Below are 288,358 nucleotides of genomic sequence, written 5' to 3'. Positions count from 1 at the left end.
GAAAACCACAAAAAAATACAAGACTTCAAAGTTGGTGCTTATCTCATTAGATTTTAAACCACCATGTCACTTTAGTACAAATGACCTTCCTCTGATCATGCGTAGAATATTTTGATCATGCGCAGAAAGGAACTACGAACTGGCTTAACAATTCTTTTCAAAAACTCGTAAACTTAATAATATGTAGGGAAAGTAAAAAAAAACAGACAGCTTGTCGAGTCGGCTACTCTAGTGTGGGGTGGGGGGGGAGACTTGTTATTAATATTGAAATAAAAACAAATACAAAACTAGTATAGAAATTGATAATCATTCGCACCCGATTTACTCTCTACATCGTGTTCGGAATTATAATGTTATTCCCACAGCCCTCAAAAGCCCCTTTATATAAATATTTTTATTCCAGTTTATTATTCTTGATTCCTGCTGATTCCGAATAAATGTGACAGGGACTTAAACAGAAATGGAAGAGATCTTTTCTTACCTGCCACCAAGGAGATCAAAAGGACGGGAACTAAAAAAGACTTCATGGCTCACGACACTTTTCCAACGTTTTTTTTCTGAATATTAAACAAAGGAGAAAATACAACAATTATCATCTAAGAGGATTCCATGATGGAATTCACGTCATTATCTCCAAAGTTTTTTAATTATGATACGCGTGTCTGTCGGCCAAAGGAGCTAAAGTGTATAATGTAGGAGCATGTGCTTATTGGTTTTTATCAGCCTTTTATGATCGCCGAATTAAGAGTTGGGTAAAAGTATGTTGTCAAAGATTTAATGAAAATACGATAGAAAATAATGGAGATGTGAATAATTAAAGTTTGAATTTGTGAGATTACAGACATACGGTCAGCTGCTCCTTTTGAATTGAATCGAGTTGAATATATTTTCAATAAAAGATTTTTTTCACTGGTTTACACACATGAAGATACAATGTATATACACATAACAGAACAAAAGATGATCAAAACATGTCAACAGGAGGAAATAATTCTAACTCAGGTATACATGGATCTCACAAAATTTACAATACTTAAGTATATGAAATACAAGTCAAAGTTAAATTCAAGTTTAAGAATAGTTAATATTCTAGAATAATCATTTTTGGTTAGACATGTACTGTATGCATTTGCAAGATAAGTAATGGATCGAAGTGATGCATGAGATACGAATTCCAAAAATGGACTTTTCTAAGAAAATTAAAATTGAGTGTGGGGTGGATAATCATTTCATAACTCCTTCTCTAAATGAATATTTGTATTCACAAATATTCTAATTTACAGTACTTGATTAATGAGAGAGCCGCTATCATATAGCGTGAAAACAAATCATTCATAATCATCTTATTCTTTAATGAATTGAATTGAATTTATTACAGAACGTCACTGGCAATTTCCAACATTTTGTTCAAAACAAGAGAATATGCATATAAACAGATAAACAAAAACAAAATAGTATTTTTTGTTAAAACAAAACCAAAACAAAACAAAACATAACAAAAAAACTTATAAATACATAGGAATCATTCGGATAGATATTTAAACATGAGTTCAAAAAACTGATGTCCAAGAAAGGACAAGGAGAAAATAAAGAAAGTGGGGAGGAAAGGGAAATAAAGAGGAAATAATGGATATTCATCAAACCTTTGCCAATATTTTCTTTAATTTTATGATTTTATACAGACAGGGTGAGCTTCCGCTTTAAGTTAATGTGACGTCATCGCATACAAAGGAAAGGAGAACCATGAATTGAATAATCTCTATTGACTGACGCAATAAAGAAAACACGATTCGAAAACTATAAATATATCATAATTATCACCTGAGTGTACTTAAATAGATATGTGTATGATGAAAGATGCTGCTATACTTAATACTTTAATAGTGACCAACCGAATTTTGAAATGATTTCAAATCTCAAGGATTAACTTTTAAATCTCAAAAGACTTAACTTAAATATTTTAGATTCTTTATCTGTTCAAATCATATTATCCTAAGCCTGGAGTATCACTTTAAGTAACGAAAAACTTAACGGACAAATAGTGATCCTCTATCAAGTGGTAAATCATTTGAATCGAAATATAATTGGTCTGTAAAGTCGGTTGTACAGCTTTATGAAACACCCATTTGATGTACGAAATCATGGACAGCAATGTTGTCAAGCGAATCTGTTTTGTTGACAATTTTAGTTATATGTGTAATGCTTCCATGGAAGCGAGATGGAATGATACAGTTTATTCTGTGCATGAAACATGTGAAAAGATGCAATCCCCTTGTGGGTGAGATGAGATGCTGTTTGATAGAGTGGAACAAAATAATCATCGATACTATAGTTTTGTCAAGTGAATCGATGGTTGTTTACAGATTTTCTATTTGATTCCATGGAGACGAAGTGATAAAGGAATATGCTTATTCTTTGTATTAAAGAATCGATATAACACCCAAGTAGGGGGTACTTGATTGTGATGTTTGATAGACTGATAGAGCGGTACGGGTCAAGCGCCATGGTCTATCGACTATGAATGCCTGAGGTCGACGTTCTACATGTATATATGCGTTTGTAGTATCAATGGTAGCCTAAGCACCATTATTATGATTAAGCACCTCCAATATTCCAAAATATTTAGAGCGTCAAGGTTTCTCATAGCCCTACGCACCTTGGGGGCAGGGCTAATTTGGACAACGTACATTTTATGATGAAACTTTTCACAAATTCACTTTAAGTATGCACAAATTTTTACAATTTCACTTTTAAATAATTAAAGTGCCCCCAAAGGAGAGGGGTTTTTTCAACAGTATTTAGCGTTTTAAGCTCTTTTCACAACTGGTGGTGCGAGCGACTGCTCACAACCGTTGCGATTGTGTGCAACATAATTGTGACCAAATGATCGGGAACGATCGCACGAGCAATCGTGAAAGCTCTTTTGAGGCCACCTTACGATTGGTCTGCGACCCGATTTACAATAGAACGTATAAATTTGGTTGTAATACTGAGACATGGAATATCTTCATGACTGTGTGATGTTTTAAATTACCATACGAGTACATAATTATGTTTAAATCTGTGACTATGCTATCATCCTTATTACAATAAAAGCGATATATCTAAAAGGGATTTCGCAATAATTGCCCGTGCGATCGTATAGTCAAAATCCTGGGGGGGGGGCCACTTACATTGACGAGTGGATACCATGCGCGACCAAAAAAACACGTAAAAAGGATGTCTTTTTCACGTATAAATTTGGTTGTAATATTGAGACATGGAATATCTTCATGACTGTGTGATGTTTTAAATTATAAATGATAAATTATAAATGATAAGGGTGTCAAAAACACAAAAATAATGAAAAAAGGGTATCTATTTCGCTAGGAAAATTACGTGTTTAGGGTCGAATTTGCGGGGATGATTAAAGAAAATTTAAATGTTTTATAAAGGATGTCCTTTTTGCCCCAACACTTCGTGTTTAGAGTCCGATTTTCGCGAGGTGTAGAAGGTTGGGTCGTACTAAACCAAATAAGGTAAAGACGAAGACCGAAGGACCCGTAAAAATAAAACATTCCTGTACTTGTTTAGGGGTTCATTTCAGGAAATATTTGCCAAGAGTATCGTTTTATTTCCAATACTTGTTAAGGGTAGGGTTTTAGACGCCAATACTTGTTAAGGGGTGCATTTTCAGAATATGGAAATTACGTGTTTAGGGTGCTTTTCGAGACCCCATGGTCGCGCATGGTATCCACTCGTGAATGGAAGTGCCCCCCCCCCCCCGGTCAAAATGTTGCACAGAATCACAGCGGTTGTGATCAGTCGCACCACCTTATTGTGAAAAGGGGTTGAGACGTCACAGCAATCGTACGATTGACTACGATTTGAAACTAACTTGACCTTCACTCTGAAATAAAGGCCGAACGATCATTCAAATGCGCTATATTCGTATTCTTTTAGTTCATTTGAACTTCAAATACACTCTTAATTCACATTTTCAGAAAGGGAGCAAAATGCGATTTGTTCCAAAAAAAAATCGGATCGTAGACCTGGTGGGTGTTTCATTGAGCTGTTCGTAAAGTTACGCACAACTTTACGCACGACTGGAACATGTTCTCAGGTCATATTTCATTTATACAGGGATATCACATTGCACAAGAAAGGATCCCTTGTCGTGCGTAAAGTCATTCTCATGTTCGAACAGCTTTATGAAACGCACAACAGAACAGATTTCTGCGTGTGGCCATGAGTCTTTTGCATATATTGATTAGATACACACCACCCCCCCCCCCTTCCACACACACACACACACCCACACACCCACACACTCATGTAATCAAAGGCATGGACTTCTTTTAATTCCCTTTTGGAAAAAAGGATACCTCCGCTATAGATAGAAAAATATTTTTCTATGGAAAGTAAAATGAGTAGAAAATGCTCCCGTAGGCACGTGCTTTATGGATATACCAATCATATGTACTGTACGAGCACAGCTAGACGAACCATCTTATTCACCCGTTTTATAATGTACATATTTATATGATAAGTGAGACTTGGTGTCTGCATGGCTTGACAATTGCTATATCAGGCAATCTTTGAAGAGTTTCGTTGTTATTTCGTAGACCATTACTTGCACATGCCCAGATTGCATCTACGATACACCTTATAAGCTGACCTCGTATGGTATGAAGTCGCACATAGTCTGCAGACACAGACCCGATTGAAACTCTAAAGAGAAAGTGGGTCTTCGCACACGACTTGCACATAAAACTTGCTGTTCCTATTTCAGAAATGGAACGCGTTCAGGATACAAGTCATTGTAGTCTGCGAATTCAGACCCCTTAAATAGAGGGAAGGGTTAGCACAGTAGACTAGCTAAAAGAAGGGTCTCCAAACGCTCGCACACACACACACATTTATTCCTTTTGTTAAAGAGTTTTTTAACTTCTTCATGAGCGGCAATTGATGTATAAGCTTATTCATAATTTAAGTGAAAATGATACGCTCAGCCACATTTTTAGGCAATAGGCCCTGAGCATATTTTCTCAATTTGAGTTAAAAAAGATTTAACATACTACTTTAAATAACTTAAATTTTACTGCAATTTGTCCTGTAAATATAAGGCATTTCTTGTACAACAAGAGTTTGAGAGCGTATTCAAGTCGATAATTTTTTTATAGGGACACTCAATTGTAGAGTACGAAATAAGAAATAACAATATACTGTAAAAAAAACTGAAGAGATAATTTAGCACTAACAGTGCTGACTTTCTAGTTTAAATTTGAACTAGTCTAGTTGATTTCGGTGCTCACAAATTACTTCCTGTCGGTATCCATTCATCTCACCTGGGTTGAGTGCAGTGATATACGGGTAAATTTCTTGCTGAAGGAAAGTACGCAATGGTTGGGAATCGAACCCACGTCCCTGAGATAGAAAGAGAGTCATAACCACTAGACCACTACATCCCCAAATAGAATCAACAAATATGTATCAAAAAATAAAAACAAAAATTTACATAACATTGGTTAAAAGGGGAAAGCATGTTGGTCGGTTAAATTAACGCCAAATACTTTCTTAATTTTATGTACACTGTAAAAACTGAAGTGCTAATTTAGAACTTACAGTGCTTTCAGTGCTAAATTAGCTCTTTATTTTTTTACAATGTAAATGTCGTGTAAAAATTACCCATGAAAATGTGTTTCTTTTACCCTAGAAACATTTCCAATATTTCCCAACTTTTACTTAACCTTTTTCGAGTGCAGCTAAACTGTAAACGATTTATACAATAATTAAAAGTTGAAATCGATATAAAAGACGTCTTACCTTACAAGAAAATACTGTGGCTGAGAGAAGTCAGATCGTAACAAAAAAGTACAACTAGAAATGAAGAACAAGCAGCAATGTGAACTTGGAAAGAAGTCAGTACTCATTTCAGGCAACAACGCTACAACCCCACACCTCATTGGCGCCTAAATAGGGTCGTGTGCAATCAAATGAATCGGAGGCGTGTCTTCTGAAGTTTACGGTCATTGATTGGATGAATTTTCCCGATGACAGAGATGAACATTCGTTGGTGATTGTGACTCGATATTGTGATTTTCAAAGATGTGCGTACGGGTGGGTGTTTCATAAAGCTCTTCGTAAGTTAACATTGTTAAGAGCGACTTTAAGAACATCTGTGATCCTTTCTTATGGCGAATGGTATATTCATTAGCGATGGTTTTGCGCGTAGGAAAGGATCACCAGTCGTTCTTAAAGTCGCTCTTAACTTACGAGCAGCTTTATGAAACACCCACCAGGAGTCAAGGATATAACTACCTGGCTAAAGCCTTTGTAAAATAATGTTGTGTAAAAATTAAGTCATATATTTATAAGTCCAATCATATTCCATATTATGTCCTGTTATTGGATCTCTATGAAGAACAGAACCATAAGATACGGGCCCTGAACAGAGTGAACCATCCGTGTCTTTATTTAAGTGTCTATGTATTTAATTCTAATATTTTGTTGTGATTATTTTTACGGTAAATAAAACCAAACCAAACGAAAATGAACATTTTAAACCTAATCATATAATTAGAAGAATTAATTATTTTTCTCTTGGAAATTAAGAAATAAAGACGCCACAGCGGTTCATATTCAACTTGTCTATATAAACTTATTGGTCTACTACTTAGACAGTCTAATAAAAACTGGGTCTATCTCATTTTGGTCCACCATGAGCCGGTTATATTATGGTAATTTGCCAACTCGTCCACTCACCACATGGTCTACTTTCATTTAGTCCGACACCATTCAGTCCATCAACATTTCGTTTGACAACCATTCAGTCCAATAATCATTTGGTTCAATCCTTACTTCGTCAAATAACAATATGTCTAAGACAATTTCGTCTCATAACCAGTTGGCGAAATATCCATTTTATTTTCATTCATTTGGCACAATTAACACTTGGTATGTGTATATGGACTAAATGGCTAATGGACCAACTGTTTAGACTAAATATTTAGTAGACGAATTGGCAATTAGTCCATGTGGATAGTGGACGAACTTATGGTAGACCAAATGATAGCAGACGAGTTGGCAATTGGACGAATTGGACGATGCAGATAGAAGCGAGAACATATAGATCTACTTACAATAATTTCCATTCCTTTATTCAAACATTCAAATAATTTGAAGTACATTCTTTTCGTAAATAATTTGCAGCTTACTTGGTAATTTTGGCATGTTGTACGAGCTGTTTCCGTATAGTGAGGAGGAAATTATTGATGATGTATTGTAATTTGTTGCGCCTCCCTCATAAAACCAGAGAACGGGGACCTTTAACATGTTTAAATTTTGTTGATTGCATATGAAGAGATACAAATAATTTGTTACATGATTTACAAACCGTCAGGTCAGATAGCGAAGCCTTGCGTATAGCATTGTTGATTCATTCTCTGGTGCGTCCGATTTATAGTAGTAGTTGTGTTGATATCAAACAGTCCAGGTGGGTGTTTCATGATGCTGTTCGTAAAGTTACGAAAAACTTTACGCACGACTGGAACATGTTCTTAGGTCATATCTCAATTACATAGGGTGCGTTTATTCGACACTTTTTTACCCTAGAATCATGATTAGAATCATGATTCAAATCACGATTCTGCAGAATCACGATTGCGTTTAGTCGAAAGTGGAAATAAACGTCTTTCAAATCACAAACATGAAACACGGAAAAAGGGGCGTTTGGAAAGACGTTTCTGTAGAATCACGAACAAAAAGGGTCGTATAAACGATATCGTGATTTGAATCATGATTCTATGACGTCATTGTGTCGTGCTTCTTCCGGGTTCGACTCAAAGGCGCGCGCTGTGTTTCGTGCAGGTTAATTTTCGTGTAGCAGATTGCCAGTGTACTAGTACCGGTATATGCCAATTGTCATGTGCATTTAGGAATTATCATTCTGTGTATTGTACCCCGGGGTTGTACTGTAGCGTCATTTGTATATTTCACTCAGGGTGACCAGATTTTACAAAATGAAATACGGGACAATTGACAAACGAAGATCAACAAAGCAGCCCACACAAAGTGTGGGCTTCTGAGAATCCATAGTATAATTATAAGACTTTTGAAAAAAATATAAAGAATTAGAAGGGAAGGTGAACGAAAGAATGAAGGAGAGAAAGAAAAGAGATGATTGGGAAGGAAAGAAAATAAAGGAAAACAGAAAAATAACAGAAAGTTAGAATAAAAGGATGAAAGAAATAATAAAAGAGATAAAAAAAGGTTTCCGTCATTCTTTGAAATGAATATAGAAAGAAAGAAAGGAAGGAAGGGAAGATTAATAAATGTCTCGCAAAATAAAGGAGACAATTAAAGGGGGAAAGGTGAGAAAAAGAAGGAGGAAAGAAAGAATGAAGGAAATAAACATGTTTCCTTCGTTCTTTGAAAGAAAGAAACAAAAGAAAGAAAATGAAAATAAGGGAAAAGAATAAGAAGGGAAAAATGAAGAAAGGAATAAAGAATGGAAGGGAAGAATGAAGGGGAAGAGAACGAAAAAATAGAAAATAATGGAAGGAGAGAAAGAACGAAAAGAAACAGGAGACGAAGAGAGAAGGAAGCCAAGGTAATTATAAGGAAAGAAAGAATGAAGGAAATAAAAAAGTATATTGGATAAAGAAGGAAAGAAAGAAAAATGAACAGAGAGAGAGAGAGAGAAAAGAAAATGTCGAGGAAAGAAAGATAGGAAATAAAGATAGATGGAACAAAAAAGGGCAAGCAGAAAGGATAGGGTATATATAAAATAAAGAAAAGGGAAAAGTTCAAACTTCAAGTAAACAAAAAATCCAATCATCTAATAAAAATCATAACTTTATTTGGTGTTTTTTTAAATGTATTTTTAAAATTTTAAACATAAAATGTTTTAGAAATGAATAAAATTTCAAAGTGAAACATATTGTCAAACTTAAAAATTAGATGAAACATCGCGGCATCGTGCACACCAAGACTCAAAACGAAAGCTGAAACAACTAGATCTATGAAAAGTCAATAACATTTTCCTCCGATTACATCTCCAAATCATTAAACTGAGAATCCATAGTATAATTATAAGAATTTCCCGCCGATTTTGTGATTATTTTGGTGGAAAAACTGTTTAACATGTGAGGTGTTTGCACCAATGATTTGCTTCGATCCTCCATGCCTAGCTAGTAGCCTGCCACACACAGGCAGGAGGCCAGTTCGTTTGCAATGTACATAGCAAGAAATCATCGCAGAACTTGCAAAAGTTTACAATTATCGATTTAATTGTTGTCCCTGCTTCGTCAGCTGTTGGTTATTTAATGAAAATTCGTCACTTTTAAATGTATTAACTACATTTTGTTCAATATTCTGAAATACGGGACAATCCCGGGAAATACGGGACGTCTGGTCACCCTGATTTCACTGTTTTCATCAATCATGTCTTCAAGTTCCAAAGGCACAAATTGGACTGACGACGAACTCGATCAGGGCTCTGCTTGTGCTTTGGGCTCAGCCTGAAGCACAAGCATCACTTACCGGGGTGCGCGTTTCCGTTTTACACCCTGGCGAAGGCATTTTCCGGAAAAGAAGCCAAAAAGCGACTAGTGAAGAGTCTACACACGTCGCTGGGTTGCATGCAGCGTGCGACACAGGCGAGTCCACCACCGCATGCAATTTGCACAGTTACTGATCAGAGCACAGAGTTCCTCGGCACTTCATGTAGAGAGAGCGGCAGTCAGGAGTGAAATCCGAACATGCTTTTGCAGTCGCGTTGTTTATGATAGTTTTTTTTTCTAAAAATAAATTATTAACTAAATGAATAGAATGACAGACAAAATCAAAATAAACAGATACTTATAATGGAAAGACAAATTTAAGTTTGATGGATTGATACACTTAGAAGCTGCCGAAAGATAGATATAGAAGACTGATAAATAGATAGAGACAAGATAGACAGATAGATAGATAGATAGAAATAGAGAGAGAGGGGTGGATAGATAGAAAGAGAGAGAAAGAGGGAGAGATGGATGGATAGAGAGAGAGATGTTGTAGATAGAAATATGGACGGACAAAGAGAAAGAGAGAAAAAAGACAGACAGATGCTAGAGAAGGAGAGAGATAGAGAATTTGAGAGACAGATAGATAGATGTTAGATAGATAGAAAGATAAAGAATGAGAGAGACAGAGAAGATTATTAACAAATTAACAGATAGATAGATACTCTAGTTAAAAAATAGATAAATAGATAGAGAGAAATAGAGAAAGACAGACAGATGGATAGATAGATGGATAGAGAGATAGATAGAGAATTTGAGAGATAGATAGATGTCAGATAGATCAAGAATGAGAGAGTAGAGCGACAAATTAACAGATAGATACTGTAGTTACATAGGTAGGTAGAGAGAGAGAAATAGAGAAAGACAGACAGATGGATGGATAGATATAGAGAGAGATAGAGAATTTGAGATAGATATATGTTAGATAAAGAATGAGAGAGACAGAGAAGATTATTAGATAGATAGATAGATAAATAGATACTGCAGTTACATAGATAGATAGAGATAGAAATTGAGAGATAGATATATAGACAGATAGAGAGAAAGACAGACATCAGCAAATCGGCAAGGCAAATGATCAAGGCAAACATTCGTATTGAACCTGGAAAGTATAAGCTCATGCATTTGCAAAATTGTACGGTAGTTATGCGGATAACTTCGGTGCGGACTTTGGATCGCGCGCCCAGCTGATAATGTAAACAAACGTAGACGTAGACTCTTCACTAGTCGCTTTTTGGCTACTTTTCCGGAAAATGCCTTCGCCAGGGTGTAAAACGCAAGCGCGCTACCGGGATTCACAGAAATATAAGACGATCTACGAGTCCCTTTCAGCGGCGCTTGCAAGGGAGGGATTTCAACGGAGATGTGGCACCGCCTGTCGAGACAAAATTAACAGAATTCGTGCCCAGTACTACTTTGCACTTGCACAAACGATCGCGCGTTAGCTCCGGTGGCAGGAAAAATCTAGCAGCAGACGTGAAGTTAGAAACACGCGCGAAAATGTTGACCTATACTAGTCTTCCTGGGTCAAACTGCGCACTGTGATGCGCACTGGATCGGCCCGAATTCAGGGAGAAACAGCGTTAGAAAGATGGTCGTATAAACGCTGATTCTGTCGGATCGTGATTCATGTTGCTGTTTTGAATCATGATTCAAATCGTGATTCCAATCATGATTCTGGGTTGAGGTCGCATAAACGCAGCCATACAGATATCACATAGCACAGTCACCAGTCGTGCGTAAAGTCATTCGTATCTTATACGAACAGCTATATGAAACACCCCCAGGGGGTATTTCACAAAGACTTACGTATGACTTGGAGTCGCGCGTAATGCCATGGTCACATTTGTTCTACGGCGGCCGTACGGCGAGTCGAAAACAGCCGTTTTAACATTTTTTTGTCCAACTACATATAGGTGGTTTGAATCAAAATGGATAAAACGACTGTTTTCGACTAGCCGTACGGCCGCCGTAGAACAAATGTGACCATGGTATAAATGCCTAATTTAAATGCCTATATTTATAATGAGTGCGGTATAAAAGGCAGGACCGCATTGGTCAGATCATGCAAAGGGGACGCGCACTACTGCGTATGGACCAATTAGATTGCTCGTTGAATTTCATTTCTCATAGTCATTGTCACGTTTTTAAATAGAAAGGCATAATTTGTGTCAACCATTCTTCTACCCCCCCCCCTTCCCCTACTAAAAATAAAACAAAGGCAGTATCTCGATCTCAGAAATCTTATGTAAACCGATATTGAATGGAAATATAATTAGTATACATCAAAACTTGACTCTGTTTTATCTTAACATTTTCTTTGTCTTAATGATATAGATTTTATACAATTTACCTATTTCAGAAAGCTAGTGCTTTCAAGCAATTGCAAACACCTTACTGAACTTTTCATGAAAAACAAGAACCCCTTCAATATTAATGTAGTCTATTCAAACAGTTTTTTAACCGGAGAGACATACCGATTGTGACATGCATTCATTGATGCATTTGGTTCGTTTTCATTTGCCATAGACATTACGATTAGAATAACTATCGAAATAATTGTACCCTTTAAAGAACATATTCACTCTTTAAACTGAAAGCAGATACATTAAGATACATATTCTTTTTTAATCCGTTATAGTGGATTCGGTTTGATTTCCCGTCAGTCGATGAACCATCTAGCAGATTACATCCTCATTCTTTGAAATAGATAATCATAACTGCAGCAACCAAGGGGCTTCGGAGCATATTTGAACGGAGGGGGAGGGGTTGACCACAGAGAAAGCAACAAATTAATACGTTATAATTACGTTTTTGTACACATTACTGAAAAAAGTGAGGGCAGCTGAGGTCGACCCATCGACTTTATCTACAAACTGCATGGGAGGATTTGCAGAAGTGAAGCTAAAGGAAATCTGACACTCTATTGGAATAATCAACTACACCATTTTGCGAGACTTTCATCTACAACTTTGTTATCAACAGGAACCTTAAATTTGTGACTCGTCATCACTTAAGTAGGCCATGATCGGATCCTCTACCATCTTCCGAGCGAACTCTAGCCAAGTGCTTCCTCCAAAGTCCGACATTTTCATAGATGTCCTGTTCCCTACGACGTCGCTGGTTTTAAACCTGATTGCTGCATCCTGTTGCCCCGTCTCGATCACGTTCTGAATTACGTCGCATACTTCGTCAGATGTCTGGACCGTGTTCTCAAAGTAATCGCTTTAAGAAACAGAGAGATATAAGATAGGATGTTGGTGATGAAAATGATAAGAGTGGTGCCTTGTCTTTTTGTCTATTCTTGACAAACATAGGCCTACTCGTGCGGATTCTCAACTCTTGGGGAATATTCTAGCAAGTCGCCGTGGAAGCCACTCGCTATTGGGCAAAAGGGGTGAACGTTTGTGCTTCTTGATTTGTTTTTGGCACTATCACATAGAAAATATCACTTGTGTTGTACCACAAGGATCGCTCATTAGTCCCATGTTATTCGTATTGCTTTTAAACGAATTCCAAGAAAATTATCAAGTATTTTTATGAAGTATTTTAATTATCCTCTCCGCTGACGACTCAAATGATATAATAAGACTAGTGATATAATGACCGGTCATTAAGTTGAGGTCTTTCAGCTAATTATCCAACCTCATTGATCCACATATTACTGCCTCATGCAACAAATACCCAATTTTATTCGGGTTAAATTCGAATTAAATTAACGCCCTCGTCTTTACCTCGGGCACGTCATCAACAGATCCCTTTCACTATTTTCATATTCACATCACTGTCATCATCGTCAACAATATACAATGATTATTCGACTTTAAATAAAAGGAAAATATCCGGAAATGCATCTTACGTTACATGGGTCCTCAGAATCTTAAGTTGTTCTCTTGTGAGTGGGTCAACTTCTACTTTTGATGGTAGTCGGTTCCCAACGACGATATTACTATTCATTTCTGTGTCAACAAGGCCAGGTATTACGCTTGATAGTCTTTGAAAAGCATGCAAAAGGGAAAAAAAGTTGTCATAAATACAATTTAGAAACATAAATATCTCTGCGGGGGCTGACCATGCATAAAATCACCGTAAGCAGCAGTTTACTCATTGAAAGCCCACCCCCAGGGGGCAGGGGGTGACGTCCACTCTATGATTTTTCAAATAGTAAAAAAAAAGAGCGGAACAAAGAAGAAGTATAGGAAGGAAGGGGAAAGGGGCAGAAATTTAGTAGCATGTAAATTGAATGTAAAGGCTGTGAAAGTATAATACCAGCCCACGTAATTCACCTAAGAAAAAAAAAACGATCGTCTGCCCCCCCCCCCCCCCGCCCCTGTCAAAATTCCTGTTTTGCCGCCCCTGAGTTATTCATACTTTACATTGAAGGATTTCATTCTGATGGCTAGTGCTTCCGTGAGTCCTTCCACGGCGTGCTTAGAGGCTGAGTACGTCTCGTAGAATGGCAGTCCTATATACGGAAAGGAAATATAAAAACAATTTTCCCTTTTTTAAGTAAATGTCATAAGATGCATATAAAACACGTGATATTGCTTTCGTGGTATTATTTTCCAACCCCTGTGCATGTATTTTTGTCGTGAGCAATAGATTAAACAGGGACTGTCGGTTTGTATGGAATAGGCATGATTAGTTTTACACAGCAAAAACTGTGGTGTTAACCGGTGTACATAGAGAACCACACCAGTTATTTTACACCGGTGCTAAATTGGTGGTGTTAGTTTTACACCTATAGGTGTTATTACAACACCTATGGTTGTTACATTTACACTCTTTGGTGTTATGTTCAATCTCTCGAGTGCTATTTTAACACCTCAGGGTGTGGTCCTCTATTAACACCAATTGGTGTCAGTTTTAACACCACAGTTGTTACAGTGTAGAATATTGAATGATAATGATAATAACTATTGTCCTATTCCTTAACCATGTTAACCTATTCAGTTACAAAACTTAATTCAGTTCAGTTCAATTCTCCATTTTCATTTTCACATTATATCAATCAGATACAGATTAATGGATGAACATTTTTATAGACAAGCAGTAATAGACCATGTGGAAATGAGGAGGGGATCAAGTCAAGTGTATATCCCCACTGAAAGTGGGGACATTCACATTAAGAATAACTGTGTATAAATATTTTGCATGTTCTATATAGTAGGTGCATGCAGGGTACACTGTTTTAAAAATAATTTAAACAACACTTGTTTCAACTGTTTAAACAACTACTATGCGATTCACATATTAGTTGGTTAATCAGTTTATACAAGTGTTTAAAAGCTTAAACAACCATGCTTCAATTGTTGTTAATTAAATACTGAATTTAAACTTTGTTGTTAAAGATTTTAAACACTTGTTTGAAATATTTAAATGTAATCTAATAGATTAGCTCGTATACCCAAGAGGCCGGTAATAGAGCTGACATTGACGATATGACCTGATCGTTGGTCCTTCATATGAGGTAGCACTGCTTGGATCACCCGAATAGGTCCAAAGAAGTTTGTCTCCACCACATCTCGAATGTCTCCAATTGAAGAATATTCAATCGGGTTGAATGTGGCGATTCCAGCATTGTTAACTGTTACATAAAATGAATTAGTGATTGGTTGACATTGGTTTGACTTTAAATTAAATCTGAGCTAGAAGGTCACACTTGTCACATGTGTCTGTGATATGTTACAAAAATGAAGGCCAGTAAAAATTGCATTCGAAAATAATTATTTAGTGCTTCAAAAATTGAAATATAAAGTGACCGAAAACACCATCTTAATTTCATTATGTGTACTATTTAGGCGTCTATAAGACGCCTATTTACAAAATCGGGGTTCGCCATGTAGTTTTAGCTTTTCATTCTCAATAATGGTTGTTTTCAGGGTTTATTAGTTCTTATACATTCACTTGTACACATGTTTCATTTTGGTTTGAGAATTTTTTAAATCGGCTGGTCACAAAGTTAAACAACACCTTTAAAGGCAGGAAAGGGTTTAACAACTGGGCGTTGTGGCGTGCGCCTGTAACCCAAGCTGTGGAAAAGTTACAAATTGATGCAGAGGTTCGAGCCCTGATCACGTCTTTCGGATGGTGACGTTTGTGTGAAAAGCTTTGCATCTGTTCAGTAATTATGTTTGCATCAATGTGACTTCTTTTGTTCTCTTTTTCTTTCCTGTAATACATGCATGTACGCATATAAGAATAAGTCAACTATAATGTCTTCATTTCCAAGGGGGTCCACACTTTACAAGCTTTGCTTTTTAGTGGATCCCCTCATTTACATTTATGCTCTATATTATACTGTTTTTTTTCTGTTTTACGGAGTAAGAATGCCCTTCTATAAAATTATACTTGATTTGTATTGCTTTATATTACTTTGTGTTATGTTTTGAATGGAAATGAAATAAAAGAAAAGAAATAAAAGAAAAAGACGTTAAAGGTCGGCCCCAGACGTAAATAATCATACCTGATTGATACACGTCTGACAAAACTCAAATACACACACACATACCCCTTATACTTGCCACCCCCAAACCAACAATAAGTGAAGGTTCTCTTGAGATAAAATAGTATTTAGTCTTCAAAAAGTAAAAACTAGTAAATTGGCCATGGCCCTGTGAAGATTTTTCCGGGGTGCTGCTTGTATTATTTTCCACAGTCAGCGTCCCGTGGAATTCAGCACAGCATGACGAATGTACAAATGTAACAAAAATGGCGTACATTCTATATAGAAAACGTTTTTTTTTTTACTGTCTTGTCAAATTTATATCACCTGCACCCATAGTAAAAGAAAAATCGTTCCCTGTGCCAAGAAATTTGATAATCTGAAAGAGGTTACTTTTCTTCGTCATGTTCTTAGAATTTGAGGCTGTAAAGTAAAAAAAAACAAGATGAAAGGGTTTATCTGTCATTGATTTTTCGGACTGCTTGGATGGTTTGCTGACTTTGTACAGTAGAACCGCAAACTTGCTTCTCTTTATTCTTTAGAACTCTCGGTGAATTTCTTTAATCAAGTAATTGTGTTGGTAATTGTTGATCAATTTAGACAAGTTATTCACCACTTTATAAGCATAATGAAAATCTAAAATTTCAGGGAGATTTGTTGGTTTTGGGGTGGTAGGTCACATATTTTTATTAATCAATATTAATTAATTTATTCGCTTAATTTATTCACTTATTTTGTTTTACTTATTCGTTTGTTTATTTAGTCATTTTGTGTTTTCTATTTATTCATTCATTAATTATTTATCATTTTTAGAGGATGGGATTGTAGATGCTATTCTATAGGTGAATTGCAATTTACGTCAGTATTTTAATAATTTAAAGTGAAAGAAGTTGGTATAATCTTGTCTCATTAATGGGTGCTTATAATCTAATTAGGAAAGAGGATAAAAAAAACATCATTGTTCCTGTAGGCCTTTACGCGGTAATATATTAAACAGACCTACCAACTATGTCGATTCGACCATGTTCGTCGATGATTTCGTTGACAGCATTTTTGACAGATTCATCACTGACGACGTCGAGAGGACGAATAAACATCGTGTCGTTGAGGGCGCTATCTGCAGCTTCCTGGAGCGGCCCTTTCTTGTCTAGGTTTCGCATGGTCGAATAAACCAAATACTTTTTCGCTGCGTCCTTTCCTAGTTTGACCGCCAGATTGAGGCCAATGCCCGATGAACATCCCGTGATCAGCGTGATTTTCTGTGCCATTCTTTTTCAGTTGTAGTGAAAGAAGAAAACATCTAATTAAGAGAGAGCTTACGCTCCACGACACTTTACGGTTCAAGAAACATTTGCCCTTAATTCATAACAATGAACTACTAAGGAGAAGTCTTTGTCGAAAATTAGTGAACCAAACAGCAGTTTCGTCCTGGAACCTGGACAAACTCCATATTTGCGAATTTCCGTCAGCTCTCCGAAACTTGGGACGGAAATGCTGTTCCGGTGCATCAGTTTTAGACAAAGACCCGTCAGCTGTTCATCGTCATTTGAAGGGTATATTTTCAATACATTTCCTACAGGGATCTTGACTTCGTTGTGCGTCACGAAAATTCCACCCTGTTTGTTATGCTTCAGCCTCTCTGGCAAAACTCGAGACTGATCAACTATAGGGGCTTACAATATCAAGTTTTTTTTTACTTGCCAATAATGCATACACCATTTCCATTTATTTGAAAGCAGGATAAAAGAGCATTGTAGACTGAATGCCTTGCTCAGGGGGAAGTGCCACTGCCGGGAATCGAACCCCGGACTTTGCAAGTATAGCCAGGGGCCTTAGACCACTCGGCCATGGCACCTCCTAGTTATTTCTAATGACACTTGTCATCGATCGGTTTGGATCGCTTTCGTTAGTTTCTGTTTCTGTTTGTGGTAACTCCCGTAGGAACTCGGCAGGACAGCATTTTTTGCTGGTAAACGCCAAGCTGGTATATAACCAATTACCTTGGAAACATTTTACGTCTAGATTAATCAGTCATAGTGGCTGACGTAATAGACGACAGATATCACTCTTGGGCCTTTTTATCAAAGTGGAGACAATGGCAGAGTTGGGATTCGAACTCACAACCTTGCGATTATGAGTCCAATGCTCTAACCACTGGACCACACGACCCGTGTGGTCCAGTGTGCCTGTAACCTTTGGACCACTATTATCATTATAAATATCATCACCATCATCATCCTTAAAAGGTCAAGTCCACCTCCAGAGAAATGTTCATTTAAATAAAAAGAGAAAAATCAAACAGCCACAACACTGAAAATTTCATCAAAATAGGATGTAAAGATAAAAAAAAGTTATGACACTTTAAAGTCTCGCTCATGTTTCACATAAGATATATGCAAATGCAAGCGAGAGAGTCGATGATATCCCTCACTCACTTTTTGTTTTATTTCGTTTTGTATTGTTTGAATTATATAATATTTCACTTTTTACAGATTTGACAATAAGGATCCTCTACTTTCAACCACAAAATGTTATAGAGGAATAGATCTTTTTTCACATGACAATGAAGAGAAAATTAGAATACTTCATAGGTTATGTAACATGTGTGATGGGTGGATGACATCATCAGTCTCTTCACTTTGCATACCAACCTGGGCCCCGTCTTACAACAGTTAAGATTAATCCAATCAATCTCAATTATTATGGAAATCCATCAATGTTATAATTTTCTACATAGGAAATCTGCCCAATGTCCTTTGAAAAGAAAGAGAAACATACTGAATTTTCAAGAAAACAGTGAATGTGTAAAAATACATTATTTCCAGAATTTTTTTTGAACAAACATGTATTTTAGATGCTGACATTGCTGGCTTTCCATAGTTGTGGTTGATTGGATCAATCACAACTCTTTGTAAGACGGGGCCCAGGATGTGAATATAATTATTTTGTGAAATTAATCGAAACTTTTACCGTTTCATGGGCTATCCTGTCATGGTATTTTTATACTATATATATTTTTACCTGTTATATTATACCTCACAAAATAAGATCAATTAATTAGTTTTTTCTGCTTCTTATTTACAGATTGAAATAATCATGTTTTATGAAAATTTTACACTATAAAAGTATGATTGAAGTCTTTATAGCAGATTAAACACTCCCACTTGTTGAACTTTGGAAATCAAATCAATTCAGTCAGTGGCGGATCCAGAGGGGGGCGCCCCGGGCGCGCCCCCCCCCCCCCCCCCCCTATTTTCGCCGGATTTTTTTTTTTTTTTTTTGATGGTTATATTTACTGGATTGGTACAATGTAGTCAATTTCAAGGGCTAGATCTAGTCAAAACTATATTTTAACTTACGCTCATGGCCTTTGTGTTCGCACAAATGCACCTCTGTCATTCTGTAATGCAATATGTAAATTCCGGAATTCCAGGGCGCGCAAGTCGATTGGTTGGAAAGTTGCACCACTTGTAATCGGGAGTTGCAGTGCAGTGACCAGTGTGAAGATGTTGGATTGGATATCATTTTTTCCCGAAATTTTGTGTTTTTTGTAACATGCGTTTGTCCGTCTTTATGGCAAATACATGTAAATTTTAAGTAACAGATCGCGAGAGAAAGTGTCAACGATGCGAATGATAATGTCTATCCCCGAGATTATTCTTCACTCAAAGATGAAGCCCTATATCGGGCGCCACGTGCGCAGCATTATCATTCTGCCTTGGTCATGTACGTTTTCACTGAAATGTATAGGTCAGACATATTTGTATTTAATGTGAACTAACTTTTACACTTTCTGGTAGATTCAGAGGCATATTATCCAGGACGCCCCAACTAAGTTTCGCCGAAGCAATCATTCCAAGTTTCGCCGAAGCAATCATTCCAACTTGGAATGATTGCTTCGGCGAAACTTAGTTGGGGCGCCCTTATTTGTAAGTCCTAAACATTATTCCTATTCCGTAACCCTAATGCAAAACCATTATCTTGCAACCCAGACCAAAAAAAGTCACAATTTTCTCTAAGATGGTATGAAAAAATGAAATAGAAGTCTGCAGACTAAATAACCATTTACCGCTCCACTATATGAAAAAAAATCATTATCTCTTTTTCAGAAACTAAATTTGTACCAGCGATTACGCAAAAAAAAGAAGATCAAAACCACTGAACAGACACAAACCTAGCTGAAAGCAATCACAACATTGTAATCAGGCGCGTACGCAAGGGGGGTTTAGGGGGTTCAACCCCCCTTTTTTTTTTTTTTTTGCTTGTCTCCCCAGAGGTCGGTCTGGTCAAGGAGTTATCGGGCAAGCGCCTGATAACTCCTTGGTCTGGTTACGGACAGTTCCCCTACCCAATAATGTACTGTATATGACAGCAATAATGAACAGAATCTCATGTTTCCGACGAAAAACACAGAAAAAAATTTCCGCCCCATCCCCACTTAAATGTTATTGTCTTATTTGCAGCGCTGAAAAAAAAAGAAAAAAAAATCATCACCTCCCCCCCCCCCCCGCTCATTACTTTTTAGAGACTGGGCGGGAGATTTAAAAAAAAATCAGCTCGAAGACCCCCCCCCCTTTCAAAAATCCTGCGTACGCGCCTGATTGTAATGATGATGAACTAGTTAAGTATGCAGTATCTTAACACAATATAATTATGACAAAATGGGAGGATACGGGACATTCTCATAACATTCCTCCAATCGCGCTTACGTGATAATGCATTGTACGGCAAAACTTCCTTGAATTAATCATGCATGTCATAGAAATACATTTGGGTGTGATATTCGTTATTAAATTATTTACTGAAGTATTTCACTTACGAAAAACGTATATAATATTTTGTGGCTATGCCCACATGTGTGTGACTGGAAACCAGCTCCTAAATGAGTCAGTATGTGTCTTTTATTCATGAAGTTAACAGTGATTTAAGTGTGCATTTTTCTTCTAAAGGTGCTCTCAAAATACGACTTTTGGACATGATTTTTTGAAAAAGTCCTTGCCGTGGGAGGGGGGTATCCCCCCTCCCACACCCTCCCCCCGCTCGGTCGCTTCGCTCCCTCGCCGCTGGCGCCCCCCCTATTTCAAAATCCTGGATCCGCCCCTGTCAGTAATCTTATTTTAGTCTGTGAAGATAACTTTGATCTTGGCTCAGACAGTATCACTATTATTGATTCACGTAGCAGACATTCCCGCTTAGTTCACTCATACCGACCCACTTCCTGCAGCCCGTAACACAAAGCTTAGCAATGATCGTAGAACAAATTTTCACGATTGACTGCATTGACTACAATGTACAATCAATCGTAAAATAAAGCGTAGGATTGATCGTAATTCTTTGTGCTACGGAGCCCTGATATTTGCATTATTTTCTAAAATAAGCAATGCTAATTTTAAATTGTCTGTTCCGTTTTATTGAGCAAGCGCCATTAAAAAAGTATTGGGAGTAATTGCAATTGTTTAAATTATTGTTTTAGTTGTAAATGATTCATAATGCTGCTATCATGGGCGTCAATCGGTGGGGGATGGGGGGATGTGTCCCCCCCATGATTTTTTCAGGGGAGGACGCAATATCAAATGTCCCCCCCCCCCGTGTTTTTGTCACAAAAGAAGTGTGACCATCGGGGGGATATGTGCATACCTTCTCAAGGAAATGAGAGTAGATTCCCCTTAAAAATATAAAGAAAAAAAACAACAGTCATGTAACTTTTCGATGCAATTTCCGGTGAGTAAATTCGCATTCAAAAGCAGCGCAGCTAGCCGTCTTTAGGCCGTTGTGCGTACGACGCTGGTGTACACGCGAGCACCCACATGGAGACCCGCACGTGCGTGGTGGGTTTTTTTTTTCATGTGGGTATGCACGGCATGACAGCATATTAGGCGGCTCCAGCCCCCCCCCCCCCATTGGTGGAGCAAAAAAAGAAAAAAAAAGGGAAAGAAAGAAAACAAAGAGTAGAAGTTAGAAGGGAAAAGAGAGGAGAAAAAAAAGGAAAGGAAAAGGAGGAAGATGAGTGAATAAGATAGGGGAAGACTTGGAAATTAATAATAAAGAATCTTTCATGCCGGCTTATAAAATTTTTGCTCGCGCTTAGCGCTCGCATCGCCTTTTAGGTGATTTACATATATAACTCAATATGGAGATTAGATATCAAATCTTGAAGTCAATATACAAGACATATTTCAGCTCAAAAATTTAACTTTCATTATTTTGTTTGAATTGCAAATTTGATTTTTTAAAAGTGTTCTGTAAAGATTTTTGTTTTATGGTCTGAATATTAACATTTTCTGCTTGCGCTGCGCGCTCGCAAAATTTGATTTGTCAGGTACCTATTATTTTCCTGTATTCCATATCAAAATATCCCTATTCAGATCAAATTGTGAAAACGTATCAGCTAGCGCTGCATGCTCGCATTTTGATTAGTGAGTTATGTTTATCTCAATATTAATTCTAAAACAAACTACTTAAAATCCCCATATCGATCACATGCAGTTTATCAGAAATTTCGGCTCGCGATTTCCGCTCGCATTGATTGTTGAAATGTATCAACTCATGCATCTTATTCATAATTACAAAAATGATTTAAATGTCCAGTTTTCAGGCCATAATATTAAGAGATTTCGCGCTCTCATGCTTAGGAAGAGAAATAGGAAGATAGTCATCATTTTCATATGATGACATAATGTCCCGGTCCTATGTCAAAACTCAAAGTAATAATAATGAAACTTATCAGCTCTTTTTAACTGTGATCCATATCCACCTCACAATTTTCCCACAAAGTGCTTGAAAAACGTACAGAGCTTAAATTGTTCTTTTTCAAAGCGGAATGTCATATATTTTTAACTTGCGCTTTGCGCTCGCTTTATTGATTTTCATGATAAGAAATGTATTTAAATTACCCTAATTCTACATGTACTAGGTCGAAATCTGAAACACGCGTTTATTTAGATACGCAGCTTGTTCTCTGTTTGAATCATTATCCAGTTTCAGATCACAATATAAAAAATTGTCTGCTCGCGCTTTGCCCTCGCATTATTAATGTAGGGAAATTTCCAATTACTAATTTTCATGATTTACAAATCATGAAAAGAGTATCCAGAATTTATCAGCTCGCGCTTCGCGCTCGCATCAATTGTTTAGTTATCCTTTTCACGATTACAAAAAGTGCTTAGAATTTCCATTCTTGAGGTAGAAATGTCAAAATATCCAGCTCGCGATTTGCGCTCGCATTTTTAATGTAGGAAGCCGATTTCCAATTACTCATCATTTTCATTAATTATTTAGCTATATACTTAACCTTCTTCATTCTTCAGGTAAAAATGTCAAAATTTTCAGCTCGCGCTTCGCATTATTTGATACTTGAAATATGTAACGTCTTCATGGCTAACAAGCTGCCGGTAAGAGATCCTTTTTTATCAGATGAAAACGTATATTAAAAATTTCTGCTCGCGCTTCGCGCTCGCAGCAATTATTTAGTTAGATACACATCTCGTTTAGGATCATAAACATTGCCCAAAATGTTTGAATTTTAAAACAAAATACATAAAATAAACAAAAAGCTCGCACTTTTTAAATAAAGCTTATGATATTATATATATAAATATGTTACCCCTTCAAAGAAACAAACAAAAATTAACTTCGAGCGGCCGATCGGGGGAAATGTGGGTGAAAAAAATTCCGCCGCCCCCCCCCCCCCCCTATTGGCGAAGGCTGGATCCGCCCCTGTGACATACGGTACATGTAGCGGTGGAGTATGACGAAAGTGTAATGGATCTGGAAAGTATACCTATAAAAGTGACATACTTGCATGTTGCTATTGTGTCCCCCCCCCCCATGCTCAAGTTTGGATTGACGCCCATGACTACTATCATCATTAAGATTATCATTAATCCCCATTTCAAAATCTAAAACATAATTATAGACCAAACTTTTTACCACGAAAATGCAACTACCCCCGTCGTTCGAGCCCATTCCCTTCTTAAATATAACAACTAGAGCATTAGAGGTGGGCCTATCCGTTTTGACCGAAGATAGCGAGATTCAGATAAAACAAAAATTGAGTTTAAAATTGCTCTTACCTGAATTCGTTCACTTCAATGAAAATCTAAGATTTAATTTGGAAAAAGAATTCAAAATAAAAGCTACCAAGACGAATTCTACAAGCACGACCAGGCGGACAAGTGTCTCTGTGTAGGGCGGCGATAGGTGGAGTCTATTCCACTGGTGTTAATCCATGACGTCATACTGTTCAAGGGGGGGGGTGGATCAACCCCCCTCCTCCCCCTCGAACGGTTCATTTCCAATTCGTTCAATTGCCAACTCGTCTACTATCATTTGGTCCACTATCAGTTCCTCCACTCACCTCATGGTCTACTTTCATTTAGTCTAATAATAAGTTGTCCAATTAACAGCCATTTAGTCCGTAATACTCTGTGGTCTAATTAAACTTAAGTGTTGATTGTGCAAAATGAATAAAAAGACATAGGTATTAGACCAACTGATTCTTAGACGAAATTGTAGTAGACGAATGGGTGACTAGAAGAAGTAATGATTGGACCAAGTGGTTGTTAGACGAAATGTTGATGGACGGAATGGCAATCAGCTCACGCTCCACGCTCGGTTTATTTGATTGGTGAGATAAGTATATCTTGTCCATGATTCATTGCAAATAGTCATTAATAGAACAATAATATTAATTTTTCAGCTCACCTTTGCGCTCACATGATTTTTTTAGTGAGATCAAGGAGATATTACCTCTAAGAGGTGATATCTCCTTGGTGAGATACGCATATTGTTCTTGATAGCAAACAGTACTTAGAATATCCAGGATTAAGGTCGGCACATTAAAATTTCAGCTCGTGCTTTGCGCTCGCTGAAATAATTTAGGCCTACATATCCACCTCATTCCGGTTTTTTTTTTTTAAATGTGCTTAGAAATCCAGTTTTGGGGTTGAGAAATAAAAAATTTCAGCTCGCGCTTCGCGCTCACATCATTTGATTGATGAGACATGCATTTTATTCCAGAATCACTGCAAACAGGTACTTGTACAGGTCAGTATATATTGGAAATGTCAGCTAATATAAGTATAACAATCATCGTGTTTATGTTTACACAATTATTCCACCATGAAAAGTTTCACAAAAGTATGTAGCTTGATTACCATATCATTTATGCAATAAAATAACTTATTTATATATATGCAGAATTTTTCTGGTGACTTACTAATTTTAATAACCAAACACCATGATAGCTCAGGACACAGGCGTAAATCCTTGCGTCACACCTATTCTTCAGGGGGTGATATTTTGTTCCACTCCTCTTGAACAATAGGTGTGACGCAAGGACTTACGCCAGTGGCTCTGGATATGTGTATTAAACTATTACTTGGTTCAAAAAGAAAAGACGTTATCAAATTCAAATTCAAAAGTTTATTGATATAAAATCCTGACATTTAAGGATCATCATCACAAACACAGAAACATAAGAAAAAAAATGAACTGCATTTTATGGTCTAAGTAGAGGCAAGGAAAACATCATTTATTTAAGGGGTTCAAAATAGCCCCCCCCCAAAAAAAAAAATAAATCAACTCACTACTTGGCGGCTCGCGGGTGATAGTCCGTCTGGTCAAACCCTCTCCCTTAAAAAAGCTAGAACAAACTATGATACCCCCCCCCCCTCCCTCGACGGTATACTATTCCTGGCATCTCCAGCTTTACAAAATAGGAATATTGGGCTACACTGCACCCAAGAAAAAAAATAATAACAAAATAAATAGATAAGTTAATTTTGAATGAACAAATTAATAAATAAAGTGAAAATATGATATGAGGTCAATTTGAATATCACCCAATCTACATGAATTTGGAAATTGTCAGGTGGGCGCAAAATGGGGTTGCCGGTTATACTTTTTGTCATGTTGGTCGAGTGTGACGCGCCCAGGGAGCAGAGTAAATGTATAATTAAAACAAGATTAATTCAGTCATACATTTTCGTCGTTTGAAAAATTCAAATTAAAGATTAGCAAAAGTAATTCTTTTCGTGAGATCTCCCGGGGGGGCCACTTCCATTCACGAGTGGATACCATGCGCGACCATGGGGTCTCGAAAAGCACCCTAAACACGTAATTTCCATATTCTGAAAATGCACCCCTTAACAAGTATTGGCGTGTGAAACCCTACCCTTAACAAGTATTGGAAACAAAACGACACTCTTGGCAAATATTCCTTGAAATGAACCCCTAAACAAGTACAGGAATGTTTTATTTTTACGGGTCCTTCGGTCGTTGGCTTTACCTTATTTGGTACGACCCCACCTTCTACACCTCGCGCAAATCGGACCCTAAACACGAAGTGTTGGGGCAAAAAGGACATCCTTTATAAAACATTTTAATTTTGTTTTATCATCCCCGCAAATTCGACCCTAAACACGTAATTTTCCTAGCGAAATAAATACCCTTTTTTCATTATTTTTGTGTTTTGACACCCTTATCACGTTACGTACGTAACGTGCCCTATCGCGAAAAAGACATCCTTTTTACGTGTTTTTTTGGTCGCGCATGGTATCCACTCGTCAATGTAAGTGGCCCCCCCCCCCCCGGGGAGAACTCTCAATAATTCATTTGGAAATGTTAAGTGCAATAAGGCTATTGAAGTTTGCTTGATATTTGGGGATCATCGGTATAGTAAAAGAGTACGGGACAAATAATTAGCGTACATATCGGGGGGGGGGGGGGCTTGCGGTCATCGACCCCCTCAAAAATACACAAGAATTTTTTTTATGGAGGAAAAGAAAGAAAATTAAATGAAAAAAGGGTGAAATGAGTTATGATTGTTTTTTAATGTCATGTTCAAAAGCTATCCCAAAATTAGATTTTTTGTATTTAGAGGTCAAAATTTTGGTTACTGGCAGTTTTTCTTTTATAAATTGCCCCATATAGGACAACGCCATGTTTGACCCCCTCAAAACTTTGGGCTCGTTACGCAGTATTTTGGGACAAAATAATCTCATTTGATGTGATTAAGAGTTTCGTTTGGAGTTTAACCATTTGAGGGAGCACATGCAATATGGCGCATAGGGGCAGAATTTCTAAAAAAAAAATCACAAGACCGAGCGAACAAAAATGTCCGTCTTTTTCAAATGAAAATAATTATAATTCTATTATAATAAATTATAATAGATTTTGACTATAAGAGATATTAAATTTCCCCCTTTTCATCACATTTTATTTTATTTCTTCAGATTGTTATCATTTTTCCTGGTTATGGAAATGTTGGTGGCTAGGCGTCCGCCAACAAGGGCGTATAACTAGGGTCGTATAAGCCAATGGTCCGGGCCCGTGGCACCCTCTCCCACACGCCGACAAAAATGAAACGATGGGGAGATGAAGAAAGCGAATTAAGTTCTGCTCCTTGCGGCGTAATATGAAAGATGTTATTTTTTCGTCATTTTTGTTTCCATAAAAGAATAAGAACCTAATCGAGATAGATCCGGCCCGGAAAGTGCCGACGTTGCCTTTCCTTAAAAAATAGATATATATTACCAGCGCAATACTACGAAACCATAATGCAGGGCTATCAATATTCAGAAACGATATTCATGATATTCATGCCGTACTATTCTAAAGAAATAAAAAAAAAAAGATAGAGGCCTATATTTTGCACATCCACGTCCTGTACAGTTTTGAGCCCTTAATAAAAAATGTCAAATATCAATAGAAAAAAATTTGTATACTCAAAACAAAAATCAGTCTAATCATTCTAAAACTTAAGTAATACATTTTACTTCTAGATTTGTCTCCAATATAGCCTGCTCTAAAATGCCATTGTGGATGGAGTTAATATACCTGCAGTCCAAAAAGCTCGCAACCTTGGTGTTAGCATGGACAAGCATCTATCAATGGTAGATCACATCACCAAGACTTGTCAGTCAGCCCCAGACATCTATCATTGCTATTCGTAAAATTGGTCAAATAAGGCATTTTCTTAATCAGAAATCAATTGCACCACTTGTTCACTCACTAATCATATCTCATGTTGACAGTTGTAATTCTCTTTTATAAGGCCTACCCCAAACCCAGTTGAATCGTCTACAAAGAATCCAGAATACAGCGGCAAGGCTCACGTAACCAATTTCTCCTGAGCTAGTTAAGCTCCATTGGTTGCCCATTGAAAACGCGCGTATAATCTTTAAGATACTCATCCTCTGTTATAAAGCCCAGAATTGCATCTCCCCACATGTATTGATTTAATTTGTTCTAATTTGTATCAAGTATTTTAGGATTAAGTGCAGTCACCATACAAGCACCGTAAGTGCTAAATTAGCAGTTCATTTTTTTGCAGTGTATGCGCTATGTAAATTTCAAAAATTATTATTATTCATCTTTTTTCCCGAAATTTGATGATTCATAGATTTTACGCGCTTCGCACTAAAAGGGATAATCACTTTTCTTGCATCATCTTTTCCCCGTTTTCCCTCCCTCCCCCCCCCCCCCCCCCCCCGCTCCCCTCGCTCTCTTTCTGTCTCCCTCTCTTTCCTGCCTCTCTCTTGAATGGCATTTATTTTAATTTGGTGATAAAATTACTATCTGTTTACATGTTGCCGTTTCTTTGCTTGAAAATAAAACAATAGAGTCATGGTCTTAAATCAATATTTTTGGTAACTTCCTCTTATTTAATTCAATTCAATCAATTTATTTCCATAATTCAATAATAACGACATCAAAATTGCACAATCATCAATAACCAAAATAATAATAATGGAACAATGTAACAAATAGAAATGCTTACATTAATAATGGATAAACAAAATACAGTCTTAACGAAATATTAAGTGGTGTGTTAAACAAAGGCCTGGAGAGCGTTTCATCAATATTTTCATGTGACAAGTTGTCAGATCTGACATCTTTCCTTGATTTTGATTGGCTGAGAGGCACTGTTCCTTTTGTAACTGTCAGATAAACTGGTACTTGTCGGATAAAATGTCTTTGACAAGTCCTTTCATGAAACGCCCCCCTGAGGTCTATTAATTGTGTGTATTATTTTAATCACACTTCTATAGACAAAGATGAGTAGACTCATCATACATGAAATAAGATTTTTCCTTTCCTTTTAATTTGAATAAAATTCCTTAATTGAAACAGGCTCGCATTACCGATCTCTTCAAAGTGCAACTGTACATTAAAATACATTGCATTTTAAAGTGCAATTCAGTGAAAATTGAGGAAGAATTGAAAACATTGGATAACGATTATTCACCCAAAAACACCATTCATGAGAAGGAACCAAGTTCAATGACCCTTTGTGACCTTTGACCTTGACCATGTGACCCAAGACTCTTGCAAGACAATGCAGTGACAGGCTTATATCCAAGTTTCATAAACTAGGTCCAGAAACTTTCAAAATTATGATGGCATTTCAACAAATACCCCCAACATGGTAAAATGCCATTCAGGGTCAATGAAATGTTAGCATGTTAGGGGTATTTGTTGGAATGATATCACCAACTCAAAAGTTTGTGGATATAGTTCATGAAACTTGGATATAAGAGTGATTTTGTGGGTTATGTGACCTGAAACTCATGCAAGACGACCAGTGATGTACTTGAATACTATGTCCAAGTTTCATGAACCAGACCCATATATTTTCAAAGTTATGGTGACCATAAAAAAAACTTATTACGAGCTTGGTTAAGATTTCTTTGTTGATTCCCCTAACATGGTCTAAGTTCACTGACCCTAACATTACCTTTGACCTTGGTCTTGTGGCCACAAACTCAGCCAGCGGGATGTTCATTAATACTTGATTACACTTATGTCCAAGTTTCATGAAATAGGTCCATATCCTTCCTAGGTTATGATGACATTTAAAAAGCTCCACCTTGGTTAAGATTTCAAAATTCACCGGCGCCTATGGTCTCACTCTGCAATGCAGGCGGAACAAAAATGCCCCTTATAAAAACAAGTAATCATCAACGTTTAAAATGATAACAAAAACACCATATTTTTGCAACCGTCAAAGCAAACCAGATAGTAACTTTAATACAACTGATATTTTTTTCTTAAGCAACCAAGAATCTAACTGTGATCAAACGATTTTGTATTATGGGATATTCTAAAGCAACAAACTAGACTAGACATCGTCCATCTTTATGCTTATATCAAAACATCTCACAGAACACGCAACTTTAATTTGAATTTACTATATATATATATATATCAGGAATGCGAAACAAATTCACGAGTAATGCAGTTTTTGTAATGCCAACAATTAAGTTCTTTTATTAAAAGAACTTAATTGTTGGCATTACAAAAACTGCATTACTCATGAATTTGTTTCGCATTCCTGATGTCTTTTTATCGCCAATACGTGGAAAACCAAGATGCCTATATATATATATATATATATATATATATATATATATATTTAAAGTTTTTTCTACAGATCAATCCCGGGGGGGGCCACTTCCATTCACGAGTGGATACCATGCGCGACCATGGGGTCTCGAAAAGCACCCTAAACACGTAATTTCCATATTCTGAAAATGCACCCCTTAACAAGTATTGGCGGGTGAAACCCTACCCTTAACAAGTATTGGAAACAAAACGATACTCTTGGCAAATATTCCCTGAAATGAACCCCTAAACAAGTACAGGAATGTTTTATTGTTACGGGTCCTTCGGTCGTCGGCTTTACCTTACTTTGGTTTAGTGCGACCCCACCTTCTACACCTCGCGCAAATAGGACTCTAAACACGTAGTTTTGGGGCAAAAAGGACATCCTTTATAAACATTTTAAGTTTGTTTTATCATCCCCGCAAATTCGACCCTAAACACGTAATTTTCCTAGCGAAATAGATACCCTTTTTTCATTATTTTCGTGTTTTTGACACCCTTATCACGTTACGTACGTAACGTGCCCTATCGTGAAAAGGACATCCTTTTTACGTGTTTTTTTTGGTCGCGCATGGTATCCACTCGTCAATGTAAGTGGCCCCCCCGGGAAATCAATACAGAATGCATATTTTTTCTCCCAATTACGATAAGGGCTAACACTGTTTTTGAGGCTTTGATTCAGACTATAAAATTTGCACTTGTATTTTTTTTTCAGTCTCGCCTCGATTTTCAATAAACAAAAAAGAGAACACAATTTGAAAAATTGTTCAAGGCAAGACTCAGACCTGCGTCAATGATCTTGACTGCAGCCTAGCGCACCGTTCATTGCTCCACACCAGTCTAGCTGATGGATGCGTTGGAAATTATGCTGTGTTCTGTTCCATGATCCCTAAAAATTCATATTCATGAATATTCATGAAGCGTAGTCTAACTAAATAAACCCTATTGGTACCATTACGTTAATTAGCCTTATATAACGCATAAGGGACAAGGACAGGGGAATACATTGCCCCGTCTTAAATAAAAAAAGCTGTAATCAATCCGATCAACCAAAACGCCAGAAACATAAACATATAAATGTTTGTTCAACATGATTTCTCTATATGCTGTATATTCATACACTCATCCTTTTCTTGAAAATTCAGGATGCTTTTTTTTACGAAGGACATTGCGCAAATTTCCTGTACAATAGACCAGTTCGTAATGACTTCATGGGCAATTTTGGTCAAATAACCTTTCATTTCTTTCATCATGATAGGCAGATTTCAAAGCAAGATATTATGTAAGCTTGCCTTACATAGCAGGATGAAGAAATTGAATAGACCAGGTGACTAGAATAGCACACCAATGAACACTTCATGAAGGTATATTTGTTGCATTGCTACTTTGAATGCATATCTATTAGCATGTTGCACAATGTACTTGACAAACTGTGAAATACCAGTCGTTCATGGAAGCATTATTGTTTTTGTGGATGTAAATTAAAACGACAATTCAAAAGAATATATGAATAATCAAGACATCAAAGTTGGTGCTTATCTCATTAGATTTTAAAGCACCATGTCACTTTAATACAAATGACCTTCTTCTGATCATGCGTAGAATCTTTTGATCATGCGCAGAAAGGAACTACGAACTGGCTTATACATTATGACACTGATGAATTTCTATGTATTTGAGGGTGATCGGATCAATCTCAAATCACATCATTGCCTCTAGGGTATCCGGAGGACTTAATTAAAGGGAAAGATAAACGAATCACCTTTTCTTTGGGAATCATTTTCATTTCTCCATTTTTTATTACAGCCTCTAGAAAAATTCAAATTCAAATTAATTTCTAGTTAGAAATATGCATATGTGCAAATGACATTAAGAGATACATTACATGTGTTGGGGTCAAAGAAAGCACAACTGCTTGTATAAATTGGCTCCATTGTAACAATAAATCATATTAATACATGAACAATAACAATATCACCATAATCATAACATAATTACAAATAAGTCTGAGAGAGAAAGAGGGGGTGAAAATTATTACAATCAGTCATCTAGTACTTTGATTCGTAAATACAGAATCATGTAATAAAAATACATATAATGATTTAGCACACATATTTCAAGTTTCTCACACACATGTATACTCAAGGCATTCAAAGTTATGATATAATTCATATAATCTAATTGTGATAAATGGTATAATACTGTCAATTCTCATAGACGATTTTCATAGGACGAACATAATTTCAAAAATTGCTGAACCCGTATTTTCATAGTTAGTAAGGAATTTCCGTACTAATAACAACTAAACACTATGTACAAATTGTAAAGCCACTTAATCCCATCTCTTTTGCTAAAAGGGACAATGAATTGCATGGGATTGTTTGCAATGGTTAATCCAAAGAAGTTAAATTGTGAGGGGGTGTTAGCGTTCTAAATGCCCCTTTGTTTTTTTTAAGATGGAATTTTTTTATTATTTGTTTATATATTATTATATTTATATATATATATTTCTTTTTTTTTTTTGGGGGGGGGTGTTTGAATATTCTACAAATGATTCTCCAAGTGCGTTTGTCTTGAGTGTGTATCATGTCAGTTCAGTGGCGTACCTAGGATTTTTCACGGAGGGGGGGGGGCAAATTCGAAATTCGTCTGCCCAAATATTTGACAAGCAAAAAAAAAAGTCATCAAGCTCGTCAGGGGGGGGGAATAGGTATTCAAGCTCATCGGGGGGGGGGGGCAAAATAGGTATTCAAGCTCGTCAGGGGGGGGGAAGGTTTTCAAGCTCGTCGGGGGGAGGGATACGTCCTTTGCATGGCTTGTGTCTCGTAGTGTGTACCCTGTAGGTACGCTAGTGTGTCAGGGTAAGTGTGTGCAGGGACAAGAGAGGGAGAAAGATGGAAGAATAAAATAAATCTTATGTGCAAATTTCCTTTTTCAAATGTGAACTTTGATAAGATCATTTTTGTCTCACGTGAGCGTTAAGAGATGAATGTTAAGACTATTCTCATGGCAAGTTTCTTTTCACAATGTGAATATTTATAATGGTTTCATCCTGGGAAGGCATATGAGCATTGACTGAACTCTTGGTAACAAATTTCTTTTCACAATGTGAACATTCATTAGGCGTTGTTGTTCTTTCTCATCTCACAGGAAATGATTCTGGAATATGTTTAAACATACTCTTTGCATAATGAAAATTTTTAAGGTTATTCTCCTGAATGGGTTAAGAAAAGCATGTTAAGACTTTTCTTATGTGCATACAACTTTTTGCAATGTGAACATTAAGGTGTTATTTTGTACATGCATGTTTTCGGAGATGAATGTTAAGACTCTCCTTACGTGCAAATTTCTTTTTGCAACGTTTGCAATCATAGGGTTTTACCCCTGTGTGGGTTAAGAGATGACGGTTAAGCGCACTCTTGAGTCTGAATTTCATTTTGCACTGTGAACACTTATATGGCTTTTCCCCTGTGTGTATTCTGAGATGGACACGTAGGCCATGTTTATATTTAAATTTTGTTTTGCATTGTTCACACTCGTATGCTTGTTCTCCTGTGTGTGTTAGGAGATGACTTGTAAGTTGACTCTTCCTTAAAAATTTCTTTTTGCAGTGTGGACATTCATGACTCTTTTTGCCTTTGTGGACTTTGAGATGATTTCTGAGATAACTCCTATGTACAAATTTCATTCCACAATGTGAACACTCATAACGTTTTTCCCCTGTATGTGTCGCCAAATGCATGTCCAGACTAGTCTTAAGTACATATTTTTTTTCACAAAGTGAACACTTATAAGGTTTTTCTCCGGCATGCCTTAGGAGATGATTGTTAAGACTTTTCTTATGTCCAAATTTCTGTTTGCATTGTGGACATTCATGAGGTTTTTCTCCTGTGTGGGTTAAGAGATGATAATCGAGGCTAGTCTTATATGCAAATTTCCTTGTGCAATGTGGACATGGATAAGGTTTTTCTCCGGTGTGTGTCTTTAGATGAATGTGGAGACAATCTTTTCGTCTATATTTCCTTTCACAATGTGGACATTCAAACTGTTTATCTTTTGTATGCAAATGCATATGATTATTGAGTGCACTCTTAGTTACAAATCTCTTTTCACAATGTGAACATTTATAAGCTCTTTCATCTTTGTGGAGTAAGAGATGATGTTTGAACTGTCTGTTGCGCGCAAATTTCCTTTTACATTGTGGGCATTCATAACGTTTTTCTGATGTGTGAGTTAAGAGATGAGAGTTGAGAGCACTCTTAGATGAAAATCTCTTTTTACAATGTGAACATTCATAGGGCTTTTCTCCTGTGTGGCATCGGAGGTGAGTCTGGAGATATTTCTTTGTTGTAAATTTCTTGTCGCATTTTGGACATTCAAAAGGCTTTTCTCCTGAATGGGACAAGAGATGATAGCTGAGACTACTCTTTTGTGCAAATTTCTTGTCACAGTGTGAACACTCAAAAGTTTTTTCCCCTGTGTGGGTAACAAGATGAGATTTTAGACTACCCTTGAATGCAAATTTCATTTTGCATTGTGGACATTCATGAGGTTTTTTACCCGTGTGTAAGAAGAGATGAGACCTGATATCACTCTTATGTTTAAATTTCTTTTTACAATGTGGACACTCATAAGGTTTTTCGCTCGAGTGTGTTGCCAGATGAATGTTGAGGTGATGCTTGCGTCCGAATTTCTTTTCACATTGTGGACATTCATACGGTTTTTCTCCCGTGTGGGTTACAAGATGACAGTTGAGGCTAGTCTTATATGCAAATTTCCTTTCGCAATGTGAACATTCATAAGGTTTTTCTCCTGTGTGAATTCTGATGTGAACCTGGAGATTAGTCGCATGTCCGAATTTCTTTTTGCAATAAGAACACTCATACTTTTTCTCTCCTGTGTGGGTTACAAGATGAGAGTTAAGACTTTGCTGGTGTGCAAATTTCTTCTCACAATGTGAACACTCAAATGTTTTTTCTTCTTTGAATGTTACTCGATATTGCTTCCTTTTTGCTACTGAACTTTCAGACTTTAGCAAATTGTCACATTTCTTCAACTTGAGACGACAAATCTTGCCACCACCATATTTCCTCATAAGGGCTGTCTCATCTAGAATACTATCAGCATTATTTGTGCTTTCCGGCAGGGGACGTGGATCTACTTGCTTTTCAATTGAATTCACATGGCTTATCGATGTCAGAATTTCCTGAGATTGCTGCGGATCCTTGGTCTTATCATCATACAAAGCATCCTGTGAACTGGTTTCCTCTTGCTTGTCAGTCATAGATGTTCCTCCTTGACCTGGGACTGAATTTATATGGCTTGTCGATGTCAGAATTTCTTGGGATTCTGTGGGATCTGCTGTTATATCATCAGACACATCCTGTGGACTGGTTTCCTCTTGCTTGTCAGTCATAGATGTTCCTCCTTGACCTGGGACTGAATTCATATGGCTTGTCGATGTCAGTAGTTCTTGGGATTCTGGGGGATCTGCTGTTATATCATCAGACACATCCTGTGGACTGGTTTCCTCTTGCTTGTCAGTCATAGATGTTCCTCCTTGACCTGGGACTGAATTCATATGGCTTGTCGATGTCAGTAGTTCTTGGGATTCTGGGGGATCTGCTGTTATATCATCAGACACATCCTGTGGACTGGTTTCCTCTTGCTTGTCAGTCATAGATGTTCCTCCTTGACCTGGGACTGAATTCATATGGCTTGTTGATGTCAGTAGTTCCCGAGATTCCAAAGGAACTGTGGTTAGATCACCCTGTGGACTGGATTCCTCTTGATCAGTCATAGATGTTTCTGAAACTGCACTATCCTGTGGCATTGTGTCTGTTACTCGAGGTATTCTGGAAATGCTATCCTCTCTCTCTGGTCCCCCTGCCTTATTAAGGTTCTGATCATGATTGCTGACGTCTTTTGTGGGATTCACACACTGCTCAGGAATTTTACCTGTAAAAATACAGCATACAAGAAAATGAATATTTACTACCATTCTCAAGCATGCGTATGAATTTTAACAGTATTCTGGCAATTGATATGGGAATAATTATAATTTCCTCCTATAAAAGCCCCTTTAAAAAATTATAATTTCCTCCTATAAAAGCCCCTTTATATACTATCTATCGTCCACGGCGGACAGCATTTGAATATTAATGAGTCAGAAAGAAGAGGATCGAGAGTATTTGAATTCCAGTTCATCATGGCTTAGCCGTGAACCAGAATAGCCTGGTGGTTGAGTCGCTGCCCGGAAAGCAGTAGATGGCAGGTTCGAACCCCACTGGTTCCAATTTTTTCGACTTTATTTTCATTACAGGTCGAGCATACTGATCTTAAACAAATAGGAGTAATGCCGAAAATTTGTTAACAAATTATAATTTCCTCCTATAAAAGCCCCTTTATATACGATAATTGTGAAACCAGTAAATATTGATTACTGAATATGAATTACAGTTGAACAAAAAATTTGATTAGAGAAGGATCTTAGCCCCACATGCTAACTTACACCGCTCTGAGCACACCTTTTCTGGAACTCGCGAGTGACTATTTTGCTACCCGCAGATCACCTGCACGTCATCCTTATTGACAGTTACTTGCACACAGTAGTCTCTAGGAGCGCACAAAAGTCTGATTTGCCTGCAGAAAGGTTTAGAACTTGCTCAAAACTTGTCGAGGGCGAGTTAATGGTGATTGCCCGCTACTTGATCACCAGCAAGGCTTGCACGGAACATGTGATAGGGCCTCCAACGACAAAGCCTTCAAAACAGTGAGGTCATTATATACATAATAAGGTGGATTAATGACTGCACTTGATCAGAATTTATGCTTATGCCCTTGCCAGACCAAGAATATATAACGCATCCAACTACTTAAATTTCTATTTTCCTTTGACCTTTGCATTGTAATAAAAACATATAATCACATCCTCCCTCACATTTGAACCAAATTAAATTGGTTTCCACTAAACTGGTTTGACGGGAGAGAGGGAAAGGTGCAATGTAAATAATCATAAGGTCTTTTTTCTTCCTGAGTAGGATAACCCTTAGAAGACTGGGGAAGACTGATTCACCCCCCCCCCCCCCCCCCCGATTAGCTCAGGTACTTACACTTCTTCAGTTTGAGACGGCATACTTTGCCCCCACTAATTTTCCTCATGATGTTTAGTACGCCTAGCGGTATACCATTAGTGCTATTTGGGTTTTCGGCTTGTGCACTTGGTCTGTCTCGATTTTGACTTGAATTCACAAGATGTGACGATGCCAGTGGTTCTTTGGATTTGTTAGGATCTCTAGCTTCATCACAGATAGTATCCTGTGGACTGGATTCCTCTTGCATGTTTGTTCCTGACATGGCATCATCCTTTGGCATTGTATTCCTTACTTGAGGTAGTCTGAAAATGCTTTTCTCTTGTCCCCCTGCCTTTTTAAGGTTCTGATCATGATTGCTGATGTCTTTTATGGGATCTACAAACTGCGCACCACAAGCTTTTCCTGTATGAATACAAGGAGAGAAATATTTACTGTGCATAATACATGCATGTGATAGGTCTATGAATCAGTTTTCACAAACAACATATAAGCAATTTCATGTGAAACAAATAAATGGCAGTAGAATCCATCAACTTGAGTTATATTTTTTCTCAGATTTTGATAAGATCGGACAGTATCACTGACATGAAAATCAAACCATGCCTTTAGCATCGGGTGTTAATTGCTTGCCCAGGCATAGAGGCACGTAGAGGTCATATACATATATATATCAAATTCTTGAGACAAATGAAGCATTATTTAAAGGAGTGAATGAGAACTTTGTCAGAGAGTTTTTCGAAACTTCATCCACAAGAATTCTTAAAACTTGGCCACACAAACACAACAGGTTTATGGCTTTTGAGATAACAAATTATTACATTTACCAGGCTATTATAGTGAATTCTACGGTTTTCAGTGCATTTTAACTGTAAATTTAAACTACCTTGTTTTTGTGGAACAGAATCCTCTTTAATCTTTTCCTTGTCTGGTTCAGTCTTGAATGTGCACTGAAATGGAGGACAGGGGATGTCCATACATGTAGCATTCTTACCCGCAGATGATGGCACGGCTGATTGCTCTTCCTTGAGGACAATTTCAATGGTGATTGATGAAAACATTGAATCTGATTGGGAATGTACATCACTGTCCTCTACTTCTTGCTTGACTTTCTGTTGGACAGTTCCCTTTTCCCCAGAATTTGAAAACTGTACTGTGGCTAAGGTCTCTGCTTCTTGTGGATTTACATTTCCTGAAGGCACTGAACCGGATTGCAAATTATGTAAGTCACTGTTCTCTGCTTCTTGCTTGACTTTCTGTTGTACAGTTCCTCTTTCCCCAGTATTTGAAGACTGTACTGAGGCTAAGGTATCTGCTTCTTGTGGATTTACATTTTCTGAAGGCACTGAATCTGATTGCAAATTATGTAAGTCACTGTTCTCTAATTCTTGCTTGACCTTCTGTTGGACAGTTTCTTTACCTCCAGAATTTGAAAACTGTAATGGAGTTAAAATCTCTGCTTCTTGCTTTGGTCTTAATATGTTTCCTAAAGGCAATAAATCTGATTGGTCGCTGTTCCTTAGTTCTTGCTTGACTTTCTGTTTTGCATCTGCTATTTCCCGAGATAATGAAGTCTGCATTGGTGTCAAAGTCTCTAATTCTTGGACTGGGTTTGTGTTTCCAGAAAACAAAGAATCTGATTGGGAATATAACTCACTCTTCCTTGATTCTTGCTTGACTTTCTGTTGGGCAATTCCTTTATCTCCAAGACTGGAAGACTGGATTGGGGTCAAAGTCTCTTCTTCATTCACTGTGGTTAAAGTTTCTGCTTCTTGCACTCGGATTAAAGTCTGTGCGTCATGGTCTGGGGTTAAAGTCTCTGTTTTTTGTTGTAGGATTGAATTCTCTGCTTCTTGCTTTGGCTTTTTGTTTTCAGAAGACATCGAATCTGATTGGGAATGAAGGTCACTTTTCTCTTCTTGCTTGACTTTCTGTCGGACAGTTCTTTCATCTCCAGGATTTGAACACTGCTTTGGGGTTAAAGTCTCTGCTACATGCTCTTGGCTTATGTTTCCTGTAGGCACTGAACCTGACTGTGAATGTAAGTCACTCTTCTCCACTTCTTGCTTGACTTTTGGTTGGACATTTCCTATTTCCCCAGTATTTGAAGATGGCAATGATGTTAATTCCTCTGTTCCTTGTTTCAGACATATCTTTCCTGCAAATTGAAGAAGAAAGATAAATCTAATAGGTTGCTATTTTGCAATTCCTTTGTACTCGGACTCTAATTCATTTTTTTCTGGTACATAACCACAATTAACATTAGTTTGATTATCAAAGAAACTGTATATACAACACAAAGATTTACCATTGGCCAAAACTGATATATCTACCAATCTTTGATACTACAAGTTCAATCATAACTAAATTACTCTTACAGTGTATGTATCTTAACCCTATCTAGGCTGGGGGGGGCCTCGGAGGCCCCCCCCCTCAACGAATCGCGCGATATTTTCGCTGTGCGAAATGTTTTGACCGTGCCGCTCGCTGACTTTTTACTTTAAAGTCTTGCGCAACTTTTGACACCAATTTTGCGTCACCCGGGTACGTGGTTCCTAAATTACGCAACATTGTGTAAGTGCATGTCAGACCGAAAATTGCTCAAAAACGTGATTTCGTGTACAAAGTCAATACAAATTGTGTTTTCAACCAAAATTCATAAATGTATGATTATTTTTAGTTTTGCTAGTCTAAATGTATTCATTTTATGGTTTTTATGATCACAGAAGAGTCCCAAACAAATTTCATTGAAAAAACAAAGAAAAACAAAAGGTCAAAAAAACAAAGAAATACATAAGAAATTGCAAAAAACAATATAATACATAAGAAAATGATTTGATATCACAATTTTTTTCATATGCACTTGCTAAGGACACCACAAAGAGTTTCTATACCAAAAATTGGTACATTTGGAGCTTTATTTAGGGAGTTAGAGGAAAAAGTATGATTTCACATACTAATTACGCATAAATTAGCATTAATCACTTAATAGCAATTGGCATGAAATAAATTACTATACAGTCTTGTACATTATGTCCCAGGCAACCCGCGTGCCAATTTTCGGCACGATCTTGCGGTCGACGGCTGAGATCTTAGGGGGGGCCTGGGAGGCCCCCCCCCCCGGCCATAGGAACTCCCAAAATACCCCGGCCTAGATAGGGTTAAGTTTACTACATTTTCTCCCCTGCAAATAATGGAGAAAACTGTGTCGTGTTTTTTTGTGTGTGTCATTTTTAATGATTTCATTGTTAAATGAGGTGATGAATTGAAAGTTTACTGATCAATTGTCACAATTACCTACCCCATAATCACGTTACTTTGGACCAGTGTTTGAATTGATGACATAGGTGACATATTTTAATCCTGGACTATTAGTTTTAGTCTTGAACAGACAAACTGCATACCTCCACAGCTAGACTTAAACTCCATGGGTTCTCCTAGAGAGAAACCCTCCTCCTCCTCTTCTATAACTTCTTGTTTGATCCTCATCATGCTGACTTCATTTGTGATCTGTTAAAGAAAAGACATGATATTGAACACATCAATATAATACCAGACTCCTTGCCTGGGTGCTGTTTTCATTTAAAAAAAAAGACTTGTTTTGTAAACATAATGCACAATTTCTACTGCTCGTCCCACCAAATTTTCCGCTGACACACGCCTGAATTAATTCCAAAATTGAATATTATTCTCAATAAATGTGCGGAAATGGGAAGCTCACTTCATGTTCTAACTTGTATGAAATATTAATTGCATCAACAGTTACATGTATACACAATTATGTAACAGTGGAGCTTTCCAGCCCATTCAAAGTTTGCATGCAACACTGCTGGACAGTGCTGGTAGATCTGCCGGTCTGTTGACCATATTTTTCAGTGTATAATGAAAATGGAAACATGCCGGTCAATTAATTGACCATATGTTTCAGTGTATAATGAAAATGTCAGTTAGTGGATGTTTGCGTTGCCTAAAGCATAAGATTTAATAGTTGGATTTTTTTTAGATTGACTGTACTTGTTGATTATGGCAAGATGCTTAATGTCTGACAAGTCAATGTCTGACAAGCATTGAAGGGACTTATGTCATTGATGAATTATTTTCCTATGATGCACTTCAAACATATTTTGTTTATGATCAACTATTTTGTTTATGATCCTCCTATGTATCATTATCTATGTAACATTATTTCTGTCGATTTATTCTTGGGATGCATGATGAACAAATAATACACTGAAATATATGGTCAATTGACCAGCATGTTTCCATTTTCATTATACACTGAAACATATAGTCAATTGACCGGCATGTTTCCATTTTCATTATACACTGAAACATATGGTCAACTGACCGGCATGTTTCCATTTTCATTATACTGGTCAATTGACCAGGATATGTTTCCATTTTCATTATACACATAACACTGAAACATATGGTCAATTAATTGACTGGCATGTTTCCAATTTTATTTTACCCTGAAACATATAGTCAACTGACCGGCATGTTTCCATTTTCATTATAAACTGTGCTAAGAAGCTGAATATATGAGAAAATTTAATCCTTCAGAAAGGCTAAATTGGAGAGAAGTTTAAACTTTGGAAAAAATTTATTTGTTTTGGATTAAACGCCATATAATTATTATAACGTTTGTTTTAATTATCTATCTCAAAGATACCATAGCAAATTTGTCAACACATCATTTTACAACAGTGCGCTATCTTCGGTATCAGATTTTTCACATTCATGAATTAACGGAGGTGTTGCAGTTCGTCACCTTTTATGTACAAAATTCAGCAGTTCTTTTGTGTCCCGTCATAGAAGTAAGTTTCGTAGATTAATCAGATAATAGGGGAGATAATGTGTTGATTATATAATTATGTCAAGAAAGTCAGAGAGTTACTGACGAAAAAAAGAAGTAAAAAGTCATTATAAATATACACGTGAAAAGAGGTTGTAGTTAGTAGACAATTTTTGCCTCGAAAGGCTCGTGTTAAATCTGATCTTAAATGCACATAACGGAAATTTGTATTATAAGGTAAAAGATACAAGATGTCTAAAATCTACAAATCAACATTGTAGAAATATCTCAATTCCGTGGTTCACATCCCGGCTTGTTCTGTACTATCCACACTGAAACATATGGACAACTGACCGGCATGTTTCCATTTTCAATATACTGGTCAATTGACCAGCATGTTTCTATTTTTTATGTTACACTGTCCATTGACTGGCATGTTTCCATTTTCAATATACTGGTCAATTGACCAGCATGTTTCCATTTTCATTACAGTATACAAATTATGCATGTGGCCGAGTGGGTCAGTGGAAATGCACAGCACGCAAGGTTTCTTTAGATAGGTGCCGCACTGTGCAGGAGCCGCTGGCGGCAAGTTCCCAGTGTGCATCATCTGAAGAAACCGAGCTTTCTCTGCATTTACTTTTACGCACCACAGAGCAAGTGCATTATTTGTTTTATAAAATAGCAACACAAACACAAATTCTGAAAAGTTACAGTACAGTTTTGTTGGACTTCTCATGGGACTTACACCGCACTGGTTTGCTTGAGCGTGCAATGTCAATTTTCATTGCGCACTCATCCAATGAACAAGGTTATTTCATAACCTTGTTCTCAGTTACATCTCCATGTGTGGCAAAATACAGGGAGGCAATTTGGGCTTAATTTCTCTTTTTCTATGGAATGCTTGAATTTCTTACACTGTTAGTTTTCAATACAGCTATTCATCATACATGTATAACTTGGCTCTTATGAAAATTTGATGCTTTATAACATTTTTTCTTAATTAGAAATAGAGTTTGAAAAATGAAAATTTTCTTGCCATATTACTTTCCACCAATAGAGGGCATACACAAAAATATGTCAAAAATTCAAGTTTTTAGTGCGCTGGTGAATAAAAAAATTATTCCCCAGTTACTAAGGAAAATAAATTGCAAATGTATGGAAATTAGTAATTTTGGTCACAAAAAATGATATTTCAATGATTTTTTTTTAAAGTGTGTGCTCTGTACAACGTTGGCATACCATAGTCCTACCTGTAGATTCCCCACATGCAGGATGGTTGCACTCATTCAATGAACAAGGTTATAATATAACCTTGTTCTCAGTTATATCTCCATGTGTGGCTAAATAAGGGTGGCAATGTTTGGATTATTTTCTTTTTCTTTGGGACAAATGCTTGATATTTTTACACTGAGTTTCCATTACACCTATTATTCATACAACTTGGCTCTTATTTAAATTTGATTCTTTAAATCATTTTTTTCTTTTAATTACAAAATAGAGATCAAAAAATGAAAATTTTCTTGCCATATTACTTTCCACCAATAGAGGGCGTACCCAAAAATATGCCCAAAATTCAAGTTTTTAAGCCCTCTGGTGAATACAAAAATTATTCCCAAGTTACTAATGAAAAATAAATTGCAACTGTATGGAAATTAGTAATTTTGGTCACAAAAGTGATATTTTAATGATTTTTTAAAGTGTGTGCCCTGTACAACATTGGCATACCATAGTCCTACCTGTAGATTCTCCACAGGCAGGGTGGTAGCAGTGAACAAGTGGATGGTTGCAGTGAACAATTTTCGTTGCACACCTTTTGCACTGCTGTGCAGTGCACCAAAAGAGTTGGATGTCATGCGACGCGTATTGGCTAATCACGATACTTGAAATAATACACCTAATTTATAATGGACATTCATGAAACCCAAGTGAAAGAGACTCTCTTTAATTGAGAATGATATGTAATGGGAGAATAGACCGAGTACAAATAAAAGACGTTTTCTCAAACAAACAAATCAGACAATTGGAATGTAGCAATCATGGCAATTATCATTATATTAAGTAGCTATATTACATGATTTTTTTTTTTAAATACAGACAAATTATACATCACTTGAAAGGTTTTTTCAAGACAAATTCAATGGTGAAGACCAAATTACAATTGGAGCACCATAACTGAAGATATGGCCTCTTAAAGGGACGCTATACGCGGAACTTTTCTGCCACCCAAGACAAGTACCCATTGGGTGGCAGATCTACACACTATGAAAAAAAAGAGTAAATTTACGTTGGTCATTTTTTTGTTGGGTAATATATACGTTGGTTATTGTTTTGTTGGGCATTATGTGCCCAATACTTAGGCAAATTTTTACTCTGCCGCTGCCAAAATACAGATGTCCAATTGTTGGGCTAGTAATTGCCCTGCTGAGTGGTAAATGTTGCGAAACTTTACGATCACGAGTTGCGCTTGCAGCATGCTACACACGGTCGATAAGATATGGAGGAGCTTCTAGATGACTGGGGGCTGGGGAGCCTCGCTGAATCTTTCATAGGTGAGTTGCTTAAACGTTTTTTTAATTTTTTTATTTTGGACTTTACGTTAAGCATAATTTGTAAGGAATTTGTCAGAATAGGCCTACATACATGACATATATCTGACGCTGTTTTGGTCATTTTCAAACGTGAGTGACACGACAATTGGAGAGGTTTAAGGGCTCATATCTTCAAACTTAAAGGTTATGAATCAATCATGACTACTATATTATATACAATGTAGGACTGGCATGGGCCACTACGAGTTTGATTTGAATTCAACAATTCGTTTAGTAGATATGATTAAAAAACGGTGCGTGAGTGACACGACAAATTTTGGACATGGGTTTCTGACCACTAACACATATGGTTGGATTCATGCCCAAGTAGTTGTCATGGAGTACTGTGAGTACCAGTAAATGGACATAAATAGTGTACCTATCTAACACATATAGTCAAAATCAATCAAACCTTCTCTATGGAAAATGGTACCCTCCTATATACCGTGAGTGACACGACATCCAAAACGTGAGTGACACGACAAGTGCAAAAATACAACATTTATCTCAACATTGAAAGTATTTTTGCATGATGTAGAAGAGTAAAATACCATTAACCAAAAAACAAGCTTAATTACATAATAACTGCTTTCTTTTAAGTTCATAATATGTCATCCTGATGTTTTATTCTTGGTTTATGGTCATATTTGCCCATCAACTCACATTCCCTATACCATACCACATTGTCACACTAGGGCTTCTACCACTCTCCTCTTTAGAGGAGGAGGGGGCACTTGAAGGAGGTGTTATGAGGTCTTGGCATTGACATCAACTCAAACATTCTTTTTGTGGCCTGATATCATTCAAAACTTTAACTCTTTCTCCCTATCTGTATATGAAAGTTTACAGGTTTATACAATTCAGCATCCACAACGGATGGAATAATTTTTCCTTGTAAGAAAGGTATTCTCAATAGTCACATCATCTGGCATGGTCTGGAAGCCAATGATGTCATGTATGACTCCCTTTTCTTGAAATATTGGATTACAATATTATCCTCCTTTAATATTTTTATAGGCATTGTCCAAATAGGACATGGCAGTTTAAATGTCTTTTTTGGTACCAAACCACAATCACGTTGCTGCACACTTCAGATGGACTATCAGCAAATCACCTTGAGAAAATTGGAAATTCAACTCAACAAGCATAGGTTTTCTCCTGAACACTGCTTGTATGTGGACCCTCCCAAGGCAGTACACATAGGCACTGTACCAAAATTCAGAGCTATGCTTTTTGCTGGAATTTGTAAGCGCCTTTTCATTGCTAATTATTTGATCATATACTGTACCATACCACGGGAATCCAGGGAAAGCCACAAGGTGAAAGACGCAGTCAGTACCTGATTCTTGCAGTCTGCTACTATTACATAACAACTACAAGTCATTAGCCTTTCCTTTTCTAAGCCCTTGGATGTCACACTAAAATCCAATTCAACATCCCAACCAGGCTCCCTTTACACCTCAATAGCTTTTTCCCCTCGAGGTCCAGCTCTGTTCTTATCAGGGTACCCCCCCCAAAAAAAAAAAATTGATCTACTGGTACATTGCAACCCATCCAAAGTTGCTCAAATCAAAATGCGGTCTCGGTTGGGACTTGTTGGGACCTACATGAACATGCATCATTTTGTTGTAATGAATATGTGTAAATGCAAATCTGCTCTGAACACACATCGGCCCACTTACGGTAGTTTGCTGTTCAGACCCTACATGTAGTTAATCACTAGCGGTATGAATGGTGGCCGAACAAATAATGATTTTGAACTTGGCATGTAGCTGCTTCAAGCAATATCCAAAATGTTCTATCAAATCTCAGTACATTCTCACCTGAAATGTTTGTTTTCTTGCAAATTTGTTTATTTCATGTCCTGGAATACAAGCTTTATGGCAAATGAAAAGGTTGATTTAATCATTTACAGAATTTGAAAAAATGTTTGGTGTTCATGGTGATCTCTTATATCTCATGTACACTACTTTACCACTAAAATTTCTGCAAATTTCAAAAAAGGATCCGTGACTTTTCTAGCTGAGTATAACAAAGAAATAACATTACTCAAAAGAAAGGTGAACTTTCTGCTTATTTCTGTAAATGGAGACAGAGAATGTTCGAGTAATACCTAGGTATGACTTGAACCATCACCAACCCTTTATGCATTGTAAATATGTCCATTGCTTTTTAAGTATAGTGGTTTTTCTCTTGATACATTCATAATTTTGTGTTGATTATGTTGTTATATTCTTAATCACAGTACATTCACCAAAATATGAATTAGGATCCGAGTCTTCACACCAATGGAAAATTGTCAGGATTTTTTAAACCAAGGCAACCACGGAGAGGAGAGAAAATAGATGAACTCAATGTCAAATTCAATATTTCCATAAAAAGGAGTAAAATTAGGAAGATGGAGGAAATTATTAGCCTAAAATAGGCCTAAATGATGTCAGGAACAACATTTTGACTGTATCCCTGGTAAAACGCTTCAAAAATTACTGGATGTCCTTTTTTATACACAATATAATACCGTGAGTGACACGACATTTCGTGAGTGACACGACATTGTGAGTGACACGACACAACTTTGACAGTTAATTTTAGCTTTACCTTAACACATTGGACCAAGTTACTTTATATACAATAAGGTACAGATAAACTGTATTTGCTCCAGTACTGGGATAAATTAATTTTCAGAATACACAGCTCTAGAAAACTTTTTGCATTTAAAACGTGAGTGACACGACAACCAGTTTTGAAAACTTCGAAACACAATTTTTTTCAGAAAAACACTTCACAGAATTTTTTTTTGCTTTTTAGGAGTTAGATACAATACACAGCTTGTATCTTGCCAACAAATGTGCTTCTAATACAAATTTTATATTGTGATAGGCAATATGTGAATTTTAATGCAAAAATCAACATTTTGTAACATTTAATTTCCCTTGCATAAAATTCACTGTATCTCAAAACATAATTAATAATTTTATGTAAATGAAATGGAAAAATATACTTTAAGATGTCTAGTTTCAAAAAACATTGAAGCCTAATGATTTCTAGCAAGTTTTAATTTTCACCCCCATGTCCACTTTTGTTTGAAAATGACCTTTTGTTTTTGCTTCTAAGGTATCGGCGACTCACTTGAGATATGCACTTGCACTTGTATGCAGCGTTATTGTGCATGCAAAGCACTTTCGGATAAGGTCTCCGGATCGACACGGACCAGGTACACGAAGTGAGTGTAGGCCTACCATACAGTTATGAAAACCATTCATTTGTACAGGATTTTAAAGAAATATTTCGTTTTTGCTATTGGTTGATATTGTGTTTGTTAGAAAAGGCAAATGTGGATTAAATAAATTTATGATAGGCCTAGAATCTACTAGACTATGGCAGAGGAAATGAGACCCACATGTGCATTTTAATACTGAATTAATTTAGAATATTTGTGACAGATTTATTCCTCTGGGATACATTCACCAGTAGCAGGAGAAATCCCCCTGACTTGAATCATGGTTACGAGTGTAGTTTCATTTACAGAGTGTGGTTGATTCATTGACATTGTGTGTTGTGCAAATTGTCATGTTTAATATTGTTTACGGTTCTGTTGTTTTAACAGGAAAGCGTTCACATAGAAGGCTTCCTTCAGAGCATTGATGAGACACAGCGGCCACAGCCCTTCATCTTGGAACTCTTCACCGAGAGCATACTCAGACCTCAACAAGTCTTTGTAATAATAGAGAAGAGGGCAGTACCTGTACAGTCGCTGATCGAAGCAGTTGACACCTGCTACAAGGCGCACTATGTCCTTGACTGCCAGTACCAGAACACGCTGAAAGGGACCTGGACTTTCTTTGAGAAAGTCGTTTTCAATCAAAAGGGAGGAGGCAACTTTCGCAAAAACAACAGCAATGCGCTCTTTCCGGGCATTTGTTGCCTTTACACAGTAGTTATCTCAACAGCCGATCGCCATTGTCAGCTCTCAAAGCTGTTTCACAAAACAATGATTTGGACAAAACTGCACTCCATATTCCAGAAACTGAAAATAATTTAAAGAACTAACTTTACTACTTCATAAAGGGAAGTCCACCCTGACATTAAGTTCGTTTTAATAAAAGCAGTAAAATTTAAATAACATATCGGTGAAGGTTTGACGAAAATCAAAAGATATTTAAGTTATGAATTTTTAAAGTTTTGATATTCTGACGTCACTTGCGAGCTGCTCTCCCATATGCTGTGTACTGTAAATTCCATAAATATCCATTTTCTTAAAGGAATGTAAATTATTTTACCTGTGCATTTGATGTATTATTAGACACATGTTTTTACACACGCCTCTATGAAAAATATCTATTCCTTCATGAAGAACTTTGAAAAATGGAAATTTATGGAATTTACACTACACAGCATATGGGAGAGCAGCTCGCAAGTGACGTCACAATATAAAATTTTTTAAAATTCATAACTTTATCCTTTAATGGATTTTCATCAAACCTTCACTGATATTCTTATCTAATTTTACTGCTTTTATTAAAACCAACTTAATGTCAGGGTGAACTTTCCCTTTAATAGGTTTAAAACTTGTATTTGTCAATGCGTTATGATGCTATGATGATCGTTTTTCCCTTAAGCGGTGTTTCCCATTTGATTTGTACACAAATTACGCATATGGGTTGAAAACATCAGCTTTCATGTTGACATCTAATAACAAATATTATTCATATTCACCCTTCACAAATTTGGTGTGAAAATGTGTAATGGACTTGTAACATGGTACTGATTACAAATTTTAAGTCTGAAACAAACTTCAAAAATATTTTCCAAAACTAGCAAAAAATTACCATGTGATGCACAAGGGCGATATATTCTATGCCAATGAACACCAATATCGTCTATACATCTTCCTGTTTAACTGTAAATTTTAAGTTTTAATGTCTCTGCCAGGAAGATTTTGATTTTAAGAAAGTGTGTAAACTCCCAAAGTGGCTTTTAAATGCAAATTGTAGAAGTTATGTTTGTTTTATATCTCCTGCAAGCTTTATAAAGAATCTGATAATTTTTACAGGTCTGCAAAAGAAATAAGAGAAGTCATGTTCTAATTTAGACAGTTTAATTTTAGTTTTCTTTTTGGATAATAATTCATGACTTGCATAGTAATCAAGTTATCAAGGGAAGTACATATATATACCTGTCAGAGATTTTGGTTAGAGACAGTTGCATGATAAACTTGATTCATTTTGTTCACTTTCAAGAACATATTCAAATATGGCATCACTCAGTGATTTTTGTAGCTTTTTTATATTGCATTATTGTAATAACATTGAAAGACACTGTTTTATTATATTCCACTTCTGCAAAGTGATGCACACTTTCTATGCATGCAGTTGGTTATTATGTTTTTCACTTTCTAGTTGTAACTTTTGTAACTTTCTGAGTTTCAGTTGAATAAAAAAAAAACCAGTTATATAAAAAAAAAACAGAGAAAGGGAAGTACATATATATACCTGTCAGAGATTTTGGTTAGAGACAGTTGCATGATAAACTTGATTCATTTTGTTCACTTTCAAGAACATATTCAAATATGGCATCACTCAGTGATTTTTGTAGCTTTTTTATATTACATTATCGTAATAACATTGAAAGTCACTGTTTTATTATATTCCACTTCTGCAAAGTTATGCACACTTTCTATGCATGCAGTTGGTTATTATGTTTGTAGTTGTAACTTTTGCAACTTTCTGAGTTTCAGTTATATAAAAAAAAACCAAAGAAATACTGATCTAAAGTGCATTGATTGGACATTTGTTACTGTGTGGTTTACTGTGTGAATGTGTGCTTGTTAATCCATACTTGAACTATCACTTGTAAATTGATTGAATTGTGCTTTATAGCATTCAAGACAGTTTTACAGAAATAGTCATGAGAATAATATTTTTGTCATCCTTTATTTTGGGGAGGAGGCTATTGATTTAAGAAATTCACAAATATGTAATCAATTTCTTACAAAATAATAACAAATGATATTAATTAGTAATTATGATAGTAATACATGATTTCTTAAGCAAACAAACAATATATCTCACAGAGGATTTATGTTCTTTTATTATAAAATATACATTGTAGTAATTTTCCTCTTGCTATTTACAAACAGCATTGGATGCATTTTCGTGCACCTTTTCCAATAAATCATTGACAGAACGTAAATATCAAACCATCATGCATGAGAAACAAAATGCTTGTTTTATTTGCCCATCTATTGGATAATTCACATCAAAACCCCAGTCAAGTAATGACCATTTGTTGTGTAAAGCAAATGAAAAATGCCCAACAAATAGTATTATTGATTGCAGGGAGGGATCATAATAACTCAACAACTTAGTAAAATTATGCCATTTTTCTTGGTGATTATTAAAGGCCTTGCCCAGATGTTGGGTTAATAACTTTATTAAAAAGTTGGGCAAATTAATGTTCCCCAAAATGTAGTTCAAAATATTACCCAACAGTTGGGCACATTAATGCCCCAACAACGTTGGGTAAAATATTGCCCAGTAGTTGGTAGGGTTGACTATCGGCCCAACGTTGGGCAAAATATTGGGTAAAATATTGCCCAATTTTTTCACAGTGCAGGTACTTGTAGATCTAAGAAACTTCCATACTTTTTTTTCATGTAGGTTACTAAGTTACTTTGACTAAAATTCAACACAAGAAGTGATCTTGTAGAGCATGGCTGTGTTACCTTCATATTTTTTCTTATTCAAACAGCTTCTATTTGTGAAAATATAGCATACAAGAAGAAAGATAACAAATTAGAATAAGACAAGAGAAGTGCATGGGATGCTTTGCGTTGTTAAAAAAAATTAATCAACTCTTGGGGGTCTCATTCCTCAACAGACTTTAATCAGAAAATAAAAATGAATGTCCCACTATACTTCCCAGTATCTGTAAGATTTATATCATTCAAAAGTAGAAAATTAAGTTTTGCAAGTAATTTTTTTTTTCTTTCTGTTTGTCCATGTTCACTCTGTATTCTGTATAATTACCATGATGTCTCAAACTTGTTTGCAGATCCGAGAATGCGAGATCAGACAGCTGGAGCTGCAACAGTAGCTAGAAATGTACTCCACTGCTTAGAATTATAGAATATATTAACATTAAATATATTGGAATATATAAAGTTAAAAAGCAAGTCTCTGACATTATCTGAATTTCTACTACATTTAAAATCACATTTACAAAATAATCTCCCTCCTAGTAAACATAATAAAACAGGGACCCATTATTGTGTACATCATGTGAATTGATGAGACAGCTTATTGATATGATGACACAAAACAACAGAATATAGATATAGTCATGTATCTATTCATTTTAATACCAGTACCAGGCAGCAGTCAATGCATGGTCTGCGCCTGTACACCATGAAAAAAAATGAGACTGGAATTAAACATGCTTTAATTCCCGCCTGTTTTTTTTTTCTTGAAATATTAAGTTGAAATTATCATTAATTTATCATCAATACACATAATTCATGCAGAAATCAAATGCACAACTTATCACCTACAACTAATGTAATTTCTATGGGTTTAACAATAACACACATGCATCAAGTACCACAGCCACCACGCCCACTCACTCCTTTAATTCGGTCAGCCATGGCACCAAAATCACACTCTAGGCGGCACAACATGGGCTTGCATTCGCCTCTTGCGCAGCTATGCGACACATTCTTATATATCAAAATTAGATTTTCTGATACAAATACACTTCAAAGAATCAATTTATATCTGATATTTGACTGTTCCCTGGGAAATTTTCTGTTTATACAGCTTTGAAGTAAGAAAATAGAAACATGATTTACCTTAAGTGTCCAAAAAACTCCTTTTTGTAACGAAAAACATTGCCGACATTGAACTGAAATCGTCACTAACTTGTAGAAGAAAGTCTGCCGATTTTAATGATACATAACACATGGTTATTTGATGCCCCTAGAGGGCGTCAACAAGTAAAAGTAACTTGCAAGATTAACCCGGTTCTGGAGTCATATTTTCCAAAATGGCGACTTCCATCGTGTGACGACGGACAGGTGGTGCTCTCGAAAACGGCCTTAAAAACAACATTTTGGCGATGCAAATGTGAGTAAATTGACTAGAAATAAGAAGTTTAGATATAATAGAAAAAGATCGTAACATTTTATGAAAAAAGGATTTGAAATGTTGATACACTGGCTCAATGAATTTTGCCCATTTTGTGTGTTGGCAGAATAGGAAATGTGTTAAACGCGAACCCGTTGCGATCGCTATATTAAGCTTGTAAAGAGAGTCAGTTAAGAGCTGAACGTTAAGAAACTTCAATCCTGCACACACATGCCACAGCAACAAAATACATGTAAATAGGTATGTGACAAAAAAAATGAAAATCCTCAAATCTCAATGAATTTGGTATCATTTGAAAGCCCTTAAAAAGACCTTTCAAATGATACCAAGAACTCAAATTTTCATCAAGAAATTATAAAGTTATTCCAGTTTAAGTCGCGCATATTTATCCAAATTTGTGGTCATTGTCTTAATGTAAAGTCAATGGAGTGCATAACCGATTTTTGTGACCATTTTGAACCCAAGTCTTCAACGGGCTCTAACTTCTTTGTTTTTGAGCCCTTTGAAGTAATTTAGGTATCAATGGAAAGGTGAAAGAAAACTCAATTGATGTGTAATCATTTCACTTGGTAATTTTTCTTCTTATTATGTGTAAAATAATTTATTTTAATTAATTCTAATTAATTATGCAAATTACAATTACTCGCCTCTTTTTTTTGCCAAATGAAGGTGATAATGAGAGATAATTTGTATATAATTTAGTTGGCATCAAAACAGCATCATGTAGATAATTTCCTAAATGAATTTGTTTAAAGTATTGTTTTTGTAATTTCTAATGTATTTCTTTGTTTTTCTGATATAAATTACAATTAGCTCTTTTTCAACTTTAGTATTGTGTACATGTATGTATGGGGTCTTTTTTTTACAAATGAAAAATATCATTCCTTTTGTACATGTACTTTGTATGGTATAAAAATACAAGTGTGCTTTTCTGATGTATTTGATTGTTTCACCAATTCTTTATGTATTTTATTGTTTCAACAATTTGTTTATAGATGGATAATGTAGCTTTCATTTTGGAGACCGTGGGCATTCGATTACAATTTTTTTTAGGAAGGATGAGCAGCAGAGTCTGAGGGTGTAAAGATGTAGCATTGCATGTAATTCAAGTATCAAGAAGGAAACATAAAAATTAAGCTTTAATATATGCATTTCTTAGATATGTATGATTACAACAAAGGCCATGTTCGAGCACTCCTTTTTTAATGAAAAATAAGTTCATATTCTAGCATGAAATCACTGCACATAAATAAGCTCTGAACAGCAACAAAAACAGGCATCAAAGCTCCAACACTCAAAACAAGAGAACAAAAGTGACACAAAAACTTATACAAATCCCATCCCCATTTCAACTTATGAACACAACCCCCCCCCCCCCTGCACCCTTCTTGAAAAAAAAAATAATTATAATAAAATAGAAAAAAAAATGAATAACACAATAGAGCCATGTGGAAGTGAAATATTTCCTCTGAGAGTGAAAAATTAAACAACAAATTTTTTGCATTTTAATCATGGGCGGAAATTGGCCCCAAAGGTAGGGGGACGCTGGCATCGGCGGCGAAAGCCAACAATTTTAGGGGGGACCACCAAATTATTTTGATAATCAAAAAAATACACCAAAGGTTATCAACCAAAAATTATAGGGGGACGCAGAAAACTAAATTTGACAAGCAAAAAAAAAAAGAAAAGAAAAAAAAGTTATAAAAAAAAATTGAGGTGGGGGAATCGTCCCCCACCTGAAATTAAGGGCGGGGGGGGGGGGGGTACACTTCCCCCAGCTTTCGCCGCCTATGGATGCTGGCAACTCTGACAAGTTAAAAAAAAAAGTTTATCCCCAAACTGTTGTAAGGTCATTTTAACCCCAAAAAGTTTGACCAAAAAAGAAAAAAGAAAGAAAAAAAAATGTATTATTGTTACATGTCCCCCTATTATTTTGGGTAGGGGGACATGTCCCCCTGGGATTTCCACCCATGAATTTAATTTTAGAAAAGTCAACATTGATATTCCACTGTCAAAAGCAAATCCAGTTTCCAAATGAAACGATAATCAACCACCTAGACTCTTGACTTGAGTCACATAACCTTGGGATGATAAAATCTTTCTGTGAAAAAAGGATGTATTAAAATCAGTATCAGAATAATTATCTACGGTATAATGACAGAGATTTCCCAAAAAGGCACAACATAATCATCAAGTGAGCAATTTACGATCTAGTTCAATCCAGCATGAACGACTCACTATCGACCGCTCCCATCACCCTGCCAACCGCAGGCGCATCGGGCAGCTCGACTGCCGAGAGACCGGCTGTGACAAGGGTAGCATCGCCCTGCCAACCGCAGGCGCATCGGGCAGCTCGACTGCCGAGAGACCGGCTGTGACAAGGGTAGCTGGCATCTCTTATATCTGGACTGCGCAACGTCAGAATCGCGTAAGTTTGGATTTTTTGATAATTCAAATATATTTCCAGTCAAATTGTATACCTAATCGGATTCTTGTTTTACTTACCATAAAAAAATTTCGAACATTTACGCGTCCAAAAATTTGATGAACTTTCAAGCTCCGATATCCACACTTTACAGGCGAGTATCCACATTGAAACTTATATGTACAGAAAGAGCACATCTTCAGCTGTCTGTTAAAAGGCACGAGATTGCACCTACAATGTGCGCATGCGCATTAAACCCCATTTTCAATGAGCCGCCCAGACAGAGGCGATGCCACTCGCAGCAAAACCCGCGCGAAAACCGTGCCACCAAAACCAGCGCTCGCGATGCCCCGTATTCGCACATAGCTAATGTAAACCCATACCTGTGCTGTGCGATCAATAAAACAACTGGGCATACTCTATATTATATGCCATCAACCTTGTTCATTGAATGAGTGCTCTACGCCCAGTGAACACATGTACAACACGATTCGCATCACACATACACACACGGAACACACAGACACCGCGCTGTCTTAACTGACCAACAGATACGGCTGAGAATGGAAACCCGTCGGTCGCTAGCCAGCAGTCCTGGGCATTGCAATTAGCCAGGAGGCGTTCTGGGGTAAAAATCATAGTACTATTCGTACCTTTTACCCCCTAACGCCAGGCGCTTGCAGGTATAGGGCCGCACGTCGGAAAGGAAAATGCAACTATACAAATGCACCAAACAGCGCCTTATAATTTGAATCTGACGTTAACACTTCTGTACATGGGTATAAATATCGGTTAGGAAAGTTTGGTATGTTTGGTAATGAAAGGGAACAAAAATCGCAGAAATGGGATGAAGAAATAAAAGTAGAAGAGAGTTTCCTACTCACATTTGTTGTCTTCGCCATCTTGGATCCATTGTTAATGCAACCTAGTTACGTGACGCTTATAGAGGGCGGCAAAATCAAGTGCTAAAATGTCCCGCTTCAACCACTGAACCAGGGGGGTGTTTCATCAATATTGTCACGCGACAACTGTCAGCGCTGATAGTTGTCGCGCGACAATATTGATGAAACACCCCCCTGGTTCAGTGGTTGAAGCGGGACATTTTAGCACTTGATTTTGCCGCCCTCTATAAGCGTCACGTAACTAGGTTGCATTAACAATGGATCCAAGATGGCGAAGACAACAAATGTGAGTAGGAAACTCTCTTCTACTTTTATTTCTTCATCCCATTTCTGCGATTTTTGTTCCCTTTCATTACCAAACATACCAAACTTTCCTAACCGATATTTATACCCATGTACCACCCATGGGTTCATATCGTCTCGCGAGTGAAGGATTATCAGTCATACGCACGCGACACACCACTACACTTCGAAAATACAGTGGGCTTTTGCCCACATAAAATATTTTGTTTAAATAAACATTCCACATCCTGCTATGACACTTACCGAATCATTTAGATCCTTCCGTGACTTCTCCTTGAAGTTTCTTTCTAAAAATATGTATATTTTCTTGATCTTTAGTGAAGATTTTACGGAGATAGAAATCAGTCAGCGTTGATATCAATTTTCTCCTGAAGAGGGCGCGCGATTTATATTCATATCAAAGACACGACAAGGGAAAGAATAGGCACCTACACTATTTTACACGCATATCGACGCAAGGCATTACGCAAAGTCCGTGAAGTGTCCAATCTTTTCATTGTATAGACTTTGGTACACCGTATACGTATTATTGACGTTCGTCAAAGCTTGTACTGCTGGTTTCTTTCCAGGCACGTATATTATTTTCATTTTTTTTTTATCAGTCATCTTTTTAAATTAATGCAAATGAGTGTTATCATCACCAATAATAATCATTAATTATGTTTTTGAAGGCATTTCATTAATTGGTGCCCATAATTAGTAAATTAATCATGAGGATTGCGCATTCAAAGAATTTAGATACAGTTATAAAATTACCGAGGAGCTGAATCAAGGTTGTGAAATTATTAGCGCCACCAACGGGCTTCCTTGTATTTCCGTGGAAGAGACAAGCGAAGTCACTTTCGAGGCCGAGGTAAGCAAAATGTGCTTTTTTTTATCGGATTATTATTTTATTATTATTTTATATTAAAAAAACTCTTGCTACTTACCGGCAAGAGCCCCGGTGCGTAGCGAGAAGGAGCTTCGGCAAATATTACTTCAGCAATGAAGCGATGTTTGCCGACTACTTCGAAATCCAGGGTCAAACACAGTCTATTGTACGAGGTTAGTACATACTAACCTCGTACAATGTGTGAGTGCCCATGTACAGAAGTGTTAACGTCAGATTCAAATTATAAGGCGCTGTTTGGTGCATTTGTATAGTTGCATTTTCCTTTCCGACGTGCGGCCCTATACCTGCAAGCGCCTGGCGTTAGGGGGTAAAAGGTACGAATAGTACTATGATTTTTACCCCAGAACGCCTCCTGGCTAATTGCAATAGCACACGCATTTGTAAGGCTGTGGGACTGTAGTGTAGATCTAGATAGATTCAGCATGTTCAGTGTTTCACCAGTCCAAGTACGTACCGTACTCATCTAATGAATGTCTACGGTAAAACTTACGTTTGAAATGACCCATATTCTCCCCTTTCCTTCAGCAAATTTCCTCAAAAACGTCGTATTGTTGTATAGGCGTGGGTTGATTGAACTTGAGTCATTGATCAGCAATGCAATCCATCGGCTCGCTCGATAACCAGACGACAATTGTCCATAAAACGAGTGTAGATGGCGCTATAATCAAAGTCAAAACCGTACACATAACATGCATAATAAGATGCAGCAATGATTAGAATTTATCAATTAGTAATAAATTCAGATTTTGCTTTTTCTCGAAGGACAAAATATGAATGAATATAACTTCATGTTATAAAACACTACAGAATAATTGGGATATGACATCAGCTTGCCCATTTCATATCATGATGAAGACATCCATACCAGTGACATTTTATCGGATAATTTGTGTTTCGTTTGTCTCATGATAAACAGGTCCATGGCCTAATTTCATATTATTCTCAGTCTGTAATTTTTGTTAATTTGCCATTCTGAGATATACATGCCCGCATGTACTATATATATTTTTTTCTCATTTTTTCAGACGCACATGTAGCTTTTAACTCCGATGCATTCATATGAAGTCGTCTCAAGCTAGAAGTTTAAAAAGCACAAAGTAACTATACAAATTTAATCTAAAAAGGGTAAAATCATCGACTCAATTGGACGGTGCAACTAAACGCCCAGTCAAAACTTGAACACTTACATCTTAAAGGTCAAGTCCACCTCAGAAAAATGTTGAATTCAATCAATAGAGAAAAATCAGACAAGCACAATGCTGAACTGAAATTTCATCAAAATCGGATGTAAAATAAGAAAGTTATGACATTTCAAAGTTTCGCTTATTTTAACAAAATAGTTTTATTGACGAGCCAGGTACATCCAAATGAGTGAGTCGATGATGTCACTCACTCACTATTTCTTTCGTTTTTTATTGTTTGAATATACAATATTTCGATTTTTACGAATTTGATGATTAGGACCTCCTTGCCTGAAGCACAAATGTTAAAATAATGGAATTCCACGTGCTCAGGGAGGAATGAAACTTCATTTCACATGACAATGAAGAGAAAATCAAGATATTTCATATTTCATTTAATAAAATACAAAAGAAATAGTGAGCGAGTGATGTCATCAGTTCCCTCATTTGCATACCGACCGAGATGTGCATATAACTGTTTTGTTAAATGAAGTGAAACTTTAAAATGTCATAACTTTCTTATTATCCGATTTTGATGAAATTTTCAGCGTTATGCTTGTTGGATTTTTCTCTTTTTACTTCAAATCAAGTTTTTGTTGGGGTGGACTTTTCCTTTAAACAACATCACGTGCTTTTGGACGAGCTTGCGCTGTACTCGGGGCCCGCCTTAATCAGCGCCCCCCCCCCCCCGGCTATTCTGGCGTTAAGTCTAGATCTCAAATATGAAGTTTTTTATTTAAAACGCACGATCGATGGAGCAAAAATATGATAAAATGTAGTATTTTACACTTACTCAGATACCAGCAGAAAGATTGTGCATGTAGCATGCATAGACTCCACGCAGAAACAAGTGCACTGTAAAAGCTGTCGGGTGTTAAAGCTGACACCAATTAGTGTTAATAGAGGACCACACCCTGAGGTGTTAAAATTGCACCCTAAAGATTGAACATAACACCAAAGAGTGTAAATGTAACAACCAAAGGTGTTGTAATGACACCTATAGGTAAAACTAACACCACCAATTTAACATCGGTGTAAAATAACATGTTGTGGTCCTCAAGATACACCGGTTAACACCACAGTCTTTGCTGTGTGTGATTACATACAGTCAAGCCGATGTCCTTATATGGTTCTATACTAGCGAGTCAATCAATATTTTGAGATAAGGACCGTTTCTTAAAAAGGTTCCTGATATCATGGATATACGCCCACGATCGAGATATAGGCCTATAAACTCTTAAAAAATGAAGTGCTAATTCAGCTCTTAAAGAGCGTGTATAGTGACTGCACTTCGGAGTGCTGATTTTTCTCGTTCAAATTTGAACTAGACAAATCAGCACTCCGAAGTGCAGTCACTATACACGCTCTTTAAGAGCTGAATTAGCACTTCATTTTTTAGAGTGTACCCTTAAGTTGGAAAAGGGTCTTGTTTTTGGCGGGATTATTGTGGAAGGAGGTGACAGGCCTTTGTAAAGGGATTTAGTCCAGGATAGGCCCCATAGAAACTTGAACAAACCTTGTTTTTTATTATATATACAATATTTTTTATGGTTTCTTGTCAATTCGAGGGTGCTGATTACGAATCTGAATGATGCCGCTCGTGTAACCTTGAGCATTTTCCGCAAATTGGCAAAATCCAATATGGCCGCCAAAATATGCAAATTACCCATGAAAATCCTAAAATTGTCCGCACATTGGCCATGGAATGCATGAAAGCGTGTGGCAGGAGTAAAATACACTCTGAAAAACTAATTTTTGACAAAATATTTATTTTCCTCATATTCAAAATGGCCGCCATAGTCCATTGTATACAATATTAATAGGGAAAACTAATTTTCACAAAAATGAGCACTAAACCGCAAAAAATCAAAGGGGTAGCTTAATTACGCAAAAAAGCTGTAATAAAAAAAACAAGAATCAAGCAAGAATTATGGCTTACCAATTGAATAATGAAAGAGTCGTTTATGTTTTAGGAGGACAAGACTTGAATTATGTACTTCCTACACTATTGCCTCAGACTGATTAACACTGGGCCATCAATATTTTAATGAAATGAATAGTGCATGTCTGGAATGGGTTGTGTCATTATCATTTAACCGAGTTGCTGCTCCACTTTGAACAATTAAAGTGAATTATGCAAAGCCCCCCCCCCCAATAAATTTTTTTTTTTAAACGAAGGGGGTACAAAATTTCTAAAATGTGTGTATTTGAGTTTTGTCAGACGTGTATCAATCAGATTTGTTTATTTACGTCTGGGACCGACCTTTAACGTCACCATCCGAAAGACGTGACCAGGGCTCGAACCTCTGCATCAATTTGTAACTTCCCCACAGCTTGGATTACAGGCGCACGCCACAACGCCCAGTTGTGGCGATTGTAGCGATTGAAATCTAGCGAAATTTTCAATTTTAGAATAAATTTTGAAATAAAATCGAACAAATTATCCTCTATTTTCTCCGACATTTTATGCTCCAGGCAATGGAACTTTTGGGGCCAGAGCCCCCCCCCCCCTCCCCCATGTAGGAAAGTTAAAGGGGAATCCAGCCTTGGCCATAAAATGTTGTGCTGGGAAGGAGAAAAATAAATTGAACAGAATGGTGAAAGTTTGAAAGAAATCGGACAAGCAATTAAAAAGTTATAGCTGCTTTAAAATTGAGATCACTAATAGTAAGTAGATTTCAAATTGGCAACTGGGTAAGTAAATTATGACAAGGGGCAAGGACAACTTTCCCATAGGCCATGTACTTTATTATCAGGGATTTGTGGTTTTCTCCTAAGTACCCTTTCCCCTGGGGCCGTAATCTAAATATAACCCAGGTAGTATATTGTTTAATGTCCTCATGAAAGAAACATATAATTTGAAATAAAACTTTTGGGAAAAATGACATTTTAGCCATAATATGTATTGGAGTACATAGAAGAGTAGTCCTTGCCTTACATCACTATGACATCCCATATGCGGCCAATTTGAAGTCTCCATGAGTATAGTGATTACCAATATTTACAACTTTTAAAAATTCATAACTTTCTTGTTGTTTGTCCAATACTGTTCAAACTTTCACCTATCAACTTGTCTGATTTTCCTGTTTCTTATAAAAACAAGTTTTTATTTGGGTTGGATTCCCCTTTAAATGCTCGCCAAAATATGACGTCAAATAATTAAAATTCTAATAACTTTTTTTCTTCTTTGATGGATTTTCCTCAAACCTTGGCCATTTTTTTTTTTACAATAAACATTTCGGCAGGGTGGATTTCTCCTTTAAAGGATCAGTGATCGACACATGTATGTACAAGTTTCACATGTATTTCTTAAGTTATGATGACATTACATAAACATAAGCTTACAGCATGGTCAGAGTTCATTGACCTTGATCATGTGACCTAGAAATTGTGCTGATCAGTGATACATTATTACCGCTATATGTCCAATTCTCATGGATTATGTCATCCATAAACTTTCAAAATTATGATGACATTTCAAAATTATGATGACATTTCAAAAATCAAACCAAATTTAAACAGAGGTATGCTTATTTCCCACCAAGCATCTGGCAAAAGCATACACGTGATGTAAAGCTAGCATCCATTCGGCATGATCCACAGACAATTAGGCTTTCCATATGCAACATAGGTGACACGCATCATTTTATATGTCTCGTTGATTGCGTTAATTGTTCGCCAAAGCCTTCCATACAATCATTCTCTCGGGGTATCACAGGCCTAATTCATTTCCCATAGACTCGTGTGTTAAAGTTGCACTTTACAAAAAATTAAAGAAAAAATAATGAGGAATTTAATTCGTCATGCGGACGAATTAGGTGGTCTGTCATGATTTTTCATTCAGAGTCGGCTAATTTATAAAATGAATAATTTAGATATGATTGATAATCTTGATTCTAGACATCCTAAGAATAAATTTTGACCATTGCTCAATGTGATTATTAATGTTTCCCATAGACTTTACACGTAAGCAATTTTGAGAATTACAATTCCAATATTGCAAGTGAAAAACGGGCATGATCCCGGCATCTGATCAAAAAGTGGAGGGCCCATTACCGAAAGCCCAGAATCTCAGCTATAACATATTAAAAGCTCCGGCAAAACTGACAAGAAGAAATGGAGATATGGCTCACGAAATAGAGGAATGTCGAATCTAGTTTTGAGAAAAAGTCATGTCCCATAGAGATTACACACAAAATACATGTGATATGAAAAAAACAATTATAATCTGTTTTATCTTGCTAAATTTTAACTTTCATACCTTTTAATTATCATAAAGTATCATGTAAGAGGTGGCAAAAAGAAAAAAAAAATGAAAAAAAAAATCATCTTTTCTACCCCAGGAATCGAACCTCCGCCCTCGAGAAAGCAAGTCGAATGCGTTATCCATTGAGCCACGATATTCCCCATACAGATTACACGTAAGCAATTTTGAGAATTACAATTCCAATTTTGCAAGTGAAATACGGGCATGATCCCGGCATCTGATCAAAAAATGAAGGGCACACTTCCGATAGCCCAGAATCTCAGCTACAACATGTTTCAAGCTCAATGAAAGCTGACAAGAAAAAATGGAGATATGGCTCACGAAATAGAGGAATGTCGAATCTAGTTTTGGGAAAAAGTCATGTCCCATAGAGATTACACGCAAAATGAGGAAAAATGACATGCCTCTTTTCATCGCTGTTTTACGCAATGATGCCTTTCTCAAAACGAATATTTATGTTTACTAAGGAGAAAGAGTACATTATAAACTACAACATATTGAAATCTGGGCGAAAAATGATCTATATTCGAGAAGTTACAGCCAAATTTGCAAAAATTTGATGACGTCATTTTTGAAAAAAATGAAATTTTTAGTTTGGGCGCCTATTTGATGACGTCACGATATAATTTAGGGACAATGGTGACATGAAATCAAATCTACAACTCATACTCTATCGATATATGAAAAAAAATTGGGGGTCAATGGACTTTTTAAAGAGCTACAGTGAATTTACAATAGGCATGTTTTTGCCCATATATGGCCTATAGTGAGAGCTCGCGCGCACACGTGCTGCAAACTTTAATGGGTGTTAATTTCTATATTAATGGTTGTAGAAGGTTGATCAAGGTATCAAATTGCTCAGAATTTTATTAGCAATGCAATGATATTAAAAGAAACGGTTTTTCTGTGTTGTGTTAAGGTGTAACGCGCGGAAACGCGCGCGCAAATTTTTGAAATGCTTAAAATGACCTGAAACGTACCCAAAAAATTTTATAGGTCATTTGGACGATTTTTTTACCTTTGACGCGCGCGTCATGACCTCTACATGACCTTTGATGACATTGACAGTTGACCCTTGACATGAAGTTAATGTCCTGTAAATATTATTAATTTTTGATAATTGATAATGAAGATATGATCAAATGAAGAATTTTACAAAATGGCGCGTAGATGACGTCATCATAACCATATGACCTTCAAAAGCTTAGTATGCCGTCTCTATGATAGATTCTATGTATGACGAAAAAATCAGCAAAATTGATTCAGCCAATTCCGAGAAAAGTTGGCGACAAACATAGGTGCTAAGAATAAATAAATAATAAAGAAAGAAAATTCTGACGAAATCAATAGGTGATCTGTCATAGACAGACCACCTAAAAAATGAGGAAGTTCGAGGGTTGAATGTTTACTACCAATGGACAGGATATATATCTGACATTCCATATCTGACCAGAGAAGGGTGTCGTAGCCAGCTCATTTTCAAAATAAATCACCATTTATGAAGATAATGATGCAATCAAATGCATCAACTGAAACAGTAAAATAGCTGTAATTCTTCCGCCAGTCAAAAAATAGTTCCGAAGTCATTGACATTATCTTCCCAATTTGGGCAAACAAAGTTCAGTAATTACCATTTTTAGAAATCAGTTATAGATTTTCAATCAAATTCATACACTTTTGTCAATCAGCAATATCAAATTGAAAAAAAAAATCGAATGGGTTAGGTCGAACGAATATCTTTTGCCTTCCTGGTGTAATTAGGCTCATGGCACCCCACCCTCACAACCACACACTATTTTCTTTGCAACATTTTGCTTTACTGATGAGAATAACAAGAAGAACACAGTTACCAAGTTGATTAATTGTTAATTGTTCAGGCATAATCCTTTTATTGGTTTACAAACTGAACATTAATACCAATATATCTAAGCTTACGATAAAATCATAAGAAGATTGTATAATATAGATTAAAAAATAAAAATTACCTGCACTCAAACCGTTTTCTTTAAATATAAAACAATAAAAACATCTGAAAGGCCCCTTTAGATTAAAGTCAATATACATAATTTTTAAAAGACAAAGATCCGAATTTATGGCAAACACCAAGAGGGAGGAGCTAAGAGGATTGAACACAGAGAAGCAGAGAAGACAGGGAGGGCCAAACTAAAAATACATAATAAAATAAATTTGATAAAAAACAAAACAAACAAATAAAGAAATACAATGGCAAAAACAACAGCAAATGTACATTCATTTAGAATCAGATATCTATGGATTGGGATATTACAGATATTGAACAAAGCATAAAGATGCCATTCCATTGTAAACTTGTAAAATAAAAACAAAACTAGAAATTTGACGTGTCCAAAGGACACAGATGCCCCCGCTTAATGCCATCAGAAATTCATTCAAAATGATTGAACCAACTCGCATATATAATGAGCTGTGACCTTTGACCTGAAGACTCCGAATTCAAACTTAGCCTGTATTTGGGTGTCATCTACCTACACACACACAAACTCTTAAATCTATAGAATATTTCATAAAGTAATCATGCGGAAACCAACTTGCATATTTAATGAGCTGTGACCTTTGACCTGCAGACTCCAAATTCAAACTTTGCCTGTATTTTGGTGTCATCTCCCTACACACCCAAAAATTTTAAGAATCCATTAAATAGTTTTAATGTCTAATAGCTACACTCACCCCCTTCCATTGGATGATGTAGGTATAAAATCAAAGAAAAATTACAATCTGCACCCCCTAGATGTTCAGGGCCCGTTGCAGAAAGAGTTGCAATCAAACGCAACTCTAAAAATCATGCGCAACTTGATTTTCAACCAATCAACAGCGCGCATTTTTGACTTGCAATTGATTTTTTTACTTGCGTTTAAACGCAACTCTTTCTGCAACGGGCCCTAGAACTGCTATTTGTGCCCCTCATTTCACACTCCAGTATCCGCCACTCTATCATGAGAAGTAATATATACAAATAAACATACATACATATATACAGGGGCCACGGAAGGGGGGGTCTTCAGCCCCCCCCCCACTTTTATCCAAAACCGTGTACAAAAACGTTAAAATTACCATATGATTGTGATTTTTTGCATGGTCAGCCCCCCCCCTTTCCCCGCTTTGAAAACCGTTCCGCGGCCCCTGGTATAATACTGTATCTCATTATTAATTGGCTAATCGAAAAAATAAAATGTTCATATTCAAAATATCATATATATGCTTTAATAGATATAAATCCTGAAAGGGCTGAAATATATGCATGGAAAAATGAAGAGGGAAATACAGTAATAGGCAAAAATCGTGCATCATGTCTCTTCAATAAAAAACGGCAATTACAAATAAAATAATTCATGTGTTATTAATTGTATGAAAAACTTTACTATCATCAATATAGATTTCAACTTCAGTTTTGAAAGAACAAAGAGTGTAGTATCAAAGATTTCAGTATTACATGTGTGTTAATAGATAATCAATACCATACTTATTACTATATTACTTAATCTATTAAAATATATTGATATTTCATTGCAATGTTAAAACTGTTATAAATTACTACAAATCCAACAGGCTAGGCCTATTTTCATACACACTTTGTACATATGATCAAATAATTAATACATGATTAAAATAGGTTTCTTATTTCATTCCCTTTATATGCACATTAAATATATTTCACTATACAGTATATACTAGGGCAATTCCATAAAATAATCAACCTTTTTTGTTAATCCGGCCCCCATTTTACTCAAATTCTACTTCACTTCATAAACTGACCAAGTTATGATCATTTGAGAGCTTTACAGCCTCAAAAGAACAAGAAATCAGAGACAGAAAATTTCATGAAGGTCCCAAATTCATGGTGTTCCGACTTACATATTTTATGGAATTGCCCACTGTATCTTAGAAAATCACTCGATTACGGGGGGACTTTGGTTGTTCTTATGATGATGATGATGGAGCACAGCATTTGTATAGCGCAATATAGCTGTCTATGACATTCAAAGGCGCATTTTTTTTGGAGGGGAGCCAGCCAATCTGAGTCGCCTAGAAGGGCACGTACACAGAACTGTGACCAGCAGGTCTCTCCTCCCTCTTATTCCTAGGTTGAACTTTCAAACCCCTCTCCGCATAAATATCATGCAATGATTACATGAATAGTTGCCATCACAAGATACAGGTTGCTTAAATAACAATAGCTGCATTGCAAAGACTACAAGACCATTACATGTATAATTAAAATTGTCTGCAAGAGTATAACTCTGTAATGCCAAATCACTTGAGTTCTTCTTTTTTTACAATATTGGCAAGCAATTGCAAAATTATAACAATCAGCTAACCAAAATACTTCAGTAATAATGCAATTGCAGTCTGTTTTTTTTTTCCTTTGTGACAAACCATTCACAAAGAGATAAGGAAAGAAACCATTACTACTCAGATCCTGAGATGCATATACACGATATTGAACATGACTTTTTATACATGCATTTACAGGCTTTTGAATGTACACATTAAATGGCTTTCAGCATGATTTTCAACCCTGAGGCAGTAGTGATAAATGGTTGCGGAACATTTTGAAATAATGAAATAATTTTAGTTGCGTTTTAATCATACTTTATATCTCTTTTATTTTCATGATTGAGGACCCGTCTCATAAAACCTGCTATCAATAACAAAAAAGTAAAACTATATTTTGATCAATCTGAGAATTAAGTCTGTTAAAACTATAATTCTTATCACTTTTGGACACCTTTAACACAAATGTTTACTGATGAGTGCAAATATGAAAAAGATTTCTGATTGGTTCCTGGACAGTGTTTTGGATGAAATGTGCATGCAACCATGATTCTGATTGGCCAATACAATTTAGAGTTGAGATTGATAACAAGTTTCATGAAACAGGGCTTGCAGACCAACAAAATGACATGATTTCAGTTAAGAAGATTTCAATTGTAAGTTCTTAAAGTTGAGATTGATAACAAGTTCCATGAAACAGGGCTCTCTACAAAGGCCTGAGTTTTCAGAAAGTTACTCTGTCTTTTCCGTGGAATAATGATCAAAATGTGATGCCGAGTGCAATGAATACATATCAAACTTTTGATTCAAAAACATAGAGAAGGCCATAATAACATAAATTTGTGTGAAGGCCTATATAGAATCTTCATATAAAATATACTACAAAACAAACATCATACATGATAATAGCATACATGTAGCTCTGAGTTGTGATACAAACACACACAAAAATAAAATGGATAAGAGATAGACATCTGAAACACGAGGGAAATACGACATTGATATTCTGGTAGAAACTCAAACATACAATGTTAATTTGTGCGAGTAAACCAAGATGGACTCTCAACTTCACGCAGTTGAAAATTCTTGCCGCCACAATTGCAAGGCTAAGAATATTAACATATGTATAACACATCTTCTGTAATCACAAGAAATAGATATGACCACTGTGAAGTTTGACCTTACGACCCCACAGATCTAACAGGATCATAATCCCTCTATATACATGCATGGCAATGATACATGCACATGTACTAGATCGTCCATCCCACTGTTTGTCAGTTATTGCAAGAATGGGGAAATTTAATACAAATGACCTCTGTGACCTTGAACATTGATCTCTTGATGCCCCCACCTTGTATCCCCCAAAGGAATATTAATGGTCATTACGAAAATTTGTGTTTAAAAACAGATCTCCTCTGACAGCCCAATTTCAAATTCCAAGCTTCTCTCACTGCCCCCCCCCCCCATCCCGATATCAGCAGGAATGGTAATTCTTAAGTAAACAACCACACACTATCCACCTTCCCCCAAGGAGAAGTGACCTTCATACGGCCAGGCAGAGGGAGAGAGAGATGTTGCGGTTTCCAGCGCGGTGTTTGTTCAGCTCTTATCAGCAGCTGCAGTCGACCCCACCCCAGTTTAAACGAGAAAAACTTAACTTTCCCCAAAAACTGAAAATGGGGTGTCGATACCCCACTTGAGTTCCCATTGACTTACACGCAAGGCCTTATCAGCAGTCAAATGAACCCCACCCCAGTTTAAACGAGAGAATTGAAGCTCTCCCAAAATCTGAAATTGGGGTTTCAGATTCCCCACCTGACCTCCCATTGACATAACACGCAGGGCAATGGGGTTCCTGTGTTATAACTGGTGGGGTATTTTTTAAACACAGGATTCACGTAATGGTAATTAATCATAATAATAAAACCCAGATAGCCATCACCACCACTGGCGGATCCAGGGGCGACCACAGCCGACCCGTGCAACCCCCCTTTTGAGGGCCACAATTAAAATTTGTAATGTAAAAATGCTGTTAAAACATAGGTGTGCCCCCCCCTTGAAAGTGAAGGCCTTTTTTTTGCAGGGGGGGGGCTTGTCAACTTTTTCCTCGGAAAAATGTACTCCGCCCCCCCCCCCCTTTCGAAAAATCCTGGATCCGCCCCTGATCACCACGATATTCATTCATATACATATACTGTGTCAATTTATAGTCACAACCATCGAACCCTATACACCTAATCATATCATTGTCATTCCTACATGTACATGCATACTTGTAGCAAGTTTGAAATTGATCCGTCAAACCGTACTTTATTCACTATCAAGAGAATGAAATTGTGATAACAACCCCAAAAGATAATGCCTTTGGAAAAAAATAACTATGTTGCCTGAGACATGAAAGTTGCCTTTCATAGGGAAACCAAGGCTACACAATCCAAATAATCTGTGTCTATGTTAGGAAGCTACACAAATTTCGCAGCACCAGCAGAAGCCTCTGGTAGACAAAATGGTAAATATTCATTGATATCTGTTAAGGAAGAGTATGATTCTGGTCATGAGCACACTGCATTTCCCTAAACTACCAATCATATCACATTCATCAGGCTATTTTGTCCCACAGTAAGAACATAGATGATTTATTTGTGCAATGTTTAAGAGCACTTCGACTCCACAAAGAAATATTAAAGGCTACACAATTCTGGCAATCACTTAAATATATTAATGCAATAAAATCTTGAATCAAATACATAATACTTCTCAAGTGTTGTTTCATATTCTAAATTAATTTGTCACTTGAAAATTGTTTATCTCTTCAAAGGAAATTCCTCAGTTTAAAAACACTACATTTTTCTTTTCCCCAAACTATCTCCATCACTCATACAATATCAACTGATCGTGTGATGCTATTGCATTGGATACATGTATTATGTCATTACCCAGGCTTTACCTGGGCCTCCATTCATGTACGTGCTAAAGCGTTCATGGTATAAATCTTACTAGAGGCCCATTCATCTCACCTGGGTCAAGTGCAGCAAAATGTGGATGAATTTCTTGCCAAAGAAAATCAACACCCGAAGTAGGATTTGAACCACTGCCCTCAGATTGAGACGCGAGAGTGGGAACCACTACACCACGTTTCCATACAAAACCAACAGATAAGGGCCCTGCATCGTATTTAGCATGAACTCCCCTTAAAACTATACATTATATAATCTTAAACCAAATTATGACTACCAAAACAACCCTATCAAATATAAAAATCTTACTGTACTCTGAGCAAATATCCATTATGTGCATCCTTAATAAGTTCAATCCATTTTTTTCATTAATTTCTTTTAATAACATAACATGGTTATTCATGCTCTCATTCAATAATAAGACACAGTATAAAAGTGCATATCAAATTATGACATGACGTCCCTATGCACTTCCAAAGGACTTGAACACGGACGGGTATGATTGGGTTTTCTATTAAGATGAAGGCTGTATGAGAAAAGAACTGATGAATTTCAATTCATCAATTCAATGGCAAATGGTAACATTCAAATGAAAAAGGCCACTTTACCAATAATTGCAGACATAATATCTTGCATTCTCCTCTAGATCTATTACTGTTGTGCATGTAGACTGTGTAGTACAAGTGTATGGATAGGTGAGATGTTTATTAATTTAATTTCTCTTGATGGGCTCCACTCCGAGACTTGCTGCTAAGGTATCCTGGAAATATAAAAAAAAAGAAAAATAAAGGTGCAATGCACATAAGCTAAATAGCTGGACTGTATGGATTAAGAGAGGGTATATGAATGTTTGAATTGAATTCATATAAATAACTGATTTTAATATAATTGAAATACATATGAGTGAACTAAAAACTATCTATGAATCTCTTTATACATCCATCCATTCATTCATCAACCCACCCATCCATCTATCCATCTATCCATCCATTCATCCATCCATAAATCTATCTATCCATTCATCAACACACCGGTCCATCCTTCCATCCATCCATCCATCCATCCACTTATGCATCCATCCATCCATCTATCCATCCATCCATCTATCCATCTATCCATCCATCCATCCATCAACCCATCGGTCTATCCATCCATCCATCAACCCACCGGTCCATCCATCAATTCTTCCATCCATCCATCCCTCCCTCTTTCCATCCATCCATCCATCCATTCATTCATCCAACCATCTATTAAGCATACCATATTTTTCAATAGGTTGTCAATAACATTAATCGTTTCAAATGCTAAGGAGGTGTTTGTCATAACTGTCTATATGTGATTGTTTGATATCTGTAAATATGTTCATTCTCCATGCTCAGTTATGCATGTTCAATACCATGTAAAAATGCAAATTTCCACTTATTTATTTGGACAATAAATACTACCTTCTGAACCTTATATCTTCATTTAACCATTCATCCATCTATCTATCCAACATACCATATTCCTCAATAGGTTGTTCTGATATCTCAGACCACCATCTTTTTCAACCTTGGCAATGTTCTTCCTTTCCGGGTCACCAGCTACCCCCCACCTATCTATCTTCCTATCCACCCATCAACCCATCCATCCACCCATCCATCCATCCATCCTCCCATCGATCCATCTATCCATCCATTCATTCATCCATCTATCAATCTATATCCATCCATCCATTCATCCATCCATCTATTCAACATACCATATTCCTCAATAGGTTGTTGTGATACCTCAGACCACCATCTTTTTCAACCTTGGCAATGTTCTTCCTTTCCGGGTCGCCAGCTACGAGAACCTCTGTTTCTCCCTCTGCCTACAAATTAGAAATTCATGTAAACATCACAGAAAACACTGAAAATGCTCCTGTCCATCTTCAGATGGTGTTTGGACCCCACATCAAAACACACTACAAAGGCCTGTATTCTGAAGTCAGGTTCAACTTAGACTGTGGTCTAACTCTGCTAAAATTATGGGAAGCCCAAAATTTCAAAATTTCCATAAAGTTGTATGTTTCTTATGTTTACTGTGCTCTTTCCTGATTCATCAATGGTGAAGACAATCACAGGGACCTCGGAACGGTTTTCAAAGGGGGGGGGGGGTGGCTGAGCCTAAAGTGGGGGGGCTGAACATGCAAAAAAGCACAATCATATGGTAATTTTCACATTTTTGGAAGAAAGTGGGGGGCTGAAGCCCCCCCCCCCCCCCCCACTGCTTCCGCGGCCCCTGAATCATCTGTTTACACTTCCTAGACAATTATGAATGATTTTAGAGCCAAATGAGCTAAAATATAATATCTCTACTGTTAGTGATTTATGTAACAATTGGCTATCCATACTTAAACCACAACTTTAAACCCAGGTTTAAGTTAAACTTTGACTTCAGAATACGGGCCAGAGAGTTTAAATTTCAAATGATTTACAACCTATTGGTCTCCTTCTCTGATAGTCTCGTACCACATCTAGAATGATCCATTTTCAACATGATATAGTATTATGTAAGGCCAAAAATATGGTGAAGAAGTCTGAATTCAGATATTTAGTCTCAAAAAAGGCATTCCTGTTTCATGAAACTGTCGTGTAGGTGCAAGAATGCCCTTAACACCATACTTTTATGCATGGCATACATGCAAAAAAACACCCTTAGCAGCAGGCAGACGTGCATTGCAAAAGGGCGTTCCTGCACCAATGCGAAGCGCAAAATAGTTTTTATAAGGGCGTTCTTGCACTGACACATCAATACCATCCCAAGATTCTGTATTTTTCTGAAAAGGAAAGAAAGCTTGATAACTTACAGGTTCAGCACTCCGACACATATCCATGAGCGAGCTCATTCTCCCTTCAAAACCAGGCGCAAAAGCCTCGGGGTTGATCGCTACAAATATCTGGCCCTGGAACATGAATCAAAAGAAGTCGCATGTATTTGATTAAGAGGTGTGACAAAATCTGGGGGGTGTTTCACAAAAAGTGAAGTGTGACTAAGGGGGTGTTGCAACAACATATTTGCAATCAATTGCAACAACATATTTGCAATCAATCGCAACTATTCTGTTGCAATTTTACAGTTGATTGATCACTTTTACTTCAGCAAATCAGATTACACTCCTTGTTTCATGGAGTAGATTAGCAGTCAATGGCAAATTTGCAACTAAATGCACGGCATGTGCTTGATTTCTGGAATGAAAATAGACTTGCAATTGATCGCAAGTTTCTTGCAACGCCCCATTAGAGTTGCACTAACTCCCTAGCTGTGAGCGGTATATAACGCATCACCACATTGGTCAGATCATGCGCAGGGGAGGCGCACTTCCTCGTATCAATCAACCAGATTATGCCCCCCCCCCCTGATGAGTCACAACCCATGCAAATGACATATCCCTGCTCCCCCCCCTCCCCTGACGAGCTTGAAGACCTTTCTTTTTTTCTTGTCATTTTTTTTTCTGAATCGAAATCCTATATTTGTGGCTTGTCAAATTTTATGGCAGACAGTTTTGCCCCACCTGTTGAAAATCTTAGGTACGCCACTGGTTACTGGAGTCATCATCTTGTGATGTCTTGCAGAAAGAAGTTATCTAAAGTCACTTCTCTTAAATTAGTATTACATAACAACCAGTGCCTCAGTGGGAGTCAAACACATGGCCTTCTGATTACAAGGCAAGATCACTTCAAATTTATATGTATGGTAGTGGGTCTTATCACCTAACACTGTTATCAGACTCAATCATATCAAACAAAATATTTTCTTGAAATTCATCAAACTTCCATCATAATTACACAAATAAGCTCTGCTTTTCTTGGCAAGTTCAATTAATTTATCTTCAATATTTGTTATGAAATGTCTTTGAACTCTATGTATTATTCTGAGTATGTATTATTTTGAAAATTTATTCACACTGTTACTTCGATTATATCATTTTTTTTACAGAAATAAGTAAATCTTAATCTAAATCTACCTACAAGAACGTAGATACATAATACCGGTATGCATTTTTGTCATGATTAAATTTCTTTTTAATGATAACAGCTTCCATCGCACTGCTATTTGCAAATGACACGTTTTGATCACTTAAAATTCATAAAACAACTAATCAGCTATTTTTATTTTTACCTTATTTCATTATTTTAAGAAAGAAAAGACTTTAAAATTGTGTTTTTGACCATATTTCATCTTTCTATTCGAATTCCCAATGTAAAGGCGGTGACCCATACCCGGAATTATTTGAACGTACTGACCACAGTCACAAACTCCCATGATTCGAGACCCGACGGCATCTTCCTCCCTCTAGTACCCGGACCAGGCCGGCTGAAGTTGTTTACCTCTTCGTAGACCTAGTCTACAAAAAAGAAATATCAACTTTAGTGTCTGTTTTGCAAAGCTCTAGACGATTGATCCACGTGTTTGGTAATACAAGGTTGGTCGGTAATGCAGTCACTCACTATACTTACCAGATTTGCTACTTGGTTGCTTGTTTTCCATTTCCTGATGTTGGGTCCGAAGGCCCCTCCTCCTAAGATGCCACTAAGAACCTCCACCATCATGGCAAGACCATAGCCCTGAGAAACAAACAAAGTGCACAGAGTCAAACATATTACAGGGGGAGAGGCAAACTGGGTATCAATAGCTAGTCTTAAAATATACCTTTTGATATTACTGTTAATTCAATGAAAAAAATTAGGTTATAATTTTTTATGTATACAGAAACTTGCATGATTTGACCAATGTGGCATCAGACCAAGTAGAAAGTACCGTATGGGCACGAGTATTCAACCCGGCATAATTCAAAGATTTTGACAAATTCCCCCAAAATATTTAGAAATAGGGAATTTATCTTAACTTCATACCTTTGTTATTTCCAGGGTAATCTGTTGTTGGTATTTTCTTTATCAATCTGTCGACTGTATGCACGGAGGATCAAATTATGTGGCGATGACCTTTTGCACTGAATTGCACTAGTATTCAACCTAGTGAGGATAGATAGCGAATCTCAAAATGGTTTAGATTGCTAAACTAGATCTATATCTATGTAGGCCTAAGTCTCTGGCTTTGACTAATTCTGTTTGGTCTCATCTCAAATGGTCTAGTCCATCGTCAGATGGGACAAGGGCAGATTGAGAGACAGGGCCACCTTTCATCGCTAGGTTGAATACTAGTGCCGACGGGTTGAATACTAGTGCCAAAAACCATTGCCATATAATTCAATCGCCCCCGCACACAGTCGACGGCTTGAAGAAAAAAGTAACGCAAAAAGAATAACCAGCATTTGCTCTTGGAAATAAGACAGGTCTGAAATTAAGGTAAATTCCATATTTCTATATATTTGAGGAAACTCTCCAAATGGGTTGAATAATAGTTCCCTTACGGTACAATAAAATTTGCATTTAACCGAGTGGCAATTTCCTGCCGATCCTACTGTTACTATGAATAGGCAACGTGGGATAAGACCTGGGGAGCGTTTCATCAAAGTTGTCAGCACTGACTAAATGGTCAGTGCTGACTATTTCAGTGAAATCCTTAGTTTTGATTAGCTAAGAAGCACTGGCCTCTGACTGTTGCTATGGTAACTGTCGGAGAAAGACAACTTTCATGAAACAGACCCCTGTAGGCATGGACCTAGTGGCAATTTACTTCCCTATATTTTACCTTATATCCACCTGCGATCTCTGACCCACCCAGCGGGAGTAATCCTCCTCCTGATATGACGGCTTTGGGATCATTAGACTCCTAAAAATCAAAGAGAAAAAAGTCAACCTCAGAAAACTTGATGTTGTCGAATTTAGCCTGGGTCAAATATTCATGATTTATTTAAAAAAAAGTTATGATGCACATACTGTATTCAATGGCTGAAATGTATGAGTTTACAATACTTAGGATCATAAATAAAAAGAAAATAGAAAAATGAATGAAAATACAGATTACAAAATGTATAAGTACAAAGAATAACATAATCTGTGGACTGGTCAGAACATCAATGCTTGGATATGCTTAGAGAATAATAACATTAAGAGAGCTGGTAATAAAGCCAGTCATAAATCAAAACTCGGGTCCCAGTTTTCTCTGAGCATTTCCAATGCAAAAATACATTTCTCACTCAAAATTCAGAAGTCAAACTTAAACTACCGGGAACCAATAATTTTAAGAATTAACCCTAGGCATACCAATGTAATGATAATACATTAAAAATAAACTTTTTCAAACTATATGACCTTCACATGACCTCTTGTGACCTTTGTCTGTACTCACCGTTCCGGAAGCATCACATCCCCAGCCGTTCGGAATTGGGATCTCTTTCACAGCATTCAATTCTATCTGTATCCAAATGAAAGATCAAAAAAAAGAGAGATAAATTATAATAATTGTAATTCAGACTTGCTTATATAGCATCTAACACTTACATGTAATTTATTCGAAGTCTCTAGGTACTCTTACCCTTTGAACCCGATAGGTCGGAATACCGGCCTACCAGTGAACGCGCATATACCCAGTAGGGAGCCATGTGACTTCAAAAACATGGGTAAAATGTCAGGTGATCTTTTAAAAAATAATGTCATCTTTCTAGTATGTGTAGAAAATGGCCCAAATGACCCACTTTTCATGCGGTTGCTCGTGTGGTATGTGTGGTCAAATACTCGGTGGGTCACATGCTTATTATGGGGAAGCATATCTGACTTTAGTGAAAACAGTGGTTTTAATCCCAAAACAGACACTAAAGTTGATATTTCTTTTTTGTAGACTCGGTCTACGAAGAGGTAAACAACTTCAGCCGGCCCGGTCCAGGTACTAGAGGGGGGAGGATGCCGTTGGGTCTCGAATCATGGGAGTTTGTGAATGTGGTCGGTACGTTCAAATAATTCCGGGTATGGGTCACCGCCGCCCCTAATAATTTAGGGTTCAAAGGGTTAAATAATGTAGCATAACTACCCTACAGAGCAGCAGTCACATACTCAGCATTTCAAGGAATAAATTCCGACCATTTACCTCACCTGGGTTGGGTGCAGCACAATATGGACAAATAATACATGCAAAGAATAAAACAAATTCCAGCCTTCCAACTGTTGGACAATGCTAGATTCATATTTTATTTGTAAATTCTAAAATTTCTAAACAGCTCCACTATTATTATTCTTAAAGGACAAGTCCACCCCACCAAAAACTTGATTTGAATAAAAAGAGAAAAATTCAACAAGCATAACACTGAAAATTTCATCAAAATCGGATGTAAAATAAAAAAGTTATAACACTTTAAAGTTTCGCTTCATTTCACAAAATAGTTTTATGCACATCTCGGTCGGTATGCAAATGAGGGAACTAATGACATCACTCACTCACTATTTCTTTTGTATTTTATTATATGAAATACGAAATATTTTGATTTTCTCATCATTTTTATGTGAAATGAAGTTTCATTCCTCCCCGAACACATGGGATTCCATTATTTCAACATTTTTTGGTTCAGGCAAGTAGGTCCTTATCAAATTCGTAAAAATTGAAATATTGCGTAATTCAAACAATAAAAAACAAAAGAAATAGTGAGTGAGTGACATCATCGACTCTCTCATTTGGATGTAACTGGCTCATTCATATAACTATTTTGTTAAAAATTAGCGAAACTTTGAAATGTCATAACTTTCTTATTTTACATCCGATTTTGATGAAATTTTCAGCATTGTGCTTGTCTGATATTTCTCTATTGATTCAAATCAACATTTTTCTGAGGTGGACTTGACCTTTAACACTTGAGTAAACTCTTGAAATTGTGTTTCATAGCTCAAATATTTGGGCTGGATGTGTACTCAAATCTTGCTTTTCAAATTCCTTCTACAACTAGAAGATTTTCATGAAGAGTTTTGTCAGTGATTTTCACAATGTAACTTGCTCTCGGCCAATCAGATGCAAGGACTTTCAGTAGCTTATAACATCAGTATGTGAAAAATACTGACAAATTTATTCACGATATGCTCCCCTGTAGTACCATGTTAAGATTGTGATTTTTTTTCCACAAGTTCATCCCCACCCCACCATACAATTATTTTTTGTCATTTAAATAAGTGTCAGTCTCCTCTCCTTCAAGTCTGCCATTATCATTTATCATATTACATTCATTCATTCATTCATTGCTTTTTATGCTTGTTTAAATTGTATTAACTTTTGAATGTATAGCCTTTTTAAATGTATTTTACTATGGTTTTTCTATGTATTTAATAATGTGCCAACACCAACTTGTAAACATGGTTTTTCCAGCTCTTGCTGTTTTTCATGTACGATTGTTAACATGTATGATTATCGATAAAGATCATTTTTGAATTGAATTGAATCCATCTATTCAGGAGAACTTACCTTCCCCAACGCTACAGTGGAAGTGGCCATATCAAGTACATAACTGTCCCCATTCTCGGCCGGTGCACCGCACGAAATAGGGTTTGTTCCAAACATTGCCTGTGATGGATAACAAAGGAACAAAATTCACATGTTTAAACAGTATACATGTACAGTATTTGTGTCAGGAGGGAGGTCTTATTCTCAACAAGTGCAGAGATTGAACACTTTGGCTGATACAATACAGGTGTAATAAATGGGTACCAGGTAGGAAGAAATTCCTCGGATGTTCGATGCGCCCGATCAGGGTAGCCGTGCTAAAGCCGGGGTAATAGTATGCAGCGCTTAGAAACATTTGTATAAAGCGCTATATAAATGTTGCATATTATTATTATTATACAATGAAACCTGTATAGACTGTCCAAAGGAGACAAGAAAACAGGGCCCCGTCTTACAAAGAGTTGCGATTGATCCGATCGATCGCAACTATGGACTGCCTGCAATGTCAACATCTGTTACGCATGTTTGTTCAAGATATTTTCTAACTATGACGTATTTTCATGCATTCATCATTGTCTTGAAAATTCACTGTGCTTCTCTTTGTTTACAAAGGACATTGTGCACATTTCGAGTATAAAACATTGCGACACTGATAGATATCGTTAGTTACGATAATAATAATAATAATAGGCATTTATATAGCGCCATCTATCTAGAAATATTCTATTTCGAGGCGCGTTGTTATTATTATTATCACCCCGGCTTTAGCTCGAGCTTCCTTTCAGCGCTCATGCATTCAAGGAATTAATTGGATTGATTGGATCAATCATAATTCTTTGTAAGACGGGGTCCACTGGTCTTCATGACTATTAAAAGAGATACCGACTTTGCAGGCTTGAAAGACAGGTGGTCCTTTCAATGGCTAATGACTGGATGGTCTAAATTCCATGTTGTCTTCTACTTATTATGTACTTGTGTCTAATAAATATTTGATTTATAAACAGTTCTACACTAGTACTGTTAGACAAAGTGGATATAAGACAAAAAGAGTATAGCCTACCTAAAAATTAGATAAACGGTAAAATGAGCTGAATAACAAAAAAATAGATCAAATGGTTTGTAGAGCAACTAGGATTAGACCATGTGAGACAAGACCAAACACAAAGAAGACAATGCAGATATAGACCAACTGGCAATTTGCACACTTCACCCACCAACATTCATTGTCACGAACAGGTGGGTGTTTCATAACGCTGTCCGTAAGTTAAAGAGCGACTGGTGAACCTCTCTGATGTGCTATTCACCAATGAAAATAATAGTTTTGGTGAACATCATGGCCACAACAAGGATCACTAGTTCTTAAAGTCAATCTTAACTTACGAACAGCTTTGTGAAACGGCCCTCACAGGTGAACCACATTTCTTTTCTCTAGGTCTAGCCACTGTAGCACGCACTCAATGTCAAAATTGAATATTCAAAGCAATACTCAACTGAACGATGAATCTTAAATGTGGGGAAGAATAAGGACAGATCAGTAGATGTTTGAATGAGGTTTTCAATCAATTTATGTTAATCAATGGATAGCATTCGACACCAATATCTCAGGGACAAGACAAAGTAGTGACCTCACAAATATGGGCAGAAGTTGCGGCATGCTTTTATGAAATTCATGAATAATCCCTTCCCACTTACCTTTCTTGCTCTGGTAGGCACCACTAGAGGTGATGTGTTTGTAGTACTACGACCAATCATCCCTTCCCACTTACCTTTCTTGCTCTGGTAGGCACCACTAGAGGCGATGTGTTTGTAGTACTAAGACCAATCATCCCTTCCCACTTACCTTTCTTGCTCTGGTAGGCACCACTAGAGGCGATGTGTTTGTAGTACTAAGACCAACCATCCCTTCCCACTCACCTTTCTTGCTCTAGTAGGTACCACTAGAGGCGATGTGTTTGTAGTACTAAGACCAATCATCCCTTCCCACTTACCTTTCTTGCTCTGGTAGGCACCACTAGAGGTGATGTGTTTGTAGTACTAAGACCAACCATCCCTTCCCTCTTACCTTTCTTGCTCTGGTAGGTACCACTAGAGGTGATGTGTTTGTAGTACTACGACCAATCATCCCTTCCCACTTACCTTTCTTGCTCTAGTAGGCACCACTAGAGGTGATGTGTTTGTAGTACTGAGACCAATCATTCCTTGCTCTATAGCTCTTAACGTGTACCATCCGGCAATACTGTAATGATTGGAACCTGTATAGGAATATTAATAATAATAATAATACCAACATGCTTATATAGCGCATATCACTGCCAAATGCGTCCCTATGCGCTTCATTGGATATTATTACCCTGGCTTTAGCCCCGCAGCCTTTTACAGCGCGGTGGCATTTCAAGGAATAAATTCCTGCCAGGTACCCACTTACCTCACCTGGGTCGAGTGCAGCACAACGTGGACGAATTTCTTGCTGAAGGAAATTACGCCATGGCTGGGATTCGAACCCACGACCCTCTGTTTCAAAGTCCGAAGACTAATCCACTGGGCCACAACGCTCCACTATGGTATGGACCATGATAAAATTCAATGATAACTATATTTTGCTTTATTACAATATACATGTACAGTATCATATGATATTGTTGATCTATTAAAACCTTGTATCTTAAAATTGAAAACGTTGAGGGTAGCCCGTAAATAGCTCTATTTTACAAACATGTCAATGGTGTCAACCTCACATCAGAAAAAAAGTGATATCCTGTTAAGTTGGCATTAGAGGTGAAAATTGGGCCTACCATTCTTGGCCAACATTTAATGTGGGCTTAGAAAACGGGTCATGTTATTGATTGCTAATTACTTGTGACTTTAATACCAGCACAGGTGCCCGCTGCAGAAAGAGTTGCAATCAACTCTAAAAATCATGCGTAACTTTTTCTACCAATCAACAGCGCACATTTGGGACTTGCGATTGTTTTTTTTTTACTTGCGCTTAAATGCAACTCTTTCTGCAACGGGCCCCAGGCCAGTTTGTGCTAGCCTGGTGTAAAAATTTGAACCAACGCTAACGTTTGAACAGAGAGAACTTGCTATCTACTTCAATCCAAGTAATATACTCATATCTAGAATGGTGCTACGGCTGGTGAAGAATTAAAACTAACACCAACACAAGTTAACATCAAACTTTTAAATCATCTTCTGTCCAAGTATAAGCATCATATCCAGACTGGTACTATGGTTGGTGTAAACTTCAATCTACACCTGTAAATACTGAACTTAATTTCTACTTCAGTCCAAGTACTAGTCTAATTTCAAATTTGGTTATGTTGCTTTCTGTTGCTGGTGTAAAATACATCACCAAGTTTAATAACATCTGTAGTGACAAAAACCCCTACCTTTTGCAACCACCCATCCTATACCAGCTTCCTTGGCTTTCTTTATGGCAAGATCGATGCAGAACTTCCCCACAACAGGACCTAGTAGATTATTACCGTCTACCCAAGCTGTACCCGCAAGTTCCTGCATGAAAGAGATCAAACAAATATAGTTAAAGGAAACCAAAACCCGAGAAGAGAAGTAATCTTATTGGAAAGAGTAAAATGAGAGGAACAATTTTAAAAAAGTTTCATGAAAATCTGTTATGAAATAAGAAAGTTACTCTTGTTGTACTGTACTTTCTATGGGCATTCTCAAAGTGGCAAACGTGCTTCAAAATGGCTGATTTTGTGGACAACTCCTTATTTGTTTTGTACACAAAATTTCAGATTTTCCTCATTATCTTTCAAATTGCATAAAAATAAAAAATATGTAAAATAAAGGGGGAAATCTGAAAATATGTGTACAAACAAATGGAGAGTTGTCCACAAAATCAGCCATTTGAAGCATGTTTGCCAATTTGAGGATCCACATAGTAAGTACATGTACAACAAGACTTTTTGATCGTCCATAATTTGCTTATTTCATTACCAATTTTGATGAAACTTTTTTTTAAATTGTTCCTCTCATTTTACTCTTTTCCAATAAGATTGCTTCTCTTCTTGGGTTTTGGTTTCCTTTAAGATGTCAAATCAGAGTAACAAAGTGTGATGTCATCAATGTATAGCCTCATGAATACATACATGAGCCTATTGAGGCCAATAACACATTGACTGCAATGAGGCTAATTATGTATTCATGTGATCAAATTTTTGGCCCCCAAAGACCGATTCCCACCCATTTTGGGTTGTGGACAAAATATTGTTATGCTCTACTATTAAAAATACATTGTATGGTATAAAAAAACTGAAATGAAAAAAAAAATTGGTGTTGTCACTTCCATACTCAATAAATGCATGAAGTTGTAGGTGAAAAAAATTGATATTCAGATAATATTTGGTGACAATTGTGGACAATACTAAAATTGGCCAATAAAGACCAGGGGGCATTTCATGAAACAAAATGCCAACTGTTATAAGCTACTGAAATCCATGCATCTGATTGGCTAAGAATTCATTTGTAAAATAATAATTAACCTTCATTCCTTCATTTCAAAATTTTCCTTAGTAAAACTAAATTGTAACTTGTTTTTTTTTTTACATTGTTTGTACTTTCACATCTAGCCATTTAGGAATTCTACTTTTGAGGACTACATGTACATGTATCACATCATTGTCTCCCAGCACTAAAATATTGTGCAGAGTCTGCTAATAGCACCAACGGATGTAAGTAAATTGATTTACCATCCCAGTTGGTTGAAAGTCCATGAATATTCATCACAGAGGCCACAATGTCAAAGGAAATCCACCTGGGAATATATAATCTTCCTGTATGAAGAGCATGTCTGTGCACCTCAAATTGAACTTTGATATTGTTTCTTATATTGTGAATAGCAGGGATGCGAGTCAGATTTCACTGGGCCTGAAGAGAAGCCAGGACCACATTGCATAATAGAAAAAAAAATCCATCATGCTAACTTTGCCATGGTATGGTAACCTACATGGAATCCTTGATTTTGATTGGCTGTTGATCTTTGTTACCATGGTAGTTACCACTGGATGGCAAAATTACCATAATAGTAACTTTTATACAACGGGGCCCTGAACCTGTTAAATCTCCATATACATGTATGTGCTATACATTAGAAATCTCAAAAAAGCTTGAAAAGGCCTGATATGGAAAACTGGCATCCCTGGAATACTAAATATGCAAATAAAAGTTAAATCCAATATTGAAGAGTACACTAGTCAGAGGTAAATCCATGACATCGTGCTATTCACGTGGAACAGTAGAACATCCCCCCTGAATAATAGGTGTGATGCCAGTGCTATATGAAGTTGAAGTGAAACAAGATTAATTCCATTTCCTATCAAGATCAAGATTTTGGTCAGCCCAAGTGTACCCAACACATTGAAACAACCCCCGGGGGGGCCACTTCCATTCACGAGTGGATACCATGCGCGACCATGGGGTCTCGAAAAGCACCCTAAACACGTAATTTCCATATTCTGAAAATGCACCCCTTAACAAGTATTGGCGTGTGAAACACTACCCTTAACAAGTATTGGAAACAAAACGATACTTTTGGCAAATATTCCCTGAAATGAACCCCTAAACAAGTACAGGAATGTTTTATTGTCGGGGCTTCGGTCGTCGGCTTTACCTTATTTGGTTTAGTACGACCTCACCTTCTACACCTCGCGCAAATAGGACTCTAAACACGTAGTATTGGGGCAAAAGGACATCCTTTATAAAACATTTTAATTTTGTTTTATCATCCCCGCAAATTCGACCCTAAACACGTAATTTCCCTAGCGAAATAGATACCCTTTTTTCATTATTTTTGTGTTTTTGACACCCTTATCACGTTACGTACGTAACGTGCCCTATAGTGAAAAAGACATCCTTTTTACGTGTTTTTTTGGTCGCGCATGGTATCCACTCCTCAATGTAAGTGGCCCCCCCGGGAAACAACCAAGAGAGGCTGGCTTTGGCTGGCCAAAGCACATCTCTCATCTGGTACTTTTTTACATGACTTGACACGGATCAAAGCTACTACATAAATTCAGGTGGTATACATGTATTATCGGTCGGTTTCGTTAGTGTGACTGTCCCATCCTGGAGCGTTGTGGCCCAGTGGATTAGTCTTCGGACTTTGAAACAGAAGGTCGTGGGTTCGAATCCCAGCCAAGTTGTAATTTCCTTCAGCAAGAAACTAATCCACAGTGTGCTGCACTCAACCCAGGTGAGGTAAATGGGTACCGGTAGGAAGTAATTCCTTAAAAATCTGTGTGCGCTATGAACGCCTAGCTTAGCCGGGTAATATACATGTAGGAGCGCCTTGAGCACCTAACAAGGTGGATATGTGCGCAATATAAATATCCTATATTATTATTATTATTATTACCCTTCTCACCAAAGATAGGCAGGTCCTGGGTCCTCTTTTATGATGAAATTCTAAAGGACAAGTCCACCCCAACAAAAAGTTCATTTGAATAAAAAGAGAAAAATCAAACACTGAAAATTTGATCAAAATCGGATGTAAAATAAGAAAGTTGTGACATTTTAAAGTTCGCTCAATTTCAGAAAACAGTTATATGTACATCCTGGTCAGTATACAAATGAAGAGACTGATGATGTCATCCACTCACTATTTCTTTTGTATTTTATTACATGAAATTACATGAAATATAAAATATTCTAATTTTCTCCTCATTGTGAAGTGAAACAACAATTAATTCCTCCCTTAACATGTGGAATTCCCATTGTTTAATACCATATGGTTCAGTCAAGTTGGTCCTTATTGTCATATCTGTAAAAAATGAAATATTATATAATTCAAACAATAAAAAACAAAAGAAATAGTGAGTGAAAAACATCATCGTCTGTCTCACTTGATCGTCACTGAGTTGTGCATATAATTATTTCGTGAAAATTCAGCAAAACTTTAAAACTTCATAACCTTATTATTTTACATCCGATTTTGATGAAATTTTCATCGTTATGCTAGTTAGATTTTTCTTTATTTATGCAAATCAACATTTTTCTGGGGTGGACTTGACCTTTAAATTAATAAATGCAAAATTTCTGTAACAAGTTTACCACCAGCCAATCAAATTGAATGATTTTCTAATAGTAAACTAATACAATTTGTCATAATTATACCAAATTATATGAAATGGACCCCTGGACCCGTCTTACAAACTTGCAATTGATCCGATCAATCACAAATATGGATGGCCAGCAACGTCAACATCTATTATGCACGTTTATTCAGAATATTTTCTATAAACTACAGTGTATATCATTCATTCATTGTTTCCTTGAAAATTCACTGTGCTTCTCTTTTAATACAAAGGACATTGTGCAATTTCATGTAGCAAAAGATATGAAACTGATGGATTTCCATAGAGTTTGTAAGATGGGGCCCAGGTCAAACTTGAAACAACTCTTGTCCCGCTTTGCCCAACAAGATCATCTTGGCCAGCATCAAAATGAGTCTGACGGGAGGGGTATTTATATGAAGTTACCTTTAATATAGTAGGCTCTCCAGTCTTTTCTGTGATACCACTCTTTATGTCTTTAACATACATTTCTGAAAAAGAAAAAATAATAATATCACACCTATATTATGAGTAGGAAATGGTGCTGAAAGCCTTTATTATATCTAATTTAGACAACTTGTCAAAAGTTATAAAGGCATCTTTTAAACAGGAATCCCTCCATAAAGACACTGTGCACAACCCTCATTCCCATGATTTTACCTATGATGAAATGTGAAGATTTGAAATGAAATTCTGTTCTCGAGATTCCTGCCTTAAAAGACATGGTGCCTTCAAAATATCACCATGGGGGTATCATTTATTGCACATGTATGTACACTGTATTAGTTCACAAACAATTGGTGACCATTTGCTTTTGGTTCCCATCAGGAGCAGCATGCTTGATTTTTGTAGATTAAAATTCACTTTACACTACAGGCATTTGAATGGAAAATTCAATGTTGTTTATAAAGCATTGAATTAGTTTATACAAGAAAATGCACTCCCATTGTCTTCAAAAGGGAACACTTGGGGTATCTTACTCAGCACAAAATAAGGGTTACCGCTCGTGTGTTATGAAAGTCATGCCTAACAAACTAACGATCATCTTTGTGGCCTACTGATCAACCTCAATATAAACCCCTCAAAAAAGTTTTGCAACTCAGTTTTGGGGATGATATCTTTTTGGTTAATGAAGTATAAAAGATGAAACTGGTATCATTGGAAAGCTGAATTATTCTTCTTTACAATGACATGCCATTTGCTGTGATTATGTAATCATGGAATATGCAATCACCCTGAACATCGAGAAAAGTCAGAAGTGAAATGTTGCAAAATGCATTGATTTCCAACAAGAGTCTCCATTTCTATAGAATTTCCACCATGCAGGTGACAGTGAATGCACTCGGTCCATCCTCGAAACAATTGTAAATTCGCTATTGCAAACGACGCATTTTGCAACATTTCATGTCTAACATTGCTGCGTATTATCATGTCTGTGTATTTCATGATAACACTAGCATTACAAATGACACATGATCGTAAAGAGGAATAATCATACTTTCCAATGATACCACTTTTACATTTGATGATGGCACACTAAGAAATTTATTAGCACTCAAACTTGAGTTGCGGAACTTTTTTTGAGGGGTTTATATGAAAGCTTGAATAAATTGTAATGTACGTCTGTTTCTGTTTGTGGTAACTCCCGTAGGAACTCGGCAGGACAGCATTTTGCTGGTAAAAGCCCAGCTGGTATATAACCAATTACCTATGAAACATTTTACGTCTAGGTTATTCAGTCATAGTGGCTGACCTTATAGGCGACAGATATCACTCTCGGGCCTTTTTATCAAAGTGGAGACAATGGCAGAGTTGGGATTCGAACTCACAACCTTGCGATTATGAGTCCAGTGCTCTAACCACTGGACCACACGACCCGTGTACCAGTATCCAAATTGTTTGTAAAAATTACTGAAATGTACTAGGGGAAAGCACTTTACAACAATGCAGTATATTTATTCACTAACCTAAACGGTTCATCCCGTGACTATAGTGCCCTCTATGGTCAGCGCAGGCCAGGACTTCCGCTAGGGCTGAAGCATGATCGGTGGAAACCCCTGTGGCGACCATACACCTCTCCATGAAGGCCTGGGCCTCCGCGACCGCCACATATCCGTAATCACTGCTCGGAATAAAAAGACAGACAATAAAAATACATTTAATACCAGTTCTGTCGATCCTCATCCTGTAATTTGTCACAAATTCTGGTTTCTAAAGGATAATGATAACTTGCGAAAAAATGTTGCAAGGGCTGAAGGTGAATTGCCCTCGAAATGCTCAAAACAGTCCTGGAAAATGGAAAAAAAAGCCCCTAACAGTCTCCATTCACTGTTAAAGCTTACATGTATGTTGCAGATTGATGCACTCACTATAAACTGAAAATCCTTGCATTCAGAATGACTAAGAGAAAATGAAGTATTGAAAATCACCGACAAATCTCTACATGAAATATTCCCCTTTTGGTGCTAAAATTTCACACATGGTTCAGTAACCTTTCTGTGCTCCTATCACATATTAAACCCAGCGCGTATTACACAACAAGTGGAATGCCTCTGGCCGTCTCACCTGCATCACGCGATTCAATATAGCAGCAGTGCTCACTTTGAATACTACTCTAACTCGCACAAGATGTTCAGTGATACATGGTTACTCTTATTTCCCTTTTTTATGAACTAGACCAATAAACTTACAGAGATATGATGGTTATTCAACAAAAAACCCCAACATGGCCAAAGTTCATTGACCTTACATGACCTTTGACCTTGATCATGTGACCTGAAACTCGAACAGGATGTTCAGTGATACTTGATTACTCTTATGTACAAGTTTCATGAATCAGATCCATAAACTTTCAAAGTTATGATGGTAATTCAACAGATACACCCAATTCGGCCAAAGTTCATTGACCTTTGACCTTGTTCATGTGACCTGAAACGCGCACAGGATGTTCAGTGATACTTGATTACTCTAATGTCCAAGTTTAATGAACTAGACCAATAAACTTTCAAAGTTATGATGGTAATTCAACAGATACCCCAGATTCGGCCAAAGTTCATTGACCCTAAATGACCTTTGACCTTAATCATGAGACCTGAAACTTGCACAAAATTTTCAGTGATGCTTGATTACTATTATGTCCAAGTTTCATGAATCAGATCCATAAACTTTCAAAGTTATGATGGGAATTCAACAGATATCCCCAATTCGGCCAAAGTTCATTGACCCTAAATGACCTTTGACCTTGGTCATGTGACGTGAAACTCATGCAGGATGTTCAGTGATACTTGATTAACCTTATGTCCAAGTTTCATGAACTAGGTCCATATATTTTCTAAGTTATGATGACATTTCAAAAACTTAACCTCAGGTTAAGATTTCGATGTTGATTCCTCCAACATGGTCTAAGTTCATTGACCCTAAATGACCTTTGACCTTGGTCAAAGATTTGATGTTGACGCCGCCGCCGCCGTCGGAAAAGCGGCGCCTATAGTCTCACTTTGCTTCGCAGGTGAGACAATAAACTGCAATTTGATTAATTGCAATTGATATGAACTTTTCATTCAAAGTTTCTAACCCATGAAATCTTCATGATCTAGTATATACTGAAATTCCATTCTATATCGAGCCTAGAATGTATTAATAAACTCAAATTCTTTTCCAAATCATAACAAGGCCTACATGTACATCATTATCAGCTTGGACTTGAATCCAATTTTGACTTTCCTCTAAAGTAGGCTTGCAGCAAAGCAGATTTCTGATTTTTCCTAGAATCATGCCCAACTTAAAACAAAGGTCAAGTCCACCTCAGAAAAATGTTGATTTGAAACAATAGAGAAAAATCAGACAAGCGCAATGCTGAAAATTTCATCAAAATCGAATGTAAAATAAGTTATGACATTTCAAAGTTTCACTTATTTTTAACAAAATAGTTATATGAACGAGCCAGTTACATCCATTATGAGAGAGTCGATGACGTCACTCACTATTTATTTCTTTTGTTTTTTATTGTTTTAATTATATAATATTTCAATTTTTACGAATTTGATGATAAGGACCTCATTGCCTGAAGCACAAAATGTTAAAATAATGGAATTCCAAATGTTCAGGGAGGAATGAAACTTCATTTCAAATGACAATGATGAGAAAATCAAAATATTTCATATTTCATATAATAAAATACAAAAGAAATAGTGAGTGAGTGATGTCATCAGTTCCCTCATTTGCATACCGACCGAGATGTCATGTGCATATAACTGTTTTGTGAAATGAAGCAAAACTTTAAAACGTCGTAACTTTCTTATTTTACATCCGATTTTGATGAAATTTTCAGTGTTATGCTTGTTGAATTTTTCTCTTTTTATTCAAATCAAGTTTTTTTGGGGGTGGACTTGTCCTTTAAAGCAAATATTTTGACTGCTTTGATCTTTCATATATAATTTTATGAAAAACACATTTTATTTTTCAAATACTTTCAGCCTGTGTAGTGTTTGCCAGGCTTTATAGCTTACAAATCCTTGTGATAATATGGTGGACAGGCCAGAGTGAAGGTTTATCATGATTTTTTTTCATGATCCTTCAACTGAAATCATTTATATTACTTTGTTTATTTATGGATGGAGAAAATTAAAATGCAATGAAATTTGAACAGAAGTCAATCAGGCAAATCATGGACAAGAGATACCATACTTCATGTTTATATTATCAACACTTTTTTTAAATAAATTTAAAGATTTCTCAAGCATACAATTATGAAAAAGTAAAACCGAATCTTATACTTATAATGTTCAAAATACCATCCCTTATACAGTAAACACAATTACATGTATGTACTCTCTAGAGTGTGGCATGCTGTTCAAAGAGAAAATGGTCTACTTTTCAACACAGTCATGAACTTTGAACAGACCTTAGCACTATCAATCTTATCACTCCAATAAACATCACATCAAGTACATGTAGACCAGAGCCCAGTAACATAAAGCTTAAAGGTCAAGTCCACCTCAAAAAAATGTTGATTTGAATCAATATAGAAAAATCAGACAAGCAAAATGCTGAAGATTTCATCAAAATCGGATGTAAAATCAGAAAGTTATGACATTTCAAAGTTTCGCTTATTTTCAACAAAATAGTTATATGAACGAGCCAGTTACATCCAAATGAGAGAGTTGATGATGTCACTCACTCACTATTTCTTTTTTTTATTGTTTGAATTATACAATATTTCAATTTTTACGAATTTGACGATTAGGACCTCCTTGCCTGAAGCACAAAATGTTAAAATAATGGATTTCCATGTGTTCAGGGAGGAATGAAACTTCATTTCACATGACAATGACGAGAAAATAAAAATATTTCATATTTTAAACAATAAAAAACAAAAGAAATAGTGAGTGAATGACATCATCGACTCTCTCATCTGGATGTAACTGGCTCGTCCATATAACTGTTTTTGTGAAATGAAGCAAAATTTTGAAATGCCATAACTTTCTCATTTTACATCCGATTTTGATGAAATTTTCAGTGTTATGCTTGTTGAATTTTTCACTTTTTATTCAAATCAAGTTTTTGTTGGGGTGGACTTGTCCTTTAATAGCAATTGATCATGCACTGATTTGTACGATTGATGGCATTGATCATTGTGTATGATCAATTGTAAAAATCAGGACTATTATCAATTGCTAAGTTTGATGTTACAAGGGCCCTGCTGTACAATGCAAACATGCTTCCATTCTGAGGCTATATTTTATCTAAAACTGACCCAATTATAGAGCAAACAAGAGTATCATTTTTTTGTTGTTGCCTTTCTCATTTCAAGCAATAAAATGATAATTTTTAATCCCTTTTTAGGTATTTTTCATCAATATGACGTGAAAGAAGCAATGAAAAATTACACATCGAGACGTGTATGCATTCCTTCAGCTACTCTACAGATGCGGGGAAACAGCCTATAAAGCCCCCCCCCCCCCGGGGGGGTGGAGACCAGTCAAATATATTGCTGTACTCAAGTGTGACCAAAAAAATGTGTTTAAAGGGGTGGTTTTTTTTCAGTTTTGGATGTGGGCCACGCGTGCACTCGTTAAGGGTATCAAAAACACTGATTTTCAAACAAAGGGGTAGTTTTGAAAGACTGGTCAATGGTTAATCGCAGGGTCAAACGTATTTAGGGTAGGCCTAGATGTTTTTTTTCCAAAGCTTTTTTTAAGACTACATGTAGCCAAACATGTTTTGTGTACAGGATACAGTTTTATGGGGGTTTTCCCCCAAGCTTTTTTCTCTGAGGTCATATTCTGGCAACAACTCGTTAGGGGCAAAAATGTGTAAATAAAGCCCGCAAAAAACTTGTTTATTTTGCACACACAGAAAAACTCATTTAGGGGGTGTTAGGAAATAATTTGGCCATGCGTTTGTACAGCAATACATTTGACTGCCCCCCCCCCCCTGGGCTAAAGCCAGGCACAAGATTCACTGTGTACCAATATTGAGATTGCTGAAAATAGTTCCAATAAAACACTGTCAGATAAATATGTTCTTAAAGGGGAAGTTCACCCTGACAAAAACTTTATTGTAAAAATAGCAGAAAAAATGATAAAAAATATTGCCGAAGGTTTGAGAAAAAATCATCAAATAATTTAAAAGTTATTAGAATTTCAATTATTTGATTTGAGACATCAATGCGAGCAGCATTCCTACATAGCAAATGGTAAAAATCAATGAAATGTCATTTTCTCAGAAAATTGATAACATTGGTTTTCGCTGTACCTTTTGTATATCAATAGACAAATCATTTCACACCCGATCATGAATAGAAAAGAAAATTTAAGTCATCAGGAACCATGCAAAATTTGAAATTCATGCATTTTATATTACAATGTACATAACACATGGGGCAGCTGCTCGTTTATGACGTCACAAATGCAAAACTTTGAACTCTAATAACTTTCTTACTCTTTAACAGATTTTCCTCAAACCTTCACTAATATTTTTTTACTATTTTTGCAACAAAGTTTTCTTCAGGGTGAACTTCCCCTTTAACTCTACATGTTCTGTCTAACACTGGTATAAACTGTGAATGTAAAAAAAACGTGCAGTCGATAGATTATCAATCATACCTGTATATATTTTCAATTCATGTTACATAACTCAACAGGTGTACATGTACATGTAGGCTATATTAACAGTGAGCAAAAAAGAAAAACTCAACTACATGTACATACGTAAAAGTGCAGTAATGAGGTGGATTTATCAATCTGTATTTAACTCAACAGGTGTGTACATTAATAAATGTAGGCTATATATTCACAGTGCTAATAAAAGTGGAAAGAAAAACTCAACTACATACATGATAGTGCACTAATGAGATGAATACATGGATATGACACAGGGTTGGCGGATTTAAATCACGTTGATTTAAATCGTGATTTAAATCGCGATTTAAATCACCATGATTTTTTTAAAAAAATCATTGATTTAAATCACTTCCATTGAAAAATGTACAAATCATGGACAAAGTTTGTTCAATGCAGTTTTAATTCTTCAAGTCAACTGAAAAACTTTGAATTAACTTTATATCAATAAAAGATCAACAAAGTCTTCATATCTACTTAAAACAAATTAAAATCAAATTAATAAAATCAGGTAATTCCTTAAAAACTACAGATGTTGTCAATAGGTACTCATTTTTTGTAAATTATGTCGAGTTTTTCTTCTGAAATTTTACATTCTTTGTCAGTTATTATTAGTCAATTTCTTTCTTAACATAAAGTTTTTACATAATCCAAAGACTTTTCAGAGAGCAGTTTGTAAAAAAAAATACATAATATATAAAAGTCAATGAGAAAAGGTTTGTTGGCAGTTTTCCAGTTTTGATCCTTCGCCTACACATAACTACTTCTGTCATGTAAAATAAAAAAATTATACCTGCATGTAATCAACATATTTAACATGCCTCTTATTTCGTATTGTTACATTTATCATACATTTGATGTTTTAAATAACATAATTATAAAAATCACATTAACATAATGTAGTACAGTCATAATTTGACTGTTGAGAAAAGCTTTCTCTTATAAACCGTTTAAGTCACTGCAGCCCATTTTATGTTCAGTGCTACAAATAATGGAAGTTTTGTATCTGCATGTAATAATGGAAAGAGCTCTATAACAACAATTTGCAAAACTCAGAATAAACATTTAACACTGCATTTTAATGTTAAGATGCAGGTACTTCAGTTACAATCATTGGCAGTTGTAAGCTGTGTCTCATTTAAAATAAAATACTTCTTTTTGTAATACATACATGTATGTTGTAATTTAAGCAGTTTTGCAGTTTCTATCCTTTAGTTAAGTTAAAAGTAAGTAGATTTTTTTTTCATACTTCATGGATCAAACAGATTTTTTGTAGAGAATATGGGAATAAAAATTGTAGATTAATGTAAAAAAATCACAGTAACAGAATGTAGTATAGTCACCCTTTGACTTAGCTATCTCCTATATTGTTCTCCAAAACTGAGAGTTTTGCATCTATATCTGTAGCAAGAGAAGAGCTTTTTATCAAACTAAAAAGATCCTAAACATATACAGTTGTAGTCTCTCTTTGACTATTGTAAAGCTGTGACTAATTGAAAAAAAATCATTGATTTGAATTATTTCTCTTTCAATATACATGAATACTAGTAATTGGCAAAGGGTTTGTTGGCAGTTTTGATAAGGGATTTTTTCTCTTGGATTTTTTAAATATTTGAATGAAAAATCCCAGAGGGGAATTTTCTCTACTCACTGGGAATTCCCTATGGAATATTCCTTCATAGGCCTATGTATGATAGAATTAAGTTCAGATACACATGTACATGATTCCTCAAATTTATTTTTAATTGTCCATTTTTACTGGATTTTAATTACAAAATATGAGGTTAAGAACAATATTAGGGGTGAAATGTATAACATCAATATTGATGTCATTGTAAGAGTAAGGGGGATAATTACCCTTTTTTTCGAAGGAACTTTTAAAAAATCAAAAAAAATTAAAAAAATCTGATTTAAATAAAAAAAATCTGATTTAAATCAAATAAATCCGATTTTTTTTATTTTTTTAAAAAAATAAAAAAAATCGCCAACCCTGATATGACATCACAACTTTGACACTCACAAGGATGGAATATTGATTTTATTTTATTGATTTTCTTTTAAAAAATAGAATTAAAAAAAAAACTTTGGGGGGAATATTACATAGATCTCTCTCCACAATTTTCAGAAATGAATTTGAATACTTCTCTAAACTAATTAAGAGGAATTAATAATAAAAAACTCTTTCATAAAACTCCTAAAAATAACAAAAAATGGAAAACAACATCTAAATTTTAGGAGAGCAAATGAATGCAGTCATATGAATTAAATCTACTCACAACCATTCAAGGCTATAAGTATTTTATTTTGAATGGTAGGCCTTTACGATACCAGTACAATTGGAGTCGGCTTCAGAACAAACAAGCAACTATATCAGCATGAACCCTTAGACACACGTGTACAGTAATTACAACAACAAAAATCAAGTAAAAACACACCTGCATGAAACCAGATGGATAACTAATGCAGGGAATAATTTTCCTGGTATCGCATCCCAATTTTCTTATAGATAATTTTTTAAAGACTGCTATGCAGTAAGTCTTTTGTATAGCATATTTTTTATACATAGGACTGTAGTCACTGTACATGTACATTCATGTACTTTACTTGAGAGCTTTTCTCTTATGACCAAAAATGCTATTCAAATTTGTAAAGCAAAATTATTCCCTGCTAATGATAATATTGATCCAAGCAGGTGTACATGTAATAATGTATTTAAAACAATAAGAAAATGATGAATGGCTGCAGCCCTAACAAGTACTGTGCACAGCAAGTGATCCACAGCAAATGATGTCAACTGCATGACAAATGATAAACATTGCAAAATCATACCAAATTGCCTTGTACATAAACCTACTTCATTTTACAACCACATGAACACAAAAAATATCAGTTTGTTATTCCCTTTTCTAAGACTTTTCTAAAGCTTTTCAAGCATCACAAAAGATTATTAATTAAAAGAAGTGCAGATTTTTGTTGCTTTTTTATAATGGACTGTACAGTGCATGAAATTTCTATTTAAATTGCATTTTAAGGTGACACTCCAGGCTCAAGATATTTAGAAATAAATAGAGTAAAATTCAGACAGGAAAATGACGGAAATTTCATCAAAATCGGATTAAAAAGTTATTGAATAAAGATTGGCATTAATCCGGTGAAACAATTCTACATGTAGGCTGTCTTTATGAATATTCATTAGGTAGTCTTTACATGATGTCACATCCCGACTTTCTTTCATATGTTATTCAATTCAATTATTTTATTTTCCACTTTCAATTTCATGTTTACAATTATGATACAATTGACATAGTCATAGTAACATATAATTATATTTGAAGTACATACAAAAATTGATAACATTATAAAATTACGACAGACAATTATCAAATCGAAATACAAATAATTAAAAGGGAGGGAGGGCCAACTGAAATCTTAATTGTTTCATTTTTTTCATGAATGTGTAAATGATGTGTCTCCATAATGATGAAATAAGTTGCAGCAATAATCAGTTGTCAATCCAACTGTTTTCAGTTTTGGTTCTTGGTAGAAAATTTATGAATAAACCTTATTTCATATACATGTATATAAAATACAAAAGAACAAGTGGAAATATGACATCATCAGTCCACCTTATGAATATTCATGAAGACATGCAAGGAACTGTTTCACCGGAATAATGCAAATATTTAAAATGTAATAACTTCATTATTTGTCATCTGATTTTGATCAAATTTTCAGCATTTCGCTCTGTGAAGTTTACTCTATTTTTATATTGGGATATTAAATATCTTCAGCCTGGAGCATCCCTTTAACATGGGAATGGGGTACTCCTGAAATAACCATTTGTTTTGATGAAATTTATTTTTGGTTGTACAGTATACTTGATTAGTTAACCCACTCAGAAAGACAAAAATTATGAAAATTAGTTTATAAAATTATATTAGTTTATTAATGAATATGCGAATGACATAAAAAAGAAATATATAATAATAGGTATACATGTACATGTATTTACCCAGGGAAGCCACTTCAGTTCTGAAAACTGTTCTCCCAGCGCGCCCTGCCCGTGCTATTACTATTACCCCCGCTTTAGCTGGGCTGCCTGTGCGCTCAAGCATTATAATACATGTAGCTGCTATCAGTACTAAATATTGATGTGGAACTAAGCAGGGACTAAAGGCCTGGTCACACCGCCCGAGCGTTGTTGGACCGGTCGTGGAGCGGTAGGGAGAGAGGGTCGAATTTCGCTCACAAATAGGGGAAAAAATTGAGAAAAAAAAAAAAAAAAAACAATCAAAATCGAAAATGGTGAACAGTAGCGAGTGGTGATGATTTTTTTCTCTCCGCTCCACGACCACTCCAACAACGTTCGGGCGGTGTGACCAGGCCTTAAGAGCTTGGCTACACTTGAAATACATGTACATGTATGTGTGAACATGAGCATTCATGAACAAAAGACATGGCTGGAGGAGTGAATCTGGTATGTTGAAAGAATGATAAAAGGTGATGGAGGAAAAGATGGAAATTTGATAAACAACAAAGGAGAGAGGATGGTATCAAGAATACCTAGTGACAAATCTAATAGATGGCATTATTAGAAGTTCTCTGTTCATACTACAGCTCTGCAATACATCCACAGGCATACAAATCTAATAGATAGCATTATAAAACTAATACAGAACCCTGTTCACACTACAGCTCTACAATGCATAGGCAAATAAATTGGTCTAGATATAATTGAGTCATGGTCTTCGCTTGGTCGGTCATAGGACTTGCAATAGAACCTGGTAACAAACAACAAACTTTCATACGTATCGCAACAAGTTTTGATCCAATTTCAAAATCTTACACTGTAAGTTTAGGTTATTAAAGGGCTTTGATCACCCTGATGAAAAGTTTGTGGTAAAAATGCCAGAAAATAAAAGACTGCTGAAGGTTTCCACAGAGAAGAAGACCACTGAAAGACCTTTGAAAGACCATGAATTTTGGTTGATCTTTCAGAGGTCTCTCAATGAACCTACATGTACAATGGTCTTTGAGGTCTCACACGAGTCCTGACAAATCTTTCAGTGGTCTTCGTGGTCTTCATGGGCTCCAAAACTTTGAAACGTTTCAAAACAGTCTTACAACAGTCTTACAGGAAAATGGTCTTTCAGCAGTCTTTCAATGAACTTTCAAAGGTCTTCATAGTCTTTCAATGATCTTTCATCAGTCTCTCAAGATTTTTGCAGAGATTAATGCAAGACTCATGAGAGATCATTGAAAGACCATTGAAAGACCAGGCAAAGTCCATGGAAAGAATTCTGAAAGATCACTTGTTGCATAAAAGATCTCTGAAAGACCATTGAAAGATCTCTATAGGACTAGTCTAAGACCGGTCTTAAGACAAGAAATATCCATCAGTCTTTCAGAGTTCTTTGAGGGGTCTTTCTGAGCCATTCCACAGAGATGTAAAATTTTAGAAATTTTGAAGACCGCTGTATTAAAGACCTCACCACATTAAGTCTTACAGTGGTCTTTCAATGGTCTCCATTCTGTGGAATGGGGGCTATTGTGACGTCTTAATACTGTACGAGCAGCTTCCCCATATATGTTTGATTTTGCCATTTTGTATTTTAATTTGTGTCCTTCATTCACAAAACACTCAGATACCCTGAGAAAACCATGTTTTTCATTTTATACAGTGCAGTACCAGCAAAATAGAGAAAATGTTATTTAACTTTCAGTTTATACACCACTTAAAGCACTTCAACATCCAATCAAACTTACATTGCCTCCTGCGATAAATGAGGCGATCGTGAGAACCTTCTGCTTACTTGTAAGCAATCCTTAAAGGTTCTACAAGTGCTACGCAGTAGCACTGCAGGGAAAGCTGGTGAAAATGCCATGACAAGGGAGATCTAAATTAGTCCTGTAAAAAAAAAGATTAACAAGGAAAAGCATAATCATCATGAAATGTGGTTTGCAACTAGACCTAGATCTCGAGGTCCAAAAATATCTTTTCTCTTAAATAACAGGACTGACTGACATTCATATATCACAAACCAAACACACTGATTTGTGCTCTCTTAGTCTCAACATCAATATTCTCTCAATTTTCAATTTAGGCCTACTCTAGATCTATTAAACTAGATTGTTGGACAGAACTCTCTAAATCAGAACAATATTTCATCTTCATTCATGTGAAAATGCTGATTTCTTTTCTCTCTCTCTCATGCCACATCACGTGGAAAAGATCTGTCTTTGAATGACGACTTGATGGATGGAAACCTCCCGACTCCCCAGACCAGGAGCCTGTTGCATGAAAGGGTCTTTTGTAGAACCATTCTACATACATGTAAGAACGAGATATCGCTTAACTGTTTCACAAAGTCGATTTGGGCGATACGAAGAATGGCCCTTTCAAAGACACCTCCAGACATGTGCATACATGTAGGCATGATCTTCTTTGCACACAGTCCACCACTGTCGGCATTGAGAGAAAATGCGTTTACGGCAAGCCAACCTGATACTTTTTCACATTTTTTTTGTCATTCATTTGCATGCTGATTCAGCTTATGTGGGATATACATGTAGCACCAAGTTATTTTTTTGTTTGGGGGCTAACATTACTTTCAGGTAGTCTTAATGGCAAGCAAGACGACCCAAAACTGATGTCAATTTAACTTCTGCAAGGTAATCTAGGTCCAAACAATTATTTTTACGTTTCCCTTTAATTTTTCTTCCATTTTTCTCCCACCCCTTTTCCATCTTTTTTTTTTACCAAACTTGAAATATCGAAATGGTTAACCTTTCTGACTAGCATGCTTTATCATACATGTAAGTCAAAGGTTATGAAAACATGTCAAAGAAAAGAAAAGGTAAAAACAACATTTGTTTATAAAGTTCAGCAAAAAAATCTAAAAATAGCTAAATCATCAGTGTATGGAAGTAGGCAAGCCTGTCAAGACTTCCAGTCATTCCTTCTGATAGTACTTGTTCCAACTAATATAAATGTCTTGTAAATTTACTAAACATGCTACATGTAAATCATTTATTTTTTTTCTTTGCTTTCTTGTGAACGTTGGAGAGGTATTATGAAACTGTTAAACATTTCTAAACGAATAGGAATATAACAATGAAGTAGGCCTATAAAAATATTACCAAAAAATACTAGACCTATTTGGAAAACATTAGTGATGTCTTTTATGAATTCTACTCAGTAAATTGTGTGCTAGCTGTAATATATCCACAAATCCACCTCAAATTGTACTGTACAATTATTTTTCCCCCTACGTGTGATGTATATGATGTGTATTATTTCCATTGTGTTTGCTCATTCTTATTTTCATGACATATAAGAAGAAATCTGTAGGCTTTCCATGGGTTAATTATTAGGAGCATCAAAAAAAAAATACTCAAATATGATTCGAACAGTTAATTGAGCTAATAAACAGCTTCATCTTGCCCTTCCACTTATTTTGTTTATTGTAATACATGTAAGGAGCCATGTTTTTTTTTTTTTTGTTGGGTGAGGGATAAATCGGGGGCCAGTGTGAGATTACTTTAAATCAATGAAAATTGTTGATTAGTGTGTTAAGATGACGAATGAAAACAAAAAACTGTGGTAACATTAAAGACTAAATAAATAATACCTGACGAATAAAATAAATAAATTCGCTTTTTCACACACTGCCTTTCATATTTTCCTTAAGTTTTAAGACTCATAGTTATAGTCAGACACGTTGATTTTGTTTACTCCATTCAAACCCTATCTTTACAAGGTTATGATATAATCTTGGTCGCTACATTAAAGGTCAAGGCCACCTCGGAAAAATGTTGATTTGAATCAATAGAGAAAAATCAGACAAGCACAATGCTGTAAATTTCATCAAAATCGGATGTAAAATAAGAAAGTTATGACATTTCAAAGTTTTGCTTATTTTTAACAAAATAGTTATATGAACGAGCCACTTACATCCAAATGAGAGAGTCGATGATGTCACTCACTCACAATTTCTTTTTCTTTTTATTTATTGTTTTAATTATACAATATTTCAATTTTTACGAATTTGATGATTAGGAGTAGGACCTCCTAGACCTAGTCCTTGCCTGAGGCTGAAGCACAAAATGTTAAAATAATGGAATTCCATGTATTCAAGGAGGAATGAAACTTCATTTCACATGACAATGACGAGAAAATCAAAATATGTCATATTTCATATAATAAAATACAAAAGAAATAGTGAGTGAATGATGTCATCAGTTCCCTCATTTGCATACCGACCGAGATGTGCATATAGGCCTAGGCCTAACCTGTTCACTCATTCAATGAACAAGGTTATAATATAACCTTGTTCTCAGTTATATCTCCATGTGTGACAAAATAAAGGTGGCAATGTTTGGCTTATTTTCTCTTTTTCTTTGGGGCAAATGCTTGATTTTTTTACACTGACAGTTTCCATTAGACCTGTTAATTCGTACCGCTTGGCTCTTATTTAAATTTGATTCTTTATATAATTTTTTCTTAATTAAAAATAGAGATCAAAAAATGAAAATTTTCTTGCCATATTACTTTCCACCAATAGAGGGCGTACACAAAAATATGCCCAAAATTCAAGTTTTTGAGCGCTCTGGTGAATACAAAAATTAATCTCACATTACTAATGATAAATAAATAAAAACTATATGGAAATTAGTAATTTTGGTCACAAAAGTGATATTAAAATGATTTTTTTAAAGTGTGTGCTCTATATTGGCATACCATATAGCTATGTGCGAATACGGGGCATCGCGAGCGCTGGTTTTGGTGGCACGGTTTTCGCGCGGGTTTTGCTGCGAGTGGCATCGCCTCTGTCTGGGCGGCTCATTGAAAATGGGGTTTAATGCGCATGCGCACATAGTAGGTGCAATCTCGTGCCTTTTAACAGACAGCTGAAGATGTGCTCTTTCTGTACATATAAGTTTCAATGTGGATACTCGCCTGTAAAGTGTGGATATCGGAGCTTGAAAGTTCATCAAATTTTTGGACGCGTAAATGTTCGAAATTTTTTTATGGTAAGTAAAACAAGAATCTGATTAGGTATACAATTTGACTGGAAATATATTTGAATTATCAAAAAATCCAAACTTACGCGATTCTGACGCTGCGCAGTCCAGATATAAGAGATGCCAGCTACCCTTGTCACAGCCGGTCTCTCGGCAGTCGAGCTGCCCGATGCGCCTGCGGTTGGCAGGGCGATGCTACCCTTGTCACAGCCGGTCTCTCGGCAGTCGAGCTGCCCGATGCGCCTGCGGTTGGCAGGGTGATGGGAGCGGTCGATAGTGAGTCGTTCATGCTGGATTGAACTAGATCGTAAATTGCTTACTTGATGGTTATGTTGTGCCTTTTTTGGGAAATCTCTGTCATTATACCGTAGATAATTATTCTGATATTGATTTTAATACATACATTTATCACAGAAAGATTTTATCATCCCAAGGTTATGTGACTCAAGTCAAGAGTCTAGGTGTTTGATTATCGTTTCATTTGGAAACTGGATTTGCTTTTGACAGTGGAATATCAATGTTGACTTTTCTAAAATTAAATTCATGGGTGGAAATCCCAGGGGGACACGTCCCCCTACCCAAAATAATAGGGGGACATGTAACAATAATACATTTTTTTTCTTTCTTTTTTGGTCAAACTTTTTGGGGTTAAAATGACCTTACAACAGTTTGGGGATAAACTTTTTTTTTTTAACTTGTCAGAGTTGCCAGCATCCATAGGCGGCGAAAGCTGGGGGAAGTGTACCCCCCGCCCTTAATTTGAGGTGGGGGACGATCCCCCCACCTCAATTTTTTTTTTTTTTTATAACCTTTTTTTTTCTTTTCTTTTTTTTTTTGCTTGTCAAATTTAGTTTTCTGCGTCCCCCTATAATTTTTGGTTGATAACCTTTGGTGTATTTTTTTGATTATCAAAATAATTTGGTGGTCCCCCCTAAAATTGTTGGCTTTCGCCGCCGATGCCAGCGTCCCCCTACCTTTGGGGCCAATTTCCGCCCATGATTAAAATGCAAAAAATTTGTTGTTTAATTTTTCACTCTCAGAGGAAATATTTCACTTCCACATGGCTCTATTGTCTATTTTTTTTTTATGTTATTCATTTTTTTCTATTTTATTATAATTATTATTTTTTTTTCAAGAAGGGTGCAGGGGGGAGGGTTGTGTTCATAAGTTAAAATGGGGATGGGATTTGTATAAGTTTTTGTGTCACTTTTGTTCTCTTGTTTTGAGTGTTGGAGCTTTGATGCCTGTTTTTGTTGCTGTTCAGAGCTTTATTTATGTGCAGTGATTTCACGCTAGAATATGAACTTATTTTTCATTAAAAAAGGAGTGCTCGAACATGGCCTTTGTTGTAATCATACATATCTAAGAAATGCATATATTAAAGCTTAATTTTTATGTTTCCTTCTTGATACTTGAATTACATGCAATGCTACATCTTTACACCCTCAGACTCTGCTGCTCATCCTTCCTAAAAAAAATTGTAATCGAATGCCCACGGTCTCCAAAATGAAAGCTACATTATCCATCTATAAACAAATTGTTGAAACAATCAAATACATCAGAAAAGCACACTTGTATTTTTATACCATACAAAGTACATGTACAAAAGGAATGATATTTTTCATTTGTAAAAAAAAGACCCCATACATACATGTACACAATACTAAAGTTGAAAAAGAGCTAATTGTAATTTATATCAGAAAAACAAAGAAATACATTAGAAATTACAAAAACAATACTTTAAACAAATTCATTTAGGAAATTATCTACATGATGCTGTTTTGATGCCAACTAAATTATATACAAATTATCTCTCATTATCACCTTCATTTGGCAAAAAAAAGAGGCGAGTAATTGTAATTTGCATAATTAATTAGAATTAATTAAAAGAAATTATTTTACACATAATAAGAAGAAAAATTACCAAGTGAAATGATTACACATCAATTGAGTTTTCTTTCACCTTTCCATTGATACCTAAATTACTTCAAAGGGCTCAAAAACAAAGAAGTTAGAGCCCGTTGAAGACTTGGGTTCAAAATGGTCACAAAATGGTCACAAAAATCGGTTATGCACTCCATTGACTTTACATTAAGACAATGACCACAAATTTGGATAAATATGCGCGACTTAAACTGGAATAACTTTATAATTTCTTGATGAAAATTTGAGTTCTTGGTATCATTTGAAAGGTCTTTTTAAGGGCTTTCAAATGATACCAAATTCATTGAGATTTGAGGATTTTCATTTTTTTTTGTCACATACCTATACCATAGTCCTACCTGTAGATTCTCCACAGGCCAGATGGTAGCAGTGAACAAGTGAAACTGTTTTGTGAAATGAAGGGAAACTTTTAATAAAATGTCATAACTTTATTTTACATCCGATTTTGATGAAATTTTCAGTGTTATGCTTGTTGAATTTTCAGTGTTATGCTTGTTGAATTTTTCAGTTTTTATTCAAATCAAAGTTTTTTGTTGGGGTAGACTTGCCCTTTAAATGCTAACAAAAGTTTAATACTAGTGCGACGCTTAAATTAAGTTTAGTTCTGATTCGGCGACTGAAGTTTGGCAAGCACCGACCGACCGCGACCCGCCCCCTAGCCCTCTGCGCTGCGCCGAGGACCTCGTCTGAGTACTCGTCGAGCTGCATTTGGCGTTTGTAAGAAACAAGAATATCAAATCGTTTGCTGCTTCATCAAGAGCTTTACCAAATAAATCATTTTATGTGCAACTAATGTAAGCTTCAATGTCATTGCCAGGTATTAAATAAAGCACTTACCTTTCTCTTTCTGTCATTTCTTCCGTTCAATCAAGCACGTAGCCTCACCCTCTCGGTCGGTAGAGTTCTTCGCAAATTAGTAAACCACGGAGAGTAGTGTATGGAGCGCGAAGTGTTTGTAGATTCAGCATCAGCAATATACGGAAGAGGAATTCCACTGATCACATTGGCCCAGATCCATTTAAGTAATTTTCCGGAGAAACCATATGAGTTCACTTTACTGATCAATCTGTTCAAAATAAAAAAAAATATGCAACTTCGCAAATAACCAATTCTATTTGTTAAAAGATGTTTTTTATAAAATAAGTAGGTAGTGATCCATTTTGTTACAGATCAGAATCGAATCGATGAATTCATTTTCACTTTGCATCGTACCGAACGTCGATGTGCTAGTAAAAGAAAATTGTGCTCGGGCCCCGGGCCGCCCCTCCCTTAATTCACCAATAAAATTAATTGACAAAAAAGCCACATAAATGACAAAATTATGGGTTTGAATAAATGTTGAGATAATTTGTCTCTAGAGACATTAATACATAGTAAACTGCAAAATTTAATAAAGCTAGTTGTAACACACGCTTATTCTTTTGTTGTAAAAAGCGATAGGGCCTACCCAGCGAAAAAAATTTAAGAGTCCCTAAACCAGGCGCGGATCCAGGAGGGGGCCGAGCCGGCCCCGGCCCCCCTATTTTTTGACAACCTGCAGAAAAAAGTGTACTCTTTAACTTGATAAAAACTTTGAAAAACAGGAAGAAAAGTAAGAAAGAGGTATTATACCTATATGATGTGTAATTTACAGCCTCGTAATGGCCTGCCCGACCCCGAAAGGAAGCAAGAAAAAGGTGAGGGGAAGAATTGGAAAAATAGACTTTATTTAAAAAATTTGCTCGCGCTTCGCGCTCGCATTGCCAGTGTAATGAATCCCATTCAAGAGGATTAAATGACCCTAATATATCCAGTTTTGAAATCAATTTGCACACAATATTTTAACTCGCACATCAAGCTTTCATTATTTTGTTTGATTTACACAAATTGTTATATCAAAATTTTCAGCTCGCGCTGCGCGCTCGCGTTGTTTGATTTGTGAGATACCTATCCTCTGTGGAAATTCTTTCCAAAATTTTTCAAACTGCTCCTTTATTATTTTATCATGTCAGTATATCAAAAGATTAAGCTTGTGCTTCGCCCTCGCATTTAATTATTGAGATACATAATAACGCGCTTAGACTGTCCAGTTTTCAGTCAGGTCGGAATATCAAAAATTTGAGCTCGCGCTTCGCACCCTCATTATTTGATTGGTGATACTTGTATCCTCTTCATTAATCACTAAAAACAGTCCTAATTGAGTCCCTTTTCATGTTACTATAATAAGATTTCGGATCGCGCTTCGCGCTTCCATTGTGTAGTTGGATACTTATCTTTGTTCATGATTATAAAAACTGCTCAATATCTTCAGTTCTAAAGACATAAATATCAAAGAATTTTAGCTCGCGCTTCGCGCACGTACAACCATATGAGATACATTATCTTGTTTATAACAATAAAAACTAACATATACTTAAAACAATAGTCTTTAGTTAGGATTACCCCCTGAAAAACCAACAAAAATCAGATTAGAGTGGCCAATCGAGAAAAATGTTGATGAAAATATTTTTCACCCCCCCCCCCCATTGTCGGATGCTGGATCCGCCCCTGCCTAAACAGTGGGCCTCTGGGGGCCTCTATATTGATTGTTGATTTGTTTTAACCTCAATAGCCCAATAGTTTTATACCAAAGGCCGTCAAATCCACATTGAGTATTTTTATCCAGGAATATTTTTAATTGACCACTTTTCCTTCAATAGGGCCTGCCATATATAAGGCTTATAAGGCAAAAGTCTGCATGTTTTTATTACTCTATTTATATTTTCAAGATATTTTTAATGATATAAATTTCCAAAGATTTAGCTGCTTTCAGCTTTAAATCTCATGGCCGCTTGCACCTTTTTCCCCGGAGCCGTGAATTATAATAGGGGTAAAAGAAAGAGATACACTAGCTCACACACTTAAGATATGCATCAAACTGATTAGCGAGTGGCTTGTATTTCCATACTTTTTTTCAAATGCAGCTTCTCTCTGATTTTCCACACGCTAAAACCGAGTTTATTGTGTGTGTGGAGAGAGGAGGTATATCTTTCCCTTATGCAGTTATGTGTCTATTAAAGGTCAAGTCCATCCCAGAAAAATTAAGGTTTGAATAAATAGAGAAAAATGAAACTAGCATAACGCTGAAAATTTCATCAAAATCGGATGTAAGATAAGAAAGTTATGACATTTTAAAGTTTCACTTATTTTTCACAAAACAGTGATATGCACATCTCAGTGACATACAAATGAGACTGTCGATGATGTCCCTCTCTCACTATTTATTTTGTTTTTTTATTGTTTGAATTATACAATATTTCATCTTTTACAACTTGACTGAACTATTTATAGTATTAAACAATGCCAATTCCACACGTTCAGGGCCTGAGGAATTAGTCTTTGTTTCACTTGACAATGGGGAGAAAATTAGAACATTTCATATTTCACATAATAAAATACAAAAGAAATAGTGAGTGGATGACGTCATCAGTCTCCTCATTTGCATACCGACCAGGATGTGCATATAACTATTTTGTGAAATTAAGCGAAACTTTAAAATGTCATACCTTTCTTATTTTACATCAGTGTTATGTTTGTTGGATTTTTAATGATAAAAATAATAATATAGGGTATTTATATTGCGCACATATCCATCTTGTTAGGTGCTCAAGGCGCTCCTTTAAGCTAGGCGTTCATAGCGCACACAGCTTTTTAAGGAATTATTTCCTGATTTACCTCACCTGGGTTGAGTGCAGCACATTGTGGATCAGTTTCTTGCTGAAGGAAATTACGCCGTGGCTATACTACCCACTACCCTCTGTTTCAAAGTCCGAAGACCAATCCACTGCCGCAACGGGCCACAACGCTCCGCTTTTTATTCAAATCAATTTTTATTGTGGTGGACTTGTCCTTTTACAATCTTTTTATCTTCTTAACAGTATAAAAACCTCAAAGTTGAATATCGATTTATATGCCATGTGATTATAACCATATCCACCTCTATGCCGGGGTCAATGCGATGTACTAACAGGTTGGGTGGTTCACTTGTCAGATTTTACAGTTAATCGACAATATGAAAAGCATCAATTTAAACTTAAAGGGGTACTCCGGGGTATTTATGAATTATTAAAATAAATAGAGTTAAATATCAGTCAAATCCGATAACAAATCAAAGTTGAATTGAATTTTAACTGATTTAGCAATGTCTTTTTAAGCAGTAATATGCACATCAGAATTTCTTGAGTAAAATGGGCACTGCTTTTTAGTGCTTTAAAAAGTGGGGGCACTGTGCCCCCCCCCCCCCCAGCCTCCAGGATCGCCGCCCCTGCAAGCGTGGATATATATGCCTACAATTTCTCCAAAATAAAAGCAAACCTAGAACTTATTCCTTTTTCCGATATTGAAGAAATTTTCAGTTTTGTGTTTGTCTGCTTTGCCTTGATCTGTTCTGATCATATTATTTACAGCCTGGATTACCCCTTTAAAGTTATCGAAAGGGTGCGAATCCAAACTTGTCTTAATTTTTGTGAATTTTCGGAGGAAGAAATTGTAACTGATACATACAGCTTTGGGAGTTGGAGAGATTTTTTATTCTTTTTTTGCTTGTAATTAATAATAATGAGCAACGACGCGTCGTAACGATTGGTGTTCCATACATGAAATTCTGATACGCGTGACCTCTTCGTCAGTTTTGTACCAAGTTTGGTTCGTATTTTTGATTGATCCTGTTGTTTACAATTTGTGTATTCGATCCATTAATTTAACTTGATATAGTGTATATGTTGTCTGTAAAATAGTGATGAGATATTACATATTTGTTGATTTATTGGTTGATGTGTTCATTTTGTTGCGCCTAAGCTAAGGCGGCAGGCCTACGTTCTGCCTTCTGCCGGATCAGGATTGTCATGCTGGTCCCACACGTTGATGTTGATGTAAGGACACTAATTTTAAGTAGGGAGTTCGCTGAAATGCATATGCACTAGACAGCTGGCAGCCGTCTGTTTCGAGGATTTTTTTACATTTAAAAAAAAATTCTCCTCGTACACAGACGGCTCGCTATCGTGCAGCCACCATTAGGGGACTTGCAATACACAATCCCCCTGCTGGGGCTCTTCAGACAATTTTTTTCTTTAATGAATAAAAATTTTGAGAATTAACGCGACCAAAATGCAAATTAATATTCCCTCTTGGCATTAATTGCCAAAAAACAGGGAAATTCAAGGTAAAAGGAACAAAAACAGTGACTTGCCTCGACTGTTGCGCAAATTCACTTCCCCCTTTTTATCCGATCTTAAGTTAAGTACATAAACATATGGCCATTGACTATTGAGTCCCATGTACAGATCGCGCTAGAACTTCAACTTCGGTCTCTGTATTTGGTGAGTGAAGCCAACGGAGTTCAGCTGAACAACCAACATAAGTCAGAGACCGAAGCTTTTGCAGTCAGACCGTAGGTCCCTATGCTAATGAGCAAAAAGGCCAGATTCATCCAAATCATCTCGTGGCTGAATCCTCCTTGCAAAATCTTGTGATTCGTGAGATTTTCTTTCTCTAAGAATTTACCTGTTTTAACCTCAAGTTAAATGAAATATTATTGCACCATCAGATAGAGTAAAAGTTACTCTTTCATATTGGTCATTTATTTTGTATACAATATTTTGTTAAATAAGTAAATTTCTGGCCTGAAAGTGTGCCTCAAAAATGAATTTTCTTCCTCTGTTTTCTTTTGCAAATTGTGCAAAACTTTTTATTTTGAGCCTCAATGATATCTATATCACCATAAAGCTGAACTTTTGTACTTTCTCACAATGCCACTTTTGATATGCGGCACCTTTTAATCGGGTCAAGATCACACTTTTCCCACCAAGGTACAAGACGAGATTTCTGAAATTCTGTACTTGCATGAAATCCAGAGTCCTGATTGGCTGGATAAGGTTCACAGAACAACAGGCACGGAGCATTTGAGGAGATTACCACATGGGAAGTGTGACCTTCCCACGAACCCAGGCACTGGAACCATTGGAATTTGCCACTGGGTGGTCTCTTTGACCAATCAGAGTGCAGTATTCTTGTTTTCAAACTGCTTTATGTACTTGGCAAATGAAAAGTGTGATCTTGACCCGATTAAACCAATTCTTATTTTGAAATCTATATCATTTCAAAGCATACATATTCAGCTTTATCATGATATAAAAATCATTTGGGCTCAAACATAAATAAAGTGTGAAAATAGCAGCTTTTGTCAGGTGAAAATATTTATTTTGTAGCATATTTTAGATCAAAATTTTAACCTATATTACAAAATCCTTGAATAAATCCAAACACATGACCTGAAAGAATGATTCTTCTTCTTTACAATGGTACCAAATTCATGAAATTCGATGCACAATTAGAGCAGCAATGACCGAATGAAAAGAGGTGTTTTGGTCCGCATCAAGCTCATTAAATATGCAAAACAACTCAAGTCATGAATATCACTTGGATGAAAGAAGCCACTTTCTTGGGACCTGCAGACTTACTGTTTGGTCTACACTCACACAAGCAAAAAAGGTTAGATCTAGTTATACTAACCTCACAAAACGCATGCCATTTCATAATGAATTTTGACGTTTTCATTCATCACACGAATGTGAGAGAATAGAACACGCCAAAATCTTCTAAATTTATTCACTTTATAAATCTAAATCTTAGTTATCTAATTTGATTTTAAAAATATAGTCGAAATTATTTATAAAAATGTTTTTTTACGCTTACCTCCAAATCTCGGCCAAGATACTCTGTTTGATCTGTCCGAAGATCCTTAATGCGGTGGAAATTACGCAAACAACAATCGAAATGCGTCGGCGCATATTAGGAAAATGTACCAAAAAAAATCAACAGGTTGCATCTCATGTAGTAGACAGCTGGCACCCCTCGTTTCGAGGAGTTTTTAAACATTTTTTAAAATTTCTCGTACACAGACCGCTCGCTATCGTGCAGCCACCATTAGGGGACTTACAATGCAAGATCCCCCCGTCGGGGCTCTTCAATTTTTGTCTTTAATGAATCAAAATTGTGAAACTTAACACGACAGAAATGCAAAATGATATTCCCTCTTGGCATAAATTGCCCAAAAACAGGGAAAAATCAAGTTAAAAGGAACAAAAACAGTGACTTGTTGTTTTAGCTTATACGGCGCGTGTCATTCAGTAGTGAATATTTGCGCCAGCATAATTTGCGGTAATTTTATTTATAACTTTTCTGTACTTGAATCAATTTAGTAAAAGGAAGGTACAGCGCTGCATTATTCGCGCAATTTTGGAGAATCACAACAGACTGTCATCACAAATCACTTAACCACTTTAGATGTATTTTCTGGCCAAGCCCGGATCGGTACATTGATCAGGTTTCTCAGCTACTGCATGATGCGCATGCGTAGCCTTAGGCCCCCCCCAATACCAGTCAAGGCTGTGTGATGTCTGTTGACGAAATGATCTCCATCCGAGTTTCGAAATTCAAAGTTAGTACAAATGGTTAGGTTCGAGACAAAACAAACGTTCTGAGTCTTGTGCAGTTATCGTGCATTGGGTTAATTTTCACATCTCATATTTTGTTCAATAAATCAAATATTTACAAATTGATAAGATCATACAAAAGACATATGTAATGCATTCATATCAACACGTATATAATTATTTTTCCCCAACATGGGTTTACAAGAGTCATCAACCATAAGATTCATACATGAATGGAACTAAATACAACATGTACAATTATTCAATTAACAATGTGTTAAAACGACTCAAATATACTATTTGAATCTTTGGGCTTTCTACGAAGGATACCAAAGCTTGTTGATGCAAGTACTCTGCTGAATTGAGAATTCTCTTTATATCCAATTCACTTTTATTTATTTCAAGTAAGAGTTTTCCCTTTCTTGAGAGTATTCAGGACATTTTGTGAGATAGTGGAGAGTTGTTTCCGGCACAGCACAGAATGAACTTAACCCGTTTCATGGTTGTTGACAAGCCGTCTATTCTCCTTAAGATTAACATTGTTGACAAGCCGTCTATTCTCGTTAAAATTAACATTGTTCATTCAGAGAAAGTGTAAAATAGATGTGCTATATCTCTGGTTTAGAACACATTTGAAAGTTTTTCGAAAATGATATTTGAATGTCCTTCAAAGAGGATAATGTTTCATCCCATTTTTTTGCCATATTTGTGTAAAATACGTTTTAAGAATGCAGTTTGATTCATGCTTACTAATTTTGTCATTTAGATCAATTTGGCTGTGCCGTAAACCTTGTTTGGCTGCGATATCCACTACCTCATTGTTCCTGATATCACAATGACCTGGGATCCATTCAAAATACACTGTAATACTTCATTATACAATTGTGTATACATTATCAGAATTTCATTCACAAAGTTAGTTTCTTTTTTAGTTTTGATTTCCTCTAGTGCGCTGAGTGAATAAAAAAATACTGCCGCTCCTGTATAAAGACCGGGTAATTGGTTCAAACAATTTACTGCTAGTAAAATCGCTGCAAGCTCTGATCTGTAAGACGATGTATTATCTAGGAGTCTCATTGAAGGTATATATTTGTAATAGGGTACGTGAAATGCTGCTGCTGCTTTTCCTGTTTCAGGAGACTTCGAACCAGCAGTGAAGATTTGTAAGAAGTTAGACCACTTCTTGTGTATTAATTCAAGACTTGTTTGTTTCTGGAATGTTAAATTGTAAGTTTTCGATATATAATGGGATATCTCCATGGATATTATTGGTGACCGATAATGCCAATAAGGTATAAAAGTATACGAGTACATATCCTCAATTTCATATTGGAGAGGCTCGGGTAATTTCGATATTCTTTCCCCGAAAGGCTTCCTCGTGTTCTTGTCAGAGTAAAACTGAAACTGCCAACAGTCTTGAAGATCATGTTTCAATGGATGATTTGGTATACTTTCTATGCGTTTCTTGAGTCTTTGCTCAGCATTTCACGTCGTATATCTAGGGGCATTTCTTCAAGTTCTACTTGAAGAGCTTTAAGGGAAGTGCCCCTTTTTGCTCCTGCGCATATGGCGAGTGCCTGATATTGGCAGGAGTTAAAAATATTTTTAACATTTGTGGTTGCAGAGTCATAAGCCTCACATGAATAATCCATGAGAGACCGAATAATTGCCCGGTATACGTGAAATAGTTCTCCTACATTACCACAGAAATTGGCATAAGACAAGCATTTCAAAATGTTAATTCTCATTTTACATCTTTGAACTACTTCATGTATGTGGGGTCTCCAAGTTAGCCTAGAGTCGAAAATAGTACCAAGATATTTGTACTCCTTCCTTGGCGTTAGGTTGTCCCCCAAATATATCTCGAGATGTGGATCATATCGAGGGGAATGAGAGAAAAATACAGGAACCGTTTTCTCATAAGAAATCATTCCCCATTACCTCTGCTGTTGCGCAACCTCACTTCCTGTTTTATCCAAACTTATAGTACATAAACATATGGCCATTAAGTCCCCTGTACATATCACGCTAGAACTTCGGTCTCTGTATTTGGTGAGTGAAGCCAACGGAGTTCAGCTGAACAACCAATTTGACAGAGACTGAAGCTTTTGTTCTACTCATGTGGGTGAAATATGCCATCTTTAAAGGGGGGGGGGGGTTCGTGTCCTTCTAAATTTGAGGTGGGGGACGTTCCCCCCCCAAAAAAAAAAAAAAATGTTGGTGGTCCCTACCTGAAATTTTGGTTGATAACCTGTTTTTTTTTGCTTATCAATTTGTTTCTTGTGCCCCCCCCCCTTTCAGATGGACATCCCCCCTAACATTTGTGTGATCTGCTAGAAAATATATCAATTTTTAATGCAAAACTGAGTGATATGATGTTTTAAGCATTTTCTGTCATTTTAGATTTTTTGTGTGATCTGTTAGAAAATATATCAATTGTTAATGCAAAACTGAGTTATATGATGTTTTAAGCATTTTCTGTCATTTTAGAGATAAGTATGGTAAAGGTGTTTTTTTTGCTGCGTTTTTGCAAATTTGTTCCATGTATTGCTCTGAAATTGAACTGCAGATCAGAAGTCCTACGGTGCGAAATTGTTTTTGTACACAACACTAGCAATATGCGTGTCTGGTAATACAATGTGTGCCTATACAGCAAAGATTTTTTAAAGGAATATTTCAATTCCTATTGAATCTTTTCTTCTCTCTGTCCTTTGCTTTGAGTAAACAACTTAAGATGATGAACTCATTATTTCTTTATAACATTTTTAATCAGGTTAATACGGGAAAGTAAAAACGAGTCTTGCCATTCAGATGTAAATTTTTAATTAATCTGTTAGAATTTTTTTTACAAAATTTTGCAACAAATGCATGTAATTTCAGTATCAATTTATTATTTAATTTATATCGTGATATAAGTGTATTTATGATGTAGAATTTGTGTAAATTGAGTTGTTCCTTGTTTGATATTGATTGTATTTTTATGTAAATGATTGTAAAGGGTAATGCAATTCGGCTTTTTCAGCCGCTATAGACACCCTTGTTGAATTAAACCATTTTAAATAAATAAATAATAAAAACTTAACCAGTCAAATCTTGGGCACTTCTCTGTACATGTACCTCAGTCAACCCAGAAGGCTTGACCCCAGTTACTCATCATAATAAAAGTAAGGTACCCTGCACTGAATCGCCATCAGTGAGATAAAAATAATATAGGGTATTTATATTGCACTCATATCCACCTTGTTAGGTGCTCAAGGCGCTCCTATATTACCCGGCTAGCCGTTCATAGCGCACACAGCTTTTTAAGGAATTATTTCCTACCGGTTCCCATTTACCTCACTTGGGTTGAGTGCAGCACATTGTGGATCAGTTTCTTGCTGAAGGAAATTACGCCATGGCTGGGATTCGAACCCACGACCCTCTGTTTCAAAGTCCGAAGACTAATCCACTGGGCCACAACTCTCCACAAAGCTGGGCCATCAGTGAGTGTCTGGTGAGTGTATCATCCCACTGGCCTTATGTGGCCACCAGAACTACCTCAAGGGCGCCAGAGATTTTTGCCAAGTGTTTTCATCTTTGGTTTCCTTTTTCTTTCCATTGATTATAGAATCTCAAAATTTCAAACCAGTCATGAGCAACTGGGGCGGAAACACCGGTTTTGGATATTACGATGCTGGTGATGACGAGGACCATGACGAAGAAGAAGCTGGGTTCGAGTGGCAGAAAGCTGGAAAGGACAGTCTCATTTTCCTCATCGATTGCTCCGAACCCATGTTTGAAAAGAGCGATGACAAGAGCCACTTCGAGATGAGTATTGAGGTAGATTCCTCTTCTTTGTTCTTCAGTGGGTGATTTCAAGTTCAGTGTTGACCTTTTGGTGTTGGTTGGTGTTGGGTCAATTTTCACACGATTATAACACCAAACATAAAATGAAGATTTTGGAGCTAGGGGAAGCAATCCAAATTTAAACACCAAGGCCAACACCGGACGTGAAATCACCCAGTGTACCTAGACTTTACCAAGCTGCAAAAATAATGAATCTGCTTTTATGTCAAGCTTATTAGATTGGATAGGTAGTTTTCCACTTGAGCTTGGAGAGGTAATTTTCCACTTGGTCTAGAATGCTGGTCCTCTTTGGCTACTTTCCGTTTGGTCTCATCCCACGTGATCAAATCTAGTTCGTTAACCACCAGCTCAACTTCTGATTTTGTTTTTACCTTTATGACTAATTTCCAATTAGCCTGTACCCAGTCGTCTAATATACACTTGGTCTAAAATCGCTTTTTCTACGAACAGTTTGTGAACAAAGTTTTCTTTGACAAAGCACATAATGATGAGATGAATTGGAATTTAGAACCTCCTGACATTAGCCTAAATGGCATTTAGACTAAGAGGCCCATATTCTGAACTCTGGTTTAAATTAAACCCTGGTTTAAAGTTGTGGTTTAACTATGGAGAGCCAATTGGGGCACAAATCCCTGACAGGGATCCAATTTATTAACTCATGTGACACCCAAATTGTCTGGGAATGATATCACTGAAGTATTTTTCATCATTATGAAAGCAATAGGAAACAAACTAGTAAACATAAGAAATATACAATATAAATATAATGTTAGAATTTTTGTCTCCCAGTATTTTAGCACAGACTTAAAGAGAAATTCCAGTAGTTGCAGTCATGAGAAAGTCTGTAAAACAAGGCTTAATTGTCAGTATATCATCGAGGATCTAGATCTGGTACAGTTTCATAAACTGAACTTTGTGAAATCATGAAATCTACGCTGAAAAATGTTCACACTGAAGATCACCAACACAGATAGGCACACGTGGGACAGTGTATTAATGTTGCTGGAATAAAGACCCGACGGAAGTGACCGAATCCGCGCTTATTTTGCTTATTTCTCAGCAATTTCTTCCAGAATCCTTTGGCACATATTTTTTATTCATACAAACGGACACTTGGGTGGTCATTATATTGGATTCTGTAAAAAGTCATTTTGAGATCGTTACCAAAACTGGAATTTATCTTTAAGATCATGGTCTAAGTTAAACCTAAATTCAGAATACTAGCCAGAGGGTATTAACCCAAACAGCAATAAGCCCAACTTGATTGTAGACCAGATGGGTTCATCCCTGGTGGTGTTAGAATATCTGAGGAGGTCAATTGCATTTAGACCAAGTGAATCAGAACCAAGTCCCAAAGCACCTGAGTATCCACTGTCAGATTGCCAAACATATCGCCCCATTCACACTACATGTATATTTTTCATTCCTCAGTGCGCCAAGACTGTACTGAGCAACAAGATTATCAGCAGTGAGAAGGATCTGGTCGGTGTGGTCTTCTTCGGGACCGAAAAGGACAAGAACAGCGGAAGCTTCAAGCACATTTATGTTCTTCAGGTATCGATCAAACTTGTATTTAAGAGAGTAGGGCCTGATTGGTTCTGCATGGACATTTTTTTCCTATTCATGATGTGCGTATCATCCTAGGTTGACAGACATTTCCAGGGCCCCGTTGCACAAAAGTTATTATGGAAATTTTGCCATCCAATGATCAACAGCTAATCATAATCAAGGATTTCATGCAAGTTACAATTGCATGGCAAAAAGAAACTTTTATGCAACAGGCCCTGACTTTTATTTCCATAATGTACTGTAGGGTTAGAATAGACTGAGATGGAGTCTTATTTGGACTTGACCATTACCAGTATGGGTATTGTTGAATCACTCTCTTTAGGAAAAAAAAAGTCTGGGCAAAACACACTTGATATTTTGACAGTCAACATCAGTGAAACGCATACCAACCCCTGATTACTGGTAGACCAAATTGTAATTGTCACATAAATGTCAAATTATGAGATCCATTTTTTTTGGGGGGGAGGATAGGGGGTTGAGCATCACGCCATAGTTGTTGTTTGGTTTCACTGATTATTTTTATTTGTGAAAAGCTACTTAAATCATTGCATCTTATTAGCTTAGAGCCAATTATGAAATTATTGAAAACTTTTTATGAAACTCTCCTTAATCTTCAGAGCTTGTTGGTTAAAGGATCCAAAGAATATGTAGTGAGAGTCCCAAAAATAAAAATACAACAAGAAATATAGAGGAATAAATAAAAGTGCAAACGAAAAAGTAAACAAAAAACGGGGGATACACAAATACATAAATGATCAGTAAGAAAAAGTAATTGTAAATCTTTTCTACTGTCTTTCTGTCATTTATCCAATTAGTCATGTCCTGTGTTGGATTTATTTTACATTTTTCAAATCATTCTATTCTGTGTGTAAATTTAGGATCTTGACCAGCCCAGTGCCAGCAGAATCCTGGAATTGGAATCTTTCCTCTCAGGTAAATTCAAATCAATCAAGAAGTCAATCATTATATAATCTAAATTGGCAACGCAAATGAACAACCAAATCATTGTTTTTAAATGCAAATTGGCAACTTTTTGATGAATTTCTTGATTTATTGGCTTGTGTATTATCTATCTATTCATTTTCTTTTAAGGTAGGAAATCACAGACATTGTGTACAATGTATATGGGGGTATGCTGTGATAGTTGCGTGGGACAGAGATTTGAGGGGATGAACAAGAGTCCAAAATGCTTGAGTCTCACGCATAATGCGTGAGACTTGGTAGCTCTGCTAATAGAGGAGAATCACATAGGTACGAAATGCTAATAACCATTTTGCTTTCACAAAACTGTTATATGCACATATTTTTCCTCTTACCTCATCGTAGAGGGGAACAATGACTTTGCCAACAAATATGGATTTGAGTCTGGGTATAGCCTCAGCGATGCTCTCTGGACCTGTTCTAACATGTTTTCACAAAGGTATGGCATTCTAATCCTCTCATGATGACTCTATAAATAGTTAGTATAAATTATTATATCGCACATATGACTACCTAGAAGTGTTGAAGGTGCTCTTATATTACCCTGCATCAGTAGGGAAAACATTTCATACTGATGATAATAAACATTATAGAATGCAAAAAACTTGTCGAAAGTTTTATTTTTAATTCTTTCATTGGTAAACAAAATCTTTATATCATTATGAGGACCTTTTAAAAATCAGCTTTTATGGGTATTTCATAAAGCTGTTCATAAGTTGAGAGTGACCGGTGAACCTTTCTTACATATACGTGCAAAATAATCACCAATCAACATGTAATGGTGAATATGATTTACCACAAGAAAGGATCGCCAGTCGTTCTTAACTTGCAAATGGCTTTATGCAATGGCCCCCTGGTGCTAGGGCGATTTACTCTATGACAGGAAATCGAAATAAAGTAAATGTAAATAAATATTTCTGATTTAACAGTCCACAGAAGGTGGGGTACAAGCGGGTTCTTCTCTTCACCGACAACGACGACCCACACAAGGGCAATGTAGCATTCCAAAGACAGGCCAAGCAGAAGGCGAAAGATCTTTACGACATTGGTATCGAGATTGAGCTCATGCACATGACGCAGCCAGACACAAAGTTTGGCTTCTCAGAGTTCTATCAGGTACACTATAATGAGGGGGAGAGAGAGAGAGAGAAATACAGGGAGGGGGTGATAAGATAGATTCTTGACATTTGCTCTTTTGTCAATTGCTCCGTTGTAAACCACACATGCTTATCAAATCACTAAATTCAACCTTGATTAAACACTATTCCCTACCCTACCCTACCTTACCCTACCCTCCCCTCGACATGGTTCCCTGCAACAACATAGAAAACATGTGTAACTGGAAATGACTTGACCATATAATATCATGGAATTTTGAGACTTGATCAGTTGAAAATCAGTAGCAAATCAGGTATTTCGGGGGGGGGGGGCTTTCACAAAAGTTGTCAGCACTAATTAAGTTGTCAGTGCTTACAATTTCAGTGAAATCCTTGGTTTTGATTGGCTGAGAGGCACTTGTCTCTGACTGTTACTATGGTAAATGTCGGAGAAAGACAACTTGTCAATGCTGATAACTACTTAATGATATGCAACATTTACATAGCGCTTAACACAAATGTTTCTAAGCACTGCATGCTATTACCCCAGCTTTAGCATGGCTACCCTGATCGGGCGCATTGAGCATTCAAGGAATTCCTTCCTTCTTGGTACCCATTTACTTCACCTGGGTCAAGAGTGGCAAATGTAGATAAACGCCTTGCCAAAGGACGCTAGTGCTGCGATGGGATATGAACCCCAGACCTTGTGGTTCAAAGTCTGAAGACTTTTCCACTGAGCCACAACACCTCTACATGAAACGATCCCCTGCTTTCTTGAGATGCTTGGAACTCTTGTTTATAATAGTAATAATGATTTTCTTTTCAGGACATTGTTCATACAGGTGAGGATGAAGAGGGCATCATCCCAGATGCTTCAGAGAAGTTCGATCAGCTCCTCGCGAGGGTACGGGCGAAAGACCACAAGAAAAGGACCATGGGAAGGATTCCGTTCTCCCTTGGAAAAGGACTGGAGCTAGGTGTGGGCATGTAAGTAATGTTTTGATTTACTGGCAAAGTCAAGAAGCTTGCTTTCAGTCTTTAATTTTCAACATATCTGGAAAATAGAACATAACAAAAATAAGGTTAACAACAGTGGATATATGAATAATTACAAATTTAGAAAAAAAAATATTTGAAATTTTGTCAAGACAAATATGCGAATCAGAATATTGAAAATGAAACGAAAATATAAAGGATATTAGTTAACAGCGTTTTCATAGTAACAATCTACTAGGCAATAGATGTATGTAAATGGTGCCTATTGGTCGAGGGTCTGCGAATTGTATGGCATATGGTGCATTGGAAAGGGTCAGTCTGCATTATATCATTGAAAAGCATATAAATTTTGGGACTAGGATTCGTCAAAATAAATGGGAAATCTAAATTGTCTAGTATGATTTATAGGCTTTTGCGTCAACTTCATGATAGGGACCTTAGTTTATAAGTCATCATGGATAGTAAAAGTGAAAGACATTTTGAATAAATGTGGGATGTCTAACCTGGAACTGTTGAAGATATGGTTCTTGATGTTAAGTGGGTTAAGTCAACTCTGAGTCTCAGATAAGATGATATTGCAAAACAGGAGTGGAATGCTGAAATTAATAGAAGCCATTTATGCATGAATTATAGGATATTCAAACAAGATTTTGGTTTTGACAACTATTTCGTGAAATAAGATTTTGCAGAAAGGATTGAACTCTGTTAATATGGTTGTGGGAAATCGTAGATTGCCTGTTGCTAATTGTTGTTACCTGCCAAATTTTGGGTCAGCAATCTTGTACGTTATGTGACTCACGTGGGCCAGGTGATGAGTTTCACTTTTATGCTTTTCACACTGCATTTCCTTAACCCCATACTATCCTTAACCCCGGACTTTCCTTAACCCCATACTATCTTTCGATTCACACTGTCTTTCTTAACCCCATACTATTTGCTTAGCTGGGGTTAACGCTTAAATCCGGGCAATCACACAGCTCATAAATATTGATGATTTTACCATACAGAGCGCGATTACTATGCAATTTTGACTTCTGTGATTGGCTAATGCTTAGCCCCACTTTTGCTATGCACTTTTTCTTTTCACACTGCATCTTTTAGCACCGCAATTGTGGTGCTAGCACCACAATAAGCCGGCTAACCCTGCTTTTTTGCAGGGCCAGATAGTACTGTAATATTTACCGTGCTAGCCCACTTTACTAACACGTGTGAAAATGAAGTGGGCTAAGCTTAACCCCGAGATATTGGTGGGGCTAAGACCCCCTTAGCCCTGCCCTTGTAAGTGAAAGGAAAGCTTTAATTAGAGGATATGTTCTTGTCAGACCAAATGTGCTTAAAAGGCACAATTTGTTTAATATGAGAAATACGAAAGACTTGAAAAATCTGTCAAGGTTTTGTAAATTAATTACGTCCAAATTTTAATGTCATCTTTAATGTAGTCGTCTGTATTGATTACAGTGTTGTATTAGGGCATGATTTCTGATTTTGTTGGATTGCGCCCTCATGTGCTCAGAGGGGTGTGTGTCTTTGTTCCAGTGTCCGGATCGAGGAGAATAAAATACAGTATTATAGCTTTTGCTACTCTCAGGGGTGGATGGCTCAATTTCTGCCAGTTATTGCTCTTATATTGTACATATATTTATTATTATGATTGATTTTTTTTTACATTTTGGTTGTATTTTTATTATGCCAATTATTGCCATTGTTATAACCTGTTATATTTCTTCCATGCCCCAAAGAGAAATAAAAGAAATAATATCATTGGCATTGTCTTTGTTCTTATATCTGAAGTTACAACCTCGTAAGACAGCAAAACAGACCGTATCCTATCAAGTTACATCGGCAGACCAACGAAGCTCTCAAGGGAAAGTCCAAGATGTACTGTGAGGTGAGACACACAATACGAAGGATGAATCCTTCTCATCGGTTGATTTTAACTGTACTGTCAAATGTTGGTGTTGGAAGCACAATCTAGATACACATTAAAGGGGAAGTTCACCCTGAAGAAAACTTTCTTGTAAAAATAGCAGAAAAAATAGTAAAAAAAATTGGTTAGAGGAAAATCCGTTAAAGAGTAAGAAAGTTATTAAGAGTTCAAAGTTTTGGATTTGTGACGTCATAAACGAGCAGCTGTCCCATGTGTTATGTAATATAAAATGCATAATTTCAAATTTTGTATGGTTCCTGATGACTTAATTTTGTTTTCTTTTCATGATCGGGTGTGAAACGATTTGTCTATTGATATACAAAAGTTACAGTGAAAACCATTTTCAATTTTCTGAGAAAATGACATTTCATTGATTTTTTACCGTTCGCTATGTAGGAATGCTGCTCGCATACGACGTCACAAATCAAATAATTAAAATTCTAATAACTTTTTAATTATATGATGATTTTTTCCCAAACCTTCGGCAATATTTTTCCTTAATTTTTCTGCTATTTTTACAATAAACTTTTTGTCAGGGTGAACTTCCCCTTTAATATTTTGCTATTGTACAGTCTTAAAGACAGCGCGTCAATCACCAACCTTTGCGTTATTGGGCTCCGCACATGGGCGTTTCCTGAAGCTATTCAGAAGTTACAGGCAACTTTACAAAAGACTGGGGATCATTTCTTAACTCTTAACGTCATTCACTGTAATCAGCATAGGCGGCGGAAGCGGGGGGGGGGGGGACGTGTCCCCCCTAAATTTTTAGGTGGGGGAGATGTTCCCCCCCTGAATTATTTTTTATAACCTTTTTTTTTCTTTCTTTCTTTGCTTGTAAATTATTTTTCCAGCATCCCCCCCTAAAGTTATGTGAACCCCTCTGAAACCCCCCCTGTGTTGTCCCCCCCCCCCTAAAATTTAGTTTTTTGTGTGTGTTTTTTTTTTTTTTGCTTGTCAAAAAATTTTGGTTAGCCACTCCTAAAAGTTAGGTTGATAACCTCTTTTGGGGGCGCTTGTCCAATTTTTTTACCTGTGTCCATCCCAAAATTTGAGATGGACACCCCCTAAATTTTTTGGCTTCCGCCGCCAATGGTAATCAGCGAGTGCCATTTTTTTTCAAAGAGTCTATATGCAATTGTTTTATTTATAAAAAAGGGAATCACTTCTGAGATAAACCTTTTGACCATAAGCTGAACAATAGAATCACTCATGCATGCAATGCACTCCAAAATACAATAGGCATAAAAATAGCTGTATCACTATTGCACGGAAATGTGTTTGCAGCACTCCAGTGGATTCACAGATATGACAGATATGTGAATGCACATTTATTTTAATTTATGCACATTAAGGGTTAAGAGCTCAGTCAACACCAAATAACATTTTGGTGCACATGCGCCACCACAAGACAGGATCACCTGTCATTCGTTAAGTCTTAACTACAGAACAGCTTTATGAAACGGCCACCTGGTGCACATACTCCTGATTTCCCAGGAAAATTATTTTACTCTCTTTCCAGTCACAGAATTTGATAAAAATGCCTCAAATCGGGAAAAATTCACGGAACGTTGATCGGCACCAAAATCGAAAAAAGTCGGTAAGAAACTTGTTGCATATGAAGACAACAAATTGTAGAAAAGATGTGAAAATGTAAAAGAAATTGAAATGTTTGTCATGAAATTTTGAGACATCACCAGGGAATTTTATTTCTTTACATGCTGGGAACTCCGTGACTCACATTTACATTATTTTAAGATTTGAGGTTTAAGTTTTTCATTAAATTTTCTTTCTTTCTCAACATTCATGTGAGCCTCCTAATCTTATAGCTTTATGTTTGTTAATTTTTGCCAGATTCAAAAAAATAACAATAATAATGTTAATTTTTGTTTATCTTAAAAGGATACTGGAGAGCTTCTTATGCCATCGGACATCAAGAAGTATCAGACGTATGGAGGGAAAAACATCATCTTTGAGAAGGATGAGGTTGCTGAAGTGAAGAAATTTTACGATCCAGGTTTGTAGTGTGCAATCCCATAATATAATCTTCTTGTATTTATCTGACATTTTACTCTATTCTTAATTGAGTTCATGAACTACTCATGTCATGCTAAATTGAGAAATACTGTGGTTACAACTATCCAAGACTACTGCTATCCCATGTATTAAATTATTCTACTCCTTTCTGAAATTTCAACATATAACATATATTGTATAACTTTTACATGTCATTTTGTTATAGTCATTGTTATTGTATATATTTTGTTTTTTACCTTGTACAGAATTTTGCAATTCAGCCTTCGGCTGCAATGAAGTTTTCTTAATAAACCATTTCAATTTCAATTTTTATGCCAACTGTAAAACAGAGGTGAATAATTCAAGAAGGTTCCACATGTAGGGGGTTGGATGTAAGTATTTTATCAAAAAGAAAAAAATATTGTTGCATACTAATGACCAAAACTATGATGTGCTGACAGAAGTTGTTTTCTTGAGTTTCACATGACACGTGGCACTATCATTTGGTATACACGAGTCTTTTAGGATGCTGATTTTAATAAAAAATAGCACGGATATAAGAGAAAATTTTGATTCTGGAAAGACATCACAAAACTGCTTATTATGGTATTGAATATCTCATTATTTTTAACTCTTAGGAAGCGAAATATTACTCCTCTGTTAAGAGAGTTGCATTGGCTTCCATTGAAGCAATGTATTGTCTTCAAGATTATGACCAAGTTTTTAAGATCATCCATGATAAATCTCCACACTACATGGACTCTCATCCGCCTTCATCAGTCAGAACGTCCCGGGCTTTGCTCCAGAACAGACATTACTCTACTCAAAGCTGTTAACAATGCTTTTCAGACATGTGCCCCAAGATTCTGGAATGACCTTCCAAGATATATGCAACTTTCTCCTTCTTTCAAAATATGTAAAGAAATATCTCAAGACTATGCTTTTTACTAAATAATCTTTACATGTATTATTATAATTTTTTATTCCATCATTGTGTGAAGCGCTGTGAAACAATGATATATTGTAAGAGCACTATATAAATGAACACATTATTATTATCCAGCACTTTATGCATGTTGTGTTGTTCCTTTCGTAGGGCTATTGCTGATGGGTTTTAAACCAAGGTCAGCCCTGAAGAAATACTTCCACGTCAGACCAGCCCAGTTCCTATTCCCCGACGAGAGTTCGGTGTCGGGCAGCAACACAGTCTTCAATGCCCTCCTGCAAAGATGTTCGGCGCGAGACGTGGTTGCCATCTGTCGTTACATTCCGCGCAAGAACACATCTCCGAAGTTTGTCGCCCTCTTGCCTCAGGTAAGTCTAGTAGATATACGTGTACATAAAAGCACTGTGGCCTGGTGGTTCTGACTGTTGGCTTTAAAACTGAAGGTCATGGGTTTGAATCCCAGCCATGGTGTAATTTCTTTCAGCAAAAACTTGATACACAATTTGCTGCACGCAACACCGGTAAGGTTGATTGTGCTGAAAGGGAAAAAAAATCCTTGAAAAACTGAGCTTTGGGATTGGTAGACGAGATTAGCTGGGGTAATACAGGAGAGCTTTCGGCACCTATCAAGGTGGATTTGTGCATTAATACCCTACTGTATATTATCAATATCATATGAAGAATAGCCTGCTATTACGATTGGGAAGTTAAAGATGTTCATAACTGTAACTTCTTGTTCCCCTAGCACTTTTGTCTTATTGTTTTACAAATTCATTATCAAATCATTATGTATTGATGATTAGTATCAATGTACAGATATTTGCTATTGTTATGAAAATGAAAATCCATATTTTATTGTTGGAAATAGACATGAAATGAAATACTCTGAAAATTTGCTTTGCCCAATTGATCGTGGGCCTGGCAGCCACTGTGCAGCGCCAGATCGACAAGGCTCTATCCCTTTAATCGTTGAACTCCAAACAGGGTAGCAGCAACTCCCATCTTCTCCCGCTTGTGAGGCGGACGCTCTACCAACTGAGCCAACACACTGGTTGGAGTGTCACTATTGCATTTCTGGAAATGAAATGAAATAAACAAATAAAAATTGTGTTGTCGGGTATGGAGATAGTCGAAAGAAGTCCAAATAACAATTATTGTTCTATTCCTACATATTTATCACAGAAAGAGGAGCTTGACGAGTACTCGGTTCAGATTGCCCCTCCTGGATTTCATCTCATCTTCTTGCCTTTCTCAGATGACATCAGAACACTAGAACATCCCACTAACCCTAGAGGTAAGAGGTGAAATTGCCACTTGGTCTTCACCTGGGCCTTTTTACTTTAAAGATAAATTCCAGTTGTGGTAACGATTTCAAAATGAATTCGTACAGAATCCAATGAAATGACCACCAAAGTGTCTGTTTGTATAGATAATAAATATGTGCCAAAGGTTTCTGTAATAAATTGTGTAATTGCTGACAAAATTATCAAATAAGCACAGGATTCGAGTCAAGCGTCGGGCCGACATTCAAAGCAATAATAATACACTGTCCCACGTGCGCTTATCTGTGTTGGTGATCCCCAGTGTGAACATTGTGAGCGTAGATTTCAAGATTTTACAAAGTTCAGTTTATGTAACTGTACCAGATCTAGATCCTCGATGATATAGTGACAATTAAGCTTGGTTTCACACATTTTCTTGTGAAATCAGTGTTTACTGCAACTACTTTCATTTATCTTTAACACTCCCCACATCTCTTTAAATCCCCCAGCGACGCCGGACCAAATCGACAAGGCCAAGAAGGTCGTCAAGAGCCTACAGTTCAAGTTTTCCTCGGAGAACTTTGAGAATCCCGTGCTCCAGACACACTACAGAAACCTAGAGGCTCTCGCACTGGACAGGGACACAGCTGATGAAATGGTAGATCACACGGCACCCAACAACGAGATGATAGAGAAGAGGGCGGGGCCGGCCATTAGAGAATTCATGGAGTCTGTCTTTCCGGAAGGGTACGATCCAACAGCCAAACCAGCTGCAAGGAAGAAGGTACAGGTCTTCTCTTTCATATGTTTTAGTAGTTTTCTTTGGTTAGTTCATAGGCTGCAGACGGGGGGGGACGTGTCCTCAGCTAAATTTGAGGTGGGGGGACAATTCCCCCCCCCCTAAATTTTTTGTTGATGATCTTTTTTATTCATATTTTGCGTGTCAACAAATTTTGGTTTTCCCTCCCTTGCTTGTCAATTTTGTTTCCTGCGTCCCCCCTAAAAATGTTGGCTTCTGCCGCCAATTTGTAATTTTACATATCAAAGCAGCAGGAATAGATTTGTATGTTCAGAAGCAGTCTTCTAAAAAGATGAGTGCGTAGGAAACACTTCACATGCTGTATGCCAATTAGTCCTATAGCATGGGCCCATTGAGTGGAAGCATGTGGATATTCTCCCTGTTTCAGACTGCTCAAGCATTTGTGAATGACTTTTTATTTAGTTATTAGGGTCACCCTTGATTTTTCAACAATGTCAAAGCTGGCCATACAATTGTATGGAGCAACGTTTTCAGGTCTGAGATAAGTTCAGTTCTTGGGTTTCTATGGATATTGTCCTGAGTATTTTCTTGTGTGATTATCCTGCTAGATATCAAATAATCAATTTTTTTATTAATAATAATAATAGCGGCATATTTACCCAGGGTAGCCACTTCAGTTCCGAAAACTGTTCTCCCAGCGGGCCCTGCTATTATTACCCCTGCTTTAGCACGGCTACCTTGATCGGGCGCTCGAGCATTCGAGGAATTTTTTCCTACCGGACATCCATTCACCTCTCCTGTGTCGAGTGCAGCACAAAGTGGATAAATTTCTTGCTGAAGGAAATTGCGCCATGGCTGGGATTCGAACCCACGACCCTCTGTTTCAAAGTCCGAAGACTAATCCACTGGGCCACAACGCTCCACATAATTGAGTTTACATCAAAGTTCAAACTCATTCTCATATGTATCTTTCTCTCTCTGTTTGTATTCTTTGTTTTATATTTCTCCAATTTTTTTCTGTCCGTCTCTCTCTTCTGTCTCATTTTTCCCTTCTCTTCTCTATCTTTCTCTCTTGCTATCCATCTCGCTCTCATTTCACTTTTCCCGTTTCCTTTCTCGTCCTTCCCTTTCTCACTCTCTCACTCTCTCTTTGTCTTATTTCCTGTAGGCGGCGGGTGGTACAATTGATGTAGCTGATGAAGCAAGAAAAGGCAAGGTAACAATCAAATCCAATCTGTGCCCTTTAAAACAAAGCATTGCAATTGATGGGAAATAACCAGTCAAGATCATTGTAGCATGTGCATTTTGTTCACAGCCTATCCCCATATACCGTAAGTAACGGTGTATTAACCGCACCCGTGTATTAACCGCACCCCCAACTTTGGACTAAAAAAAAAAAAAAAAATTCTCACATTTACATGCATATTTGAGGTACATGTACAAAGAAACAAAATCTAAGTTTTTAAGATTTCAAAGTATCCAAAGAGATTACCGGTATGCGGAAATATGCTGTTCTTGATCAATTCATCTACAAATGTTAGAAAGAAAGAACGGTCCCCGGCCGACAATATTGGCAACTTACACACTCACTCACCTCACAGTCACAGTGTACACACACAGCACTGCCATTACATTGCAAACTACGATACAGTACCAGTCATGCCAGTACATCTTATCAAATTATGATCTGTGTCTTTCCCAGCGTAGGAGGAAGAAACATTCACATTTTTTGCATCACAATCTCACAATCACTTTCAGAAATTTGATGTCTTAGCATGAATTTTGGATACGGGATTACAGGAAGGTTCAAGAAACAAATAAATTGACATTCTTTCCAGTTGTTTTTTACGGCTTCGTGCCGTCTCTCTCGTGCGTGGTTTACATGGTATCTTATGAAAAGCAAACAGGAAGGAAAAAACAAGCTGGCGCGAAAAGGGACTTTGAATAGCGCCAGCTTAAGTCGCACTACAACCACATTACAACGCAATAATTAAGCTCACTCAACTCTCGCTCAGCAGTGACAAAATATTACCGAGTATGCTTGGCGTCTCTTTTAAATTAGCCAGGGAACTTCACTACTTTGAATCAAGAATAAAGTCAAAATTAGTGTCATGAAGGTGGGTGCGTTTGTTATGGACAATATTTGATTAAGATCATAATAGTTGCTTCCCATTACCCTCGGCTCATACCTCTCTAAACGACATTGCCTGGGCGGCTACGCCCGGCCACTCGATGTGTTGTGATCTGGCAGACATTGTACATGTACGGGAGGGGTTACGGCGGGCTGGCTCAGACCCGTCACCGTGTATAAACCGCACCCCCGACTTTTGCTTCTATCCCGCTGAGAAAAAGGTGCGGTTAATACACCGTTACTTACGGTACCTCCAATCCACCAATCACAGGTGGTGCTAAAGACTTGTGAATGGCGTTCATTTTTAAAGGCCATCGCACACCTTACGACTGTTCGTGATCTGATTTTGGAACAAATCGCACTTTGCTCATTTTCTGAAAATGTGACTGGAACATACCATTTTATTTGAGGTAAAAATTAATTGAAAGAATACTAATATACCCATTTTGAAAGATTGCAAACCTTTATTTTGGAGTAAAGGCCAAATTTGTTTCAAATCGTAGCCAATCGTACGACTGCTGTCATTACGACTAGATATTAAATTTACCTTTATTCTAAGAAGGATGATAGCATCGTCACAGATTTTAACATAGGTATTTGATGATGATTTCAAACATTACACAGAAAGATATTCCAAGTCTCAATATTAGCATCAAATTCTACATTTGATTCTGAAATAGGGTCGCAGACCAATCGTAAGTTGTGCGGTCGATTTTAGACATCAAGTTATTTGTAAAATGAAATATCATTATCAAGTAGTTATTAAAGGCAGCCCCATCATCCCTTTCTTCCCCTCTCATCTTCTCCCTGCTCCATCCCTCATCTTCTCGCCTACCCAAACATCTTTCCCAAACCCCTTTCTCTGCCCCCTGGAATCCATCTTGTCTTAAAAGTATGATGATGATGATATGCATGTATAATGGTGAATTAAGATCCCAATAATGTTGATGATGAAATTGATGATGGTCACATAATTAGAAAAAAAAGAAATTGATGATGGTGTGATGATGAAGATGATGATAATGTGGAGGATGATGATGAGGATGATGTTGATGGTGAAGAGGATGATGATGATGATGATAAAGAGAATGGTGATGGTGGTGATGATGATGATGAGAATGAGGATGAAGAGGATGGTGATGATGCTAGTAATGACAACTATAATGGCGATTTGTGATACTAATCATGTTGATGATTTTGATAATTCCAATGAAAATGATAATTTAAATCATAGTAATGACATGTATTTTGAACTTGTATAGTTACAAGATGTAATGGAGAAATGTATCATTATTTTCTCCATGACAGCTTTCCAAATTGACTGTAGCCGTCTTGAAGGAGTTCTGTCAAAAGAATGGGCTTTCAACAGCAGGGAAGAAGAACGACCTCGTAGAAACCATAAACGATCATCTAGGACTATAGATCCTCATCTACACTTGATCCAACAAGCTCTGCAACATTATTTGCTTTATATTCACATGGTCTAATAGCAGATTGTCGTCTTCTCAGATGGTCACACGTCAAAAGCACTTGATCTAAACTGCTGACACAACATTTGCTCCGGTGACAATTGCTTTATTTCATCTGAGATATAGGGATAGATTTAGGGTTGCAATAGCGTTTTATGTTCGGTTTAGGATAGGGTATAGTGTTAAATCGAGGGTTGAAGTCGGTCACTCCATTAGTGTGTGGATTTCACAGTGAAGCAATTGTCATTGAACCGTCTACACCACTTTTGGCCTAATATCCACCTAGTCACGTTGACATTTAGTCTCCTTGGGGGTGTTTCATAAAGATTTAAGTATGACTTAGAGTTGAACTTAAATATCGAGTTGCGTACGGTATGAAAGGCCTGATCGCATTGGTCAGATCGTGTCCTGAGGATGCGCACTACTTCATATCTATCAATCTGATTGTGCTTTGCATATCATGTACGCGTCGGCATTTAAGTGCGACCTAAGTCATACATAAATATCGAGTTGCGTACGGTATGAAATGCCTGATCGCATTGGTCAGATCGTGTCATGAGGATGCGCACTACTGCGTATCTATCAATACGATCGCGCGTTGCATATCATGTACGCGTCGGCATTTAAGTGCGACTTAAGTCATACTTAAATCTTTGTGAAACACCCCCCTGCTCAGCTTGTTGAATTTCCATTTCGTCTACTAATTACAATTCACTGACTGTCAAAGATGATCTAGTCCATTAAGAGTTCATCTAGCCATATAGACTCAAGTTGTTAGACTCCGTTTACACCCCAGATGGTCCGATTCCACATAGCCAAAACCCATCTGCTCTAATTTCTGTTTGGTCTACAACTGCACTTTGTCTAATACCCACTTGGTCTAATTGACATTTAGTCTATTGTCCTGGGGAGCATTTCATCAATATTTTCATCCGACAAGTTGTCAGATCTGACATCTTTCCATGATTTTGATTGGTTGAGAGGCACTGTTCCTATGGTAACTGTCTGATAAAAAGGGATTCGTCGGATAAAATGTCCGACAAGTCCTTTCATGAAACGCCCCCCAGTTGTGTCAAGTGTTAATAAATCGAATTGGTACAGCCTAACTGGAAATTATTTTTTTTAATGGTGATCAGGATAGGTGGCATTTAGACCAAGTGGTTAGTAGACAAACAGGTTGAACCAGGATTAGACCACCTGGAATGGGACAATGGAGATTGGACCAAGTGGTAAAAGACCGAGATGTAGTTTACCGATTTAAAGGGTGGTCAATGCTGCAGCCAAGAAACTCAAAATCATTCTAAGTAGTGATATCAGATTCATGATTTATGATGATGATTTGAATTTTAGCTCCTATTTATGGAATATCATATAGGACTAGTTATATATTCATCAAAATGCTCCTTGTATTCTTACTCATCAGCTTCTGAGAATCATCTACAATATGATAATTCACTCTCAGTACTAAAAATAAAGTATCTGCATATACAATTTAGATTAATACTAGAAATATCAGACCAGGGAGGTTAAGCATAATGGCCCGTATTCTGAAGTTGGGTTTAACTTAAACTCGGGTTTAAAGTTGTGGTTTAAGTATGGGAAGCCAATTGTTACATAAATCACTAATGGTAGAGATTTCATATTTCAGCTCATTTGGCTCTCAACTCATTCATAATTGTCTAGGAAGTATATATAGATGATTGTCTTCACCATCGATGAATCAAGAACAAGCACAGTAAACATAAGAAACATACAACTTAAATCATATTTTTGATACTTTTGGCTTCCCATCTAAAACCGCAACTTTAAACCTGACTTCAGAATATGGGCCAAAGAGATAAAATTATGTTTACAATTAATTGTAAAGTTTTGTACATGGTTACCATAGATTTTCAGTTACGCTTAATAGTAAGCTATGTGTTATTTTGCCTAAACTTAGACCCCTTTCTCATAACAATCCTAAAACTACATGAAGTTTACTTGAAACTGGTGAGGAAACCAACTTGGAAGATCGCTTTGCTAGCGATCCCATTGATCACCTGAAACTGGTTTTTCAAAATCACTTCATGTAAAGCATTCTTGTAGCTGTGGGGACGCTCTCAGTGGGGCGAAATGTTTCACGCATAATATGAAACAGCAGCGTAGACATTCTCCACACAGTGTGTGGAATAGCGCACCGAACATGTGCAAAGATCGCTTCCCGAAGAATGGTGGTTTCCCCACGCTGAAACTTGGCAAAGCGGTCTTAAGAACCACATAGTGAGGTGGATTTTGAAACTGATTTGGAAGATCGTTTCCAAGACCGCTTCAAGCGGCCCCATTACATGGTAAACTAGTTTCTAAACTGGTTTCCACTAAATTAGTTTAAAGACTGCAATGAGAACAAGATCTAAGTCTAATTTAGCTCAAGTTGAACAGATTTCTGTTGTCCAAAGTGATTTGACTCTGGCAGATCAATTTTCATTTCTGGCGTGTATAAGTGTTACAGAGTTCATTATTGAAAGAAGTCTTTTTTAAACTGTGAATAGCGAAAGTTCAGACTCAAGGTAAAAGAGAAATGCCAGTAGTTGCAGTAAACACTGATTTTATGAGAAAGTCTGTTAAACCATGCTTAATTGTCAGTATATCATGGAGGATCTAGATGTGGTACAGTCACATAAACTGAACTTTGTTAAATCTTGAAATCTACACTGAAAAATATTCACACTGAAGATCACCAACACAGATAAGCACACGTGGGACAGTGTATTATTATTGCTTTGAATGTCGTGCCCGACGCTTGACCCGAATCCTGTGCTTATTTGCTAATTTCTCAGCAATTACACAATTTCTTCCAGAATCCTTTGGCACATATTTTTTATTTATACAAACAGGCACTTTGGTGGTCATTCCATTGGATTCTGTACAAACTCATTTTGATATCATTACCAAAACTGGCATTTACCTTTAAAAGAGAAAATTTTCTACCATTTACTTTGTTCAGTTGACGTAGAAAAGCACAAGACCGGCAAATTGTAGCTTTGAATTCGGCCTCAACTCAAAAAATCCTTGGATTAGTAGCAATAATAATGTTGCATAACGTTTATGTTCTCTGTTGCAGGCGAGGATCAAGCTGGATTAGACACAATACCATTTTAAGGACCATATTGGTTTTTTCACAATACGTGACCTTTCCAAACAATTGTGTCTAATCCCGCTAGATCAGCAACTGCTCTGTTTTTTTATATACTTTTATTCAACATGTAATGTAAACAAAAGCATATAATGCCTACCTTGAATAATATTATTGTTTGTAATCCAGAATTAGTTGTTCTTATTGTCACTGTTTTTACGAACGATCCTAAGAGGATTTCAGCAGTACGAAAAATTGTGGAAGGCTTTTTTTGGAGGGTTGAAAGTCTAAGATTTAATTCACTTTTGTTTTACACATGATATAACACTATTTAATGAATCAAGTGTGACCATTATAGCCTTAATTTTTTTTAGATTGATTATTTGGCAGTCATGTTCAAATAAGACAAAAGAGAATTTTTTTTCATCAATTTTGGCCCTTTTGGACACTTAATCAAAACGTGATGATGTACTTAATACTGGTAATGTAATTACTTTAGTATAGGGACTGTTTCATGAAGGGGTTTGTGAGTGATTTTCACTGATGAATTTTAAAAGCTACTGAAATCCTTGCCTCTGATTGGCCGAGAGAATTTTGTCAGTGACAATCAATGACAAGACACTTCATGGAAAACTCTCTTGGCTGTCCTTTCAGAGGGACTTTATTGTTATGCCTGAAATGTAAATTGTAACAAATCATGGATTTGAATATATGCATCTAAATATAAATTTAGAAAAGTCTTGATAAAATTGCTAATTCCTGTGTCAGATTCGCTTGATGCATTTTTCATTAGGGGTTAGGAGAGGGTAATTCCGTACCTTTCGCATTTCACAGGAGGAAACTCTCTACAACGCACCAATTCCTTTGAAAAAGCAAGTCAAATCACACTGGAGAGCTGAGAGGCTTTTGTCGAAAGTTGGACTAGGACAGCATCGGAATCTCATGACTCTGGTCAACAACATATTTGCAATTGTTCTTCCACGGCAAATCTTCAGATGATCTGCTGTCCAAGTGTACCAACTTTTGACAAAAGCCTCTCAGCTCTCCATTGTGATTTCAATTGCTTTTTCGAAGGAATGATGCGTTGTAGAGAGTTTCCCTCAATAAAAGCGAAAGCTTTAGGCCTATTGTTGGGGGAGGGGGAAGGAATTGACATTAAGATGAAGGAATAAACAAATGAATGAAGGAAAAGGAGGGAAACAAAAAAGTGAGGGAATGAAGTAATGATGAAATGAATGAAACGATGAAGGAATGATGTAAAGGAATCAATGCATATGGTGTAATGAAGAGATTACTTGAAGAAGAGTGGCATTGAAGTGAAAGAATGAAATGAAGGAAATTGGAATAAGGATCAGGGTAAGTCTGAGCTTCAAAATGCAGATGACTAGTCTGACAATCACTCGGGCTCTGCTGAAATGAATAGTTATCACTGAAAATAGGCTATTACTCATCAAAATAAAGGTTCGGTATCATTCTTTTCAATCCAGAAATTCAACAAAGAAATTGATTCAATCGAGTGAAATTACAATAGTAAAGAATTTATTTTTTTTTTTGGTTTATGTCCACATTAGTTGAACTACTTCTTAGATTGTCCAATATCAGATTGTATTTAAGCAGATAGATAGTGACAAGTCAAGTCGTCACCCCAGGAACAAGATGGTTTTGATAAAAAGCGTAACCGTAAAATTCATCAAAACTGGATGTAAAATAGGAAAGTTGTGATAATTTTGAAGGTTCTCACTAATCCACAAAACAGTTATATATGCGTCTATGTTATTATCCACACACTATTTCTTTCGTTTTTTATTACATGATAACGAATTGTTTCCTTATACTGTAAAACAAGGTTTTATTCCTCATTGTTGCATTGCCATTGTAAGCTGTGGTGATTCAACAAAGAGCTTCCTTATTGCCAGATCTGCAACTATTGAAATTGTCTATAATTCATATAATAAAAAAGGTCAGAAATAGTGTGTGACATCATCGACTCTCTCATTTGCAGATCGCCCAAGTTGTGGATATAACTTGTTTGTGAAAATAAGAGACACTTTTAAATGGCATCACTTTCTTATCTTATGTCCAACTTGGAGTAAATTTTCAGCATTACGCTTGTTTGAATATTTTTTATTTGAATCGACTTTTTTCTCAGGGTGGTCTTGACTTTCAAGAAGTCTATCAGTTGTAATGGAGAGACTGGCGGGAATGAAGTTTGATAAGGAAATGTAGCAATGCCGGTAGGACTTGGTTATCCAAAGCAGGAAAGGTTCAACTCTGAGGAAGATGGGAGAAATTTTAGGGCAACTTACATTCTGTTTATCAAAGTCATATGACAACCACATTTTAAGGTATAGTTAAAAGTCACAAAATGTGTTTCCAAACAACTCGTAGATGATGCTCAATGATAATGAGTCTAAACCATCAGTCTAAACTCCTGCCAATCTAGCTATGAAGTAGTTGTGAGCTGCTGGGGAATGTTTCCTTCATAATCTCTATTTTGAAAATGCAGTCTTATTATGAGATGATAATCAAAATAACCAGTGTTTGAATTTCTTTTTGGGCTTTGCTTTTGAATCATCTTGACTCTTTGAATTTTGATCAGTCACTGACTCATTTGGAGATTGAACACCCTTTTGGGAATTAGAAGTTGTTGGTTTATCAGCAGGTTCTTGTTTATGGTCATTAACCGGCGCCACCGGATCGGTTATGCCATTTGTATCGGCAGTCGGGTTATTTGAGTCTTGTATATCAGTAGTATTTGAATCCGATGTATTTTCTTCGTTCGGAACATTCTTACCGGGTAATGGAGAATTGTTTTTGGAGTTCGGTTCTCTTTTGTTTGATGTTTTAGAAAGTCGTCCCGATTTTCTGCTACTTGTAGATGTCACCGACAGCCTTCCCGACTTGTGACTCTTCTGGGAAGCAGCGGAAGAACGTCCTCCATTGTTGGGTGTAGGGATCAACCTATTTGGTGACCCGCTTTTATGAGTTTGGTTGGAAATCCGACCTGTAGGGGATCCTCGGTTTGATTTAGCAGACAACCGGTGAGATACCCGACTTGTTGATCCGACTTTAGTCTCCCCTAACTTTACATCAATCATCTCTCTTGCGTTTTTCTGTGTCATTGCTGTAGATGTACGCTCTTTCTTTGAAGGGGATAGTGGTGTTGCGTGGCCTCCGAGCATGCTGCCGTTTCGAGAAGCTGCCTTTGATTCATCTGTCACTGGTAAATCTGTGTTCCCTGCACCTGACGGTAAGTCGTTGACAGGATTAACGTCTGATTCAGGTGGCAAGGATCGACTGTCAGATTTATCATGATTAACAGTGGAGACATATTCTGTGTTGGTGTTGTCTGCTTCATTTGAATTTAAATCTTGTTGATTTTCATTGGATGTAAACTCTTGGGTTTCGTCTTTTGCTTTCCCGCTCTTTGATGATGTAGTTTGTCTTTGTTCAGTAATCCCTTCTTCATGATTGCCCAGTCGCTCATCTTCTCTTACCTCATTGAGTTGTTCAGTCTCACTAACTAGTAATGGAAGAGGGTGCGTTATGTCCCCGGCCGAACCCTCTTCCACCACTCCAAGAGTTGCACGTATTTCACCACTATTAGGGCCAGATCCATCAATGTCTTTATCGTCTTCACCAGGTCCAGGATTGGCTGGTCTAAATGAATCCCTCGGAGAGGCGTAATATGTTTCATATTCTAAAGCAATCCGACTATCGTGTCCTTTCTCACCTTCACCTGGGTCACTCACTTTGGAATGGACCGTAGGGGATTTTGAAGCTCTTGGAAGGTCTTGTCCTGCTTCTAATGATGCACTACCTTCTCTCTTTGTCCCGTCTTCCGAATCAGGGGTCACGTGACCATCTTCTGACCTAGCATCACCACTTTCCGATGCAGCATCTTGTTCTTGATCACCATTCTTTGCATTTTCTTTCTTTAAAAATTTCAGAAGCCTGTCAAAGTCTGCATGGCGCTTTGGCTGCTTGAACAAATCTACCGGTTTTTCCTTTGTACCTTCATATACCATCTCTAACAAAGCAGTCGTACCCGATTTCCTCAGTTTTCTAATCTTTCTTGCCTCAAGGATTATGTCTCTATTTGCAAGTAGCTGCAGTTCCAGGTAGTCCGGACCAAAACGGCGTTTACTCGTTGCCACATGGAATTCATCGTCAATTCCGAGTTCAGGTAGTTCAGGATCTTTGGTAGGTGGTGAAGGATTTCCTGGTCTTGGATCAAGTTTGGGTATCTTTTTACCTCCTGGCTCTGGATTAGCCGGTCTCTCAATGTCATCTGGATCACCATCAGGCTCTTTGCTGTAAATCAAGCGAATGTTATTCTCGTCTGTGTTATCATCCGGACTTGGCCGAGCTAATGAAGAATGTGTTGCGTAAGACTGTACATCTTGTGGCGTTTCTTTTGTTTCGATCTCATCTGTGTTTTCATCCTTAGCTGCCTCTGGCTGCTCATTCTCTTCTTCAGTTATTGTCTCATTCTCAGTTTGGACACCTATTTCCATTGTCTTCGATATCTTTGTCACCTTGTTATCGTCAGTGGTGTCCTGAGGCAAAGGGGTTTTATCTAATGTTTGCTTTTCATCTTTTTCTTCTTTTTCATTTGAACTTGTCTCCTTATTTTCATCCGACTCTACTTTGTTTGGACTTGTTTCTTCGGTGCCTTTCTCCTGCACATTGATTTCCGTATTTTCCGCTTGAGACGTCTCATCATTTGGACTTTGAACACTTTCTTTAACTTTATCGCTTTCTATTTTACCTGACTTCTCTGGAGTCGAATCGTTATTCGAATTGTCCTTCTGTCCATCTGTTTCTTTTTCTATAGGTGTTTCATGATCATTCTCTACGACTTTAGTAACATCGTTTGATGGCGATTCTTTTTTTACTTCACTTTTATCATCTTCTGCCTGCTTATTGGACGCATCTTCTGCAGGGCTGTCAGGTTTTGGATCTTCCTTGCTTTTATTTTTTCCTTTAAACACTCTCGACATGAAACCACCAACCTTGGTAAATTTCGTGCTCTTCTGAGAAGAGGGAGACTTCCGGTCCGGTGTGGCCGATTTGCTATCTTTATCTCCGACCTTTTCATCGGATGGATCGGCTGGCTTTACCACCTCGCCATCAGTTGAATCGTTCTCCTTTTCCCCTTTCTGAACGTTCGATATTGATTTCTTGTCAGACACTCTGCTCCAAGCTTGACGAGAAGTCCTCGCACTCTCCAGCTCCTCTTGGATGGCCTCCATTGCTGGTTGCTTAGCAACGACTCCAACCTTTCGATTGCCTCTACCTCCTTGCGTTGGCTGTTTCCTAGCCGGTGGAGGAGGCCTTCCTCTCCCTCTACCTCTTCCCCTCCCACGGCCTCTTCCTCTAACTCCACCTCTCCCTCTTCCTCTGGAATCAGTTTGACTTCCTGGTTAGATTTTAGGACCTTTCTTCCTCTACCCTTTTCGATTCAGTCTCCCGTTTCTGCCTTTCCAACTCCGCCTTCTCCGCGGCTTCTCTTTCCTTTCTTTCTTTCTCCTTTTGCTTTTCTTCTTCCTCTCGCTTCCTGGCCTCCTCCTCCTCCCTTTTCTTTGCCTCCTCCTCCCTCCGTCTCGCTGCTTCTTCCTTCTGTCGTTTCTTCTCTAATTTCTTTTGCTTCTTGAGTTCGTTCATCATGTCTATTCTTTTCAACGACTCCTCCCTCCTCTTTCGTTCCGCTGCCAGCTCGTCATCCTCCTCGGCCTCCTCCTCTTCCTTCTTTTCTTCCAGACTCTCATCTTTCTTTTTCTTCTTCTTCTTTGTCTTTCCCACGTAGGCAAATGTTTCGTAGTCTGTAGCCATTGTGTTAGAGTTTCCAGCTGATCATGTGGATGTTTGTCCCGTGTAGGTCTGGAACACAAACATGAAAACAATGGTAATCATGGCAATATTGACAATCATATATGAATGTATGAATAATACTGAAATACATTTATAGATTAATATATTTTCAATGCTGTTAAAAAAGCAAAATGGCATGAAACTGACTTTTGATCGATCATTGCCCCACATAATGACAAAGCCAAATCCCGACAGATCGAATCTGCTTTGCCATTGCCAATGGTGACACGACATATTGCTTCCCGTCGGTCTTACTCTTTGGGGTCAGAATAATGTAAAGATAAGAATTTGGGTTAACATGTATTTAGTTTGTAAGCTTAGAGTTTATGTTTGTCTTACTATAATGTGCATATTTTCCATCGGAGCAATTGTCTTAGGAGCAAATGCCACGGATCCTTTCCAATACGGTATACCGCAGAGACCCCAACTCTCCCGCTTTCGGCGGGAGATCTTCCACCGAAAGCCCATTTTCCGAAAATCTCCCGTTCTCCCGCTTGAGATTTAATATCTCCCGCTCGTGCTCTGTTTCTTCCGCTTGAAATGTATTTTCCTCTCCTTAAAATGACCTTTCTCCCGCCCAGACACATTTTAAAAAACCTGAATTAAATTTTCAGCCGACTTCAAGGTAAGTAGAGCGTAAAAGCTGTTCTAAATAGCATCATCCCTCCTATTATAGGCCCTCCTACGTTGCATATACCAAAGAATTGACATGACATATATTATGACTATATATCAATGCAATGTAAAAAGTGAGGAAATTCCTTCATTTCGATTTTTCGGAATACTATGTGAAATAATATGAGAAGCAGTATAATTGCTGATAACCAACCTTAAGCAATCTTATACTCCAGAGATCATCATCAGGGGTCCTTTTCATAAAGGACTTGCAACTGTTGTTACTTTGCCATTATGGCAACTAATGGGGCAACCTTGATTATGATTGGCGGCTGAGCCCTGTTACCATGGCATTTGCCATTATGGCAAAGTTTCATGCTGCAAGTCCTTTATGAAACGGGCCCCCGATGAGACAAGATGGATATGGAAATGTCAATTTTAAGGTGAGGTAGTATTTAATATGTCTTTACTGTTTGATACGAAATAAAGACATCGAAAAAAATATATGGTTTGTAGATGCTTTCATATTTCATATACAATTTCATATACATGCATGAATAATGATATATGAAAAGAAGTTTTATAAAGCCAAAATGTATGATTTGATTCATTGAATCGTTATTTACTCAGAGCCATCATAAAAATTAGTCTGAGATAGCACGGGGGAGCATCTAGGACCCTAGAGCGTCCAGTGTCCTCAAGCGGGCCCTACACACCGGCTGCAACTAAGGGGCTTCTCGCGAATCAAGTAGGAGTCTCCAGTTTGCTTGGGGTCCAGGCGGGAGAATCGCCAGATCAGAGGGTGCTTGGGGTTGGAAAGATCGAAATATGGTTCTTGTTTAGGAGCGACTTCTGTATTAGCATACCTGGTGTCAATGTTAAAATGGTACCCACCTCCCCCTCGCTCCCCGGTTCCGTATGAAAATGACGTTACAATGACTATTATTTCGTAAATGATCATCGGATATGTGTGAAAAGCTTTGCATTTGTTCAGTTATTATGTTTCCGTCAGTACGATTTCTTTTTCTTTTTTCTTTTTCTCTTTTTCTTTCCTTTTTCTATGCATGTACGCATATAGTAAGTCGACTATAATTTCTTCTTTCCCAAGGGGGGTCCACAATTTTACAAGCTTTGCTTTTTAGTGGATCCCCCTCATTTCCATATCCATTTATGCTCTATATTATACTGTTGTTGTTTTTTTACGAAGAATGCCCTTCTGTAAAATTGTATTGTATTGTATTTGATTTGTATTGTTTTATATTACTTTGTATTATTTTTGAATGGAAATGAAATAAAAGAATTGAATTGAATTGAAAATTGAATTGATATTTCTTATGAAGGAATCAATGTACACTATGACAAACTCTAGGACGTGTTGCAAATCATATTAACTTAGCGAAATATTTCAAGTGTAATACTTGTCACGGAGACCTACCTTATAGGCTTGAATTCCAGGGATGATTATAGTTTTGCATGCTTCTCCATACTATGATGAATAGATTACTCTCCGTGGCCTACGTTGAGACAAAGCAGAAAATAAAGTTGTATTTGTATTAAATTACAGTGCACATTCAAAACGAATCTTATCACATTTTGGTGACAAATAATTGTGTAGTCAATTTTGGTTAAATTCCAATTTTGAATTAATTCGTGGGAGTATAGTAGTAGTCATACTGTAGTTAAAGTTCAAGTTCCGGTAGAAGTGGTAGTAGTAGCGGCAGCAGCAGAAGAAGTAGTAGTAGTAGTAGTAGTAGTAGTAATAGTAGTAGTAGTAGTAGTAGTAGAAGTAGTAGTAGTAGTACTACTACTACTAGTAGTAGTTACTACTACTACTACTACTACTAGTAGTAGTAGTAGTAGTAGTAGTAGTAGTAGTAGTATATTGGCTTCAAAATTATAGTCATGATATTATTATAATTTTGGTATTATTATTATAATCATTATTATAACTATTATCATTTTTATTGTAATTATCATCATCGTCAGCAGCAGCAGTAGTAGTAGTAGTAGAAGTAGTAGTAGAAGTAGTAGCAGTAATAGTAGTAGTAGTACTACTACTAGTAGTAGTAGTAGTAGTAGTAGTAGTAGTAGTAGTAGTAGTAGTAGTAGTAGCAGTAGTAGTAGTCGTAGGAGTAGTAGTAGTAGTAGTAGTAGTAGTAGTAGTAGTAGTAGTAGTAGTAGTAGTAGCAGTAGTAGTAGTAGTAGGAGTAGTAGTAGTAGTAGTAGTAGTAGTAGTAGTAGTAGTAGTAGTAGTAGTAGTAGTAGTAGTAGTAGTAGTAGTAGTAGTAGTATATTGGCTTCAAAATTATAGTCATGATATTATTATAATTTTGGTATTATTTTTATAATCATTATTATAACTATTATCATTTTTATTGTAATTATCATCATCAGCAGCAGCAGCAGCAGTAGTAGTAGTAGTAGTAGTAGTAGTAGTAGTAGTAGAAGTAGTAGCAGTAATAGTAGTAGTAGTACTAGTAGTAGTAGTAGTAGTAGTAGTAGTAGTAGTAGTAGTAGTAGTAGTAGTAGTAGTAGTAATAGTAGTAGTAGCAGTAGTAGTAGTAGTAGTAGTAGTAGTAGTAGTAGTATATTGGCTTCAAAATTATAGTCATGATATTATTATAATTTTGGTATTATTATTATAATCATTATTATAACTATTATCATTTTTATTGTTATTATCATCAGCAGCAGCAGCAGTAGTAGTAGTAGTAGTATTTGTTTCATAATTATAGTCATGATAATATCATTATTGTTGGTATCATTATCATTATTATTATTACTATTATTACTGTTACTACTAATACTACTACTACTAGTATTGTTATTATCATTATTATTATCATGATTATCATCATCATCACTAGCAGTAGTAGTAGTAGTAGTAGTAGTAGTAGTAGTAGTAGTAGTAGTAGTAGTAGTAGTAGTAGAAATAGTTTTAGTAGTAGTAGTAGTAGTAGTAGTAGTAGTAGTAGTAGTAGTAGTAGTAGTAGTAGTAGTAGTAGTAGTAGTAGTAGTAGTACTAATACTAGTAGAAGCAGAAGTAGTGGTGATGGTATAATTTCATATTGTTTTCCGGTACGTATTGTGATTTATGATTTAGACATTCTTACATAGTTGTATGGAATGTTGGTTCATTATGGGAACATTCATACATTCATTCTCACTTTCGGTGATACATAAAAAGGTCGAGGTGCACAATAAGTAGGTTAGGCATAGTTTGCCAGACAAAAGACTGATAAATTAAGAGCTAATACAGAATCTAATACATTCAATAAAATATTTGACACCAAAAATAAAAACAAATAACTTACAAGGGACATAAATCACAAATCACATTTTATTTAACTTACCTTCGGTTTCGACACATTAATATGTGCATTATCATCAGTGTTTTCCCCTCAATGTCTTGCATAAGAAGTATTTCGCTCCTTTCTGATAATATAGCGATGTTGTGTAGTATACTTTGTAAATGACACGAGGATGACTAATCAATACACACATAACTATTCGGAGACCGTCACCGTGATCAGAACAACTGCGAGCGTCCAGCTCTTGTTACCAATAAAAATTATCGACCATAAGAGATTGGACATGCATGTCGAGAAACAAAACGGACTCCCTATTGGTATTGAAAGGAGAGTAGATGCGAACTTTATACAACCTGTTTTCTTTATTTCATAAATCACATATTGTTCAAAAAATTAGATTAAAGTTCACAAAATGAACTTTGATTACGATTTGTTCAGTAGTTCAGCATATAGCTGTTTAATTTTTGGAATTTTAAACTTTTAAAACAGCTGGTTTTAGCTCATGTTATCTCCAAAACCATCTTCCATAATCATTACACAGTAAAAAAAATATACAACGCTGTTTACTATATGAACCTTACAGTAATTGTTCAAACAATTTAAATAAGTGTTTAAATTTTAAGCAACAAAGTTTAATTTTCAATATCTAATTTTCTTAATAAATTAAACATGATTGTTTAAACGATTAAACAAAGACTGTAAGGTTCATATACTAAACAACATTGTATAAAATCTTAAACAGTGTTTTTACTGTGTAGGTCATCTTTTCACACTGTGATGATAAGACATTAAGATAATTTAATGACTTCGAGATGGTTTAACCTCATACATTAGCGATGTTGTTTAAAGCAACCCAAGCTTCCATCATCTCACTCTACAACTCTGGGTCCCGTTTCATTAATACTTGTAATAATAACACAATTTCTGTAACAAGTTTACTATCATCCAATGAAATTGACTGATTTCAGTAGCTTTCAACTTGTTATTGCACATTTGCTATTTAAACAAGTTCTGTGAAACGGCCTTTAAAAGCAATTGGCCATCTTATAACAGTGCCAATGATGTCCGATCATAGCGGAGGATGGGTACGAGCGGCCCGAGAGAGAGGGGGAAGTCTGAGAGTGAGAGAGAGAGGGGGGGGGGGGGTCAGTGGTGGTGGAGAGGCCGAAAGGAGGGGGGAGGCTGTCGTTACGGCCATACAATCATACAAAAAAGGTATGACATTAGCGAGTGTAGTCGATCAATATACGCCCATTCTTAAAACGGAACAACAAGGCACAAGGGGATAGTATCGATTAAATTCATCTTCTTTTCTTCGCATCGAAGGGGTGTGGGGAAGGGCTCAAGAATATACAATTAAACAGTAAAGATTGGTTTCATATCGGCAACAGGAAAGGACAGTGAAGGGAAAACTTGGGGGAACATGCCAACCATAATGCTCCAAAGGAAATGCAATGCAATGCAACCCTTGTTTGACGATATGCCATCATCGGAATTATTGAGAATTTCAAGGTCTTCACACTAATTAAGTCCCAATCCTTCATGCGATACGTAGTTCGAATGGACCTGGTGGAATTGGATCACAAGGAAGGTAGGCCAATGAATTTCATTTCATAATTACCATTAAGATATCATAAGGGATCCACAGCGCTGAAACAAATGAATCATCTTTATGATGTCTCCTCTTTTCAATTAATTCGGAACCCTTAACAAACTAAACATTTCGTAATGGCCTGGTGGAATCAGAACCTATACCATTTCTTCTTTTTCTAATATATCTCTTTTTATATGCAGGTACCTGAATGGAATAAACTTCCTCTTCAAATAAGTAATACAGTTTCGCTTGACAGCTTCCAAAAGACCCTGCAAAATTACCTTGAAAATATTCCTTTTTAGAGGGAAAAATATGAATTTCAGCCAAAAAAGTAAAAAAGAGTGTGAAATAGATAAGTGCTTTATATACACACACATCTTTAAATATAATAAAGACATGATAACAACATTATTAGTCCAGGTATTCTTGTCGTAGTCTTTTATATGATGGATGCATAATAAATCTGTGGATACAAAATTATCGCACTAAGTTCGGAATGGGGTAAGTTGAGCCAAACAGCATGGGGCAAGTTGAGCCATGGTAATCCCTATGGTAATGTATCTCAAAAAACAAACAAACCATAAAAATCGATTGAAATGCAGGATGAAAGGAGCAAATTTACATGACTGCTCTTTTCCTTTTACAGGATGTTAGTATTTATAGAGAATTAGCAAGTGAAAAGACTTTAAACAAAAAATTGACATGCTGGTTCTCCCCCCATACATTTTGTACATACTTTTTGTGGCTCAACTTACCCCCATATATGGGGCAAGTTGAGCCATTTGACATCGTTTTTTTTTTCAAAGGTCACGATGACTTTCAGTGTGGGGATAGAAAGTTTTACATAGGTGGAAAATATTTCAGAAGAATTAAATTTCAAGGCAAGGTACTTATTTCGACAAGATTATTAATCATATCAATTCTAACATGCAAAAAGCAAAACCTGTCACAACTAACCCCGCCTTCCCCTACAGTGCTTCAAACAATGCATATAAGCGCTGCATAGGGGAAGGCGGGGTAAGTTGTGATCCCTTTTGCATTTTGCATGTTAGAATTGATATGACTAGTAATATTGTAGAAAAGTACCTTTGAGAAATGCTTTTCACCTATATACAACTTTCTACCCCCCACACTGAAAGTCACCGTGACCTTTGAAAAAACTGATGTCAAATGGCTCAACTTGCCCGATATATGGGGTAAGTTCTGCCACCATCTGGGGTAGGTTGAGCCACAAAACTATTATGTACAAAATGTACGCGGGAAGAACCAGGATGTCAATTCTTCATTTAAAGTCTTTTCACTTGCAAATTCTCAATAAACACCAACATCTTCTAAAAGCAAAAAACTGTCATGTGAATTTGCTCCTTTCTGCCTGCATATCAATGGCTTTTTACGGTTTTTATTGTTTTATTATACATCACCATAAGAATTAACATGGCTCAACTTGCCCCTTGTTGATATTGCTTAAATTACCCCAGTCCGAACTTATTTCGATATTTTCACATCCACACATTTCTTATGCATTCATCATGTAAAAAGCTATAACAAGAATGAGAATCCATGCCTGGACTAACAATATTTTTCGCATTTCTATAATATATTTAAAGACGTGTGTTGGTCAAAAGCACTTATCTATTTCACACCCATTTTTACTTTTTTGGCTGAAATTGGTATTTTTCCCTCTAAAAAGTCCTTTTTTTTCAAAGTTGGAAATAAAGTGGTTGGGTTAAGGGTTATGCAATGGGTCATCAGTACATGACACCACCTATAATATGTCTGACTCATTCATTATTAGCCTAGGGGTGGTGGGTCAACTTGCCCCTATGCTCAACTTACCCCGCCTTCCCCTACTATTATGGAAACACGGCTAGTCATATCGGGTGCTCTCGCATTCAAGGAATTTCTTCTTACTGGGTATACGTTACCACACCTGGGTGGAGAGTGGCAAATGTAGATAAACGCCTTGCCAAAGGACGCGAGTGCTGAGGTGGTGTTTATGCCCCGGATTTTGTGGTTCACAGTCCTAGGGCCATTTCATAAAGCTGTTCGTAAGTTAAGAGCGACTTTAAGAACGACTGGTGATCCTTTCTTACGCCCTAAACCATCACCTATGGTGTATACCATACACCAAAAGAAAGGATCACCAGTCGTTCTTAAAGTCGCTCTTATCTTACGAACAGCTTTATGAAACACCCACCGGAGACTTATCCACTTAGCCGCAGCATCTCTATTAAAGCAATCGGAATGCGGACATGGTATATTTGACAAAATGTATATATTTTTCCTTTCGTTTCCAGATTATGGAGCATACTCATCATGGCTCAAGTAATTTTGAAACCCTCTTTCAAAATGCTGTCCCCGAAGACTGCAAACAAGACTAGAAGAAAGAAACCCGAGGTAATGACCTTGAAGAAAAAAAATGCAGTAAGGCAATCATATTCATTCAAATCAGATACTTTCATTTCAGATTCTTTATTCAAAACAATCAAGCCAAATTCTATCTATTAAGATATAAATAATCACACCTACAATAGTCAGGGCTAATCAACCTAGATGTTCATAGATATGTTTTTCATTCTACTCATATATTCTTCAACAATAAATAAGTCTTTATTTTCAATTGTATTGACTGGCGTCAAATGAAAATTTATCCCCATCAGCTTAAGTTGGAATTCGTTTTCCGCATTTTAAAATTATTGTCGAATTTTGATTAGGGATATAAGAATGTCACTTCCACGGACTTTAAGAAAAATTAAATCCTTTGAACGAGTAAGCTTGTGTGAAAATCGGAAAAAATAAGATCAGTTAAAATTTAAAAACATGAATAAATGATGATAAGATCGAAGAATGAGATTGCTGATAATGTGGAGATCACCCATTGGCAATGCGACCAAGATTTGTGATGTCGCTGAAGTACTCTCCCCTTCGAACTTCTCTACCCCGAATATCTATTTTGCTTATTCTAATGATAATGCAAGCTCTTTTTCCACGATATGTTTTTTCATGAAGCCTCTGTTAGATGTCATCCATGAAAAAAATCCTGATCGAGATAGACTTGATAAAAGCAACAATGTAAGTAAAATAAGTTATAAAGTAATTTGGGATTTATTTTCATTGGTTTTTCTGTTTTCACACAAGCCAACTTGTTTCATGGTTTTCATTCATCTGAAGCATCTGTACAAATGAATTAAAACTTACATCAGCATTTTCTTTCTTTTTTTTGATTAATTCCTATAGAACTCCGAATATTCTTGGTGGTACAGTCTTCTTGCATTGGATCGGGAAAACCAGTTCCTAGAAAATGATAACGGAAGGTGAAATTTCCATGCACTTTCCCTAAGAGGAGCTTCGATAAAACGGAAAGCCCAGAAGCATTTGGTGAAACTTTCTTTTTACCTATTGTATTGCTCCAGACGCACCGCCACCATGCCTCGCCCCATGAGAAGGAAACGTCCTGTGGAACCCCAAAATACACAGACGTTCATAAGACGATCGAACTCTCCTCCGAGTCCGCCAGCGGTCTTTGCGCGGCAAATAGAGGGTCCGGTCGAGGTCAAATCGCTTAGCTATAGTGTCCAGAAGAAAAAGAAAACGAAGAAGAAGAAAAAAGAAGGCGTTGATGATTCTCATGTAGAAAATGAGATTGGGGAGGAAGAGGAGGAAGACGAAGAATGGTTAGCAGAGAAGAAAAGAAGGGAAGAATCATTAAAGCAATATGAGCTTCTGACGCAGCAAAAGAAGCAAAGGAAATTAGAAAAGAAGAGAAAGAAGGAGGAGGCGGTTAGACAGAGGGAAGAAGCTCTGAAACAAAAGGAAGAGAAGGAAAAAGCGGAAAGGGAATGGCAGGAAAGGAAGGTCCGTCTGGAAAGGGACCGTATAGAACGAGGTCAGGTCAGTGATGAAGATGGTGAAGGAACAACACGCCAACCTCGTGGTAGAGGCCGGGGCATTGGGAGAGGACGTGGAAGAGGTCGTGGTCGAGGGAGGGGAAGGGGGAGAGGAAGGGGACTGCCACCTCAAAGAACGAGAAAACAAGCTCCTCCTGCACCTGGTCGAGGAGGTCGCCGACCAGGGGCCATTGGTAAACAACCTACAATGGAAGCCATCATTGAAGAACAAGAAGGGGACAGAGTTTCACGCCAGGCATGGGCAGAGGCTTCCGAGGATCCTCAGTCCCTAGAAACTGCTAAGGCCTCAACATTGAAAAGGCCCCTGTCTCAGATTGATGACAATGTAGAATTGCAAGAAAAGGATGAAGAACAACAAAAAGCCGAAACAGATGCAGACGTGATTCAGGAACCACCATCAAAGAGTAAGAAGTTTGCCAAAGTTGCCGGCTTTGTAGCAAGAATGCTTAAAGCTAAAAAGAAAAATATTCCGAAAGAGGCTGCTCTGGACAAAGATGACGAAGATGGTAAAGAAGATAAGGGTCCAAGTCAGGCCTGGGCTGAATCTCAATCTTCAGATATTCCTGAATCCTTGGTCAGAAAAAGACGCTTTTCTAAAATAGATGATGAAGGGGAACTTCAAGATATTGAAGGGGGGAAAGATGACGAAAGAGAAGAAATTGCAAAAGACGAAAACGACATTCAGCCAACTCATCCCAAAAATCTAAAGTTTTCCACGGTGGCAAGCGTTGTTTCCAAATTAAAAAAGGCCCGAAAGGCAGCATCATCTGGACCCGAAGAAACTGGAGACGCCAAAGAAGCGGCCAAAGACCAAGAAAAGGTAACTTCTGAAGATACAGTGTCAGAGAAGGAAGGCGATGTCAAAGAATCAGAACGTGCCAAATCAAAACTCAGACGCCAAACTACATTACACGACGGAATATCTGAGGATCATCGACTCACCCCTGTTGAAGAACCAGAAAAGAAGGGAATAGAATCACCAACTGATGGAACAAAGTCTGTAGGAAGTGGTAAGAAGTCGCCTGATGAGGAAAGAAGCGCCAAGTCTGTTGAAAGTGAAAAGGACATATCAGAAAGTCGTACATCTGATGAAAGGAGGGATGGACCGAAAGACAAGGTAGCCCCAGTGGACAGTGTCGGTGAGGGAATAACAGAGACCTCACTTAGAGAAGCAAAGTCGACTTCGGACAAGAGCCTTGGAGATCCAGAAAATGGAGAAGCAGAACAAGACCTTATTGTGTCATCCGCTAAAGAAAAGGAAAGTATGACTGCACATGTGAAGATAATGGTTGATACACGTTCAACTCAATGGACACCCAATGATTTCATTACACCCCCGATTCCTCAGGAGTTAGAGGACAAAGAAGAAGTCGGCACAACACCAAGACCGGACGCAGATCGTGAACTAGCACTTTCACCAAAGTCAAGCGATGAGAAAGGAGACGGTGAGCAGGGAGACGATAAAGGGAGTGAGAAAGGAATCGGAACTCCATCTAAACCAGGGTCTGGTCACGACGATGCTAGATCGAAAGCAGAAAGCGAGCACAAAGTAACAGATGACGAAACTGAAAAACAAAGCGACTCGACGCCAAAACCGAGTTCGGGTATGGATCTTAGTTCTTCGGAGCCTTCTATAAAGCCCGAAAATGAAGGAGAAGATGATATTCAAAAGGAAGAAACAAATGCATATGACAGTGATATTGACGATACCTTTGATAAAATTACATTTGACTTAACTCGGCCTCTCAACCCAATACCACATATGAAGAAGGTAACTGTACCAAAATTAGATCCTAGACCTGACAATCCAATTCCTACTGAAATACACCCCAAATTGATTAATATCGAGATTGATGATGAGTACTATTTAGCCGGTAGGTTACCAAAGCGGTCTTGGAAGTTTGAAGATGATACAGACTACACGGAAATGCAGTTGTTTGCTAGAAGAGATCGGATTGCGGAAGAACGAAAACTTGAGAAGTTTAGGAAAACAGAAATGGGATCTCTTCTTGATCTGGTATTGGAAGGCTCGAAAGTTCTTCCTCTCGAAGTGTTTGAGACTGAGAGGCACCACAGAGGTTTCGAAAAGATACTGACTTCGTTGATAAAAGAAGAAAGAAAACTTCGAACTCCCCCTAAGAAGGAGACTCAGCCTGAAACTGTCCCTACCACACCCGAGAACGTAGATTATACAATAGGTAGAGAGCCTCAGGAAACAGATAACACAGATGAAGATTTCAATATACCTTCTGAAGACCAGATACCTACGAAAGATGAACCTAGACCAGAGACGCCTTCAGAAATAACAATTACTCCAGTTTCGGAAAAAGATGGAAAGTTTCCATCGGAAACAAAATCTCCAGAACCATTCAATGAAGTTGATAGAACGATAATGGAAAGAAATGCACAATCTTCTACAGATATTAAAGTGTCTAATCCGTCAGAAATAGATAATAAAAGGGCACCAGAAGCCGAAATTTCAGAACGTTTAGAGGTGGGAAAGGAGGATAATGAAACCAAAAAAGACGTACCATCCCCGTCGGAAAGTGGAGAAGGAAGGGATTTAGTGAAAGAAGGATCAACATCGCCACAAAGAGAAGCAGATCGTGAGGAAACCAAGACGCAGAAAGGAAAATTATCTCCATCGGGCAAAGACGAGCTGTTAAAGACAGATGTCGTCAAGTCAGCAGATATGAAATCTGTTCCAACCAGCAAGTCAGATAAAGAGGAAACGCCCCTCCGGGTAACAGTATTACCCTCAAATATTCAAATAAAACATGCCTTGTCGCTGCTCGAGTCTGCACAGATTGACATAATTGGTGTATCGAAGAAAGAATCTGAATCGAAATCGTCGGATAGAGCGGAGGCAAACACTTTAGTGGGAGAAGCTGGAACAACTCTTGGTGAGGGGGAGTTAATCACTCCAAGGATTGACAAGCGATCAACATCTTCTGGTAGCTTAGAGCTTGGATCTGGAGGGCAAACGACGACATTAGAAAAGGTTGAAATAATTGAGGGCCAAAAGGAACATGAAGAAGGCAGTGTTATTGAAACCACAAAAGGCGACAGAGAAGAAGGGACAGATGTAAAAGATTATAAAAGCAAAGGCCAGTCTCCCAGGCTATCGAGTAAGTTAAGTGACCGCGAAGACAACAAGGAGCAAGACAAAGGAAACGAGGAGACTCCAAGACAAAAAAGTGAAGGTGTTCTTAGACCGCAAACAATTGATGAAAAAGATAAAGAAAAGGCTTCCAAAAGCACCGAGTCAAATGAGGAAGAAAAAGAAAGCACTAAGCAGAGTTCAAGACCACCCACTAAATTAAGTGATGGAAAGTCGGCACCGACATCAAGGGCCCAAAGCAAGTCAAGTCATGTCATTGATGAGAAGATAATACAAGAAACGGATGTCGAGGAACTTCACCATACGAAACACACATCAAGACCAACTACAAAATTAAGTGGTGGAAAGCAGGAACAGATCTCCCGAGCCCAAAGCAAGTCAAGCCATGACAGTGTTGAGAGAGATGGAAAGACGGAACAGGTCTCTAGAGCCCAAAGCAAGTTGAGTCATGTCAGTGGTGTCGAGGAAAGAGACAGCACCAAGCATAGTTCAAGACCAACCACTAAATCAAGTGGTGAAAATCAGGAACAGATCTCTAGAGCCCAAAGCAAGTTGAGTCATGTCAGTGGTGTCGAGGAAAGAGAGAGCACCAAGCATAGTTCAAGACCAACCTCTAAATTAAGTGGTGAAAATCAGGAACAGATTTCTAGAGCCCAAAGCAAGTTAAGTCATGACAGTGTTGAGAGAGATGGAAAGACGGAAGAGATCTCTAGAGCCCAAAGCAAGCTAAGTCATGTCAGTGATGAGAACATAGTACAAGAAACGGATGTCGAGGAACGTCAACATACGAAACGCACATCAAGACCAACTACAAAATTAAGTGGAGGAAAGCAGGAACAGATCTCCCGAGCCCAAAGCAAGTCAAGCCATGACAGTGTTGAGAGAGATGGAAAGACGGAACAGGTCTCTAGAGCCCAAAGCAAGTTGAGTCATGTCAGTAGTGTCGAGGAAAGAGACAGCACCAAGCATAGTTCAAGACCAACCGCTAAATTAAGTGATGGAAAGAGTGAACATATCTCTAGAGCCCAAAGCAAGTTGAGTCATGTCAGTGGTGTCGAGGAAAGAGACAGCACCAAGCATAGTTCAAGACCAACCGCTAAATTAAGTGATGGAAAGAGTGAACATATCTCTAGTGCCCAAAGCAAGTTAAGTCATGTCAATGATGAGAAGAGAGTACAAGAAACGGATGTCGAGGAACTTCACCATACGAAACAAACATCAAGACCAACTACAAAATTAAGTGGTAAAAATCAGGAACAGATCTCCCCAGCCCAAAGCAAGTCGAGCCATGACACTGTTGAGCGAGATGGAAAGACGGAACATATCTCTAGAGCCCAAAGTCAGTCAAGCCATGCCAGTGGTGTTGAGGAAAGAAACAGCACCACGCATAGCTCAAGACCACCTAATAAATCAAGTGGTGGAAAGTCGGAACAGATCTCTAGAACCCAAAGCAAGTTAAGCCATGTTAGTGGTGTCGAAGAAAGTGACAGCACCAAGCAGATTTCAAAACCACCTACTAAACTAAGCAATGGAAACTCCGAAGATATCTCCAGAGCACAAAGTAAGTCAAGCCATGTCAGTGTACAGAAAACAGTAAAAGAGACGGATGTCAAAGAAGGGGATCATACGAAACTTACATCAAGACCACCTACTAAATTAAGTGATAGAAAAGAAGAACAAGAAAAGCTTGATGCGAATGACGATGACATCGATCTGGAAACCTCAAAAACACCGACTGAAGTATCTGATGAAACTGAAGCCTCTACCATCAACATGAATGAAGATTTTTACTACCCCTGGTTGTATCCAACAAAAATGGAAGTTAGAGAGAACACCTCTTCACCTAAGAGTGTAGATAGCAGGACCAGTGGTAAATCACCCGGGTCAAAAATAGAGGACACAACCGAGAAAATCGGAGATGAGTCACGTGATACGAAAGACCCAATTGAAGACGCTCCATCTTCATCGCCTCATATCGGAGATAAGGAAGATAAAGAAAAAGAACCATTAGCTATCCACGAAGAGGATATTAAAGATGAATCTCCGGCAGAAAATGCCCTCCAATCCGGAATACCAGATAAAATTAGAGAAGTAACATCTTCTAAAATAATCACTAAAACCATTATAGATGGGGAAGAACCCGCACTCGAAGAGAGTCGAATGTCTGGGAAATTGAGTTCGAAAACACCAACTAAAAGGCCACATTCAGAAAGAAGTACACAATCCGGGGACATCGATGAGAAGAGCCAGCCAAGAAGTTCTTTGGCTGTAAAAAGTGTAGTTTCACAACGAAGCATTAGTTCTATAGAAAAAGAAGCTAAAAGAAGTCCAGAAATCAAGGCAGTCACATCGCTAACGGAACCTCTTTTGGCTGAGCATAAAACGGAAGAATCTGATATCAATGTGGCAAGTAAGCAAACACTTCCCCATACCAAAGACGAAGCTGAGAAAGAAACCGAAGTGTCAGCGGATGTCAGTGCAGAAAGCGTACAAGAAAACAAAAAGGAAGAACTACCGAAAGAAACAACATCAAAGGAGCATAGGGAGAAGCACCTGAAAGATGAATCTTTAAATCTCGATAGACATGATAGAGTAGATACAGGGAAATCTAAAACCGATCGTCCAGAATCTAAAACAGCAGGTATTGCTATTGGTGTTTTGGTAGCCGATTTACGTCCTGGAAGTCAGCAAGGGAAAATCACCGATGATACCGCTGTAAAATTGGAAAACAAGCTTCGAGACGGAATTGACAAAATCGAACATGCAGTTGCATCCAAAGAGCCGGAAGGTGATGAAGCGAAACAGTCGCTCCCTCCTGGAAGAGGACGCGGGAGAGGTCGAGGTCGCGGAAGAGGGCGTGGCCGAGGAAGGGGGCGTGGTAGGTTAAATGATGGGGCAGAAACGCAGCCGCAAGAAAGAGAACAGGTTGATCAACGTGGTAGGGGACGTGGACGAAGAGCACGAGGGCGTCCCAGAGGGCGTGGTCGCGGTAGGGGTAGGGGTCAAATCATAGACAATGTTTTACAACATCGTCTTGGAGTTGATATCCCACCGTCAGAGGTTAAGTTGGATGAACAACTCAATACAACTGATATACCAGTTGTGGAAACGATTGGGGAAAAGGAGCCTGGAATACAAAAACAGGGAACTTCCAGGGAAAGTTATAAAGCAGATGATTTAGATGTGAAAGGGAGTAAAGAGTCGGCGAAATCTGCAAATATTGACATTCGAGACGATAGAGAAAAGTCAAAGGTCAGTTTCGATGGAGACAGGAATGAAAAACAAGATAAAGTTAGATCAGCTGGTGCACCTGACGGGAAAGAGGAGAATGATGAGGTCAACGTTCGAAGACCAGAAAAAGACGAAACCCCAAAAGAAGATGTGGGAGGAAGTGATAAAGACAATAGAGAAAGCACAGAGACGAACGATATAATTGAAACAGGAGATAAATACGAAACCACCTCCAAACGTTCACAGAAACAAAGCCCTTCACCCAAGAGAAAAGAGAAATCGGCCTCCAAGAAATCAATACATTCGATGGATGCACGATCTAAGAAAGATGGTACCTCGACATCGGGCAGTGTTAAATCAGAAGCAATGGTCATTTCAGTGAAAGAGAAAGGGTCCAATAAATCCATTGACGTTTTACGTGAGGACAGTGTTGTCAAAGATCCAAAATCCCATGCTACAAAGCGTTCAGAGAATGCAGAGGTTTCTTCTGTGAAAATAGCCTCATCGCTGGAAGAGGTAGATACTTTGCAAAAGAGGAGGAAAAGTGAGTCTGATATTGTAAGGACATTGCATCCCTCAGTACAAAAAACCCATTCTGTAAAGTCAGAGGGACATGAGGCTACTCAGGCCAGAAAATCGTCCAAAGACATAATCAAAGCAAGCAAGAAAGAAAATGCCATATATTCTGCTATTAATCAGAAAGCGGATGTACAAGAAATTCTGGGGAAACATCAATTTGTTGACAGACCGGGCTCAACAATAAAAGAGGATCGTGCAACTACAAAACTCGATTCTGACAAAGAAAGCGTAGATACTTTGCCGAAAAGGACCCAAAGTCTGCCTGATTACTCGAAAACATTGCATTCTTCAGCTCATGAAGCTCGTTCAGCGAAATCAGAGGGACATGCAGTTAAACATGTCACAGAACCACCAACCGATGTAATGAAAGAAATAAAGGAACGACCAACCATGGATTTAGAAAGTACAAAACAGTCTAGTGCTGATGTAAGAACTGGAGAAACATCAGAATCAACGATGAAAGACGAGCGTGCCACTGAAAAGCTTGATTTCGGGAAAGAAAGAGTAGATACTTTGCCCCAAAGAACACAAAGCCTCCCTGATTATTCTAGATCATTACCATCTTCAGCCCATAAACCTCGTTCAGTGAAATCTGAGGGGCATGCGGTTACTCTGGTCTTAGAACCACCCATCGACGTAAGGAAAGACATAAAGAAGCGACTTACCATAGTTGCAACAGATTTAGAAAGTACAAAACGGTATAAATCTGATGTAAACATTGCAGAAACATTAGAGTCAACCATAAAAGACGAACATGTAACGACAAAGCTTGATTCCGGGAAAGAAAGTGAAGATACTTGGCCGAAAAGGACCAAAAGCCTGCCTGATTATTCGAGAACCTTACAAGATTCAGCTCATAAACCTCGTTCGGTAAAATCAGAAGGGCATGAGGTTGCTCATGTCATACGGAAGTCCAAAGAATTAAAAGACGGTAAAGATGGTTCTACGGAAAAGATCGTTCAAACTCCTTTGCATTCTGATGCACGTATGCACCCAGTGCCTATTTCAAAGAAAGACGATGCATCATCAATAAAGAGCTCAGCAATACAAGTCTCAGAAAAGAAAGTTATTCGGGACTTTCCTGTCGAGAATGCTCCAACGAGAAGAAAACGTAGAAAAGAGGGACGCAAGAAAAAGAAAACTGTTGTAAGTGATAAATCGGGTACTCAAGAAAGTTCCTTACCGCCAAGCCATCCCGATAAGGATACCGAAGACACATCCCTAGTCGACTTAAATTCATCTAAAATAAAGCAATCGAGGCAAAGCGATAGTAGTGGACAAACTCCAAAAGATATTGGAAGGATAAAGAAAAATCTATCAAAAATCTTGGAAAGATCGAAACAGTTGCAGAAACTTCATATTGACAATCGCAAAGCAAAACAAGACGAAGACACCAAGGATGTATCTTACCAAAAGACAGAGGGACAGAAGACAAAGGGGAAAGCATCTAGAATTGCCATTCCTAGAAGACAGAAGGAAATTGCTTTTGGAAGCTTGACAACAAACCTTCGTGCGAAAACAGAAAGGAAAATTGAAGGAAATGAAAAGGTCATACCAATAGAGACTACGTCAGAAAGAACGGTCAGCTCTGATTCGGTTCCAGAAAATTTAGGGATTTCATTGAATCTTGCCAGAATCAAAGAAAGATCAAAGCAACTTCAAAACTTGGATAAAACTAATACGGTTACTACAGATATTGACATCGACGATCAATCTTCCGAGACTTCTGTATACCAAAAAGAAAATTTATTTGAAAGCCCAATCGAGTCGGCCGAGTCAACGAAATCAAAGATCCTTAAACCTTGGACTTGGTTCAGTCCCGGAGTCACTCCGACTGCATTTGAAAAAGTGAACAGTTATCTTACGGATGGCTTCGGTGCTAGAGGACACTCACCGGAAGATGACTTGCTTGGGCCAATAAGTGAGTCTGACTCTTCTATTAAAGACACAGAAATGAAAACTGATGATGTATCAGATGATGGTATCGCCCATGAAACAGACGATGTATCCGAGTTGCCGCCTAAACCTCGAAAGTTTCTAAAGAATTTATCAAAAATAATCGAAAGATCGAAACAACTCCGAAAGTGGAAGAAGGAAGGTGCCAACCCCGCCCCAACGTCCGAGAAAACAGGGAAGCTGCTTGGAAGTATTCATGTTGGTTCTGTCCCTTTGCTAAAAGGGGAAAGTAATGCGGACCAAGACAAACAAAGTACAAAGGGACATGAAGGAAAGGCGTCAACAATAACCAAAAGTGCATTTCCAGGAACGATTACTGATAGTCAATCTTATTTTGCATCAACTGTTGATATCTCGATCAAAATCCCAAGCGATGGAGAAAGTGAGGACGAGGATTCTAAAGCAGGATTTGGAGACCATTCTTCGTTTTCGGAATATTCGTATACAGGCACTTTACTAGAGAAATCAACCATAAGGTCCCAGAAATCATCTATCCTTCAAGCTACTAATAGTAAATCTGGAACATCCAGACCCAAGTCTACAGAATCTGAAAAGAGTAGAAGAACGGAATCCACTGGTCATGATTCCAGAATCACTCATAAAACATCGTCCCCCCTTTCGGAGGTACAGGCTTTCTCAGAATCAAAAAGTGAGATAGATAAGAACCAAAGTTTAAATGATATGAATATCATTAACAAGGTATTCACTAAAAAACAAATACTCCAATCAACTAACAGGCCCATGCGCAATAAAGAAGAATTAGAAAGAACGACCGGATCAGGGAAAGTTTCGAAGGAACAAGACGGAGCTGATAGCCAAACCTCTGAATTTTCTCATGGGAAACATTCGAAAAAAAATCGTAGTAATTCATCGGTAAGTCCTCATACTCAAGCATCAGCGGAGGGTGAAGACAATAGTGGCAGTAGCATGGACCCATCACCACAAGTTTTCAAGAGGAAAATACAGCCAAGTACTAGTGGAACTAAAGGGGTCATGCAATCGTCCAGGGAGGTATCGTCTCATCAATCTGTTCGGCAGCAGGGCGAAAACAGTGATGATCTCCAATCAAACCTCAGTGTTGACTCTTCACGGAAGACAGGAGATACCGGAAGGATTTATAAAGACTTGGAAAATATGTGGAACAAATATGGTAATATTCAAAATGAAAAGAAACTACGAAGACGGAGTTCGAGAGATTCAGAGTCAGACGTTGAAACTCCACATGATAAAAAATATTTTGCAAGAAAAGAAACTAACACTTCTAAACTTTCAGAGCAATCAGCAAAGGATGAAAAGTTAAAACGACATGCAGAAAAGGAAGATGAAATCAAAGCTTCTATTTGTTCTTCAGTAGATGGAAATTCTTCATTAATTGCAGAATCATTAAGAAAGTCTGAAGAGCAAATGCATATTGGAGCAAGAAGTATTAAGAGTAACAAAGGTTCTTCTGCACAGTCCCAATCACGGAAAGATATTTCTCGGCCGGGGACACAAACAAAGGGAATATTAAATAGTCATACAACGAATTCTGGACTGCGATCTGCTGACACACAACTATCGGATGTTGATGACCGTACATCTGTAAAAATTGATAAAACACCAATAACAGCTGGATCGAAGCGCTCACTTGGCTCTACGAACAACGCTGGGAAAATGTCAAGCAGATCTTCGAAAGTGGACATTATTCAGAATACGGACCTTTCCTTAGTCCTCCAAACTGACACAGAAACATTGCAAGAGTCAAAATCTGCAACTTCAAAAAGGGTCATTGGTGGTGATATCAAATCTCCTGTGGTACTAGAACATGGAATTTCTAGTCAACATACAGTCGGATATGGACAGAAATCTTTATCACCTATCAGTGGTAGAAGGAAGTCATCAAGAGATTCAGCTGTATCTGTTACAGAAGAAAGGCCGATTCTTACAGAAAATAGTGCACAGAGTGTACCATCCAAATCATCAAGCCCAGTTGGGAGATCCGGTATTCCAGCTCTTAATGACAACGGAGATGTAAGAGAAAGCATAAAAATTAGATCCAAGACTGACCTTGATGATTCTATTCAAATGTCAGTGAAGTCAGTTATTCATTCAAAGAGTCGGCTAAGTCAAGTGCAAGGATCTCAGACGGGGTCAGGTGAGAAGTCTAGACAAAACTCTTCCACAAGTGTTGACCGTTCTAAAAGCAAGGATACATGGCGAAAAGATTTTTCACAAGAAATTAAAACCGAATTGTCTCCAGATCAAAATCATTCTCCTGCAAGCTATAGAAGTGGTTCATCTGCTGATATCATATCCAGCCACTCATCTAGCTCTAAAAGATCAAGACAAGCCCCAAGCTCACTTGCTAAGAAGTCTTCTTCGAAGTCACAAATCCCGGATAATACTTCTCTGCAAGAGACACAAGCCAAACAATTATTGGGTGACGATACAGCCAGCTACAAACAGCAAAGTAAAAAGCTATCAAATGCTGTTGACAAAAGTTCATCTGACAGCATCAATGTTACACCAATAGCAGCTGCATCGACATCATCTAGGTCAAGTAAAAGATCCGGTATTATAGCTCTTCCAGACAACACAGAATTAAGGGAAAGCATAAAAAGCATACCCTTGACGCAACGTGAAGATCGGAGTCAAACGTCAACGAAGCTAAGTCAAGTCCAAGGATCTTCAAACGGGTCAGTTGGGAAATCTAGACAGAACTCTTCCACTCATGTTGATCGCTCTAAAAACAGGGATACACGGCAAACAGTTTTCTCAAATGATATTGAAACCGGAGCAATTTGTAGTGATCAAAATCATTCTCCTACAAGCAAAGGTAGTGTTACCTCATTTGCTGATAATATACCAATCCAGTCATCAAACTCTCAAAGATCAGGAAAAACTCCAAGCTCACTGGCCAAAAAGCAGTTAGACGCTCATATCCTGCCTGCAGATTCGGCTGGCGTAAGCGACGTAGAAGGTGCGGATATTCATGCAGAAGATTTTACTAAGGTTGTCCAACCTGGTATGACTATTCCTCGAATTGGTGATATCACATTTCCGGATAGCAGAAAAAGCTCACCAGCATACAACCATAATCGGAAGAGTGCTTCGAACATATCTGGGAAGAACGATGAAAACGTACACGATCGTCCTGCAACAAACCAAGAAAATAGCCCTGTACCGCTGCCTGCTGTAAGGTCCGCAACAGTCATTGGACCCACTGTTGATTATGAACCTATCGGAAAAGCCCTTACAACTCACGTAAGACACCAAAGCCTTCCTGATTTTTCACGTGATAACAATGTACCAATGTCACATGGGAAGGAACCTTCGTCCGAGAAACGAAGTGTTAAAGTACCTGGTCCTTCAAAACAGTCTAGTGTTTCGGGAAATAATGAGGGCAGGATTTTTGAAAATCGCAATCTGGACGATTATACTATTAGACACACACACAATTCTTCTCTTTCACCAAATGCGAGAAATAAAACTGGGAACAGCGATAGTATAGCCGAATCTAAGCAAACCAAAGGCCCTGCATTCTCACAAGCATTGTCGTCGCCATCAGAAAACCATCTTGATCTCCTTGGAGAATATGAACCAAATCCAGTGCATTCTTGGATTCTACAAATAGGAGAAAATGACCCAAAGACTTCCAAAGACACAACGCGACCTTCCACGAGTCATTCTCCATCCCCTGTCTCGGCTATTTCCATAGGAAGTCATTCGCCCATAAAAATGAACCAGCTTGATGATAATCAGTCAAGAGAAAGTTATGAGATGCGGAAACCCCCTGGAATGGCATATCCTGATTACAGAGATAGCAAATCAAATGACCAAAGCTCGCCAGATATCTCCAGCGCTCATCGGAATATTGTCAATCGCAACCCTTCCCCTTCTTTTGCTAGATCCACACCAAGTCAGGATGCATTCATACCAGCAAGATCAAAGTCACCTGCATACAGTCATCATATTCCTCAAGATGCAGATACTCTCGGTCAAGCTTCACCAGATCTCTCTGATGTTTATAAAAACATCCTTAATCGCAGCCCTTCTCCTTCGTTTAGAAGTGCACCTCCCTCTGAAGGCGTTTTCAGTCCTGGTGGTCCGATTTCAGCTTCTGCCAAAGAAAATCATCCAGTTATCGAAAATGATTTTCCTTCTCGGGACTCGTCACCTACTATCTACAGCTTGTCTTCTCTCGACATCAAATCGCCACGCCCACCAACAGGACCGAAACATCCTTTGTCGAGAAAGTCAGCCAGAGTTGTCAGATCTATTGACGGTGATGACCGCGTATCTCCCTCGTTAGGCTCTACGGGTGATAAAAGACCACAGGAAATACGAAAGGATAGTGTAAGTGCCAAGTCATCACCCCAAGTTTCGAAACCTTCGTCTACAAATTCGCAAGAAACTGTTAATGCAGTTATGACACCAAAAGAACCACCTAGCAATATCAGTAGCATTCAATCGGGAAGTTCTAAAAAGTTTTTCTCGTCGTCGGGCAAGATTGATAAATCTCGAGTTTCACTGGAAAGGACTGAAGCACCATTAAATAATTCAAAAATTTCGCTCAAATCTAAGGGCACTGGAAGTTCATCAAAACTAAGCAGTGTGCCTTTCGGAGGAAAGAAGCAGCCATCTAGTGAGTCATTGCAAAAACATTTCATAAGTAAAAGTCCTAGCCAATCGGAACGCACCACAGGTGGAAGCCTACTTAACGAATCTGAAAGTAATAGAGATACTCCTAAACAAAATGGACAAATATACCAGGAATTAGAGGATATGTGGAAAACCTATGAGCAACTGAAAGACAGTAAGCTGCATTTTCAAGACGAGGATGTCATTCATCATCTAGAGGATTTCGAGAATAGAGTGGATGGATCCGTGACATCAGTAGATCCACAGTTTAAACCGCTATCCAAAGGGAGTCATGATCGAGGAGCTTCTAAGCTAGATATATCATCCAATAGAGGTAAAGTTAAGACACGACTTTCAAACACATCTGAAGTAAAATCTCCCATTTCTGCTGAAACTCCAGTACAAACATCTGATCTGGAAGAACAGCAACAACAAAATGTTCCATCACTGGAGAAGACACTGTCTGAGCTGATTATGATATCAGATAAAAATAATCTTATCTCTACGGATTCCTCTGTAAATTCTGGCCAAAATTTCAAAACTCCTGGATCTATAATAAAGACACCAACTCTTCAGCAAAAATCAGACCTGCCTGCTGAGAAAGCACCTAATTCTACAGATCAAACCAGAAACAGACATGAAGTAACTTCCAAATCATCTTCCGTAAAAGATCAAAGAGACGCAGTATCGCTAAAGGAAGATACAAGCAGTGGTCGCGTATCTCCCTCGAACATCGAATACCCAAGATCTGTAATAAAATCATCTACCAAAACTTTAGATTCTTTAGTGCCTACACCAAATGACCTGTCCTTGAGTGAAACGCCAAAGAGACACGTTATTGCTTCAAGAAGTCCAACCTTGAAATCTTACTCATCGTCAAGCGTTATCAAGGCTTACAAAGAAGACGACAAAGAGGGTGCAAGATCTCTCACAAAAACTGAATTATCAAAATCTTCAAGATTAGTGACTGCAGTAGATTATCCTCCAACAGAACATGGAAGTATTTCTATACATGATACTCCTTTGACTCAAAAGTCAAAGAGAGATGATGTCCCTTCTAAATATTCTGAGAAGTCTCAAGCAAAAACAAAGACGCCTTCACCGAGCACTTCTACAAATCATCGTAGTCCCACAATTAAGTCTCAATCAAAGACTGAATCCGTTCAGAATCAAGGATCTGCCAAAGTTCAAGGCATTATGTCTACAAGCCCTGTTGTAAGATCAAAATCAAAGAGATACGTTATTGCTTCAAGAAGTCCCACTTTGAAATCTCACTCATCAGCAAGCGTTATCAAGGATTACAAAGAAGACGACAAAGAGAGTGCAATGTCTCTCACAAAGACTGAATTATCAAAATCTTCAGCATTAGCGACTGCAGTAGATTATCCTCCAACAGAACATGGAAGTATTTCTATACATGATACTCCTTTGACTCAAAAGTCAAAGAGAGATGATGTCCCTTCTAAATATTCTGAGAAGTCTAAAGCAAAAACGCCTTCACCGAGCACTTCTACGAATCATCATAGTCCCACAATCAACTCTCAATCAAAGACTGATTCCGTTCAGAATCAAGGATCTGCCAAAGTTCAAGACATTATGTCGACAAGCCCTGTTGTAATATCTAAATCAAAGGTTGAATCTCGTCAATCCCGTGCGAAGTCGGGAGCCAAAAGTCAAGTATCTTTACTTTCTAAGGAAACATCAAAAGAATCTTACTTGGAACAAAACTCGAACAGAGATGATGCTTCTGCAATGTCATTTGCACAATCTCAAGGGGGATCGTCATCATCAGAGAAATTTTCTACTCCTACAGGACACCAGAAAGACATATCCAGATCTACCAAAGTGAAATCTTACCAGATGACCAACTCTGCTCAATCTGTTTTGAAGCCAGAAAGTAATAGTACAAATTCAGAACCTCATGTCAATACACCAAACGATCAAACAGGGAATAGACAAAATGTCTTTTCAAAAATGTCTCTTGTGAAAGCTCAAGAGAAAACAGTTTCACCTGGATCAGTTACAAGGAGCCCTGATGACATTTCTGAAGCAATGAAAGGATCCAGTGCGAGATCGCGAACAAAGTCATTATCGTCGGAAGTGCTCACACAGACCCCTGAAAAAGAACATGGAAGTGTTTCTAACAGTTCGGTAAAATTCCACCAAAAAGATGTATCTGCAATATCTGTTTCGTGGTCAGCAGTCCAAAGTCCTGATTACATGTTGTCCAGCGGTACAGAAAAGCACCACCCCTCGAGTAAAACGTCAAAGAGACAAGAAACTGCATCCTCAATTTCTATTTTGAACGATAATGAAAAAGCAGTATCACCATCACATGTTTCGAAGACTCCTATACAAGAACATGAATGTTCATCGCGAGGAAAGGAGACAAGAGTTTCACAGTCAAACGATCATTTAGTAACACCAGATATTAATACCAGTATAGAATCTCAGATGAGTATTCCAGTTCCAGTGGCTACACCTTCAAAAGCTTCTGAAACTGAAGGCATGGACAATCTAGTGACAGCATCTATTTCAAAAATTAGTCGATCGTCGAAGAAATCAGAAACTGCCTCCAAAAGGTCCAGTGGGAAACCTGAGAACAGAGCTGAATCACTTGTGGCAACTGCGATGAAGAGCCCGGGGCAAAATGAACGATACACAACGCCACTTAAAACTCCTAGTACTACTCAACTCAGTCAAACATCAAACAAACAGGACGGTGCTTCCAGGAGTCATAAGGAATTGTCGCAGGAAAAAGCAGTTTCAACCCTATCTGGGACATCTACAAGAGCTGATAAACTTGAATCTTCAATTCAGAAGGATGCACCAATTGCCTTACAATTTAGCAATACACCAAATAGTATACATTCCCCTAAAGGTAGTTCTGTAAAATTCCCCAAAGAGATAAGGTCGGAAGGATCCTTGTCGAAGACCACAGATGATAAAAAGCGCCCACTGCTTTCAGAGAATGAAGAGGTTGATTCAAGGTTAGATCTTTCGTCAAATACTCATATCTCCTCTCGTAAGAGTTCATCAAACTCGCAGAAAATAATTGAATCCCCGAAATCTGATTCGAAGATAAGCCATCTTCTTCGGAGTGGGGCTAAACAGAACAATCTGTCAAATACGAGCACATCTTCGAGGAATTCATCTAAGGCAAGGAAAGAATCACCCGTATCGAAAACGAAAAGTCCTGTCGAGTCCCCAATCGTTCCAGAGAATGCACAAATTAATTCAAGGTCGAGTTCATCGTCATATACACAAATCGCTTCTCGCAAGAGTTCGTTAAAATCGCAGAAAATACCTGGATCCTCAGATTCGAAGAGAGAACATCTAAGTCGAGATTCGACATTATTAAGTGAGAATACTCAGAAAAAGCAATCAAGCACAAGCAATATTTCTAGAAGTTCTTGGAATGCAAAGGAGGCATCTCTTCCCTCGACAACGAAAACTCATGTTGATTCCCCGCTGGTTTCAGATAAACCAGATAAACCAAAAGTTCATTTACGATCGAGTCAATCGTCATATGCACAAATCTTCTCTCGCAAAAAATCGCTGCAAATATCGCAATCTCCTAAATCAGTTTCGGATAGAGGGCATCAAGATAATGCTTCTTCAGTACACAGTGGGTCCCATCGGAACATTCAATCAAATACATCCATTACCTCCAGAAGTTCATCTAGGGCAAAGAAAGGATCACCCCTACTGAAAACAAAAACTCCCGTTGATAGCCCAAATTCGCCATCGGATCTTCATCAAAGCGAAACATTGATCAGTGACTATACGCATCAGTCAAAGACCCTATCTTCTCCAATTGCAGGGACGCCAGTGAAGGGCAACAGTCCTCCCATTGAAAGGAAAACAACAAATGATGCACAGCTGAGTAAAACGGAAATGGGCATTGCATCCAGGAAGTCCACAGCGAAATCTTACGCTAAAACTGTTTCACCTACATCGTTAACTCGCGCACCTGACATGTCTGTTGGGGACAAGGAATCCGTCTCGTCAAGTAAGGCACTGTCTGAATCACGTTCCAGCCAATGCAATGGAAATGAAGTCACTTCTAGAATTTCTCATACACCTCACGCACCATCTGTCAATGATACCCCACTTCAGAGTAAAGAATCTCCTGTTCGAACACCACGTACTTCCCAATCAAATAAAACTCGAAAAAGGCAAAGCATGTCCCCAAGTTCTCTAAAATCAAGAAAAACGCCTGTTGAAAACGGAGATCCTCCCGTTGCTGAATAGGTCAACAGTTAGTTCACAGCCTCGCAAATCATTGGGTATATAAGAGATACAGATCAAATTTTCGTTTAAAGACCAAAGCTAGCTGAAGGCATCACAAGATTCATTGCTGTGAAAAAAAAAATCGCAAAGGAAGATATCGTCGACCCCCCCCCCATCTATCTCCGTCTCTAGTAAACATAACTTCCATTACTTTAATATGTATACATGTGCATGTACATTTTTCTTTCCTCAGACACGATAAAATGTTATATTTCATACGTCGTTTGTTAAAATATTTATTACGAGCTGAAAAGAGAAAGATATTACGCGTCACTGAGGTTGGCCAACCAATTAAGCTTGATTCACGCTTCAATAAAACAACGTTGCAGACCTAATATATTTTTAATATAATGCATCATCAAATGATTTTATAATGAGCCATCAATAATCTAAATATTAAACCTAATCTATGTCTTGCATTAATTAGAATTAGTCAAAATTTAAAGATATTGTTTTCAAATTTTGATTCTTGCCAATACAGATTTATTCATTCCGTCTTCACGTTTTCCGTCCTTAGGCAATATTAAAGATGGATTTTCTTTTTCATTCTCAGTGAGCATAGTTTCACATCTAAAAAATCGTCATATGGTTAATGAGTTCAATGGTTTCTTACATTCACAAGGGGAAGGAAGGAATTATAATAAATTCTCGTATTTGTTATAAGCTTTTCATTGATATGCTTCTCCTGTAAATATTATAATTAGTATATAATATAATGAATAATACATCCTGTTATATTATCATGATTATTGTCTTTAAACAAGGTGGAATTATGGGAGAAGAAAATTCGTTTGTTTTCCTGAAATGGGTGATTGGTTGATTTAATTGATTGATTGATTGATTGATTGATTGGTTAATTGATTGGTCGGTTGATTGATTGATGATTGATTGGTTGATGGATTGATTGATTGATAAAATATTTGATTGGTTGATTGATTGATTAAATATAATAATGTTTTCTTTTTTATTTTGTATTTAAAAAGTTGGAGATTGGCTAATTGATCAGTTAATTGGTAGGTTGATTGATTGATTGATTGGTTGAATGATTAATTGATTGATTGGTTAATTGATTGGTCGGTTGATTGATTGATGATTGATTGGTTGATGGATTGATTGATTGATTGATTGATTGATAAAATATTTGATTGGTTGATTAATTGATAGATTGATTGATTGATTAAATATAATAATGTTTTCTTTGTTATTTTGTATTTAAAAAGTTGGAGATCGGTTAATTGGTAGGTTGATTGATTGATTGATTGGTTAATTGATTGATTGGTTGATTGATTGATTGATTGATTAGTTGAATGATTAATTGATGGGTTAATTGGTCGGTTGATTAATTGATTGATTGATTGGTTGATTGATTGATTGATTGATTGATAAAATATTTGATTGGTTGATTGATTGATTGATTAAATATTTGATTAGTTGGTTGATTGATAGTTTGATTGATTGATTGATTAAATATTGTTATTCATATTATATATTAATGATCTTTATAAATCAGCAAATGAGCTATCCTTTATACTATACGCCGATGATACAAATATATTTCATAGCAATTCAAACTTGAACTCCCTTTGTGATATTGTGAATGTAAATCTTGTACATGTATGTGAATGGTTTAAAGCTAACAAATTATCTTTAAATATCAAGAAATGTAACTACATGATTTTTCATAATAGAAAGAATGTCGATTTGAATGATGCATGTGTTATACTCGACAATGTAATATTACCACGGGTAGACAAAGCCAAGTTCCTTGGAATTTATTTAGATAGTTTTATGACATGGAAAGATCATATACATGAGGTCGAAAGTAAAGTATCCAAAAACATTGGTATTATATCTAGAATTAGATATCTCTTGCCAAGTCACATTCTACGTATGTTATATTGTGCTCTGATACTTCCATATTTCTCGTATTGTAATATTATTTGGGCCAACTCCTGTAAGTCTAGCATCGTAAAGGTTATAATACTGCAAAAGAGGATTGTTCGTATTATATCTGGATTACATTTTCAATCTCACACAAATCCTGTATTCAAAGAGTTAAAATTATTGAAATTTAGCGATATTAATTTGCATCAGCAAAGTATTTTTATGTACAAAAGCACAAACAACATTTTCCCCTCGCAATTTAGTAATCTCTGTCATTTTAACGTCGCTACTCTGGGCCAAAACTTTGGAACAGTTTACCAGCCCGCCTTATCATGATTATTGTCTTTAAATAAGGTGGAATTACGGGAGAAGAAAATTCGTTTGTTTTCCTGAAATAGCATTGAGTGATTTGTTGATTTGATTGAATATTTGATGAATTGATTGATTGATTGATTGGTTGATTGATTGATTGATTGATTGATTAATTGATTGATTGATTAAATGATTGATTGATTGATTGATTGATTGATTGGTTGGTTGGTTGGTTTGTTTATTTATTTATTTATTTATTTATTCATTTATCTATTGATAAGTTAATTGGTTGGTTGATTGATTGATTGATTAACTGGTTGGTTGATTGATCGGTTGATTGGTCGGTTGATTGATTGATTAATTAGTTAATTGGTTGATTGATTGATAGGTTGGTCGGTTGATTGATTGGTTGATTGATTGATTGGTTGATTGATCGATAGGTTGATATGTTGGTTGATTGATTTATTTATTGGTTGATTGATTGATTGATTAGTTAATTGGTTGGTTGATTGATTGATTGATTGATTGATTGATCAGTTAAATGGCTGTTTGATTGATTGGTTGATTAATTGATAGTTTGGTCGGTTGATTGATTGGTACGCTAGTGTGTCTCCCTCTTCCCAAACATGTTTTTGCATCGAGCATTTTAATTTTTTGATCAACCGTTTTCTGATGCAAATTACGTCATTAAGAGAGACGTGGTCAAATTCACTTTCTTTTACAAACAAATCACAAAAAAATGAATTTGATAAAGTCTCTTCTAATTTAATACAAATATTTTTGTAATCAATATTCATTGACAATTTGAGCGTTTCCTCGTGTTATCATTTATCTGTAAAAATTCAGAAAAAATAGTAACATTTGCTATTCGGGGGTGTGTATTTTCATACAAGTACATGCTCTGGCGAATAGACCAAACACACATTGAAAATGCTGCAAGCCCAAAATGAATGGGAAAATGAGGTTCAGAAATGGGATTTTAGGGGAATCACAATAACAGGGATTTTCTTTAATAGAAGACACCAAATATATATATATTGACAAAATTTAATACAATATTCATCTATGATTCCGTTTTTATTACTATTGTTTTTATTACTATTCCGTTTTTATTACTATTTTTTATGTTATATGTGTCTTCTTTGTTAATTTGTATTTGAAAAGTTGGCCGGGAGAAACAATAAATATTAAAGAATATAATATATAAAGCAATTAAACTTTGACAAGAACATGAATTGTGTATCATCTTTCTCCCCATTATCGTGGCGACCCCTTTTCCAGGAAGAAATGATTATACCCTTACTGTCAAATTTTAAAAGTACGACATATTCAGGTCGTGTGACCACCCCTTCCCCAGAAACTACCATGTTGTCGCCCCTGATAGTATATAGTGTTCAAGTTGCCCAAGAAACAAGAGGATAAATAGGCTTGAGGAAAATGAATATTTTGTCTACGAATAGGGAGCACTCAAGAAACAACAACACTTTATTTTCGAATGTGAATTCCCTTTCATACATTGTTGAATATGCGTATATATCTTTCAAGATTCAATGCTGTATGAACACTACATGTATGATATCTTATCACAAACGCCAAGGCGAATCCACAATTTCAAATTAGCGGCGTCAATCTATATTTGTTTCGGGTGAGGGGATTTATTTAACAATGTTTTAATATTTGAATGTCTATTGTAGTTTTATGGTGTATACTGTTCCAACGCTTTTCAAAAACATATTTTCAAGACATTTAAATCATTGCCCCCCCCCCCATTTTTTCATGGAGATCACCCCTGCCCGCCCCCCCCCCCCTCCATCGACACCTCTGGTGCAGATGACAAAGTTCTTTTAGTTAGTTTTTCCCATATGAATGTTTAATGTGTCACTCTGACATCGAAGAGAGCGTCCCTGGCGTCGCCTGGATTCGCCACTGAAAAACAGCTAATCTACGTACGAAGTTAGCAAACAAAACTACAGTATACCAAATCTTTAACCTTTGATACAAAGCCTTGCCCACTCAATAATTATTCTGAGAAGACTTCGAATTACTTTAGTTTCGCTTCGATACATGGGCGCATGAGCATTCATAATTTCATACACGATCATATAACTTATGGCTGAACTACGAACTGCATTGTCGTGGGGTTTTTCCTTCAAAACTAACTTATAATCAGCGCTACAACAAGCATACTGAACTCTATATATTATGGAAAGGATATCCATGGAATTAAAACAAAAGGACACGAGAAAGGAAGTAGAATTTGTATAAAGCCTGTGGCTGTGATGTTGAGGAAGTGAACTGAAAGATTATTAATCAGATTTCGATTCTCATTGCAGAGGAAACCTATATGGCCTTAATACATCACAGAAGTTGAGGTGAGTATAGTAATCGCGTTTAGTCATGTTAGTAGTGTGCATAGTCTTTAACAATCATTAGTTCATTTTAAGAGACCCTACTATAACCCTTCAGAAAATAGTAATATCATATCGCATGGTTGGGAATGAGAATGCACGAACTATACAGCTATATATGGAAAATCATACTGAAACGCGTAGGTGTAAGTTAATTTTTAACCTAGCGTGTACAATGATATTTTTGCTATCCCATTAAGAAATACAGCCAATATAATTATTATCTTTAAGAACCATTGCCCATTGGACCGTGCAATGTGCCAGGATATTGCCCGGAGGGTGTTGAACAAACTCCTATGGGAAATTGGTGATTTCAGCGCATATCATGTCATACGCTCTAATATTGCACTGGCAAATAATACAGATCAAAATAGGCGTTTCATTGCACCGGCAAAAGGCCATACATGTATATATATTTTAAAAATTACATGCATAATTTTAATAACTTCTGAATTTAAGGCCAAATATTCCATAATTTATTGCCTTGTTCTATCATGCTGTAGATGTGTATATCCGAGGTAGATTTTATACCATATTACACCTCCACGAGATCACAGTCACATTATCAATTAAGATAGAGAGGGGGTGGGGTGAGGATCATCAAGTCGTAAACAGATTTAAGAGGCACAAATTCGTCATGGTTATCATTATACTAACACATCTTTTGCTCGGATATTACAATGGGACAGGCATTATTCCAGGATCTATATATAAACCACGTAGCAGAGGGGCCAAAAGAGTGTCGCATTACTCATCCATATCCTGAAGAAAATGTTCACCTTTGTATTGTATTCGATGATCAAACAACATTCGAGGCTCGTGACTATTCGTGTTGTAATGCTTAGTAATTTATCTTTCATAATCATTGTGTGATGGTATTCCCCGTCCGCGTATGAGCGGATGTTTACGAGATGTTTCGGTATTTAAAGTTCCCTTTAGATGGAGGGGATCTCTCACTTCATTAGTTTTGCTTTGTGTATAACGAAACAGATCTACATTGATTTATATGTGATAGGAAATATTTCAGCTTGTTAAATCGGCTGATCTTCGTACCAGATCCAGTTAAGAGATGGAGATGTTTTAAACTTAATTAGCCAGATTGTGGATATAGTTTGATCATGAATGTGCGGATCCTTCGTAAAGAATGAAAATGTGCTCTTTTTCAAGGAAATTTGATCTATAAATTCGTCGTCATAATATCCTGTACGGAAAGTCATTGCCAGCAACCAGGTGAGGGATGCTGTTATAGTGGTTATTACCCTTGCGTTATCTTCTTTCCTCTTAACCTTACCTCTTCTTTTTTCTTTCCCCTTCTTTTTTACATTCTTCTTTCCCTATTTTTTTTTACTTCCGTTTGTTCTTTTTGATACATTAGGATGGTCACTGTGTGCTTTATTTAAGTTATTTCCATCCCTATCTGTATTGATAAATTTTTACTTTGAAGGATTTCGGTATATGATGTTCCATCTGATTCAACCATGTTTTGTGGTATTCGTTTGTCTCCCCCCCCTCTCTCTCACACACACACACACACTCCCTCACACACTCTCTCCCTCTCTCTCGCTACCTACCTATCTATCTATCAACTTACTTATACCAATTGTTGAATAATACCTCAGTCTTCCCCCTTGTAAATCCCTCTCTATCTAGGCCTATCTATATTATTAACAGCGAGAGAGATAGATATATCTATTTGTATAACTCGTTCCTCTCTTTGATTTCCTCTATCTCTCTCTCTCTCCCTCTCTCATTTCTTCTCTGAACAGTATCTCACTCTATCCTTCTCCCTCCTCCCTTTCTTTGATTGAGTTATTCTTTTCCATGTCTTATTTAATTAGCCTATTCAACCAATGCCAGAGTTATATTGAAATGAACAAAGAATCCAGCATCGCGGCCTTTCACGAAGGACGGTGCGTAAAATGACGAAAAACTATTTATACGGAGAACTATAGCCTCACAATACCCAGATATATGACCAGGAAAGTTTTGTTGTATTGAAAACGTAAACACTCGAACCTTTATTTTTTTCACTTCCTTTTTGTCTCTTTCTTCATTTTTTCCCCGTTTCAACACGTATCCCAATGCACAGTCACACCAACGAAACCGACTCCAGACCGATCAAAGCTATTACGTCATTACCAATGACAAAACATCGGTCGGTTTGGAGTCGGTTTCGGCTACAGCCACATCAACGAAACCGACTCCAGACCGATCAAATCTATGACGTTATTACCAATGACATACCATAGATCGGTTTGGAGTCGGTTTCGGTTACAGTCACACCAACGAAACCGATTCCTAACCGATCAAATCTAATACATTATTTCCAATGACATACTATCGGTCGGTTTGGATTCGGTTTCGGTTACAGTCACACCAACAAAGCCGACTCCAACCCGATCAAAACTATTACGTTATTACCAATGGTATACCATCGATCAGTTTGTAGTCGGTTTCGGTTCAGTCACACCAACGAAACCGATTCCAGACCGATCGAACCTAGTACATTATTTCCAATGACATATACCATCGGTCGGTTTGGTGTGTGTTTCGTTGATGTGACTAGAGCAACGCTTTTGTTATTGTGTTGGTTATTTATAGTTTCCCGGTCAGTGAGAAGAGCATAGTTGGACACCTTTCTCACCGATTTGCGAAGGACATTTCAACAATCAAAGAAAGAAGAAGGCCTCGGACAGCATGGAAGGACTTAAGTCTAATTACAATGCATTGGCAAGGAAGGTCCTGATTGCTGCAGAGTCGGGCGAATCGGAAAAGTTTAAAGGGCTGTTCAAAGGGCGGCAACCAGAGGAGGTCACCGAAGCTTTGTATGACGTATCGCAAGAAAGATACAATGATGTCCTTGGAAATGTAAGTAAACCTTTCCATGAGTATGCATGTGTTCAATGTATTCTAACGATATGTATTATCATGATCATTATTCACTCTAAAAATACTGAGTAAAATTTTTACCCAAATTGGGTAGAAAGGGAACATGCATGTTTGCTGGGTATTTTTTAAAACAAAATTGGGCTATTTCAACGCAACGTTGCGTAAAATTTACAACATATGGGGTAATATTTCTACCAAACCAACATACATGTTCCCATTTTACCCAATATTGGGTAAACCTTTTGTTTAGAGTGTATATTGGCTTTATATTTTTATGAACTACGTTACATGTAGAGTTATCGATTTCAATTCAATTTTCCTTTCTTTTTTTCTATTTCATTCTCCTTTACTCTGGAATCCATAGCAGAAAAGCAGTGTCACAATCGGCACAGTTGATAATGCATTATGCAATGGATTAAAGTTTGTTTATATACTTTTTAAATCTATGCAAAACCAAAGCAAAAAAATAAGTGATAAGTCGACAGCCTTTTCAGAAGTTATCCAGTTTTGAGATAAACAAACCTACATGGGCACACAAATTCATTACTTAGCAGAAATAATATCAAGACAAAGTTGAACCAAAAACCAGCGATTAGATTATATCTTTGTGGTGTTGACCGCCATTTGGTGTTATAGTGTTATAGCGCCATCTGCGTCTGTCATGCGACAACTCGTCTGTCCTACACTTCGGTTAATTACGGTTAATAAAAGTATTGATCTACAACTACAAAGTTGCAACTGTGTCTTAATTTATTGTCGTGCTGGCCGCTATTGGGATTCACTCACGCCTGATTTTTTTTCTGAGGCCACGTTTGAAGGACTTTGCTGAGAGGAAAACAGCCGGTTGCACCGTAAAAGTAAGTTTACCGTGAACGAGTAGTTGGTTAGATCTAGCCGTAAGTAGTGTCGGTCCCACAGCCTTACAATGGCGTGTAGTATGCCGAAAGTACCTAAGCAATGGTGCTTGGGTAAAATTGAATCCATTACATCCTTTGAAGGATGGAGGCAGAATCTTTTGTACACTTTGAATCTTGATCCTAACTTTGCTTTCTTCCTTTCTGAGTCGGTAACATGGGGTAAGAAAACAAAAGCTAACCCTACAAGGGGTTTCATAGATGACAATCCCTCTGTTCCTTCAGAATTACGCAAAACTGCTCAACAGAAAGCGAACCTACTTGATCTTATGCTAGGTCAGATTGCTAACTTTTGTCCTGTCATTGCTAGAAATTCTATTGTCCGCAATTCCACTTCTTTGAACGACATTTGGGCCACTATTAGACTTCACTATGGCTTTCAGGCAACAGGCGCTCATTTTTTGGATTTTTGCGAGATCAAGCTGGAATCTGATGAGCGGCCAGAAGATTTATATCAGAGATTACTTGCCTTTGTCGAGGACAATTTGTTGACAGTTGGTAGTGGTATTACCCATCACGGTGATCCCATCTTGGATGATGAAGAACTTTCGCCTTCCATTGAGAATTTCATTGTTCTGCAGTGGCTTCGCCTTTTGCACCCTGACCTCCCCCAGGTGGTGAAGCAAAGGTACGGCACAGAACTCCGTTCACGTACACTTGCATCCCTCAAACCTGAAATTTCTCAGGCTCTTACTAGTCTTTTGGAGTCAGTTGAATGTTCCAGGGCGATGCGTACAGCGGCTTTTCCGCCCCGTGGTCGTAGTCAGACTGCTCCCAAGCGTACTCAGTCTCGAACCCCGGCGAAGTTCCGTCCCAGGCCTTCCAAATCTTGTCCACTCTGCGTTCAGGCTGGCCGTCCTAGTGACCATTTTTTGAGTGTCTGTCCTTACCTTCCAGACTCCGATCGGCAGTACATGGCTAAGGCCAGGCAGGTTGCCAAGATTTTCGATGATGGTGGTTCCGATGATTTTGACGGTGAGGTTGACCCCCAGGAGTCATGTGACGAGGCTTGTTTGTCACCAGACCCTGGCCGTGGAGGTACCTCTTCCACACTGCGTGTCCAAGTTCGCCAGTCTCCTTATTTTGACGCATTTTATGATCATCATGCTGTTCGTATCACCCTCGACAGTGGTGCTACTGGGAATATGATGCGTGCTTCTACGGCCCGAGTATTAGGCTGTAACGTGTCCTCCACCACCCAGTCAGCTCATCAGGCTGATGGGTCCTCCCCGCTGCAGGTTTGTGGTGAAACCCGTTTCACCGTTTGTCGTGGCAATCATGAGTTCCATTTTGAAGGATTGGTCATTGAGAACCTTGATGTTGACGTTTTGGCTGGTACTCCATTCATGGAAAGGAATGATGTGGCCATCAGGCCAGCAAGGAGGGAGATTTCCTTGGCTGATGGTACTGTGTTCAGTTACGGTTCCTGTAGTAAGCCTAAGGCTGGTCATGCAGTGCGTCGCGCATTTGTCCTTCGTGCCCCTTCTCAAACTACTACTATTTGGCCAGGTGAATTCCTTGAGTTTTCCCTACCTCCTGAGTTTTCTGCTGATGAGACACTTGTCTTAGAGCCTCGCTCAGATTCCCCTCCTACACCAATGATCACAGAATTCTTTCCGACTCCAGGTGTTGTCTCTAGTGTTGCTGGTAGGATCCGCATCCCAAACCTCTCTTGCGGTCCTTGTGTTATCCGTCGCAATGAACATCTTTGTCAGGTTTGTCCAGTGGTTGCCTCAGATGGCGATCAGGTTGCGCAAATTCCTCCTAGTCAGACTGCCCTCCCCTCTGCGGTGCAGGGAGGGCCGTCATTATCACAGCCTTCTCAGTCTGTTATTGTGGATCCTGATAATATCCTCCCCCCAAAGGCAAGGGGTGATTTTCAGTCTCTTCATGCAGTACATGATTGTGTGTTTAGCCCTTCATTTAAGGGTTACAATGGTGCATCTGGTCCATTCAAGGCCGTCGTGAACATGGGTCCTGTTCAGCCCCCACAACGCAAGGGTCGCCTTCCCTTGTATTCCCAAGAGAAGCTTATTGAGTTGCAGCGTAAGTTTGATGACCTTGAGAAACTTGGCGTCTTTGCACGCCCTGAGGATATTGGTGTTACGGTTGAATATGTCAACCCGTCGTTTCTTGTGAAGAAGCCGAATGGCGGCTCTCGTCTTGTCACAGCCTTTGCTGATGTTGGGCGCTACTCTAAGCCCCAGCCCTCAGTTTTGCCAGACGTTGATTCCACTCTGAGAAAGATAGGTCAGTGGAAGTACATTATTGCATCTGATCTTGCAAGTGCCTTTTATCAAATACCTCTCTCTCGTGATTCAATGAAGTATTGTGGTGTTGCTACCCCTTTCCGCGGCATCAGGGTTTACACCCGTTGTGCTATGGGTATGCCGGGATCAGAGACGGCATTGGAGGAGTTGATGTGTCGAGTGCTTGGAGATCTATTGTTTGAAGGTGTTGTTGTCAAGCTTGCAGACGACTTGTACTGTGGTGCTGACACCTGGCAGGCCCTTTTGCATAACTGGTCCAGGGTGTTACATGCACTAGCCTCCAATGGTCTTCACCTGTCTCCATCTAAGACTACCGTCTGTCCAAAAACAACCACTATTTTAGGATGGGTTTGGTCTGAAGGGAGCCTCAAAGCAAGTCCTCACAGGATAACAACTTTGTCAACGTGCTCACGCCCTTCAACCGTGAAGGGAATGCGGTCTTTCATTGGAGCCTATAAGATGCTTGCTCGCGTTCTCCCAAATTGCGCATCCTATCTGGGCCCCCTGGATGATTCGATTGCAGGTATGAAATCTCAAGACCGCATCTGCTGGACGGATGAGCTTCATGATGCCTTCAACAAAGCCCAGTCCGGCATCAAGTCTACTCGTACGGTTACTCTTCCCCGGCCTTCTGATCAGCTATGGGTTGTCACTGATGGATCCGTGAAGAACCATGGTCTTGGCGCAACCATGTACGTCACGAGAGACAGGACGCCTTTCGTCGCAGGTTTTTTCAGCGCGAAGCTCCGTGGTCGTCAAATCACATGGTTACCTTGTGAAGTAGAAGCACTATCCATCGCTGCTGCCACCAAGCATTTCAGCCCATACATCATCCAGTCTCACCACCCTGTCTGCATTCTTACTGACAGCAAACCTTGTGTTCAGGCTTATGAGAAATTGTGTCGTGGTGAGTTTTCTGCCAGTCCTCGGGTTTCTACCTTTTTGGCCACCATTAGCAGATACCAGGTTTCCTTACGTCACCTGGCGGGCTCCGCCAATGTCCCAGCTGACTTTGCGAGTAGGAATGCTCCTCCATGCCATGATGTTCGATGCCAGATCTGTACTTTCATTTCACGGATGGAAGACTCTGTTGTCCATCTTACTTCTGTTGCTGACATCCTCTCAGGGAAGATACGCCTCCCTTTCACATCTCGTCACGCGTGGGGTAGGATTCAGTCTGATTGTCCAGCCCTCCGCCGTGCCCATGCCCACCTTACTCAGGGTACTCGCCCGTCGAAGAAGTTGACAGGTATCCGTGATGTGAAGCGATATCTCCAGGTTGCCACCATCGCTCGTGATGGATTACTGGTCGTCCGCCGGGATCATGCATTCTTGCCACAGCAGGAGTGTATCGTCATTCCTCGCAATGTACTCCAGGGGATTCTTACTGCCCTGCATCTTCAACTTGGTCACCCCACATCACACCAACTCAAGCAGGTTGTCACGCGGTTTTTCTATGCCCTGGATCTTGATGCAGCAATTCAACAGGTGACTGTCGGATGTCATAGCTGTCTCTCCCTCCAGAATGTTCCTCGTGTTGCTACTCCCCAGTCTACAGGTGACCCTCCATGTGTCATTGGGGTGTCTTTTGCTGCGGATGTCATCAAGCGTTCTCACCAACTCATTTTCATCCTCAGGGAGAGTGTCACTTCTTACACTGTAAGCGCTTTGATCCCAGATGAACGCAAGGAGACTCTTCGCGCAGCCCTCCTTCAGCTATGCGCACCTCTCAGGCCACTTGATGGCCCTCCATCTATCGTCCGCACCGACCCTGCACCTGGATTTTCTGCTCTACAACACGATGAGTCTTTGCGCAGTCAGGGCATCACTTTGGAGATTGGCCGTGCCAAGAACATCAACAAGAATCCTGTCGCTGAGAAGGCTGTCCGTGAGCTGGAAGATGAGCTGCTTCGTGATGATCCCCGTGGTGGTCCTGTTACTCCACTTGCACTTGCTCTGGCCACTGCTCGTCTTAACAGCCGTATCCGTGGCGTTGGTCTCTCTGCTCGTGAGCTTTGGACCCAGCGTGACCAATTCACCAGTGAACAGATTCCGTTGCATGACATGGACGTTATTACCAATCAACATGAGAAACGGCTCTCCAACCATGGGCCCAGTATGGCATCGAAGGCACCCAAACGCCTATCTTCGATGGGTGAGTCTCTTGTTCATGTTGGTGACCTTGTCTACCTGCGCTCGGACCGAACTAAGACCCAGGCCAGACCTCGCTACCTTGTCTGCAGTGTCGACAACGATTGGTGCAACATCCGCAAGTTTGTTGGGAGCCAACTCCGTTCTACGTCATACCGTGTCCGGCGCTCGGATTGCTTGAAGGTCCCCCCAGGGATTCCTACCTCCCATCCTACTCGACCGAGGGTTTCTGATGACGATGACGACGACCACCGTGATGAGGAGTTCCCCAGTCCCAGCTCGGCGGATGACTCACAATGCTTGCCTAATGCCTCTGACGTTACTGATGTGCCGGATGTCCCTTGCCCCCCTCCTGACCCCCCTGATATTCCCCACGAACTTTCTCACCCTGATGTTAGTCCTCCCCTTTCACTTTCTGGTCAGTCAGATCCCTCAGGGCCTCTTGACATCAATACCCCCGATAATGGCCGGCGGTATCCCTTACGCCGTCGTGTCCCCCCTTCGTATTTTAGCGACTACGTTTGTGATTGACTTTGGCCTGCTTTTATGTCCCTTCCCCCCTCCCCATTGCCTGTGCCTTGTCCAGCTTGCCCTTTACTGATGGACTTTTGCTGATGGACACTATTTTTTGGTGTATATCTTTTGTTTTTTTTATGCATTTTTGCAGCTTTAACTTTTTGGGTGTACTTATGCATGCTAATGGGTTTTTTGATGCGTCTAGCTTTTTTTCAGCTACCAAACAAACGAAAACAGCAAGCCAGCTCTATTTAAAGATTTTGATTCTAATTTGATAGTTTATTGCTGTCAGGATCCTCACCTTACCAAACGAATACCTTTTCTCACTCCAGCTAATTCGCCTACTACCAATTGCTGCTCATTTTTGTGCTTGTGATAAGTTATGCTGCGCATTTATTTTTTTTGGTTATTATTTTCGGTTTTGTGTGATGTCCCATCTGTGGGTATGTCTTTGCGCTAATGTTTGCGTATTTTCTTTGCAGTTGTTTGCGAGTTTACACTTTTATATTTTGACAATACTTTTACAAAGCTTTTTGCCTTGGATCATTGCAAAATTCTTTTCGTTTACATAAGGAAAAAGTGGTTACGCCATTTGATGTTATAGTGTTATAGCGCCATCTGCGTCTGTCATGCGACAACTCGTCTGTCCTACACTTCGGTTAATTACGGTTAATAAAAGTATTGATCTACAACTACAAAGTTGCAACTGTGTCTTAATTTATTGTCGGACAGTAATCGATTCTGAACGATGAGTATATGACAAATGAGTATATTTGCAAAGTAAAGAGATAGGGCAAAAGTTCAACTATTGTCAATTGCCCCGGCATTGACGTTTGAACGCACCTGACCCTTTTATTCCTCAACGCTACAAAAGAATTGTGTTTTGAAAACACAGACAGACAGTGTTTAAATGAACAAAGAGAGAGAGATGAAGCTCTGAATAGTTTTGATATTTGGTAGAACAATTACTGAGAATATGATTTTTTTGGATGGGTGTTCTTTTTTCGCACACAGATATAATCACTTTATGTCAGATAAGGGGTATGTGCGTGTTTGCGCTGGGTGTGTATGTACATTGGGTGAGTGTGGGTGTGTGTGTATTTTACAGACGGGATAAAAAAAAACAATAGAATGTGTTTTACAACCCGTACTTGTTTGATCAAGAAGTAGGAAGGGTCTCAGTGTAGGGCTTTAAAGTCCAAGGCATCAAGGTTGCCTTCAACCAGCGAGACTTGTGCCCAGTTACACCAACGAAACCGACTCCAGACCGATCAGAGCTATTGTGTTATTACCAATGACATACCATCGGTCGGTTTGGAGTCGGTTTTGGTTACAGTCACACCAACGAAACTGACTCTAGTTCGATCAAAGCTATTACCTTATTTCCAACGACATATCATAGGTCGGTTTGGAGTCGGTTTTATTCATATGACTGTATCAGCAGTCAATATGTTTACAATAGCTCTGCGCAAAGGCTACTAAACATATGGACTGTATATTTTGGTTACATAACAATGGTTAATCATTAATAGATGTCCCAAAGAATGGCATTTTATGAGTCTTTTCAAGGGAATCTAGTTTACTTTCACAAGAACTAAATGCTTACAACTGTCTATTGATTTATAAGTATATGGAAAACGACGTATCTCGCAGAACCGTGAAAATGGAGATTCCATATAGGGACAAATAGTGAAGATTTTTTTTTTCAAAGAAAAGTGGGTTTGCGTATAAGAGAGTTCGTAACCAAATTATCGCTCAGCCCTGCACATTGTAGTAACCTACCCAATTTATTAGAGGTAATGTAATAGTGTAATATCATGAAACAACAATAGCAAAAAGAATTACTACAAGCATAAAACAACACAAGCAACAACAACAGCTGCTACTACTACCAACACTGCTACTACTACTACTGCTTCTACTACTACTACTGCTACTTCTAATACTAATACTACTACAACTACTACTTATTTTACTACTACTACTACTACGACGACGACGACGACTACAGCTACGGCCACTACTGCTGCTGCGACTACTACTGCTACTGCTTCTCTTACTGATGCTGTTTCTGCTGCTATACCTCTGCTACTACTTCTAATACTCCTACTACTTCTACTACTAGATCATAATCACTAGGACTAGAAAAACTCCCACTACCACTTCTACCATCAATATTTCAATGGGCTGTAATAACTTAACACCTACCTTTAATTCTATCTTTCTTTCTCAGGTCCGATTTACTCCATTTATAGCTGGCGCCTGGCACGGTCATATTAATGTCATCGATGAATTACTCGAAGAATACAAGGTATATTCCCTCTGATATGGATTTCACGAAAAGCGTTATATAATACAAAGTTATTATTTTTATTATTAGTAGTAGTAGTAGTATTATTACTATTATTACTGTTATTATTACTATTATCATTATTATCATTATTATTTTTATTCAACTTTGTCCACTGCATTGAAACAAATTAATTCGTGTGTGACCATTTAAAAGTATTGATAGTATCGAAAATCATACACAGTATTTTCTTGATTTTCAGACTACGAATTAAACTATCTTTTTTATTATTAATAATTTTGAGAATAAAATGACCTTAACAATATTCCGTGCTTATATGGATAAAGATTTGCATATCTTCGCCATTGTGTGTGATTGTTTAGTTTTACTCTTTTTTGGGCCAAGATGATTAGATTGGTATGGTAGGAACAAAAATAAACACAGTCTGAATACAGACCGAAAAGCTGTTCCAAAATAATGAAACTACTCGTCAGTCGTCAAACAATGCTTTTTTTTTGGGGGGGAGTGACTTTTCGAGATCCCGTTCTATCTCAGCAAGTAGACATAAAACTTTTTTATATGCCAACTTGGCAAGATTACGTATTTATCGCCATCTTATCAAGTCGATGGCACTTTAAAATTTCCGCTTAAAATAAGAATTTTGAAGAAACGATTATCAATTGCTTAATAGCAACCCATTTTTTTATCCTGCTTCTATTCTTTTGGTTTTCTTATTTTCAGGTCGATGTTAATCAGACGGGGTTTATCACCGTAGAAGGAAAGAAAGTTGAGGTAACCGCTCTATGCGCCGCAATCCGACAACAGAACCTTGACATGGCTAACTGCCTCCTAGAACGAGGGGCCGATATCAACCGATGCTCTCCGCTGTCAGTGGCGTCTTACCGCGGTGACGTCACATCAATACGGTTCTTGGCGAAACACGGTGCGGACATTAACGCTAGTTTTAACAAAGAGGGCGTCACACCTTTGATGGTCGGCTGTGAGCGGTATTCGTTGTACATTGTGCGGCTGCTGTTGAACTACCATGCTGATCCGAGGTTGGAAGACATGGATGGAAACACCGCTCTGCATCGACTGGCCTTGAAGCAGAGGATGTATGTCTTGAAGAACGGTCCTCTTCCGCAGATCATAGACACGCTTGTGGCGTCGGGCGCTCAGATGTCGGTCAACCAGGCAGGACAGACACCACTCACCGCTGCGTGCGCATCCGGGAATGTTGAAGTGGCGCGCGCCATCATGTGCCTCCCGGAAGTACGTCCTGAAGAACAACTGACCGCGCAGGAAAAACTGAGGAAAAAACTTGAAAGTGACGTCAAAGAACGGAATGGTTCCGACGAGTCACAGGAAGGGGAGAAAACACCGCGGAAAACGTCATGGACTCAGAAGTTCACGAATCCCAATGAACTCAGGAAGCTAAAGTGGTCTGTGAACAAGAAATCTAAGAAAACAGTCGCAGACAAAATTGAAGACATTGCAGAGAACAACGGGATGGATACGGTTCACGAGATAGCAACCCCTTGATACTTATTCAATATAATTTATTTGATAGATGAGTTTTATACCAAGGTAACGCAGTAAGCCTGTAGACTTGACATCACAGTTATAATGCTAATTGCAGCAGAACTTGCATAACCTAATGCTACTTATTATATATTATATTTCATCACTGTATCGTTGTGCAATTTATAGGCATATTTCTACGTACAGTGCGGGGAATGGCATCTTCGACTGGGTCGAATTCAAAGGGTTTAACCTACAGGGTCAACCATAAAGGTGTTGGTTTGTTTGGGAAGTTTTGAGGTGCATAATCCCTCACCTTTTCTATTTTTGCCCGCCGTCAATACCACCGCGAGGGAAAATGTTTTTTTTTAATCATATCATTATTTAGAAACAACTTTGCGCTCACTTTTGTTTATTGTCAAGGAAAATTTGGTGAAGGCCCTCCAAGATTTTAAGCTTTTGTGGTATATCTCTTTTCATTGTATCCTGCTGTATTATAAAAAATAATAATATTTTTATACCAAAAAGGACTATCAACATAATGTGGATCTCTAAGAGGAATTTGCACGAATCCCGGTTTGCACCATGCATATAGAACGATATATCTTGATTTTTTTGCGGGTGAATAGTAACAAAGGTCCTTGGTTTGGGATATCCTTTTGTAGGATGAATACATTTCATGTGGTGAAGATCACTTCCTTTAAAAGGTCACCGATGTACCGAACATGGGTTGCTGCTATCACGTTTATCATCTATCACAATTGCTCTAATATACAATGTCGAGTTTGACTAAAATTTGCCAAGGACTAACACCTTTTCAATGACGTAATGTGGTGAAATTGTTAAATTACTTCACCATCGATCATTTTTTTTTCTTGTTCTTTTTAAGGGTGCAATGCATGATATTCGTGTCTCAATTATTTGTCGTTTACACTGCAAAAACACTGGCGTTGATTTAACACCAGCCCGGTAGCTACATCGGTCCATAAGACTCCACATCAGAGAGGTGTTAAAAAAACCCACTTAAGAATCAAACCAATATTGGTTTAACACTAATTGGTGTAGCTTAAATGCCAAATTGGTGTTAGCATAACGCCAAACCTTGTTTCAACACCTCTCTGGTGTGAACCGATATAGCGACCAGGCTGGTGTTAAACTAACACCGGCGTTTTGCAGTGTAGCAGCCCCAGTCACTGCAAAAACATTGCTGTTTATTTCACACCAACTGGAGATCTAAGTATGAACACGTCAGAGAAGTGTTGAACCAACACCAGTTAATAATCAAGATGTTGTGTTAACTATGGCTCGTGCAAAGCGCCTATTTGGTGCTAACCCAAACTAAATCGGTGTTATTCTAATACTCTATTGTCTATTGTGGTAAAATCGATACTAATCTGGTGTCAAATTAACACCAGATACCGTCTGGTGTACAAATTAAGACTAGAGTTTTGCAGCCCGACATCTCGATCTTAGCATCAACTACACTTAATTTAAAGGTCAAGTTCAACTCAGAAAAATGTTGATTTGAATCAATAGAGAAAATCAGAAAAGCAAAATGCTGAAATTTCAGCAAAATCGGATGTAAAATAAGAAACTTATGCTATTTCAAAGTTTCACTTATTTTTAACAAAATATTTATATGAACGAGCCATTTACATCCAAATGAGAGAGTCGATGGCACTCACTCACTATTTCTTTTGTTTTTTATTTTTTGAATTATACAATATTTAAATTTTTACGAATTTGATGATTAGGACCTCCTTGCCTGAAGCACAAAATGTTAACATAATGGAATTCCACGTGTTCAGGGAGGAATGAATCTTCATTTCACATGACAATGACGAGAAAATAAAAAATATTTCATATAATAAAATACAAAAGAAATAGTGAGTGATGTCATCGGTTCCCTCATTTGCATACCGACCGAGATGTGCATATATGAAGCGAAACTTTAAAGTGTCATAACTTTCTTATTTTACATCCGATTTTGAATTTTTCTCTTTTTATTCAAATCAAGTTTTTGTTGGGGTGGACCTGTCATTTAAGTTATAATAAAGGCGAAAAATCACAGAGAACGAAATCGATTTATAGTTTATTCTTTGGCCCTTGTTTCTTTGTCGTAGATTACGTTAGCGCATCAACAATTATTTACATTCATATGGCAAACAAAGAAAATAATCTTGAATTTATCACGGTAAGATTTTATCATAATACTTAGGTCTTGCAATACAATATCATCAACACCTTGTTTGAGATTTGAAAAAAAATACTTCTTCACATTTAAATATTTCAAAGACCTAAGATGTTAAGCATAACCCCTTTTCTAACATTCATAATATTCATCCTCGGTGCACATTAACAAAAGTGATGATGATGATTATTAAAATTGATAATAATACTTATTATAATACATCATAATTATATACGATATTTTTAATGAATTTCAATAATAATAATAAATGGTACTCTTAATAACAAGGAGAAGGGAGATAAATAGAATGCAGAATATATTAAACAGATATTCAAATAAAAAAGATCAGAATTAAGAAAATAATGAATCGAATGAATTTCACTTAGTAAAACAGAACGTAAACATAACGAAATTAAGAAATCAATATAAGTAACAATATTCGATAGAAATCAGTAGATAATGTTAAAACAATTGGGAAGAGCTGTGAAATCCATACATCTTTAAGGCCATCGCACACCTTACGACTGGTCTACGATCCGATTTCAGACCTAATCGCAATTTGCTTATCTTCAAAAACTGTGAATGAAAAGTATCTTTTTTATTTAAAAGGTTAAAATTGACTGAAAAAAATGTAATGTAACATTTTTGGATGATTGTAAGCTTTTATTTTTATTTGGAGTAAGGACCAAATTAATTTCAAATCGTAGCGAAGCATACAATTGTTAGTGAAGTCATTACGACTAGATACTAAATTTGCTTTTATCTAAAAAGGATGATAGTATATTCAGATTTAAAAAGTATCTTTACATTTAAAATGTTAGAATTAAGTGAAAAAGATTGTAATGTAACATTTTTGGATGATTGTAAGCTTTTATTTTTATTTGGAGTAAAGGCCAAATTAATTTCAAATCGTAGCGAAGCATCCGATTGTTATGACGTCATTACGACTACATATTAAATTTGCTTTTATTCTAATAAGGATGATACCATGTCTCAATAATAGTATCAATTTCTACTACGTTTTATTCCAAAATTGGGTCGCAGACCAATCGTAAGGAGTGTGATGGCCTTTAGATTGGTTTTCCAAGCTAATGTCACAGAAACAATAATCGTTATCAAATTATGACATAACTTCACAAGAGAAAACTGTGGTAAGAAGGTACACCCCTACATAGAACACCACACAAGCCACTTTACTCTGGTGTTTGGTGTTCAACATCTATGGATGTTATTGCAACGCCTTTGGTCGTTACTTTTACACTCTTCACTGCAAAAACACCGGTGTTGATTTAACACCAGCTCGGTATCTATATCGGTCCACACCAGAGAGGTGTTCAAACAACACAGGTTAAGAATCAAACGATATTGGTTTAACACTAATTAGTGTTGCTTCAATGGCAAATTGGTGTTAGCCTAACGCCAAACCGGTGTTGTTTCAACAACTCTATGGCCCGGTGTGGACCGATATAGATACCAGGCTGGTGTTTTTGCAGAATTCGGTGTTCAATCTCTGGTAACTTTAACAAATCAGGGTGTGGTCCTCTAGTAGAGACACCAAGTGATGTCAGTTTTAATGCTCAACTACAGGTGTCACATGAAATTGATACATTTTCAAACATGTAGAATGTGCTCCACGAAACAACTTAACACTCTAAAAAATGAAGTGCTCATTTAGCACTTAATGAGTGCTGATTTAGTCATTCAAATTTGAACTAGAATATCAGCTCTCAAAGTGCAGTCACTATACAAGGACATAAAGTGCTTAATGAGCACTTCATTTTTTAGAGTGTAGTTCAGTGAGCTGTAATTATACAATTTCAAGCTAGTTTTCCTCCCAAGAAAAAACAAAAGTTAAAGTAGACATCTAGTGTAACATCAAGACTTTAGTCTAGACAAAATTGTCATGCTACAGTACACAAAAATGTTGTTTGTATTGTGAAAGGTGTGAAATGTTTGATTGCATAGCGAAGCATAATTATACGGATATATAGTCGTGCAGAACAATGTTTATATATCTACATACTTTGGACGCAAGAGACTGATGAAACATATTTAGCACAAGCTGGAATACTATGACATCATCAAGATATCTATTATGGTTATTATATATCACTCGGTATAAAACCTATTCTTTAATCACTGGTCCCCGACTTATGAAAAGAGTTGTGATTATCTGATCGGTCTCATCTGTGGAAAGCCTGCGACGCCAACATCTAGAGTGCTTATCTGTTTGACAAGTTAAAGGTGTGTTCTAGTGCTGCAAATCAGGTGGCATGTTCGGGTTAGGTTCGGTTCGGCAGGGTTCGGAGGTGCCAAGTTCAGCAAACTGCCGTTCGGTGCGGCAGTTCGGCTACAGCATTAGTGTGTTCTAAATATGGTATTTTGTCATGCATGTATCATCGTCTTGAGAAAGTCAGTGTGCTCATCACTGGTTCCTACGAGATTAAGCATTTTTAGTTAATGGCTTTCCATACTTGACATTAATGGCTTTCCATAGTTGAGACTGATTGGATCAATCGTAACTCTTTGTGAAACAAAGCCTTGGTCTGCCCGTTGGCAACACATATGTTATACATTATGAGCCGACTCGTATACAGGGGGACCAGTTAGTATAATACATGAAATATCATTAAATAAAGGCCATTTTTATGCTTATCATCAAAATTGAATACACTCTGCCAATTTTACTGATGGTTAAAGCTATTCTTTACAAAATGTTTATTATGTTACTATGACAACTACAAGTTCAACAATTTTAACAGATGCAATTCTATGAATACATATTTTTGCACTAAATATTGATTGATAAATTATATTTTATTAAAATTTTTAATACAATTGCTTTTGTTATCAATTCAGTTTGGGAGTGATTTTTGTTTTTCGATCTTCGGTAATAAATAATGAGTGATGTATAGCGTTCTAGATATTTAAAAAGGCAAAAACCTGGAGTCACAAGACTAAGATTAATTTAGACTAGCTGCCTAAAATGTTACATCTACATGTAGTCGCAATACACAATCCAATAAAAAAATGTTAAGATTTCACTGTCAAGATTACTTCAGCCGTGTTCACACAATTTTTTAAATATAGGCCTACATGTAACTGACAAAGCGCGTTAGACTTCTAATAGTCCATCTATTTCATAGACTTAAATAAACTTTTAGCCCCGACTCCTGTGTTTTGATACTTATGAGTCTACCAGAGCAAATAGATGACATTCATGTGGTCTACAGACCGTTGGTCTACTTTTCAGGTATGTCAATACCACCTGGGATAAACCCACTTGTTCCACTATTAATGTGGTCTTATAGCCGTTCAGTCTACGCTAGACTTGGTCTAATACTCACGTTTTCTCAATCTTCATTTAGTCAAATGTCGAGTTAGTCTAATTTCCACTTTGTCTAATCATTCTCTTTTTCTTTGTCAAACGAAAATTTGATTCATAAACAGTTCATCTAATAGTGGTCTGAGACTAAGCGGATACGCGATTACATTGGTATGACCTGGAAATTAGACACTAAGCCAAGTAGATATTACATAACTGGGTTTAACCACAATATGAATTATATATATTGGCAAATTGTCAAATTAGAGCAAATACTAAGTAGACGTTCTGGTATTAGACAAATTAGCATTAGACCATGAAGGATGAGACAAAATGAAAAGTAGCCGAAACGGGTGTAGACCAAGTAGCAATTTACTATATAAATGCTCTCTGCAGATCACCGTAAATGAGTTTAAACATAGCTCGACATAGTATACATTTAGAGTACAGGCCTTAGGCTCAGTGCAGGAGAAACAACACTAAACCACCATGGGAACATGAAAAATAAAGAAATTTACAATGAAAATGTACAGAATAATTAAATATCTTTTCTCTTTTAAAATACAAATTTCCTCTCTTTAATGCCAAGCCTAGACAAGAAGGAATAATACTACAAGTACGTATTGGTTAAGTACTTATATATTTGGTGGTACTGTCATTTGGAACATGAAAAAATTAATAAGAACCAACATCAAGAAACATTCTCAATGATTGATACAATATAGAATAAAAAAAGTTCTTCCTCTTTCTCCTTTTTTTATTATAATAATATTTCCCTCCAAAATTAAACAAAAATATACTTTCTTTTCAACTAACAATTTCGCTAGAATTCAAATTGATGAAATTAATTAAATAGACGATCGTGGTGCATACGGGAAAGTAAAAATTTAGTGACGAAAGCGTCATACTCATTGAACATGATTTATACAAAATGAATCACAAAGATACATGTTGGGTAAAACAAAGTCTTCGGGTTATCGAACGACAAGTGGTAATGTTGGGGAAACAAGATAACTTAGCATTTTCAAAAGACTGGGGAATTCTGTTTTAGAGAATTTAAGAACTTATTCCTTGCCCCCCCAAAAAAAATAGTAACAAAACTGCTGAGGTGGGGGGAAAAACCTTTGTTTACAAGTCGAGAGTCAAAACTGCTATAAACCTTGCTTCCAGGGAGGGATCAATTCAAAGTTAGTGGGGCATGGTGATCAAATTTTCTGACAACGCCCGCCTGACGAACGGAAGGTCGTAAGTTCTAAGTCATAGTTAGTCATAACAAAGACTTGAAAATGGGACTCTCTTCAATCAAGGCGCTACGCATTTCGGAACGGACAAGGGTATGTTATGCAGGACCGAATGGGAAAACAGTCCATAAGAGCTGAAATGGTTACCCTGGGTAAAGGATGAAGTTGTAACTATTTTATAATAGGTCAAAATGCCATCAGAAACTAGATGACGCTTGTGAACCAGCAGGTGCCATCTTCAAGTAGCAGTTAGAAGGATGTCCTTAAAGGTTGGCCGAGCTGCCAACTTTGATACCCAGCTACGGGAAAAACTTACTGAAAAAGGAGGGGGAACTATCTCAATTACACACGAACCAATGAAAGCGATCAATGTATGAATCGGGGAGACGTTGACAATATGCAGTTTTTCACTCGAAAATCCGTCGATTTTCAGGGAGCCTCCTTGGCAGTCCCTCCCTGACAGGGAGACTTGGCAGCCCCGGACTGGTTGATAGGGAAGACAGTCAATACGTGACAAAGCAAAGCGGTAGAACACAAGCACAGGGGACACAGTTCGTTCTAGATCATCCTAGCTTCGCAATGACATGGCAGGACAGAATGTTAATCCCATGTACCGGAAGTTACTAGATCCTTGTGTCCTGGAGGGAACATCTCCTCAGGATAGAGGAACCTGGCCACCTTATTCCTTAGGAGTTTGATGAAGGAACGTGGTAGGATCGATCTTGATTCCTCTAGTCTGTAGTTGTCGTATATCTCCGGATGTGCTATGACCTCTAATAATGCTGTTAGGACCTCTTTATTCTACACAGTAAAGGCAAATGATAAAAGAAAAAATATCTATATTATATTCAGGAGTACAAAACAACTTGTGAGATAATGATACTTTATTTTGATTGTTAAATGGTGCTTATTGCATCTAAACGACATATCTTAGTGCTTTACCGTCGCACCATTAGGCCCTACCTCGGTCATTAGATTCTTGCTTGCCTGCTTATGATACATGCATAATCTCCACTCCTTGGGTAGTATTCCAGCAATGAGTTGTCATGACACTCTAATTGCTAAGCAAATGACATGTTAAAATCTGAGATAACAAGTGTGAATTATTTGGGCAGACTTTTATCCCCCATGCCGCTTTCTCGACAACCCAGAAGACACAAAGAAAACTCTATAGAGTTTTATTCCAATGCAGATCTTGGTACATACGGTTTGATGTGTCCGAACAATTCCCGGTGGTGCTTCATTAGACCATAATACTTTTGATTATACAAACCTTTAGAATTTCTTGGTGATACTCTGATTCATATAGCCTTCCATCCCCTACGATGTCTTTCATTAGATCTTCATACGTTTCTGAAAGAGGCAGAGTAAACAGTTCATCAAATTAAGCATCCAGCTCAAGCTCATACCTATAAAAACTTTATCTGATTAAAGTGGGTATTGGCATTTTTAAGGCCTAAATAAAATCTCCTATATTACAAGTGAGATTTGATACTTAAAATCTGAGATTCCTTTCATAAAATTCACAAATTAGCTCCAAGCAACAATACTTGGTCAAAATATAAAGTTAATATCTTGGATAATATCAATTTTAAAAAGTACATGAAATAAATTATTGTAATCGATGACCTAAAAGCGTTGGTAATTTATGAGTATTCTTGTGATCAAGGCAGTATAAAATCAGCTAAATTGTCAACTTACCATCATACATCGCGTAGTGTATTCGGAAGCCTTTGGCTGCATGTGCTGCGTCTGTTGTGAACCTGATCCACACTCGTTTAGACTGTGCAAGGAACGCGATGGGACGCGTAACATTCTCACATGTCTCAAATGACGTTGTAGAATAAGGCGATGCTGCAAGAAAAGGAAATACCAAAAAATGTCAACCCTGCTAGAAAGGACAGTGTCACAGTGTGTTCAAAGTGGGTTTTTGATGTGTTCTTAGTGTGTTCATAGTGTGCTTATACTGTGTTCACAGTGTGTTCTTAGTGTGTTTACAGTGTGTTTATAGTGTGTTCACAGTGTAATCTTAGTGTGTTTACAGTGTGTTCACACTGTGTTCTTAAGTGTGGTCACATTGTGTTATTAGGGTGTTCACAATGTGCTTACAGTGTGTTCACAGTGTGTTTACAGATTGGTCCCGGTGTGTTTACAGTGAGTTCTAAGTGTGTTTACAGTGTGTCCAGTGTGTTCACATTGTGGTCTTATCGTGATCACATCGTATTCTTAGTGTGTTCACAGTGTGTTCTTATTGTGTTTACAGTGTAAACACATTGTGTTCTTAGTGTGGTCACAATGTGTTCTAAGGGTGTTCACAGTGTGCTTAGTGTGTTCACAGTGTGTTTTTTGTGTGTTCCCAATAAGTTTTATGTGTGTTCACAGTGTGTCTTTTGTGTGTTCACAATAAGTTTTATGTGTGTTCACAGTGTTCACAGTGTGTTCAGTTTGTTCACATTGTATTATTGTGGTCACATTGTGTTCTTAGGGTGCTTACAGTGTGTTTGCAGTGTGGTTATAATGTGCATTCTCAGTGTGTTTAGTACATTAACAGTGTGTTTACAGTTTGTTCATAATATGTTCAAAGTGCGTTTTGATGTGTTGTCAATGTGTTCACAGTGTGTTTTCAGTGTGTTCATAATCTGTTTACAGTGTGTTCATAGTGTGTGCACATTGTGTTCTTAATGTGTTAAGAGCATGTTCACAGTGTTTTCTTAGTGTATTCTCAGTGAGTTCACAGTGAGTCCACATAGTATTCTCAGTGTGTCTACAGTGTGTTCAGTATGTTTAAATTGTGTTCACAGTGTGTTTACAGTGTGTGCAGTGTGATTAAAGTGTGTTCACAGTGTGTTCATAGTGCATATGCATATTCACTGTGTGTTCAGTGAATTGATACCGTGTTCACGGTGTGGTCATAGTGAGTACTCAAACTACAGATCGTGTTCACAGTGTGTTCACAATGTGTCCAGTGTGTTCACAGCGAGTTCAGTCTGTTTACATAGTAGAAAATGATAATTTGCTGGAGATAATTTCTTAACTTTCCCAGATTTGGAGCTTTTAGGGGGGAAAACAATTTCCATATTTTCTTACTTAATTTTTTTGACCATGTGACCCCTGTTATGATAGAAACAATATATCAAGCAGTAAATAAATGTTGCATATCATAGTGATTATGTTTTTATTACTATTACTATTTTTTAGTAAAATTAATATCATTGTTATCAATATTATTACTATTATTACTATAATTTTTATCTCATCGATATCATTGTTTTGTTATATAATTATCATTATTATAATTGGGGGGTTATTTAAAACTCTTACCTGTTTTTCTAATGACCACAATGTCACCGCATTGGTCCTCCCTTCGTAGGAAGATCTCTGAAACTACAAAGATGACCTTTCGACCCTTTGGTGGTTTGATATGCCACGTGCAGTCGACATTGGCAGGGTAATCCCCGGGAAAGTTTGGTGTCTCGATGTATCCGACGTACTGGCCAATCTCAGCTCTGCATGTCGTATCTGAATAATGGACAATGGAATGATATTAAAAGCAATATAACACAAAGCACATTTTAAATAATATCTAGATATAACATAACTAATAAAATCATAAGGTGGCAGTACAGCAGAAGAAGGAGAAAAGGAAGAAGAAGAAGGAGAGAAGAAGTAGAAGAAGAAAAATAAGATGTTGAAGCAGATGAAGAAAAAGAAGAAGTAGAAGACGAAGAAGAAGAATAAAGAAGAAACAGAAGAAGAGGGAGAAGGAGTCGAAGAAGATAAGAAGAAGAGTAAGAACAAGGACAACATTATTTAAAATATTGCATTTAATATGTGCGTTTTCTAATGATAAATGTAAATAAATGAACTCGAAACCCTTGAATCACCTTTGCATTGATCTCCATCAGCGACTCCATTCTCATCCGTGGTTGTGTTGCCAGGGCAACGGATGCAGTAGTTCATGGCAGGGTGTGGTTGGTACCATCCTCTGGGGCATCTCTCGCAAGAGTGGGTTGTGACGTTGTAATACGTGCCAGGTCCACAGTGTTCTGCATTAGAGGATGTAGAATTCCATTCTCAATCATCTTCTTTCATCACAAACATTAATTTTTAATTCTGGGCCCCGTCTTACAAAGAGTTACAATTGATCCAATCAATCGTAACTCTATGGAAATCCATTAGTGTCATAATTTTTTCAATAGGAAATTTGCAAAATGTCCTTTGTAAACAAAGGAAAACACACCAAATTGTCAAGTAATCAATGACTCTATGGATATACATTCATATCTAGAACAATTTTCGAACAAACATGCATTTCATATGTTGACTTTGCTGGCTTTCCATAGTTGTGATTGATCGGATCAATCGCAAATCTTTGTAAGACGGGCCCCTGAATATATATCTCAATTCCGCATTACTAACTTAATTTGTTAAATGCATTTAACTTCATGTGTGGCTGCCGTGTCCTCAAGCATAAACATGAATATTAGTTGAGTATTTCTGACTTTTATCATGTTAACATTTCATTTAGCCTTCTCTTTTCCTGAGCGTAGTCAAAATTGTTTGATTCCTTCCATTTGTCTTTTGATTTTCCTGCACTGTTAGAAAATTTATCCTTAAAAAATAAAAGAAGTTCCTGCAGCAGAGTCTCGAGAACACCTGTAATCTCACCAGATTGCTTAATCTTACAGGAAATTGGCATTTGGTGTATGGAACCTTACAATTTTCCTTTAATAAAATACCCTTTTCCCCTTTTCAAACAGAACTGTTCTGTTAAATCGCAGAAAAATTCCTGTTTTATGAATTTACAGAATGATTCTGTTATTGCTTTTTACAAAATCTTCTTTCTTTTTTTTCCTGTAAAATCAGTTTTTTTAACAGTGTGTATTCTTTGTCTACGATAAGATGCAGTTTTTATTTACACTTATTATACTATGTAATTACTTTTTTTAGATTTATGTGTAAATATCATGTCCTTTTATACATGAGCAAGAAGAAAAACGGTGTCCTGATCTTGTTTTCCTGTTTATATATATTTGAAAGAAATTAAATCACATCAAATAAATATCACTTCTTGTAATGACAGTGTTCATTTTGCAAATATAGAATATTGAATGTATCCCAGTTAAAGTATCGTCTATTTCATTTTGCTTTTGTCACATGTTTTATAATTATTTTAGTCATTTGTTTGAAATGTTTAATTCTGGTAATACATTATCATAATTTGATAAGTTTCAACAAATACATATCTAAGCAATAATAATCGTGATCAAACATAGATTAAGCCCCTATGATCAACCGCTACGTTTCATTATGTTAAAGATGCGAACCCTTTCTTACCTTTTGCTAGACAGTCAGCAAATGAAGTAGCTCCATAGAACCGGGTCAGTAGTCCACCGTTACATGGTAGGCAATGTGTACGACCAGACTCGGGTTGATATGACCCTACTGGACACGGGTCACATGGCTGGAAACCATCTACAGAGTTTTCGCCAGGTCGGCATTGCCCTATGACATAAGGATTGTAAAAATAGAATTCTTATTTACCAAGGGTAGCCGCTTCAGCTCATATGAACTTTATGAAAGTCCATTGTTATTTAATTCTTTACCTAATTGCATAATCGGTAGCAAATCTTTAAAAAACAAATTTGAGAGAAAATTTTAACAAAACAAATCTGTTGATGAAATGTAATGCATTTGCCAACACATATATTTCACTTGTCTACTTGTACTACCCGTCTTCCTAAAAACTAATTTCCTTCTCTGTTTTTGTTTCTTAAATTTTTGTTGGGTCATTTTTTTTGGCTATATTTTCTTGCTAACAAGAGTAGATAGCAAAAAGAGGAAAGAGAGAAATAAGATAAAAGGGAAATTAATCACACCTCCGCATTCTGTTATATGACGGGCCCCGGTCACATCAAACTGTTGATCCTGTTGGGGGCACATGCGGCATTCTAACTGTCCTTCCTCATCCTGATAGGTTCCCGCTGCACAGGGGAGACAGCCCCCACTCCTAGCGTGGTAATAGGTACCCATGCTGCAGGCCACTATATTACGAATGAACAGAATTAAAACAATATCGAATTAAAAGGGCATTAAATTTCAGCTTTTATTTGCCGATTTGACTATTGATATTCCTTTTTATTTCTTCCATACCGCACGCATCTGGAAATTTCACGTGCGACTCTAAGGGGGTGTTGCAAGAAAATATTGCAATCAATCGCAAATATTCTGTTGCAATTTAACAATTGATTGATCACTTTTAACTATAGCAAGTCAGACTACCTTCCTTGTTTCATGGACCAGATTTGCAATCAATCGCATATTTGCAATTAATTGCACGGCATGTGCTTGATTTCGGGAACAAAAAATTGACTTGCGATTGATTGCAAATATTATTTTCCTGCAACGCCCCATTAGTCATACTTATCACTTTGTGAAAGAGCCCCCGTCACTCACCACATCGACCTGCATCGATCATTACATGGCCCAGTGGACAGCTAGCTTCGGAGACATCGGTCACGTTGAGGTTCCGACTCATCTCGTACTCGTTGCCGTCGATCTGAACTACGAAATGATCTCGTTCGATGGCCCTCCGTAGCTTGGTGATCAACCGTTTCATCTTTCGTTCCGACTTCTTGCGTACACATTCCAAATCACATCGGGCTAGAGAACAGATGACAGAGAGAAAATGGCGTGTCTCGTAAAACTACAATAAAGGTACAACACTCTACTTCCTTGCTAAACATGCCCAATGTACGATTTATTCATGAAATCAATCCAACAATACAATGATTTATTTTAGCTATAACACAATATGTTTGGGACTCCCAAAGACGCGGAGCATGTAAAGGGCGGGCATTAAAGAAAGGAATTATCAAAACAAGGAAACAGTATACAAAACATTACAACAACAAAAAGTACTGGTGAATAAAAGCATTTACGAATTACAAATTTACGAATTTACAAATTAGAGAGTGAACTCTGGAAACAGAATTATAACAAATAATCAAACTCCCGGGGGGCCACTTACATTGACGAGTGGATACCATGCGCGACCAAAAAAACACGTAAAAAGGATGTCTTTTTCACGAACGGGGACGTTACGTGCGTAACGTGATAAGGGTGTCAAAAACACACAAAAAATGAAAAAAAGGGTATCTATTTCGCGAGGAAAATTACGTGTTTAGGGTCGAATTTGTGGGGATGATAAAACAAAATTAAAATGTTTTATAAAGGATGTCCTTTTTTGCCCCAACACTTCGTGTTTAGAGTCCGATTTGCGCGACTTGTAGAAGGTGTTATCGTACTAAACCAAATAAGGTAAAGCCGACGACCGAAAGGCCCGTAACAATAAAACATTCCTGTACTTGTTTAGGTGTTCATTTCAGGGAATATTTGCCAAAAGTATCGTTTTATTTCCTATACTTGTTAAGGGTAGGGTTTAACACGCCATTTCTTGTTAAGGGGTGCATTTTCAGAATATGGAAATTACGTGTTTAGGGTGCATTTCGAGACCTTATGGTCGCGCATGGTATCCACTCGTGAATGGAAGTGCCCCCCCCCCCCGGATCAAACTGCAGACCCCACCTATTGACGCACCTGCGGCCCTAACACACACACATACAAATATGGCAAGATTTAAAACAAGATATTCGTAATTCCTACAATAAGTAGTTTCACTTTTTTCCAAATATTTTTTCCGAATGATTACAACCTGCAAGAGCGTTCACAACTTGCTCTATATCATAAAACGCGCACCCTATAATTTAACAGTAGGCCACGTAACTCAATTTGGTTGGAGCAAGGAACTTACTTTTTGCTGATTAATGAATGAATTTTGAGGAAACCCAGATCAAAACGATGGTATATTTTATTTTCTTCAGTGTCAGAACATCGGATCTCCGAATCTACTACTTCCATACGCTGCAAAAACGCCGGTGTTAATTTAACGCCAGCCTGGTATCTATATCGGAACACACTGGTGAGAGAGGTGTTGACACATCGCTGGTTTGGCGATAGGCTAACACCAATTTGGGATTTAAGCAACACTATAGTGTTAAGCCAACATCGCTTTGATTCAACACTTCTCTGGTATCTTCCGATGTAGATGCCAGTCTGGCGTTAAATTAACATCGGCGTTTTTGCAGCGTATGGAAGTAGTAGATTCGGAGATCCGATGTTCTGACAATGAAGAAAATTAAATATACCATCGTTTTGATCTGGGTTTCCTCAAAATTCATTCATAAATCAGCAAAAAGTAAGTTCCTTCCTCCAACCAAATTGAGTTACATGGCCTACTGTTAAATTATAGAGTGCGCGTTTCATAGTATAGAGCAAGTTGTGAACGCTCTTGCAGATTGTACACATCCGGAAAAAGTATTTGAAAAAAATGACAGTTCAAATGAAATCCTTACACGTCTCTCCACTGAGCCTGGCTTTGATGACGATCTCCACATAAGCCGTGATCAATGATCCACTTCCCCCATCATCCGTGATCGAGGAGGACGACGATGTCAGTCGACCAGCCATTCGTTTTCTCCTCGCAGCAGGTTGTTGATCACAGCTAAGATTGAGGAAACTCACCTCACAATCTCTCCGACATCCTCCGGCTATAAAAGATTAAAGTATAGAGGTTATCCGTTTTCGCAAAGAATATATATAACTCTCCTCAATCGAACTTCAAAAAACTTAGCTTTAATTATTTATTTGTTTTCGTACTATTTCGGCACATTTCAACTTTTTAATTATTTATATTTGTTTATATTTATATATTCATTATTTAAGTCATTTATTTATTTATTTATTCAGTATTGGGGAAGGGTTAATTTAAACAATATTTTTCGACGTATAAGCTGTAAGATTTCGGTCGTAAAAGCCCTTTGCCCTCAATTACAAAAGGATATGCAATAGAGACAAAACATCTTAATGATTTACCATACATTTTTAGAAAGGAAACTAACAAAATTTACATCTTTTTTAATGAGTTTAAATAAATATTTTCAGGAATGACGTCAGAAAAATCTTGCAACCCTGAATTAAAATGGGATTCCAACGGAGACAAAATATTAAAATCATTAAAAATTTTGAGAAAGGAAAAAATAGATATAAACAGACATTTTCAATATGGAATTTAAAAAAATCTTTTAGGAAATGACGTCATAGAATGTAAACAAAATCATAATCACAACATATGAAAGCAAAGAAAAAAAACATGCATGAGAAATTACATGCATATAAAGTAAGTCAGTACTATCGAAGGTGAAAACTCGAGATGTCAATTCTTCACTATTATTTAAATGCTCTATTGTATCAAATTTCAAATGTTCATCGAGTTGATAATGAAGCAACGCTAGTAAAATCGATCGAACAAAATATGATCGTGATTTCACAATGTTTTAAAAGAAAGATTAACCCCGTTGTACACTCATTGGAGGATACATCGATCTATTAAAAAATTAATATGTTGTATACTTTGTGCCATACCATCGGTTCTCTTTTTTGTATACCACAAAAAAAAATCAATAGCAAGTGACCGTCTCATTTGATATCATAATTTTCTGAAATGGTTGACATTGTTTTTGATTGATCTTTCTCACCGCTTTCAAATCAACCTGTTGGCAATTTATAAAAAAAAAAATACAGTTGAGATCATTACTTCTGAGACATCATTACAGTGAAAAAAACACATCGGTGTTGATTTAACACCAGCCTGTTATCTTTATCGGTCCAAACCAGAGAGTTGTTGAAAAAAAACAGTTTAGATTCAAACCGATATTGGTTTAACGCTAATTGGTGATGCTTAATTGCCAAATTGTTGTTAGCCTCACGCCAAATTGGTGTTGTTTCAACACCTCTCTGATGTGGACCGATATAAATACCAGGCTAGTTTTAAATTAAGTGTAATATCATATTCAAAACAAAGACCAGCCAATTGTAGTAAAAAGAAACATGATCTTTAAAAAAGACAACTTTATACACTTATCAATGAAAATATTTTTATAGCACATCATACAGAAGGGTACTAAAAGAACTACTAAAAACGGTCATTAATCATTCCAGCTATACTTAATTTTCATGCAGGTTATTCTGGGTAGGTATGCACTAATAAACATGGAAAATAGAAAAGTGCCGAACTAGTCTATTAGAGCAAACAAGTGTACTAAAGCATCATGCAGAAAGGATTTGAGATGGAAGTGGGTATCATTAAAGAGATTTGGTTTACAAGGGCGCTTTTATAGCATGTATTTTTTTTCTCTTTTTTTGTCTGGTTTAATCTCATTAAATATTTTAATGTATTAGGGCCTTGAGAAGACTAATGCAAGAGCATTGCTCTCACTTCTTTATTTCTCACATTTAATTGAAACTTGTCATTTGGCACACAATAAAAAAAAATCATTGGAATATCACTCAATATTTCCCCAACATAGATTCTTTAAAGCGCCCTCTCTTGAATAAAAAGGGATAGGGACATGCCATAAGAAGTGCCGAGAAAGAGGATAACGATATCGGGTTTGAAGTCAGATAACCATGGGGAAAAGACGATAACATGATCAGAGGGTAAACATTAACATGGAACTCACGGTATAAGGCGTTTGACCCGACCCGACCCTGTTGACACACCATTTCCGGGGCATAGGTGAGAGGTCATGGCACTTTTTTTAACATTCGAAATATTGAGGGCTGTAAAAATGCGAACCTAAGTTCTCAAAAATCCTTCTCGGGATTGAATTGTGAATGTGAGAGCATTATGGTGCAAGGCCTATTTTCAACATGCAAATAAAAAAATAACTTTAAAAAGCATGATCTTGTGGCAAATTTTTAGTCAATTTTCGTTCAACTGCAAAAGGCTTCAACTAAAAAAAATATTTGCAATGAATTTATGACAGCAATCAGAACATCCAAAAACGTGCCTCGGCGAGTTTCATTCATGGATGTCAATGAATGTGTTCAATGAAATTGTGTGCAATAAAAAAAGGTTTTGCGAATTTGTGGTTCATTCCATTCAAACTATTCTTTGTGCCTCTGTATTTGTGAATATCGTGGAAGAGAAATGTAAGCGTGTACTAGTATGTCAAGACTGTGCTTTCAGATAATTGGTTTCGGTGCAGAAACGGCGTTTTACCGTCACTGGCGAGGAGGGATGTAGAATTGAAGCCACGGCTCTCCCATGCCGCCGATGAGGGCGCTGGTGGGTCAGCAGGGTCAAAGGTCGACTCAGTGTTAGACTCGTCGGGCAGGCTTTCAGTACCTGATAACTTTTGGTTGATGGTTTTGGAAAGTTGGCGTGTGACCCGTCGCTGTAGCTCACAACGGCTGGTGGAGAAGAAAAGGCGTGCCTTTCGACTAACCATTGGGACGTCAGTCGAAGCTGAAACGAAGTAAACAAAATAGTGAATTACAAGAGCTGCGTTCAGATACTAAACGGATATTTTAGCGCTTTGTTATGAGGGTTAAATTAATGTAACTGTTATTGCTATCATTAATATTGTACTATCACAAATATATATATATATATATATTGATTTGTGAAGGTTTTATTCGGTGTGTCAGGGAAACACTTAACCGATCCCTTTTAAAACAGTCAATCATCAACATTTCCCGTCCGACAAGTTCTTATCGGCGGAGAATCACTCTTACTGTGTTACCTGTCGAATATAAAGTGACTTAAACGTCTGACTAATCTCTTCATGGGACGCTCATATGGGCAACATCTTGATCAACACAGAATATATACCTATTCTAACCCTCTACATGAATGTTCACATTTTATTAGGCTTTACCTAGATGATTGGAAGATGCGTCCACCTTGGCACCAGGAGTATCTTAACAGACGTATATAGTTCCCCCTCCTAACTATAACCAGTATCTGGTTACCTGACATCCTGGCGCCACTGTGTGTCCAGTGACATTCCAATATCTTACCTGAACAGCTAGGAAGTGTATCATTGGTCGCGCCATGAGTCCATTCGAAATGCGTACTCTCGCCGCATTGGTAGTTGAACGTTCCTTGTCCTGAAGCTATAAAGTGCGAGTTGGACTCGCAGAATAGAGAACAGACCTCGTCGGTACCCTCTGTGGCGCACTGGAGGATGGCACGGGCTGGTGTCCTCAGCGGAAGACATCGAGTGGCTGCTCGTTCGAAATATAGGTATTAGGAAGATAAAAGTATGAGTGTTATACACTTCCTATGTAAGGTGCACAATGTACAGACATTTCTGGCGTGCTCTTATATAGTGAATAGGGACTTTACGTTTTAGGACGGGAAAGTTCCCGATATTAACCATTAATGAGAATTAAGTCGAGCATGTGAATAATGTAAACTATCAAATGCTCAAAATGCTACACAACAAAGATATACAAAGAGATCTACAGTCCTAGTTATGTTACAGACACACAAACGAAACCATTTAAAAACGAACCGGTATGATGCTATTGTCAATAACGTAAAAGTTTTGGCTAGCCTTGAGTCAATTTCGCTTGTGTCAATTGGCATTAATGAGATCATCACATAGGAAGACACCTTTACGACGATGGGCATGAATATTTCAATGGCATATATTCTTGGGAGATACTAAGAAAATCACAAACAAGATATAATCAATACCTATACAATCTTTCCTATTTGGATGAAGTTTAAAACCTTCTCTGCAGAAACACTCGTAGCTTCCCTGTGTATTATGACAACCATGCTGACATCCTCCGTTGTTGATCGAACATTCGTCAACATCTAAAGAGAAAAAAGAAAGTTTGTAATGATTATGTTCATGTAGAGAGAATGCATTTTGTGAAAGAAATCGCGGGAGCTGATGGTTGACAGTGAACAAAGAACTTGATGACTATCACAAGATAATAATAATAATAACGATAATGGTAAGAACGAAAATTGTAAATGTTACACATGGTTCCACAAGGATACACAGTAGGGCCAGCACTGTTCATGAGAATCCACCTACCTCCGCAGTGTGTTATTCCATACGCTTGGAAGCCTGCATCGCAAAGGCATCTAAAGCTTCCCGGGAGATTGACGCAGGAGTGATCACAGGTATCGTTCATAGCGCATTCATTAACATCTATATAAAACAAAGAAAACACCAACAATGATACACGATGGTTAACGATTAATCGCTAATTTGAAAGAACAATTCTGATTGGTTCCAAGCCACTCTACTTTGCAAAATGCGCATGCAACTGTGACCATGGTAGGCCAATTAATTTAGCGATTAATCGCCAAGCTTTTTGTTACGAGCCAATTGTGAATAATCTACATATGTATTCGATCTAACCATCCTTGACATATCTGAAAGTGGGAAAGGTCCACAGCAATATAAAGACAGTTTCTTGGATAAGGTTAAAAACCACCATCGGGTAAGATGATATGACATTCTCCATTAATTCAAAGTTTGATGCAAAATGCATTTCACACCAAATTTTCACCAATAATATAACAAAGGTGAAATATAAGACAGCATAATAATGAAATGAAAAGTTTTGATAAAACATTGATGGTTATCGGTTTCCTTTTGGGGTCTTTCGGAACGCAGTTAAAAGACGGTAGGTTTTACGATGGTTGGTCAGGTCACCGCAAAGTCTAGGTTTTTTTTTGTTGTTGTTGTTGTTGCTTACCTTCACATGCTAGTCCTTCCGACGTAAGCTTGTACCCTTTGGGACATGTACATTCATATGAACCTAAACGATTCGTACAAATGTGTGAGCAGCCGCCATTATCCACCATACACTCGTCACGGTCTGAAATAAAGATTCAATTTCAATTTATTACAACCATAAAATATAATAAAATATAACACATATATTAGCATCAAACGAGATGGTTATTTATTTATTTATTTATTCATTCTTGTATTATATACCCAGGGTCGTCTCTCTAGTATAGAACAGCTTTATAAGAGATCCCTGCACAATTACAATACAACCATAATACAATACATTACAGGAGAATTATAAAAATATGTCAACCATAGCATATAGAAATATATAACCATTAACAAAACCAGAAAACAGAACCATACAAAAAAATACTATAACACGTTTCAATTCGTCGAGGATAGTTACTTACACATTTTTTAAGAGAAGTAATTCAAACTGCTGCAAGATGTCATTATAAATATGGAGGTCTTATCCTTGTTTTTTTAATTCAAAGTTTTTATTTAAACATGAATGGTATACACCAGTGTCAATGGCGGAAATCTCTCCCCAAGGTAGGGGGCCAGAGGCTAGAACATTTGACAAGAACAAAAAAGGGTTATCACCAAAAATGTCAGGTCATTTCCACCTAAATAAATTTGAACCCACCCCCCCCCCAAAAAAAATATATATATATATATATATAGTGCAAAAAAAAATATATATATATATATATTTTTTTTTTAGGATTATCACCTCAAAATTAAGGTCAGCTCATCGTCCAAAATAAATGTTTTATTTGGATTTTGAATGATGTATTTCTTTCTATCATAAAAGACCTAAAATAGTAGGGGGTCAATTGATATTATGTCCCTCCCCCTACTATTTTGGATAGGGGACGCGTACCCCCTGTCCCCCTTGGATTTCCGCCCATGACCAGTGTTCGACACTGAACAAACTGTCTTTTTTATGGCAGTTGCAATCGATTGCAACTCTTTCTGCAACGGGCCCAAGATGGACTCTCTGAACAGGTCTCGTACTCACCATTACACGTTCGCCCATCTGCCAGCAGGTCAAAGCCTTCAGGACAGCTGCACTGCACACCAGTGGGTGTGTCCTCACACTCCCGATCGCATCCACCGTTGTTCAGACCGCACGTCTCTGTGGACAAAGTAGCGACCATTAAGTAACAGCACAATACATTCTGCAGACTGAGGACTTATTCAAGTCATTGCACTTATTACGGGTAAATTTCTAACAATCTCGTATACATTACTATTCTCTGAAGTATTGTATCATCTAAGAGCTAAGTGTGTATTAAAAGCATATGGCTCATATTGATTGATCTTGACTGATGTGTTTCGAGACCAAGGAGGTTGACCAACAACTTTGTTCGATTTTGGCAATGTCAAATGCATGCTTGTTACTACCAAGGGTAGTAGCTCCATGTTAATTCCATGGCATTGTGATATTTCATCGACTTTGGCGATGTTTTTCCATCATGTTCCTCCAAGATATTGAATGAAAAAACGATAAAAATTGGTGTGGATAATAATAACGTCATCACTTCATTATTGTTTTATGGTCTTTAATTCAATACGCATTATATTGTAGATATATTACATCCATTATTAATGGAGATACCATTCCCGGGGAAAAAATATGTCATTCCAGTATAATTGGTTTTCGTGATTCTGTCTTTTCAATCGAATAACTTCAACCTACTGTTACCTAAACCTCATTTGATTGCATTTATGTGACATTAATATTAAGATTTTCAAGAAATTCAAAATCAAATAAAACAACCATGCACTATGTATTACGAGGATAATCAAAAATCAATTCATAAGGGTAAAAAAAACTAACTCAAATAAAAAAAAATAGTTCAAATTTAAAATTTGAATTACAGTATTACATAGGCCTGGTTTTTTTTTTTGGGGGGGGAGAATCTGCTGTTTATAAAGGTCGTTTTAAGAAATGTATGTTTCGTTTTTGAGTGGATTTAATACGAAGACAGATAATAATATACTTGGTACTATCAATATCATAATGCATTTTCTATAAACAGCATGAAATGGAATAAAAGCCAAGTGGTATCGAAATTCTTTCGGTCCCCCAGCAAATTTGACTAAAAGTGAGTTTTCCTCAACAATTTGGGTGCTTTGGATTGAAATTGCAAGAGCTTAACGAGACAACAAAATGACTTTGCGCGGAAAGCACCGATTATTTCATCAGGAGCCATTTCATAAAGAACTTTATTACAATTATGTCAAATTTGCTACTGCATGTAACTATTATGGTAACAGGGCCAATCAGCCAATTCACATGGAAGTTTCAAGGGGGATTTCTACAATGGTAAAGTTGATCACAAACTGCTATGGACAAGATGGGACATAAAACGCGCGGCGCGCGGTTAGTAAGTTCGCGAGATGTGTCAATCGTCACTTCATAGACTAGGAATGATTTTTATAAAAGGAATACCTTTCTTAAATGAAAGGAATTCATTCAAATAGAGCCCAGTGAGCGGTATCATCCGTAAATTTTAATATAAAATACTATTGCCTTGAGTTGTACATATTTGTCGTGACCCTTACATCATCTTTGATACGAAAGAGGAAAGTCTTTAATAGTGCATTGTCGTCCCCCGTTAAGCTCTTGAATTAGGGAGTTTTCGATGTGCACGTCCACTGGTGGATGTCACGTAAGTACGTCATAACCTCCTAATTTGTGTTCACGGTTTACCAAGTCGACGGAATGAAAGAAGGCGACACACTGCGCATGCCCAGACTCAACGATTGACGCATCACATATCAACTTTTCGTAAAAGCGACGTGGATTTCTCTTCAATCGTGTCTTTCGCCTGGATAGTGGACAGGCAGTGTGTACATCACTAATATTGCGCATGCTCTATGTATCGCGTTTTCTACTTTGAACACAACTCAGGATATTATGCCACACTAACGTCACGTCGACTGGTAGACGCGCAATTGAATACTACGAACAGGCTTTTGGAACAGTATAACACAGATTCTAATACTAAACACGAAACAAAGACAGAAAACATATTTGTGAAAGAATTTTTTTACACATTTAAACTCGAGCGTACCTATCCCAGATAATGATGCCCCATTGTGTCTTGGACCGAGAACCTCATCTGCGCGAAGCGCTGAAAAAGACCGGTTTTAATCACGTCATTTGCATATGAAAGTTTAGCTCTCCACCAAACCACAACACAAAATTCCGACGCACAAGATTTGAACGATTTACCGTTCACTCTACCTCAATTTGCATGTCGTTTTTTAAATGATTGTTGTTGTTCCACTGATAAGTTCAATCTTAATACATAAAACTTCAAAACTTGATAAAATAAATTGTAAAATCTCTTGCGCCAGTATTTTGTGTAGCGTGTTTGGATAAATTTACACAGATACCTTTATATAACATTCCGAATTCTGGAGAAGTTGGGTTCTTTATTGTTAAAAAAATACCATTCAAATAAATGGGATGTTTCGTAATTAGAATGTTTTCAATGTGAAAATTTTATTACATTTCATATGCATAATGTCACATGATTTGCAAATTATTGTTTCCACGTGACTGCCGCGTGGGAGTCACGTGAAAACCATGTGACAGTCGCGTGATATGTACCTGAAGTGGAGGAATAGTCGTCCGGATCGTCGTACGCCTCTCCATGCGATAGCATTAGGTTGAAAAAGATACGAGAAAGTGTCGGTAAACATCTTCATCATGGACGTGGTTTGAATTTTGACGAATCAGAAGAGAGTAAATTCATGGATGCGCGCGCATCTGACATTTAAGTTTCTCCAATAAGCTTTCGTAAGTATTTTTTTCCTCTAAAAATCATTTCAAAATAGGAGAAATTAAGTTTTCCAAATTTTTCTCGTCATTTGGTGTTTTTCCCCCTGCATATTCGATGTGAAGGCTTCACTTGTTTACATGATTATCAAAACTCCTCAATCGAATAAAAGAAGGAATTGCTAAAAAATATGAATGACACGTTAAGGATACTATTCGCCGTCTATCATTCAAACTTTTACTATCTATTAAAGCAAACTACTACAAAGGACGGTGCGATCAAATAGCAAATCATATACTACCAAGACTACTATTGGGAGATTTCAACTTTGCAGATGCACGCACATCCGACAAGGATCTATGTCTAGTAAACAAGAAGCAAAATTTGATAAAAACTTGGTGTTAGTTTCTATCTACAAAAACAAGTTTAAATATAAGAACTTTCAGAAAAGGATAGCATTATCTTCTGACTTTGAACTTCGGATCAGGGTCCCGTTTAATAAAGATTTGGTGTAATAACACTTGCACAATATCTATAAAAATGTTACAATCAGCCAATAAAATTGTAGGATTTCAGTAGCTTTAAACTTTTATTGGATAATCGTTATTATACGTTTTAATGAAACGGGCCATTATTATTCTGATTTATCTTGAAGAAGAACAGATGCGTGCTTGATGATTTTGAATGGAGAGGTCCATTTCATCGCTTGTATTTAAATCAATTAACATTTTCATCTGGATTTCCATGTTTTTTCACTGTACATTCTACACGCTATAAGGTAAACTAAAGCAAACATTAAACTTTATTAACAAAAAAATGGGGGATAAGTTTTAAACACAAATGTTACCAATTCATTAGTATTTTGACTCAACGGGGAATTGAATATAATGATAAAAAAAATGTATCACATGGGATCAATATCACTAAAACGAGGTAGAATGACTAATTTGTTTATTCTTTCTTCAGGTATATCAAACGCACGATTATAAAAAGAAAGCACAATGATCATGCATGCGGAAATTGAAGATTATACATAAACGATATATTAATATTATTACGAGGTGTATTATGAAAAGGAACCAAGTTTTTATTGAATTAAATTTTTGTGTACATTCAACTTGTCAGTTGTCAGTTTATTCGTGCCCGTGGTGTGAACAGACATTTAGCATGCTTTTGAATACAAGAAGGGGTGTGAACTTAAAAGGGTGTGAATAGAAAAGGGTATTGAATTGTAAAGGGTGTCAATAGAAAATGGTGTGAATATGAGAGGGAGTTAATATGAAAGGGGTTGAATATGAAAGGGTGTAAATATGAAAGGAAGTTAATGTAAAATGGTGTCAATAGAAAAGATGTGAATATGAAAGGTTATTAATATAAAATGGTGTCAATATGAAAGGGTGTTAAGGGTGTGAACATGATAGAGTTTAAATACAAAAGGATGTGAATATGAAATGTTTTTAATATGAAAGGTTGTGAATGTAAAAAGGTGTCAATAAAAAAGTGTGAATATGAAAGGGTGTTAATATAAAAGGGTGTCAATATGAATGGGTGTTACGGGTGTGAATATGAAAGAGTTTTAATATGAAAAGGTGTGCATATAAAATGGTTCGAATACAAAATGGTGTGAATATAATAAAAGGGCGTGAAAGGAGAAATGAATGACGGCCTTGGCCTACCTACACACGTTCTTCCATCGGTGTGGAGATTGTATTTTTCGTGACAGCTACAGAGTGGTCCAATTGGTGAATCTGTACACACGTGTTGACACCCGCCATTACCTAGAGAACATGTGGCTGAAAGATAATCGAACATTTGAATTATCACTGGTGCATATATGGGGGGGGCTCACCCCCCCAAAAAAAAAATAGAAAAAAAAATATAACGAACAATATATCATTGATAATAAGAAGAAGTATAGGGCCTGCAATGCTCGAGCGCCCGATCAAGGTAGCCGTGCAAAAGCCGGGGTATCAATAAGAGCATGGCCCGCTGGGAGAACAGTTTTCGGAACTGAAGTGGCTACCTTGGGTAAATATGCCGTTATTACTACTAAAAAGTGAGCGAAGTATTATCAAATAAAGCCATATTTTCCACATCAAATACAAAAAGGAGAACTAGGGAAACAAGAAGAGGGTAAAATGTGATATCATTTTCAGAATATATTTGTCCAAATCTATCACAAAATCAGATTTTGGGGGGAAACGGTCGAAATTTTCGCTCGCTCGCGATTTTTCAGGAATCTTCCCCCAAACATCATGTTGTGCCCCCTCATTATGTCGGGCTACTTCTGGGAATTTACTATATTGTCTTGGTGGACGACTTGGAGTATTACAATTTAAAATGATTACTTACGTATACAGTTCTTGCTACCAGATAGAAGATAACCAGGTCTGCACTGACAAATCGACTGAGCATTGGCTATATCAACGCAGTAGTGAGCACAGTCAAGGTCTGGATTTAAACAACCAGCATCATCTGCAAAATGATTAAAGTATGAGGTAAAATGTGTAAAGAGTTATACGTTTTCCAACTTGCAATGATAGACATGAATATGATAATCCTTTGTCTAGCGTTTTATTCTTACATTAAGTACATGGACTGTGGCGATGGTGATATTTCTTCCATCACTTCAAACATAATTGTTTATCATACTGAATGTCTGGATAGATGTAAGCATGTAGCACCATCATGTTGATCTACAAAATGATAAATGTATGAAAGCAAAATGTTCAAAGAATTGCATAGTTCATAGGTGCTATTTTCATGGTAATTTCTAACCGGGCGGGCTTCATGCTCGCTCAGCAAAAGATATCATATGCACTGACCCATGATTTACGACAGAAAATGTTTCAATAAAGTTCATGAAGTATTTCTTCAATCTGTACAGGTTTATTTGTTCATTGTATAGATTAAATCTATTATAGTATTTAAAATGCCGTATAATCGGTCGGTTTGGAGTCGGTTTCGGTTACAGTCACACCAACGAAACCGACTCCAGACCGATCAAAAATATTACGTTATTGCCAATTACATACATACCATCCGTCGGTTTGAAGTCGGTTTAGGTTACAGTCACATCAACGAAACCGACTCCAGACCGATCAAAACTATTACGTTATTACCAATGAGAAAACATCGGTCGGTTGGAGTCGGTTTCGGTTATAATCACATCGAATGAAACTGACTCCAGTCCGATCAAAGCTATTACATTATTACCAATGACAAAGCATCGGTCGGTTGGAGTCGGTTTCGGTTATAGTCACACCAATGAAACCGACTCCAGACCGATCAAAAGTATTACGTTATTACCCATGACATAGCCTCGGCCGATTTGGAGTTGTCTTCTTCGGCGTGACTGCAAAACATAAGATAAAAGAATGACCTAACACACATATTTTGGGGGGAAAGTTTTGAAGACTTACTTGAACATGTTCTTCCGTCTTCATTTAAATACATTCCTTTCGGACACGAACACTCGTAACTTCCTATCGTGTTTATACATTCATGCTGACACCGATGTTCTCCAGTAGTACATTCATCTTTATCTGAAATACAATACATAAATATTGTTCCAATCATATGAAAAGGTAAAAGTCAAACCGCTGGGAAGGGATATATTACCATTTGGTCTACACCCGCTTAGTCTAATTTCACACATTGTCTCATCCTTGTTGTTAAATTGCCAGTTAGGCAAAAAGAAATTCATTTGTCTAGTATCCACTTGCTTTAACACTACCTACTTAATAACAGATCAACCGTTTACATGATTCATGAACCAAAATTTTATTTGATAAAGTTTAATAAAAATAAGTAGACGAAGTGGATATTACATTTGTTAATAAGACATACAAGGGGTATTAGATCAAGTGTAGTGCACAGAACGGCAATTAAACCAAATATGATACGTAACTTGTACTCCTAATGGGTTGTTGCAAGAAACTTGCGATCAATCGCAAGTCTACTCCTTGAAACAAGAAGTTTAATCTGATTTGCTACAGTTTACATTGATCTATAAGTTGTAAAATTGCAACAGAATATTTGCAACTGATCGCAAATATTTTCTTGCAACACCCCTAAGAGCTTAATTGTGAAACGGGACCGACGCCTTAACATATTTAATGAAAGGAACATAACAAAACTGAGCATAACTATAATAGAACATTATAACAAAAAAATCATTGATTATTAGAAATTATGATTTAAAAAATTAATGATAAAAAGATCAAGAGATTAATTATAAAAAATAGAATATAATCACACAGACCTCGTCATTGCATCCTTCACACGCACACACACCTTCACACACTAACATGGTTTACCAAATTTCCATTTAAGATACGAATCTCTCAAATATTTTGACATGTGGGAGCGCGCGCACACACACCCAAAGTTATCTACCATCGAAAAAACATAATAATAATAATGAGACTTTTAAAGCGCCAAATCCACTCTGTAGAGTGCTCAAGGCGCATAAAGAGCTAAGGGTTAAATAGCAAAGGTTTTATAAGATTTGTTTAAAGGTTCGACAGAGGTACATTTTTTTATGTCTTCAGGAAGGCTATTCCACAAAGTGGGGCATGCAAAAGCAAATGATCTTTCCCCCAAGTTTTTGAAACTTTCGGAATGACAAGTAAGCCAGAGGTGGATGAGCGCAAAGATGTGCCTGGTCTGTAGTGATTGGTAAATGAAAGACTGTATTGTGGTGCTGATCCACGAATACTATGAAAGGCAAGTAACAAAATCTTAAAGATAATCCGGTTTTTTATAGGGAGCCAGTGCAGCGAATATAAGATGGGGGTGATATGTGAGCGTTTACTTGACAAAGTGACAATGCGAGCGGCTGCATTCTGGAGCTTCTGAAGCTCTGAAGGAAAACGGACATCCATGCTTTTTAAATTCTCCTGTAAACCCACACTTACCTAAGCAATCCTTTCCCTCTCTGTGCAAGGTAAACCCGGCATAGCAGCCGCATTGGTAGCTTCCTAATGTATTTATACAAGTGTGTACGCAGCCTCCACTTTTTACTTGACATTCGTCCACATCTGTAAAAAAATGTATTTGCATAGCACAAAGAATTTTAAAAGCATGAAGACAGAAATACGCATTTGAATGTCATAAAGGGAAACGGTGGATGAAATTCATAGTTCTTGATGTCGAAGACATTCATTAACCCTGTGAACATGATATTTTTCTTCATCCAATTCAGGATGAGTTTTGTAAGTGGATAGAATGACATCAATTAAAACTTCCAAGTCAACACAAAGTTAATTATCAAATTGACCCTCTATCACTGAGCTTAAAAAAACATAACCATAAGGCGGAGTTTGTTGAGTCTTTGCACCTCTCTTCATGCACAGACAAAATGAAGTATACTGCAGACTTAGGAAAAGGTTGATTTTGCCTTCAATAATTATATAACATTATCTAGCATATTAATAAATCTTGAAAAAATTACATGAAATAGTAATATCAGAGCAGCATGAATAAGGAAAAATTGTTGTTAAAGTAACAAATTATATCTTATATATGTATTACACATGTATCTATATATGTTTTTAATAAAGATGTTACATAGAAAATACATCCAGAAATCTTGAACAAAAGTAAACACAATATATTAAGCTAAAGTGACAGAAGTTTCCAGCATAACACAATTCTTTAGGTGTATATCGTTCGCTTTTTGAGTAGACTTATCCTACAGAATTTTGAAAAGGTATTTTGGGTGCAGCAAAAAAAGATGTAAAGCAACAGGTCGTCGCTAGATTGTCATAATCCGTGAAAATTAACGCATATGTCAATGGCCATTCATGTTGGTCAGAAGAGCGATAACACTCCCACGCACTGTATCTTCGCATATTTGCATAGCGCGCGCATGTGCTTCCGGGAAAAAAAACTGTCGCACTGGAATTCAAATTCGCTACGCACGCGCACCGTTTAAATCATGGTCGCAATATCACCACGATTACGAGATGAGCATCGAACCTTGGACCTTGGAAAGGTGTCATGTAACTTACCAGTGCATGTGATTCCTTGTCTGCTGTAACCATCAATACAGGAGCACCGGTACGATCTTCTTGTTTGGGTGCAAACTTCGTTTTCTCTACAGCTATGTCTGCCATCGTTGCATTGATTTATCTCCGTATTCCCTGCAATGTAGTTTGTATTTTCAAGTCAAGCCTGTGTTAGTGCCCACCTGTCTATAACAGACACCTGCCTAGAGCGACCACTAAAACCGACGTCCATTGAGGCACTTTGTGTGTATAAGAGCCTGTTTTGTATTCCCTTGCGTGGTCACCACAGACAGGTTTGGCAATTGCTCAGAAAATATGCCACATGGGTAACTTTAACTCATAATAGCAATATTGATGATATATGAAGAATCAAAATGCTTTAATTCCCAGAATCGATAGGCCTAATAACGAAGATTTCGACTGAAACCCCCTGTTTTATGCTATCTGTATTGCGTATACACTCTAAAAAATGAAGTGCTAATTTAGCTCTTAAAGAGCGTGTATAGTGACTGCACTTCGGAGTGCTGATTTGTCTAGTTCAAATTTGAACGAGACAAATCAGCACTCCGAAGTGCAGTCACTATACACGCTCCTTAAGAGCTGAATTAGCACTTCATTTTTTAGAGTGTACTGTTCCGTTAAATTAAGTAATCTTTTATGAAAAGATGATCTGGTCATACCATTCTGATATTTTTTTTATATTTTCAGTGAATTTTTGGTGCGTTTTCTATTAGTGTTTAGCTAAATTAATTTGTGGATGGGCTGGACATGGGCTACAATAGATTTTTGGATTTAAATGGAAATGAAGCAGATAAATTGCTGAAAACTTTAGATTGGGAAAAATAATGACTTCCTCAAACTCAACCAAAAAAAAAATATTGGTGTAGTCCTGTAACGTTCCTACAAAAAAGGCTTACTAGTATGACTGAAGAAAATAAATATCACCGGATATAAACATAAATCGGATTTTGAGGTGTGTTGCTTTACAGTCCCTGATTCATATCTAATAGATCACCGAAACCAGATAGGCCTATACGTGTACGTGCATATTCAAGTCTTTGTATTGATATGAATTAATGGATAAATAATGAATAAGTATATAATGGGGATAGGACTATCTGTTTTGAACCAAGTTTTGAAGTCGTCTGAAATTATTTCAAAGATGACAAAATACCTCAATTCTAACTTACTTGTCAATAATTGGGAGGCTATCACAAAAGACGATTAACATAATCATTTCAAATATTTATATTGATTGATATCCCTAAACGTACTTCAAAGATTTTTTTCATTCGTTATCATACACCCAGTAAGGTGTAGGTCAAGGAGCTCTGCATTTCCCGAAGGCTTCTGACTGAACTGACGTGCCCTATTCAACTGGGATATCCTGGACGGCACGTTTGGCAAACCGCACGTGTCAAATCAATAGCATTATGGCTAACCTTCCCTGCAGGGGGTTCACGTACCCTACCAAGTCGATCAATGAGATGTGTCAAGAACAATTTCGATTATCATTTTGCAGTAGTTATGGATATTCCTTCCTCAAACATGCTAACTTCGGTCAGACCGCATTAATTTCTGACGGCTTCGCACTTATGTACTAGGCCTATTGCCTATCTCGGATACCGTTTGAATTAATTTTGCCTAGTGTTTTTTATTGTTTCGTTGCACTCGGGATACTTAACTAAACGTGCGAAATGAACAAAGTCATGTTATTTGTAGTAAGAACCTGTGAACTTTAGAAATTAGCATGTCAAAATGGTTTACTGGTTTACCGATCGTTTTGTTGAAATTCTTATTTTATTGCGATATTCTCAAGATTCAAATGGACAAATAACTTGTCCCTTCAGGGGTCCATTACAGAAAGAGTTGCGTTCAAACGCAAGTCCAAAAAATCAATCGCAAGTCTTAAATGCGCGCTGTTGATTGGTTGAAAATTAAGTTGCGCATGAATTTTAGAGTTGCAATTGATTGCAACTGTTTCTGCCAGGGGACCCTGGACGGAAGATGAGCAACTAGGAAATAAACTTCTTTATACATTCGAGTTAATAACACATACATGCACACATCCCAGCGTGGCCAGTGAAAAAAATCCAATTATGCCAGAGGAGCAGCGAAATTATGCTAAATCGCGAAAAATTATGCCAAATCGTTTTGGACCCTAGGATTTTCCACAGGGGGGGGGGGCAAAACCGTCCACCCAAAAAATTTGACAAGCAAAAAAAAAGGGTCTTCAATCACATATAAAAGAATTTCGTACGAGAAAAAAATTAATTGGCAAGAAAAAAAAAATTCAATCACAAATAAAGTATTTCGTACGAGAAAAAAAATTGACAAGCAAAAAAAAGATGTCTTCAATCTTCAAATACATCAAATTAGGCTAAATATGCTATTTTTATACAAGATTCTTTGCTGAAAAGTCTCATTGTGCCCCAAATTATGCTGAAAGGGTCGAAATTATGCCAGAAAGCATAATTATGTCAGTTCTGGCAACGTTGACACACCCTCGCACACACAGACACCCACACCCAAACGCACAAACGTACGACTTTAACATCCTTCCGTCAATATCAGCACCATGGATATAGCTTCTGCTCTTTCTCATCCACTCTGTAATTACAATAAATTCTGAAGCTTTTGATCTGGGTTAACTTGCAAAACATAAACCAACAGCTAAATTTTACTACATGATTTGGGATGATTTATTTAAATTGACTATATAAGATAGCATGATACTTTCTAAGAATAGCTCTTCGTCTTATCACAGCATGGTTGTATATACTTTAAAGAGAAATAGCGTCGACTTGGCTTCGAACCCTAAACCCGCATAGCAAGAACCCTTCCCCTTTATAACCTATACAGGTAAATCGATTCTTCCCCGCCTTAAAACAAAGTAGACGCGAGACCATCGGAAAACAATTTCACCTTGTCCCTGAAACGTCAGAGTGGATATTCTCTCGCCCTTAACTTTTGTAGCATCGCTACACACAAACAAGCAAAGAAATGTGGCAGAATGATGAGACTTTTTCCCAGCGGAATGCCGTATGGCTCTCTCTTGCGGCGTTGGATAGTATTTATTAACACCTCGCCAGACGATCCCTCGACAATACTCCAAATGAATATACGTGTCAACATCCAGTTTGATTCGGATAAATAGTAGTAATTATTACACGGGAACTTTCCTCACTAAATCCATCCGCTAAAAGAGTCGATGATAAAGAAACTGAAGAGGTCTCGAGCATATTTTATATGTATACAACACATATCATATACGGAAAAGGGACATGCTTAAAACATCAAGTTTAATTACAAAGTATAGTGGTAGTATATATGTATTTTTTTACAATTCTGTAACTGAAATTATTTTCTTTAAAATTTCCGGTGAAGACATGTGAAATCTATGATCTATGAATAATCAAAAGTTCTTACAGTCTTAAAACCGGATTGAGCCTTAGCCAAATATTTGCAGGATAGGCCCATCTTGAACTGACCTATAGGTAACAATACTTCTTTCGTAAACGAATAAAAAAGGGTCTTCCGCTCCATTCCGTATTTGCAAACAGATAATCCTTTATTAATATTTCTTAATGTATCCTTTCTTTCGATTGAACTATGGAAAGACGAATAAAACACAAATGCTGTACCTCTCACAAGAAACATTTACTCTGAAATATGCATCAAGGCGATTTTTGAAATGGTTCACCGTATCTGCATCTCGGCATCTCAAAATTTGGTCTCATTACAAAACAATAAGCTATTAGTTTGGGATATTTTAGAGAGTTTCAACCCCTCCTTATCATTTTAAGAGATAGGCCTTAGAGCATCTCAGGCATGTCAGAAAAGACCATTCTGGAGAGAAGACGATGTGGCACAGTCATGACAGTATGCTCGGGTGTTCACATTGGCCCGTATTCTGAAGTCAGGTTTAACTAAAACTCAGGTTTAAAGTTGTGGTTTAAGAATGGAAAGCCAAATTACATAAATCAGTAACAGTACAGATATCATTTTTCAGCTCATTTGGCTCTCAAATCATTCATAATTGTCTAGGAAGTATAAATAGATGATTGTCTTCACCATCGATGAATCATGAAAGAGCTCAGTAAACATAAGAAACAGACAACTTACTAAAAATTTTGATACTTTTGGCCTCCCATAGTTAAACCACAACTTTAAACCTGAGTTTAAGTTAAACCCGACTTCAGAATACGGGCCATTGTGTTTATAATGTTTTGCGAATATATTTACAACATGTACAAAGTCTGGAATAAGACCAATTCACGTAGTATACTATGTGGAGAAGTAATTTTTACTGTTAAAACGGTCAAATTCAACAGTGTGGAGGTAATTTCACACCGAGGACGCCTCTGCGGTGGTAAGCACACTGAGTTCGCATAGTTGACTATATCATTAAGTGTACCACACTTGATGATACTCAAAACTAAGAGCACTGTTATGATTCCACACTCTTTTTCACCGTTTGACCACACTGTGAGCATGCTGTGGGAGACTATGTACATTCCGGTATGGGGATAGACACGGTTTGTCCATTAACAAAGATCGAAGGTGTCAGATTTAGCACCTCAAATTTATTGTGCACAGTCTTTTGGTGTGACACAATTCGCTTCTCACAAAAACCATTGCGTGATAATTTTACACACTTCGGACTCATGATAAATCTCCAGAGCGCAGTTTTAACATTCTAGGGCATGTAGGGTGTGGTCCTCTAGGGACACGATCTTGTCAAATTTAGCACCCCAAATTTTACTGTGTACAGAATAATTCAGTTTTTTGTTGTAACACAATTCGCTTTCATGGCTTAGCTGCATCGTAATGGTCAGTGCAATAGTTAATTCCTTTCTCCAGAAACCTTTGACACCATTTTCGATCCGGAGGTTTGACTGGGGTTTTTTTATTGCAAAATTGTGTGATTTCAATGGCCTACTAACTTTTTGTTGTTTTTTATCGATGGACCGGCGGCAAAACTTGTTTTGAACGTCTTGTGAACATTTACATAGAATCCTAATTTCGGAAGTCCTTATTAGATATGTTGCCCGGTGAACATTGCCTTCATTTTTAATAGACGGTTAAGAGAAAGAGGATGTTTTCTACACTCAAGTGATGACCCCTCTAGCAAAAGTTGCGCACTTCATTCATTAGTAACGGGCAATAATACATTATATACACCGGAGATGAGGCTGGATAGCGAGTCTTGTTTTCCACGAGATGGTAAGAGGGTGACACGACGTCTTCAAATAGATATCTCCTAAAGCCTTCTGCCTAGTCTTTAGGCAGAGACCCTGAAAAAAACTTGAATAAAAATGCGGTCTTGAGACGAATCTAGAACGAAAATAATTTGTTAAGGGAAAAATGAAAAATAAAAAAAGGAAGAGAAAATTAAAGGGGGGAAAATATGAAGGAAGCTACTTTTTTTTTAATCTGTGGCAAAATATAGTCAATTCTGACTGGTGTCACTTCTAAAGCCAATAAAAAGAAGAATAAGAAGTTCTATATTATTTGCCACATAAGATAGAATATAATTCGACCCGGTCGGTGATCAGTAGAACTCAAATTCAGATCATTCAATTAATAACCAAAGTGAAGGCCATCATCACAGTAATTTACATTTATCAAAACTCATTCGAAGAACTGTATTGTATTATTTATAGATTAGTCCTTCAATCGCATTAAAAAAATGAATCTTAGAGTAAGAGCTTGATTACATGCTTGTAATTTTCAATTCTTGGTTGGTGGCATCGTTCATTTAATACAAACACTAACTTTATTATCAAGATAAGCTAAAAAAAAATGAGAAGGAAAGTTGAATAAATTTGCATGAAAGAACATGCTTCTAGTACTGACTAAAAGATATCAGACAAGCACGGACAAAACCAACTGGTGTTGATGCATTACATTATCAACAAGGTCCGCAACAATATTTCTTTCATCCATAACCTCTATCATTTAAAATTAAATTAATAAACAAGACATTTGAATGTTCTCATTGATTTAATGTGCATTTAGAATGAAGTACCAATTAATGAATCTTTTTTTTCAGTTCGTGTGTCGCTTCAAGGTTGTATGTATTTGAAGAATGAAGAAATATCCTAATATTCCATCTTTATTTTTTTTGTGTGTAGAATTAAGGCTTGAGTTATGTTATGGACTTTTTGGACAGGCATTAATAAATTTTATCACTTCAGAACAAGTTGACGACGTCATTTAGGTTATGCATTCCTTTGCAGACTGCAGAAGCCCATCGACCGAGATTCTAGTAGCTTACTCCTAAGCTCTGCAAAGATATCACATTCTCTTAAATTTAAGATACACGGAAGCATCCTAGACAAATCATTCTATATAGAGTCGCCATGTCCTTGACATATATCAGGAAACTATGTGGTTTCTGAAGGAGCTGATAAATGGAAACATTTAATGATTTTAAAGATTTTTAGACAGTTATAGTGTCCATAAAAGGATAGTTCCGATAGTCCCAAGGGCACACAAGAAGGTGTTTTACACGTCGCGTGAACTCCGTTGAACTTAAGTGAACTTCAGTACATGGGACTAGGCGACGGACAGACGGCATCCTCTCCAGCAATGTCTTACTCAAGTGACAAAGAGTTGAATATTAATAGGCTCGAGCAGCAGAAGTCGGTTGCTGCACGAGAAAGAGGGGTGAAGAGAGCTTGTTTGACCTCATTAATCGTAACACGACGGTATACACGATCAGCTGACACACACTTTCCTACAGGTGTCACGTGATCTAATCGACGAACAACATAGTCTGTCGATTCAGTCTCTTGTTCAATATTGAGAAACATATCCGCTGATCACTGAATTATTTAACTACTCATTTGGGGTTCTTTCAAACCAGACTGCACCTGGAGCATAAATCCTCGGGTTGCAGTATTCTAATATCGCAATGGATTCTGGAATTAGTCAATTCTTTGACTTCAGACACCTTCCGATAACAAACGGCTTACTAACACAAGACTAATACCTGACATAAGACAAGATACGATAGCAGATCGCGATAATGTTCATGTTATTCAACTCCGCACACGATGGGGCGATTATTTGACACAGAAACTTGCCAGTGAAGGTTCAAACACCGCTTTTGGTGTCAATAGAATCGTTCTCATGTCTATTGACCGACGGGAAAGGCTCAATAGTTAGACATCTGGCTAAGGCTTGTCTGCAGGACGCCAAGTGAAATATACCGAACTCTTGAGAGAAACATGACGGTCGTGATAAAAGCAAAGACTAATACAGACAGTAATCAACCACTGCGGACATTCACTCTGGAATCTAGAACACATAAGTCTTTGTCTCCCTTTGTCTGCGCCATGCAATCGTTTAAACTACAAAACCAAATCAGCTGCCATTACAAAGAGCTCAAACAACACTTGAAGTGAAATTTCGTAGTTAGTAATACCTCTTACGTTTGGTCGGTCAGGCAACTTAGTAGAGATACGATCGATTTTGAAAACATGTTTTCTTAAGTCTTTTGACATTGGCCCTGAGAGGACATGACCTGTCTGTGCTGCTTCTAGAGATGGCGTTGAACTCCAAAAGAAAGCTGGAGAAATTTCTTTCTTTTTTGCTCAGGCGGGGGCTCTGGGGGGTTTCAAGAACTTTCCAAACACGCAAAAGCCAGATGGAGAAGCTTGTCAACTATGGAAACTTTCTTGCCACAGCTTTTAGAGCCTTACATCGTACGATTGGCTTTGGAGGAACTTTATTCCAAATCAAGAATCAATTCAGAATGCTATTAAGGACAAAAAACACAACCATTTGGTTCTACTAAATGAAAATAATAATTCTTTCAAACCTTTTTCTTTTTCTCATTCGAATACGTACTTAGTAATCTGTTCTTGCTAGTTTTGTTTGAATCATCGAAAGATTTGTTTCTCTTTCAACAATTTGCACCTCCAACGGAACACTAAGAGAGCGCCATCAAGGTTGAGATCAACTTCCTTGCTGGAAAGGACATAGTGTCTCACAGTGCGTTCAGTGTCAAACACAAAAGTGCCAAAAAACCCTGTTTTTCCTGCTTGCACACGGAAATGCCAATTTGCACCCTAAAACTTGCGACACTGCATCTTTTAGTGTGCACACTTGTTATGTACCATAAAAGTGAGCAAAATGTAAGAAACTGTCTACCTGGGTCCCGTCTCACAAATAGTTACGATTGATCCAATCAATCGTAGCTCTGTGGAAATCCATCAGTGTCATAATTTTTCTATAGGAAAGTGGCACAATGTCCTTTGTAAAAAAAGAGAGAGAGAAGCACAGTATATTAAAAAAAACAATGAATGCATGAATATACGTACATCAAAGCTGGAAAATATTTTGAACAAAAATGCATAATACATGTTGACGTTGCTGGCCGTCCATAATTGCGATTTATCGGATCAATCGTAACTCTTTTAAGACGAGCCCCAGTAGTTACTTTACAAAAAGGCGTCTCGGGCATGTACTGTAGGGTGCAAAGTTGCACCCATATCGAAGCTCCTAGTGTTTCAAGGGTGCAAAATGGCTGCATTTATTAAGTGTCCAAATATGATATTGAAGAAGGACCGTCTTCGGCATTAGGATAATCTGATAATGCTCTTGATTTCTTTGTTCCTTTGTTTTAGTTGGATTTCTTTGTATATAGAGCATTCTTCCTGAGGTTGTGAGCAAGCAAAGCGAACGATTGAATGATATCTTTATTAATAGTGAATATAGTAATAAATCTAGTGTCTACAAAGTCATACCGATAAGGGGATTTTTTAAACAAAGATAAGTTAATATTATACTGCATAAAAAGTACAATAGGGTGTTTTAATGAAGGAATTGTTGTTACAATTCCTTGATTTAACAAAAGATACCACTTTTATTATTTTTGAGGGTTTGGGGGAAGTAAATTCTCACAAACCCCTACAAGTACGCCTATTTTAGTAATTAATTTGCATCAGGTTTTTCATCTATCATGTCCATGTATAATCTCTGTACAATTTGAGTAGCGTAATCACATTTTCTTGTACAAAGATGGAAATTGCTGAAATAAATATAATCGCGCTAAAATTGAAGGAATGTTTATCTAGTGGAATAGTGACATATTGCGATATTGACCTTGTTTGTGAAAAAGGATGGATTTTATTTCAGAACAAAACGGAACCGGATAGTAATAGAGTTGTGCTGTCATGGCCATTATCCGGCCATATACTCACGTCCACAGTGGGGAGTGAGCTGTAAGCAAGCAATGCCGACACGTCAGGCGGCTAGAGCCCGGGGCATGTCGGCTCCAGATCCGATCAAATGTTTCTGTTTGTTCTAGCAATGGGGTTAACCTAATATCACCTGTTCGAAAACAAAAATATTGGGTTCTTTAAACGTCTGCCAAACATACATGACAGAGTGGCCCTTGTTTTGTTACGCTGTGAAAGTTTCTTAGGCTAGGTGAAACAAAGGGACGCAAGACAAGCAAGATTAAACAACTATTTAACCTCACCTCTGTAGTTCTTATTCTGTTCTTGGGGTTTGATATTGGTGTTGTTCTTAAAGCGAGTATTAAAATCATTCCACTCTTTCTGTAGTTGTATTCTGCATATCCAGATCTAGTTTGTGATAGGTCATACTGCAGTTTTTTTTTCAAACATTAGGCAAAGTGATGAAGAAAAAGAAAAAGAAATCAAATACTAGATGATATTCTTTCATGTCATTTAAAATGCGCCAATTTCGAAATTTGATTATATTCGATCAAAAGACGCATTGAGAGAAAGGAATTGTGTCACAGCAAAAACTAAATTAAACTGTACACAGTAAAAAATTGGTGCTAAATCTGACACCGTCGTGTCCCTATAGAGGACCCCGCTCCGAGGTGCTAAGATTACACCCTAGAGAGATTATCATCCAAAGAGTGTAACAGTTTTATGCTGTGTACATCGGGCCCCGTCTTACAAACAGTTACGATTGATTTAATCAATGTCAACTCTATCTAAAAATATATTTCAAGCAAATTTTCATTTCAGATGTTGACGTTGCTGGCTGTCCATATTTGTGATTGATCGGATCAGTGGTAACTCTTTGTAAGACGGGGCCCGATATTACGTCTATATAGGATTTATCTATGTGTGGGAGGATAAATTGATTGGTCCCTATCAGGAATTCTCTGTGTGCAACGATATCCCCCCTGTGACCTATGTTGAGAGTTGAAAAGAAGGTGGCGAAAAATATGGCAAAGGCCTCTACAGAATTAGCAGGTTCCGCCGGGAGCCATGTCTCGTCATCGATCACTCCAAAACAAAAGAAAGTACTAAGACGGTGCCCAGGTCACACCACCGAAACCGGCACCAGAACGAGCATAGCGAGTGCGTGGTTTCCAATGGCATGCCATCGGTCGGTTTGGAGTCGGCTACGTTGGTGAGACTGAGACATAAAAGCCTCGGGTTCTCATTGGTATGATGATGTGCGGTGGAATATTTGATCAATGTCACCCCAGAATCCATTGATACGATCGTCCTATTTCGTCGAGGAATATTGCTAATATAGGATATCCGTATGAACTTATAGGATAATTGAACCCGGCGAAAACTTCGATCATCCCTGTACGAACACATTGTCTAAGTGTGTTCACACTGTGTTTATGGTGCCTTCAAAGTGTTTATCCACAGTGTGTTTATTCAGTGTGTTCTCAGTTTATTCAGTGTGTATTCACACTGTGTTAACCGTTTATTCACCAAGTGTTTACTCTGTATTCACAGGTTATCCACAGTGTTTTTGGAGCGCACTCGCAATGTGTCCATACAAACATACATACATTATATATTTATAAAGCGCTTTTCCATTAATATGCTCAAAGCGCTTTATAATAATAAAACCAAAAAAAAAGTTAATTTTGCTCTCGACGTTCACAGTCTGTACATAGTGGATCATGATTGTGAAGTAGTGAATCATTCTTTTAAATGCTCAAATTTAAGTTTGGAGACACTCTTGTTTGAGGTTCCACAGTGTATCTACAGGGTGTTTAGAGAGTACATTATTTGAAAATGTAAATTACACTTTTAAAATTTCTCAATTTACCCATTTGACCAAAAAAAATCCCACTGTGGACACCTTACAGTGTTCGCCGTGTGCTCGCATTTGGTTAAGGTGTACGTGATGAACAATGCGTAAAGATGTAATTCAAACTTAAAAAAAACCCCTGAAATTCAACAGTGTGAGGACAATTACATACCCACTGTGGACACCTCTAAAGGTGTAAGTTTTCACACTGTGGATTATGTGAATGTGTGATTCAAACTTTTTAAGTGTCCAAAAAGAAGAGTGTGAACACGATTTCATATATTGTTCACACTGTGGTACACATAATGTTGACACTATTTCTTTCCAGCACGGATATTTATCTCTACATTAATGAACTTAAACCGATAAACTATCTGACTGTAATAGTGCAACCTTGAATGCGAGTTTGGGCGCCGTTATGCATGTGTAGTTCTATAAAAAATACCTGGGGGAACTAATTTAGGGGGTACAGGTTATGTCCCCGGGCGGTGGGTCATAATGCTGTTCGAAAAGTTTTGTGCAACTTCACGAACGACGGGAGCATATTCTCAGGTGCTATGTCTGCCATGTATGGATACATCATTCAGCGAGAGAAAGGGTCACCAGTACCGGATGAAGTCATTCGCAACCTACAACAGCAACCAGAAAAATAGGCCACGTCTTATTCTAGGTGAAGGTCGGTCCCGGAAATGAATATTTGATCGATTCACCTCTGTAAGACAAAATCTATAAATCTATTAACAAATGTCATGCAGCTTGATATTCTTCTCACATTCGTACCCCCAGGGAGCGTCTTATGAAGAGATCTGCGAGTGATTTTCACCGACAGATGTTATTAAACAAAACCTTGCATCCGATTGGCCGACAGTCAGCCTGAGAGTACATACTTTCTGCTTATCAAGGGGCCTGTTTCAGAAAACTTATTTGTAATACTGGTTAAAAGCTACCGAAATCCTAATCTGATTGGCCAATGGTACATTTGTTATATAAATTGTGCATTTATTAACTAAACAAGTCTCTATGAAACGGGACCCAGGTTTTTTTTTATTAGCCCAAGAGACATTACTCATATATAAATATATATATACATGTATACGACTATCTTCAAGGGTTAAATGCAATATTAATGATAAATAATATAGGATTTATATAGCCCACATATTCACCTTGCTAGGTGCTCAAGGCGCTCCTATATTACCCCGGCTCAGCTAGGCTACCGATTCTGATGCGCACAGCTTTTTGAGGAAATACTTCCTCACCTGGGTCGAGTGCAGCACAGTGTGGATACATTTCTTGCTGAAGGAAAACACGCTATGTCTAGGATTCGAACCCACGACCCTCAGTTTGAAAGGCAAGAGTCAGAACCGCGAGTCCACGACGCACCCACAATATTATATCACCTCCCAATAGTCATACTAACTTCATATGAATAAGAAATTACAACTTTTATTAAAACAACGCAGTATCGGTCATTCTTCAGTTTCCTAGGTGTTGTCATGGTCGATTGGTTTACAAAGGTGATTGACTACAGACATGAAAAACCAGGGTTTGATCTCCAGTAAAGGCAGTTACGTCACCTACGCCATTGAACCGGGGATCTAATCATTAGCGCTATATAGATAAAAATGGAAATAATTAAGTATTACCCCTAATAATGTGCGCATTGTGTTGGGAGAAAAGCATAGGTGATGTGATTGGACAGTCTCTCAAGGCCCTTTGGTGAACTCTTTAAGTGCTTGCTTAGTACGTGCTCAAATCCGATATGGACATCGATTGGCAGAACTTACACAAGAAAAACCGTCTGGACTTCTAGACGGCGGGGATCTCCAAATTTCGAATCCCCGTTCACATAAAAAAGGGATTAAGTTACAGTAATAGATCAAGCTTGAAATGCACTCCCGATATTTTCAGAAATAGAGAACCATATGCGCTAAAAGTTTGGGAAGTTAATAAACACTTTCTCCCCTTTCACTTGAAAAAAATTATCAGGGATTATGTAACAGTACTAAAGCTTGATATGCGCTATTGACTCTTCAAAATTGGAGAGTAATATCTGTTAAAGGACAAGTCCACCCCAACAAAAACTTGATTTGAATAAAAAGAGAAAAACTCAACAAGCATAACACTGAAAATTTCATCAAAATCGGATGTAAAATAAGAAAGTTATGGCATTTTAAAGTTTCGCTTCATTTCACAAAACAGTTAAATGCACATCTCGGTCGGTATGCAAGTGAGGAACTGATAACATTACTCACTATTTCTTTTGCATTTTATTACATGAAATGTGAAATATTTTGATTTTCTCATCATTGTCATGTGAAATGAAGTTTCATTCCTCCCTGAACATGTGGAATTCTATTATTTTAACATTTTGTGCTTCAGGCAAGGAGATCCTAATCATCAAATTCGTAAAAATTGAAATATTGTATAATTCAAACAATAAAAAACAAAAGAAATAGTGAGTGAGTGACATCATCGACTCTCTCATTTCGATGTAACTGACTCGTTCATATAACTATTTTGTTAAAAATAAGCGAAACTTTGAAATGTCATAACTTTCTTATTTTACATCCGATTTTGATGGAATTTTCAGCATTGTGCTTGTCTGATTTTTCTCTATTGATTCAAATCAACATTTTTCTGAGGTGGACTTGACCTTTAAGTGGGTAATAACCTCTTTCTTATGTCTTGGATTAAGTCACCAGGCGACTCATGTACTGCCATTTCAGAGAAAAGGATAGAAAAAGATTAAATATTACGCCCTCGCAGACATAGAGGGTCCCAAACAGAACATGAAATAGGCCGAAAATTTATTTATTCAAGTTGTATCATATGTAAAGTATAATGCCTTTATAATTGATTAGGAGCGAACGGGTGTCGTAAAGTTTACTTCTAATTCGTCTAATGCCAATTCGTCCAATTATTGCCAACTTCTCTACTATAATTTGGACTATTATAAGTTTGTCCACCATCCATATGGTCCAATTGTCAATTCGCCCACTCACTATTTCGTCTAATAACCAATTGGTTCAACAGCAAAACGGTTATTACACAACTCGTCATGAGACGAAATGGTCATAGACGAAATGGTGATTAGAAAAAGTGATGATTGGACCAAATGATTGTTAGACGAAATGTTGATGGACGGAATGGCACGAGACTAATTGAAAAGACCTCTCTAAGCGCTTCACAGATATATTTTTACCCCGGTCACCGAGTATTCCAGTCAGTCACCGGTGAGGCGCACAGTACTGTACTGGACAAGCTACAATGACTTTTACATCCTACCGGGTACCCATTTAGCACCTGGGTCGAGAGTGGAATAGTGTGGATAAACACCTTGCCAAAGGATGCCAGACCGCTGTGGGATTCGAACACACAACCCCTGTTTACAAGGCGAGAGGCAGAACCACTACACCATTGACCATTGACCCCAGGCACATTGCTGAACTAACATACATCGATCGAGCTTGATCCAGTTGATCGGTGTGTTGGGAATAGTATTAAAGACGATTATATTGTTGTTGAAACAAATGTTGTACAATAAAACAACGAGCAGCCTAAATGATTCAATTATGCTATCTTATGAAGATATGAACGCATCGATCTTTATAAGGTCATATGATAAACACAATAGTTTTAATTAAATGGGGCTTGATACTTGCTCTTTATATGTAATCATAATGACCTCGGCCATTCGATCCATCACTCTTCCACACTTGACTGGCTCCACTCCCTGGGGAACAATTTGGCCACACAAACATTGGGGATGTTTTTACCAGTGCACACATGATAATGCAATCATCACATTTACGTTCGCATCCTACAGGGTAACCACTTAAGTTAACACCTGGGTGGAGAGTGGATAAGTGCCTTGCAAAATGACTTCGGGTCGAATGGGATTCGAACCCTAAACCCAAAGATTAAGAGTCAGGTCACTTAACCACTAGAGCACGGTAACTCCACGGCACAACCACAGGAAGGATCAGGTAGAAGTAACTGGTCGAGCAATCGTCGATATGTCAGTTAATTTGAGAAAGTATGACTATGAAAAAAATATGACCTTTGAAATCGTGTTCAATTATTAAGCTTTTACAAGAATAAATTTACATTTTAATATTACGTGGTTTAAAGTCGGAAATAACTTCATCTGTTAGAAAATCATGATTGAACAAATAATTCAATAAAGAAACTGAGATTATAAACGAGGTAGGCCTCTTTCCCAAAGTAAATCATATAGCGATACGAAATAGCTTTTCTTTAACCATCTATGAATCTTCCAACCACACAACTTGGCAATGCCATCGACCTCAATCCCAAAAAGTGTACTAATCCGTCAACGGGAGCCGTTTCATAAAAATGTTCGTAAGAGCGAATATAACAACGACTTGGTGAACCTCTCTTACGCGCTAAATAATCACCAATGAACATTTAATGCAGAGTATCATATACCTCCAGAAAGGATCACCGGTCGTTCTTAAAGTCGCTCTTAATTTACGAACAGCTTTATGAAACACCCGCGGGGACCCACCAAGTCTAATACTGTATTTAAGCATTAACCGCGCGGGGTGTGTCATAAACAACTCTCCATTTACACGTTGTGTTCATTAATGTCGCCGTTCTTCCTCCGCCATCCTCTACTCTCACACACCATCGCCGGATGAAAAAGGAGATGGGCGGGCGGAGACGAACATCATATTGGACCGTAATTGGAGATTGCGGCCCATTTCTTGTCCTACCGAGAGAAATAGTGGCTAATTTCCGCCCCAACCATGCCAACAGGTTAAAGACTTGAAATTGGGGCATTCGTCTGGCCAACGCGTCTGTCCCCGAACAACCGCCCAAGTACTTCTTATTCTTCTCTGATCACATGAGATTTAGAATTTTACTACTCTTAGCTGTTGAAAATTAGTTCGCATGGCTGCATTATGACTGCATTAGTTTTATGATCAAACTTCAAACCTCCATTAGTCATGCAAATCGATAATGATGGCACCAACTGCGCGTTATATCGAAAAAGAATAGTGCTTTTTTCGAACAAAAGATTCTTAAAAGATGATACCAAATATGATGTTACGGATGATTCTTGTACTTTTTTAGAACAAAATTTGAATGTTTAATATGTAAATGGTCTTCCTGCAGCGATTTTGTACGAGGAGCGCCTGCTGACACGATAAAATTTAAAAAAAAAGAGAACCAACCACCATGATCATCACTTTGGCATTTTGACGAGCAAGTAATATTACGAGACACCGTATAGATTTTAGTCTCGTGTCATTGCGCCACGAAACGTTTAAGTTTTTACGGTCGACTTTCGAAAGGCCATTTCACACCTTACGACTGGTGCACAATCCGATTTGGAGCAAATTTCATTTTGCCCATGATCTGAAAATATGAGTGACAAGTATTTTAATTTGAGGTTCAAATTAACTGAAAGATTACTAATATAACAATTGTGAATGATTGCGAGCCTTCGCTTTGGAGTAAAGTCCAAAATAATTTAAAATCATTGTCAATCGTACGACTGCTATGACGTCATTACGACTATAGATATTAAATTCGCTTTTATTCTAATAAGGATGACAGCTTAGTGAGAGATTTTAACAAGGGTATTCGTATGATGATTTTCGAAAATTACACAGTAAGATATACTGTGTCTAAACATTAGCATCAATTCTACTACGTTTCATTCCAAAATCGGATCGCAGACTAACAAGATAGGCATCATCTCAACATAGTTACTCGACTTGATGTAAGGTCATTAGGTCGACGAATTTATATTCATAAGTCTATGAAGACAGAAAAATTGATTGGCACTTTAAAGTTTCTGTTCTATGAAGACATCAAACATGTTCATGCTACAGTAAAACAGGCTGAACCGACTACAGACAGATCAAATCTATTATGTTATTTCTAATGCTACATCATCGGTCGGTTTGGAGTCGGTTTCGATTAAAGTCACACCAACGAAACCGTCTCCAGACCGATCAAATCTATTACGTTATTACCAATGACATACCATCGGTCGGTTTGGAGTCAGTTTCGGTTAAAGTCACACCAACGAAACCGACTCCAGACCGATTAAAGCTATTACACTATTACCTATATCAAACCATCGATCGGTTTGGAGTCGGTTTCGGTTAAATTCACACCAAAGAAACCGACTCAAGACCGATTAAAGCTATTACTAGTTCGTTATTACCCTATATCAAACCATCGGTCGATTTGGAGTCGGTTTCGGTTAAATTCACACCAACGAAACCGACTCAAGACTGATTAAAGCTATCACGTTATTTCCATTGGCATATCATCGGTCGGTTTCGGTTAAATTCACACCAACGAAACCGACTATAGACCGATCAAATCTATTACGTTATTACCACTTGACATACCATGGGTCGGTTCGGCGTCGGTTTCGTTGATGTGACTGTAGCAGCCACCATTGTTCATTCATCGTGCCAATTTTTGAGGATGAGTACCTACTGAGGCTGGATCTGTATTGTTTTGAATTGATGTTCTCTAAACAAAGTCCCGATGACTCACGAATACCATCATCCATCATCATAAACACATATGATCGCTCATAACTGATAATTCCTCACACAAGTTCCAATGACGTCATCCAACGTCATCAAAACGTAACCATCCTGTGATCATGTAAGTCGTCACTTCTAACAGAAAGGTGAAGATACAATCGAAGTTTTGGAAAGGCAAATGGCTCATTTCAATATCCATCTTTGCATTTCGAGCCCACTTGGACAATAACTGGGTTGTCCTTGAACCACGCAGGCGACAATCTGGGTAACTAATATTCAAATAAGAAATTTGAAGTATCGTTGGAGGCACTTCCGCTTCCGACGGTCCTTGTGCCCGTGCCCCATTTAGCAATCATTCATTATCATACAAACCCTTTATGAATTTCGGATCCCCTCAATACTGGAGTCACACCAACGAATCCGAATTAAACCCGACCGATGGTATGTCATTGGAACTAACGTATTATGTTTAATCGATCTAGAGTCAATTTTCGGGAGAGTGACTGTAGCACAAAGATGAAGAATATCGGGACGCAGAGAGTTAGCTTTTATCAGACAGGAATTATGCAAACAAGAGCGACATTTGGAGGTTGCGTGTTCGGCTATATGATATGTATGCAGGTCCTAAACTATGAAATAAAATCCAGTCTTTTCCTGTTTTCAAATAAATTTTGAAGACTCATCAACTTTGGAGGTATTTAAGTAAATCTAAGTTTTTACACTGCAGAAACGCCGGTGTTGATCTAACACCAGCCTGGAATCTATATATCGACGCCAGAGATGTATTGAAACAACACCGGTTTGGAATCAAACCGATGCTGTTTTAATACTAATTGGTGTTGTATAAATACCTATCTGGTGTTAGACCAAAACTGGTGTTATTTAACACTTCCATGGTGTGGACATTTTATATAGATACCGGGCTGGTGTTAAATCAACCCCCGAGTTTTTCAGTGTATAATGAGGTTTTGTGCGTGTTTTCCTTAAGAATCCACAAATCTGCATCATCAGTCGAGGAGTATATTCTTTTGTACGTCTATAGATATCTGGTCGGGTTTACCTTTTGACAAATAAAAGTAATTTTGGGTCACTCGCTCAGCTAACTTTCATAATTATAGAGAAAGGGGTCCGTATCAAACCACTGATGCCCCAATTGCTAGAGAATAACCAAGCCTATCAGGGGGCCGTTTCATAAAGCTGTTCGTGAGTTAAGAGCAACTTTAGGAGCGACTGGAGAACCCTTCTTACGCGCTAAACCATCGCCAATAATATACCATTTACCACAAGAAAGGATCACCAGTCGTTCTTAATGTCGTTCTTAACTTACGAACATCTTTATGAAACACCCACCTGGATAGAACGGTGATTTAACATATACCAAGGCTGGTAATGACATATTGCCATGGTATTTGCTAGTCTTCTCTTTAAAAACAGACACCTAGAGACATCAGACAAATCGTCACCATATTTTTCAATACTTGGGCATGTTTTAAGAAATTATCATTTCAAGCTTTCGGTGATCTCGTGTGAACACGGTTTTGGTTGAAATAGATACTAGGAGGAACATTTCCATTGCCTTCATTCTGACTAATGTGGTAGTAGTCACACCAACAAAATAAATACCTCATCGATCATAACTATTATGTTATAATGGCGCACCACCGATCGTATTGAAATAACTTTTACTGGTGAGACTGCGACACGAAAATACAATTCCATCGCTATGGGACGACGTTTGTAATGCTCTGACTGAACGAAGCAACAATAAATAAAACAAAAATGTAAGTACTAATATTACCGAAACACTTGCAAAACCGACTTAACAACGACAAAAGCTCTTACATTATTACCAGTGAAATGCTGTCGGTCGGTTTTGAGTCGCCTTTGATAGTTTGACTGTGCATTTATCGCTTTAAAACACCTAAAATAGATCATTACCTGCAAGATATCAATGAATCTACTTAACATTGGAGAAATGACATGGTATGTGAAACTGCTGCCTATACTGTTGTGAATAAAGGTGTCAAATCTGTAACCATTTCTCCTTATATCGGTCAATAAACATTCGTATGAAATATGGATTAAATTAGGTGGACTTTAAATGTTTACTTCCAATATACAGGAAATATATATGAAACCTCTCATCTGACCATTAAAAGTTATGTTCATCGCTTCATTATGAAAATCATCGATAATCATGTATGGAAATATCGAGCTCCCATCCATCCAGGCGTGGATCCAGGAGGGGTACAGCCCCCCCCCCCCACCCCCTTGAGAAGCAAATTAGACCTTTTTTTTAGCTTGTCAAATTTTTCCTCAAAAAAATTTGTCCCCTATTGGAAAATCCCGGATCCGCCTCTGCATCCATCACCTGAAACAGTTAATAGTTCTAAATCTTCTGCCAGTCAATTAATTCTAAGAAGAGACATCCCTTCCTCCCATTTTGACAACGGAAGTTAAGTGATTGCCATTCCCAATTTCCTTGAATCAGCGTTAGTTAGCTTGCCACACGTATAGCTTTTCATCAATCAGCTATATTATCACATCACAAATCTTGGGAATGGGTTGGGTCGGATGAATAATCTTTGTCTTCTTATTTGTAATTAGGCATGTGAGACCCTCAGACGATCACTGGCCCTTGTAAATGTGTCACGTGATAGGCTAGGTCCTTACCCGCCAAAACAAACAGATCCCACTATCAATTACCCCTCTAATCGACTTCGCAACAAAACAAGGTGTAATTGAATCGAGGTTGGACATACTGCGGTTCGAGTTTCAGTACATCCCAAGAGTGTGTAGTTTGTCTCATGACAGCATTTAAAGCTAAATGATAGTAGTTGCAGTAAAACACAGATTTCGAGAGAAAGTCAGTAAAACCAAGGTTAAGTATTAATATATCATCGTGGGTCTAGATCTGGTACAGTTACATAAACTGAACTTTGTGAAATGAATCTTTGTGAAATATCTAGCTAAAAAAACAATCACACTGAAAATCGCCAACACAGACAGGCACACGTGGGACAGTGTATTATTATTGTTGGAATAAAGACCCGACGGAAGTGACCGAATCCTCGCTTATCTTGCTTATTTCTCAGCAATTACACAATTTCTTCCAGAATCCTTTAGCACATATTTTTTATTCATACAAACAGACACTTTGGTGATCATTATATTAAATCCTGTAAAAAGTAATTTTGAGATCGTTCCCACAAATGGAATTTATCTTTAATCAAATTTACTTTGTCTCATCATGGACTAACTAGAGACCTAGTAGGTCCATGGTCCCATCGGCCAAACATGAATGTTGAGGAGACGTTTTACCATGTTTACCAAAGAGAGGTTTTAGAAACTAATCTTAATGAAATATTAATTCTCTAATTCGAGAGAAATCTTCATGAACCCCAACGGACCTCAGTCGATTATCAAGATAATGAACATGAATCGATGAAATTTTAGTCTGGTTCTTTTCATTCAAAAACATTTTGCATGTTGTGTTTACTTGATTACGTGATCAAAGGTTCAGGGGAGATGAAGGTACCTCAATGAGAAAAGTCCAAACGGAGTTTGTAAGCTTGCAACGCTTCTCCTAATAAACAGAAGAGAATGTGAATGTACTGGTGGTCAGAAAGTACGTACGGTGAATTATTCCCCACAAAAAAAAAATTATAATAATAATGATAATAAATAAATAAATAATAATAAATAAATGAATAAATAAATAAATAATAAATAAATAAATATATAAAAAAAAATAAATATACCTTTATCCATATATCAATTTGTCTGTCCAACAAGAAAGATGTTCACACAAGTCCTTTCTTAAAACCCATCACTTCCTGTCACTTTTTTTATGTTCCTCATCTAGTGAAACCCATATTATATATTATCATTATTATTCATTATTAATGAATGGTTTATTTCATACACTGAATATACCAGCCAAAATGCTGAATTACATTCAGTTTACAAATGGTACATAGACATATAAAACATACAGAACTTAAAATTAAATAGGCAAATATGAAAATGAAGCATAGTAATTATACAAATATGAATTTAATGTAAATACCCAGTGTATGACAAGAAAGCCTCAGAGGTAGGACGAAGTAGTGAGAGCAAGTTAGAAAGAAAGACAGAGTGAAATAAGAGAAAGAGAGGGAGGGAGATAGTAACAACGTAAAAGACGTTGGGTATATAACTAAGATGGAAAACAACTATCGGAAATAGTAATTGTAATGCAACAAGTGGTCGATTAAGGTAGTTTAATTATACTGAAAAGAAAATCGGATTGTATAATGTAATACTTTTAAATTTCATTTGTGATTACACTATTATCATTAGAGTGAACAATCGATATGTTATTGCGTAAGTTTATTCTATTTTTTCAGACGTGTATCAATCAGATATGATTATTTACGTCTGAGACCGACCTTTTAACGTCACCATCCGAAAGACGTTGACCAGGGCTCGAACCTCTGAATCAATTAGTAACTTAGCTTGGATTACAGGCACACGCCACAACGCCTTTGTGGTATAAATCCAAAATAAGTAATATCTATAAGTTTACTTGTGTTTACGTGACTTGAAACTAGAAACTGGAATACACTGCAAAATTTCCAATGTGAAAGAACCACCAGACTGGAATTTATATATGTCCACACCAGAGAAGTATTGAAACAACTCCATTTTGGAATCATACCGATGCTGTTTTACTACTAATTGGTGTTGTATAAGCACCTAAATGGTGTTAGACCAAAACCAAACTGGTGTTGTTTAACATTTCTCTGGTGTGGACATAATAGATTCCGGGCTGGAGTTAAATTAACACCGATGTTTTTGCAGTGTACATGGCAAATAGGCCTTTAATTAGACCACATGGTCAGTAGACGAAATGGTTGTAGGGAAGTAAGGTAATTTCATGATGTGAGATTCAACCCAACGGAAAGCCGACGAAATGTGTGTAGACCGAGTGGTACTTTTCCGTTGATGATTCAACCATCAGTCTGCCTCCCGGCCAATTTAAGGATGACTTAAATCATCAGTCGTATTTATTTTACCGGGTCGTCAGCGCATGAAATTCCACAAAAAATCCACCTACATGTCTTAGGAAAGTTAAGGGAAAGTGCCCTTAAACGATAATGCGGTATGTTGTTTGTTTATGAGCGGAGGTCAAGTATGTAACCTACCGATACTACATCAAGAAACATTACGAAGTGATGTTTCGAAAGAAATCCAGTGGGTATTTCATGACTTCAGGTGTTCGGAAAATTGCATTTTGCCGAGTAGGGAATGGAGTGCGGACTCTAAGGAAATGAGATGATTTCTGAATGTTTTTAACAAATTTAGATCGAATTTACCACATCGATTGAGGGTATTTTTGATACCTCGATTGATTAAGTTTAAAATTCTAGGAAGGTCTTAACGAAAAAGCCCTAGTGTACGAAGACAGATGGAAGGTAGACACCGTGGTCGACTGGTCAAGAAACCTGAAGGTCACGGGTTCGAGCCCCAGCATGGCGCATAGGTCACTACTACGTGTAATTAAGTTCCTCATTTAGTCTTTTTGCTTCTCTTTATTCATTTGAAACATATTATCATGATTATAGACATTGTTAATACCATGAAGCTAAAATGTGGATGAGTTATAAAATAGTGCAAGGATGTGGACGTGTGAGAGGTGGTTGTGCACAGTGTGTTGAGAGTGTGTTCACAGTGGACGAGTGTGTGTGAGGTTGTGCGTGCCTTGTGTGAATGTGTGTGAGGTGTATACAAAAGCATAAACCTGACCAAACGTAAGGTGTGTACGTGTGGGTGTGTTGTGTAGGTGAGGGTGTGTCTGCCAGTGGTGAAGGTCTGTATGTGGCGGCACATTGATGTAGGGTGTGTGTGGTTGTGTGTGTGTGTGTGTATATACGTGGGGGTACCTGAGTGTGGGTTTGTAGCGAAACCGCGTACACGTGACCTGTTTGTGTGTGCGTGTGGGTGATAAGAAAAGCGTGAGGGTGTGTTTGTTTGAGGTGAAGGACTGTGTGCGTAGGGGCAAGATCCCAATATGTAGATACAGGGTGGGTGTGGGTGCTAATATATGTGCGTGGGATAGCGAGGGTTTACACCCAGGTTGATAAGGTACTTGTAAGTGTGTGGGGTTGCTTCGGTAATGTTGTAAAGCCATTTTATTATAATTTATATTTTATTATAAAAAAAAGCCATGCAACCATGCTCTACGATACAAATACTGTAAGGAAACTATTCCCTGTGCTCCTGTTTGGAATATTTGCAAATAGTTCAAGCCAAAGACATAAAAAAGGGATCTTCTGCTTTCTAGTAAGGCACTCGATGTACTGGAATTGAGAAGGGTAATAATAACATATTATGTAAGGCCCGCTAGACGATGAGTAATAGCTGAAGTGGCTACCCTGGGCAAATAATTATCTACAAACACAATATAAACTTTTAAATACGGTAGAAATATTCATTTCTGACAGGCGAGTTAGACTAAGATCGTCGATGTTTACTACAGACAGTCGTGAAACACATATGGCCAATGGTGTATATTAAACTAAGCATGTTAAGAAAATCCGAGGAAATGCCGGAGGATGGAGGCCACGTTCATATCGAATGTCGATTCCGTCAACGCCCCCCCCCCCCTCTCTCTCTCTCTCTCTCTTTCTCTTTTTCTTTAAACATACCTTTTAACCGTCCCTCTAAGAGTTCTGCCGATATTGAAATTGAAACTTGTCAACAGGAGTGTTTTTTTAATGACATACTTAGCGAAAATGCACACATTTTAACACAATTTTTCTACCGTTTCCTTTAAATTAAGAATTCATAGAGTTCATAGATTTTAAGAGTTTATATCAGTTTTTTTACATAATACCACAGACGTAGGGAAATTGGAATTTGCTGCTCATATCTTGTTCAAGTCAAATCAATGTTATTCAATGCATATAACCCAACTGCTTGAACAGCGAATTCAACAAACTACTTCTCAAAGTGTTGTTAATATTCCACTAAGCTCCTTAGGGGTTACTTGACAACAGCCAATATTGTCAACAGCTAATAGAAGTCGTGTTTTCGTTCCTTTTTTTAGGGATTCTTTAGGACACGGTCATGAATTTCCGACAACAAACAACAATCTTAAAAACAATCTTTTTGCTTCCCTGATTCACTGTAGGTTTCATAACTGACAAGTATAGCAAGGTTTTACCATCAGCCAGCTAATCAAATCGAATGATTTCAGTAGCTTAAAACTGTTATTGCAATTTTTTTCGATGTATGAAACGGGTCCCAGATCCTTACTATTGCAACGACTCTAGTCATGCTCTCAAGAATTCAAACATTTGATAACAATGTCCTGTCGAAATATCCAGAGTTGTGATAGATATTCAGCCGTCTTTTAAGGAAATGGTAGGCGAACAGATGTTGCAGTACCTTACATTACAGCAACAATTAATTTTAGCAACATTTTTATTAAAAATTATAAAATCATTAATTTACACGGTCACAGATTAAATCCTATAGAAAGCATAGAGATAAACCATTTTACCATGGGGCTGGTTTCGCCCTGGAATGTTCCAAATATGACATAAGTCAAAAATTTAGTTTGGGTACTGTATAGTGCGAGTCAGAAAAAAAAAACACTTTACACCTTTTTAATTACTCGTATGACCCATAAGCAGAGAAAAATGGCATATACATTGTCATGATTGTGTATTAATAATGTGAACTGTTCTTTAATCACTCCATGGACATATGTCATAAAGACTTACAATTAATATCACTTCCTTATTGCGATAGCTGCCATGGAAACCACGATTTTTTTTTGTTGGCTTCTATAATGATCCTTTTTACCAAGATAAAAATATTCATGAAAATGATTAAGTTGTATTTATGAAACAGGTCTTTGGTAATTCAAGTCAATGTAGGATTGACGAATAGTTTGAAGTATTTCTCATTATATATTGAAACACAAGTTAGTTTGCTTTCTTAGTGTGTTAACAACAACCCAGCGATGACGACCCAATTCTTGAATATTGTTATAATTGTAGGAGTCTCCTTTAATCTGGCGGGTGAATTCCATAATAAGGGAAGACAATTTTTCGTGGGGTAGGGTTACCCCCTAGGGGTAAAGAAATCCATACCGGTGATTATGATAATGGTGGCTGTGTTTGTATAACGGGTAGGACACGTCCAATGTCTCTTACATCGGGCATTTTCCTGGCACAGTTCTTTGGAAGAAGGGGTGTCAAGGTGGAAGAAGGAGGGGGACGGACAAGTCGTGACACAATTACCACGGCCAGACAGATACGATGGGGGCAGGCCCCAAAAAGCAAATGGGGGGACAAAAGAAAGGCACACGAAAGACGCACTAGCATGTTACCGGTATCAATGAGAAACAGAGTAGTACAATAATTGTTTGATGAATTTGTACATGAAAAACGATCTCCCCTGATTTGTCTTTGCTCTGCACAGAGTTGTCAACAACAGAATTATGTTCCTAGGTATTGCCTTCGTCATTAAGACGATATTGATCATATTAATATTATTGATATCGTTATTCTATATCATTGGATTATAATCGTCGTCTTTATTTTAATCATTCTTTTTAAAAAAATCCCGTATGATTAATGTATGACTGGTTTGGCCTATACTAAGTGTTTAATATGCTCAAGTAATTTATAGTATTCATCATTCAAACTGGTTTTAAACACTGAATGAACAGGTCTATTTCTTCGATATAATTCGATAATTCTAGAGTCACATTAAAGGTAACGACCACAAAGTGACAGGCTGCACGTCATTGCGAATAACGGACCAGATTTGCTCGGTGAGGAGCCGGTTCCAACAGTCTGACTGGGTCAATCAGGAAGCAAATAAATACAAGGTATCCCCATTACATACTTTCATTCTATAAATTTTGTAACTTATGATGGTTGATAGATATGATGGAGGGCTTCCTATATTCAGAGCTTATAGTTTCCCCGCTTTATGTGATGTTTTATGGTCCCAATGATGAAATTTTGCAGACATTCATACTGACGTTGATTGTATTTTCAAGGTATACACAGATAAGTCACAGCCTTCAACGAACTTGGATACCAGCCATAATTCCTCGCATCTTCGAGTTTCGACAAAAACAAGTGCATTTAGTGTTCGGAGTGATATGTTTGAAACTCTCTATCAAGTCTACGTCATTCATATCGTATTCCAATTTTTCTATTCATGGCCCCCCCCCCATCCAAATTCTATCAAACGCACTCACAATCTCTCTCACACGCGTTAGACACTTTTCTTCTCCTTTAGGCTGTATTAACTTTTTTTCAACACACCCTCTCTGGATCTATCCCACACACCCACTCACACCCACCTGAACACACGCAATCTTCATCCAGATACAAATATCTACATACTTATTATCATAATCTATATCCATTATGTTGCTCCTTTTCTTCTTTATTTGTTTCAGAAAATGAATGAAATGTACTATTTCTTTTTCCTAATTTAACTTGCTCGATTTATATAACTAAAAGACGTTTTTGTTGTAAAAAAAACTGTCATTCTAATGTCGTCATAACGTCATATATTTTTAATCATTTACTTTGTATTCAGTAAAAAACGATTTGGTAACTGCTTGTTTTGTGATTTGTAGAAATAAACACTCTGTAGCTATAAGCCTATGTTTGAATGATACAGGTTTTTAGGTGGATTTCAATTCAGTTAAACTATTCTTATTTTCAGTATATTTTTAATGACCTACACTAAAATGCAAGACAAGCAAATTAACTTTTGAAAATAATTCAGACTGGAATATGCACATACATTTACAAGGGATTGTGATAGCCACATTCGGGGAAGTGTGATTGCTGTCTGTTATATTTATTTTACCAAATAATTTCAACATTTTTAGACTGCTTCTTAATCACAGACGGGTTGCAACGAGCCATCAACTAATCCTTAAATATCCAATAAGTTTATTGTTGATTGATCAACAATTACTCTTTACTCAAGTACTTTCATTACACATATGTAGCATATCTTTAAAAGTGCTTTGGTAGAATGGTCATTTTTACATGGCAAAACTTGCTCTAAATTAAGAAGTGCGACAATACACAGGTAATTAACATGGATTCAATTATCAATGTTTAAAGCCAATACTATTCATGGAATTTTAATCAGTTATGGTAAGTACTGTTTCTAAACACAGGCTTCGTGATAGACTTTAAGAATACCGGGCTCCTGTAAAACAAAGGTAAGCGATAGATTTTCTCGATGGTCAATCAATCGTAAATATATTCTTCTACAATGATTGCTAAGCTTCGTGTGTCGGGGCCCAGATGAATGAAATTGTGACTTACCAGTGCTGGCGACGGGTTCCTGTGCACAGGTGACTAGGAGGAATGAAGCTAACAAATAAAAGCAAAGTAGTAAATAAACAGAGCTCATCGTGAAGCGGCCAGATCGGTTTACAGTGTCAACAAGAAAGAGGTTTGTTGATGTTATGGTGGCGCGGAGAGATCCGATGGAGGTTACAAACTTCTTGCTTTGTCCCAACTGATGGAGATGGTGTTTTGGGGATGACCACTGTCGTTAAATTGATAAACCAGGGAACCGAGACTGCCTGGTTTAATCGCACTTGGGTAGATGGTTGAATTTAGAGTTTATTTTCAGCAAAACTCTTCTTTGGAGTTTTATACTTCTTTCGAGAAAGATGGAAATAAATGTTGGTGGAGGGGTCAAGTACTTATACTAGCGGGCAGTCCAGATGATGAGGTGTGTGTTGTGATGATTCTTTGACGAGCTAGCAACCTGCATCTGCCTGTTTCGAAGAGGTGGAGTCGGAGTCGTGGCGTATGGAGACACCACGTGGCTATTTATCGGCTTCAAATTCTTTGCTTGTGCTGCAGCTTAAGAAGGATCTTTAAGAATAAGATGCGATCCGTGCCACTCTGCTCTCCCGCAACTTCAGGGCCAACCTCGGACGGAGTACTGCTGCACGTATGGTATCTTCACACACACCATGCCTGGCTGGTGAGATAGGATAACACAAGAGGTGAATAACCAGCTTTCGGGACGACAATCTTTCCCTCCTCTTACTCTCGTTTTACGAGAGAAAAAAAAGATCGAAACGGGGGCTCGCCTCTTCATCAGACAACCTCTCCCATCGTCATCCCATTTCGTTTCGTCCACCACCCCGTACCGTCCCCTCTGTCTCTGCTCACGCCGAAAGAGAGAGAGAGTGAGAGAGAAGAAAGATTGAGAGCACTACTTTGAACTTAAGACGTCCAAGTGGTATACTTGTTCAATGTGTAAATGGACGCCAGACGCGTGCATCTAATTTTGCGTAGCCCCTGGAAGCTAGAAGGTCGTTTCAATTGAAAATAAGAGTGCGGGAAAAGACGGCGGCAGCTTTTTGTCTTACTTCAGGTTGATAATCAGGGCAAAACTGGAGGTACTTTGTAGCAACTCATTTTCGTCTTATTCTGTAAGTAAATTAAGAAGGCGTAGCCGATTTAAAGATAGATGTTTCCGCAAGACTCTAGTCCCGATGTGGTTTTTATTTTGTGATGACTAAATAGTTGGTGCTCCAATTCTCTAGACTCCTTTAAGACATAAACCCAAATAATTCCAGAATGCCAGGTCGGAGGGGTGTTGTGTAAACCAAGTATTCATCCACAAAGCTTTTACCCGTCTCCTGTGACTGTTTTCATTGATGTCTGGAGAGGTATTTTAAAACCAGACTCGAAGACAAAGATGATGTTGGTGTTAAGATACCATCACGAGTTTTCGATGGGAGTCGGGGTGAAATAAGAGAACCTGTCTGACATGGAACCAATATGAGCTCACCACCACTCTCTCTCCACTCCCGTATCATTTAACCCTATCGCCTTAATCAACAAAACCAAACAGGAGTCGACGTCTTCGAGTAAGGATCAGAGCACTTCACATCATCACTTCACGCTAGTTGTTTTGGCATGTTTAACATACTCCATTCACCAGAAACTGTTCGCTTATTATCACCTCGGCATGGTGAAAGGAGGCAAATATTGTCCGGCTTCCTTATTTCTCCTTTATTATTGGAAAGTAACAATCTGCTTTCAATGGAACAGATCGAAACGATTTAAGGGTTGAATGCACTGTTAATACTATTAGGGGTATTGGATCCTTACTGGGTTAAATGAAGATGGGAGAAGGGGGACAATAGTGCGCCCCCATTGTATCAGCAGTTGCCTATAGATGGCTAGACGAAAGAACAGGATTACATGAAGCAGAAAACGGAGGATTTCCGACAAATAATGACACTCTATCTGATCACAAAACTAATTTGATTGGTAAAAGAAACATTGGTATCTGGACAGAAGGGTAATTTGGCTAGTAAATGATATTTCATGAAAGATATACCACAGATAGTCATCATCCGCAAGTATCAAATTAGTAGGATAGAGTTGTAAGATCATGTAAGAACTACACCAACTCTCAGTAGACTATAATCATTCTGAACTGATACCCTTCTTAAAATCCTCGAGGAGAATGGGAAATCGATGTGAAGAGCTGTACCGGTATTTTCTTCCCTAATATTCCAATATTATTTTTGACCTCCACCGTAATGATTATTATGAAGGACATTTCATTTTCCTTATAAATTAAAAATGAAAAAAAAAAATCCGTGTCTCCGCCCAGTCATATGTTTGTGAAAGATGAGAAAACGTTAACAATTACACAACTCCGTTGAAACCTTTGAAGGAGCTGCGACAAAAGAGAGACGGTTCTTTAGTAATCGATTCGGCCTAACTCAATTCAAGCACGAAATGACAGCTTTTTCAAAACAAGATTACCCTTTAAAGGCTACAGCTTACATGTATTGTCTTCTTTAAGCGCAATTACCTTTCTTGGGAAAGGTAATTCCATCCCTTGGGAACTTATAGGGTAATTTAACTAGCTCTTTAACGATCATTTGGACTAAATGTTGGTGTAATACGCCTCATCGCTGATCACCATGTCAAAAAATGAGTGAAAATAAAATGAAGTAGAGTGGGAGGAAACGACTCTTTGAACCATCTATTAGGATATTCTCAATCTAATCCTTTAGAAATATTCAATGCCGAATGGCGTGATTATAGAAAGTATATTAAAGGTATTGTTTAACTTTGTGAGCAGCTGATTTAAAAAATTCTCAAACGAAGATGAAACATGTGTACAAGTGCATGTATTAGAACTAATAAACCCTGAAAACAATCATTATTACTACAAGACAAACCCCGATTTTGTAAATAGGTGTCTTATAGATGCCTAAATAGTACACATAAGTGTATGGATGAAATTAAGATGGTGTTTTCGGTCACTTTATATTTCAATTTTTGAAGCACTAAATAATTATTTTCGAACGCAATTTCTTCTGGGCTTCATTTTTGTAACATATCACAGACACAGGTGACAAGTGTGACCTTCTAGCTCAGATTTTTTAAAAGTCAAACCAATGTTAACCAATCACTTTAACCTGAAATAACTTTTTTGAAATCGTTTATATATAGATAAACAAATAATTAAAAAAAATGATCAGGATCGTGCTGCACACAACCTGAGTAAGGTAAATAGGTACCTGACAAAAATTTGGAAACGCTAGACGGTAGTCATTTATACCAGAACTGAATTTAACTAAATTTTAGAATGTCAAAATAACATAAAAATCATTAGTTTTGTGAAAAATTTACAGGTATTGCTTCAATTCTTGATTGCGGTCTGGAACACCAATTTTGACAATACAGCAAAAATATTTCCTGCCCCTGCAAGCACAAAAGACAGACAGTAAAATGAACTTTTTTATATTTTTTATACAATCTGTTGAAACTCTGTCATATCCGATAATACAAGGAATCCCTTAAAAAAATTAACATCGGTCATCAAAGTCGTTGACCTTAATTAGATTAGTGCCAGACAGAATATTATTCGTCAATTCATTGATTATTTTAAAAAGATGAATATTGCCCTTTCGCAACCCCCTCTTCTTTATACGATTGTCTTTTAAATGAGTCAGGACGAAAATAACACGTGGGTGTTATGTGGAGTATAATTTACAGACAGGCTGGGTTATTTTTAATCATACGACTGACAATAGTTAAGGGAGAAGAGACCCCGACGTGGCTTAAAGGGTGCCCCTATGAATATGGAATGACCCGTGAGGGTTGGTTCAAGTGGTTCGGGGAAAACGCGAACGCAACTTGAACTTAAGTCTTAAAGGGACAGTTTAACTTCATTCAGAATCTTTTTTTTTGCAGTTATTGACGTTATCATATTATAATTGCAAATCTGCAGGTTAGATAGGAATAATCTGAGATTTTAAGCTAATGGATAGCTTAACTGCCGCGATAAGGTGCTACGACCGATTGGTCTAAGGCGCCTTAGACACGTGAAGTCCTGGGTTCGATTCCTGGTCAATCGACAATCGACAATGGTTTGTTATCCTACAATCAAATAAATAAAAAGTGATATGCGAGTTTTTTTTAATAACTTAAAAGAAAAGGGTGACTGATTACGCCCCCATACACATTGACTCTTGAATCAACACTGTAAGTTAGGGATGGAAAATAATAAGCCTTTAAATATTGCGGAGCATAATTAATGATGCTTGAAACATTATTGCCTGCTAAATCATTTGGTTCTTAAAAACTGTAAAGGAAATATACGTATTCGATCATTACTTTTACCGATTAATAGAGATTAAAATTTATCTATTTATCTATACTTTATTATCATTAGTAGTATTGGCATTATCATTGTTTTCATTAGATATTGCTATTATTTACATTATATTTTCAATATCTATAGCAGCCGTATTTTCTTTCGTAAGAAATAAAACATATATATTTTGTATATATACATACAGAAAATATATTGCAGGAATTTCTTTATTTCCGTGTATGATATTGATGTTAATCGTCGTTCTGCCACTTTTTTTAGAAATGCTATTACCTATTTAAATATATTCTGATAAATAGATAAATAAAATATATATTAGTAAAAAAAATCGCAAAGGTAACTTCACATCTACATTTAAAATGTCCTAATCGTCACGATGCTTCAATAAATAATATATAACAAAGTATAATCAACCATGAAAAGGGTAATAAATGCAATTTACATAATTTTACAACAAATGACAGACAGTGAGGGCGATATCCCTAAGATACGTCACAAAACCTAATTTCAATAATTCATAACTTTATCATAATCTTTTTTTTTAATTTATGTTCGTCAAATCTCATTAGACAATAATATAGGTTTGAATATGAGTGGATATGAAACGAATTGTACCTTAAGTTGACACCCCCCCCCCCCCCCCGTCGTAAACTGAGCTATTCATAGCCTTTATATCTATACTAAGTAACTTAAAAATCGGGGTGAACTCCTTCTCAGATAATCTATTGCCCTGAATCTGATTGGCCTACTGACGGATTGGTCTTTTGCTGTTTGGTATATGTACTGCACTTGGTCTAACAGCCACTCAGTCTAATATTCATTTGGTCTAATTTCTGCTTCGTCTACTTCACAGGCCCGTATTCTGAAGTCAGGTTTAACATCTCCCATGGTCTAACTCTGTGCTAAAATTATGGGGAGCCAAAAACTCAAAAACTCTGTTACATTGTATATTTCTTACTATTTTGTTTCCCTTCGCTTTCATAGTGAAGAGAAAAATTCAGATATAATTCTGTGACAGTTAATTAAAATTACTTCATTGTCATAATAGTTAATAAACTGAACGTGTACTAATACAGTTTTGTGTTATCGGCTCTCCATCGTTAAACTACAACTTTAAACCAGGGTTTCATTAAACCCGATTTCACAATACGGGCCATATATAGTCTTTAATTTAACTGTCAAATGAAAATTTGTTTCATAATCAAATCGTGTAACCATATAGCCTAATATGTGGGGTTAGACCAAATGGGTATTAAATGAAATTGGGCCGGAAGGATAAAACTGGAAATGAAAGTAAATAGTACTTGAGCTAAATGGTAATTAGACCAAACGGTTGGTGGACGAAAAGGGATGAGACCAAACAGACATTATACGAGGCGAGTGTAGACCAAGTGGCACTTTGCCGTTGAGAGGACCGACTCAAGGTTACGGTACGTGTGTATTATACGTGTGATGTGTCACGTCTTGTAATCACAGACTGGTATCACGTGACATCTCATGTGTCGACACTAATTTACCCGCGCTATTAGTCCGCCCCGAGATATGACGTAATGCACCGAAACATAATTCGCCGACAGTGATTGCGCCACTTAAAAAGGGGAAAAAAGGTTATGTTAAAGGGCACATTTTCTGTTGAGTACTGAAATTTGACCGACAAACATGAACAGGTGAGTCATTTAATACTTTGAATTATGATAATTCTTTGTGACAGTAATTTTTTTCGAAAAAAAAATTTGTACTTTCCGTTTCAAACTGGAAAAATCTGGTATGGCATGTTTTTTTATTATTATTGAGGGCCACAAGACCACTACTTATACGTTAATGGGTTATCATGACAAAAGATCAGAAATAAATGAAAACAGAAATAAATATATAATAATAATAATAAACACAGCATTTATTATGCGCCATCTATCTAGTGAACTATTTTTATATAATTTTTTTTTATAAATAAAAATAGATAAAAAATAATAGATAAAAATAAATAAATAAAATGTACATAGCAATCATACGAATACCATCTTGCAAAGGTAAATCAAAGAATATTCACATGAAAACTAAAGAACCCGAATTTACCGGTAAACAATGGTAAACGGTAAAAATCAACAATTTAGATAACTTTTCTTTTTAGGCATAGAGCATCCTGGAAAGTACTGCAAAGAACAGTGCCACGCTTTATGTATTCATATAGAGCGCAATGAAAAGATGTGATTGCCACTTCTAAAGTAAGATGACATCATACCTCCACAGTTTGTGTGTTCACATACTGGTCTGTGAGAAGATGTGATCGATTCACACTGACAAAATGCTCAAATCTAATAGTGTGGACGTGATTTCAAAGTGTTTCACGTTATGTATACACTGTCGGGACACACTTCGGGATAGTGCTTCACACCAAGGGCGCCGAAAGCGGGGGGGGGGGCAGGGGGGGCACTTGCCCCCCCAAATAAAATTTTTGGGGGGCAAAACGAGATTTTGCCCCCCAATGTGCCCCCCTGAACGTAGAAAAATGATAAATTATTTAAGGACAAAAGCAAACGAAGGCACTTTTCTGCCTGAAAATTGTCATTTCCATTGTCAAAAATGAAAAAATTTTGCCCCTGACGGGGCAAATACATTATCATAGTAAGCCTCGCGTCTTTCGACGAACAGTTCCTCTGTGAAACATACCTTTGATAAGCCCCTTTTCCATCTTATTACAGTGTGATAACGTTTAACCTTTTAATGAATACATTTCAGACTAAAAGCGAATGGCAATTAAATTGATAGTGGTCCACCAATGATTAGGTTTATAACTCTATGATGCTGGCTGTGTCGTCTAACAAACGCGCGGTCGCCCAGAAACGCTCAGACCGGACCCGATATCACTAACGCGCGTGAACACTAGTTACTCGAGCAACATAATAATCTATGTCATAGCTGTCAAGTCCAGAAACCATAACATCTCGAGAAACTTGTTTCAATTATTTCATTTTCAACTAAATATAAATTGAGTTAATACAATGCTAACAAGTCAGTGCCCTAAAGAAAATACCAAGGTCATTTCAACTCAATATAGACATGTTATCAGAAAATTACACGCAGAATAATCATGTGTAGAGGATTATAATTTATAGTTTGTGAAAATGGTGAATCCCACTCGAAAGCAACTTGAGATAATAATGTTTAGACATGAAAAAAAATGAAATCATCTGTGAAAGTGTCTTCTTGACCGGACTCATATTATCCGAGATATGAATAAAAATGTAAATAAAGAATATAAAAGAAAAAAATGAGCGTTACAGTACTGCTCTACTATAAAAAAATATCTTAAGATATTTTCACAGCCCCGTATTTCCTCTATTCCTTTTCATTGGCATGACTGTAAGGCGTTTTGTCTGATACTATTTCAGCTCATATGATATAGCACTTATGTATTTTAGATTCCAAAACTTTTTTCCATTACCTGTTACTAATCAGATCGAGATGGCAGGTATGTTCTCTGGTTCATCCCAGCTTTTGTTATTCATGGACGTTTGCGAAAATTAAAAAAAAAACCATCCCGGGAGTGGGTGGGGCTGCAAGACCTAAATTTCCGAAGAAACTTAAGAGCGAGGGGGTTTGTGATGGGGGAGCTTAAAAATTTTCTAAAATAAAATTGAAGGATTTCGTGTACACTTTTGGTGAATTTTGCCCTCTCGATCGGCGGCCCCCGGCTGCGTACGGACATGTTTGTCATCTTAAAGTCTTTAAAAGGCCTATATTACATTGGTTTGAAACAATTTCGTTTGCAATAAGGCTCGTAATTTGCTGGAACTGCGACCCTGATCATGAAGAAACACCAGTCTGGGTCAGAAGGGATGAAACAGAAGGAGCAAAATGAACTCCAAGACTGTTTAATTCTCAATAAATTTATTTTTGAATGCTCTTAGAAACGCAACTTTTATACTCCATTTTTACATAAAGCCCTTACCGTGGGGGGGGTCCCACAGCCTCTCCCGCTCGATCGCTTCGGTATCTCACACTGTCAAAAATATTGTGCCCCCTTCGGGATTTTGCCCCCCCAAAACTGAAAGTGTTCCGGCGCGCCTGCTTCACACTATACTGCGGGGTCCCCTTTTGGGAAAGTGTTTCACGGTATGTATACACTGTCGGGACACACTTCGGGATAGTCGTTCACACTACAGTGCGTATCAAAAAAAAAAGTTTACACTTTGAAAAAGCCCTGGGAATTCAAAAATGTACAACATGTGGCTATTTTTTCACATATAATCTTGGGTTTGGGTCTCATCCATCAAATGAGAGTAAAAGTTTTGAAAGAATGTTACGCTTCAGTGAGCACTCTCCATTTTTGTTAAGCTCGCAGAAATCTGTGTGCGCAGAAATGCTCGTTTTTACGCTGTGTCAAGGGGAAAGGGCGAAATTAAACTTACCCTGCGGACATTTCTCTCACACTTTTTGGTCAATTAAAATAAAACGGATACATTCAAGCATTTTGTTACAATTTTGAAACCTAAATTGAAATTTCAACACTTAGTAAGCACAACCTTTACCCTTTTTGTGCCAGCTGGATGTGAGGACATAACTAAATCTGAACAAAGGTTTATTTCAGACATATCCACAATATTTTCACTAACTTTTTATCATTTAAAGTGGGTTTACATTTCATTTTTCATTAATATTTGTTTCTCCTCACTTTTCCCAATCTTTACAATGGTTAACAAATTGAAAGTGAAGCCTATGCCATTTCATTTAAATCACAGCTCAGTGTAAAGCAAATATCGTCACGATGGCTTCAGTGTGTGGGGGAGTGGGGTGGGGCGCAATGCACTCTTCGAAGTGTTTTGGGCGAGGTAACAAGTTGAAAAGGTATAAGATGTCTTCCGATCAAGTTTACAAGCTAAATCCCACATGTTCTTCATGATTAAGGTCTACTTTTATTCGCATAACTATTTCAAAGTTCCGCGCAAATCATTTTTCACTAACTTTTCAAAAGTAAGTGGTGCCCACTCAAGCGGAAGTATTTTTCGACAGTTATATCGTCATTTGCTTAAATGGATTTGTACCAATGTAGAAATGTGGAAAAATGATCAGGATATTACAAATGTAAAATTTTACAGGATTTTTTCCAAGTGTAAACTTTTTTTTGATACGCACTGTATACTGCGGGTGCACTGACCCATTTGGGACAGTTTTTCACACTGCGTGGACAGCCTTTGGGAAAGTGTTTTTACACTATGTTTACACTGCAGGGACATCCTTTGGCCCCGTGGTTCACACTATGTATACACTGCGGGGACAAACTTTGGGACAGTAGTTTACACTGTGTGCACACTGCGGGGAAACCCTTTGGGACAGTAATTGTTCACACTACGTATCCACTGGAGGACACCCTTTGGGAAGGTGGTTCACACTTTGATACAGTTTGGGGACACAATTTTGGACGGTGGTTCACGCTATATATGAAGTATCTCTCTCTCTCTCACGAGCTTTCTCTTCTCTCTCTTCATTCTATGCAGAACAAGAAAATGAAAGGCCACTGATAGGCAATACACAAAACTTAAGACTTGTACTGTTTTGGATTTGTTTCTTTGTTTATGTGTGTGTGTGTGTGAATGTGTATAGTGTGTGCTTTTATTTTTATCTTTTTAAGACTGGAATAACACTGTTCTGTGAGAATTATGCTCTCCCCGGGCTCCGCAACACAAAGCTTGCGAGAAATAGCAAATATGAAAGAACACAATGGCCCGTATTCTGAAGTCAGGTTTAACTTAAACTCAGGTTTAAAGTTGTAGTTTAAGTATGGGAAGCCAAAAGTATCAGAGTTTTTAATAAGTTGTATGTTTCTTGTGTTTAATGTGCTCTTTCCTGATTCATTGCTGGTTAAGACAATCATCTATTTATACTTCCTAGACAATCATGGGGATTTGAGATCCAAGTGAGCTGAAGTACGATATATCTACTGTTAGTGATCATGTAACAAGTGGCTATCCATACTTAAACCACAACTTTAAACATGTTAAACCTGAGTTTAAACGTGCTTTCAGAATATGGGCCTATTTGTTTAGTGTTTCGAATTAAATATGCGTGAAACGTTGATATTGACTGATCAGTCCATTCAGCGATTGACCGCTAATCTTTTTGTTACGGAGCGCAGGAGCCACAAAAGATAATTATTCTGTTATTTCCAATGACGGATGTCACCATGCGTAGCAAAAAAAATGGATTGGGAGATCAAACAAATGGCCGTATGCTAAATGGAAAACGACAGATCCACGGATCGTAATGATGAAGCTAAAATCTACCAGCTCTTTTCGAGATTTGGTTTCTCATGTTTTTCTTGTGGTTTTCGATTTTTCAATCAAAATAAACTGCACTAATATAAATCGGCAATGTCGGCTTTCCGATCAAGCATATAGCTACGGCCACACCAACGAATCCGACTCCAAAACGAACAATGGTATGCCATTGGAAACAACCTAATTGATTTAGTAGGTTTAGAGATGACTTGGGCAGTGTGGCTGTGGCATAGAGAATAGCATGGTGCTTATTACAATCCACGTGTAATGCACTACAATTTTTTATCAAATGAGCATATGTCACTTTCTGTTTTTGTTTGTGGTAACTCCCGTTGGAACTCGGCAGTACAGCACTTTGCTGGTAAACGCCAAGCTGGTATATAACCAATTACCTATGAAACATTTTACGTCTAGATTAATCAGTCATAGTGGTTGACGTTATAGACGACAGATATCACTCTCGGGCCTTTTTATCAAAGTGGAAACAATGGCAGAGTGGGGATTCGAACTCACAACCTTGCGATTATGAGTCCAATGCTCTAACCACTGGACCACACGACCCTTAACTTGGGCAGCATCGTGACCATTTGTGCAGACCAACGTGATTAAAAGAGGGTTGTTGAATATCGACCAGGACTGTGACAAGTGTTGGCATCCAAAGCGAATTTAGAAGATCTCATCAAACGTCACATTCTTTGATCGCATCCGTTCGATGGTAAGACTTCTGTTGCACAAGTCTGCCCTATCGTAATAATAGACAATATGATTTACAATGAATAGGGATAAATAAAATTTTCCATGTTTACAGCAGTCAAATTGCTTGTTTCAATTTTACTTTATTTCTTTCCCTTTGTATGAGGTGATAACGTGCGAATGACATGCTAATGATCCTCACTGATGATAGGTAGGCCTCTACATTGCGAGTGCTAATAACTATGAAAGTGGTCTTTCTTCCCTCTAGATATACCAAATGGATTTACATACTCTCTATCGCTTGGTCACTTTCCTCTTCCTGAACGAAATGATCTTGATGGGCGCCGGGGCACCAGAACCATATGCGGGCGAAGACAAGGATCGTGAATGGACTGGTAAGCAAAGGCTTTTGGTATTACTCACAGAATCATAATGTAACAAAGTGCAATCGTCACCCAAAACACACTTGGGCTTTTGGAGGTGTCACACCCTATTGTGCGATATTGAAAACACGGTCTTCAAATATAATTTTCAAGCTAAGTTATTGAATTTCCAAGATTACTCAACATGCACGGAGAGACTTAGAAGTGGATACCTTATCACCCGAGTATAGGAAATTGATTCCCTGAATGCTCCAACGCCGGAACAGAGCAGTTTGTTAAAGCCATGGTAATAGCATGTGGTGCTTGGAATCATGTGCATCGGAAGCAATACAAATATTGTCAGGAAATTAAATGCTGACTATCATTACTTTTTACATTATCAGTGAAGACAGAAGAGACTATATCAAGCAGCAAATTTCATGTCGTTTGTATCGATTTAAAAGAGAGAGTCCTGGCAAGTTTAAGTTGTTGTTTTGTTTGTTAATGGATGATTTGTATACTTATTTTATGGTGTTCATGAACTATGTTGATTTTAAATGGTCAAATAAATGAAATATAGTCAGTGTCCGCGTTTTGCCATCTGTAAACGCAGGGACCCGTTTCATAAAAACAAGAACGTGGGATTACCATGATTATGGCACTATCTCTATTCTTATAAGAAAGAAACCTAGATTTTGGTTGACTGATGGGCCATGTTAGCATGGCTCTTATCACTGTTGAGATTACCATAATCATATATCTGTATAAAATCAATCTCAAGGTCTTCCTTCTATGTTCCAGCATTGTTCAACAGGACAGCTAGTCTGAAGAAGGTTGAGAGAACTTTCATCATGGTCAAACCGGATGGGGTTCAAAGAGGACTCGTCGGCGACATCATCCACCGCTTCGAAAAGCGTGGCTTCAAGATGGTTGCTGGGAAGATGATGATGGCCACTGACGATATCATCAGGACTCACTATGCTCGGTTTCAATCCCGTTCATTTTTCGCTGGAACCCTGAAATTCTTTGCCACTTACCCCGTCTTTGTCATGGTCTGGGAAGCACAGGATGCAGTGAGGCAGGTACGTCTGATGCTTGGAGACTCCCACCCGGATAATTTTGTACCCGGGACGATCCGCGGAGACTATTCTCTCGATCTCGGTCGAGATGTCTGCCACGCTTCTGACAGCGTGGAGGCGGCCAACTCTGAGATTAGCCTTTGGTTCAGACCAGAGGAAGTTCTAAACTACACGCTCTGCACCGAGCCTATCATGTATGAATTCTATGATGACTTATTCCATTCATGATTGAGGCATAATTCAATTTCCTTGCGTATTGCAATAAATCGACAACGAATGGAATTACATTGTTCTTTGAAAGTTGAGTAAACGGACTCCTTCTGGAAATTACAGAATCTTCTTGGATATTTGCTAAATTAACACTTCTTCCTGGGTTATTGTAATTAAAAGTTTGGTAATTCGGCTTGATATTGTATGGCATACATAAGTTTCAATATGTAAAAATGTTGGAAGTTTACCATTCTTAAAGAAATCTATATTTTGACACAGTTCCGATTCTTCCCAACAACCAAACGTTCCTGTTAGATCAGTGGAATATATTCATTAATGATGTAAGTTCAAGTCACATTCACTAACCCCTGTAAAAGTAAGCGGGAATATGCACCGCTCGTATTATCCAAACAGAGGTAGCGAAGACTCCGAAGAGTAGTTATCATTACGAAAGCAGTTCCCTTCGTAAATGCCCCTCCCCAAAAAATAATAATAAAATGAAATAAATAAAATCTGCAGCTAGGCAGGAATCGTATGCAAGAACATACGATTCCTGCCTAGCTGCATATTTTATTTATTTCATTTTATTATTATTATATGCCTTACCATTTTTTTTTCATCCATGCGGCATCAAGCATGACTTCAAAGGGAATACGATTCTGTATTCTGTTGCTCTATCTACATTGTATCATTATACAAACATGAGCAATGATGGTTCATACAAATCGAAAATACATTCTAGATACTCATTATTAATATATTTGTTAAACCATATCACTTTGCTCAAACTTCTGGTGTTTTTTTTTTTAATAAGTCATGGTGAGATACTGCGTTTAAAAACTAGTGAGTTCTTTTGAGATTTTTTGTTCGGTTGTTTCTTTCTTTTCTCCTTTGTTTTTTTTTTCTTTGTGAATAGATTTGACTCAGATTATTTAATCTTATAAAGGACTGGTATTCTATACCACAGGTGCTTGTAAGGAAGAGCGAAATTTTGAACATTAACACGACATTGACCGATAAACTACATCTCGCTGGTTTGCAAACATGATGTGATGCTTTTAGCGGAGGAACTTACTGACGATGCCAAGATAACGGAAAGAGAGTCTCGCCTTCCACGATTTTAACGATTTATTGCTATTCACCGCCGCTGTAGAGAACCTCGTTGATTGGAATAACCTCCTTCCCCAGTTTTGTAAGAGAGTGTCAACGAACGGGAGTTCAGACTTGAAGCGATGTGGACACTGCACCCCGCTATAACAGGGTGCTTCTCATGAAACGTCTCGTCGATAGTTTTCCCAGGTGACTGTTCTAAGCTACGGAAATCCAAGGATCTGATTGGCTGTGAGCAAAGTTGGGAGGATAAGCCAATGACAAAACGCCTGATGAAACGATGTCTTGGGACTCGTAACATAAATATTGGCAATCTACCCTGCACAAAAAACAACAGCTCTGATTGGATGCTATTCAGGAAGTTGAACCATTTGAATATAAACAAAATCAAGATTGGCGCTCTGCAATTGGTCGCAATCCCCGGATGTGGACTTCTCTTCGAAATTGGCCATTCTGTTTAATTTCAGGTTCAACAAACTAACCATATCAAACCAAAGTATATTTTCAATAATACTTCGGCGAATCATTCCATCCACGTGATAACGATTTGATATAAACACCTCTATGTTATTTAGGGGCCTTCGAACGTAATGTGCAAAACAAATTGTCCTATTGTAGATCTATAGACGAACGATATGGTCCCGTAACTCAAACATTAGCGATCAATCGCTAAATGAACTGACCAATCAATATCAATGTTATATGCGCATTTGGTTTGAAATACTGACCAGGAACTAATCAGTACGGTTCTTACATATTTGCGATCCATCGCAAACCTTTGTGTTACGGAGCCCTGGTTATATTTGCGATATTATGTTAACATAGCCTTGCAGCCAATGAAAATCAAGTTTTCTACGGTCGTAACAATTGCAAGTCTTTATGAAAAAGGCGAAAGGATTGTGCTTATATTTTCTGTACAAATGCGTGTTAACACCGAATGTAGACCGGCGCGAATTCCCATGATCATAAACCAATTTGCTGAATTCTTATCCATCTGCATTGGATGTTCAATCCCACACACGCACTGTAAAAAGGCAGTTTAAAATTATAAGCACGTTGTTTAACCGTAAAAAGACTGGGGGGCTGATTCAGCCCCCCCTCGACATTTTTCGCGATAAATCCGCCGCGCAAATTTTTTTGACCGCATCGCTCACTGACTTTTTACTTTCAAGTCTCGCGCAACTTTTGAGACCAAAATTGTGACCCCCGGGTACGCGGTTCGGAAATTACGCAACATTTCGTAAGTGCATGCACACCCAAAATTACTCAAAAACGTGAATTTGTGTACAAATCCAATGCAAATAGTGTTTTTAACCAAAATTCATAAATGTATCATTATTTTTCCTTTTACTGCTTAAAATCAATTAATTTTATCTTTTTTATGGTCCAAATAAAGTCCCCGACAATTTCCATTGAAAAAACAATAAAAAACAAAAAGTCGAAAAACAAAGAAATACATAAGAAATTTAGAAAACAATAGAATACATAAGAAAATAAATGTGATGTTGAATTTTTTTTTAAATAAATTTGATCAGATGCCTATCTAGAGTATGTGAAACAAAAATTAGCATTTCAGGGGCATTATTTTATTAATTACAGCAAACTTATGATTTTACGCATAAATTAGCATAATTAATCAAACATGAGATTTTTGCAGAATTTGATGTTATAGTTTTGTAGATAATGCCATGGGTAACGCGTGTGCCAATTTTCGTCGCGATCGCGCGATCGACAGCCGAGATCATAAGGGGGGCTGAATCAGCCCCCCCCCCCCCCAGTCTTCTTAGGCGTCGAAATAGCCCAGTCTATTTAGGGTTAAGCATGTCATTTTAACAACTTTTGTTTAAACTTTTTAAACAAGTTCTTTAAAAAGATTGAATAACAAAAAAAAGTTTTAACTGCTTATTATTAGAATGACAGGCTTAAACAACGTGCTATATAGGCCTATATTTTGTGTTTACTGTGTATGGCGAAATTTCATACGAACAGGGAAGCTGGTGTACCTTAGCTCGCAGCCCATGTAATCGCAACCTCGTGTTCATGCTATCATGGCTTTTGGCGCTCAAAATCTCCGACAGGTATACTAGTTCTGTTACAGAGTGTGATAGAAAGTCCTCTTGGATTCCGGAGTGCATCCCAATGATATAGGAGCAACATCACTACATCGTTTTGCTCCGGCATTAGAATAATGCCAATATGTTAAAGCTTTAAACAGTTTTGACAAGCGATTCGCATTTTACCTCGTAGGTATGTGTCTATGCTGGTTATGTCGCTGAATGGTTTACAGCAAGACACGACAACATTTTCTGAAAGGAAACTTCTGTCACTTTTACAGGGTAAATATACACAATATCGCTCCGAAACTAAAAAGAGGTACTTGGACTTACCGACGCGGATGTAGGTTCAGGATCTCTTTCCGACATCATAATAATCGTCGCCCGACAAAGACCCGATCCCGTCCGAGAGGTGCTCGAAGGAACCCGATTCAATCCGACGTAAATATCGTGGTCCATTTCCCCGTACTCGGGTATCTGACCATTCAGTGTGAATAAATAGCGACTTTCCATGACCCCCTTGCTGCTCTCACGGTTATTCCACCTGACCTTCTCGTCGGCTATCTCCAACTTGAGTTTCGTGCCAGCTTGGACGATATCATCAACTATCTTGAGTAGGAGACCGCCATTCAAGGTCTCGGAGGTGTACCGGACAGTCCGTTGCTGTAGACACGCATTTGTTTGTCGCGTATCTGTAGTTCAGCCATGTTAGACGTTAGGTCGCCATCGCCTCCCATTCCGTCACCACCGGGTGAGTCGGAGATGTCCAACGTCCAGTTCCGGGGTGGTTCGTAGTAGTCCAAAAAAAGGCGAGCCATCCGATAGGGCCCGGCGAATGAGATTTTAAGGACGGCCTGTCCGTCACAGCCGAAATTTGGCGAGGCTTTTGGATAGACCAAGAGCTTGATGAACTCACCCTGACCTTGTTCGACGATTCCAGTACGTAGGTCTAGAAAGATTCTTTCCCGTTCGTAAAGACTTTGGCCATGGTCTCCGTGGCAAAGGGCTAAAATCATGCAGTGGAAGCAAAAGAAACAGAACAAAAGACTTGTCAATATTGAATGTTTAAAGAGATAAAAATATATAAATATAGTATTTGCAAAGCAAACCTTTGCTGCAATTGGTCTACAAGCAGCTGGTCTTTTTCTCAGATAATCTTAAACCTATCGGGCTAAGCCCAATAACCCATTTGGTCTACAATCACTTTGGTCTAAAAGTCGCTTGGTCTACACTACACCTGGTATAGTACCCATTTAATTCAATATACATTATCTAATAATCTATGACCATATTGTATGCTTTGTACATCGTCTATTTTTTCTTATTTTTTAGTAAAAGAAGCCATTTGAACTTGCGCTAGTTTTTAATTGCAATTCAATTTAACTGTTTCTGCAGAGGGACCCAACGGTGTTTAAAACCATAAGCACGTTGCTTAAGCCCGTCACCCTAACAACAATTGTTTAAAAGTTTTTAAACAACTTGTTTGAAAAAAAAGTAAATCATCCTTTTTAGAAATTTTGAACTTCTTCATATGTTTAAAATAATAGTTCTTATAATAGAATGATGGGCAGAAACATCGTGTTTCAAACAGCGTTTTTATACGATGAACACTTACTCATAGAATGAATAATATTCATAATGATTGTTGACTTAACTTGTAACAATTAGGAATCACTTTTCTTATTTATTTCAACAATATATTTAAAGAACACAAATCCATTATTTTGTTTTCCATTCACTTTAATTCATACATTAACATCATTCGGCATGTGAATTAGACATATATCTTTTTTGTCTTTATACTTAAATTTCCATTTTCTTTCGTTTGTTTCGGCATTTATGAATCTAAATAATTTATTGGTAAACTTACTTCTACACGGTTCGCTTTCATTCGGCTTCACTATACCATTTCCTTTAATTCGAATTTATTTGTCAGTTAAGCATAAATAAGTCTAAATAAGAGTGTAAAATGAACGCGTGAGCCTTGAAAATTATTTAATAGGTTTCCTTGTAATTTCCTGTTTGTAAGCTGATCTTAATATAACCTGCAATAATGACTACCTTCGTAATCACAACCTTATATTAATCCTACTTAGAAGTAGTACAAGTGTCCGAAGAGTACACATCAAGGAAGAACTCTAAAGTACCCAATTTAAAAGTAATCATGAGAAATTGTTAATGATAATCCCGGCAAAGGAAATGAAAAGGCATTATTGAATTTAACGAGATGAATTTGGTGATTTCGGAGTGCTAAATGTGGCTATTTATATCAGTGTGAGAGTTCTTTGCACATTTCCCAAATAAAATACATGATTTTAAAAGGCTTATTGTCATAGTAGTGAATATGTATTTGAGGGAAACTTATTACATTTTGGTTTTGTAATCATGTCAATTTAATGAAATAAATTACCTCATTTGGATGCTTTAGGACTCAAATCATCAAGACGAGTTACTGCATCCCGGCTGATCCCAAGGGGATACAAAACATTTTTAGTACACATGTTAATATTCCTGAAACCTTTATGTGCGCCGATCCCCAGAGCCTCCCCCCATCCAACCTCCCTAAAAATGCATTACATAAATGGGCAAGGTGTTTCGTCTTTTCTCTAATTCTTAAAGGTTTGCTTTTTTTCTTCCTTTTGGTATTCTTTCTCATATTGGTCTTCTCATCTCTATTTTTCTCCTTCCTAACTCTTCCTCCTCTTCTTCATATCTATGATTCTCCCATTATTTCTTCTTCTTTTTCTTCTTCTTTTTCTTCTTCTTCTTCTCCTTCTTTTTCTTCTTCTTCTTCTTCTTCTCATTCTTTTTCTCCGACTTCTTTTTCTTCTTCTTCTTCTTCTTCTCCTTCTTCTTCTTCTATATTTGGCAGTTAGGGCGGAGTGACATGATCTTTTTAAATCACACATTAATATTCAAAAGGATTTTCTCCCATGACAAACACTGAAAGTGCCTGCACTATGATATTGCATTTACCTTCTTGTCTTCACATGTATACCGGTTCCACCTTTTGCTACGGTCACGAATACCATGAATACCTTTACGATCGCCGTACAAATGATTTTCATAGAAAGTAATAAATATTATTAAAAGGATGGTCCGGGCTGAATATATTTATAGTTTAATAAATAGAATAGAATTCACTGAGCAAAATGCCATAAATTTCATCAAAATCGGATAACAAATAACAAAGTTATTGAATTTTAAAATTTAGCAATATTTTTTGAAAATAGTCGTCATAAATATTCATTAGGTGGGCTGATGATGTCACATCTCCACATGTTCTTTTGTATTTTATTATATGAAATTAGGTTTATTCATTTTTTCCTCCAAGAACTAGAAAAATTGGACTGACAACTGATTTAATGCATTAGATATTTATTGCTGCAACTTATTTAACTGTTTCAGAGTCCGGAGACTAATCAACTGGGCCACAACGCTCCACGTTGTATTAAGATATAAATATTTTCAGCCCGGACCATCCCTTGAAAGGTTTCCTTTTTTCTTCTTCCTTTGGTGTTCTTTCTCATATTGGTCTTCTTATCACTATTTATCTCCTTCCTAACTCTTCCTTCCCTTCTTCATATCTACGATTCTCCCATTATTTCTTCTTCTTTTTCTTCTTTTTTTTTTCTCCTCCTTCTTCTTCTTCTTTTTCTTCTTCTTCTTTTTCTTCTTCTTCTTCTTCTTCTCCTTCTTTTTCTTTTTCTCCGTCTTCTTCTTCTTCTCTTCCTGCTTCTTCTTCTTCTTCTTCGTCTTCTATATTTGGCAGTCAGGGCGGAGTGACATGATCTTGTGAAATCACGTATGAATAATCAAAAGGACTTTTCTCCCTGACAAACAATGAAAGCGTCTGAAGTTAGCGTATTGCATTCACCTTCTTTTCTTCACATTCATACCAGTTCCACCTTTTGCTTCGGTCACAAATACCTTTACGATCGCCGTACAAACGATTTTCATACAAAGTTATAAATGGTATTAAATCGTTCGTACGGTGTTCGTAAATGTTTTTGTGACCGTCGCATTACTGACGAAGTCACACCAACAGAACTCCCTCCAAATCGGCCGATGGTATCTCATTGAAAATAACGTGGTAGGTTTTGATCGATCAACGGTCAATTATTTGGTTTGACTGCGACCTAATCCATGTTGTTACAATCTGATGAGACCGAAGACTTAGAAATATAACTATTAGTGTAATTAAGAAGGAAGGCCTTTTGTCGTTTCCCCCCGAGCGGGATCACTTCCAAAATGGACAATGAATATATCTATTGAAAACGTTCTATTGCCTCGCAGAATATATGGTAAACAAAACCCTGAATTTTACACCCACTTGAGTCAGACTTTCAACAGTCATTTCAATTTCGGGACTTGGTTTCTCCCAAAGTACAACTGAGGTTATCATGAGTGTAGTTGGCTCTATTCCACTATTTCTCACGTCTGTCTTGACAAAATTCATTCGTTCCAAATAAAGAAATGTAAGAGGATATGCAAGAAGAGTTCATTAAACCCCTGCAATAAAGGGAAAGTTCACCCTGACAAAAATATTGATGCTCGTATTGAGACATTGAATATCCTACTGTGCAAAGTTCTAATCCATCGTACCAGGGTTGTTAAAATCTGTGACTATGCTACTATCCTCGTTTAGAGTAAAAGTGAGTGGAATATCTAGTCGCAAAGGACGTTTAAGCAATCGTTTGCTACGATTTAATAAATTTGGCCTTTACTTATAAAGCCTTTCAATAATAATAAAAATCGTCATGTTAGTATTTGAACAATTAATTTGAACCTCAAATAAAAAGACATTTTCGTATAAATTTCCTGAAATAAATAATGATTTGGAAAAGCAAAACGCGATTTGTTCCAAATTTGGGAAGTGGAACAGTCGTAATTTGTACGGAGGCCTTTATACACACAATCCCTCTAATACAGTTTCGGACCTTATGGAAGGGACGATACTTTCTTTAAAGCCAAAATCTAGAGAAATACTCACACCTCCCTCCCCCCCCCCCCCCCTCCCTCTCCCCCCTCCTCCACTTTAGTAGCAGCCTTGAGGGTAGAGAGAGTAGTTTGATTTTTTTGTGAGTCTCCCTCTATGTCGGTATTTGAGAAAGTAGCCTCCCTTTCACATGGGCATGATGGGTCTATACTACCACCTAAGTCTGCTGGGCAAACCCTTCACTCGAAATATGGGTCTGAATGTGCAGTCTACTCAATGAGTAGAATGCCTTGTGTACTGAAGGCTCTCTCGCTAGTTTTGTATGTGCTAGTCTTTGCGTGGAGGCACACTTGTTGATCAAAGTTCCAATGAGGGCCTGTGCCGGCAGACTAACTACCACCCTCTTCCTGGTTCAGCCCCCTACTCCCCCCCCCCCCCCCCTCTCTCTCACACACACAAATACTGTACACACACACACACCAACCCTCAAACACAAAATATATACACAGCACCGAGGATCTGAGCAATTTAAAAAAAATAAATACATCTCAAGGCTTACTTCTTCTGAGCATTTCTAATCTAATTCATGTACAGTATCTACAAGTGACGTGCTCCTATACCATCAATAAAAAATATAGGCGATACTAGTTTTTTCTTCCATAAAGCTCCTCCAGCAATCATTCGAAATGAAATAGACATTGTAAAGACTGTCCGAGAGAGGGCAATCTTTCCGAGAGCATGCTTGGGAAGATAGAGCGAAGGGGGAAATGATAAAAACTATGCGAATAGGCAGAGGACATGGGTAACATACACTCCCCCGTCACACACCCACACACACACACACACCAATGTCAACGTAAGGGAACATCGTGTTATTTTATCCCCCACCCCAACTTATTCCTTTAATTTTATGAAACTTGTCACATTCCTGCTCGTTATGGGAATCGACTGCGTAAGGACAAGTCCACCCCAACAAAAACTTGATTTGAATAAAAAGAGAAAAATTCAACAAGCATAACACTGCAAATTTCATCAAAATCGGATGTAAAATAAGAATGTTTTGACATTTTCAATTTTCGCTTCATTTTACAAAACAGTTATATGCACATCTCGGGCGGTATGCAAATGAGGGAACTGATGACATCACTCACTCACTATTTCTTTTGTATTTCATTATATGAAATATGAAATATTTTGATTTTCTCGTCATTGTCATGTGAAGTGAAGTTTCATTCCTCCCTGAACACGTGGAATTCCATTATTTAAACATTTTGTGCTTCAGGCAAGGAGGTCCTAATCATCAAATTCGTAAAAATTGAAATATTGTAGAATTCAAACAATAAAATTAAAAGAAATAGTGAGTGAGTGACATCATTGATTCTCTCATTTGGATGTAACTGGCTCGTTCGTATAACTATTTTGTTAAAAATAAGCGAAACTTTGAAATGTCATAACTTTCTTATTTCACATCCGATTTTGATCATGTTGATGAAATTTTCAGCATTGTGCTTGTGCTTTTCTGATTTTTCTCTATTGATTCAAATCAACATTTTTCTGAGGTGGACTTGACCTTTAACAAAATAGATTTTGGCAGCCTGGGTATTTCGAGGATTTGTTGGTCGTACCAAGGATGTATCATCTTCTTGGTCGTACCATTTACGAACATACTGTCCAACTTGTAATGATCGTGTCAGCGCCTCCCCCCCCCCCCCCCTCCCCACGCCTGTAATAAAATAGTCAGGCCTCAAACCAACGTGTAAATGAGAATAGACATATACAAACATGTAAAGAAATATTGTAATAAAGGCCTTCCTTCCCCCATTAAACAATCATTACTGATTATACTTTATAATACAACAGTAAAAGTAACAAATGTATTATTATGACTATGATCATAATCAATATATAAACAGATGAATGACTAAATGCGTGAATACAAATGAATAAATAAATGAATAAGAATGCAAATACATGAAATAGGTAGATAAATTAGATAAATAAGTATCATGGCTAGGTAATTGCTGGACAGCCGTGATCTAGAGCTCCTTTAGGCTGTATGGTTATGAAAACGAAACATAGTCAGAGTTGATGTATTGGTAAAAGGATGAACCTATAAAACGCAATTTCGGAAAATACTCTTACTTTAGTTTGTTTTCTGATTTTACAAGTAACAATTTACATAATTACCTATTTTCAAAGAAGCAAGTACCTAACCATGCTAACAGACATCTTAACAGGCTTTAATTGTTTTACCCGTATATTAGACCTGAAGTCCAAAGTCATAGCATTAAACAAAACAAAACTGGTTGCTTGCTTATTCACGTATTCATGTTTTTCTTGGTAATCACGTAAAACGAATCTCCACCATTTACCATCTAGACCTACCTGTTGCTGACGCATAATAGCGCCTGGTTTTATAGACTACATCGTGATGGGTACACGTCCCGTGCCAATCATATATGATTGAAGGGTGCGTAGTACAATATCCCAGAGCGTTAGCACTGTGCGCTATGCTATTCTTTGGTTTTGATGGAATAAGTAGCAATTTCAACTTTATAATGCCCGTGGGGCCATTCATGAATTACGGTTGATCAATGATGGACACATAACGCGAACAGGTAGTCTTACATTCATGCTCCCCATCATCATTTATAGAATTTTGTGTATTCATGTTCATCATTCATACCGAGGTTTTTTTTACCTGACTGCTAAGAAAGCACGAATGCCTGTGAGCAAGCAACCAGGGGACCAACGGCCTAAGATGCTCTCCGAGGAACCTGGTAATGAGGATAAATGCCTTACCAAAGGGCACTAGCGCACCACTTGGGAATCGAACCCGGGTCACCGGAATCCGAAACACCCGCTCTACCGACTGAGCTATCGCGCATCATTTATGTTTATAGACTTTTAATGTTGACCATATCATTTATCAAGTTCGTAGATATGTTTTATTCACAGACAATTAATACGCATACACGGATTGAACTTAAAAATGCCCGGCGTGGTTCCGATCTAGAAAAATCATTTCGAGCAGAATCCAACATGTCCAACACAGTAACTATCTAGGCCTACATGTTTGCATTATCAAACAGTATGTGACAAAATATTCTGGTAGAAAAAATGGAAAGAATAAGCGGTGCATTTCAGTGAGTTGACTTGTCTTCATCAAAAATTAATCATGTTAATAATAGAACATTCTTTGTCCCGCGTGTGCTTATCTGTGTAAGTGATCATTTCCAGCTTTGAGTTCGGGTTTTTACTTTAGTATTCATACAAAAAATATTAGGAATAATATGAGCGACAAACTATGAAATAGAGAAATTAGGAATAATATGAGCAACAAACTATGAAATAGAGAAGATTATTCATACATGACGTCATAATGCGTACGAAAGAGAAACGTGATCACAGAGAGGCATGTTAGGGGAAAAGAAACGCGGGGCAAATCGTAAATCAAATCAACTCATCAATAGAAAATAGATCAAGATCCTCTGTTTGAGTTTACTGAAGAAATTAATCCAGGTATTTGTTTTCGTCGCTCGACAAGGAATTTTACCGGTCGTAAATGGGAAGGGTCTACTCTATGGCAAAATCATAAATCTAGATATATTTATGCAAGTCAGGGAGAAAAAACAATTTTCTCATGTACTCATGACCCCACTCCATTCGCCACAAAAACCTTGATTTGATATATACTTTTTTATTTCTACATAGCAATATTGTATCACAAATATAACAAAAAGTTTTGACAATAATCCACAATCATATATCACTGATCATAACATCACTTAAGGAAGACGTATTTTCATCGCAAGCAAATATGCTCGAGGATATGACAAACCAAAACATACTCAGCGTATTATAATCACATTGAATGAGCTAATTGGATTACAAAAACTGATAGAATTACTGACTTGAAAAAAGTTTCAATCTGACTACTACATAAAATTCAATTCTTCATTATGATTCCTAAATGGTTACTTTTCGATCTTAAACGTCAAGTCCACCTCAGAAAAATGTTGATTTGAATCAATAAAGAAAAATCAGACCAGCACAATGCTGAAAATTTCATCAAAATCGGATGTAAAATAAGAAAGTTATGACATTTCAAAGTTTCGCTTATTTTTTAACAAAATAGTTATATGAACGAGCCAGTTACATCCAAATGAGAGAGTCGATGATGTCACTCACTCACTATTTCTTTTGTTTTTTATTGTTTGAATTATACAATATTTCAAGTTTTACGAATTTGACGATTAGGACCTCCTTGCCTGAAGCACAAAATGTTAAAATAATGGAATTCCACGTGTTCAGGGAGGAATGAAACTTCATTTCACATGACAATGACGAGAAAATCAAAATATTTCATATTTCAAACAATAAAAAACAAAAGAAATAGTGAGTGAATGACATCATCGACTCTCTCATTTGGAAGTAGCTGGCTCGTTCATATAACTGTTTTTGTGAAATGAAGCGAAATTTTGAAATGTCATAACTTTCTTATTTTACATCCGATTTTGATGAAATTTTCAGTGTTATGCTTGTTGAATTTTTCTCTTTTTATTCAAATCAAGTTTTTGTTGGGGTGGACTTGTCCTTTAAATCTGACTACTACATAAAAATCAATTCTTCATTGTGATTCCTAAATGGTTGCTTTTCGATCTTAAACGTCAAGTCCACCTCAGAAAAATGTTGATTTGAATCAATGTAGAAAAATCAGACAAGCACAATGCTGAAAATTTCATCGAAATCGGATGTAAATTAAGAAAGTTATAACATTTCAAAGTTTCGCTTATTTTTAACAAAATAGTTATATGAACGAGCCAGTTACATCCAAATGAGAGAGTCGATGATGTCACTCACTCACTATTTCTTTTGTTTTTTATTGTTTGAATTATACATTATTTCAAGTTTTACGAATTTGACGATTAGAACCTCCTTGTCTGAAGCACAAAATGTTAAAATAATGGAATTCCACGTGTTCAGGGAGGAATGCAACTTAATTCACATGACAATGACGAGAAAATAAAGATATTTCATATTTCATGTAATAAAATACAAAAGAAATAGTGAGTAAGTGATGTCATCAGTTCCTTATTGCATACTGACCGAGATGTGTATATAACTGTTTTGTGAAATGAAGCGAAACTTTAAAATGCCATAACTTTTTATTTTACATCCGATTTGTTGAAATTTTCAGTGTTATGCTTGCTGAATTTTTCTCTTTTTATTCAAATCAAGTTTTTGTTGGGGTAGACTTGTCCTTTAACCTCGAAATTGTTGTATTGTATTCACCTAAATTCAGCATTCAATAAAGTTAGATGGTAGACGCAGATTGGATACAAAACACTATAGGGAATCAACAAACTTATTTGTTTATTCTTGTCGATGAAAAGATGTGAATTTATGCAAACACATCGTGATAAAACAACAATGCTTTACTTCATTCGAACTAAACAAAAAAACCTTCTGGTCATTTCTAAAATACTTAAGAAAGCGCGGGTTAACATGTATTGGTCTTATCAGTTATCATGGCTTTAGGGGAATATAATCTTGACAAACTCAATTTTGGGGTTTTCATAACTTCTCTATTTCCTTTATTACTTGATATGGTAAACTTACAGTATACATACATGTATATTTCATATGAAATATTTTTATAATACATGTGTCTGTTTACATTTGTTCAATTGTTATGTATTTTCATGAATCGTTATATCGTGATTTTAAATTGGAAATAATTAAATTGAACTGAACTGAGTTGAGATTCCTGGATAGTACCACTTGAAGAGATTTGGGGGTCAAAACTGACCGTAAAACCCTATTTTTTGACAATATGGAAAAAAAAATTGAAAATGTCCCATTTTTGTCAGAACGGCGTTTCCGTGTACTTGGTTTATTGTAGCCGTGTGTTATTCTAAGGGGCAAAAGCCACCTCCACGATTAACTCACAAAAGACCACAACGCAGTTACCAAAACACTTTGCTTTTATTCCCTCGAAAATAGACTTGATCATCTGGAAAATATGGGGGCGAAGAGTGACATATCTGACATTTCTCTCTCAAAATGTGGAAAACATAAATAACTTTTTTTGTGAATAACGAGTGTGGCATTTGTGTGTTTTTTGCCTTATTTCGTGTCATTTCCGACTCGAGTGTATCACTTCAGGATGTAAAGATGCGGGTTACGATTTGGGGGATCGATAAAAGATTGACGTTTGTAAGAGGGGTGGAGTAAATGAACGGCAAAATGTGATTGGAATCCAACAAAAGCAAGTTGCATTGCATTCCGACAAATATTGCATTTTTAGCTTAAAGGCGCTAATGATTCGATTGTTTCCTAGTTTCATTTCCTTAACCCCCTCCCCCCCCCCCCGCCCGCTTGGATATTCCTTTGAGGTAGGCTTTTATAAAAATAGTTAAAGCACTGATACTGATCCGTTAAACGAGGAAGCGGTTCATCGCATTGAGATTTTAAAGGAGTTACGCCGGGTGTTACGACCACTTTTTTTTTTGTTTTTCGTAATAAAATTTTCTTAATAGAATCAAAACATTAATTAAATAGAAATATATTAGTGAAATCGTTCAAATAGTTTTTTTCCAATGAAATCATTCAAATAAACTTTTATCAGAATAGAGAGATCTTTCTTCATGTCCTTGTCATTTGTTGTGAAATATTAATTAATCGTCTAATTCTAATATCCAAACCCTGCAAAAGTGTAACAGTAGTTAAATCTGCATTACGCGTTGATTTCCAGTTATGGAAATTTATATTTTGCATTTGGATAAATTTAGTGCCCTTTCTCGGTAAACGACGAAAGACCCATCAGAAATCTGTTCTAAACAAAAATGTTTTCTTAAGGGATTTGTATGTACTGACTTTACCGAGTAAACGGGTTAATGTAATTGGGCCAAAACTAACTCCATCATTATGAGAATGAAATGAAATAAATCTCCCCTCTTTAAATAACAGATACACATATATGTAATCAATCGTGGGAGGCTTCCCTAAATCACGTCAATTAGGAATGATTTTGGAATAAATTATGGTCATGAATGCGTAATATGATGAATTACCAAGTAGAACAGAATAAGAGTAATTTTTCAGAATCCCGGAGCGCACGTCACGTTCGAACGTCATGTTCTCTGGAATCAAAGATTATCGTTTTGGCGCCATTGTTAGGAAATAAAAATGACGATAGAATTCATATCTTTGTATCCATCTTACTTACGAGCACAAATCAAATGTCAACTGACTGGCATGGCTCGTTTTGTCAGTCAATGAACCTAGAAGTTTATCAAGGATTTTCTTAATAAAATTCACACTTAACATATTGTATATTTGTGAGAAGCAAATACAACAATAAATACTTATATTCTTTTGATTAATTTTGTTTTTATTGCTCCATTCAGGGGCCGCGGAACGGTCAGTTTCAAAGTGTGGAAGCCTGAGCCAAAAGTGGGTGGTTGACAATGCAAAAAAATTACAATCATATATGGTCATTTTTACGTACACGGTTTTGAAAAAGGTGAGGGTTGGCGCCAATAATTTAACTGCTCTGTTTCACACAACCTTCATACAATACATCTATATATAATTGGGGCATCAAATAAATTAATGAAGGTGAGTCCAGGGGCCGTTAACACAAAGCTTAGCAATGATCGTAGAACATTTTTCTACGATTGATTCCATTGACTACAATGTACAATCAATTGTGTAAATCAGGCGTACGATCAATCGCTAACTTTTGTGTCACGGGACCCAGGTCACATTTCTTATTGAACACTTTCAATCGTGATTAATAATTGATGCAATCAAAAATCGGTACATATCAGTTTCTTTCCTTAGAGGAACGCACTGTGTAATTCTATCATATTTAGAAAGGGTGAAACAAAGAATATGGAATTCTGTAAAGAAAATAATAATACAAACATAGACTATTACTGCTTAATAGGCACTTCATTATACCTATCTTAACCAGCGAGTGGCGAAAATCTGTGGAAATATCAATGACATTGAATAGGAAATTTAATCGAAAAAACGGATCATCTTTCCTTCTTTCTTTTTATTTATTTTTTGGTGAAAGACGGAGGTATCTGCGGATTATCACTGTCAAACTGTCTGATATTGTCTGAAAATAATATTTTTATAGATCCAGACAAGATGATTTCACCAAATAACTCATCACCCCAGCAGGGGACTTGTGAAATATTTATTATTATGATGACCCGTGTTGAGAGGCGATGATGCCCTTAGAAAATGCGACGTAATAAATTGAAGAAGGAAAGAAGGGAAAAAAATTAGAGACACCATCCAAGTCAGTGACATCTTCAAGGGGAGAAGGGAATATTTACATACCAACAATTTCATGTTTTATAACATGTCGTGCTAATAAGTTGATTCAAAATTTTCATTTTGAATATCGATACGTTTACACTTTGTAAAGTTATCGATAGGTTTTAAAGTTAATATATTTTCACACTGTGGACACTTGTAGTGTGTTAGTAATCACAATGTTTTCACAGTGTGTTGAAATATCGGACTATATGATGATGTAATTCACACCGTCAAAACGCTCAAATTCAACAGTGAGGAGACATTTACGGTGTGAGTGCGTTCGGATGTTCAGAAAATTGGATTATATGAAAATGTGATTTGACACTGCTAAGATGCTAAAATATAACATTGCACTTAAACTCCACACTGTGAAAACTTCTACAGTGCGCTTTATCTCAGTGTGATCCAGTGAGTTAACACGGTGTGCTATTATGAAGATGTGATTCACAGTAATAAAATGAACAGTGTGAACTGTGGATCACTTTACGGAGCACTGTAGACCACACTTTGAAACGCTATGGAACATACTGCGAAACACTGTAAAACACGCTGAAAACAATGTGGAATACACTACGAAAGACTGTGGAACACTGTGAGCACACTGTGAATACACTGAAAACACTGTGGAATACACTACGAAAGACTGTAGAACACACTGAAAACACTGTGGAATACACTACGAAAGACTGTAGAACACACTGAAAACACTGTGGAATACACTACGAAAGACTGTAGAACACACTGAAAACATTGTGGAATACACTACGAAAGACTGTAGAACACACTGAAAACACTGTGGAATACACTACGAAAGACTGTAGAACACACTGAAAACACTGTGGAATACACTACGAAAGACTGTAGAACACACTGAAAACACTGTGGAATACACTACGAAAGACTGTAGAACACACTGAAAACACTGTGGAATACACTACGAAAGACTGTAGAACAAACTGAAAACACTGTGGAATACACTACGAAAGACTATAGAACACACTGAAAACATTGTGGAATACACTACGAAAGACTGTAGAACACACTGAAAACACTGTGGAATACACTACGAAAGACTGTAGAACACACTGAAAACACTGTGGAATACACTACGAAAGACTGTAGAACACACTGAAAACACTGTGGAATACACTACGAAAGACTGTAGAACACACTGAAAACATTGTGGAATACACTACGAAAGACTGTATAACACACTGAAAACACTGTGGAATGCACTACGAAACACTGTAGAACATACTGAAAACATTGTGGAATACACTACGAAAGACTGTATAACACACTGAAAGCATTGTGGAATACACTACGAAAGACTGTAGAACACACTGAAAACATTGTGGAATACACTACGAAAGACTGTAGAACACACTGAAAACACTGTGGAATACACTACGAAAGACTGTAGAACACACTGAAAACATTGTGGAATACACTACGAAAGACTGTAGAACACACTGAAAACATTGTGGAATACACTACGAAAGACTGTAGAACACACTGAAAACACTGTGGAATACACTACGAAAGACTGTAGAACACACTGAAAACACTGTGGAATACACTACGAAAGACTGTAGAACACACTGAAAGCATTGTGGAATACACTACGAAAGACTGTAGAACATACTGAAAACACTGTGGAATACACTAAAAAAAGACTGTAAAACACACTGAAAACATTGTGGAATACACTACGAAACACTGTGGAACACTGTGAGCACACTGTGAATACACTGTAAAAAACAGTGGAACACAAATTGTGGAACACTGTGAATACACTGTGGAACACTGTGGAACAAACTGTGGAAAACTCTCCTTTCCGCCAGTGATATATGTCTAGATACGAAGATATATACAGACTATTGATTAGCATAATTAGACAGCATGGCTAGATGAACGGGAAATCAAGAGGCAAATCATTTTTTACATCTAATCAGAGAATGTTAGTGCGATGATCTTATCAAACATGGGATTTTTGGAAATATTAATTTTTCGGGTAATTTTCGGTAAGGTAAAGGGAAATCCAAAAATCAGAATATAAAAAGTGTTTGAATAAAAACAATATCCATGGTATTAATAGAATCATTTTCCTCATTATCATGATTCTGTAGCTAAAAAATCGCTCGCGCTTCGCGCTCGCATTATCACTATTTCAGGAAATGTGTGGATAAAAAGGTTCTTTTTTCTCCCTTGATATCTGGCCTCTGGAAGTTTAGTCAGGCATGCCATGGTTCAACTTTAAAAGAAAAGAGGTTGAGATGCCAGGAAATAGTCTAGTACTGAAAATTCTGAAAAATTTGTGATTTAGTTTCCGGATTGTTTGTCTGGGGAGATACTGCGTCATCGACAGAGCTTAATCGCAGAGCTATTCGAGAGCATCGCTATCATTACCATTGCATAACCACGATGTCCGGATGTTTAGCACTTTATCTGGTTTATTGCGGCTATCAACTGAAGATAGCACATAATACTTCAACAACATATACATGCCGGAAAATGATGACAACAGTCGGCTATTTTCATCTGACATTTCTTTCAGTCCCATCTATAAGGTTTATTTGTTTGTTCCGTCTGATGAACGGAAATGTTTTGAGGCGTTTGATGAAAGAACGCCATGACGTGATATGGTTGATGTATATATATGTTTATGATGCTGAGGAGAGAATGATGCGCTGCTGTCTAAAGTCAGAGTATAATTGTAATGAAAAGTAGGTGTATAATTATGTATCCCAAGGTTTGAACCTGTACCCTTTTTTTTCCTTGCCACAAAAATCGTGATTACTTCTTAGATTCGGATTTTCTAGAATTTTTGCCTCAATAAAAAAGATATGTTGGTAAACTAAAGTTCTCTCCCACAGGGGATTCGAATTAGCAACCTTGCCCTTGTAGACGATGATTGACCCATTTGCCATACATACGAGCTGTTCGAAAAGATAGCTTTATAATTCGTGTTCATGAATATTCATTACGTGTAGTCTATGACGGAACAGACTCTATTCTGTCACCGGGAAGAAAACGTCGTCAGAAAAAAATATATAGTCATGTGATTGGAATGCAATACCGTTTTATTCCATCACTCTACAAAAAAAATCAATGTCTTCCTCATACCACCTCAGTCACAATGACCAATCCAGCATGAGACCGATCAAATCTTTAACGATATTCCCAATGACACACCATCGGTCGGTTTGGAGTCGGTTTCGGTCACAGTCACACCAACCAAACCGGCTTCAGACCGATCAAATCTATAACCTTATTCCCAATGACACACCATGGGTCGATTTGGAGTCGGTTTCGGTCAAGGTCACACCAACAAAACCGACTCCAAACCGACCGATGGTATGTCATTGGTAATAACGTAATATCTTTGATCGGCCTGTAGTCGGTTTCGTTGGTGTGACTGTAACCGAAAAACCGACTGTAAACCGATCGATCGTGTGTCATCGGAAATAACGTAATAGTAATAGATTTGATCGGTTTGGAAATGGTTTCGGTTACAGTCACACCAACGAAACCGACTCCAGATCGATGAAAGCTATTACGTTATTACCAATGACGTACCATCGATCGGTTTGGAAACGGTTTCGTTGATGTGACTATAGTATTGCTCTTTGCTGACTGGTATTGTGTTTGTCAGTGTTTACATATACAATATAAACGGAACGGAAATAAGAGGGACCTTGCAACAGTCTTATTTTACATCTTCAAAAACAATAGATTCTCAGACACACATGCAATCGTAAAAGCATCCGATAATCATGCAAATAGATGAACAAACTGACACAACATATCATTGTTGTTTTTATTTCTCTCTTCTATCTAAGCACAGAGTTCAAGAAAACAGAACAAAGGTTTTATATTTTAAGTTTCTTTGTTTGGATGGAAGATAATTGGGTGAAACCTGAGAATAAGATCGCAAGAAAAACTTAAAAATAGATAAGATGCTCATTGATGTATAGCGTATTAATTGACAGTACATGATACTAATGCCTGTAATTGTTGTTCAGCATAATTACGTTATTATTTGTATTATTATATCAAAAGTTTTGTTACGTTTCGGAATTGTGCATATAGACGTAAATAATTCTGAATTAAAGATATAATAATTAAATTTTCAACTTATTTATTCGCATTGAAATCATTCAAAGTAGCCTGTTGGCTTATAGATAAACTTTTTATTTTTATTCAATCGCGTTAAAGAAAGAACACAGATTCAGACAGTGTGATCACAATGTGTTCACACTGTGGACAATGTGCAATTATTATTCACACTGTTAAAATGCACAAATTCAACAACAGTGTGAAGCTATTTTCGCACTGTGGATACCTCGACATTGTGACTGTTCACAATGTGTTCACACAGTCGACAATGTGAATATGTGATTCACCCTGTTGAAATGCTCGAAATCAACAACGGTGTGAAGATATTTTCTCATTGTGGAGACCTCGACATTGTGACTGTTCACAGCGTGTTCACATGGTCGACAATGTTAATATGTGATTCACACTGTTGAAATGCTGAAATTGAACAGTGTGAAGATCGTTTTTTACTGTAGACATGTCGACAGTGTATCTGTTCCCAACGTGTCCACATGGTCGACTATCATGACTATGTGAATATGTGATTAAAACTGTTGAAATGCTCATATTCAACAGTGTGAAGATATTTTCACACTGTGGACACCTCGACAGTGTGACTGTTCACAGCGTGTCCACATGGTGTCCACATGGTCGACTATCATTACTATGTGAATATGTTATTCACACTGTTGAAATGTTCAAAGTTACCGATGTAAAGGTGATTCTATACACTGGGTGATTTCAAGTTCAGTGTTGACAATATTGGTGTTGGTGATAGGTCAATTTTTACACGATTAAAACACCAAACATAAAATGAAGATGGTCCCGAAAAGTCACTCACTAGTTGTTGAGATGTCAATAGTGTGATCCGGATCAGTTTTACAAACTCTAAGTTTTGGAGCAAGGGGAAGCAATCAAAATTTCAACACCAACACCAAGGCCAACACCGGACTTGAAATCACCCACTGTGTTCGGCACTGTGTATACACTGTGGCAAACACTGTGGGAGACTGTTCTTTCCAGTAGGTAATTGTCTATCAAAGCCATGATTACAAACTCTATGCCAAATATGTAGTAAAAAAACCCACAGAAGGAATCATTTAAAGGTCAAGTCCACCACAGAAAAATGTTGATCTGAATCAATAGAGAAAAATCAGACAAGCCCAATGCTGAAAATTTCATCAAAATCGGATGTAAAATAAGAAAATTATGACATTTCAAAGTTTCGCTTATTTTTAACAAAATAGTTATATGAACGAGCCAGTTACATCCAAATGAGAGAGTCGATGATGTCACTCACTCACTATTTCTTTTGTTTTTTATTGTTTGAATTATACAATATTTCAATTTTTACGAACGAATTTGACCTCCTTGACTGAAGCACAAAATGTTAAAATAATGGAATTCCATATGTTCAGGGAGGAACGAAACTTCATTTCACATGACAATGACGAGAAAATCAAAATATTTCATAATTCAAATAATAAAACACAAAAGAAATAATGAGTGAGTGAGTGATGTCATCAGTTCCTCATTTGCATACCGACCGAGATGTGCATTTAGGCCTGTTTTGTGAAATGAAGCGAAAATATAAAATGCCATAACTTTCTTATTTTACATCCGATTTTGATGAAATTTTCAGTGTTATGTTTGTTGAATTTTCATCTTTTTATTCAAATCAAGTTTTCTTGAGGTGGACTTGTCCTTTAAGAGGTATGAAGACGTGGTAATATCTTCTGATCACTCACTTCGTTGCTTTAAGGATGTTTATGGAAGGCTTGCATATGGGTTCAAGATGTGGATACTCACACGCACTTGTTTGTTAAACATCCCATACCCTCCGAATTGCATCCGTTTTCATCACCTTCTCCTGGGGTTTAGATGTCTTTCCACAAAATAGAACTTATCCACTCTCTCATCTCTTGATTCCTCCTGCCCCCCCCCCTTCTCTCCCTCTCTCTCTAACACACACACACCCAAACACACACACACCCAATCACACACAAACGCACACACACGCTGCTTCTTAAACGCTCCCATCATTGTGTATTTCTGTCTTTCCGCATGGGTGCATGTCTCGAATCGCAAAGTTTTTTTATCGCGTGCAATCTGGAACCACCCGTCCCCCCCCCCCCTTCCCCGCGCCATGACGGGTCCCCCTCTCTCCTAAAACGCACGCGCACCCACAATCCATGGGTCCTATATACTACATCACGGTTACCCACACACTCACTCCGCGTTCCCTTTCAAATGCACATCAATACACAGACACACTCACCCCATCACTAACAAAACGCACACACATCATGCACTCTCTTCTCTCCCTTTCTTCTTTCTCCTATTGGCTCAAAGTTTGGTTTCCCCTTTCGTTAGTCTTACTTCTACATAATCTATCTCACGCTCGTTCTATCTCTATCTTCCTCAGACACACACACACACTGAATATTTCTCTCTCTCTCTCTCTCCCCCATGCTCATTATCTCTAAATCTTGTTTAAATCTCTTTCCCTCTTTGCAACACTCTCTCCCTTTCTATCTGTGCTACATCAGTTTATGCCTTTCTTATGACCTTAGAATTCAGGCGACATTATATTGGGCTACCACAAAACCTTTATCTTGTTATTTGTTTTAAATGACACGAAAATTGCTCTGCCCATAGAAACCCGGTACAGAAACTACCTACAAAAACATCCTGCCTTTCTCTTCTAAAATTCCAGGCAAGAGATTCTGGCAAAAAAAGTAGAATCGTCTGGTTTGGATATCAAAAGTCATTAATCAATGTAATGTGAGGATAATTCCCATCATATACACAAACATCGCCGAATTTATCCAACAAACAAACGGCTAAAATAAAGAGAAAAGAGCGGTGCCTCGATGAAAGTTTATGCGAACGAGGTTGACCTCTGCGTTCCGCGATGAGGTCACGGGTATGCGGTGATTTAAGATGGCGCTCAAAGCGGACGGCGTTTAGTGCTGCGTTCTCACGGACATCATTGACTGGTTTGCAAATTTTGAAAACAGAATTACATTCACACATTACATGATAATTATTACACTATATCAGACGTACACCAAATGCTTATAGACCACTTGCGTACATAAGCCAGGACTTGGGGCCACCCCCCCCCCCAAAAAAAAAAAATAAAAAATAAAAAAGTTTCACGACCAAGAAAAAAGATAGAAAAGGTAAAGGGGTAGGAAAGGTAAAATATTGCTCCTTTCTTTAAACCATGTCAACATTTATCTCCCAAAAAATGATAGTCGTATTAAAAAGCTCAATTTTTCTCGTTCGCTGCGCGCGATCACAACATAGAAATATTGCCACATTCGGCGTGTCTGGCTCTTCCATTTTTTGCGCATGTCGGATGCTGCTGTTGTTGACCAAGTGAATATGAAAACGAGAGAACTATCGGTAAATGTGAACGTTCTACTGGTGAATGGGTGCAGACGATAGCCGTGACAAACGCGTTAGGTTTAGTAAATAAACAGAGAAAGATGATAAAACACTGGGATGACTAAGAAATAACAAACACTGAGTCCGCAAACCGAAGGATAATTGTGCGAAGGGTGATTTATGAATGATGCAATAGTTGGAACTGTTTTATTCCTTCCAGTCTGGTATGGGTTAAAGCCCTAGGGGCCCCACCCTCCTTCTCAAGCGCGGCGATTTCGAGATACTTGTTTATCCCTCGGAGGGAGGATGAGGCGACCCTCTCCCTTAATATTCTGTGCAAATTCGAAATTCGAAGCCCCAACCCCCCATCCGTCGAATCGCCGCCCATGTTCCTTCTTTTTCACCTCACCGTTCTCCATCCTATCCGTAAATTGTTTGTAGCTCTTTAACTCCCTCATACACCCTCCCTCTCTGCCCCCCCCCCTCCCTCCTCAAACACACACGTACGCACACACACACACACACTTGCACATACACACTCTCCGACCTCACCTCACATCCCCCTCCCCTCGCTATACCCCTTTCTCTCTCTTTCTCTCTCTCTCTCTCTTTCTCTCTCTCTCTCTCTCCATCCTTTTATGCGTTCCATGTGTTTCTGTGATCATAACAAGCAGGTGAAGATGACACTCTAATTGTCAATGTCACAACGGCTCAAAAATGCTGGCAAAACATGCACCATCTTGTTTTAATTTCAAGAAATTCTATCCCGTCGATATGGCCCCCATGCACACCCCCCCCCCCCCCGCCCTCGTAAAAATACTTTTTTAAATCTCCTTTCCATCATTCCACTAGTTATCAGAACCGCTTTTTTACAGAGTTTTTAGAAAAATGTACGTGTTCGAATTTTAATCATTTACTATTAACCTATATATTAATAATCTTGATTAGTATAATGATAAAGATGACGATGAAGATAATAATAATGGCGACAATACTAATCAAAATAGTAATAACAACAATAATAATGATATAAAACTAATGATGATGATATTTGCAATGAAAAGATCGAATTACATTTTGATATTAATATTTTTTGCTTTTTATTGCTTGATCATATTTTCGAGAAAAATATAAAATATTTTACAGAGAAACTGTTTGGAAAAAATCAGCACTTAATCATTCGAACATACCTACTTGACACCAGCAAGTATGGATTGTATTCAGCGGAGTTTGGCATCGAATTGATTCATGAAAAGACCTGTAGTTGACATAGTAACAGTACTTCTTAGCCAATCAATATCAAGGAAATTGTTAGGTGTAACCACTTGGACAAATGAAAACGAAACTTGATTTAACGCTCTCCTGGTTTTCATGAGTGGGGAGGATAGAATTTAAACAAAAACTTCATTCATATTTCTTGAAATACATATCAGTATTTCGTTTCAAATTCATTTAAAATATTAAAGGTACTTACCTAACACGATGCACATCGTTATAAACGCACGATGGAATGTCGTTAAAGGCGCATTATTATAATGTCTGTGAGATACTGCCTTATGTCGCAATCTCCTTGACAAGTTCATATTACTGCAATATAGCATGCAGGTGCAAAATGTCTTATCTCCTGATTCCTCCATGTTGTATAAAATAGTCATCTAAAATAGTTCTTTGGAAATTGTAGCGGAAATGGCGACTGCAAGAAGAAAAAGTGTAAACAGGAATGAAACAGTAAATCCGTACCTCTTCAAAATATATTGTAAGCTAAATTCCATGTAGAAAACGATATTTATTGCAATATCCCAGCCTAATCATTCAACTTAGCATTTTGTAAACAGGAGAAAACGCATGTAATCACTATCACACTGGCCCTTTCGTTAGGAAACATTTTCTTACCGAAATAGAATAAAAAGCTAAAAAAAAATAAATTATTAACGTTCAGAGGGCGATTGAAAGGAGCACAATCATATGTCATAATCAATATTGCATAAAATCAATTCAGATGGAAAAGAAACGGAATGAGTGGGTAAATTGCCTGAAATTATGTCATGACAGAGACTGACAAATTGTAAGAACACACAAAATAACAAAAATAAAATAACAAAAATAATAATAATTTAAAAAATAATAAATAAACACAATAATGAGTCTAAGGAGCGACTTAAAAAAACGTACCAACGATAGGGAATCGTATAGACCGTATAGATAAATCCAAGATGCTATCAACAAAAGCCGGTAAATCACAATCGCAAAAACAAAAAAAAAACTTTCTTAAATTTCTCCGCCTGCGATCAAGAACCAGAAATCGAATATTGCTTCCACGACGATCCTATCTCCAACTGCGATCAAATTGTACTCCATTTGTTTATTTATTCAAAACATGTTACCAGAAAATATTGCCGGCTGTGGTTCCATATTTTCCGAAATCGTTTCACAACCCTCTCCCCCCCCCCCCTTTCCCTCTCTTTCTCTTTCTCTTTCCACATTTCCTATATTTCTGTTATGGTCTCTTTCGATTATGCATCTTTTTGCGCATGCGCAGGATCAACCAATCTGAGATCGAGGCTCGAAACTTCGTCAGGAAACAAACGTAGCCTACAAAAGCATTCGGGAAAATATACTTCTAAGATACAAAGAAGAAATGTCTGAGAACTTTTGTTTACGGTTGAATAATTTTTCAGTATACTGTAAAAAAAAATATTGGCTATTTGTTTTCAACCACCACGAGGATAATAATATATCCAACAAATTTGGGGTAGTATTTTACCCAGTGCGGAAAGCATATTGTCCAGTAAGGTTAAAAAATAAGCAGCAATTTCTTTAGAATTGGCAAAATTGTCATCACACTGGATGCCCCAAAATGCCCAAAGAAATGCCCAATGTTGGTTAGACACATAATTACCCCAAGAGCACTTTAACCCAATATTTTTAGAGTGCAATCTGCTGTATTTTAGACCTATTTCTGTCACACTTCTTTTCACTCTTATATTGGGTCTGTCAAAATGCAAAATAGAAGTCTTCACGATCATGCATCATCAATTTACCCGAACAAGGATTACTGATACTCCTACCTTTGTAGTTTCATTCCATTAAATACTTACGACCTTTATTTCATGGGGAATTAAATGAAGAAAAAAAAGATGCTGCAAATAGGGGAATATAGAAATGAAACTCTGAAAATAAAGAGATTGTCATGAATACGCAATTTAATATGACACAGATTCCCAAAATATCCTCTATTATTATGCATCATTACCATTATCATCCAAACGACATCCATATATGCCTCCATTGACATTTTGAAAATTTCCGCATTAATGGCACTGTTTTTGTCAATTTCTGTTTATCGGGGCAATTTATATTCCGAAGTAAATTTGTCAAAATTTGGTAATCGGAAAACCTTTCTGAACGTACCACAATATTATTCCATTTCATTAACAGGACGGAAGTTTTCTGTAAACAATTTGCGTTTCGCCGACATTGAACTATACCCAAGGCCGGTCTCGGTGAGACAGAACAAAAAAGACAACTATATGGCATTCACCTTACGATGCATGATATTATTCAGTCAATGGCATTTCTAACTAGTGTACCTTCAAAACAAAAACAAATTTTAAAAAAATCTGGAAGACGGTATTAAAGGTTAGTGTACTTTGGAAAGCTTCAAGTGTTTGCAATCCTCTTTTTCGCTTGCGGATCCCGATATAGCACTAATTACTCTGAATGTTTAATTAGTTCCTGAAAAGGCGGCAAATTGAAAGAGAGTTTCTTCAGCTAGGCCTGTATTTTTCAAAGAGATATATGAAAAATACATCTACATTTATCAAGCTTCTTTCTGCTCAAAAATAAGCTTTTTCTTTCTTGTATATCGAATGTAAGTATTAGATCTTACTTAGAGCTGAGTTGAAAAGAACTAAACTTGAAACCTGATAATAGTTACAAGGTTTCGATTCTAATAAAGAGGAATTTCACCCTGGCAATAATTTTGTTTTACTACAAGGAGACAAAATTAAAAAAAAAAATTGGTAAAGACTCAACGCAAATCCCTAAATACTTTTTTAAAGAGTCTAATTTGTTATGGCATGCGCGAGCACCCCCGCCCCCGGCAATTTGTCATGTTCTATAAATTCCGTGCATTTCCTTTGTATTTTCTTAAATCACCTAGTTTGTCTTTATCATCAAATATTTTGTGTTCCTCAAGACATTCTGGAAATTAAAAAAAACAACTAAATTTAACGGCGTTAGCACGATCTGGGACTTGTTTAAAAACATATCTGCATAAAGTGTAAAGCTACTGAAAACTGAAATGACATGTATTCAATCTGATTGGCTGATAGCAAAGTTGTTATAGAATTCATGCATCTGTTACGATATTCAAGTCTTTATGGAGTGGAACTCTGAGCATTCTGAGCTAAAACACTGTCTTTCGTCCACCCCCCCCCCCCCCCCCTTCCATACGATGATATTTATTCATACACTGCAAAAACTCCGGTGTTGATTTGACACCAGTTCGGAATCTATACAGGTCCACACCAGAGAAGACGAGTATAGAAACAACACCAGTTTGGAATCAAACCGATGCTGTTTAATACTTATTGGAGGATCCGTGGTGTAGTGGTTCTGACTCTCGCCTTGTAAACAGAGGGTCGTGTGTTCGAATCCCACCGCGGTCTGGCGTTCTTTGGCAAAGCGTTATTTCACACTTTGCCACTCTCGACCCAGGTGCTAAATGGGTATCCGGTAGGACGTGACAGTCATTGTAGCTTGCCCAATACTGTGTGCGCCTCACCGGCGACTGACTGGAATACTCCCCAGTGAGTGGAAGATGTGCGGGAATGACTGATTGAATCCGATGACCGGGGTAATAATATATCTTTAAAGCGCTTAGACACGTCGTTCCGATGTATTAAGCGCTATATAAAAGCGTATTATTATTAATTGGTGTTGTATAAACACCTTTCTGGTGTTTGACCAAAACAAAACTGGTGTTGTTTAACACTTCTCTGGTGTGGACATGTAGATTCCGGGCTGGTGATCAATCAATACCGGAGTTTTTGCAGTGTAGCATATCACAGACACAAGGACACAAGGATAATAAAGTAAACTGACTTGATGACGTCAAATTCTGGGGGTAATTTCATTGCGGGATTTATATCATTATCTCGGTGGAGCATTACGAAAATAATCTTTCCGAATACTTTCGAGAAAAATCTTAGTTTTTTTTATTATATTGATTTCTTTTCCATTTCGTTCCCAAAAGAATCCAATTCATGCATGCGCCACATTATATTCCTCCTGGGAGAGGGGTTGCCTGTGTATATCTGTTTAATTTTCATCGCATTATTCACCCCCATCTCTTTAAATCATGAATATACATAATCACTTGAATGTTTTGTTTTTTTAATGGAAAGAAAAAAGAGAATTTTAACCAGGGGCCAGTTGCCTAAAATTACTTTCATGTTATATTTTCCACTCAATGGTAATTGATATGAAACCCTTGTATTTGATTGGCTGTCGAACATCGTTACCACAGAAGCTACAATTAGACATGGACCCTACTACGAATTAGATGGCAAAGATGACTTGTGCAACCGACCCAAGATGTTTCGAGGGCAAAGCAAAATAGCAAATGATGTCAAACTTGCAAAGCAAAATACGAGGACCTGGGGCGTTTCATGAAAGGACTTGTCGGAGGTTTTATCCGACAAGTCCCATTTTATCCGATTGTTACCATAGGAACAGTACCTCTAAGCCGATCAACGTCAGAGAAAGTGGTCAGATCTGACATCTTTCCCTGCATGTTGATTGGTTGAAAGGCACTGTTTCTATGGTAACTGTCGGATGAAATGGGACTTGTCGGATAAAACGTCCGACAAGTCCTTTCATGTAACGCGGCTCCCCTCATGCACAATAAAGCCATAATTATTCCAGTTTATTAATAAGATGCAAAGACAATTTTCAAAAATGTACTAATTTTTGCGTCATATGCCGAGTTTTGTGCACATTCTTTTTTCAGAGTAGGCAATGTAGGCCCTATTTGATTTTAAAGATTACATTGAAATTATGTACCTCATTTTTGTTTTTGTCATATTAAATTCAAACCTTTATATCCAAAAAGCGTCTTACACGTCTTTCATGATTTATATACGTATGCATAACTCTTTCTCAAAATCAGTGACCATAATCCACATCATGCATAATACTGCAGCCACACAAACAGATCTGGGCCCTGTCTTACAAAGAGTTACGATTGATCCAATCAGTCGTAACTCTATGGAAATCCATCAGTGTCATAATTTCTCATACAGGAAATTAGCAGAATGTCCTTTGAAACAATGGAGAACACACTGAACTGTCAGGAAATCAATAAATGTATGGATATACATTCATATCTAGATTTTTTTGTAAGCAAACATGCATTTTATTTGTTGACGTTTCTGGCTTTCCATAGTTGTGATTGATCGGATCACTCGCAGCTTTTTGTAAGACGGGGTCCTGATGTCTATCCGACCGATAGTACGACATTAGAATAACTTGATATCGGTCTGGAAGCGGTTCCGTTTTGGTGTGACTGTAATGACAACGCACATGTAAACGCGTTTAAAAAGAAACAAACAGGGGCCCGTTGCAGAAAGAGTTGCAATCGATCGCAACTCAAAAATTCATGCCCAACTTGATTTTCAACCAATCAACAGCGCGCATTTGGGACTTGCGTTTGATTTTTTGACTTGCGTTTAAACGCAACTCTTTCTGCAACAGGCCCCAGAAGAGAAAGAGTATGCTATACTTACCAGGTAATAATTATAAAGACATAAGGGTGTTACTCGTAATCAGATCATCGTCCGTCGACCCAGTCACATCAAACTCCGGGATCAAACTTACTCTCAAAATTGATTAGAACGTGAAGATGCCGAGTGATGTAAACGTCCACTCGCTTCCATTTAGGCCCATAGATTTTTCAATTTAAGATATAAGTTAACGGTATTATTCCAGTAGGCCTATGCTATAGGTCTAAATTGATGACTGCTATGTTTTCGTTTCCTTGGGATGAGGACAATTCGGCGAATTATGTTCGGATAAAATCTGATCTTCGTGGTCCACAGGCATCCAGGATTTCAAAGACTGTTATCCATCTCAATATATACGTGGAACGAGATAAGGTTAAAAACGTCAAGAAATTTCGTCAAACTTTCGTCAACCATTCCTGTTTTTTCCAGGTTCAATGCTCCTGCATATCTTTCGACTTATTGATAATCCTCGGACTTGTACATTTAAAAGTTTGATGAACGAAATTACTATCTGCTGATGTCTGAATGATGTTGATGTGTCTTTCCTCTTGGCATCCGCTTGTGGTTGATCACCTGAGTTGATGGCTAGTTTAGTGCATGTAGTGTGTCCACGACCTCCTGACCCGAGCAATTACTTACTACAATCGCTGGCATTTTACGGGAGCGAAAAGATGGGCTTTTTTCCTCTCTATTATTGCATGGATTGCAGAGGTCCATTTTTTTAGGTTATGATAGTAGAATTACCTGTTAGTTTATGTCACCATGGGGTTTCTCAGCGATTAGCGGATTTGTGGCACCGAGGGATGCGGCTACTCTCCCCGTAGGCTATCGGCGTCAGCTCGACGGGACAACCCTGTCAATCAGCGGCGGAGATTGGCACAAAGACATGATCTCGACAGCGGACGCGTGAAGAATATGAAATGAGCATTTGGCCGAATGGGGCTGTGGCGGGTGAGCCTGTCACGCGTAGCCTCTTTTTAATTCCAAATGATAATTGATCCTGACCCCGAAACATGACAAGGGCAATCACTGTAAAAGTCAGAAATTGTGATGGTTTTCACGTCGGGCGACGCACGACGCGCAAGTTTTTGACTGAGATGGAGTTGGATGTTGTCTGCTTGGCAACGCGACTTCGAGACCGCACAGTGCCGTGGTCGAACTACGAGAATTGGTCGTGTTGACCCCGGGCCGCGCTCCCGACCTCTTCTTCTGTGTTCCTCCAGGGTGATCTCCCGTCACTCAGTAGAAAACTCTGACGACACGAGAGAATGAATTTCATTCATCTAGGCCTCCGAATTTCTTCATTGATAATCCAGGTTTGAGTTTCAAGACGCATGTCGATGGGGTTAAGAAAAGAGAAATGACTCCTGAAAATTTTTGTACGGCAGGATTCAGGAACGATTCATAAGACTTAAGCGAATTCCGAGCCAAATAATGAAATCAAATAGACAATGTAATTAATTAAAATGTATTTTCTGTCCAGGTGTATCTTTCCTTTCTTACCAAGAGATCGATCTTCATGCTCGACTACAACGTTGAGTCATTGCTTCCTAAACGGTTTTCCACCTATATTTCTTTCGAAAAGTTCACAACAGAGACGTTAACCAAATTGCACTTTCTGTTTCAGGGGAGCCATGATTCATCTTAAATTAAACATCGGAGATACAGCCGAGATAAAGACGTGCTATAAATCATGCTCCTTCCTCGAGTTCGAGTCGTGCTAAATGAATGGTTTGTGGTGCATGCGACTCGATCGATGGGTCGGTTGTCACCCTGTGTATAATTTTGCCCCAAAATCTTTGATGGAGTCAAAGAAATGTTCAGATCTTTTAGATGATGATGAGAAATGTTGTATAATTTTGGTCAACGCGCAGAGACTTGTCCCCAATTCCCTCTCTTAGATGGGAGATAATAAGGAACGACCCAGCGACGCAATTTCATAATTTATTTAGCATGAAGAAACATGTCTCCAAACCCTCTAAAATAATCCACAGATAATAAATTCCATTAATGAAAGTTTCCGAATGTCTTAATTTAGGCTCTTGTCAATCCACAGCTGTCACTTCCCAACGATCGTTTTCCAAAGAGCTATCTATTTTTTATGAGAGGCTCGTTTTACTCCAAATGGGACTGATTGCTCGCAGAAATAATAACGAGGGTGGATCCATTCAAACGGGTCTACAGTTACGAACTAGTCACACGTCACGACCCCTTAGACTCAATACGAAGGTCCCCTGCAACAAAAGACCAGTTTCCTCCTAATTGCCCATCTAGAATCTCTCCAAAAACGATCATGTAGCGTCACTTATCCACTCAGGCTTGGCTAAGACCTCTCTTTTGAAGTAATTAACCCTTAAATCCGACACAAGAATCGGATAATTTGTTCGTTCCAAGGTTACCCACTCGCAACAGAACACTCCAAAGACAGCTCCTCCGAATGCACCCTATTGTACTCCCACTTCCCCTAAACTCCCCTCTTCAATTATACAGAGTTTCAATTTGGGCCAAAAACCAGGAGAAATGTCGATTGAATAATTGCGGGCGATTAGGCCTATTAGTTGAACCGCGCTGTATTCTTCCTTCGCTCCGATAAAACCCGCTCCATCGGAGGTGTATAAATATTGACTAATTTGCCATTCAGTTCTATTGTTGGCCGGATTCCTTAAGGTCTCAAATCCCTCGCCGCTGATCCCTTAGAACTACATTTAATGTGTAATTACAGAAAGGGTTTTAAAGATAAAGTTTACTAATGGACACTATCGCAGCTAGGCTTTATAACAAGCGGAAATGGGTTAGCACAAAAGCGCTGTGCTACGGCCGCAACAATGAAACCGACTCTAAACCAACCAATGCTATACCCCTTATGAAATAACGTAATATCTTATATCAGTCTGGGGTCGGTTTCACCGGTGTAACTGTATCGAGGTTTTGTTGAAAGATGTGGTTCAAAAATTATCGA

At 37.4% G+C, this 288,358-nt stretch overlaps 10 protein-coding genes and 1 pseudogene across 19 annotated transcripts in view; 4 read left to right on the top strand and 7 right to left on the bottom strand.

Annotated features, from left to right (window-relative positions):
* The window catches only part of LOC121421608, a 10,723-nt gene extending 4,794 nt beyond the window's left edge, over window positions 1-5,929 (bottom strand). The window contains exons 1-2 of the mRNA XM_041616364.1: window positions 5,806-5,929; window positions 482-555 (exon numbers count right to left, since the gene is read on the bottom strand). Coding sequence (XP_041472298.1) covers window positions 482-527 — 46 coding nt within the window. The 5' untranslated portion in view covers window positions 528-555; window positions 5,806-5,929. The remainder of the gene's footprint in view (window positions 1-481; window positions 556-5,805) is intronic.
* A 6,603-nt stretch (window positions 5,930-12,532) lies between these two features.
* On the bottom strand, window positions 12,533-17,255 carry LOC121421967 (retinol dehydrogenase 8-like). The gene is made up of 5 exons (XM_041616767.1): window positions 16,991-17,255; window positions 14,950-15,129; window positions 13,914-14,007; window positions 13,402-13,536; window positions 12,533-12,767 (listed from the first exon to the last, which is right to left on the bottom strand). The coding sequence occupies exons 1-5, from the start codon at window positions 17,253-17,255 to the stop codon at window positions 12,533-12,535; spliced, it is 909 nt and encodes a 302-aa protein (XP_041472701.1).
* Window positions 17,256-33,127: 15,872 nt separating this feature from the next.
* LOC121421757 (zinc finger protein 62 homolog) lies at window positions 33,128-58,165 on the bottom strand. The gene is made up of 5 exons (XM_041616557.1): window positions 58,003-58,165; window positions 40,868-40,973; window positions 38,458-39,621; window positions 37,485-37,868; window positions 33,128-36,330 (listed from the first exon to the last, which is right to left on the bottom strand). The coding sequence occupies exons 2-5, from the start codon at window positions 40,953-40,955 to the stop codon at window positions 33,662-33,664; spliced, it is 4,305 nt and encodes a 1,434-aa protein (XP_041472491.1). The 5' UTR covers window positions 40,956-40,973; window positions 58,003-58,165; the 3' UTR covers window positions 33,128-33,661.
* An 11,322-nt stretch (window positions 58,166-69,487) lies between these two features.
* LOC121421756 (uncharacterized oxidoreductase YjmC-like) lies at window positions 69,488-104,681 on the bottom strand. Of its 2 annotated transcripts, XM_041616555.1 has the most exons (13): window positions 104,580-104,681; window positions 98,541-98,682; window positions 87,621-87,775; window positions 86,080-86,144; window positions 81,970-82,093; window positions 80,717-80,832; window positions 78,602-78,700; window positions 76,508-76,573; window positions 75,908-75,988; window positions 74,713-74,820; window positions 73,062-73,157; window positions 71,973-72,083; window positions 69,488-70,991 (listed from the first exon to the last, which is right to left on the bottom strand). In XM_041616555.1, the coding sequence occupies exons 2-13, from the start codon at window positions 98,657-98,659 to the stop codon at window positions 70,944-70,946; spliced, it is 1,188 nt and encodes a 395-aa protein (XP_041472489.1). In that variant the 5' UTR covers window positions 98,660-98,682; window positions 104,580-104,681; the 3' UTR covers window positions 69,488-70,943. The 2 variants fall into 2 exon arrangements, with proteins under 2 accessions (XP_041472489.1, XP_041472490.1); XM_041616556.1 differs by lacking the exon at window positions 98,541-98,682.
* An 11,609-nt stretch (window positions 104,682-116,290) lies between these two features.
* LOC121421755 (X-ray repair cross-complementing protein 6-like) lies at window positions 116,291-130,704 on the top strand. The gene is made up of 12 exons (XM_041616554.1): window positions 116,291-116,593; window positions 117,487-117,541; window positions 117,935-118,028; window positions 118,519-118,705; window positions 119,513-119,673; window positions 121,474-121,570; window positions 123,509-123,623; window positions 124,719-124,936; window positions 125,751-125,862; window positions 126,340-126,614; window positions 127,759-127,806; window positions 130,030-130,704. The coding sequence occupies exons 1-12, from the start codon at window positions 116,315-116,317 to the stop codon at window positions 130,141-130,143; spliced, it is 1,755 nt and encodes a 584-aa protein (XP_041472488.1). The 5' UTR covers window positions 116,291-116,314; the 3' UTR covers window positions 130,144-130,704.
* A 5,123-nt stretch (window positions 130,705-135,827) lies between these two features.
* LOC121421966 (zinc finger CCCH domain-containing protein 13-like) lies at window positions 135,828-143,344 on the bottom strand. The gene is made up of 4 exons (XM_041616766.1): window positions 143,145-143,344; window positions 141,227-141,305; window positions 138,842-139,185; window positions 135,828-138,705 (listed from the first exon to the last, which is right to left on the bottom strand). The coding sequence occupies exons 3-4, from the start codon at window positions 139,135-139,137 to the stop codon at window positions 135,828-135,830; spliced, it is 3,174 nt and encodes a 1,057-aa protein (XP_041472700.1). The 5' UTR covers window positions 139,138-139,185; window positions 141,227-141,305; window positions 143,145-143,344.
* Window positions 143,345-144,428: 1,084 nt separating this feature from the next.
* On the top strand, window positions 144,429-166,477 carry LOC121421965 (microtubule-associated protein futsch-like). Its single transcript, XM_041616765.1, has 3 exons — window positions 144,429-144,693; window positions 146,994-147,093; window positions 147,934-166,477. The coding sequence occupies exon 3, from the start codon at window positions 148,123-148,125 to the stop codon at window positions 166,363-166,365; it is 18,243 nt and encodes a 6,080-aa protein (XP_041472699.1). The 5' UTR covers window positions 144,429-144,693; window positions 146,994-147,093; window positions 147,934-148,122; the 3' UTR covers window positions 166,366-166,477.
* A 4,143-nt stretch (window positions 166,478-170,620) lies between these two features.
* LOC121421753 (protein fem-1 homolog B-like) lies at window positions 170,621-185,122 on the top strand. Of its 2 annotated transcripts, none has more exons than XM_041616550.1 (4): window positions 170,621-170,972; window positions 173,610-173,876; window positions 181,982-182,059; window positions 182,780-185,122. In XM_041616550.1, the coding sequence occupies exons 2-4, from the start codon at window positions 173,706-173,708 to the stop codon at window positions 183,578-183,580; spliced, it is 1,050 nt and encodes a 349-aa protein (XP_041472484.1). In that variant the 5' UTR covers window positions 170,621-170,972; window positions 173,610-173,705; the 3' UTR covers window positions 183,581-185,122. The 2 variants fall into 2 exon arrangements, with proteins under 2 accessions (XP_041472484.1, XP_041472485.1); XM_041616551.1 differs by lacking the exon at window positions 170,621-170,972 and adding an exon at window positions 172,092-172,238.
* Window positions 185,123-188,833: 3,711 nt separating this feature from the next.
* Window positions 188,834-242,210, bottom strand: LOC121421751 (signal peptide, CUB and EGF-like domain-containing protein 1). Of its 8 annotated transcripts, none has more exons than XM_041616542.1 (23): window positions 241,723-242,210; window positions 213,789-213,920; window positions 212,694-212,816; window positions 211,197-211,319; window positions 210,127-210,249; window positions 209,451-209,567; window positions 207,606-207,644; window positions 207,064-207,123; window positions 205,002-205,118; window positions 203,940-204,062; window positions 203,270-203,386; window positions 202,921-203,043; window positions 202,239-202,445; window positions 201,439-201,684; window positions 198,731-198,925; window positions 196,773-196,979; window positions 196,196-196,360; window positions 195,654-195,821; window positions 194,201-194,362; window positions 193,638-193,835; window positions 192,018-192,170; window positions 191,590-191,669; window positions 188,834-191,117 (listed from the first exon to the last, which is right to left on the bottom strand). In XM_041616542.1, exons 1-23 carry the CDS (start codon window positions 241,808-241,810, stop codon window positions 190,917-190,919), a joined length of 3,267 nt encoding a protein of 1,088 aa, XP_041472476.1. In that variant the 5' UTR covers window positions 241,811-242,210; the 3' UTR covers window positions 188,834-190,916. The 8 variants fall into 8 exon arrangements, with proteins under 8 accessions (XP_041472476.1, XP_041472477.1, XP_041472478.1 ...); XM_041616543.1 differs by having other exon boundaries at window positions 201,565-201,684; XM_041616544.1 differs by lacking the exons at window positions 212,694-212,816; window positions 213,789-213,920; window positions 241,723-242,210 and having other exon boundaries at window positions 207,606-207,657; window positions 209,455-209,567; window positions 211,197-211,313.
* An 11,099-nt stretch (window positions 242,211-253,309) lies between these two features.
* Window positions 253,310-254,959, top strand: LOC121421963 (nucleoside diphosphate kinase A 2-like). The gene is made up of 2 exons (XM_041616764.1): window positions 253,310-253,427; window positions 254,151-254,959. Exons 1-2 carry the CDS (start codon window positions 253,310-253,312, stop codon window positions 254,699-254,701), a joined length of 669 nt encoding a protein of 222 aa, XP_041472698.1. The 3' UTR covers window positions 254,702-254,959.
* Window positions 254,960-257,730: 2,771 nt separating this feature from the next.
* LOC121421750 lies at window positions 257,731-287,095 on the bottom strand (annotated as a pseudogene).
* Between the last annotated feature and the right edge of the window lie 1,263 nt (window positions 287,096-288,358).

Source organism: Lytechinus variegatus, chromosome 9, assembly GCF_018143015.1.
Source record: "Lytechinus variegatus isolate NC3 chromosome 9, Lvar_3.0, whole genome shotgun sequence".
In the NCBI taxonomy this organism is placed as follows: Eukaryota; Metazoa; Echinodermata; class Echinoidea; order Temnopleuroida; family Toxopneustidae; genus Lytechinus; species Lytechinus variegatus.
The sequence above is the reverse complement of the archived record's forward strand: the minus strand, read 5'-3'. Positions and strand labels throughout refer to the sequence as shown.

Excerpts from the sequence above, each read along its gene's own strand:
- LOC121421753 (XM_041616550.1), top strand. The coding sequence starts at position 173,706 with ATGGAAGGACTTAAGTCTAATTACAATGCATTGGCAAGGAAGGTCCTG. Across the intron at positions 173,877-181,981 it reads ACAATGATGTCCTTGGAAAT|GTCCGATTTACTCCATTTAT; the intron begins GTAAGTAAACCT and ends TTTCTTTCTCAG. Across the intron at positions 182,060-182,779 it reads AATTACTCGAAGAATACAAG|GTCGATGTTAATCAGACGGG; the intron begins GTATATTCCCTC and ends TCTTATTTTCAG.
- LOC121421755 (XM_041616554.1), top strand. The coding sequence starts at position 116,315 with ATGGGTTCATCCCTGGTGGTGTTAGAATATCTGAGGAGGTCAATTGCA. Across the intron at positions 126,615-127,758 it reads AACCAGCTGCAAGGAAGAAG|GCGGCGGGTGGTACAATTGA; the intron begins GTACAGGTCTTC and ends TATTTCCTGTAG. Across the intron at positions 127,807-130,029 it reads ATGAAGCAAGAAAAGGCAAG|CTTTCCAAATTGACTGTAGC; the intron begins GTAACAATCAAA and ends TCTCCATGACAG.
- LOC121421965 (XM_041616765.1), top strand. The coding sequence starts at position 148,123 with ATGCCTCGCCCCATGAGAAGGAAACGTCCTGTGGAACCCCAAAATACA.
- LOC121421963 (XM_041616764.1), top strand. The coding sequence starts at position 253,310 with ATGGATTTACATACTCTCTATCGCTTGGTCACTTTCCTCTTCCTGAAC. Across the intron at positions 253,428-254,150 it reads CAAGGATCGTGAATGGACTG|ATATCTGTATAAAATCAATC; the intron begins GTAAGCAAAGGC and ends TACCATAATCAT.
- LOC121421967 (XM_041616767.1), bottom strand. The coding sequence starts at position 17,255 with ATGGCACAGAAAATCACGCTGATCACGGGATGTTCATCGGGCATTGGC. Across the intron at positions 15,130-16,990 it reads TGGTCGAATCGACATAGTTG|TTAACAATGCTGGAATCGCC; the intron begins GTAGGTCTGTTT and ends TTTATGTAACAG. Across the intron at positions 12,768-13,401 it reads ATTCTGAGGACCCATGTAAC|CGATTACTTTGAGAACACGG; the intron begins GTAAGATGCATT and ends TGTTTCTTAAAG.
- LOC121421757 (XM_041616557.1), bottom strand. The coding sequence starts at position 40,955 with ATGATGAGGATCAAACAAGAAGTTATAGAAGAGGAGGAGGAGGGTTTC. Across the intron at positions 39,622-40,867 it reads GTTTAAGTCTAGCTGTGGAG|GAAAGATATGTCTGAAACAA; the intron begins GTATGCAGTTTG and ends TTCAATTTGCAG. Across the intron at positions 37,869-38,457 it reads AGCCGTGCCATCATCTGCGG|GAAAAGCTTGTGGTGCGCAG; the intron begins GTAAGAATGCTA and ends GTATTCATACAG.
- LOC121421756 (XM_041616555.1), bottom strand. The coding sequence starts at position 98,659 with ATGGCATTTTCACCAGCTTTCCCTGCAGTGCTACTGCGTAGCACTTGT. Across the intron at positions 78,701-80,716 it reads TGCCTACTAGAGCAAGAAAG|GCAATGTTTGGAACAAACCC; the intron begins GTAAGTGGGAAG and ends TATCCATCACAG. Across the intron at positions 75,989-76,507 it reads GATGTGATGCTTCCGGAACG|GAGTCTAATGATCCCAAAGC; the intron begins GTGAGTACAGAC and ends TTTGATTTTTAG.
- LOC121421751 (XM_041616542.1), bottom strand. The coding sequence starts at position 241,810 with ATGAGCTCTGTTTATTTACTACTTTGCTTTTATTTGTTAGCTTCATTC. Across the intron at positions 203,044-203,269 it reads TGGAATAACACACTGCGGAG|ATGTTGACGAATGTTCGATC; the intron begins GTAGGTGGATTC and ends TTTTCTCTTTAG. Across the intron at positions 202,446-202,920 it reads AAATAGGAAAGATTGTATAG|CCACTCGATGTCTTCCGCTG; the intron begins GTATTGATTATA and ends TCGAACGAGCAG.
- LOC121421966 (XM_041616766.1), bottom strand. The coding sequence starts at position 139,137 with ATGGCTACAGACTACGAAACATTTGCCTACGTGGGAAAGACAAAGAAG. Across the intron at positions 138,706-138,841 it reads AAGCGAGAGGAAGAAGAAAA|AGGAAGAGGGAGAGGTGGAG; the intron begins GCAAAAGGAGAA and ends AACTGATTCCAG.